At 40.5% G+C, this 217,063-nt stretch overlaps 3 protein-coding genes and 1 long non-coding RNA gene across 10 annotated transcripts; 3 read left to right on the plus strand and 1 right to left on the minus strand.

Moving 5' to 3' along the window:
* Positions 1-11,294: 11,294 nt before the first annotated feature.
* LOC115268508 (zinc finger protein 878) lies at positions 11,295-39,192 on the plus strand. The gene is made up of 5 exons (XM_029876592.2): positions 11,295-11,769; positions 11,837-12,188; positions 12,466-13,694; positions 38,745-38,886; positions 38,966-39,192. Exons 1-5 carry the CDS (start codon positions 11,486-11,488, stop codon positions 39,146-39,148), a joined length of 2,190 nt encoding a protein of 729 aa, XP_029732452.2. The 5' UTR covers positions 11,295-11,485; the 3' UTR covers positions 39,149-39,192.
* A 368-nt stretch (positions 39,193-39,560) lies between these two features.
* On the minus strand, positions 39,561-49,373 carry LOC109409933 (zinc finger protein 652-B-like). Its single transcript, XM_029876593.2, has 6 exons — positions 49,045-49,373; positions 48,097-48,983; positions 47,528-48,041; positions 47,301-47,470; positions 39,953-40,094; positions 39,561-39,875 (listed from the first exon to the last, which is right to left on the minus strand). Exons 1-6 carry the CDS (start codon positions 49,204-49,206, stop codon positions 39,591-39,593), a joined length of 2,160 nt encoding a protein of 719 aa, XP_029732453.1. The 5' UTR covers positions 49,207-49,373; the 3' UTR covers positions 39,561-39,590.
* Positions 49,374-54,722: 5,349 nt separating this feature from the next.
* On the plus strand, positions 54,723-55,916 carry LOC109425085 (uncharacterized). The gene is made up of 3 exons (XR_003897535.2): positions 54,723-55,018; positions 55,084-55,447; positions 55,503-55,916. It is a non-coding gene; the product is annotated as an uncharacterized LOC109425085 (long non-coding RNA).
* Positions 55,917-58,989: 3,073 nt separating this feature from the next.
* On the plus strand, positions 58,990-205,456 carry LOC109409609 (phosphatidylinositol 3-kinase regulatory subunit alpha). Of its 7 annotated transcripts, XM_062853383.1 has the most exons (12): positions 86,129-86,276; positions 87,348-88,421; positions 88,623-88,900; positions 157,445-157,717; positions 171,615-172,049; positions 177,816-177,905; positions 178,147-178,194; positions 184,573-184,685; positions 190,932-191,066; positions 191,132-191,876; positions 191,935-192,142; positions 197,000-205,456. In XM_062853383.1, exons 5-12 carry the CDS (start codon positions 171,683-171,685, stop codon positions 198,600-198,602), a joined length of 3,309 nt encoding a protein of 1,102 aa, XP_062709367.1. In that variant the 5' UTR covers positions 86,129-86,276; positions 87,348-88,421; positions 88,623-88,900; positions 157,445-157,717; positions 171,615-171,682; the 3' UTR covers positions 198,603-205,456. The 7 variants fall into 7 exon arrangements, with proteins under 7 accessions (XP_062709365.1, XP_062709366.1, XP_062709368.1 ...); XM_062853381.1 differs by lacking the exons at positions 86,129-86,276; positions 87,348-88,421; positions 88,623-88,900 and adding exons at positions 58,990-59,415; positions 69,523-70,130; XM_062853382.1 differs by lacking the exons at positions 86,129-86,276; positions 87,348-88,421; positions 88,623-88,900 and adding exons at positions 58,990-59,415; positions 69,558-70,130.
* The last annotated feature ends 11,607 nt before the right edge of the window (positions 205,457-217,063 follow it).

Below are 217,063 nucleotides of genomic sequence, written 5' to 3' on the forward strand. Positions count from 1 at the left end.
TACTTCGTCCAGATGTAGAAGAAAATGGTGATTCCATATATGTTCTCAAATCTATAGGTATTGGGCAAGTTGAGGTTTGAAATTTTGTGAAATTCTGTTGAAAAAAATGGTGTTTGTAATTTTTTGAATTTTTATTTTCATTTGTACCGTCAACATTGTATTATTCCGGCTTTGGCCACCTTCTGGATGCTGGGTTTTCCGTTGTTACCGTAGAAACTGTCCAGATGGTAACCTTGTCACCATAAGTGATAATATCCGATAATGTCTAAAATGAAACTCAATTAGGTACACCACGTGAAGGCTATATTGAACCATGGGCGTGAGAGTCAGTCACCTTGTCGCAGTCCTCGACAAGCTTCGAATGAAGTGATCCATGATTTTCCACAGCTCTGTTTGGTCTATACTGTCGTATGTATGCCGCCTTTAAAGCGATGAACAGATGATGCGTTGGGGACTTACTAGAGGATTTGCCGTACGGTGAAGATATGGTTCGTTGTCGATCGGTCGTCAATGAAGCCGGCGCGATAACTTCCCATAAACTCATTATTTAATTTTAGGTGACATACAACGGAAGATGATCTGGGATAGCACTTTGTAGGCGGCATCCAAAATGGTGATCGCTCTGAAGGTCACACATTCCAAATGGTTGCCTTTCTTGTAAATGGGGTAGATAACCCCTTCCTTCCTTTCACTTCTCCGGTAGCTGTTCGCTTTCCCAGATCCTAACTATCTACCGGTTCAGATACAAACTTTTCTGAGCCCATTGTGATTAGTTTAGTCACACTTTCACAAACCCCCTCCCCCTAGAACGATGACGTAATTAATGGATGGCCCCTTATTCGTTGTTTTGATGGTTTCGAGCTGGTGAATGGCATCCTTAAATTTCCTCAGTGTAGGAGCTGGATCATTTTTCTGTCTTCTGCTGCACTGGTGTTCCTCCGTTGCCGTGGTTTTCCGTGCCTACGTTTTCCACGCCATTGGGGTGTTCACCGAAGTGCTGCTTCCACCTTTCGATTACATCACGTCCGTCCATCAAGAATCCCCCGTTCTTATTCCAACATATTTATGCTCGCAGCTCTCAGCCTGATGTTCTATGAGAGCACTTCCACAGCTATTAACTGTAAAATTCTTCAGGCACGAAGATACTATATGACCAAGGCTGCCTAGACAATCTCTATTACGAAAAGTTCCTGGACCGACCGGGAATCAAATCCATCATTTTCAGCAGCCTTTATAGCTGTAGGAATAGGGACCCTTTACCCATATTGAGACATTGCAGGAACTTGACGTCACGGCTAATGGTCACTTTTCCAGTTGCGATATCCAGCAAACGATAAGCTTTGGATTCTTCACTGTAGCCAACAAACTTCAATTTGATTGCTTTTTCATCCAACTTAACCCGCTACTCACCAGGAACATGGCAGTATGCATCAGTACCAAAACGACGAATGTGCTTGAGACTTGGTTTCGATCCGAACCATCGTTCATAGGGAGTTCCTTCAATTGCTCTTGACGGTAAGCGATTTTGTAGATAATTCGCTGTCATTACTGCTTCTCCCCAAAAACATTTGTGCAAACCAGCATCGATCAACATACACCTTGCCATCTCGACCAAACTTTTATTCTTCCGTTCTGCTGTTCCGTTCAGATTTTGTTTCAGATGTCCGGTATACCCGCCGCCTCGATCCGAGCGTATGAATGTACATATGATCTTATGGGTTTTCGTACAAACTGAGTCTTCGTCATTTCTACGAACTCTTTCAGCTTCGATAGTACTTCTGACTTCCGGCGCAAAACATAAACTGTTGTATACTTGCTATGGTCGTCTATCAGTGTTAGAATAAACCTCCTTCCTCCTGGAGTTGCAATTCGCATGGGACCACAAACGTCACTGTACCAACACTGTACACTAATTCCAGAATTTCGCTTGACTTGCTCCTTCGGAAACGGGAGACGATGCATTTTTCCTTGTATGTAAACTTCACATTCACTGCTGAAGTCGCACCTCTTGTACTTCACGCCGATCGCTAAATCGCACAACTTCTTCACAGCTTCACAACCACGGTGGCCGAAACGCCGATGCCATTCATGGATACAATGTTCTCTAGACGTAACCAATGATACGGATTGCTTGGACGTTTCCAGGACAAACAAATTGTTTCGCTGTTTCGCATGGCTCCAACGACTCCGTTTCGTGAAGTTTCCGCACCGTTTCGATCAAAACTCACCGTGTAATCCTTTTGTACTAAACGCTTCACTAACATCAGGTTTGATTTCATTTCTGGTACAAACAACACCGCATCCATCGTAACCGTTCACTTCTTACCAGCATGGTCCAGCAATTCAATCTTTTCAGATCCACGGCCAGAGGACTTCACTTTGGTTCCGTTTGCTACCCAAATGTCTTCATGTACACCTTCGTCAATTGAATCGAAAAAACTCCGGTAGTTTGCGATGTGGCACGTAGCACCTGAGTCCAGGACCCAACGTTCATCTTGAGCACCTGAATCTTCAAAGCAAAATCCCCAATGCTCATCATCATCGGCTTGATGCACATTTTTGGTTTTCTCCTTAGGATTTTTTTTTGTTTTCTGGGTTTCTCTCCAGGACTTGAATTTCTGACAATTCGCCTTTTGATGACCGGGTTTCTTGCAGAAAAAACATTTCATGACCTTTGGACCAGTTTGAAGCGCCGTTTCTGAGTCTTCAATGCTTCCACGATTTCTCCGCTTGCTCCACCACTCATCAACTTGCTTACCTTTTACAAGATCCAGCGTCAAATCGTCTTCAGATCTAGCCTCCAATGCAATCACAAGCGTTTCGTATTCTTCAGAACATGATGGCCACCAGCCAACTTTCATCCAGGACCTTGTCGGGCTGAAGTCCGTAGAATTTGTCGAATAGTTCCACCAATCTTCCGAAATGGATCTCCATGTCACTGTTGTTCTCCAGTCACAACGCACAAATCCTACGCATGATCGAAGCCTTGGTACTCAGAGTCCGCTTCACATGGAAACTCTCCAAACTTTTCCAGGCTTCAGCTGCAGTGTTGGCTTTCCTAATATGGACGAGCTGACTGTCTTTCACGGCTAAACCAATTGTCGCTGGGGCTTGTTCGTCTTTTTCGGTCCAATTTGCAGGAACAGGGTTCGGCTTCGGTTCATTGACGACCTTCCAGCAACCTTCCTTGGTCAGAAGCAACTTCATTTTGAAACTCCAGTTGTCGAAATTCGAGCCGTTCAACTTTGGGATACAATTTGATGTGAAGACCTACTATCCTACTATCCTGAGTAGTTACAGGCTACAGACCGCTTTTCTCCATGGGCAACTTGACGAGGAGATTTTCATGGAATAACCTCCTGGGTTTGCAGTCAAGAATGCCTAAAACAAGGTTTGCCGCTTGAAGAAAAGCTTAAACAGGCGGCCCGTGCCAGGAATCAACGCCTTCACGAAGTATTGATGTCCATTGGTTACCCAGATAACCAATTTGCACGTATAATGAAGTTTATCTTCATTTTATACGTACTGTTATACCCGTAACGTGGGTAGATCACCTTGGAATGGTGCGTTACGGTGTAAGATCTACCATTTCAAGTTTTGATCTTGCTATTTTCCAGCCTGGTTTATTTAAATGCAGGAACATTTCAGGGTCAAGATTTGGTGTACTTTTTTACACTGTTTATTTATTTATTTATTCTATTCATTTTTCACTGCTAATATACCGTTTGTTTCAGAGGGATGGAGGTAAATTTAACCTATATATAAATAACAATTTACAAAATTATGACAGTGGAGAACGTATCACAATTTAATACTTTTTCTATTTCAGATTTACAAGCAGGCAATGAACGATCAAAACGGCGAGGTATATCTTTCTTTAGAAAGGTCAAGATTACCGTAGGATACAGTGACAAGTAGACCACGTTTTCCGTGTCGATTTATTCGTGCCGAGTTTCATAATTTCGATTTCTTTTTCGTACATTTACGATAATGTATTTTTGTTCATCACACCTTCAACTTATATTACGCGTTGCGAACATTCGCGGATAATAAATATGTACAACGGTTTGATTATCCGCAATCTTATTAACATGGGAACGCGAAAAAAAGTAATACAAAAACATAGATGAAACTCAAAAGCAACGATTCTAGTTGTTTAGTTGTCCAGTTTTCTCGTAAAGCTACGGCGCGGGTTTCGGTTTTTCAGCATTGGCAGTAACACTAAACGGAATTGCATACAGTTTATTTTCTGACTGAGAAACGATAAGCTTAAAACGTGCGCTATTACGAGTTGATCCGACATAAGCGTGGTTTAAAAATTATGCATACCCGGTATATAATTAAATTTAATACACAAACATGCAATAAAATTATTGTATTCTTCCGACAGCCGGCTGGCAGAAGACTAGGGTGCGGGCACCGGTTTTGGCCAGTCTAAGGGAAATCATTTTTATAAAAATAACCAATAATCCTATGAAAATAATCAATGCGTCAAAAGAAAGGTTTCAATCTATATTTTGAAGGAAAAATGCAGAAATCATGCCAATACTTGATTTTTGTATTAAAAGTGGCACTGGCCAAAATAGAAGCTCTGCCGCAGTTTTGGCCATATTCTTAAGTTTGGTTTCTATTTTGGCCAATCACGTGTATTTCTTATGGGAGTGGCCAAATTAGAAGCACCCAGGCCAAAATAGATATATGGGAGCAGATTTTTTAAGGAAATATATTTTTTTCTTCCAGTTTTTAATCAAAATGTGTGGTTTTCACAGCTGTAATCAACATATTGTATTAGGATCTACTAGTAAAAAATAAATTTACGCCGATTTAGATCGCAACAAGCTCAATACCGCACTATGGCCAAAACTCCGGACTGGCCAAAACTGAAGCTTCTACCCTAAATAATATCAAGGGTTGCATAGCTCACATCACTTACCAATGTGAATCCAGATCTATGTAACTTTCCATCCCTTTCCTTCCCACTAACAGACTCCCTTCCTGTGACAACCGTGGGGATGCGGAGGTACACACGGTCTCTAGTAGCAACGGATGTCACACCAACATTCCTTCCCTTCCCCGATGACCGTAAGGACGTGGCCAGCGCCGGTACTGACAATATAAAGTTTTGAACTTTCAAAATTGCACATTGAGGATGGAAAGCTACACCCAGGCCCCATGCATTTGGTTCCCTGTGCAATGTTGACTGTTCTGGTCAGTAACGGAGTAGCAACTACGAATTGTACGATCATCTCATGCTCATGCTCATGCTCATTTTATACGTACTGTTATACGGTAAAGTTACATCGCATAAGATGCAGTAAAAGTGCCTTATGCGCACAAAAGTGGAGGCGCTATACGTGCATTGACGGGAAAATAATGACGCTATATGACTTGGAGCGATATCTTATGCGATGTACGGTATGCACTATTGCGACGTTATATAGCACCTTATACGACTTAAAATATTCAAAATAAAAAAAAATTCTTGTCACCTAAGTATCGAACTAATAACCTTTGGATTATCGAGCCGCACTTCACACTTAGCACCAGTACTGAAAATTTCACTTCGTCAAATCTAAATTCAACATTTTAGAAGCTGAACCTGAGAATATGGTATATGAAAAACATGTGTGGCTAGACCAGTTCTGCAAGAAAGTCACGGAAAAACCGCTATTTTTCGAACATTTAAGGTAAATGTCACTAAATACCTTTGAAAAATGCCAAATGATATTCACCGTGAATATCATCGGCATTTTTCAAAGGTAGTCCGTGACATTTACCTTAAATATTAGAAAAATAGCGGTTTTTCCGTGACTTTCTTGCAGAACTGGTCTAGCCGCACAAGTTTTTCATACACCACATTCTCAGGTTCAGCTTCTAAAATGAGATGTAGGTGATTGAATTTAGATATGAAGAAATGAATTTTTCAGCACTGCTTAGCACCAAACACTACTTATGAAACACACTGATTAAATGTCATGACATTCTAACTCACCTCAGTGCTTGTTGGAATGCACTTGGTTTCCGTGCGCTGTATGTGTTCGGCAGGCTCTTTGGAAATCAAAATGATGTAGCATGATTTCCCGCACAGTTACCACTACTCCTCTCTTGCTAGCACCACCCATTGTTAATTACAAGGTCAACAAAACAAAAATGATGGATTTGTAACTTGTTTTGTAACCATAATGATGACTTTTCACTTTCTTTTAGCTTTTTGGCACTCCAACAGCACCTCTTTCATTGTTATCACATATCACATCGCAATATGCCAACGTTAACGATTCTAGCTTATGCGAGTTTGTATCTACATTTGAACGAGTTTATTTTCACTTTCATGCGATTCAGTTTGTACACCAATGCGAGTTAAACTGACATAATTAGAAAAGCACCAAGCGAAGTCGTATAATCATCGCAGTACGCAATTATGCGAATTCAATTGACACTTTGCGAGTTCACTCGAACGCTTTTGCGAGTAAGCAAAGTTCGTCGCAACAAAACATCGGAATATCGTCTACTACAAAGTAGTCATGCATTATGAAAGTTAATTTGCACTCTTATATGATTTTACCAGATACATCGCAGTAAGTTCAAAAAATAACATCATATGCGATGAAAATTGCCCCTCAGCCGTACATATATGCGATAGTGACTTAAAATAGTACTTTATACGATGTACAGCGTGCATTCTTATGCGATTACTGGTTGTCTGGGATACCAACAAGGCGAAGCTGACCCATGCTTGTATCGGAATGCGTGAAAGTGTAGTTACGTGCTTATTTATGTGAATGACCTCATAGCGGCCAGTGAAAAATGGACGATCGTGGACATCCTGGAAAGAACCTTGAAGAGCGAGTTCGAAATTAAAAGCCTTGGAGATTTTCGATGTTATTTGGGACTGGATGTGGAACGTAACGATACCGGTGATTACTTCATCAGTCAACGCTAGTTAATAGCTGATGTTGTTCAATGTGCCAGCCTCCAAGAAGCAAAGCCATCAAGTATTCCTGGTTACGAGAAACATGCTGATCAAGGAAATCTACTCCCGGACAATCAGTTGTATCAACAGATCATTGGAAAGCTTACTTTATTTGGCAGTGGACTCAAGACCGGATATTTCTGCATCAATATCAATACTGAGCCGGAAGACAGCAAATCCATCGCCAAGTCCATCGCTGCAGGACTGGAATGAATTGAAGAGAGTTGTACGCTATTTGAAAGGGACCTACGACATGAAGCTGCGCAAGTAATGTTGAAGGACCTTCCGTACTTGTAGGATATGCCGATGCTGACTGGGCGGAATGTCGTGAAGATAGGAAGTCCAACAGCCAGCGGGTACATTTTCCAGTACAACCGTGGAACGGTTGAACTATATCTTGGGCGTGCCGCAAGCAGACATGCGTATCTCTTTCTACTGCAGAGACGGAGTTTGTTGCATTTTCGGAGGCATCACAAGAAGCACTATGGCGAGAAAGCCCTTCAATTAATAAGGGTGTAATGTCAGGAATATTGTAAACGGGGACATTCTTTCACGCGCATGATAAAGGGACCGAGTATGTCCGTAGTCAAATCTAAACTGATCCTTTATTTCTATTATTACCGTCATCTTCACTCAACTCAGCTTGAGAACCCTTTCAGAGGGTTCGGCACTTTTACCGAGTGGACTAGCCACTACAGTCCTTTCCCTTTTAGTTAAAACTATTTACAATGAATTTGTTTGAAAGATCTTGTAAAACAAAACAGTAAATTAAGTTACACAAATTTTACGAATTTTCTCAGCAAACATTTCGAATGAACGGTTTGAATTCGAGATCTGGGAAACAGATTATTGACTTCTTTACAGCAACAAATTCATGCAATTATCTTTTCATTATACAATAATTATAACATATTACATATTCTTTCTTGATAAATCTGTACACTATTGGGATGAGGTTGCAATTTTCCACCGTAAACTTTTCACGATTGATTCACTCATCCTCAGAATCTGATTCTGCATCCATAAAAGATAGATCCAAGCACGACCATCCGTCACGAATTAAAACTGCTGCGAAATAATAATCCTCTTCCTAATCTCAGTAACAGCTCCTCCAGCATATAGACGAAAACTTCGAATGCGCTCGATTCGGTTACAGCAACAACACAACAGCTGCCCTCTTCTATGTATACATATGTATACATATCACCAAAACCAGTGGCAAATGCAATCGTTGCCTACGTGCTTTTGCAGACATAATGCAATGGTTTCGTATCTATCCGCATGCAAAACCGCCGTTCGAAGCAATCACAGAAGCAATAGTCAGCAATCACTATAAAATGCACCAGGTCCAAAACACCGTGCAGCATCCACGAAATGCACTTTCTCATGCTTTCCTTTTTCCTCGAGCAAAAAGTCAGATATGTACTAAAATCAGCACACAGGCGCAAATCATTTTACCACCCAGTTGATACATTGTGGCACAAGTGTATTGTCAACACTAGCACACTAGCAATATTTAATACAATGTTAATGTGGTTGCGATCCTCTCTCCGTCTCATAGATCAAATGAAAATGGTATTCAATAGAAAGTGTACCCAATAAAAAAAAGGCGGCGTAAAAACTGGGGACAATAAAAAGTCCGATAATGCTATTGAATATAAAAATCGTACTAATAAACAAAAGAACGTTTCTCTGTCTAAAAATACAAAATAATTAGCCACAAACATCACGCCAAAAGTATAATTAATACCGGGGTCGTGAAAAAAATGATAAAAATAACAGGTACTCTAACACAAGAAATACGCAAAAAAATCATTTGAAATACACGTAAAAATCAAATTTGTACCGAAAAAATCACTCCAAAGGCACTAATTACCGGCGGTTGTGAAAAACACAGTACAAATTTAAACATTTCTTCTTTCATAAAAAAAAAATAAAACAAAATGGTACACGCCAAAATCACGAATCAAAAGTGTCACATCAAACTACTACTACTGTTTGTCACTACTGCAATAGTAGATTTTTTTATGAATCATTCGTACAAAAAGGTGGACACAAATACTGCACAACACTCACTAAAAACGATGTTGATGTTGACCAAAAAATCACGCCAAAAGCAGAAAAAAACAATGGTCGTGAAAAGTACGAACAAAACAAAAACACAGTTGGCACGTCCACAATAAAAAGCATTCCAAAAAATACACATGCATAAGATTAGGAAATGCACAATATAAAAAAACACAATAGCACGCTTATCACCAAACAAAACATGTACTGAAAAAATCACGCCAAAAATGAGCTATCACCGGCGGCCGTGAAAGGCACAGTACAAATTGAAATGGTATCATCCCATCCTCGTCGCCAACTGTAATGTCAGGAATATTGTAAACGGGGACATTCTTTCACGCGCATGATAAAGGGACCGAGTATGTCCGTAGTCAAATCTAAACTGATCCTTTATTTCTATTATTACCGTCATCTTCACTCAACTCAGCTTGAGAACCCTTTCAGAGGGTTCGGCACTTTTACCGAGTGGACTAGCCACTACAAAGGGTTCATTCAAATATTACACACTTAGAAAAAATGACGGATTACGGTAAAATTTTACCGTAATCTCAACAGCTGAACTGAACGTACGGTAAAAAGTTCGGTGATTTTTCAAATCACCGAACGTACTGTGAATCTCAAGAAAATGCATCTGTCAAAATTACAGGAACGTTCGGTACTTTTTACAAATTTACAGTAAAAATCTCAGAACGTTCGGTATGTTTGTTTACGAATATCGCTGAACGTACGGTAAATTTTACAAATCCGTAATAATTAGCGAAAAAGCCGTAACCAACAAAATGTACACAATTTGAGTAATTGCAGGAGTGAAAAGCAGCTAAATTTGTCTTCTAAATGCTCACAAAGTTTCCTTGATATCACTTTTCTAACTATTGAAAATCACTGATTGAGTGAAAGGCGTAATCCCATTCTATTCCAAACGAACAAAAACAAGAATTACGCCTTCTACTCCTTTGTTTTGTTTGGTGTTTTGTTTACGAAAGTGAAAGGCGAAACTGAAATCAACACGTAAACACGGCGATAGTAGAAGGCGAAACTGAAATCAAAACGTAAACACGGCGAAAGCAAATGGCGAAATTCTGTCAAAATCATAAACAAGGCGAAAAGTAAAAGGCGATTCTGAAAATGATATCGATTCGAGGCGCATAGTATTGGGCGAAATTAGCATTCTCAGGTATCAATTCAGGCGTAATTGAATAAATGCAATTTTTAGTGCAAAAAATATCAAATTCGTGCAGTGTTCTTAGAAAAACAAGAAACTATGTCAGAACTGTACCAATTAACCTTATTTAAGTTGAATTATTGTGTATTACTTCTAAATAGGAATTAAAATTTGATCAGCAAAATTCAGTTGTTGTTTTCGCATTGTTATTGCTTTGTTAGTTACGCCCTATTCGCGAATTACTCCCGAAATGATCCGTAAATATTACCGACCGTACGGTAGTTTTTCACAAAATTACGGCGATTTTATGAGAGCACAAAAAAACCTCTATTTTCATAAAAATGTCGATCATGGGATTGAATACACGGCCTTCTGATCAGGAACCACACTTGCTGTCACTGTACAAGAGAGTCTTGCTTGGAGATGATGCGCAAATTCTAATAGAACTGAAGCTCAAAGCTGCCGGCGTGGCTGTCAAACGCATTTTACAGTAGTACGGTAAAATACTCCCATCACCGGTTTGTTCGGTAAAATATTCACAGATCTCCTGTAAATTTGTCTGATTTCACCGGTTCTTCGGTGATTTCTTAGAATTCATCGATTTTCTCCTGTAGTTTCATCGATTTCGCCGTAATACTGTAGTTTGTTTACAGACCAGTTTCGGTGATTTTTTTCACCGAATACTGTAATTTATTCTAAGTGTGTACGTAACGCAAAATATGACAATTTTAGACCCCCTCCCTCCCCCACGTAACAACTTTTGTATGGAAGATTTTGAAATTTTAAGCGTAACACAGTGCTAGACCCCCTCCCTCCCCTCATTGCGTTACGTAATATTTGAATGAACCCTAACTGTGGAAGTGCTCAAAGAACACTTAGTTGAAGTGAGGCAGGCCAAGTTTCAGTGGGGACGTAGAGCCATAAAGAAGAAGAAGAAGAATTTACTCAACTTTATTCATATGGCCTATTAGGGTTATTTTCAAAAATGTTAAAATATCAAAAAATGTTAAAAGTTTTTATATAACTTTCGCGGTCTTTCTGACGCAATTTGAGAACCTCTCGCATCGCTGCAACGCAACAAGCGTCGCTGGGCGTCGCCGCCCATCGCAGATCGGGGCGCCGTTGGCGTCGTCAGAGCGTTTCTGTTTTGTTTTGGTTTGAGCGAATGTTCGCGTCGGCCGCAGACTAACCGGAAGCGACTTTATTCTTCGACGCGCTTCGAGACTATCGCCTCTGTTTACGTTTACAATTGTATCCGGTTATCGGTTTACCAGCGGTCCATCATGAAGTGTTTTGTTATAAGTTGCAAAAATGATTTCCGTTCCAGCCGGAAGACGGCATATTCAAAGCATCGATTTCCGTGTGATTTGGAACGCCGGATGGAATGGCTCGAAGTGTTCGCTCGGGCCGAAAATAGGCAAATCGACGCCGCAACGATAAACTTTAGAACAGTTCGGGTGTGTTCGGATCACTTTCCGGAAAGTGATTTTCTTGAACGAAATGGGAAATATAGGCTGCACGATGAAGCAACTCCTTCATTGTTCGGTGAAGAAGCTCTGAGAAAAGGGTAAGGCAATTGTGTATTCTTTCGCGTGATGAATTGAAATCTGAGAGTTCGGTTATTTGCATTCCAGAAAGCAATGTGCTGCGCAGAGATTCAGAAGCAAATGTGAAGATTTGCCGCAAAGCATCCCCCAGCCAGTCAAGACAAAGAAATGTCCCGTAACAGCCCAACAGGAGACGATGAAGCTGATTAACGGTGTACTGGGTTGCATCGGGAATCAGGATCACGATAGATCCTCGCCCGAAGGTGCCACTGTATTCCGGTTGGAGAAATTTCCACAGGTTTGTCGTTTGTGTCTGAAGGCGCCGAAATCCGAAACAGAAGTGATGGTTTCGATCTACGCAACTGATTACCTGTTGGATGATATCAGCGTCGGTCAGTTTATATCAGAGATTCTACCGGCGGAGGCCACTCTGGATCAGGTTGGTTTATTGATTAAGTCCTAAAGGCTACTCACTGCATCGAGAGATTTAACGTTCGAGTTTGGTTTCCATACAAAGTCGTAATATAGGACATCAGAATCTCCGTTTCAAGGTATCAGATATCAGAAGACCGGCTCGAAGAATCGATATAAATCAAAACCCAAATATTGCCATTACTTTGTATGGAAACCACCTTCGTTCGTATTAGGTATCTCTCGTGCACTGTCCGTAGCTTGGTGCACAGCAACTTTAGGTATTATCACATCGTCGTCCACAGAGCTACCAACCATTTCTACCATTATCGGTGTGCGTGGAATGCATGGACATTTTGAAGTTCTTTGCCAAATTTCGGCGCAAAATTACGATCGTCCATTCGCTCATGAACTCGTTGGTCGAATTGAAGCAGCACGGCAATTCCGATCCGATCGTCGATCTCTTTAACAATCAATCCGAACCGGTACAATCGGTCATCAAGGATCTTGGCCTGTGCAGGAAGGATAACTACAGCGTGGAAGATTTGCTGCAGGAGTTCCCTCGATACGACTTGGCATTCTTCGAAGGATTCACAGTTAAGGAAGAGATTGAAACTGGCGAAGAGTTGCTGCAACTTCCGGTGGAATCCAATGTGATGTTCGGCGAGGAATGTACGATGGAAGAACTGAATGAACTTACTAACGGGGATCCGGATTTGATGGCACCAAAAACTGTCTTTAAAGCCCAATACGGCGGGAAAAAACAGGACGAACCGTTGCAGTGTTCCAAATGCAGTTATAAAACTTACTATAAACGAAGTTTTAACACCCATCAAGCAAATCACAAAAGGCTAGAGGAGCAAGGGTACCCCTGTAAGGTGTCCGGTTGTGCGAAAGTGTTCGAATCTCAGATTGAGCGCAAACGTCATACCAAACTGGGACACAAGCTGTTGATCTGCGATAACTGTGGACTGAAATGTGCGACGAGAACCTCTTTGAAAATTCATATGGCCCGTCATCAGCAGAAACTTGAACACGAGTGCCCCTACTGTAAGCAGCGATACAACACGAAGAACGATTGGCGAACCCACATCCGGCACATGCATGTGCGCAAAAAAGGTTACCGGTGTGAAACGTGCGACATGACCTTCCACAGGAAAAGCATTCTGGACGACCATATGATCTCGCACTTGACCTCCTATGACTTTCCCTGCACGATGTGCAACAAGAAGTTCAAAGCAACCAAACATCTAAAGAAGCACGTCATGATCGTCCACGAGGGAGTCCAACTTCCGTGCCGGTACTGCCCGGTAATGTTCGATACTACGTACAAGTTGAACAATCACATCGAAAGCGTCCATGGCGTTCAAACGCGGTTCGTGTGCGACGTGTGCGTTCGAACGTTCCCCAGCCAGGATAAGCTGGACTGTCATCGGGGGCGGCACGATAGTCCCCACGAGCTGGAGTGCGCAACGTGTTTGACTCTGTTCGCTTCCAAGGACCTGCTCGCCGATCATCCGTGTATTACGTACAGGTAGGTATCCCAATGCAACAGCACATTTGTTTTCTTTTTCTTCTTGGCGTTACTGGGATAAAGCCTACTGCCTATGATCGCATAATTGTCCCATATGAATAGGAAACCCAGCAAAGATGGGACTTATATGCGATGATGGGCAGCCTACTTCTCGGTTTAGTGTTCTGGCAGGGTGATTCTCTGGATGAACGAACACAGTTGACACGATGCAAGAACTTGTATTGCAGTTAGTTCCTTCTTGATCGCTGTGTGGCGAATACCTCTAAGTTGTAGGAAGCCGAGGTACTTGTTTGCTTCGCCTTCAACCATATCTTGAATCTCCTCCTGTTCGTTGACGGTGTCCACTAGGTACTTGACCCCAACGAAGATGGACCAACCGACCTTTTTTTCAATTCCAAACTCCATCCGGATGTTGTAGCTGAACACCGTCACAAGCTGAAACAGTTGATGCAGTATCTGTACTGATTCCGCAAACAGCTTCCAGGTCGCCCATAAAGAAGGTGTGGGTTATTCTTTTACTCATTCTTCCACTTCCAGTTGGTAGGGTAGGGCGGGCAAGATGAGCACCCTAAGGATTACGTTGAGTTTGTTGAAAGTTAACACAATTTTTCAAAGTACCGTCTTCTCAGTAGTTCTTTTCTATATCATGTTTTCTACCACCCGTAAACATGGCAGGGTTAAAAATTCACAATAAGGATGATTTATTTGAATAAACAAAAAAGATGTTTTATGGTAAGTTCGAACATACTGCGGAGCAAGAAGAGCACTTCATTAAAATTAAAATATTTCGACTATAATTTGATCATACAGAGTGATTGATATAGTAAATTCTGTTTATAGCTATGGTATCACGTTCTGAAATTATCAGTTTTTTTTTTACTATTAACCCTTTATAAGGCCGAGAAAACTAGAAGAGTTGTCAACGCATACTATTATGGAAGTAATTATATACATGATAACATGTACAAAATAATTTGTGTTTGAAAGAAACTCTCAAAAATCTAGGTGGCAATATAGTTGCCACTGGCCGTTAACCCTCTCTTTCGCATGGCAGCACAGGTGATCCACTACTTTGCACTGTTCGTACAAATACAGGATAAGTTGGATCATTTCCATTTTTCCGTCAGATGTTTGTATACGTTTAATGAACTATTATGCTAAGTTTGGTCAAAATTTCTCTGCTCGTTTTTGTTTTAGAGCTAAATAATTTACATAAAGTCGGTTTTTTTCTGCTTTAATTCAAACAATATTTGAATATTCAATATTCCGAAACATGAACATTATTTTCAACGGAAAAAAATACTAGCATGCCCTAAGTATGTATATTATCTCAATAAAATACCGTTTCATGAATAAGTTGACGATAAAACACTAATTTTATGAACAAACATGTGGATCATCAGTTGTCCATTGGAAACATAACGACAATTTTATCCTTCCTGACCTAACCTGTTCCTTGTTAGCATGTTTGTTTACATCCAAGACATTTGCCATTATTAATAGTGTTTCATGTAAAAATGTCATTGTTTCATATAATGTAATCTATTTAGCGCCGGCAATAAGATTAATCCAGGTGGGTTTATATGGTACGAGGAAAGAAGCCATAGATTCGAAGCGAACCATGTCCGAATACTTAACTACCTACTTATGATAACTGCAAGAAGTCCCACAAGTTTCATTAAGTTTTACAGAAGGGTCAGATAAGAATCTCGAGATAAATTAAAGGTGTAATAGACGATTTATAAATATATAGTTTTGGAAAAAAAAAACATACAAAAAAAAAAACAAAATTTATATATATGCCTTCAGTGCATCCATCTTCCCAATGGATCATAGGTGATCCACCCCAAAAATAAAAATTTTCATTTCTAACGATATTTTGGAGTCAAACTATACATCTTTTGTTCTGGTGATTTGTTTGGAAACCATTTCATCTATTTTTAAATGTCAGAAAACCTTGTGGGAAAGAAAGGGTTAAGCCCAAAAACGCTGGTGGCAATATAGTTGCCACTGCCCGTTTAGGCGACCAGCGCTGGTGGCACTTGCCACTGCCCGTTTGGGGTACTTTTCTTCTTTTGACTTCGACAAAAAGCCGGAAAAGAAATTTTAGAGTGGATTAGGGCTTAACCCATAATATAAACTGTGTAGTTTAGCTCATATCAACCCATAATTTGATTAGGGTATCGCGCCACTTGGGCGGTGGTTCTATATTCGTCTGTTTGCCACTATAACTCAGTCAATTTTAAACCAATTGACTTGAAATGTTGTACACGGGTAGATACCATACCTATCTCACCACATTCCAAAAGTCGTGTCAATTGGTTCAAATTTGACTGAGTTATAGTGGAAAACAGACGAATATAGAACCACCGCCCAAGTGGCGCGATTCCCTATATCCTCAAATATTTACCAAATCTATAGTTTTTCTATAGCTAACTTTCTTCAAGCAATCAAATTTAGCCATTTTTGAGACTACAAATGGCTCCCAAATTGTTGTTTAAGCTTTGTTTAGTACCAAAAAAATACCAGGCGTTGTTAGTAATCCGAATTTTGCGTAAACCAAAAAAGAAGTTCGAAATAAATTGTTATAAAGCAGAAAAAAATAACAACAGTAGGTGGCAATACCCGAGCAGGGAATGAAAACTAATTGAAAACAAATTGAGTTATTTAGATATCACGAATCTTGATAACATAGTGAGTTTTCATTTTGTATGACTTAAGTGTTAACATATCAAAAATGATAACAAAATAATGTACTGGAATATCTAATTGAAAACAGAATGAGTTCTCATTGATAACAAATTAATATCTCATTTTGTTATCCACAATTTACGATTTGATATCATACGTAGTTCTCAGGGAGTTATCAAATCTATAGGGTAATAACTAAAAACTAATAACAAATTTAGTATTCATTTTGATATTTTATTAGGCATTGATTTACATGAATAAGTAAAGAATCTCGTGATTGAAAACTTGTTTTGTTTGATACGATATTATCAGAATATGACCCCTATCAATGTCGTAGTATTATCGATTGTAACATTCACATTTCATCAACAGTCATTTCTAACTTGGAGCCTACACGAAGGAAAATTGTAAGGAAATCGGATATGATATCCTCATAGAGTTCCTGCATAAATAATTCAACTAAAAGATTATGGATTATGTACATTTAAGTGACAAAGAAAAGTAAATTTGAAGTCAAAGGACAACTGCACGTAATATTTTTGTATAATTATATTTCAGCTTTTCCTTCTGATTATATACACTGCAGTAAAACAAATGTGGAAGATGTTCACGACATCCCAGAGCCAAAGGCATCGGGACTCAAATTGAATAATATCGAGCAACGAATTGAGTCGCATTCGGCCTCTCAGCTCTTTTTCTCGTTACTCGAGAAAAAATAATGACATTAAATAAGGCATCCGATTGGAAAAATATTTATTACATTAAATAGAATTATGCCAAATGAACAATATGCCAATCGGGTATAATGCCAAATGACTATTATGCCAAATGACTTTATGCCAAACGACCTAAAGTGTGAGACAATTTTGAGTATAGACTATTTCAGAAATTATAAATACACTAACGATTGGATGCCATTTCAATTTGAGCACAATATCCAAAAAAGTTTCTTCTAGCTCTTATATGTAGTATACATTCTAATGAAGCAAATAATACCAATTTTGCTGATGTTTCTTGTAAAAGTTTAAAAATGGGGCTCTGTAAACTAGATGATTAAAATTTGAAGTTGCAGAAAGTGTTGTAGCATAATAGAGAAGAAAAAAATCTCACAAATAAAATATTCCCTTTCCAAACACAACGAAAGTTACAGTTTCGATAAGAAAATATATTTCTCGATTGGATAAAACAATTTTTGCTAGAATATTTGATCAAGAACCATCATTACGGGCCTTCTCGATGCAACAATTGTTGTTTCAAATTTCTCAACAACTCGTGTAGCAACACATGTTTTTATGGTATGACAAGCTATGCCATCTGAAGGATCAAATGTGCTGAAAAATAAATTAGTTGAAATTAGATGTGTGGTAGTTATGTTTCGGTGAAAACCTTAAAAAATAAGAAACATGATGTCAGAAAAAAAAAGTTGTGCAAATGACTTTATCGATTTCTCCCAGGTTAAAGGCATTTCTTTGACAACTTGTTGAGAAAACGAATATGATAAAAAGTTAGATAAAATCTTAAAAAATAACACCTTTGTGCAAATGTTAGAGAGTTAGAGAGTTAGAGAGTTAATTGTTAGAGAATTCGACTGTTCTTCTAAAAATCATGACAATTGAAAGGGAATACAAAAATGTGGATCACGATATGCTGTGTTCTGAAAGATGTTCGTTGAAATTATCAGAACAATTCATTTTATTTAATAAACAAAGTGTATTTATAATTTCTGAAACAGTCTACATCAACTCTCATTATTCTCTTACGAAAGTGCGAATAGAGCAGTTTAAAAAAAATATTAATAGAATTGGAGAAATAATCACCCTGTAGTTCAAATTTCAAAATATTTGGCAATATGTTTAGATTGAAATAACTAATATAGGGGAACTTTTGTATTCTGGGCAGTTTTATTCTCTTCATTATGGAAGGCTTTTTGAAACCTGTTAAATTCAACGTTGGCCTCAAATCTTTCCCAACCAATCTGAGCTTTACGACCACGTTTCAGGCAATTTGGCTGATGAAAACCCCCGCATAGCGAAGAGAACAACACTGCCGATAATAACCAGTTACCCTAAAAAGACTTATTGAACCAATTTAAATCAATAGCATGGCCATTACCCAGAATCAGCAATTACCAATTTTGTGTCAATATGAAGTACAATACTCAGGTAGATATAACAAATATTTTGTGAATATAATTAATGTTAATAAAGCATATTAAACCTATTTTTGATTTTTGAAGTCAAATCTTGTTAACATTGAGTTTTTGAAATGATAACAAAATGATATCTCAATTTGATATTAAACAAAAACAATTCGGAACGAAAACTTGTTTTGATTTCATTTTGTTATCAATAACAAAATGAGTTATCAATTTGTTATAGCTTTGTTCTCATTCCCTGCTCGGGTATAGTTTCCACTGCCTTATAAAGGGTTAAAGAAATGGCGGTTTTATAATACTTTGTACTAAATGACCAGAAAAACAGTGAACGATTATTAAGTGGCTTATTTACAGAAGTTAACGCAATTAAGTAGTTGCTGAGAGTACGGAAACCTATGTTCGGCACTATTGAGTGGATTACAATAATTTCAAAATATTTCCTATATTCCCATCAGGGGTGCTGAACCTGCCCCACTATAGGAAAATGACTAAAATTGAATACATTTTAATGTTTGTTTCAAGAAAATACTTTCTTATGCAAGTTGAAATGCTTAACAGTAAGCTAGTAATGTTAGCTGATAACCAGAATTATGATAAAAATTTGATTCTGACATAAAAACCTTATTTTATTCTGATGATTTCTTATAAGAAAATGCTAAAAATCCATGCTATTGACTAATTTGACGATATTTTTCAATTCGTTCGTTATGAGGCACCTTTTATCCGGTTTACAAACAGGATTAACTTTATTCTAACGGATCATGAAGTTGTTTGCACAAAATTCATCATAAAATTAGTAAAACAGAGGGGTGATCATCTTGCCCCGTCCTATCCTAGCCATAGTTCCATTGATTGAGTGCTCTGCTGTGGGGGTTCATCGCAAGGCAGAACCATAGCGGACTGAAGGTATCGACTTGATATATCCCCCTCCTGATGCTGAGAGTTCTGGAACGCAACACAGCTGTTCCGTCGGTAATTTGTAGGGACATGCTCCACATCCCAATACAGTGTTGCATCAGCCTGATGACGTTCTTGTCTACCTTATTTAACTGCAGTAACCTTAAGATGGTACGAGTGCGGTACTGATTCGTACCCTTTCTTGAAGTCGATGTACGCCATGCTCAGGTTCATGTGCCACCGAAACGGTGGCTTGACCCACAATGACTGCATCTACAATGACCTGATCTTTACAGCCTTGCGTGTTCTTGCGACACCATTTTTGTTCCTCGGTCATCATGTTGTTGGCATCGCAGTGGGCTAGAATCCTCTTTTATACCAGAAATTGAGCACGAAATTGGGTCCTGGTGCAGCCCAATTTCTGGTATACCGGGTAGCCTCACTATATCATGGTCAGTTATTACGACCGCGGTCATGTCTCCAACTCCATTAGGAGCACCTTAGACTGTCGTTCTCTTTCTGCCAACCACATTGCATCGTCGCTGTGCTGGACCGAGTTCTCCCAGAGATTGACCCAAAACTATGTGACGTCGCCAATCTCCGAAAGGCCTTGACCATAATCAGGCTTATCGTTTCGGATGCGCTTGTAGAACTCCCTTTCAATAATGTTGAACTTCCGGTTCTGTTCTTTCCGCTTAGAATATGCTCCATAACGCCACTATCGTTGCGCAAGAGCACTCAACCGCTGTACACATGGATGTCGGCCGAGGATCTCCGTAATGTTGACTTCTGTGAGATTTCGGAGTTCTGCGGGCTTCACAATTTCAGCAACATAACGAACTAGGCTCGTTGATCGTTTCCCCTACTTGTACTGTGTTAATCGACCAATTTTGGTCCGCAATGTAGCGAATCGGTTCTCCAAACGTCGCATCCACGCGGGTTTTTGTTAGCTGTTGTGACTTGTTCAAGTCAAGTTGGTTCGCAAAGCGAGGAACTCTCGTTTAAACTAAAAAATAACCCTTTCCCGCCCATGGTGTCTGTAGAGCACCATAACTTTCAACCCTTGTATCTCTGAAACTAATGAAGTTTTTTGAATGTTTTTAATTGTAAATCATGATTTCACATGTTGTTCTCTATCTAAAGGGATTACACTAAGTATGCGCATACAAATTCAATGTTTTTGTCAAAAAAAGTTCTCACGAAAAGCTATTTTTTCGACAAAAAAATAATGACAAACTTTGACGTCTCAATTAATGGCATAGTTATCCTCATGGGTTGAAATAAAAATAGTTCTCGAACAGATTTACTATTTATTTGTGTAGTCATACGTTGAAAAGAACTGAAATGTGTATTTAAACCCTTAATTTAATACAATATGAATGGTGCATATATGCACCAATGGGCACATGGCGTGCAAAAAATAAGCAATTTTCCAATGTAATCATTGTTTGCATCCCATTCTAGAATTCTGGTGGCATTAAAGTTCGAAGTTTTTGAGAACAACTTGTCTCGAATAGTAATGAATTTGTATAAAACTGGTTCGGAAAGTGATTTTCTTGGATTGTCAAATGAAGCATCCTGTGATTTGACCATTTTTAACGAGAAAAATCATGAAATAAAGTTCTCCAAATGCCTGGTGGTGCTCCAGAGCACCACCTCATATTTGAGTTGTAATAGCCTTAAACGATAATTTTGGCACAGAAAATATGATTTTGTTCTACCATTTTTAGCAAAAATAATAAAAACCATTTTTAAACACTAAAAGAAGTCATGGGCGGGATAGGGTTAAGTTTTTTGTTAGCTGATCCATCTTGCCGCCGTAAAAATGAGATGGGGCAAGATGGATAATGTTTTGAAACAACAGGTTTCAAAATTCGTGACTTTTCAATCATCTTATATCATAACTTTTTAGTCTATTAAGGGTCTGCTCCAATTGGAGAATTAAAATTAATTTTCACTTAAACTTGACAGTTCGATAATTATTTCCTTAGGAGAACTGTCAAGTTTAAGGCGAAACTGAAAGCATTTCCTCACTTTTTGGATTTTGATTTTTTATTAAATAACGAAGCAATATTTTCAAAATCGGTTTTCGTACACATGTAGAGTATGGATCAGGGAATCTTCTGATTTTTTTTTTGTTGTGGAAAAAGTTTTTCGTTTTTGCAGAAACCATTTTTAAACAAAATTTCACAAAAAAATGGTTTCCGCAAAAATGGAAAACATTTTCCACCACAAACAAATTCAGAAGATACCTTGATCCATACTCTACATGTGTACGAACACCGATTTTGAAAATATTGCTTCGTTATTTAATAAAAAATCAAAAACCAAAAAAAATGAAAAAATGCTTCCAGTTTCACCGAACCGTCGTCACATTTAAGTAAAAATTAATTTTAATTCGCCAATTGGAAAGAGGCCCTAAGTCGTGATAGAAAACAGATAGGGGTAGGCGGGGCAATATGGACACCCTAAGGTTTTTGCCAACTTTACCTGGCAAGATGTCAAAAAAGTTTAGTTTTTGCATACATGTATCCTTTTAAAGTCTATTTAGCATCTATTGCATAAGAATGCTCACGAAGAAAAATGATTTATCCACTTCAAAAAATGTTATAAAAAATGTTAGTTTTTCATGACCGTCTTCAAGCATACGGGGCAGAATGGACACCATGAGACTTTTACGAATTTCGTACATTATTTACACCTATAAAGTCATTTCATTACAAAACACCTATTATGGATGAATAATACGCCGAAGTAGGTCATTTTTGTTCAGTTAATTTAAATTCAGGCTGTTTTGGATAAAGCTTCGTTTTTGTCGGCATGTACAGCTGTGCCTAGAACAACTATTTTCCACTGCTGTCGTTTTTTGACCAATTTGTTTTACCCTATGTCTACTAGGGTAGGGCGGGGCAAGATGAGCACCCTAAGAATCACGTTGAGTTTATTGAAAGTTAACACAATTTTTCAAAGTACCTCTCAGTAGTTCTTTTCTATATCTTGTTTTCTATCACCCATAAGCATGGGAGGGTTCAAAATTCACAATAAGGATGATTTATTTGACTAAACAAAAAAGATGTTTTATGGTCAGTTCGAACATGCTACGGGGCAAGACGAGCACCCCTACGGGGCAAGAAGAACACTTCATTAAAATCACAATATTTTAACAATAAATTGGTCATACACTGATCGATATAGTGAACCTTGTGTATAGCTATGGTATCACGTTCTAAAATTATCATTTTTTTTCGATTATTGAAAAAAAAAATGCGGTTTTATAATACTTTATACAAAATTACCCGAAAAACAATAAACGATTATTAGGATGCTTATTTTTAGAAATTTACTCAACCAAATAGTTGCAGAGGTTACGGAAACCAATGTTCGGCACTATTGAGTGGATTACAATAATTTCAAAATATTTTCTATATTACCATCAGGGGTGCTCATCTTGCCCCACTATAGGTAAATAACTAAAATTGAATACATTTTAATGTTTGTTTTTAGAAAATATTTTCTAATGTAAATAAAATGCTTTGCAGTAAGCTATTAATGTTGGCTGATAACTAGAATTATGGTAAAAATTTGATTCTGACATAAAAACCTTATTTTATTCTGATGATTTCTTATAAGAAAATGCTTAAAATCCATGCTATCGACTTATTTGACGATTATCAGGTTTACAAACAGGATGAACATTATTCTAACGGATTATGAAGTTGTTTGGGCAAAATTCATCATAAAAGTAGTAAAACGGAGGGGTGCTCATCTTGCCCCGGGTGGCCATCTTGCCCCGTCCTACCCTATAGTGAACATTTAACCGAAAATATACTGAAATCAAAGGATTTGGTTGGTTTGTGATTTAGGTTATATTTTTCCCTTGCCGCTTCTTTCAAAAAGGTGAGTGTCCATTTTGCCCCGGCAGCAGATATTTCCAAACTTGATTTTTGATATAATAAAGAAGAAAATATAAACATGTTAAGCATGTAGATACAGTAAAACTACTTGCATGTGTTCTAGAAATATCAGGTTTTAATCGACCTGCAATAAATTAATCACTAAATCTTATTTTAGATGGTGTGAAAATTATAATTTCCATGCACAAAAAACGGAGGACGCAACTTTTTCGTGTAAAATCAAGTACCGTGACTGTACCTAATTCCGTTCACTTAAGGCGATGAACTAAGTCTAATAGCTGTAGAAAATACATGTTCTGCATTTAGTGGCTGTAATTGTACAACCCTGTTTCATTATGTCTCTATACTGCTAGAAAAATATAATCAAGGTTGCAAGCACTCAACTTATTTTGAAAATGGCTGCTATTTAAAACAAGTTGTTGTTCCTTATTCCAATCAGTATGATCCTAATTCCGTTCACTTGTGTTCCTAATTCCGGTCACTCCAAGTAATTATCAAGTTGACAAAATAATCATATTATCATAGGTTGTTATAGTTATATTTATATTTTACATGTCGAAATACATTTATTAACTTATCAAAACAAGTTAGTTCTATAATAATTTGAAGTAATAACATTGGATTGTTTTAATGTTGTTGCGTTTTTGAGAGCTTTCTGGGAAAACTGCAAAATTCCACCAGACTGAAAAAATGTCGAATGTCGCGTCAAAGTCGGGTCAAATTTTATCGAATGTTGGACCAATGTTGGGACCACATCGCATAACTGTTGGGTCTATGTTGGGTTTGGAGACCAAAATAAAAACAGGTCAATGATAGGTTTATGTCGGGTTTGACGTCATCTATAAATCTTTAAACCTACGAAACCACAATTTATGCTTACTAGCTGGGGTTACAAATAAATGATATGAACCAAACATCAGCCGTCAGGGAGCCTTGACTGATGCTGGAGTTGGTTGTTTCAATTGTACTGCAGATTTTTTCATAGTTTCCTTTGCATTTATATGGTGATTGGAATTAGGAGCAAGTACAACCTGTAGTATCCTAATTCCGGTCATGTGCTTTTTTCATTTCTAGCATCAGGAGTCTTCTTTGAAAAGTTGATTTGATGTTAAATTTATAAAAATATATCCTATATTGTTCTGCTTTGATGCTTTTTTGATTGATTTTGTTAGTATTTCAATGAAAACACATTGAATGTATAAATTTATGCAATTCACAGGTCCGCAAAAGAAAAAAAGTAATATGGCGGCCGATTGGATACATAATGGCATTTAATGTGTTTTTACAATAATACACAAGAAACCCTTTAACTTTTTGATTATATTCTGGCGTGGACATAATTATTGAAAATTACAAAAATCAATTTGCTAAAGATTTGCGACAATTTCGGCTAATACTCGGTGTTTTGATTCGTGAGAACGGAATTAGGAGCTGATTGGAATTAGGCGCGGTCACGGTATAATTTTAATTCCGAATGTTTCTTTCCTGAGACTACGTTTTAGACAAATGGACTATATTCTCCATTCATTAAAAGTTCAAAAAAGTTCGCATATTTCAAAATATTGAGGGTGTCCATTCTGCCCCGGGTGTCCATATTGCCCCGCCTACCCCTAAATTTGGTTTATGCAATCCAGTATCAGTGCGAAACTCGATTTTTTCAGCACTCGGAAAGCCTCGTTGGATAAATGTACGACTCGTGCTGAAAAAATCTACTTTTTGCAACTCGTTACATAAATAACTGTATGTATAATAACCATGTTGCCTCCCATTACCATAGGGTCTGGGACCATTTGGGCAGGAGCGCCTATTTTGGGCACTTGCTGCTATATCTCAGTCAATTTTGAACCGATTGACTTGTTTTTCTTTTAGACACAATCAGATACGCACAGTATCTAGTGCGGTTTGAAATTGACTGAGATATAGCAGCAAGTGCCCAAAATAGGTGCTCCTGCCCAAATGGTCCCAGACCCTACTTATTGCCAAAAACGGTGGCAAAAACATTAAAAAAATCTTTTTTACAGCTGAAAAATGATTACATACTCGGACCAAGTAAAAATCAAAACCTAGGCACCCTCCTCAGCAAGATCTTACTGAGTAACCGCTCGTTTGCCAATTCTACTGTACGGGATTTCAAGTAAAATTCCTACCAAAAGGTCGCATTCCAGTGATCAAAGGACTTTCATGCAAAGAAGCAAAAGTTATTGGACAATGAGTGTGGAAGTATGCATTTGACCCATTCTCACCCCCAACGATGGTATATATAATATGAGTGTTCCAAATTAATTATGAATCAAACCAAATACCAAGATAGTCATCAATTTGTTCTATTTCAAGTCCATTGAGGAATAAAATAATGCTTATGGTAGAATGTTTTTCTCGAAAATACAATAAACTTGTTATTTGTTTATTACTGAAAATGAGAATCCATTATCCAAAGCAAATTACGACGGGCTTGGTGGTATAGTGGCTACCGCTTCTGATTTATATGCAGAAGGTCCTGGGTTCGATCCCTGGCCTGTCCCTTTCCTCCTACTTTGTATCTTTCTATATACTTTCTCTCTGCTCTCTACATATACAACTCATGTATATTCACATGTTCATAGCCATCGCTAGAACAGAAACGGGTTGAAAAGCCGTTTCGCCTTCCTTCCTAACTTTCACAGCACAGTGTCTCAATCCTATTAGATAACGCCTACAAGTTATGCAATCAAGCGAACTGTGCCGCACATCTTCAAAATAATAAAAACGCACAATTCTACACCCTAAAACGAAACAACACAAGCTTGTGTACAATGTACACAGGCTTGTGTACAATGTACACAGATTTGTGTACTACTAGATCAGCCTCCACCCCTGTGTCAAATGTACACAGTCACTTTTCTGGCTCTAGCGCTGGTATGGGAGCAAAGTTCATAACTAATTTTCTATGAACGATGACATGCATTATCAGGAATCGATCAGTGCAAAAATAATTGTTAATTTTGTTTTCATGTCAGCGCTGGAGCCGGAAAAGTATCTGTGTACATTTGACACAGCGGCGAGGCTGATCTAGTAGTACACAAATCTGTGTAACTTCTGTAACCGTGTATCACCTTACCCTGGTATCCACACACCAATGTGTGAACCTTCTGCCAACCAAGTCCCATCAACACTCCGACATCCGCATGAATTTGTGCTGGCGCAGAGGTATATTCGGTCAGATGTGGATACAAACGATTGCAATCATCACTTCCTTACCCTTCCCCACATTGACCTGCAACCTGACGTGGCAGGCGCCATTGTCGCCTACAGATAGAAGATCACCAACGCTCACACACTGAAGATGCCTGCTAGTACTTACTTACTTACTTTCAGTCCTGGGCACCCACGGTGGTGCAGAGGGCCGAATGGAAAGATTTCCATCCTGGGCGATTGCCAGCCATCGCCTTGACCTGTGGCCAGGTCAAATTTCTGTCGACTTGCTTGATTTCGTTATTGAGGCTGCGCCGCCATGAGCCTCTGGGTCTGCCTCTGCTGCTATGTCCTGCTGGGTTCCAGTCTAACGCTTGTTTGCAGATTTCGTTTCCGCCGCTGCGTAGAGTGTGGCCGACCCACCTTCACTTTCGCTCCCGAATTTCTGTCGCTATCGGCTTTTGATGACATCGACGATGGAGCTCCACGTTGGAGATCCAAATGTGAGGCCACCATGCACGAATTATATACCGCAGGCATCTATTGATGAAGACCTGCAGCCGTTGAGTGTTCTCCACTGATACACACCAGGTTTCACTGGCGTATAGCAGCACAGATTTCACGTTCGAGTTAAAAATTCGGATTTTGGTGCGTCGACCAGATCGCTTTTCCATACATTTCTTAAACTCGCAAAAGCAACCCTCGCCTTTTTGACCCGTGCACCTATGTCGATCTTGGTGCCGCCATCGGCCGCCATTTGGCTACCAAGATATTGGAAGCTTTCAACATTCTCCACTGATTGCCCAGCTACCGTAAAGTTGGAAGGGTTGACCGTGTTTACATCCAACGATTTGGTCTTGTTGACGTTGATGGTAAGACCTGCCGCTGAGGAGCGATTGGCAAGATCATCGAGCTTGCTCTGCATATCAGAGTGCCGTTGAGCTAGGACAAGAGCTAGGAGAGCAACGTCATCAGTCAGTTCGAATTCATTTAGGTGCTCCATAGTAATGGGTTGCCACAGCAATCCACGATTTGGTTCACGGTCAATCGCACCTACCAGGATCTCGTCGATTACGATGAGGAACAGTAGCGGTGATAGTATACATCCTTGCCTCACTCCAGCAACGACCCGGATGGGATCGGACAAAACAAAACGTGCAGTACTCTGCACGAAAATGCCCTGTACTGTGCTTCAATGAGGCCGATGATTTTCTCAGGGACACCCTTGCGCCTGAGGGATTCCCACATGTTTCCGTGATTGAGGCGGTCTCTTGGAGACTCTTGGAATTCATTGATTTGCTCCAGAATGATACGGAGCGTGACAATATGGTCCACACAGGATCGTCCGGCACGGAATCCTGCTTGCTGCCGTCGGAGAGTTGCGTCAATCTTCTCCTGTATCCGGTTAAGGATCGCTTTGCAAAAGACCTTGAGAACGATACACAGTAACATGATGCCCCGCCAATTATCGCATACAGTAAGGTCACCCTTTTTGGGTACCTTTACTAAGACGCCTTGCATCCAGTCGGCCGGAAATGTCGCGGTTTCCCATATGTTGCAGAATAATTGATGCAGTAGTTGTGCGGATACTATGGGGTCAGCTTTGAGCATCTCTGCTGATATGCGATCTACCCCTGGGGCCTTGTTCGATTTCATGCTACGGATGGCTGTTTCTATCTCCTGCACTGATGGAGCTTCGGTGTTGACACGGGTAATGCGTCGAACCCTTGGCGGATCATGCTGAGGTGTTGATGGCGTGACCGACACTTGAAAAAGGTTTCCAAAGTGCTCGAACCAGCGTTTCAACTGGTCAGCCGGGTCGGTCAGTAACTATCCAGGGCATCGTAGCATTCATCTTGGTCCCACTAAGGCGGCGTGAGACATCGTAGAGGAGACGGATGTCGCCTGTGTTTGCGGCTTTCTCGCCTTCGTCGGCTAGGGAGTCCGCCCACGCTCTTTTGTCCCGTCTACATGAGCGTTTCACTTCCTTCTCGAGAGCCGAATAGCGCTGACGGGCTACGGCTTTGGCTCCTCGTGTTTTCGCTCGCTCTACCGCGGCTTTGGCGTTTCTTCGCTCCTCTATCTTCCTCCAGGTATCATCTGTGATCCACTGCTTTCTTCGGGTGCGTAGCTCACCCAAATTATTCTCACCGGTGGCGATGAAGGCGTTCTTGCTGGCGCTTCATTGATCTTCTACGCTTCCACCTTCTGGAATATTTGCAGCACGGTTCTGTAGCTCCTCGACGAAGGACCTTTTCACCGCAGCGTCTTCCAGTCGGCGTGTGTTGAACCGGCGCCCGATTTTTTCCCCCTGTCGCTGGATCCTGGCAATACGCAGTCGGATCTCGCCGATTAGGAGATGATGGTCGGACGCAATGTCGGCGCTAAGTTTGTTCCGCACATCAAGAAGGCTCCGTCTCCATTTTCGGCTGATGCAGATGTGTTCGATTTGGTTTTCCGTGACGCCATTACGGAAAACCCATGTCACTTTGTGCACTGGTCGATTAGGAAAGAGCGATCCCCCAATCACCATGTCATTGTTGTCACAAAACTCTGCAAACAGTTCTCCGTTTTCGCTCATTTCTCCGAGACCATGGCGTCCCATGACGTGCTCATAGTCCGAGTTGTCGGAACCAACCTTCGCGTTGAAGTCGCCCATGAGGATCCTGATATCACCTTTCGGAGTCTTGTCCACGACAGCATTCAGTTGACTGTAAAAGTTCTCTTTATCTTACAAGCTAGTCCCCGGCAGATACCTCATTGGTTCCTTGTGAGTGTAGCTGGTCTGGCGATACTGGAGTAGCATCTACAGGCGGTCAATCAAGCTCAAGCTCAAGCTTTAACTGAAAATGAGAATCCATTTTCATGAGCCCACATATCCAAATTATCTAACGCACATTGCATAAAATGTTCAATAACATCTCTTTTTTTCCACATATAGAAAATACATTATCATCTGCAAATTGAAGCAAATAGCAACCATCAGGTATGATGGACAGTGTTGCGAAATGAGCGAGTACTCACACATCTAGTCAAACTCACTCATGAGTATGAGCAGTACACCTTAAACTCACCGTGGGTATTACTCACATTTGAGTAAGCGCTGTACAACTCACACTCACTCGTGTGTATTGACGTGCACATACTCACTACGAGTATGCTTTACTCATATTCATACGGTAATCTAAAATTTATCTAATGGCTTGGAATCCTATCAAACATTAAAATGGTATGTTTTATTGGGGCGAATGTATTATCGTCGCACCACCAAATCGAAGTCGTCGCTAGAAGCACATGCGAAGTTGCAGCTGCGAAGTAAATTTGAATCTATTTTTTCTGTTGCGCATCATTAAGCTAATTAAGAGCAACAATATGCACTAATCCAAATTGAGTTGCGACATTTCTAAGTAGGTTAAAAATCAATTTTCGCACGTTAGGTCACTTCGTATTTCGACCAAAAGCATAATATTGAATCAGTAGACAAGGTTGCTTGTCAATAATTATATTGTTATTTTTTTTTATTCTAGTGAATTGTAACTTACTGCAAGTTCTAAGCGCTCCGTTAAGGGCGGTCCCAATCCCCTGAAATGGCTGTCATCCACATAAAACTGGCGTGAAGCCAAATATTTGGTGCAGGACGTGGTGCTGATTTGAATGGGCGGTTGCATTAAGCTGAAAACAGTGATTGTTTCTGTTAGTGCAGACGTGACATTCACATATAATTGAGTTTAGTGTTGTTTTAAATGGACGAAATGTATTTCTATGCTTGTGCGTCTTGTAAATTTAACAAAGAACACTAAACGCATTGAACAAATGTGTAAACGATCGTTTCTCAAATGAACGATAATTCGTACGACGAAGTTCGCTTCCGCATGTAGCAGATTGAAAGGCAGGCTGAAATTTCGTAAACGAGCCCGTGACACCCCACCAAAGGCGGCGGCTTCAAGAACTAACGCTTTCTTCAGGAGGTTGGCAGAGATAGCAATTAAGAAAAAGTAATTTTACGGAATCGTGTGGTGTGCTCGATTGGTAGCCGATTTGACAGTTCGATAGCAGCAGATTAGCATTTAATGACCTGCAGTAAAGGCGCATATAGTGCTGAATTAATGCCATTTTAGCTGCTTATTGGTTACCTGGGTGTGATTACTGGCCATGTTACTGGTAGTAATTTGTTCGGCAGTTTTTTTTTCTTTTCAGGTCCGAGGCTCATATAATTAGGGTGGTCCAACTTTATATGAAAAAAAAACCAAGACTTGAAAAAGCTCATAAGATTCCTTCAGAATTTGTTCCTTTTGTCACCCATAAGTTCCAATATAGTTTTGTTCCGATTCTAGCAAAAAATTGCTTAAAAATCAACAATTCGTTTTGCTGGGTGCGTTTAGTGTGTATGTTTCATGCTCGAAAGTAGAGCACTCAAGTAAATTTACTAATCTATATATATAAAAATGCAGTGGCATACGTGGGATCGCGCATAACTTGCGAACAGAAGGTCCGATTTTTATCGTCTTAGTTTTGTTCTGTTAGTTTTCACCCAAGCAAGGTTTATGAGGCAAAAAACATGGCAAAATTGAGAGTTTTTGAAAATCGATCTTCCATACATTTTGTGGCCGGGGACTTGGTCTTGGATAGAAACTTGAAACGTCAAAAAACGCAGTAGGCAAGACAAAGTTTGCCGGGTACAGCTAGTTTTTTGTAAATTTTAAATTACGAACTGATCAAGTATTTAGTATGAGGAAAAACGTTAGGTACTTTTCTTGATGGGTTTAATCACCGTTAACGAGTATATCTCTTTATTGTTGATATTTCTCGGTGAACGAATAATTCGTTCACCGAGAAATATCAACAATAAAGAGATATGTTAGGTACTTTTCCTTACAGAATAATAGAACGGACTATTTTTCCGCGCAGAAAAACTACAGCTCATCTAGATTTACAAGGGAGGCGTTACTAGTGTAAAACTTTTTTCCTTACTTGCCTGCTCAAGTAACTTTGAAGCGAAACCACTATTTGGCCATTACATGCCCTATCTTTTTGCACAGTAATAGAAACTAGCCATATACGAAAAAACGATCAAATGAATGCAGAAAAGAAAAGTTTTAAATGTTTGGACCTAGGAGATGCTGTAATTGACCCTACCATTTTTATTTGAAGGTAGGTAAATATATGCTAAACATCTTTATTGAATACCGTAAAGTGACCCGACGTATGCGAAAAAAGTTATACCCTTAACAAAGTGTGGCGAAATATAGAGATTTCCTAATTGATGATATTATTTTGCATGCGTAGGTAAACAATAAGAGTTTTTAGCCTATGGTGCCAAAGCTCTCGAGCAGATCCACCTTTCCTCGAAAACTGTGCCTAGTATATAAATAATCACCATTGCAGTACAGAACAAACAAAAACATCATTTCAAACTGTGGTAACCGCGTCTTGTAAGCGCGAGTGTGTATAAAAGACTGACTATTCTGCTGTTGTGCTGCGCAGAGTGGGAAGGCTACTGTGACTTCCACGCAGGTGCATGTATGCGATCGAATGCTTTGTATAAAGGTGAACGAGTAAGACACTCGTCACCACATCCCCCTTTCAATAATCTGAATTTGTAGATTCGCTTAGAGTTTTCTAAAGTTCGATCACTGCTTTAAACTGTCGATAATTAAAACCGTCTAAACGTCATATGGGATTCGAATTACTACATTGGAGTGATGATGCCGCACTCAATGAAGAAACTACACCTACTGGCATTCCATGAACTTCTTATGATTTCTTTGATCGGTACGTTACCATCCTTCATAAAACCGTGATCCTATTGCCAACGCATCCAAAGCAGAGCTGCTCCGTCTCTCCCTCTTTACAATAACATGTGCCCCCTTATCAAAGATACAATCGACCGGGCCCTATACTACTATATACCTATGGTAACGGCAGACAACCACGACCACACACAGTTCTTAGCTCAAACACTCTGGCAGTATTTTTTTTCTTTAGCAGTTGTTCCACTTACTCCTCATAGGTTCACTATTCATTAAAATATGCGTATTATCTTTAAGTTCCGAAAATACGACTACCGCATTGTCTTCTCATTTCAACAAATTATTACTTCTTATCAGTTATGGTTGAAATATGGTTTCGTTCTTTATTTGGTCTAGTGAAACGTTTTCAGTCGCACCCAACATTCACTTGTGTATTCGAAAACCATCAACACGTTTAATGTTCTCAGTATGGCTTTCTTTTGTTTTTGAATGAATGAAACCAGACAACAGACCGGAATGCAATGCACAGTCAAACACACCACCTGACGAATGCGTCGTGAATCGAATCCGCATCCCACTTCAGAACACAGCCAAATGATTCATGACATCAACCATATGACCCCGATGCCACGAATATCCTTTGCAACCACAAATTCCTTCATGTGAGAGGCGTGGCATGGAGACAACAGCATATTATGCTTTCTAATTAAAGACCCGTTCCAAAAGACGCTCTTCTGGTGTTCGTCCTATGTGACCGCTGCACTGCCTTCCAAAAAGTGCTGGTGGATCCTTTTCTAAGACCATCCGCGTTTCAGCACAAATCTGCAGTACCATCGATGCTCTCCGTAATCCGACTTTCCGGAACACACTTTGTCGCAGCAGAACCAATCCAATTACTGATCTATCGCTTTACTGGATTCGGTCATCGAAAGATTCTCAAGTTGAACGAATATTCAGCCCTGTGAATTCAATTACCACATTTACCATCCTCCTCCATGAATTCCTGTAATTAAATCCATTGCTACTTGCACATCCTCAGTGAATTTAATCACAGCAACACGTTTCTAGTGAATTTAATCACAAGTTCTCAACATATTGCACCGACCTAAACTTCAAGGGTAGATTTCTCCTCCTCCCGGTGCAATGCACCAACCAGGAAAATGCCTGCTTCTTTATCAATTGCTTGAGGATAGACTTGTTAGAATTCCAAAATGGCCACAACAATGGCCTACTTTTGCACCTACTACAATTTTTAGGCGCACAAATCTCATTAAAGAACAAACCCAGAACCCTTGATCTTCTTATTAAGTTTTTCACATGCAAGCAAGAACAAAATAAAAGTTACACTGTTGTTCGAAGTTTGCTTCTTGAAATTTGTGCATTTGAAGTTCTGGTGCGCTGTTGAACCAGGATTGCAAGGCGTTTGTCCTTAACTGAGATCTCCCTCTGCCAATGACAATTTTGCAACTGTATACAAAGACTCTCCATGCTTCTGGAATCCAAGGAAATCACCATTATGTCTTGTCGAACGCTCGCTCATCCACCGCTCCAACCACAGGACAAATACAACTAATCACACTCATAACAGAATCCTGTCTGCACACTGTTTGGTAGAACCACCCCAACCAATGCCGATTTAAACAAAAAACTCTTCTCAGCTCAACAAAATCACTATTTGCAATCAATCTAGCAACACTTGTTCAATATGTAGCAATACTGCATAACAAACCAAACAGACCCATTACTTGAATAAAGTTACAAACGCACAGCTCCCAGGATCAGAACTCACTTTGTGTGAACTCATATCTGATCAGACCGCTGCCAATTCATTTCTGAATCACACATCCATTTCTAATGCTGAAGACATTGACACAACAAACCCCAAATTTTACCCAAATAATGTTACCGTTTGAGTCTGATAGTCTGATTGGCGATCTGAACAAAAGAAAAATTAGAGTATTCATGATGGTCCAGACCCGCATCGCACTCAGTAGTCTTAGATTCCAGTCAATCCACTGTACTTCACCAAATCGTATTCTCTGTTTTATGCCTTTGTCAAGAAGAAGCCCTTACTCCAACAACAAAGACGTGAACCTGGATCATTATATAACAATATACATAGTGCCAGTCTAGACCAAAATATGCGGACTTGCAACACAAAAGTTCGACTGTGTTTGCTATGTTTAAAGCAATCAAATGTATATCCAGTTGGATCCATGAAACTGTTCATTCCTTTCCTCGCTAACTCGCTCCAACGACCTAGACCATGGTTTTCTATACTATGAGTCGCGAGGAGTACGTCTGCTGGCAACCTGAAAGTTTGGAACCCTATGACCTAGGCAATGCATAGTAGAAACAATTGAAACACGAAACTGGCATGACTATCCTGATAACACCTTCTAGCACAAAAACACAACCATAAATCCAATTCAAAACATAATATGAAAAACAATAACGAACGAATAAATATTAGGTCCTGAAGATGGTCCCAGCAAGGGCCGAAACGTTGGTGAAGATTTAAAAGACTCAACGCAAGGTTTCTTTGACTGTAATGCCGAAAAATGTCTGCAAACAACAACACCAGTTTTTGCCACCAACATTACACTTGAAAGACAATACTGTGTTTTCCCTGATGCCATCTAGTTCAAACACAATTCTCCATGTTGCTTCCTTCCTCTGACGTTGGACCACCCTTTGGTTCAATGATAGTCTCCATTTGCCGGCATCTATCGAAGGTTGGCCATCTGTACCGATTGATCCGCTTTTCCTTTTGCACTCGTGTATTAAGTAATATTGCATGACCCAGGAGAGCGAAAAAAACACAATTTGAAAAGATCTTCCACAGGACCAGGATTCGAACCAAGGCTCTCTCGACAGGATTTCGTTGAACAGCCCCTCGAAGCAATTCTCAGTGAACTCAAAACCTCTGCTTATCCAACACATTTCTTTCTCCTTCCGCATGCAAGCGAATTCAATCACAACTCCTTGCGACTCCTACTCAGGCAGTCAGTCAGTGGATTTAATCACAGTTGGTCCCACGAGTTCTCTCAGTGACCCAATTAGTAAATTTCACCACATTGTTAGTGAATTTAATCACATGCTTTTGCCTATCCGTGGTTTTCAAGCAAATCCAATCACAATATCCTCCAGCTCTTAGTGAATTCATTCACAGTTTCATCAAGGCATGTTATCATTGGCATACTCACGTCCTTCTCATTATCTTTTTTAGTGAATTTAATCACGTATCTTCACGTGGTTTCCAAGTGAATCAAATCACAAATACCTTCCATTTGTCTTCAGTGAATCCAATAACGCTATCCTTCATGCACTTCCTGTGAATCTATTCAGAAACTTACTTAATTTAAATATTTAAATTCATGACAAGGAGTAGATCCGAAACGTGAGGGAAATCTTTTAGAAATATCACTATTTCTTGGTGAGGTCTGTTCCGTTGATGCAATCAACCTTCCCATGAGGCTAGCAGCTTTGAACAAACGGCATGAACAACCACTGGGTGCTTGACCTAAATTATGGAGTTTCAGGGGTATCTGTTGAATGTAGTTTAAATTTAAAATACTGCCATGTAAAGATTGTCTTAAAGTCTTGACATTTTTTTTATGTATTGTCAACAGAATGTGTGGATTATAAGTTAGAATGCAGCATCCGAACCGTACAGAAAGCATCAAACCAAACGGCAGATATCGACCATTTAAATTACGTCCCATTAGTGAAAATTATGCATACTATTGATTGTAAAGGGAACTGCGATGCATAAGTAACTCATCCTACAGACACATTCCACGCACTTCTACACCTCGGTTTTTGAACTTCATTGAACGATATTTCCGCGCTCTTGCTGTCGATTTTGATTCTTTTTGCACCAAAATGAAGATAATTACTAATATTCTTCGAATAGTACCTGAAACTTTGAAAACTGCTCCTAGAAAGTAGCAAATTTCTTGCCGTTCGGTCAGAATTCGTCATTTTTTTTTTTTTTGCGATGGTGTCCCGTTACGCTGTATTTCTTGATTTCTTTCGAAGTACAAGGTCCAATTTCCAATTAGTAAGCAAAACATGAATCTTCTATTCAAATCTGATCGTTTAATATGCTGATTAGCATGTATTTAACAACATACCAATTTTTGGAAGCAAAAGTTTGATTATCGCGCAAAACGTAACGCGTGGAATATGTCTACATCATTTTGCATAAAAATGCAACTGACTACCTGCGAGTACATATACAGAAAATCGTTGCGTAGATTTCGGTGCCTCTGAAGCACTGGTGCTGGAAACTTGAAGAAGGCATGACATTTTTTTTTAATAAAGAGCAGCACTCCCAATGTCTCAACAATACCCGCAGTGAATTTAATCACAACATTTCAAAGTATATTTCCTCCATTATTAGTGAATTTAATCACGATGTCTTCAAAGTCACTGGTAAAATTATGTGCATTCACAAAATTAGACGTCGTCTGATTCCATCTTTCTATTACTTAAGATGCGAGACCACGCGCAAACATTTCATTCTCCATAATCTCAACAATTTCTAAATGCAGATTGATCAAAAAACATCGCACGGCACTCCCTATGCAATTAAAATACTCGTATTCTCCACCCATTGATTGCTGCAGATTCAATAATATAAAAGTACCTACATACCTCTCAGTACAAAACTGTACACATACTTCATCGCGCCAGTGCATCTGGAACAACATCGACGCTACAATCAATTCACTGTGCTCTTCCACTGAACATCACCGCGCCTTGCAGTAATTAAAAGTTCCATACCTTCATCCAGCAGCAACAGACACACAGTGGCACGATCTGTGCTAGCTTGCTCATCTGCGGTTGGTCACTAGCACACTCACTGTAAAAAACACTACTCTCGCATGCCGCGCGCATGGAACAATGGCTCGAGGTCATCATTTTTTTTCATGCACAAAGAACCCACGCTACAAGCGGCGTCACCTCGTTGCTTTCTTTTTTTTCCATCACTTATTTGAATACTCTGCTAGAAAATCAGAACTATTCACATTTTTACTCTTCTTTCTTCACTTTCCACGATTGAATTTTTATTATTATTTTTTTCTTCCAGGATCTATTTGCATTTTCCATCGTTTTCCATTAAAAATTAATATCATTTTTCTTCTCTAATGAACGATAATCACATGGTTTTTATTTTGTTCACTCCAATGAAATTAAAATTTCCCATTAACTTTGCGATAAAGCAACACATGATTTTAGCGTTATTCAATTCAATTAAACACGAACCAAAATCGATTCATACGCGGCAAAACGCGATTTTTTTTTCATCCTCGTCGCCACTTGTGGTAACCGCGTCTTGTAAGCGCGAGTGTGTATAAAAGACTGACTATTCTGCTGTTGTGCTGCGCAGAGTGGGAAGGCTACTGTGACTTCCACGCAGGTGCATGTATGCGATCGAATGCTTTGTATAAAGGTGAACGAGTAAGACACTCGTCACCACACAAACCAACAAAAATAACTTACTAACTAAGCTCACCGTGAGTAAAATGAGTAACTCACGCGTGAGTAATGACGTCATACTCTCGCGTGAGTATTACTCACTTGTGAATAATACTCACGCGAGAGTATGACGTCATTATTCACGCGTGAGTATACTCATACGCGAGTAACTCACAGCGTGAGCATTACTCACAAATGAGTAAGGTGAGTGAGTATTTTTTACTCGTGAGCATGAGTTTCGCAACACTGATAATGGATGCCATGTCACTAGTAAATAAATTGTATGAAAATAGACTCAAACACGATCCTTGTGGAAGGCCAAATTAACCCTAAAAGGGATACCTGGGGTCCATTGGACCCCAGGCGCCTTTTAGAGCTCGTCTTTGATGGAACACACTCAGCGAGGTGACGAAACTGAGGCCATGAAGGTATCCCTTTTAGGGTTAACTATATCGTATTCTTGTACTGACTTTTCGAACCCGTCAAGCAGAATACCCTCTTCGAATGAGTGTAATCAGTTATTGTACCATTTCATTCCGCCCTCTTTTGCTTATCCTTTGACAAATACACTGAGGAAGATTACAAGTGGTAGTCGAAATACGCCTATCTGTCAAAGGATAAGCAAAAGAGGGCAGAATTAATTGGTAAAATAACTGATTATATAATTGTTTTTAAAGAATTATTATGAAAAAAATGCATAATTTTAAATGAGAATGAATTATACAAAAGCATTTAAATTACGTTTGGAATTTTAAAATTATTCATTTTACTGTGAACAACAAATCAATTAAGATAGAATCATAAGCTCCATTTTATTTACACGGCGAGTCACATCGTTCGAGTCGAGATTTCTCACCTCGATATACGACTTCGATTTTTGTCACGTCACTCCGATCGCAGAATGAGCACGAAGGTGTTGTACTGACTGCTAGTCTTGGACGCTTCATACTTCAATATTAACAACATTTGTTTTTCCTTCACCAACCAGGGACGACTACATATGCTGCGATCGTGATCTACGGTACCATTACATCTACAACAAACACATGCTGATGAAACATGGTATCAAAACGAACGTACGGGTGAAGCCAACCCCGGGACTTCTGATGGGTCAGATGAGAGCACAAAGGGTACGTAATGGTCCAGAATCAAATGTTCCCGCAGAACTCCAAGTTAACGTTAACTGTCTTTTCAATGTATCTTCCACAGAAACGCATCGAAACGTGTCCCAAGTGCGATCAAATCTTCGCCACCCGGACGCTGAAGAAGCAACACATGGAAATCTGTACTTTTACCGGAGACGAAGGCCAACACGGTGGCAATGGCGGTACGGAAGCCGAGGAAGCCATGGCAGTCGAAGTTTTGGAGGAAATGGCCGATCGTTTTCAGTAAGACTTTTGATTGAAGATGAATGAATAAAAATGGTTGTTAAGTTACGCGTTGTTGTGATCCAAACGTTTTTGTTACGCCAAATGTCCTTTACGTATCAGATCTCCGAAAGATATTTGGTCGAATTGATTGGAAGGAATGGCGCATTGTGAAAAGAATGAGGAGTCTTTTTTGCCCTGTCGACCAACAAGACCCATAACTTACCCTCACTTACAATATTAAATAGGTATCAATAACCATGCGGCTTCTAACCCTTCTTCAAAACTTTCTACAGAATCCATTGAATCCATCCAATAAACCATCGAACCTTCCCAGCATTCTTCACATCAAATCTGCCTAGACAAGCTTTCATTACCACATACTTCCTAAAACAAGTCCTACATATGTAACTAACATTAATCCTAATCCTACGTATGACATCCTTTCCTTACACACATTCCCCACATTACACAATCTCCAACCTTTGCATGGTCTCGCCGTCCTCGTCCGGGTCGTAGTTGTCGATGTACTCGATCTCGTACGTGGTTTCGACTCCCGCCGTCGTTGTCGTTGGCGGTACCGGTGGCTGCACGGACACCACGGAACCAGCTCCTTCCGCCGTGTCGGAAGTTTCCCCAATGCTAGTTGTAGTGGCTGCCGTGTTCGGTCCCCGACACGATAGCATGTGCTGTTTCTTCAGGTTCCGGGTGGCGAATTCCTGTTCGCAGCGAGGACAACGTTCCGCTTGTTTCTGAGGAGGGATGATTGGAAACAATGGTTAGAAGTTTAATGACAAGTTTATTAGTTTGGATGGGAACGGATAATTACCCTAAGAGCGCGAACCTGTCCCAGCAGGAGACCTCCGGTGGGTTTCACACGAACGTTGGTTTTCATGCCGTGTGCCAAGAACATGTGCTTGTTGTAGTAGAAGTGGTACTTGAAGTCCCGGTTGCAGCAAACGTAGCTGTCTCTGTGGATGTAGTAAATGGTAGGGATTAGACTTGGGATTACACAGCACATTACTCAAAAATCAGATGAAAAGTTTAGTATTAACGATTGTTGGTCATCTCCTGGACTGCCCCCACTCGCATAACAGTCCCATCTTTGCTGGGATTCCTATTCATATGGGACAGTTATGCGAGTGGGGGCAGTAAACATGTAATATTTTTTATTGCGCGTAGGTAGGGGTAGGCGGGGCATAATGAGCAGCTTAAGCATTTTACCACCAAATCCAGTAAATTAAGTGCAATCAATGTGTAATGTTAACGTTCAATACTCATTTGAACCTTAACTGACAAAAGCTAATCGTTGAAATTCCGAATAAAGTTATAAATGTTGTAAAATTTTATGTTTTTTAAAACGTATAAAATCGCGAGTTGCTTTTTGGGGGTGGGGCATAATGAGCACCCTAGGTGGGGCAGGATGATCAATCTCAGTTTTGTACACAATCAAATGCTATTTGACTATTCTTGTCAATGATAAAGCATACCGGCAACAATCAATGAGAATTTGGAGGGATTACGGGGTTTAATTTGTAGGGAACTGTGGGGTTCCAAAGAGTCTACTATTGAGGAATTTTTAAACGGTGATAATATACAGATACTGACATTTTCAAGCTAATAAATTGAAAGTTAATGGCAAAACCTTACCATATGCATCAAAACAAAGAAAACCAAAATAAAAATTCGTTGGTTGAAGATGTTTACCATTTTCATCATTTTTTCACCAGTTGCTCATTTTGCCCCACCCTACTACCAACTCTTTGAAGCATATTTTTTCAACAAAATAATTTAACAATTAGTTGAAAATTGTTACGAATGCATTTCATTGGCCCAGGGAATATCAAGAAACTTGATTGATACCCACAAAATTGTTATTTCGATTCCCAAAACCTTATTTTAGGTCACCTGATTCTTATAATATTTTCCCGGTGCATCACCACTTTACGCATTTTGATTAATTTTTCAAGGTAAACGGCTTTTTTGACTAATGTTTCGTCATCAATTCATTGGATTTTAGTTAATAAAGCTACAATCAAGCAATTTGTTTTGTAAATTTGAAGATTTACAGTGAAAATACAAGGTGCTCATTATGCCCCACTTGCTCATTATGCCCCGCCTACCCCTAATTGTCCTAGAAAACAAATAATTATTCCTTATGTATTCTTTCAATTTTTTTCCTTAACTTTAGGTTGTTAATCAGGCTAAGTGAAAATTACAATGTTGAAATGTTCTGACATTCATGTACGCAACGGAAACAAGTGTTTGATAAGAAAATTGAGATTTTCAATCGCGAAAAAAAAATCCACGTGCTTCGCTAAACGGGCGCTTCCATTCCTCCATGCTACAGAGCCGCTTGACCATCTGTGTTGCTGAAAGCGTATAACTGAACTCGAACCCACTATCGCACATGATTTGCTTCTTTTCACAATCTAAATCTCTAGCTAATGGATGCTTAACTACCTGTTTGGCTTCAAAGTAACTTTAATCCAACGCCGAGCGTATGGTAGAGCATCTTCGTCGGTCCCGGGGCGATGTTCCTCTAGTTTGCACGAACGTGAAGGGATCGCATATCTTCTTCAACCGCGTGCAGCCGTTCGCGGAAATCTGCCGCATTTTACGTTTCACAATATTCGCATCTTTGCTTACTTGGTACAACTCGTGAGTCATGCATCTGCGTCACACTCCATTTTCTTGTTTCCCACCGAGAATTGTCCGCAACATTTTGCGCTCTAAAACTCCGAAAGCTTTTCGGTCTACCTCCTTTAACGTCCACGCTTCGTGGCCGTAGAGGGCAACCTGGAGAATCAGCATCTTACATAGAACGAATCCCGTTTGCGTTTGTAAGATCTAAGCTGGTTACACAATCCATAAAAGGCCCTATTCGCAGCTACTATACGCCTTTTCATTTCACGGTAAACGTCATTTTCAAATGTCACAAGTGTTCCAAGTTAAACGAATTCTTCAACTTCAAACACATCCCCATCAATCACTACCTCAGCACTAACACCGCTAGGCCTGCCTCTGTCTCTACCCGCTATCATGTACTTTGTCTTGGTAGAATCAATCGTCATGCCTATCCTCTCTGTGCTCTCTTCAGAGGAGCATAAGCTTCCTCCACTCCCCTACGATGGATGCCGATGTAATCAATATCGTCCGCAAAGCCGAGGAGCATGTGCGACCGTGTGATGATAGTGCCATTCCACTGTACGCCAGACCTTCTCATCGCTCCTTCGAGTGCAACGTTGAACAGTAAATTCGAAAGAGCATCACCCTGCTTCAATCCATCCAAGGTCACAAAAGAGGCAGACATTTCCTCTGCGATCCTAATACTCGATTTATATCTATCCAGCGTTGCGCGGATCAGCCTAATTAGTTTCGCCGGAAAACCATGTTCTGACATTATCTGCCAAAGCTCATTTCTTTTCACTGTATCGTACGCTGTTTTGAAATCAATGAACAGGTGGTAGGTCTGCAATTTATATTCCCGAAATTTATCTGGGATCATCCGCAGGATAAGCATTTGATCCGTCGTTGATCGGCCCCCGCGAAAACCAACCTGGCATAAACCGATGAAAGCGTAGCACTGTAGGAGGTGTGTTGGACAGGATCCATGGTGTGAACGTTCAGAGGTAATCATACCACCGACGAACCGACGTGACAGCTAGAACAAATAAATTCAAATTTATTGTCCGCGACGCCATGATGAAAAATAGCCGAACACTATCGCCACCTCTATAACGGCCCGCGATGATTGCATAGCTCGACACCAAACCCCCGTGTGTTCATATAGGAAACGGTTCGCGTCTGCGCTGATTTGACAGAAGCGATCGCTCGCTTCGTTGGTCGACCGTTAAATTTGGGGGGGGACAGTTTTGAATCGCCACTGTCACGTCGGTTCGCCGGTGATCATACCATCTACCAGAGCTGCGGCAACACCGTGAGCTGGGAAAAGCTTTTATCATGATGGGTGATATGCAGAGGCGCGTGATCGGTTGGTGGCCGATCGACGATAGAATGTGCAGGTTGAGAATCAAGAGCCGATTTTTCAACTTCAGCATAATAAACGTGCACAGCCCACACTCCGGAAGTACTGATGATGACAAGGACGCACTTTACGCGCAGCTCGAACGCGAGTACGATCGCTGCCCAATCCACGACGTCAAGATCATCATAGGAGATTTGAACGCTCAGGTAGGCCAGGAGGAGGAATTCAGACCGACGATTGGTAAGTTCAGCGCCCACCAGCAGACGAACAAAAACGGCCTACGACTCATTGACTTCGCCGCCTCCAAAAATATGGCCATACATAGCACCTTTTTCCAACACTACCTCCCTGGAGATCACCACAGCAGACGGAAGCTCAAATCGACCACGTTCTGGTTGACGGACGGCACTTCTCCGACATTATCGACGTCAGCACCTATCGTGGCGCCAACATCGACTCCGACCACTATCTGGTGATGGTCAAACTGCGCCCAAAACTCTCCGTCATCAACAATGTACGGTACCGGCGACCGCCACGGTACAACCTAGAGCGGCTGAAACAACCGGATGTCGCCTCAGCATACGCGCAGAATCTCGAAGCCGCGTTGCCAGACGAGGGCGAGCTCGATGAGGCCCCTCTAGAGGACTGCTGGAGTACAGTGAAAGCCATCAACGACGCAGTCGAGAGCATCATCGGGTACGTGGAACGGAATCGACGGAACGAATGGTTCGACGAAGAGTGCAAAACGGTTTTGGAGAAGAACGCAGCGAGGGCGGTAATGCTGCAGCAAGGGACTCGACAGAACGTGGAAAGTTACAAACAGAAGCGGAAACAGCATACCCGTCGATCAGCACCTGAACGGCGTGGATAACGTAGGCACGGGAGCCCACGGCAACGGGGGAAACGACGACGCCGGTGCAGCGGAGGACGGAAATGAATCAACTCCCACGTTGAGGGAAGTTAAGGATTCCATTCACCAGCTCAAAACCAACAAAGCAGCTGGTAAGGATGGTATCGCAGCTGAACTATCAAGATGGGCCCAGAAAAGTTGGCCACCTGCTGATAGTCAGGATCTGGGAAAGCGAAAAGCTACCGGAGGAGTGGAAGGAAGGGGTAATCTGCCCCATTCACAAGAGAGGCGACCATTTGGAATGTGAGAATTTCAGGGCGATCACTATTTTGAATGCTGCCTAAAAAGTGCTATCCCAGATCATCTTCCGTCGTCTGTCACCTAAAACTAATGAGTTCGTGGGAAGTTATCAAGCCGGCTTTATCGACGGTTGGTCGACAACGGACCAGATCTTTACCGTACGGCAAATCCTCCAGAAATGCCGTGAATACCAGGTCCCAACGCATCACCTGTTCATCGACTTCAAAGCGGCATACGACAGTATCGACCGCGCAGAGCTATGGAGAATCATGGACGAAAACGGCTTTCCTGGGAAGCTGACTAGACTGATTAAAGCAACGATGGACGGTGTGCAAAACTGCGTAAGGGTTTCGGGTGAACTATCCAGCTCATTCTAATCTCGCCGGGGACTGCGACAAGGTGACGGACTCTCATGTCTACTCTTCAACATCGCTCTGGAAGGTGTGATGCGACGAGCCGGGCTCAACAGCCGGGGAACGATTTTCACAAAATCCGGTCAATTTGTGTGCTTTGCGGACGACATGGACATTATAGCTACCTAGAACATTTGGAACGGTGGCAGAACTGTACACCCGCCTGAAACGTGAAGCAGCAAAGGTCGGACTGGTGGTGAATGCCTCAAAAACAAAGTACATGCTGGTAGGCGGAACCGAACACGACCGGATCCGTCTGGGTAGTAATGTTACGATAGACGGGGATACTTTCGAGGTGGTGGAGGAATTTGTCTACCTCGGATCCTTACTGACGGCTGACAACAACGTGAGCCGTGAAATTCGGAGGCGCATCATCAGCGGAAGTTGGGCCTACTACGGGCTCCAGAAGAAACTGCGGTCGAAAAAGATTCACCCACGCACCAAATGCACCATGTCCTCCTCCTCTTCTTGGCGTAACGTCCTCACTGGGACAAAGCCTGCTTCTCAGCTCAGCGAAGATACTCTATGCCCAAGGAAGTCAAGGAAATTTCCTTTACGAAAAGATCCTGGACCAGCCGGGAATCGAACCCGTCACCCTCAGCATGGTCATGCTGAATACCCGTGCGTTTACCGCCTCGGCTATATGGGCCCTCACCATGCACCATGCACCATGTACAAAACGCTAATAAGACCGGTGGTCTTCTACGGACACGAGACATGGACTATGCTCGAGGAGGACGTGCAAGCACTCGGAGTTTTCGAGCAATGCTTGCTAAAGACGATCTTCGGTGGTGTGGAGGAGAACGGTGAGTGGCGGAGAAGGATGAACCACGAGCTCGCTGCACTTTACGGCGAACCCAGCATCCAGAAGGTGGCCAAAGCCGGAAGGATACGGTGGGCAGGGCATGTTGCAAGAATGCCGGACAACAAGCCTGCAAAGCTGGTGTTTGCAACTGATCCGGTTGGCACAAGAAGACGTGGAGTGCAGAGAGCACGATGAGCGGACCAGGTAGAGCGTGACCAGGCGAGCAATGGGCGCGAGCGAGGATGGAGAGCAGCAGCCACAAACCGAGTATTGTGGAGTATACTATTGTTGATTATGTCTTGTCTTAATGATGTTGAACAAATAAATGTATGTATGTGTGTAAGCCGACGAAAGACTCTTCAAAATGGGCTCAGTCTGTTGAACGTACGAACAAAATTCGGCTGTAATAAAAAATAGCGGTTGTGGAGAGGTCAACTCCTTCGCAAGAAAATGGGTTAGAGACATGAGGAGGCAGCTGCACACGTATAGTGCCAGCGTAGGGAACCCAATTTCTTCACCGGCTAGCCTTTCGGGAGAGGTCATTGACGGAACATGGTCATGATGAGGGCCATGAATAAAAATAGAGATAGACTCTCTACGATGGAGGTGCCTGCGCAGCAGCTTGACTTCATCATTGACTTTGCGTCCGCGAAGTCTAACAATAGCAAGGACCTCAAGCAGGCCTTCGTTAGACTTCATAAGTTAATGATAGTGGCCAGGCAAGACCACGAGAAACTCGTGAGCCTGACCACTGCGGTAGCGGCAGAACCCGTGAAGCCAAAGGTTCCAAAGTCTACCCGTCTACCCAAAGCCTTCTCTTCGCGGGTAGTTCAAAGAGTGTGGCGCAGAAGCGTTTGAGGCAGCCGTCAGGTGAGGAGCTACCAGGCGGCGCCCTCAAGACTAGGTGGCTGTTAACCCCGAAGGTCGATAGTAAAGCTAGCAAGGCGGACCCCGGCGTCCCGAAAAAAACGAGAAGGGTGGGCCCGGTCCAGATCGAAAGGGACAGGGGGCTGTGACCACTGATTGGTCCTCAGCAACCACAAGTTAGGGCGGGAAGGACGCCCTCTGGACCAAAGCAGAGCGGAAGAAGCCGCAGGAGATGCAAGAGCGTAGGGACACCAGGCCATAGAAAGGTAAGAAGGCAGATGCCAAGCATGAGAAGGATGACGCGCTCGTTACCAAGACGAAAGAGTCCAACTACTCGGAAGTCTTGATGGCGAAGAGGACCGATGCCAAGCTCATGGATCTTGAAGCCGACGAACGCAGTATTAGACGTACTCGTACAAACGAGATGATCTTCAAGCTCAAGCAGGACAAGGAGCGCAAGTGCGCCGCCTACAAAAGTCTGGCGGAAGAGGTCTTTTGCGAAGGGGTCGAGGTGAGGGCTCTTACAGGGCGGAGCCGACTCTGAAGGTGGAGAACCAAGACGAGATCACCGAAGCAGACGAGATCGTCATGGCACTGCGGCAACAGTGCGAGGTGCAGGTGGTCACCGCAGCCGTTCAGCTACGGAAGGGCCCGACAGGGACACATGTAGCCTTGGTACAGATACCTGTGGCGGACGCTAGAAGTCCTGGTAGGCGTGGTCATCGTCGACTTTGCCGGCGATATTAAGCTGGAGGTCTACGAATCGATCGAAGAACTAAGTGGAATATACTACAGCCCACTCACTCGCAGTTGTGGAGGAATGGATGCGAAAAAAAAATACGCAAACTTACGCAACGGAAGCTATGTGTTCAAGGCTTCTAGGATGGACACAGAGGTTCAAAATTGTCCGCGGACGATTCTCAAGCATCTTGTTCATGTGTGGGGGCAACTTACTTGTAGGTGATGCACAGATGCTGCTCGAACTCTTCTTGTGTCACATGGGCGGCCAGACACACGCCGCACTGCAGCGGTTTGGGATTTTCGTGGTGAACCTTATGATCGTCCAGTTTATCTTTGGAGTTGTACGACTGCAGGCAAATATCACAGACAAAGTATGTTTGGATCTGGAATGGGAATTTAAGATAATTTAACACTTTGTTTTAGATGGTATAGCAACTTACATTGTGTGTTTTCTCCATGTGCATGCGGAGTTTGTCCTTTCGACCGTAGGATATCTCGCAGTGGTCGCACTTGAACCGCACGTCCTGGTGAACCGATTTAACGTGCCTGTTCAGATGGGTGTAGGACTTAAAGCCGTACCCGCAGACGCTGCACGTGTGCGTCCGCTGATTCGTGTGCGTCTTAACATGCTGATTCAGAGTGGATTTCGTTTTGAAGCTCAGCCCACAGTCGGGGCACTTGACTTCGAATGCATTCAGGTGCGCCTGTTTAACATGCAGGAGCATCTCCGGCCGCGTGTAGTACTCCATGGGACAGTACTCGCATTTGAACTGCCGCACGCTTTCGTGTCGCTTCCGGTGCGTTTCCAGAGCGAACTTTTGCTCAAACGACAGACCGCAAGTGTCGCACATGAAATCCCTGTGCTCCAAGCGTTTGTGCTTGTCCAGTTCCTTTTTCGATTCGAAGTGCAGGTCGCATCGTTTACACCGTTGCAGGTTTGGATACATCTCACGTCTAAAATACAAATCGCGTTATACGCATTAGGACAATATACTTTTCCATCACTTACCTGTAATGCTTATCCATGTGCAGGTCGTACGTGTGCGGATAATACGTTTTAAACTTGCACTTATCACAGTGCATCAGTTCGCTTCTCCTTTCCGACTTGGGCGGTGACCGTTTGCCGTGTTTGTTGCGCGGCTTGCTAGGTCTCACTAGCGATTCATCCAGCTGAAAATCTCCCTCCGAATCGTCATCATCCAGATCCTGAATGTGTTCGTCCGTGTTCTCCAGCATCTCGGACAAATCCTGGTCGGCGAAGTGCTCCGAAGCGTTTGATAACCGCTCCTCGATCATGTCATTCTCGTCCAACACGAGATGCTCTTCCTCTCCAGTGATTTCGCCGCCTTGGGATGCTTTCAACGCTTCCAACTTCAGCCGTTTCAACGGCTGATCATCCTCATCCGACTCATCGGTAGCCTTCTTCGGCCGCCCCGGTTTCCGTTTAGGTTTATCCTCTTTTTTAATCGCCTTGGGACGTCCCCGCCGACGCTTGACCGCACTTTCTAGGTATTCCACGATCATTCCGGTGTCGTCCACTTCCACCTTGATCAGCGCACTTTCCATAACTTCTCTGATAGAGCTATCCACTCCGTCGCGGCCCTCATTCTTCACGTCCGGCATGGAATCGATATCATACTGCGGAAATTCCTCCAGCAGCTCGTTGAGTCCCACTTCCACATCGCCCTCCAGAACGTTCAGCTCCTTCAACAGCGCCAAAACGTAATCCTTCTCTTTGAACAGTTCCTCCAGCGCCGAAGTGTCTGCCCTCTTAACCAGAGCCAATCCGAACATAAATTTCAGCAGATAATTTAACCGCTTCCGGTACGCTAGGAACTGATTTAACTGCTCCAAACACCGGTCACAAATGGCACTTGGGATGAGATGCTTCAAATCCTAGAATCAAACAAGCATTAGCAAATCATTGTAACATCACATTCCCCAAAGCAACACTCACCGCCGGAACAGGGAAGGTAAAATCGTCTAGCACGTCGTCCAGTTTGGTGTCGGGTTCGATTGAGCTATGCTCGTTCAGTTCGGTCATCGGTTTGGCGGCCGTCTTCGGCTGCAAACAGGTCCGACAGACGTGCGGAAAGCGCTCCAGCTTGAAGATCGTCATCGCGACAGTTTCGCACTTTGCTCTTCGGCCGGTGTCTGTGAATATCGTTGCTGCCGTTCAATTGTACCGTATGCTAGTATTTTACTGCCGGAAATTCACTGAAAAACGATTGATTTTGCGAATAATAAAGCCACCACTTTGCGAAAAGCGTTTTTTTTTCTTGTTGTTGGATTGTATATAAACAAGCTGATGATGCCGCCGTCAAAACAAGGCGCTGTCGTCAAGGATTCATCAGGGGTGTATCAAATTTTGCGGATGGTAGGATTGTCGGAGTTATATTTCCGGAGTAATTCGCGAATAGGGCGAACTAACAAAGCAATAACATTGCGAAAACAACCGAATTTTGCTGATATTATGTCTCTCAAGAAAAATCAGAATATGGCGATTATCTGCCGCTGACTTCTGATATCGGGAGTAATTCGCGAATAGGGCGTAACTAACAAAGCAATAACAATGCGAAAACAACAACTGAATTTTGCTGATCAAATTTTAATTCCTATTTAGAAGTAATACACAATAATTCAACTTAAATAAGGTTAATTGGTACAGTTCTGACATAGTTTCTTGTTTTTCTAAGAACACTGCACGAATTTGATATTTTTTGCACTAAAAATTGCATTTATTCAATTACGCCTGAATTGATACCTGAGAATGCTAATTTCGCCCAATACTATGCGCCTCGAATCAATACAGTCGGAACCCGCTCGTTGAGCCACAACCTCCACCCAACCAACGAATTCGATTCGCTAGTTGGGTGAAGTGACAGCAGCACAAGGGGCGTGTGCATTGTTTTTTTTTTAATCATGTTTAGGTTTCAAGCAAAAAGGAAAATTTTCAATTTGTTTCACATTTAGAGCAAAACTGATACGTTTTGCAAGATACATATATGGCCAATGCGAAAAATAATTATTTTCACCCATTTTTAGTCGGTAAAGTGAAAATATAGATGTTTGTGAAACCACCCGGACCAAAAACAAGCACAAAACGCTTTCGATGATCGACAAAATAAAGATTGCCGATGTTTTGCATTTGTTTCGAAGTAATTGTACATATTCTTATTTGTTTTAAGAAATATGAAATAGTAATTCTTTTCGATTATCAGTAAAGTTTAAGAAACCAAAAACGCATTAGCTCGCCCCTCGGAATTACAGATTGGTTGTCATTTTCAGTTTGACATTGAATTATGACATCCAGGTACTTTTTAGTTGGCTGACAGCTCAACTAACGGGGCCCCAACTAAAAAGCCACCCAACTATTAAGCCCCCAACCAGCGGGTCATGACTGTATCATTTTCAGAATCGCCTTTTACTTTTCGCCTTGTTTATGATTTTGACAGAATTTCGCCATTTGCTTTCGCCGTGTTTACGTTTTGATTTCAGTTTCGCCTTCTACTATCGCCGTGTTTACGTGTTGATTTCAGTTTCGCCTTTCACTTTCGTAAACAAAACACCAAACAAAACAAAGGAGTAGAAGGCGTAATTCTTGTTTTTGTTCGTTTGGAATAGAATGGGATTACGCCTTTCACTCAATCAGTGATTTTCAATAGTTAGAAAAGTGATATCAAGGAAACTTTGTGAGCATTTAGAAGACAAATTTAGCTGCTTTTCACTCCTGCAATTACTCAAATTGTGTACATTTTGTTGGTTACGGCTTTTTCGCTAATTATTACGGATATAAGCGCGACAGTCACTAATCATAACAGCTTCACCAGATTTAAAAGTATATAATTTCATTATATTATGCCTCTCAAGAAAAATCAGAATATGGCGATTATCTGCCTCTGGCTTCTGATATTAGCGCGACAGCCACTAATCATAACAGCGTCGCCAGATTTAAAAGTATATAATTCCATTATATGGGGTTTGACAGCAAGAACACTCATTCCACTGAGCCACTCTTGCCGTTCATCACAAATACATTCAAAAACATCTGTCAATTCGTGATACCCACGTGCTTTTGTTTTTGGCGGGAACACTTTTTCTTTTGTTTTGCCTTGCGACTGTCATGCGGCGGTATGCCTTGCGAGCGTACGACCGCCGCAGGACTCTAATAAAAGATAAGCGCGACAATATGGGGTTTGACAGCAAGATCACTCATTCCACTGAGCCACTTTTTCCGTTCGTCACAAATACATTCAAAAACATCTGTCACTTCGCGAAACCCACGTGCTTTTGTTTTTGGCGGGAACACTTTCTTTTGTTTTGCCTTGCGACTGTCATGCGGCGGTATGCCTTGCGAGCGTACGACCGATCTACCATAACAAATTTTGATTTCGTAATTGGGTTGTTTAGTGAACAAAATATTGCTATTTTCTATAGCCTAATCGAAAGAGCTCATTTTTCTGAGTATAACGTGATTTTATTGGATTCCAACACCTTTGTTTTGATGATTAAATCAACAAAGCAGTTTTAATTTTCGTAGATAAAATGACAGTTCAATCGATAAAGTGACAGTTCGACCCGAACAAAAAAATTTCCCCATACAAACTTTAAATGCATTTTAAAAATCGTTCCCGGACTCCAAAAAATATGAAATTTTTGTTTTCGACTAAATTTTGGGCAGAGAATCCAACTATGAAATAATCTGGATACCCCTAAAGAACCCAATTCTCCAGCTCGGTTAATTCAAATGCAGGAAAATTACAAGATCAAAATTTGGATTACTTTTTGTGTTTTGTTTTATTTTTGTATTTTCACTTAATAGGGAATCGCGCTACTTGGGCGGTGGCTTCTATATTCGTCTGTTTTCTACTATAACTCAGTCGAATTTGAACCAATTGACACAACTTTTGGAATGTGGTGAGATAGGTATAGTATCTACCCGTGTACAACATTTCAAGTCAATTGGTTCAAAATTGACTGAGTTATAGTGGAAAACAGACGAATATATATATTCTATAGAAGCCACCACCCAAGTGGCGCGATACCCTACTCCATTTGCTTCAGTGCTATTTGCTTGATTTTAACAATTATATTAATATAATAACTATTTGTTTCAGCGCTGTTCAGGTAAATAAAGTTGTAATATTGTAATGTATGTCAATTATATATAATAATAATAATATTCATTATTTCAGGCAAAATCAGGTAATTGATCAACTATATAATTAATTATATTTAAATTACATGATACTCGGGATTTTGGGAGGGGTAGCCTAAGGAAGCTAAATGAACTGGTTTCTGGGCAAATGTTCGTGGGGTGGCCAGACTTTGTCACGAGATAACAACCATCGTGTTGTCTTCCGAAGGTTTCCAGCGAATTTAGCTTACCCTGCTACAACAAACCATCAGGTAGATCATTCCCTTCCGGTATGACTCTGCAGCCATAGGTAATCCTTGCGCTGATGGTGGATACACAATCATCATCATCATCAATAGGACAAATCGGTGAAGTACTAGATTTGTAGTAATGAGCTGAATTTCAGTATGGTGAGAAGGTCAATTCTCCGTTTCTGCAATGAAATGATGCAAAAAGCGTGGGTATCAACCGAATGACAGGTTCTGAGAATCGTTTGGTGTTTAAAGCGGTGTTTGCAGATCAGAAGAAATTTATCAGCCTATCTTGATGCATGGGAAATTCCTTGCCTGATTCGCTCAAGAAACCATTTTTTCTTCGATCGCAGTACGCAGTTGCGAAGAAATGACAGTTCAAATGGCAGTCACAGTAGAAAGTTTCTGCCAGGAATTGGTCAAGAAGTTTCTTGAGCGATTCCTGTTGAACTCGAAACTGGACTTAATAAATGACAGAAAGGAAATACTACAGTACTAAAAATGTTATGCAAATCATGTGGGGAAAGAAATCAGGCATTTAAAAGTACAGTAGACGTTCGGTCGGTGCAAACGGTTTAACTCAATGTTTTTCAACTGCAAGTCCGGTAAATGCAACAAATTTGCGATTATTGCACCGCCAAACATCAAATATACTGAACGAAAACTCCAGCCGTACAGAGATTACACAGCTGAATGAATTTAATGCGTTATACTGAATGAAAATTATCCCGTTTTTAAATTCGAATCGACACAATTAATAAACGGTGTTTTGCTTGCTTTGCGTATTTGTTGTGATTGATCTTCATCACACAAACTATCGGAAAGCATTTCACTCTATGTCCCGTATCGTAAATCATTCAATATTGAACATCTGAGACGAGACTCGCGAAGAGGAAAAAAAGCAACGTCAAGTGTAGCTCAACTGAGCTGTCAGTTGTAGCCACGGGGGTGATCACTCTAATAATATTAAGGAAATTTAAATATTTTTATTTGAATTCCATAAATATGATGCTATAAAATTTATGACACTGAACTAAAATTTATTTTCACAATCACAGCAGTCACTGATTTCCAACGCATTTCTTTCATTGGTTGTGTCTGTCAACATAGGAGGTGTAAAATAATTTCAAAATTAAGTTTCATATTCTAATTCCGTCTGATCCCAATATTTTATCTTTCTAGGATTAAAATTTTGGACATTCTTGAAGGAAATATTACTTGAAGAACCAATTGTACATTAGTGTGAATACGAGTAGCATCATGGACGTTCTAGGAATTCTAACCTAGTATTCGCAAGAGCTCCATTACGGAGTGCCTGAAACTCTTCCAGAGAGTCAAAACCAGACCAGCTTGGAAACACCAAGGCTTACATTGTTGCTTACATTATGAAATCCCATAGAATTTTATTTTGGAATTCTAAAAATGTTGGTTAAAATAGAACAGGTTGTGTTGATAGTAAAAAAGAAAGGTGTTGTTTTTTTCGGCCCAATCTATGAGTGAGAATGAGAATACTTCGGTTCAAACAAATAGTTTTGTATATTTTATTGCTTTTTATATTTTATACATGACAAACTTCGGGAAATCCTGATTTGATTTTCTATTATACATTTCCGAAATTGCATAGCGATCCTGATCTGAGACCGTTCATAAACCAAGGAGAGTTTTTGGGGTGGCGATATGATAGGGCTGACCAAGGGGCTGACCTAAGCCCATGAAGGCGAGAGGGGTTCTAAGATGCCCAAACTTTGGCCCATGTAGTTTGAGAACAGCTTTTACTGCTCCTTTGAATTCCACTAAGAATTTGCATCCTTTGACAGATACGTATTTCGACCTCAACTGTAAGGTCGTCTTCAGTGTCTTGTACTTGACTCGAGTCAAGTACAAGACAGTGAAGACGACCTTACAGTTCAGGTCGAAATACGTATCTGTCAAAGGATGCAAATTCTTAGTGGAATTCAAAGGAACCGTACTTAACCCGATTTTCTTTTATTTACAGATATTCCCCTAACAAGCCCAGGTTAATCATCAGCTTTTACTGGTCTTTGAATGTTTATTTGCGCTTCACACAGCTAGTGCAGAGCGATGTTCGTAATAAGTAAATCATGTCTACGCGTGGCATAAAAAGAAGTCCTTTATCGCCCTGAAAAAATCGATCAAAATATCAGTTAAAAAATAACCTAAGCAGTGATTCCATACCACGTTTCATACCTATGCGGATCGCACTCGAAACACTCTTTAAACCGAGGGGGGCGACACATCCAGATAATCCTATTTTTACCAATTATCTTACACATCTTATGCACTGTGCATGATCCGTTTCAATCTTTCTATCTATTTCCATCTGCTTCCATCCATAATCCATCTTCAATCTTTTTTGTAAACCACTCACATCTCTCTACATCTAGTGCGGTCGACGAGGCGATCGACGTAAACAAAGTTAACAATTTTGTTGTCATCGTTGCGGGAATCATTTCAGACGTTCCGATGTTCCGATAAGTGAATTGCAGTTCCACGCCAAATGCAACCTTCCAAAGATGCTGCCGGTAAGTGCATACAATTTATTGTAAGTCTTTCAATCTGTTTAGAATTTGCCGCTTAATCCTTGCAGTTAATCGTACAATAAAAGTTGGTTGGTGGGTGGCGGCAAGCAGCATCCGGAGCACCATCTGTGAAAGAGGAGCAACCCAGTTGCCGTGCCGGTGCCCGTATGACTCGGCCAAGGGCGTGCCGCGCGAGGAAACATCCCGCAAAATCTGCAATCATCGACGACGAAGATAACGCATAACGGGGACAGACGAAGGGTGCTTCCAACACCGACGTCGACGGGATTGCCCAATAGCTCCTCCGGTTATCGGAACGCGAGTTTGGCAGCGACTGCCGTTGGTGCAGCTTATCCGACGGAAGCAACTATCAAGGTGCGAGCATATAACAAGCTGGAGGGGTAACCAAAATGCCCAGTCAAAAAACTCGATGTAAGAAGTCGCGTTCGTGTTGTGTAGGTTTAAATTTAATTAAATTTGTTTCCAGATTTTTCGCCAACGAAGATGTTGGTTTCGGGAACCTGGCGGACCGAGGAATTCTATCGAACCCGAACCGATTAAGCCTCTACCACCAAAGCGCTCTTGGTTTAAAACTTCGTTCGATCAATTGTTGCTCCAGCAGCTGCTCCTTCAGTGCCTTTATTTTTCCCAGAGGCAGGTGATGCGCATCCTAAGAAACCAGCACCAGGCCACCAGCTGCAATTAAACCTCATCAACCTGATTTCACAAAATAAACGCGTCAGCGAGCCACTCGAAGTCGATTATCCATTATGGGCACTATAAAGCTGGTAAAGGTGGAACTTCCTGTATCGATAAAGCCGCCCGGTAGCACAGCACATAGGAAAACGTCTAAAGCTTCGTAACGTTCAGGAGGTTCCGGATTCTAAGGCATTTCTGATGACCAAGCTGGAGCAGAACAGGATTGAATTAAAAACATGCAACCTACATGTTCAAGACGGTTTTCGTGCAAAGCTTTTTGGACACTTTGTCGGGAGGAGTCAATTCAAATAAATAAAACTAAATTGCTTCCCTCAACGTTTTTTTTTTGCATTTTATAGATAAATCTTCTGTGTAATTGAAAATGAAAGCAATGAAATAAAATTTATTGAGAAAAAAAAAACAACGGAATTATTTACGATTGATTCGTTTGCCTTTTCACTTTTACCACCACCACCTCGTGGTAATTACATGAAAAGAGCCTAACACTAGTTTTTCAAACCAATATGCATTTTCGCTTCATTAGAGGAGGTTTTGATATAGCCACACAACTAGCTGAAGCAGAAGTAAGGTAAAAGCTTAGATATATATTTAATACATCTATTATTGGCCTTGGTTTTCATGGATAAATTAAAAACATGTTAATAAAAATTAAACGTATTTGTTCGTGAAAAATCATGACTGTAGTTAGACCCTTTTCACATGCTGTACTGGTCTTGTTTTTGCACATCCACATTCTATCTATTCACATCTCCATCTATCTCAAGCAGCGCTCGGCAGGTTTTGAAAGTAGATGCAGCGAAAAGTAGATAGACAAATCTAACAGTTGCACACTAATCTAAAAAAATAGATGCATCCTCGTCGAAATCTTTTGTACGATTTAGATGTGTCGCCCCCCTCGCTTTAAACCATGCACATAAATTCTAAAAATAAATTAGAAAGTTGATATCCACATAAAATTACTCTACCGAATTTTACATTTTCGTCGTGATTTTCGTTGACAGCCAAATAAACAAAATGAAAAAAAAAACAAAGTTTGCTGAGACCAAAATTTCAGTTCAGATACATTTTTATGGCATCATCAGAAAGCTATAAAAAATAAATATATTTAAGTGTATGAATACGCATATTTAATATTATTATTGGAGTAATCACCCCCGTGGTTGTAGCCCGTTTGATTATGTTACCTAAAACGAGGAAAGTATTGCTATCCGAGATAAATTCTGAAGCCAAAATTCACTCCGAGCAGCATTTTCTTCTCCTGTACTGTCAAAAATAAATTGAAAACAAAATATTCCAATGATTACTTGCTTGGCGATTGTTGGCGATGCAAAATTTCACCTCAACATGATTTTGTGCGTGAATGGGATTCAGTCATACTGCATATGAGGTGATGCGGTCACGTACGTGTTTGAAAGCCCAAAACATAATGTCAACACAGATAGAAAGAAGAAAAAAATAACAAATTGGAGAAAAAGAAGACCGTCTTCGCGAGTCTCGTCCCAGTTGAAAATGTGATGGAAACTAAATTAAAACATTTTGCGCACAGACGCGTTGCATCGCGTTCACTGTGGCTATCAAGTCGCGTTGGAAATCGCGTCAAAATCGCGCCGCACCGCGTCGCCTGACGCGTCCGCTCTGGCCGTACCCAGAGAAAATAGGTAGAGAAGCGAAGAGTGAACAGCCGCCAGAACGGCAACACTTTTTCTGTTTTGATTTCATCGCTCGGATGCTGGCAACTGCAGCAAAGCAGATTAATCCACCCATCGAAGGTAGTGCCTATCTCGCATACCGCATTTGAAAACTATTTATACTGTTGTTTTATTAACTAGGCATTATCAAACTGATGCTCCAAAATGGAACAATTTTCATTAATTCAAGGAATCAATGTTATTTATACTGTTATCCATGATATTTAAAAACTTTGGTAAAAATATGTTTCAAATGATTGCAATACTTATCTTCACTTATGCGGTAATCGTCAAGGTTTGTTGATTTTGCTCGATAGGATACCAGTTTGACGGTTCGATAAGGTATTTTTGGCTTCACACTCTTCGCTTCTCTACCTATTTTCTCTGGCCGTACCCTTAAGGGGGAAAATCGTAAATACACACTATTTTTATTTCGCTGGAAACCAGCAAAATTTTGCTGGTTTTTGACATGCTGTAAAATCAGTAATCCATCCAGTAAAATACTTCTTGCTGGTTTTTCAGTAATGCATTTTGACAGCTTGTTATGCTGGTCGTTCAGCAATTTCGTCCGAGCTCGAATCCGGCCGCATTTTTTTGTTTTTTTTTTCTTTTCAGCCAAAATAAAAATGTTTAAAAATGTTCGTTTGAACTTGATTTTTGATAATAAGCGGTAATTAAATTCGATGAAGGCTCATTATTGAAGTTGTCCAATCCATTTTAGTGTAAATGACGGCGAAAATTAAAACTTTTTCAGGTGATTTTCTCGTCCTCCGGCTTGTGCAGTGCCTCGGTCTGGAGCTCGCAAAATGTGTCAAGGAAAATGTCTGGAGGGAAATGCTAAGTGTTTGACAACTCGTATGCTGATGTTCAGCAATTTCTAAGCTGGCTGACTTTTCAGCTATTATTACTGAATTTTCGGCAAACTTTAGTTTGCTGATCACATTCCAGCAATCAGTTTTGCTGGATGAAAAAATCTAAATTTGGTGTGTAAAAACGGATTTGAAGCGTCCCGCTGAAATGCCGCTTGAGACGCAATAGATTTTCCCGGAAATCTGGACACCCTGTCAAAAGCCGGCGTCGGCAACAGGCGAACTCCGACATCAACCGCGTGCTACAACCCTGATATCGAAAAAAGCTCACCCGCTGCAATGAGAGTATATTACAGGTGGGGAAGAAGAAGAGATGACTGTGTATTGGTAAGGAAAGAAAAATGTAAACACAAATAGTGACGTCACTATTTGCCACGCGTTCTTATGGGAGCTCGCTTTGCTTGTAGTAGTGATATGTTTTGCACCAGACACGGATCTCACACACACGAAGTATCTTCTTCCTCACCTCTATTAGACTCTCATTGCACCCGCTGTGCTCGCACGCACACCATGCAACATTCGAGACGAGCTTTCTCAACTGAGCTTGATTTTTTGCAAGTGGATTTGTCGCTGCATCACCTTCACTCAACCGGCGTTCAAGCGGCATCGGTTCTTCGTTGTGTTTGTGCAATACGCTTCTCTTTTGGCTGCTGCCGCAGCAGCTAGCTTCTCGCACCGAAGACGACGGCGACGGCGATTCGATATTCATTCCGTTCCGAGCCAAGATGGAAGAGATGTCACTTCGCGAGTAGTGCAGTGGACCAAAGTCAAAAAAACGATGGAAAACTAGTGCTTTTTGGGACCGCAGCCGGTTTCAGCAGTGCTTATCGAGTGTTTCGAAGGTTTCCCGAACCATTGCGGGTGCAGGAGAGTGTGTCCAGTGCGAAGCGAAAAGTGTGCATCAGGAAACGAAAATTTCCCCAGTGAAGGCGATCCCCCCTGTGCCCAGTGTTGGAAAATCGCGCAGAGTGTGCAGAATATTTCCGATTATTCCGTATTTCGCGAGTGTTGAGAGGCGAGGATTCCATTTTTTCCCTTTCCCGACTACTGGTACTACTACTGCCGTGTCTTTGACTGTGTGTAGTGCTGCTTGGTGCGAAGAACAACGGAGCAGGTTGTGAAGGTGTGTGATTGGGTTTCTTTTTGTGGTAGTGTGCGTGACATCGCCCCGAAGTGACGGTGTTGCGCGAGCACTAACTTTTCTAGCGTAACAGTTGAAAGGTGCCGAGGAGGGCATAGCGTCAAACCGGTTTTCGTTACAAAGTTGTCCTGAGGTACGAATCAAAAAATCGCCTTGGATCATCTAATTTTCGTTCTTGATTAATGAAAACATCAATGGCAAATGCTTTCGCTTTAGTAAATGCTCATGACAGTCAACAAACGAACGTTTTGGTGAGTTCGTTCTGAATTAACCCTCTAATACCCAATCCCGCCTTTAGACGGGGTATAATTTGAGCATTTTTGTTTCGTGGAAAATCATTTTTTTAATATTTTTGGCAGATATTTAGGACTGTTCTGTATATCTTAAAATGGTTTTTAGTGTATTTTAAAGCGTATTTACATTTTTTAAAAATCATTGAAAAATGGTTGTTTTAGTCACCTTTTAGAAGTCATTCTTTATTTTGTATTGTATCGCTACAATTTACATATTTTAAATTTTTCCCAAATCATTCTATCCTTGTTTAATAGTTAAAGGGAATCGAATACACTCTAAAATTATTTTCCTTAAAATTACACGGAAAAAAAATTATCTGTGAAAAAAATTTAAAATAATATTTCAACAATAATCATAAAATCTCAAGATGTTTTCATCTCAAAAAATCCGTTCCCCAAATTGGCTTCCAGGAAAAACATAAAAGTGTGGGAATGTTCAAAAATAAAAATTAGAAAAATCAAAAACTGAAAATCACGAAATCGAGAATTAAAAAGAATCATCTTCCAAAACATGTTTAAATCGATTGTAGATGACGAAAAATGATATTTAAATCAAAATAAAAAATTTGGGTATTAGAGGGTTAATATTATCAATATGCTTTCAAAACAGTAATTATTGAAGATAAGGCATACAATAGGATACATATTCCGAAATATGAGAGTTTAGAAATATGTATTATACATAAATGATAGGAAATTCATTTATTCGATTATTTAAATATATCACGGCGCATAGAACCTTACAAATGTCAAAATAAAAGACATCACAAATTGACACAGTACAACACATAAAATATACCCTGTTATCGAAGTAGATATCAACTACCAATCACGGGATGACGACGTTTTATAATTGTTCAGGTCCATCAGTCATTCTGGAATTGCAATTTGGTTGGCAGTTTGCTTTTTGTTGACAGTATTTTATTGTTGTGTTCATAGCTTGGTTTTGTCTAGAAAATACTAATCCTAATTGGGGCACTCCGATTTGAGTTTTCTTACTGAAGCTCTTTTAGCCGAAATCCGTGTCAGGGGACTGATAACATATCTTGTATGTAATTATCATTACTTGGAATTCTCTGAAAGCAGGCCATCACAATGAGACAGATGAGATCTCATGAGGCTCGATTACGTTAGAGCGCTACAAATGTCAATTGAAGTTAGGGAATCATTAAAATAGACTAAGTCAAATGACGCAGACATTAAACATGACACTTTGAATGACAATTATCTTATTTTTGCAACAATATTTTTTATGTGCATCGATATCACTTGAGAAATATTGCCCAGGCTCAGAGCGATATCTGCAGGGCTGTTACAAAATTTTCAAAATTTCTGCGAATTTCGCGACTTCTGAAATAAAATCCGCGACTCAGAAAACAAATTCGCGACATGAGCATAAATATTCTTCTAATTTCAAATTAAGCCAGAGAATGACATGTTTTTGAGAATAGTTTCGTTGACCCTCTGAAGTTTTCAAAGACAGCAATGTAAAGTGTCAATCAAGCCTTTTTTTTGTTGGAAGTTAGGTAGCGTTGAGCGCTCGGATAGCGTCGAACCTTCAGGTACGAGTTTGGAGTGTTGGAGCGAGGTAGATTTGTTGGCGTAGGTATGTTGTTATTGAAGAAGATTGAACAATTGTATATACCTGGAATGAATAAAGAGTGTAGCGGTTGCTGATTGAGGTATCAGTCGGCAGCCGTCTAGTTTGATGGAAGATGTCTAGCGTTCTATTTTCATTGTAATTTAGAAACAGGCATCGACGGAGCTAGCCTCGCTATGGCCTGCGTGGCCATGGTGGACTAGCTCCAACATTTTTGTCAATCTCTGTTTGTGATGTTACAGAAAGTGTATTGAGATTTCCATCAAAGATTAAGGATCAACCATCTCTCTCGTTTGTCGGGTGAAGATTACCGCGTCCAGTTTCTGTTGTGTCTTTTGCTGTCGCAGTAACATGTTTATTACTGAGATACGTGGGTTTAAATATACCATACATTGTATGGTACATGAATGGTTTCAAACAATAAAATGTACCGTAAATAAATTGTTTTTAATTGTAATTTCACTACTGGTTTCACATTTAATCAAATGTTTTTGGAATGGTTTTCTTTTGTTATGCTGTATTGTTTTACATTACATAAACCATATATTGTTATATTATCTTCTTAATGGCATCTTAGGCTTACTAGATTTATTAGAATGCGCTTTGGGAATTCTCCAGAGTATTTTGGATAATCCTTCATATATAGGATCGCCCACGTCTAAGTCTGAGTAGTCTCTGATTGCATTAACAGTTGAAGCTTAGGCTCTCTTTGCCCCACCAGCCAGATAACCGGGTTTTGCAAACTAAGCATTATTTGTGGCAACACTTTGAGCGGCATGATGGAACTATGCCGAGCGCGCTAAGTGTTATTAGACCACTAATGTAGTTGCATGAAGTGGGTGACGAGGTACATAAGTATCATTACAGCGTGCTTAACCGTTATTGCAATATTGAGAAAACTGTCGAGTTCGATTCAAATATAAGTTAGGTTAAAAATCGAACCCGCAGACGAACCTATATTAGAAGTCATTTCAGTGTTCAGTCCAGTCCATATGTTAAAGATAAAGTTTGTCAACCGCATTTGATTCGATTGTGGTCGAAGGCAAGTTCACATGAGAGAAGTGGAGAAAACTCCCCTAAATGCAAATACAGAAAGAATAGTGTTGAACGCATCCACTGATTTACGGTAATCTGACCTGCATCTTTCCGGGGTGGCCTACATTCGTATTTCTCTCATCGCACTCTACACACCTAGCCCGCCATATCTCTTGGATCCCTGCTTGGACCTGCAGTTCTCAGGACATCTGGTTTACCACTGATTTAAACATGTTATTGACTTTAAATTGATGTTTATACTTATTCACTTTTTTCTCTTTCCTTTCCTTTGCATCAAAAAAGTCATCAACATCAACAAAACAAAGCACGGAAAAAATCTTAAACTGAATAAATAATTAAAAATTCACGGAAAAATAATGTTTCGGATAAGTGAATTGCTCAACCGTAAGAAAAAGAGTACAATATATTGTTACATAAAAATCCAATGTAAATGTATAGTATAGCGAACCATTTCATTACAATACACTTTATTGTAGCTGGTACACTGTATGGTGCAGGAATGGTTTTCACCAAACACCCTATGGTTAGTTTTTATCCGGGCAGTTATTAGACCGGGCTGAGTTCCCTTTTGTTGAGACCTTATAGTTGGATTTTCTTGGGGTTTATCGTGACGACCCTTAAATATTGGCTCCTATGGAGAAGTGCATTCTAGTTAGATTTGATTTGACTAACTGTATATTTGTTCAGTTACATTTCTACAGAGTCGAAGCGGTAGAATTTCTTGTTGCTCAGCGAATGATGGACGTGTAAAACAAGGTTGAAGTGTAAACCGAAAGGTGGCCATTTTAATGGCCATCTTTGCAATTTAATGATCTTATTCTTAAGAAAGTTTGAATAAGGGCAATGTTTAACCTTGATTAAGTTAAAGATATGACAAAGCCACGCCTCAATTTTTCAAGAACACAAATCTGAAGAATTTGTATTGTCGATATACACTGAAGTTTTTTTTTACGCGGTTTTTTTTTACGCGGTTTTTTTTTACGCGGTTTTTTTTACGCGGTCCGTCCTAAAAAAAAACCGCGTTATTTCAAGACCCGTCGTAAAAAAAAACCGCGTTATTTCAAAAACCGTCGTAAAAAAAATCCGCGTTTTTTCAAAAACACGCGTAAAATAGTCAGCACCACATCTAACGTGACCTGACTTTTTTTACGACGTTTTTTGAAATAACGCGGTTTTTTTTTACGACGGGTCTTGAAATAACGCGGTTTTTTTTTACGACGGGTCTTGAAATAACGCGGTTTTTTTTTACGCGGTTTTTTTTTACGCGGGACCATTACCGTCGTAAAAAAAAACTTCAGTGTACATCGTGTGGCAGGCACGAAGATACGCTATAACCAAGTAAATCAAGGAAATTTCCATTATGAAAAGTTCCTGGGCTTACCGGGAATCGAACCGTCAGCATGATCATGCTAAATAACCACACCTTAACAGTTGTGGTTGTAGGGACCCTTACTACTACGTTCAACAAAGCGTAGTTTTTAAGCATAAACTTCTTAAGAAATAACAATGAAAAGTGAGTTTTGGAAATAATCTGTTGATTGGATTCTTTCAACATTAAAAAATTAGAAATTTTGGATAATATTCATTACTGAATCCCGAAACAAAATGGTTTTGGTTTTACACATATTTTGTAATCTCCATAGAATATAGAAACACACAAAGTAAACTATACGAATAGTTTGGATAATTAATTTATCGAAAGCTGCTATTGTTACTAAATTTACAAAATTGGACTGTATGATAAATATTTGATAAACTCGCATGAAGAATTTACAAGTAAAACTTCGAAGACGAATCAGCCTCAGGCTAAAAGTCTAAATAATAAAGATAGAAAATAATGCTGAAAAAACAAGGATGACTTAACTGGCTTTACGAAATCGATGAAGTTCAACGAAATCGCACGAGTTCAACTTTGCAAAATGATCAGTTCAGTATAGCTTATTTTGTTTAAAATTGAAATGTATTAGGGCCTATAGACACAGAACAAAAAATCTACAACTGAAACTCTGCAATATTTCAGCAGAAAATTCCATTCGTTTTTTCGAGTTTATTACGAAAATGATTTCTGGAAAGCACCATCTCGAGAAATCGAAAACTTTTCGAAGTCATAAGGTCGTTCCATTGAAATTTCGCCACCTTTTCTTCACAAAAAATCGTGATATCTACTGTTATTCATTTTTAAAAACTTTTGACTTTTGGAGAAGTTGTAACTTTTTTTTTAATCTGTATTAACGAGATTTTTAGCCCTAGGCTAGTTCATCTCGGGACCCACGCTTTACTTCCCTTTTTAATTGTTCAAAGCTATACAGATTGCCATTCACGAAATTCGCAACTAAATTCAAACAAATCCGCGAATATCGCGACCAAATTTGAAGGATCCGCGAAATCCGCGTCGTGGCACATAAATCTTTGTGTTGACAGTTTTCACGTCAACAGTTTGAAGCTGCCGTGTGCATAAACAAATCAAATTTGCGTTTTTCTTCAGAATGGCGACTAAAAGAGAAGAAAAGGATATTGCTACACTTACTCAAATCAATAGTATTGTGACGGGTAAAGTCATTGCGGGAAATAGCCGGAATCGGCAGAAAAACACATTCAACGGTACAGAAAATTGTGACCAAGTGGAAGTATGAAGGTACCAATGGAAAAACCGTAGCGATAGAGGTCGAAAACAGATCCTGACGGCTGGTGATGAGCCGACTAATCGTGCGAATAATATGAAATAATCTTAGAACAAGCATTCTGAAATTGGCTGCTGACGATATCGGCATGCCTGCTAGTACGGATCTGAGAGAACGACTTGCCCAGAAGAAGCAATTGCGACTCGAGTTTGCCAAAGAGTATGATTCCAAACCAAAACAAAATCTGGGACAAAGTTCTTTTCAGCGATCAGACGAAATTCAATCTGTTTTAGTCTGATGGAATACAGATGGTGTGGAGGGAACCAAACTCAGCGCCAGGCATTTGTGCCCTACGGTCGAATACGGAAAAAGGAAAGTGTTCTATCCAATAAAATCGAATAAAGCTAATTGGAAGAACACGCTGCGATATAGGCATACTCCTATGAACGGAATGTGAATTCCGAGAAAGCTACCGATCGATAGAACTTGTGATGAAAACAGAACAATACATAGGCAGTCGGTGGTATAGGTGGTATGAACTACCAACCAAGCCGATCTGTTTAAAAGCACAGGTCGCACGGCAGAAGTTTCACGCATTCGATGTATTCGTTCAATACATGGCCTACTTGCCTGATTACACGTTCTGTAAATTTTCACACTTGTTCGCAACCTAGCAAATACTATCATATCTATCATTAGGGCCCATATAGCCGAGGCGGTAAACGCACGGGTATTCAGCATGACCATGCTGAGGGTGACGGGTTCAATTCCCGGTCGGTCCAGGATCTTTTCGTAAAGGAAATTTCCTTGACTTCCTTGGGCATAGAGTATCTTCGTGCCTGCCACACGATATACGCATGCAAAATGGTCATTGGCAGAGGAAGCTCTCAGTTAATAACTGTGGAAGTGCTCATATAACACTAAGCTGAGAAGCAGGCTTTGTCCCAATGAGGACGTTACGCCAAGAAGAGAGAGAGAGATCTATCATTTCATTATCCACTTTGGTCTCTATTCCCTTACACTCTTGAGTAGAAAAAGACCGATATAGCCATAAAATGATAAAGTTATAAATAGAATACGGTCGATGAATCAGAATAAGAACACGGAGGAGGCAGCGTGATGATGCGGGATTCAATGGACCCTGCACAATGGAGTTCATCGACACCACTACGAACAAAATGGGATATTTGAGCATACTCAAAGGTAATCTGCAGCCCTACGTGCAAAAACCTAATCAACCACGTGATTATCTCTTCAAACAGGACTATGATCCTAAGCACACTTCGTATGTCGTATGAGAATGATTGCTTTATAACGTCCTAAAACAGCTGAAAACACCCCCTCGGGTGTCAGGCTAGATCCCTATTGAACATTTGTGGTGGGAAATGAAACACCGGTTGAATAACAATAATCAAAAAATAGCAAAGAACAAACAAGAGCTCAAAATGGTGATTCAGGAGATCTGGAGCAGAATTTCTTCAACGGTGACCAGCAGTTTGGTGAAATCGATGCTTGGTGGTTGATGCTAAAGGTGGTCATACCAGAGGCGTCGCGTGCCTCCTTTAGCCACATGTGCACTTGCAGATTTTTCTCAAATTACGTATAACCAGCAGCGTCTCGAACCAATTAGCACATCCCCATTTAAAAGTATATGATTCATGATCATCCGTGCCATTCATAAGTATTTTTTTAAAGAATGTTTATGTTGAGAATAATAAACATATTTGTTTGTACAGTTAACTTTTTGAGTTATTTTTGTGTGCATCGATAGAAGAAATTATATTTGATCACCAACCGTTCAACATTTAACTGTGCTTTTTTAAAGAAAAATGTCCATTAAATGGGATTTTCTAAAAGAAATTTTCTAAAAATACCTACACGAGAATTCCATGTTATTTTTTATTCAAATTGTCAATCTTAATCGATCACAGAGACTACCTACTTTTTTTTTAGAAAATACTTTATTATACAATGTTTAGTTTCGAAATTTCAAATAAGCGTATTTCTATCTATATCGTGAGTTTAGAGTAGAAGCAGTCATTCACGATTCTGCATTGACAAAATATGTAACTAGCCACGAAATTTAAATTCCTGGCTCCCTAGCTTACCACCACATACTGGGAGAGCGAAACATTTTAGCGCGAGAGAGCAGTACAAAACATTGGGGCTGTCCATAAACCACGTGGTCATTTTTTTGGGACTTTTCAACACCCCCCCCCCCCCCCCCCCGCGTGGTCATTCGTCCATACAAAAATTTTTATTTGTCCATACAAAATAGTCATCGGCCGAACCCCCCCCTCATGACCACGTGGTTTATGGACAGCCCCATTGAGCGAAACGCCATTCACTGTCTGTAATGCCATGCGAAAAAGCATCAAGTGCACCAAAGCGGGGACACGCGTTGGATGCGTTTGTATTTGAAATTTCTCTCAGGCGGCAACTAATACTTTGAAACCGCTACGCAAATACGATACGCACCAAAGCGTTTCCAGCCGAGGTTTCCGTGTTGCTGCTTGGCAGCCAAGCAAAAGCATACAGTGCGCAGCAGACGAGTGCGTCTTTGCCTACCTATAGGCAACACGCACAGTCACAGCCGTTGCTCAAGAACTGTGATCGCTTTTCCAATAAGATACTTCCTCTTTCAGGGCGTGCAAGACCGAGATTCCCGCGTTACTCTTGCGCGAGGCTTTTCGCTCGTAACGTATGGTGTGCGCGCGATGTTGTGGATGGTAAAGATCAGGGGAAGCTGAAACGAATCGCTCCAAACTATTCCGTTTGATTCATGTGGGTGCCAAATATATGTTTTACGAAATTTAAATTTCAGCTACATGTGTAATGCACATGTTGCACATGCGGACGCGACGCCTCTGGGTCATACAAAATAGTAAATCGATACGTTTTGGTATTTTGAACTTGGTTTGCTCAAGTTTTTAAAAGAAAATTAGAACTGTAGGGGAGACTGGGTAGACTTGTTTCCTTTTTTAACTTGCCTGCAACTTTAGGGAGTGCCGGAGTCCGTGGCGCAGCCCGAGTAGCACACATGTTGTACTTAACCCTTAAAGGCGCACGACAATAAAAACTGATTTAAAAAATAAATTAATAATTAATAATAAAAGTTAAGGTCAATTATTTTGGAGCGTTTTTAGGTATGTTGTTTTAAAACAACATTGCGCTTTTAAGGGTTAAGTTGATGTCACTCTTATATAACCAAATTTACTCATATAAGAATTACATAAACGAATGTAGAAGATGCGTGTTACTCGGGAGTAGTCACACATCCACTTCATAAGTGGATGGTCATTAGCCTGGTACACGGTTTATATGGGAAAATACAAAAAATGGAAAAACTCAAGTTCCTGTATACTTTTTGAGTTCCACTTTGGTCCCATATCAACTGTGCAAAATTTCAGATCGATCTTAAAAACTATATTTTAGCGCCCGCCATTCTTAGTTTTTCATACGATTTACTATGGGGAAATTTTACTCCCGCAAAGAAAAATCGCTAGGAGTCACCCTTAGATCCCTAAAAATAAGTCGACGAATGATTTCTGTAGAATACTTTACTAGGAATCAGACCTCTGAAGACAGCAAATCGATGCGACGTTCGTGGAAAAAGTTATAAGGCCTCACCCGATCGATAAAATAACGTGATTTTATTATTTATTGTTATTCCTTACATGTTAAACAGCGTTTGCATGCCATTCAGTTTTCAGTCAATAACTTTTTCCACATGCCTCAGATCGCTTTGCGGTCTTCGGAGGGTTGGTTCCTCGTAAAATTTCCAACAGAAATCATTCATCGATTTATTTTTAGGGGTTAAGGGGCAACCTGTGGCGATTTTTCTTTGAAAATGTGATTTTCCCCATACTAAATCGTATGAAAACTTAAAATGGCTGGCGCTAAAATATAGTCTCTCCGATCGATCTGAAATTTTGCACAGTTGATATGGGACCAAAAAGGAACTCAAAAAGTGTACAGGAGTGAAATGTCTTTTTGTGTCCCACGCTAATGGTCATGGGTTCGATTCCAGCCCCGACACTTGCAATTTTTCGCAAAATTTTATAACTTTGTGATGTTTTATTTATTTTATCATTTGTAACGTACTAGTATTGTTTCGTAACACAGCGCTGAAGTGGATTCAAAGTGTGTTTTTATACTATCTGGAGTAATGTTTGAGGATCAAATTGAAGCAACGGTTCGGTGTGCAAAACAATAGGAGAAGCTTCCCAATTAATATATTAGTATGAGATTACGAAAAAATTAGAAGAAAGTTGTTTCAATCAAAATGTAATCAAGCAATTGTTAGAAAAAATAATTTCGAATATTATTCATTTCGTTACGAATCTCCTCTGCCTATCAATTGTTACGCTAGAGTGTTGTGCTTCCATACACACGAACGTTGTTATACCACCATCAGAACAGAGAGTGTTGGAGCGACATTCGAAACGCTTCACGGCAAAAATCGCGAATCAAAAAGGAGTTTTTTTCCTCTCTCCATTCGTCGTCGTCGTCGTCGTAGGTTCAGAGGTATATCGGCATCGGCATCTCCCACAGTCAGTGGCGGTCGGTGGATTGTGCGGTCCGGAGGAAGTGTGAAAGAGGGTAGTTGAGTGGATAAAAGGGTGAAGTGCTCGGAGTGGTGGTGGCAGGAAGTAGTGAAGAAGAAATTTGGTGGGAGTAGTGAAGAGAAAGAGTGAGACAGTGGGAGGACGAAGAGGAGACCGCAGCAGCAGCAGCAGCAGTTTGGCCGTCGTATGAAGACGGGTTTTGGCCGCGCCGTGGTGGTGGTTGTCTTCAAGCAGCTTCACACCGAAACTGCTGGACTCTCCTGTTCATGTCGGCTCGGCCAGTAGACGGTGGCTTTCGTGCCGCGGACGGCTGATTTTTTTCGGGTTTTTTTTCGCTGTCTCTTGGTGGTGGTTGGTGCCTACTATACTGACTGACTGACTGCCAAAAACCAGTAGCTACAAGCAACGGCAACAGCAGCAGCAGCATCAGCAACAGTAGCCACCAGAGACTGTGTTGGATCGCGGATTTGACATCGAACGATCACTGGCTCAATTACAATGTATGGATATGATCGGCTGAAGGAGTAGCTGTGGCAGGAAAAGTGCAGTATGCAAACTGGTAAGTTATCTTTTTATGAATTTATGAAGTCATAATATGATATATTTATGTGCTTGAATTTAACGTGTTACCAAAACTTCAGTATTCCTGTATCATCGACTAATAGTTATGAATTTTTTAAGGACAACTTTTCCAAAGAATGATCCACAAATCTCAGGTACCTAGAATGGGTATTTGTCTAGTTTAGCGTATATTAGGAAGCCCGCAAAAATTTGAAAAATTGATTTAATGTAGGATAGAATATTACAGTAGGTTTTGAAAATAGTAATATGACAAGTCATAGGAGATATCAAACCATTAGTCCTGTTCAATGATGGAGGATGAGCTTGCTTGAAATTGCTCCATCCTGCTCTTACTAATTTGTTGACAAATGGGTAAGAGCAGGACTGATCAACTTCGAGCAAGTTCAAACTGCTTCATTATGAACAGGACTATTCTTTCAACGAACGTTAAGAAGTACCGAAGTGGAGAAGCAATAGGTTCAGCTTCCGAAATATATAGAATTCTTCATCCACGAACACAAATTTCGTTTTTATCAATCACGTACAGTGTCAGACAAAGCAAGACCACCTGTCCTATTTCATACAAAATGGCCAAGTTTGACGATATGGTACTCGGTTTCTAGTAAACCGATTTGGCTGAAATTTTGGCAGCCGACATGAATTTACGGGAATTTTGATTTGTATTAAATTGATTGAGTTCTGTTGACTACTTTTAAAGTTATAGATATACGGTGCAACGAAACAATAACACCATATTTTTATGATGGGTATTTGTGGTCAATTCAATAAAAATGTCCCCCATGTCATCCTTAATTTTAGTACAAGTATATCAATCATCAAGCACCACTCACCAGATACTCTCATATATCCTTTGATAATGGCATTCTGAAAGTGGTCCTATTATTTTGTAGTTTTGTATATCTGTAACTTTTGATGTTGTGAGCAGAACTCAATAAATTAAATACAAATCAAAATTCACGTAACTCCATGGCAACTATCAAAATTTCAGCCAAATCGGTTCACTAGAAACCGAGCATCACATCGTCAAACTTGGCAATTTGAATGAAAGACGGCTGGTGCTCTTATTTTTATTGTCCGGCACTTTATGAACTTTGGTGGCTTTTCCTATTTGCCATTAGGGTAATTGTTCCCTTCGTTGTGGTAGTACCTAATGTTGCGGTAGTGGCGTTTGAGCACTTTTTCGACTGAAATGTTACCAAAAGGCATTTTTAATAGATGTATTATGCTTAAATTATGAGATTGCACTTTTTGTGTGCTTAAGATTTGCCCAAAAATCTATTTAAAAAAACAAATTTCCTTAATATTTCTGCTGCAGTGTTCCTATTGTTGCGGTAGTGTTCCTAATGTTGCGGTATCCCATATGATTTCAATGGGATACCGCAACATTAGGAACCGAAATTAAATTTTACCTCCATAATAGGAACAGTGTGCCTATTGTTGTGGTATGCGATTTTTGATCGAAAACAGAGAGAAACGATAGTCTTCACATTTTTCCGGGCAAATTTGGATAGGAAACTACCTACTAACGTTTTGAAACCCTTCATTAGATAAAAAGAACATATTTTTTTAAATTAATTTACCTTATTACCACAACGATCGGCACACTTACCCTATTGTACTCAAAGTCAGACCAGACGCTCTAAAATCTACGGAAATAAAAAAAAATACAATTCTCAAACGCATACAATAATATGATACCCGAACACCATCAGCGTTGTCTTTCGTAATAAAACTCAATCCTGGAACGAAAGCATGACGTGTGTTGGTTGTTCGGTAGATGGCGGTTTAGAGAAGAATTGAATATTTGTAGATTCTTAGGCGTTTTGGTCGCACAACGCATGGACAAATGTGGTCTTTGGACCTATGCAATTGACAATTTGGAATGGAAAAAGCCACTAAAGTTCAAAATCTGTGAGTTGAGTTCACTGCCGATGGACGCATAAATGTCCCACGTGCAAAAACAGACAATCGAGAAAATCGCGTCCAAAGTTCGAAAAAAGTAAATTGTCTCAACTATGAAGTATAAGTGCTGAATAGTGTTCTAACATCAACCAATTTTTAATTTGAACACTTTTTTTTTTTTGTTTTAGAGCGATTTTATAGTTCCATAGGATTTCCAATGAAACGTGACGCTTGTGCGTCCACTTTTAAGAATGTTACAAATCGGCCATGCATTTTTTCAACAATTTTCGGAACAAACTACCTATTTTTATTTCCCCAAATGATAGTACCCCACGATACATGGTCATGGGCTGCAAAATCTCAATATTGCCAAAAATGCACATGGGACAATTATGCTTCCACCGGCAGTTCAGTACTTGATATAAAAAGGTTTAGGGGCACAAGGTCGAAAAAAAGAACGCCAGTAGGATTTGAAATTGATTGAACATTGAAAATGTTCCCGAGTTTGGCGTTTAGTTCCTCTCATTTTTACACTCTGACCTTTTTTCACAGATTTACTAAATCGATTCAAAATTTTGAATTTCGACACATAATAAGCTATTGAATGCGAGTCTCACCTATGATGCATTAGGAAATTTCTGTTTTAGAAGTTCTGAGTATTCGTAATATTACAAACCCCATTTTTCTACACGGATAAAAGTGCTAAAGTGCTCTGCTACAAAGTTCTCTTCTTCTTCTTTATGGCTCTACGTCCCCACTGGGACTTGGCTTGCCTTGCTTCAACTTGATGTTCTTTGAGCACTTCCACATTTATTAATTGAAGGGCTTTCTTTGCCTGCCATTGCATGAATTTGTATATTGATACACTATGCCCAGGAAGTCGAAAAAATTTTCCCGACTGGAACGGGAATCGAACCCGTCGTCTCCGGATTGGAAATCCATAGCTTTAACCACTAGGCTAACTAGAGACCCATATTTCTGTAGTCGTTCTTGGTAAATCCATAAATGCCGCCCGAAAATCAATGAGATTCCTTCAGAAATTAGATCCTTGAACAGAATTCTCAGAGTTTCTGCATGATCTACAAAACTATAACTGAACTGGGGTGAATTAAAAAAAAGTGTAGGTAGACGAATTTGTATTTGTGTTGATATTTGCGTTAGAAATACCCCTGGTTCGCCTTCAAACACCTTGGGATAAAATCCCTAAAAAAAATCCCTCAAAACCCCCTGGAACAATCATGAAACCCCTGGGACGTCACTTAAATCACCTGGAACGCCCCTGGAACCCCTTGAAAGCCTCTGGAATACATTTAAAAAAATCTGTAACGCCCTGTTCCATCATGAAATCTTTTGGGAACTCCTAAAGCCCTTTGAAACCTGCTGTAACACCCCTGCAATGAGATTTGATGTGCACGTGCTCTTGTCTCAGCACAGCCGCATTGCAAGTGAGCTCCCAGGAGCACTGTGCAGTTTGAGCCTGAAAGTTGTGCTCAGTTTTCTCATGTGTCGTCTCATGTGCTTCGTCTCATGCACTAGTTTGATTGGAAAATTTCATGACAAAAACTTTAAAAACGAACGAGAATTGAATCCCCAACCTTTCCATTGATAGTCTTTAGTTGTATCGTATAGAGCAACCAGACACCTGAGTTGTATACGGAAAAAAAGTTGTTGAGGTTATTCGTTACCAAGAAGTTGTTTTTCGCCTTGAATACCTACAGAGTTTCCAGCGCAACACACTGCCATTTTGATGAGCTAGGAGACTATTTGGTGGGAGATTCGCTGTCACATTTATGTACACATGATAAATGGGAAACTGCCTGAAACCCTTGGAACGGCCCAGAACCCTTGGAAAACCCTTGGAACGTCTCTGAAATCTCATGAAACACCTTATGGAAAACTCATACGCAACTGAAAACCCTTGAAACGCCCATGAAACTCCCTGGAAAACCCTTGGAACGCTATTTAAACGCCTTGAAAAGACCTTGGTACGTTTCTGAAATCGCTTGAAACATCTTATTAAACTCCCTGAAACCCCTTGAAAACTCCTAATGCGTTCCTGAATTCCCTTGAAACATCACATTAAACTCATTAAAACCCCTGGAGAATAAAACAAATCCTATCGGGTTTCTCGGGATCACAATATCGGGTTGCCTGTAACGCCCCTGAAACCCTTTGAAACACCCCTGGAACGTCCATGAAACTCTTTGAAACCCCTGGAACACCACTGAAACTGTTGGAACGGCCCTGAGCTGTTTGAAAACTTCTGGAACGTCTCTGAAATCCCGTGGAACACCCCTGAAACCCCTTGAAAAACGTACACTTGTGAAACCCCTTGAAACGCTCATGAAACTCCTTGAAACACTCCCGAAACCCCTTCAAAACTCCTGGTACACTCCTGAAACCCCTTGAAACATCCCCGTAAAACTCATTCATTAAACGTTCATTAAATTCACTAAAGCCCCTGGAACGCCACTGAAATCCCGTACAACACCTCGGAACGTTCCAGTTTGATGTAGTACTTAAGTAGTACAGATCTTGCGTTACTTAACATAGGCAACCGCCCAACCTTCATGGTATCTGCTAGAGAGGAAGTGTTAGACATAACGCTTTGCTCTAGCAGAATTAGTCACGAGCTGACCAATCGGCATGTGTCAGATAAAGAATCTTTATCTGACCATCGCTACATCTTTTTTGAACATTTAAATGTTACTTCGCAAACATTGCGTTTCAGGAATCCCCGGTCAACAAACTGGGATCTTTTTACTGATTTGGTTGCGGTCAAATTTCATGGATACTCACCATCCATTGACACTCCAAGTGATTTAGATGATGCCATTGATACTACAACGACCTTCGTCATGGAAGCTTTTGAAGAAGCATGCCCTCTACGGTCTGTGAAGATCACCCTTGGTGGAACTCTGATCTGGCGAAACTCAGGAAACAATGTAGAAAGAGTTTGAACAGACGACGTTCGGCTGGTTCGGAGGCTTTCAGGTTGGCTCGCAAGGCCTACGAGAAAGCTCTCCGGTCTGCTGAACGATCCGGCTGGAAAAACCAGAAAAACCTTTGTACAAATGTTTCCAGTTTGAGTAAAGTCAGTCGGTTAAACAAAATCCTTACGAAATCTAAGGATTTCCGAGTGAACGAACTTCGTTTGCCGAATGGCGATCTGGCTTCCTCTGATGAGGAAGTTCTGGAATGCTTATTCAGCGCACACTTCACTGGATGTGTGGATATTATATTTGTTTATTTGTTTATTTATTCAACCTTGTCTTCAGTGAAACACTGTACAAACTGTACTTAAAACTAAATAATATGCAACAAAGAACTACAAATACGCGCATACAATACTTTCAACGACGACGATATATCTTCGGATGAACCTGATGTCTTTTCTTGTAGTTATGATTCCCTGGCCTCGGCTCGGAGCATTGTAACTATAGAATCGATTGAGTGGATACTTAATAGCTTTGCACCTTTCAAATCTCCTGGAGCAGATGGGATTTATCGTATTTTGCTTCAGAAGGAATTTGATTATTTCAAACATGTTTTGAAAAAATACTTGTTTGCAGTTTTGCTACAGGGTATATTCCCAAATCCTGGCGGGATATTACCGTGAGGTCGCCATTCACCGCTCATGCCCCATTCGCCGCTCATTTTGGGTTAATCATACAAAAATGGTCAAATGTTAGTAAAGTATAGTAACAAAAGTGAATGTAACATGCTGCCACATTAAAAAACTTTCATTTCACCATGTTTTTATATGGGTATACCTGAAATCACGTTCTCAAAAAATATTTCTCACACTGCGCTGCAGGACAACATGGGAACTGTTCAGGGCAAACAGCGGAAGAAATATCCAACAGGAAAAACCCGTTTAAGATTCCATTTTGACAAAACAGGTTGAACTGAACGTCATGAATCATCAATACTTTGGTAAATAAAAGTTATTTGGCTTTTATAAATAAATAGTTTCTGCGATTCCATGAAAAAATAATCCAGTGAGCGGTGAATGGATCCATTATGAGCGGTGAATGGATACATGAGCGGTAATAGGAGCCAAGAGATAACACATTTGAATTTTTGTTTTTTCGGTTGTAAACATATTTTACAATCGTTTTATATTTTTTCTATAATCACAACATAATTGTTGAGCTGTTAACGTAAATTAAAGTGCAATATTCGCAAACGTCGATTTTTAATGTCATATACTTTACGAAAATGCCGTTAAATGAGCGGTGAATGGCGACCTCACGGTACCAACTATTAAGTCTATGATATTACTGTGAAGTTCATTCCGAAAGTGGGGCGTGCGTCGTATGAAGAAGCAAAGAGTTTCAGACCTATTAGTTTGATCTCTTTTCTTCTGAAATGCTTAGAACGCATTGTGGATCATGCGTTCACATCCGTGACGTTCATCTGGCCAACGTGCCTCTTCATGTGAACCAACATGCCTACCAATCTGGTAAGTCCACTGTGACTCTTTTACACAAGGTTGTTTACGTTATCGAGAAAGCATTCGCTCAAAAGCAATCTTGTTTGGGTGTTTTCTTAGATATCGAAGGTGCCTTTGACAACGTGCCTTTCAATGATATATAGGAAGCCGCACGGGATCATGGTATATGGCGTGTCATGATTAACAAAAGTGCAGATAAGTTTTGATAGGAAAAAGATACATATCTAAATTTTTGATGTGTTGTTTAAAAATGTCCCCGCTTTCGATTGACGCAAACATTTTGAAAATCGGCGGTTGCCAACATGGTGAAAAAACAGTTTTGGTATAAAAATCCAAGATGGCGGCCAAAATCAATATGGCCGACCCAACTTTTTATAACTGTAAATAGTAGCTCTATCTTTCCTCTTTTCAACAACATTTTGTTATGAGGTGGTTTTTAGAGAAACTTTTGTATTAGCCAACAATTGATCAAAATCGAGGGGTCCGCAAAAATGGTTGTGACTCTAACTGACGGGGGGTTCATCAAATTGATAAACCAAATGCATTTTTCTTACTTTTTTGGGGGTGACTTTCAGAGAATCGCTACCTTAACGTGAAGATATGACGAAGCCGCAGCTCGAATTTTCAAGAGCAAAAATCTGATGAACAGAATGTCAGTTTGCGCAGAAAAGTTGATCGATTGGTCACTACCAGCGGGTAACCAATCGATCAACTTTTCAGTACAAACCGACTTTCGGTTCTTCAGATTTGTGCTCATGAAAATTCGAGCTGTGGCTTCGTCATATCTTCACCTTAAACATGTTTGAAGACATGGTGTAAATAGTGGGACGGTCTCAGCGAGAGTTACCCTAATAAGGATAGTGAATCATGTACCGATTTTGTTTTAAAATAAACATCAAAGCGGTTCATTAAACAGCGTAAACCACTGCGTAAAATATTTTCCAGCGTAAACGTTGCGATCTCCAATGCAATTTTATGAAACATTCCCAAAAGCAGAAAATCATGGCTTACGCAGCTATTTACGTTGTTTAATGAATCCACTTATTGACAACATAGATACAATTTAGACGAAAAATCATCTAGCTTATAGATTCTATAAGCTAGGAAGTAATATGAAACGAGCTCACCAAACGATGCCGATCCATTGCAACATAAGGAGACCGTCCATACTAACAGAGTGCTCCTTCTGCCAGCCTACTCCAACTGCTGGTTTTAGTAGTTTCGGATGGATTTGCACTTTGGTTTTCAAGTTTAGGCATACCCCTAAAATGTCCAGCCTACTTTAGTGAATGAAACTACAATTCCTTAATACAGTTTTCAAAAATGATTTGTTTAATTCTACTCAAATCACTTAAACCTACCACAGGCTAAGCGTTCGCTCGGGAGCGCTAAGCGAATTTTGTAAGCGGCGGCGGTGCACCTCTTTTTTCGCTAAAACCTTTACCGGCTGAGCGGCTTCTCACATATGGAACAACAAGCAGTGGCGCGGGGGACTGGGGTCTGGGGCACCAGCGGAAATAAGGCGATTTTTCTCCTAAGCAACAAAAATTGTAAATGGTTTTGGACCGACCGACCGACCGACCGACGAGCAGAAACGACGACTTCGACGATGGACGGTCGGTCAGCGAGCTAGCTAGCTAGCTAGCTAGCTAGATGATGATGATGGAAGCGGCCGCAGCAATAGAGCCAGCAGGAGGAGAGCAATTCGATGAAGATTCGCACACACCGGCGCGGCGGCAGCCCAGCGTTACTAGGTGGCACAGCACGAGTGTGCTGTGTATAGTTGTATACCTCTCTAGTTTGGTATAGTTTTTCGATGCCGCTGCTCGAGCACTCGCGGTGCTCGGTGCCGGAGTCGGAGGCTATACAATTGCAGCAGCACACATGCACTGTGTGTACATATATTCGGCTGCTCTGACTCGGTACGAACGTTTGCTATAATAATATGTAATCCACCAGAAGTTGCTGCTGCTGCTGTTGGTCACTGTGGGTCAGAAATCGTCAAATCGCGACTGAGCTCACGACTATTTTCAAACAACTTAAATAAATGAGTAAAATTTTTATTTCCTTCGTAGCAACAAGGGCGGTCATGCTGCAGCACGGGACCCGGCAGAATGTGCAGCACAGCAGACCCTCCGGAAGAAGCGGAATGCGAACAAATTGAACTGCTGTACTGTTCACAAGGAACAAGGAACTTCTAGCAAAAGCTCGACACATCTCGCAAAGGATTCGTGCCGTGAGCCGAAATGTGTAGGGATAAGGACGATAGCATCTTGACGGACGAACGTGAGGTGATCGAAAGATGGAAGCAGTACTACGACGAACACCTAAATGGTGTGTGAGGTGCAGACATGAAGGATCAAAGCAGTGGTAGAAGTAAATACGTCAGTTACAACAGGGACCAAAAACGAGCCAACTCTCACTTGAAGAGGAGTTCAAGAAGCTACCCAGCTTCCAGCAGGAAGGGGCATTTGTCTACAACTACAAGAAAGGTTGCGAACTTCCGAGCGATCAAAATTCTGAATGCCGCCTAGGCGCTAAGTGCTACCCCAGATCATCATCTGTCGGCTTTCAACCAAAGTAAACGAGTTTGTGGGAAGTTATCAAGCCAGTTTCGTTGAAGGCCGCTCGACAATGGACCAGATCTTCATCGTGTGGCAAACCTCCAAAATGCCGCGAATTCCAGGTTCCAACGCACCACCTGTTCATCGACTTCAAGGCGGCGTACGGTAGTATCCACCGCAGAGAGCTATGGAAAATCGTGGATGAGACCGGCTTCTCCGGGAAGCTCACTAGATTGATCAAGCGACGATGGACAGTTTAGGAAACTGCGTAAAGGTTTCAGGAGATCTGTCTAGCTCGTGCTAATCTCTCCGGGGATTCATTTTTCGACTTCAACTTTTCAACTTCAACTTTTGTCACGTAATTTCGTCTCGCGATCCACAGTGTGCTCTACTGTGGCTGTTTCTGACGACTGTGACGAGGGGTGCACTGTGTGCGCTGCTCGCGAGATGCAAAGGGGGAATCTACCCATAGGCAGCTGGCACAAGTGCTGCGGCTGGCTGAAGGAAGGAGTTGCAAGAAGGGGACACTCGGTTGACGATGGCAAGAGGGAGCGAGCGGAGGACACCACACAGTGTATAATAGTTGGAGGATGATCGCTGCTGCTGCTGCTGCTGCCGTTCGGCGGTGACGATGTTTGGGATAAATGACGAACTTTAATGTGTATGGATGATGATTATGACGATGACGACGATATGAAGATGGTCACCAAAGCGGACGAAAGGGATTGACGACGTGGGGGTGGTGGCCAAAATCATGACTTTTTGGTTTGGAAGGTTTTCGAGGTGTATGAAAGGAGGTGAGTTCCGGGCAAAAGGGGAATGGAGAGGTGCGAGGCGAACGGCGAGACGAGGAAAATGTAAATTGGAAATCAAAGAAGAACACGAAAAACTGGTACACGGGTGTGAATGAGAAAGTTGCGCTCGGAGGATTCGGTGAGAGCGATAGAGAGAGATAGGAGGCCAGTAGAGAATCAGGTGGAGCAGAAACGAGAGAGACCTGTGAGTATCGATCTCTTTTCGACAGCTGGCTTTCGAAATGATGTGTGTGCGGTGGAGGAATAATCGACCGACCGACCGTCCAACCAAAACGATGATCGAAGCGAGTGCTGAGGGGAGTGATGATGGAACGATTTGTGTTTCGGGAAGATTTTTTTTTGTGGTCGGAAAATTCAATGATTAATGTTAATTAAAGCTCATTAAAATGAATTTATATCAGGAAGAGATGGATGTTGCGTTTGAACATAGAAGAGGAATAAAAAAATCAAATTCGGGAATCGTGAAACTTCTTAAGGCCTCATTACACATGGACAAATACTTGCCATTGCAGATCGATATCAGCCAAGAGTTGTCATGATTGAAAGTATCGAGACTTGGAATCAATCCCATGATCATCCGTTTATGAAGCGAATGTGCAGCTAACTACGCCACGGGCCCCAGGCTGATAACAATTGCGAGATACTGTTTCTGCAGAAATTCTACAGAGTTTCTGGGATAGACATTTACTTCGTCATGTGCGCTAATTCCCGTCATATCAGATAGAAAATAGCCAATTACACAGCGCAACATTTTTTTGTCTCAAGAGCAAACTTATGTGTCTCCGAAGGATTTTGGGCCGCTGAATCCGAATCCGGGCTCAGATTTGCTCTAACACGTCACAATTTTGAGCTATACCTTAATTTATAGCGCAAAATATGCGATTTTGGGCTTTTTTGACAGCAAGCCATTAAGCAAGGAAATATTTTTTTTAAGCAATCAAAAGGTTAAATGGTCAATTCCAGACCAACAATTGAAAAGGCCACATCAACATTGCGTAAACAAACACGTTTCTGTCGACTTGAGGCCTTCTGAGATCCACCCACGCATCTCACCACCACTATCAGAAAGCTTGTTGTTTGCGCTTTCTGTTAGTGGTGGTGAGGTGTGTGGGTGGAGTTCAAAAGGCCTCAAGTCGATAGAAACATGTTTGTTTACAAAATGTTGTTGAGGCCTTTTCAATTGTTGGTCTTGAATTAACATCTAAATTAACGACACATGCAAAATATTTCGTTTACCCTAATCAAATTTGATAGATTTTAGCATTTTAAGTTAGTATGAAAACTTGCATGCAACTTTTGGAGGGTGACTTGTATGGGAAATATCGTACCTAACATAATTGACCAATTAACCTTTTGATTGCTTAAAAAAATATTTCCTTGCATAAGGACTTGCTGTCAAAAAAGCCCAAAATCGCATATTTTGCCCTATAAATTGAGGTATAGCTCAAAATTGTGACGTGTTAGAGCAAATCTGAGCCCGGATTCGGATTCAGCGGCCCAAAATCCTTCGGAGACACAAAAGTTTGCTCTTGAGACAGACAAAAAGTATTTTTTTGTTACGCTGTGTTATTAACTATGTTCCAACTTAACTTTACCAATGACTTATTAGATGGAATTTAAAAGATGTAGACTATCTATAACCAGCCCCTATAGCACTGGAAATCGAATAATTACGCAAAATTTTACGTTTAAATTTCACTTTACTTACGACTTCACATTTTTTTTTTCGTTTTGCGTTTGTCAAACGCAATAGCACCAAGGCAGCAGCTAGCCGAATTGTTCTTCATCACCATACAATTTTTACTTCGCCAGATGCATTTGTTGAACTGTCCATCAATTCACAACCAACAAAAGCTCTGTGGCATTTCAAAGTTGAATTTCACTGCTCCAGAATGCAGCAAAAGTTGCCCAGTTATTGAACTAAATTGCTTTTTCCCGTCGGTATATTGTAAACAAATAGTTATCTTCTTCCTTGGAATGATGCGGGCAAATGTGTGCGTGGATTTTCTGCATACGAAACATTGTGTTAACCCTAAAAGGGTTTCATGGCCTCAGTCTCGTCACCTCACTGAGTGTGTTCCATCAAAGACGAGCTCTGGAAGGCGCCTGGGGTCCAATGGACCCCAGGTATCCCTTTTAGGGTTAAACAACCACCACAGAGAAAGATTTCTTCGTTGCACTGTGACGGCGTATCATGAACTGCTGGGCAAAAATTACCCGGATTATTTTGGTTGTTTTTCTAAAGCTACATCTCTCAATATCAACAGCTTTCTGCTTTATGTTGATCACAGCAACCGGAAAATGTAAATGTAGTGACAACTACTTTTCTATCCATTCTTACACACTCAATCCTGAATTGCCTGTTCAGCACTTTTTTGACGAAAATAGAACAGCAGAACTATTTCGGAAGCTTCGGTAATCGATTTTACTGAGGCTCAGTACACCAACTGTCAAAACATGGTGCAAAAGGTAAACAATGCAGTATAGCTGTATACGGCTGTTCTATTTTCGTCAAAAATTTACCGAACACGGTATTCCAAATTAAGTGTGTATGGTTTCTGCACGAATTTATGCTGGCCTGCTCACTCTCTCAGAATATTTGACGTTTAAGCGAAGTGGCACTGCTAAGACGTCAAAATTTTCTGTAAGAGTAAGCAGGCCAGCATAAATTCGTGCAGAAGTCCATTCCAACCGTTACTGAATAAAGACGTTATTAAAACCACAACCTTCTCATTCAAAGCAAGGAATAGCCTGCAAGGAACTTTCCAACGTCGAGTTCTCGCTAACCGTTTGTAGTACCGGAGAAGACTTGGTTTGCTGAAGTTCAGGAGTGATACAAGCATACAGAATCATTTGTTGGAGTTCCACAAACTTTTGCGAGGACTGAAGATGACTGGCGCCAAAATTAAAAAAAAAAATGATGCTATCACTCAACTTCTGATCGGAACAATACGACGGTCTATGCACGGCGTTGGAAACAATGACATTTGAGAAGGATTTTGCCAAGAATCGTTTGCTGGAAGAAGAAGCGAAGCGTTTTGTGAAAAATGATTGTCTCGGCGAAGAACCTGGCTCGGAATCTGCGTTTGCTGGAAAGAGGTTTTCGTTCAAGTGCTACAACTGTGGAAGAGTCGGGCACAAGCGCTCGGAATGCAAAGCGAAGATAACGAATGCTTGCGGAATGCCACTTGAGTATTCAAAGTTTAACGAAACACGATAAGAATGAGCAAATGTAAACTGTGTTACTGATCGAGCTAACGATATTGCCTTCATTGCGCCCTGCAAACCAGAGCTAGCTGTAGAAGTTACGGAGAAGACCAACGACTCTTTTCAGTGGTTTCTGGACTCAGGAGCATCTGACCATGTGGTGAAAGAAAGAAGCTTTTTCGAAGAACTACACCGTAGTTCTCCGAAGATAACAATCGCTGTTGCAAAAAGTGGCCAATAGTCATTCGCCAAGTATGCTGGAACTATTCGGACCTGTGTAGAAGTAGATGGAAGGAAGATTTCCTCAGCATGGCCATCGGTAGGAATCAAACAAAAACCGTGCGAAGTGTGTCTGATTGGAAAACAAGCTCGTCAACCATTTGGAAGTGGTGTGAAGGACAACGATCGTCAAGGATACTGGGTATAGATAGAAGAGTAAACATAGATCCGCGGACACCGCTGACTAAAATATTTCAAGCGTGTAAGTAGTAATTTTCAAGAGTGTGACGGTTGAATATGACGTCATGCGCTCCATTGATGTTGTCCAAATCGTGACGTCATGCTCGTTTGGATACAGATTTTGACAGTTCGTTTGGATACAGATTTTGACAGTTCGTTTGGATACAACGGATTCATCATCACGGATCTATGTTTACTCTACTATCTATACTGGGGAGCTGGTACGTAGCGACGTTAGTGGACCCTACACGCCAAGAGATTCTTCGTTACGTTTATCGATAAATTCAGTCATTTGACCGTGGTGTATTTACTGAAAAGCAAGGACGGAATGTTGGAATGTTTTCAAGAATACAATGCGAAGATTACAGCTCTTTTGGCGTGAAGATAGCGAGGATACGATGGGACAATGGTGGTGAATATACGATTTGCCGTGGACAAGGAATTTCCATAGAATTCAAAGCTCCGTATACCCCCAGCAAAATGGAATTGCGGAACGTATGAACAGGACCCTACTGGACAAAGCCCGCTCGATGAAGTTTGACGCTGGATTACCAAAAAGTTTATGGGGAGAAGCCGTCTTGACTGCAGCCTATTTGTCAAATCATAATCCATCAAACCCCGTATGAAGTATGGTACAACAGGTAGCCGGACAAAGATAACCTGAGAGTGAGAATATTTGGTGTAAACGTACCGATGCATTGCAGAGGAAAGTTGAATTCCAGATCCGAGAAGAACTGTATGGTAGGATATGCGTCCAATGGCTACAGAATATGGGATCCGCGGAGAAGGAAAGTTTTTGTGAACCGAGATGTTATCATCCATGAGAGCAGTAGGAAATTAATAACAGGCTCAACCTATGTTGACGATGGTTTGGAAGAATTTTTTGAACTAGAGAAGGACATGGAATAGCAGCCTGCAAACCAAACAACAACGAGCAAGCCGATAAAACTCAAACTCGAAATGAAAACCGAACCGAAGTTGATGAACCGGTTGGAAATTCTGGTGATGTCATTGAGGATGCTAGTGAAGGCCCGAGACATACAAAAACTCATGTAATGGATGTAACATTCAGCGACCACCCCGTAACGAAACGTATTGCAAACTCACCCGTCTGGCTGAATGATTATCACGTGTCATATAGCAGTGTGGAAACATCGACGGCCTATGCCTTAAATGCCCAAGCTTTTGTAGGAGATATTCCTAGTAGTATTGCCAAATTGAAGAAGAGGGACGATTGGAAGCGATGGAAACGCAGCAATCGAAAGTGAACTACACTGCCTATAATCGCATAATTGTCCCATATGAATAGGAAACCCAGCAAAGATGGGACTGATATGCGATCATGGGCAGTACAGAGCTTAAAAAAAAACAACGTGGAAACTAGAACCCAGGCCTGAAGGAAAGAACATCGTGGAAAGCAAATGGGTATTCCGTGCTAAACGTGACGATGATGGAAATATTCAGCGATATAAAGCACGTCTCTTTGCCAAAGGATACTCACAGAAGAAGAATTACGATTACACCGAAACCTATGCTCCAGTGGCTTGGAATGCGACGTTCCGAATCATGCTGAGTATTGCGAACCATTTCAAGTACATCATACACCAAATGGACGCGAAAATAGCGTTTTTGAATGGAAATTTGAAGGACGAAATTTATTTAAACCAGCCAGGTGGATTCGAAAAAGGAAATCGAACTTAGGTATGCCGCCTACAGACATCGCTTTATGGACTCAAGCAGGCGTTACGAAGCTGGAATGATGCTGAGTTTGAGATTCAAACGCACAAATTATGATTGCTGCACAAACAAACAGACGAAATTTGCGAAATTTCCCTCGACCACGCTTTTAACAATCATTTTAAATCTTCATAGTAGTGGCGCTCACAACCAGAGGCGTGCGCATCGTTTTTCTTTGCGTTTGACGTTTCACACTAGCGCTTTCTTTTCACGATATTGCACAACACAGTGTTTCGTGAAACATTTCCACCAGGTGATGGTAGTGTAAACTGGGCGATGAATTTTAACAAAAAATGTCCTAGGTGTTACGTCTGTTTATCTGTGATTGCTGTTGGTACTGGAAACGAAATGGAGATGTCATTGTAAATTTATTGCTGTAAGTGGATGACATTTTGCTGATGACAAACAATATCGAAGAAGTCTAACGAATCAAAACACAACTTTCGGAAAATTTTGAAATGACTGATATGGGTGAAATTAAGCAATTTCTTGGAAGAAGTTGAACGAGATATCAATCAGGGTCGATTGAAACCCAGATAACCGAAATACATTGATGGTACACCCTAAATATTTTTGTAAGGTAAACAGCAAATTTTACTGGTTTTTGCCATGCTGAATGCGTTCAGCAACACATAGCTGAATTGCAGCACATTTTTCTCCAGCAATTTATGCTGATAGGGCATCAAGTTGTGCTGGAACCCAGCAAACTATTGCTGAAAGTTCAGCAACTGCTGGTTTTTGCTTTCATCATCACTGACCGATTCGTAGTTATTCCGGATTTCTTGCAGAATTTTGTCTTTTTGGGAATCTAATATCTACAGCCGTTACAAAAGTTGTATTACTATCAATCCCAAGTTTGTATATAATCAACCATCGTCTGTGGTCCCTTGAAAATCTACGAACCGTTCCAAGTGAGACATTCGATATCACGCAAATTATCCTAGAGATAAGAACTTCAGCTTTCAGTTTTGCACTATTTTAAGGTGAAGCTCCCTAGAGATCATAACAAACATGTAATTCTTCTTTTGCGCCACCCTCCCAACCACCCACTCGAACCAAACAAACTAAGCAGCGCACAGTGTGGTATATCTTGTCCAAAAAAAGGTAACAAAATCTCTGCCAAACTAAACGTGATAAATTAGTAATTAGTAGTTTTACATGTTAGAACTTTTAAATACTCCGTTTTGGTTTCGTAGGCTCACTGGCGCAACTAGCTCCCAAAAATATTCTCAAACATTTATAAATACTTCTTGTTGTCCAGCATTGAACACACTTATCGCACTGTGCGCCGTTATATTTACGTTTTTGACAATTCTTTCCTTTGTTCTCGTGCGCTTCTATCTAGTCGTTCTACCGTGATACGGGGTGATATTAATAAATTCCAAAACCGATGCATAAACAGCAAACAAACTGCTCTGTAGCACTTTGACATCTTTGGCGTGAATGTTGAATCAGTTTTCTAAAACTACATGAAATAATAAATGATGAAGAAATTGATTTTTCTTCGAAAACTCTGACAGCGATCAAATAAATCACAGGCTGCGCTGAACAACACCACTCGGTTTTACGGTACGCTCTTGAGTTGTTTTTTTACCGCGAACGAAATTATTTCGGTTTTTGGACAAAAAAGTGGATAATACGCGAATTTCCGGCGACAAATAGTGCATTAAATGAAAAAGGAGACAGTTTCCTCCATATCATTAAATTTTGACGGTGCTGGTGAGTTTAAAAGTGAATTTATTCATCATTTGAAAAAAAAAATGTGCAACGCGCTCGCCAATGAAAAAAGTGTTCTGAGTGCTACATTTTGGCACGAATTTGAAGAATAGTGGCGACTATTGTGAAGTACTCCAACTCCATGGATAGGAAATTTAATAAGCTACCTCAAGTAGTTATTTAAGTACATTTCAGGCAGGTAAGTCAACTTTATTTGAAGGATTTATTCATCAACCTCCGCATCCGTCGTTAGTTTGGGCTAGGGGAAGGAGGAGGAAGGGAGCTAGTGAGTGCCATACTGCCGGCCATCTTTGATCTCTAGCAACCTCGTCCTTAAGTGATCAAGCATGTTCACTGATCCGTTTCGATGATCAATGGGCACTGTTAGTTTTTGACAAATCCATTCAAACTGACATGGAGCTTCTGAAGTACTTGAAATATCCTGATTATTTATACTGAATTGGTGAGTTCGTTCTATGTTATCTCATACTTATCATCAATATCGGAAGCAACCAATAAGAATCATTTACTCGTATACTTCTTCCTGATATGGTCCAAACATAAAAGACCATACCATCAATTAGAAATACGCAATAAACAGCCACAGCTTGCCAGCACATCGAGCGACCCCTCGTCGGACCTGCTCTGTGCGCCCCATCTCACGCACACAACTGCGCAGATAATCAATGAATTTCATTCGCACACCAGTCCATGGTTTCACGGTATTGGTGCCATCGCTATCCCAGCCCATGCAACGGAACGGGACGGCATACTCCCTTATTGATGTGCTCCCTCTCGCTCCAACCCATTCAGGTGATTCGACGACGACGACGACGACGGACCATGAATGATGATGATCGCGAAAGGGGCTGCCTGATGGTCTCTCGCTCGGTCCACTCCACACTTGGATCTCTTTTTCCTGTGTTGCTCGAACGCAGCAGAAGACGATGCGGGAACGACAGCGACGACGGTGGACCTTCCTTTTGTCTTCCTTTTCGTCGTCGAGCAGCAGCAGCAGTAGCAGTAGCAAGTCCTTCTTCGGAGTCCCGGTGCAGTCGTGTAGTAGTCGTCGTCGCCGTCGTAGGGAACACTTTGGAACAAGTCGCGCTCTGGGTCGTTGGGTTTCCATAGTTAGGAGAAAGTGAAGAAAGTGAGCCCCAAAGTAGCCCCCCGTTAGTGTGGTGTGACGTGAACGACGAGACCCATCGCAGCATTACTACCAGTGAGGTGAACCTAACCTAGAAATTCGCTATGAAGAAAACCATCATCAGCTGAAGCAAATATGGCGAGTCGAGTTTATTGGAAAAAGTGATGTGGAATTGCGAGAAGATTTTTTTTTTCGCTGCCCCACTCAACGACAGATTCGACGAGAAGCAGCACACGAAAAGTGGATTGACGGGTGAGGAGAAGAGGTGAGAAGTGTTGTGCGGGGCTCTAGAGGTTGGCTGGAGGTCCAAGAAGGGGGCCTAAAAGGCACAGCAAAAAAGTGTGTTCAGTTTCCTTTGTGGAACTTTTTTCAGTGTTGCTCGTGCAAGTGTTTGTGTGTGAACGCCTATTTGGAAGCGAGCTGGTGCGCTAGTGGCAGTGAGTTTAATCGTTTGTATGAATCGAAGACAGCAGACGGCTACACAACTTTGACAGTTCGGTTCACTGGAACCGCTGCTGCCGATGTGGAGGAGAGGCTGCTGGTGCTGAATATAATATACATTGTACAAGAGTGGAGTCAGTCGAGTTTGAGTGGAGAGGAATGAAAAAAGAGCTAGTGACACCTCTTGTGCTGCTGTGCTGTGTTCCGACAAACGGAAGCAACTCCTAGGCATACAAAATGGAAGCAGCAGGTCCGGCAGATTCTTCCGGAACCAATACCTGAAGGCGTCGTCAACGGGGAACGGTAGGAAAATCGGGAAAATTTCGCAGTCATTTTCGGGGATAGGGGTGGTGAACCTTGTTCGGGGATGCCTCCACAAAGAGCCCTGTCCCGCATAATGTACCCCATTCGCTCGCAGGCTGTTCGGCTTGAAGTGTGTGTCCTTGAGAAAGGAATGCTCGGTTGCTGCTGCTTTTTCTGAGCCGCTGTTGCTAACCGTTATGCATTTCTACTTTCTGTGTCTGAAGTTAATTTACACATCATGGAATTGGGTTGAAAGTTGGCTGGGCTGCACGGAGGATTGTTCGTTATGCTACCAAGTCGGTTAATTCGTATATTCTACGAATGTCAAACATTGATTTTGATGACTTGAAACACATGGAAATTTATATATGTAGTAAGAATTCGTGGATCACGACAAAAAATTTGCCTAATATATAGGCTGACCATCCTTCCCGTATTTAACGGGACAACAAAATTTTCAAACACTCGTCACTGGAGTATAGTTAACGTTTTTGACTCAATTATTCGTTCTTTCCAACTGAAATAGCATTATTAACAACATACAGTTCTGTCTTTGGACATTGATTTGCTTTTTGTTGACTTTCCGAAATGTGTCCCGTATTTAAACGGGACAAATCTGGTCAGCCTACTAATATAGTATTGGGAATGGTAGTCGACAAACGCGTCAAAATATCAGAATTACAGGCTGAAATTACTTCCAATTATTGTTCTAATATTATGATAAACCTAGGCGTGTTAGTGGACTCTCTGGAAGAACCTAAAAGAAAATCGAGTTAAATACTGTTCCATTCAATTTCAACTGTGTTTGCATCCTATGACAGATACGTATTTCAACCTCAACTGTAAGATCGTCGTCAGTTTAATAATAGCATAAAACGAGCTCACCAACTCATTTGCACATAATTACTAATGTTTTTCGTCGAAACGCGTGAACCCCTGGCAAGCTGTTTAAAAGTTCCTTTTAGAAATGCTGGTTGAATATTTCGTAATAGTGTGGTTTTAGTATCCTCCTCTAGGCAAATCTTCCATTGGCATTAATAGACAAAAATATATGAAAGAATTTCTACAGATATTGATTTCTGCGCAGAATTCCTAGCAGGAGTTTTTAAGGAAGCCCCTGAAAACATTTTTTAGATGAATCTTCGGATAATCCAACAAAATAATCTCTGATAGGATTTGTTAGGGGAATCGATCGAAAATACTTCTGGAGGAATTACCAAGGGTAAAAGCGTGAGGGAAATGATTTCTAGGATAAATGTCTTGTGTCTATGACCTTAAGAATACTGTTTTGTGTTCAGAAAGTGTCATTAATAGAACGGCATGAGGAATCCCATGCTAAATCTGTTCGAGGAATCATTAAAATAATTAAGATCGGACTTGATTATCGGAGAATGCGCAGAACAATTTCACTTTGGACATTCGAATCACCCGGAGCCGTTTGATTTTCCTTTTCCTTTTAGCGCTTTTTTGTTAGGCGATGTTGCTTCTGGGGATTCCTAAAACAACTGCAATTGGAGATTGCATCAGGAGTTCCCGCTTGGGATTCCTCCAAGACTTTCTTCTGATAATTCTTCCAGATTATTTCAGGATCTCCATCTGTAGGTTATTTCAGGAATGTCACATAGGATTCCTTTAGGAATTCCTGATGCTGGAGATTCTCCGGAAACTCTTCCTGGGAATCCATCCAGGAATTCATTTTAGGGATTCCTACAGGAATTTATTCATTGGATTCCTCCAAGAATTTCTAATGAGGGTTTTTCCCGAAATTCTGTCCGAGGAATGCTCCAAGAACTTTGGTTCTACATCTGGGGTTTCCTTCGTAATTTCTTGCTGTGATTTTATCCAGAAAATATTTCAGCAGGAATTCCTTCTGAGGATTGCTTCAACTCCTTTTAGGGATTACTACAGGAATTATATCTGAGGTGTTTCCCACAGAATTGCTGCTTGAGATTGCGACAGGAATTCCTTCACGAATGCCTTCTGTTGATTCCCCACTAGCATAGCATAGCATAGCATGAATACTTGCACAAATCTTGGATGGAGTTGCAAAGTTGAATATTTCCATTGACATTGCTGATGTCGCTACTATCTACAATGTCATAGATTCACTCAGCTCCACACACCTGGCCAAGTCCTTGCAAGCATTTATAAATCCCTTCATCAACTTAGAAAGAGCCCAGAACTGAAGCATCTTCCAATAGATGAAAGGATGTTGAAAATAGCGAATTTTCAACTTATATGCAGTTATAAAGTAAATATACTGAAATAGAAATATTTTTCAATAAATAATATTGGAAAGATCTCACCAATTGTTGTGGGGTTTTTTGTGGTTCAATGCCGATCATCTAATTGTCTTGATTAATGTTCTTCTCTGTAAAGAACAACACAATACTCAGCAAAGAACAACACAATACTGAACACTAAACACCCGCGCATCTATTGTTTTGTTTTTCACTCGAGACAATAGCGAACGCGATCGATTATGCTGCCATACTCACCCCTACAGGAGTGATGCATGCACAGCCAAGAACAACACAATCGCCTTCTGTTGATTCCCCACTATTCCTTTATTGACGATGAAACGCAAAGCTAAATTGCGCAGGTGGCGCTTTTCTAAAACAGTGAATTTCGAACCCTAGACTGAATTACTAATGATACAAATGGAAGAAAAGTGAAATTATTGCAGATTCTCCTCACTTTCATGCAATGTATTGACCACAAATATGTTATTTTTGATTCCAAAGTTGAAAATTTTGCGATACTTAATCTCACATTTGATCGCCAATGGATTCCTTCTGGGAATTTCCACAGGACTTCTTTCAGAAGTTTTTTTTATTGGATTTCTGCAATCGTTCTGTCAGGTACTCCATCCAGAATTCCTTCTGAGGAGTAACATAAGAATTCAATTTGGGGATTTATCCAGAAGGAATTCTTGTAAGACTCCAAATACAAAATCTGCAAGAAACATTCCTATAAGAAACTCTAGAAGGAACTCCTTGGAGAAACCCTCGTGGAGCCTCGTAGCCGTGTGGTTAGGGTCACCAAGCTTCTAATCGCACCATGCTATGGGGTGAGGCTTCGATTCCCGCTCCGGGCGATGAAACTTTTCGTGAGAATAGTTTCTTCTCCGCATCCACTGGTGCATGGTTCGTGTGTCCCTTGTCTAGTGTTAAGTTTCATTCAGTCTGTACAGCCTCTGGCTGAAGACGGTGTCCGCGTCTTTCAAACAACTCCTTGGAGAAATCGCACAAAGAACTCCTGTAGAATTCATAGAAAAAAACTTACCAGGAACTTCTGTAGGATTTCCAGAAAGTACTTCTCGAAGATTCCTAGCGAGAACTCCTGGAAGGATACCAGAAGAAAGAGTCCAGAAGAGCTCCCAGAAGAAATTTGGTGGATTTTTGGAAGGAACTTCTAGAGTTCCGAAAGAAACTCCTGGAGGATAGCCAGAAGAATGCCATGGAGGATTCCCAGAATGAACTACTGAATGATTCTCCGAAAAAACTTCTAGGATATCTTGCAGGAAATACTCAAGTTTCCTAACCTCAAGTCTACCTGTCCAACGAGTGTAACTTCTTTAATGTTAAAAATAATAGCTTGTAATCAGGAGAAAATGACGAGAATAGAGCTATTCCCACTGATTTCTATTTTGGGGTTGATCCTAAATGTTTTGCAATTGTAAATTTTAGGGTAGTTGAACAGATAAAAAAAGGAGATTAAGAGTCGGCCTTAGAAATACTGGAAAATTTCTTTAAAACTTCTGGAGAGAATCTAGCACAAGTTTGATTATGAATTCCAGAGGGAAGACCTATAATAAGCTCACAAAGAGCTTCCAGCTCGGGAGTCCCAGAAGAAACATCTGGAGAAATGGCCGGGCGAATATCAGAAGTAGGGTTTTTCGGTCTTAAGGTGAACGTCCCTTGCGTTCACTTACCAAATTCTGTATTTTGCCTCACCTCACGTTTTTGTGAGCACGAATCAAACAAAGCAGGCTGAAAATGTTACTCAATGTCAATCAGATTTGTGTTCTTAAAGTTATGACTGAATTTATAGACGGCCATTGTGGCGGCCATCTATGGTTTCACACAACCTTGTCCTTCAAGTATTTGGTGCGCAATTCTAGATGGATTTCCTGAAAAAATGCCAGAGGAAATCTTTAACTAATCTAAGAAGGAATCACACAATACGCGACGCGACACAAGACAACACTTATCGTTCTTACAATCGTCAAGAAAAGATTCAAAAAATTACCTTTTGTCGACCGGTTTCGGGCGAGATCTAGCCCATCTTCAGGACAATGTCCGACTGACATTGTCCTGAAGATGGGCTAGATCTCGCCCCAAACCGGTCGACAAAAGGTAATTTTTTAAATCTTTTCTTGACGATTGTAAGAACGATAAGTGTTGTCTTGTGTCGCGTCGCGTATTGTGTGTGTCGTGTAGTTCTTACGTTAGTGCAACTGTAAAGTCAATTGTAAGAAAGAATTCTTAATGAAATCCCACAAACAACTTTTGGAAGAATCCCAGGAAGAACTTCTGAGGGAACCTCAGAAAAAAGTGCTTGAGGTAGTAATCATTCTCGTAGGCACTTCGGTAGAAAACCCCCGACGAACTCCTTGAGAATTTCAGAAGGGATATCTGAAAGAACTCGTGGCATGAATTACAAGAGTATCTTTTAGAGGTAAAACCTAGAATGAATCTCCCAAAAAATTCCAATTCCTGGTGGAACTCCCAGTGACCCTCACATATTTTAAAACGTAGAGTAGCTAGCGAAATGGTGTACGAAATTTGCTAAAATTTGGTTGAGAAATGGGCTTTTACAGTCTTGTAAACATTCGACACTTTTCACTACCTTCGTTTCGTTGCCGCGGTCGGGTGTCAGCTTGCTTTGTTTCGTTCGAGCGCGACCGCTACCTCTTACACACAACACGAGCGGTAGAACGAAGATCAATAAACATAAGAAGGAGTCAAATCAATGCCGTATGACACGATGACATTTGTCTAATTCTAGCTTTTCGCATAGAATTTCAACCAATTTCGATTATGAATGTTAATATTAGTTTATTCTTGCATGTTGCATTGAATACGACACATACATGGCCAATACAGGTCTCATTATCGAAGAAGACAGGAATAACAAAAACCGAAACGTCTTCAGAAGACGCAATCGTGGTGAAGTGCATTCGTTTGACATTGTTGTTTCGTACGGTAGTTTGATTGCTTGTGTTGCGAATGTTGGAGTCAAAGGAGGCCGAATATCGACGAAAAGGTTCGAATGACTGTGATCTCTAACAAGCCTGGGCTTTTAGCGATTTTATGGAAATTATATTTTTTACCAGGGGTTAAACGGGTTAATGAGTGTCACTCCTCTATAATTGGTGTTCGTTCTATGCCTCTTGCAACCTCATCTACCATAGGTAGACTCGCGATTTTTCTTTGGTAATTTATGCCTAATCCGTTCGCTTCTCTCGTTTGTCGGGTGAAGATCACTGCGTCCAGATTTTAGAACTATTGTGATATACCCTTTTGCTGTGAGGTACGCAAGTTATCTCAGTAACATGTTTGTCACTGAGATACCTTGGTATCGACTGAATTCAAGACCATCTTTTATTGATGAATAGAGATCCTGAGTTACAGTATGTGACTCCCACATTCTGGCGAGACTAACTTTATGAAGCCAACCACGTCCTTGGGAGATAAGATGCATATGTCAGCAGGCCCTAAAAAGGGCTTGCTGAGAACTTTGAATCTACGTTGGGTGAGTGCATTGCAATTGCAGAGGATGTGTTCTGATGTTTCCCTCTCCTCGTCACAGAAGCGGCAATTTGAGGTTTGGATTGCTCCGATCTTTTGTAGATGGTATCTGCAGGGGCAGTGTCCAGTTATTAGACCGGTGTAGATGTTGAGATCCCTTTTGTTGAGACCTAATAGTTGTTGGGTTTTCTTGGGGTTTATCGTTACGAGCCTTTTGGATTGGCTCGTATGGGGAAGTGCATTCCAGTTTGATGTGATTTGACTGACCATATATTTGTTCAGTTCCATTTTTACAGAGCAGTCTGAGATCCCGCAGAAGGGCTCAGGGCCAATGAACCTTTCATTAGATCCATTCCTGGCTAGCTCATCAGCAATCTCGTTTCCCTCTAGATCCGTATGTCCTGGGATCCAATATAGGTAGACTCGATTGCGTATGGATAAGTTTTTCAAAGCCAGAATGCATTCCCACACTAGCTTTGAGTTACAAGTGTAGTTATTAAGCGACTTAAGTGCCGCTTGGCTGTCAGAGAAAATACATATTTTTGCAAACCGTTCGCTTAATTTGTACCAAGCAGTGCAAATGATGGGAGACGTCTTGACGGCACCGTTTTCCGCCGCACACCATTGGCAATTTCGTAAATCTCCACATAGCATTCTGTTCTCTGGTAACTTGCGCCTCGGTATGACATATTCATCGATACTCCTCTTCCTTTATGCGGTAGGGGAGACTGAGGAGACTTGATCCCTGGGGAGACTTGTTCCCCCCATATTTGCTCGGAATCAAAAACATTTTTCTTTTAGCATATTTTTTTCAAAACTACTCCTGGACAAACGACCATGTTTTGGCTACAAGTGATTTCGATTGTACATTGCATTATTTTTTAACGGCTGATGGTTTGTTTTCAGTCCTTCAGAAATCTTTTAGGCGATTCCGAAAAATCTCAATAACTTTGTGAAAATTGAACCAAATCGTGTCAAAATTTCACAGCACATAGTTTAAATAAAATACTTTCAAACTTATTTACCTAAATAAGGCTGTTGTTAGCATACTTTAAATAATTCAGCTTAGTATACACAACAATGACATGGGCAGACTTGATCCCTCGGGGATTACACACACATTATGCATGTGAAAAATAAAATTCTATTCGGAAGCATCTATTTACTTGGAATTCTAGTCTATTCAACGATAACATGTATCAGATAATTATAACTTTAGTACAAACCAAGAAAAGGGGGATCAAGTCTCCCCATTTTGAAAATACGACATATCCTTAAAAATTTAGGGGAATCTTACAATTTCAAACTCTCCATATTCATCTAAAATACAAAAAAAACTCGAAAAGAAAACGAATAGGAAGACTCTGGAATTATTTTCCCTTTAAATAAACCATGTGTTCAAAGGGGGATCAAGTATCACCCATTTTTGAAAAATACATAACAAGACATGCCTCTATAAAAACACAGTTTTGAAAACTTTAACAATAATTTAAAGGCCTTTTGTTATGTATTAACTTTCCATAGATGTTTACCTGCCATTTTGTATGGAAATCGGATCTAGTTTTGTGTTTTTTCTTAAAGTTTCAGGTCAACTAAGAAAAAGGGATCAAGTCTCCCCAGTCTCCCCTATATTTTGTCTTAGTTGCACTCGCTTTCCTGTAGCATTTTCTTATCTGCCGGATAATCCAGATAGATACCAACAACCAGCTTCTGGCAACGTATGTTTCATACCTCATTTTATGCTATTCCTCATCGAACCTACAAGTTGCCGTTGAACAATAGGTCACTGTGGGCGCTGGGCTCATCACTCCGGATCTTAAGGCGTAAGTGCACAGGGTCAAATATTTCCCAGGTAACAATTTGATGCTGTACAAACGTTTCTCCAACTATTTTAAATCAGCCTTCACTCGAGCAAAAGCTGAGCACAAGAGGTACAATCCTTTATTCAGCTCCTAAACATCTAATTTTGGTGGTTTTATTTAACCTTTAGCTGGTTTGAGGTTCATTGGAAGGCTAATTAATCTGTGGGAAAACTGGGAATTGAACTCGGACCTTCTGATCTATAGTCACTCATCTTAGCACCTACCAGTGAAGGGAACTGTCAGACAAAAGAGGCGTGAAACAAGCAACAAAGAAGGCACAACGATTACTCTTTATCCCTACTGGTAACAGATAATGACATGATCTCGAATTTTTTTCTTTGCAGACAAAACGGAAGCTGAATTTGTTGCGTATTTTTCAACTCGTGAATAATCAATTATTACTAACCCAAAGTCAAAACTGTTTGATGATAGATCTTCAACAGAGTTGCAGTGTTTACCGACTCGAAGTTACCGTTCGAAAATCGTATGCAAGGCTTAAAAATCTCTAAACTCGTGGTGGAAGATGTTTATACTATTGTGCTCAAGTTGGGACAATCTTGTGTCGCATTGGGTGGATTGTCGCAACAAATACAGGTTGCGACATTGTCATTATTGTTGCGCGATGGTTGAATTTTGATTCACTGGCACCTACATCACACAATTGTATACATATCCTCGAAAACAAGAGCAGTACTTGTTGTGTCTGAATAGTCAAGAACATAAGTTGAACTAAGTCTGTATTGAGACTGAAGAAGCGACGTGGACTTCACGAAAACATGCTTGGGTCAGCTGTCAAACATTATTTGATTAAAGGTTTAACAACAGATGATTAATTCTGCATGTTGGTGTATGTTTTAAAGCTGGTTACTCAGATTAATAACATTCTATTCAACTTGATATTCAGCCATCTATGTATTGCTGATTAAAGAGGTTGAAAAAAACATACTTCAGACCAATATTCAGCTGTTATTGTGTTCAGCCATTGACACCATTAACCAGCTATTGTTCAGCTAATACGCTCACTGTTCAGCATTCATTGTTACTTGGGTTGTTCAAAAAGAAATCAATGCTCAAACATCTTGTTTGACTCGATCGAATTTTCATTAGTGTCAAACTGATGTTGTTTCTAGTGTTTTTTTTTCTTGTCAAATATTTGACCCTGTGTACTTCAGGTCTTACCAAATAGTCGGGTCGATGTTCGGCCATCTGAAGGTTCTCACAACGGTTACATTCTGACATCCACCAGATGGTTTCTTGGATAGATCTTGTACTTACACGTAGTACAAAATCTTCGGAACCCGAAGTCTTAAACATCTCAGAACTCTTTCCTGTAACAATTGTAGAATCACAGACGTGGGTGGACGTGGCCTCCTTCTGTAATAATGCATGTCTTTCAAACATTCCTTCCGCCTCCCGATAATCAGTTCCATAACCGGTCGCACTATTTTTAGATTGTAACCTGTGTTAATCAATCCAAGACTTTCCATTAGTCTCCCAAACCGTGGTAGAATCGTTCGACTAATTCACAGTTTATGTCTAACTGAAATTAGCGCTTAATTCACTGCCAAGATCACAATAAAAGAGCACATGGTTGCTGTTTAACAGCCATAAATTGTACATTGCGTCTGCAAAATTGACACATTTCAGTTGAACAATCTCATAGGCCGCGCGCGAGATGTTCTAGCCGCGTACTTCGACCTTCCGCGACCGTCCCCCACCCGCTCCTCCGTCGTTTCATACCTTTTGAACCAGATTCCGCCATCAACTCGGGCCCGCACGCGAAATGGGTGCGACAATTTAAATTTACATTCATCTGCCTCATTTCCTCGAAATAACAATCACAACAAAACAAACACACCGTCCCATCGGAATCAAAATGTCTGCACAACACAGAACTAAACCCGAGAACGGCCCGCCGCGCTCATAGGTATGTATATTAAAATGAAAAAGTGTGAAATAGCGAGTAACAGAAAAAAAGCGAGATCCCATCTCTTTCGGGTGACCGTATTATTATTACACTCGGACGGGGTGCTACTTCTGCTTCTGCTGCTGCTGTTGCTGATAATGACCGAAACCGCACACAGCACTTAAGTAGAAAGGAATCGCAAGCACAAATCCGCGTGTTTTACAGCGCGGAGCCAACCCAAGGCCTGATGGTGGTAGCCAGAAGCAGAAGCAGCAGCAGCAGCAGCATCAGACTGAGCGCGGCGGTGACGTCAATCAGGTGATTGCACGCTCCCGCCTCGGCCGGCGATGATGGTTGGTAGAGAAGCAGAAGAGCTCGCGCGAGGCAGTAGTGACAGCTGCTGTTCGCGGCTGCTGCTGCTCCTGGCAAATTTTCGGGACCAGAAATGACCTTGAGCTAGTTTGCTGCGGGTAGGGGTTTGCACGAAAGTCATACGCACTGGCGACGGCGAGGACGGGGCGTTCCTTTGACGAGGGTCTTTTTTATTTAACGGGAATTTAGGGTTTAGAGAGGTGTGTAGAAAGGGAACTGGTCGACCCTGTTTGAGTATAGCGAAGATCGAATTGGAATTTAGTTAGAACGATTGAAATGTTTTTGTCATATAATTTAAGTTGTTGGTTTACTGAAATAACGTGACAATTTAACATTAGGGGGTTCAGATTTTAAGGACAGACTTGTTAGAATCCCAAAATGGCCGCCACAATGGCCGACTTTGACACCTACTCACGATTTTGGAAGCACAACACTCTTCGTAAACAAAACCACCGCACCTGAGCTTCTCATTTTAAGCTTATTACAAGTGAGCAAGAACAGAATAATAAAATGCACTGTTGTTTGAAGCTTGCTTCTTGAGATTTGTGCGTCTGAAGTTCTAATGCACTGTTGCAGCGGGATTTCAAGACGTTTGTCCTTAAGTAGCATTCAAATTGCTAATATAGGGCAGTTTAGCAGTCGAACTGCTATGATACGGCCACAGACAAACAGACGTAACACTCCGAAAATTTCCATCGTACACCGATTGAACGGTCTATTTAAGATTTTGATAGTTGGTCAACTACCCACCCGTGGCGCTCGCATCGTTTTTGTTCGAGTTTGACGTTTGCCCACTACCGCCACCTAGTTCATGATCGGCCAAACTCTGCCCTTTTAGCATTGGGCGAACATGTTTCCGTGACTATAATTGGAATCGAAACATGTTCGAAGTGTTACGTCTGTTTGTCTGTGATACGGCAGTAAGAAGGTCGAAGGCAGATATGAAACAGAAATACAGCTTATTCAAATGCTTATTGGTTACCTGGGACCTCTTGAAATTCCTCCCAGGATTTTACAAGATTCCTTCCTTTTTTCAGATTTTTTTCACTCCATTTGTCTTTGAATACTTTGAATTGCTTCCGGACTGCTGCCAGCATTTTTTCCAACATTCGAACATTTCTTTCCGGAATTTTTCCTTGAGAATCTTCCGGAATTCCGATTGTTTTTTTCTGGATTTTTATGGGGATCATACAGAATTTCTTCCAGGGGTTTTCCCGGTATTGCTCCCAGAGTTTCCGTGGGTTTCTACCAGGATTTATCCCGAGATCACCACAAGAGTTTCTCTCGGGATTTACCGCAGATGTTGTCGCGGAGTTTCTGCTAGAGTTTCTCTCGGGATTCCTCTTGATGATTTTCCGCGATTCCTTCCAGTGTTTCTCTTGTGAATCGAGATTTCTCCCAGCGTTGATCCCAGGAGTTATTTATGGGCTTTCTACTGTAGCTCCTCCAAAGGTTTTCACTAATTTTCTGCAGGAATTCCTTCCTAGATTTCTTCCGAAGTTTCTCCTGTGATTTTATCAAGAAATTTCCGATAGCTTTCTTCTACAGTTTCTCCTTGGATTTCTACAGAAGTTCCAGCTGGGATGTTTCGTAAAGGTTCTCGCCGGATTTCTTTTGAAGTTTCACCTGAGTTATTTATGGGAATTCTACTGTAGCTCCTCCAAAGGTTTTCACTAATTTTCTGCAGGAATTCCTTCCTAGATTTCTTCCGAAGTTTCTCCTGAGATTTCTTCAAGAAATTTCCGATAGCTTTCTTCTAGAGCTTCTCTTTGGATTTCTACAGAAGTTCCAGCTGGGATGTTTCCTAAAGGTTCTCGCGGGATTACTTTTGAAGTTTCACCTGAGTTATTTATGGGAATTCTACTGTAGCTCCTCCTAAGGTTTTCACTAATTTTCTGCAGGAATTCCTTCCTAGATTTCCTCCCAAGTTTCTCCTGTGATTTTATCAAGAAATTTCCGATAGCTTTCTTCTAGAGTTTCTCCTTGGATTTCTACAGAAGTTCCAACTGGGATGTTTCCTAAAGGTTCTCGCGGGATTACTTTTGAAGTTTCACCTGAGTTATTTATGGGAATTCTACTGTAGCTCCTCCAAAGGTTTTCACTAATTTTCTGCAGGAATTCCTTCTTAGATTTCTTCCGAAGTTTCTCCTGTGATTTTATCAAGAAATTTCCGATAGCTTTCTTCTAGAGTTTCTCCTTGGATTTCTACAGAAGTTCCAGCTGGGATGTTTCCTAAAGGTTCTCGAGGGATTTCTTTTGAAGTTTCACCTGAATTTTTTATGGGAATTCTACTGTAGCTCCTCCAAAGGTTTTCACTAATTTTCTGCAGGATTTCCTTCCTAGATTTCTTCCGAAGTTTCTCCTGTGATTTCTTCAAGAAATTTCCGATAGCTTTCTTCTAGAGTTTCTCTTTGGATTTCTACACAAGTTCCAGCTGGTATGTTTTCCAAAGATTCTCGCGGGATTTCTTTTGAAGTTTCACCTGAGTTATTTATGGGAATTCTACTGTAGCTCCTTCTAAGGTTTTCACTAATTTTCTGCAGGAATTCCTTCCTAGATTTCTTCCGAAGTTTCTCCTGTGATTTTATCAAGAAATTTCCGATAGCTTTCTTCTAGAGTTTCTCCTTGGATTTCTACAGAAGTTCCAGCTGGGATGTTTCCTAAAGGTTCTCGCGGGATTTCTTTTGAAGTTTCACCTGAGTTATTTATGGGATTTCTACTGTAGCTCCTCCAAAGGTTTTCACTAATTTTCTGCAGGAATTCCTTCCTAGATTTCTTCCGAAGTTTCTCCTGTGATTTTATCAAGAAATTTCCGATAGCTTTCTTCTAGAGTTTCTCCTTGGATTTCTACAGAAGTTCCAGCTGGGATGTTTCCTAAAGGTTCTCGCGGGATTACTTTTGAAGTTTCACCTGAGTTATTTATGGGATTTCTACTGTAGCTCCTCCAAAGGTTTTCACTAATTTTCTGCAGGATTTCCTTCCTAGATTTCTTCCGAAGTTTCTCCTGTGATTTCTTCAAGAAATTTCCGATAGCTTTCTTCTAGAGTTTCTCTTTGGATTTCTACACAAGTTCCAGCTGGTATGTTTTCCAAAGATTCTCGCGGGATTTCTTTTGAAGTTTCTCCCGGGACTTCTCTCAGAAGAGTCCTCCCTGTGTTGATCCTGGGACGTCTCCCAGAGTTTTTCAATATTTATTCTCTTCTTTGTTTTAAAATTGTTTGGAGAGTCTTCTGGTATTTCTGCAGGGCTACTGCTGGTATTTATCATGGAGTTCTTCCCGCGTTTTTTTTTCGGATATTTTTCAAGGCTTGTAGTTGATTGCATAATTTCTTGCAATGATCCACTTGAGATTATTTTTTACGGATTTCCTCGGGATTATTCGCAAAGCTTTTCCTAGAATCTACCCGAAATGGATGCTACTTTTTGGAATGTCTTCAATAATTGCCCCGGAGTTCTTGCAGGGATTTTTAAGAGTTTTTCTCGGAATGTCTCCAGGGATAACTTACAAGGTTTCTTGTCAGAAATTCCCGAAGGAATCCCAGTCAAAAAAAAAATCCCCAAAGACTTATTGAAGAAAACTCGAAATAAATCTCAAAAGAAATCCTGAGAGAAACTGGGACATCTAGGAACAAAGGTTCTGGGAGTAATCCCAGGAGATATATCAAGGATATTTAAGGATGAACTTTGAAAACCTCTAATCAAATCCCGGGGTAGTTATTCCCGGGATTTCACATAGAGATTTTCAGTGTTCTTCCTTAAAGTTCTTCCTCAAACACCCGCAAGGAAATCCACGAGAAATATCTGATAACTGTGTCTGGAAGATATCCCTGGAACAACTTCTGCAAAAAAAAACTTCGAGAGAAACTGTTGGAAACTATCCCGAAACCACTAAAAGAAACTCCTGGAAGAACTTTGGAAAAAAATTGAAAAGATCTGCGGGAGGAATCCAGCGAGAAACTCTGGAAAAAAGCCCGGGGGTACATACTCTAGCAGAGATCCCGTGAAAACCCTCAAAAAAAAAAACCTGAAATCGTGAAAAATCTCAAAAGGATCTATTTATGAAAGCATATACGTAAAAACTTCTGGATATACTTGGGAAACCTGAAGAAAGCCAGACAAGAAAAACCTTTGATAATTCGGAAAAAAAAATCTGCGGGAAACTGGGAATCAATTAAATTGCACAATTTTGGCTTTTCAGAACTTTTAGATTTTCCTTCAAAACAGCAACTGTTCTTCCTCATTTGGAAGAACTACTGTTTATCTTTTGTTTTCTAACTTTGACTTCCTGTATAGGGGAAATTATGTATTTTCGGCGGTTTTGTTCCTTTCGTCATGGATTTTTTTTTGATAGCTGTTTAAGTCAGAGTTGGCCTTAAATCCTTTCCAACCTAGCTGAATTATACGACCAAGTATCAGGAAATTTGGCCAACAAAAAACTCCATGACGAAGAGAACAAACCTGCCGATAATACCCATACACACTTATTTCAGAGTCACTTGTTCGGCTGTTCTATTTTCGGTAAAAGTTTGGATTACCGAAGTTCAGCACAGTTTTACCGAAGTTCAGTTATTTTTTACCGAACTTTCGGTAAACATTACCGATGATTCAGTACAGTTTACAGAACTTTCGGTAATTTTTCGCCGGACTTCGGTAATATTTTGCTGAACATTCGGTAATCTGAACTTTTACCGAAAATAGAACAGCTGAATACGGTACTTTATTTTAAGTGTGTAGTCACCCTAGTCACCTAAATCGGAAATAAAAAATAAGCGACAGATAAAACTTTTTCGTGTTTTTCGATTTTTGTCCACTTTTTGTTTAACTTGTTGTGGTAATTGTCACAGGCAACGTAAACAAAAATTTGTTTACACACATACAAGTATAAGTAATGACTCCAACAGTTTACATCACATAAAACAAAGACTAAACAGATGAAAAAAATATGCAAAACTCTTGTTGCCCAACAGCACAATTGGCTTCTTCAGCGGTGTTGAGATAATTCTATATTCTGAATGTGCATGCCAAACTGAGCCGAAATCCAAATTTTCAGGAATGGTGGTTCCCGGGCACCTATTCAAAAATCAGTTTGAAGTTAGTACGGGAGCGATTTGTCGAATCACCCCTCGTCGCATTTTACACTGGGCAATGTGGGCAGTGAATCAAAATTCAACCATCGCGCAACAATAATGACAATGTCGCAACCTGTATTTGTTGCGACAATCCACCCAATGCGACATAAGTTTGTACCAACTTGAAAATAAAAGGATAAACGTCGTACATCACGAGTTTAGAGATTTTTAAGCCTTGCATTGCGATTTTCGAACGGTATCTATCATCAAACAGTTTCGACTTTGGGTTAGTAATAATTGATAATTCACGAGTTGAAAAGTACGCAACAAATTCAGCTTCCGTTTTGTCTGCAACAACAATTTTCGAGATCATGTCATTATCTGTTACCAGTAGGGATAAAGAGTAATCGTCGCGCCTTCTTTGTTGTTCGTTGTGTGCCTCTTTTGTCTGACAATTCTCTTCACTGGTACTGGGAGAAGCTGTCAAGCAGTTTCCCGGCTGTCAAAAGGTGATTTCAAAAAATATCTTTGAAATTGATTTTAGGTACCAAAACAAAGTTCTAAAAATCTGAAAACAATCTTAGTGGTTCAGAAAAAAATGCTTTTTGTGTATTACATCAAAAAATCAATACATTTAAAACTCCAATTATGCTGCTTCGTCACGAAAGGGATATTCAAAATTATGTATGGAATTTAACGGGCGTATGATCTGTGGAATTACTGATTGGACTTCAGAATGTTTTTTTTCCTGATTTTCAGTTTATTTGGATGTCATTGTAGATGAAATGTCGAAGAAATTTCTTGCAATTGTCCCAAAAGAGCTTTGGTGAAATCTGGAAAGTTCTTGAAAGAATTTAGCGATTTGATGGAATCTCTTGGATAATAAATCTTGTGCATTTTTCCTTAAATTTTTTGCCTAAGTTTTGAGGATATTTCTGTATAGTTTTTAAGTAATATAGACATTTTATAAAAATTTAGCCAATTTTTGAATTATAAACATGAAATTTCTCCCTGGAAAACTTAGGGAATTTCATTTTGTTTTACGAGTAGACACCCTGACTCCTTCACGGATTGCTAACTTCAATTTGCCATTTCTTCAGGATTTAACTAGAAGCTACTCTTCAAATTTCTCCCATATCCCATCTTAAGTTCTTAAATTTCTACAATACTTCCACCATAAACATCGTTCAGGGACCCGGGAGAAGACACTTCAAGAGTTGTATCTTAATGTAACACCGTAAAAAATCCTCCAGAATAAATTGTATCCACAAATTTCGTAAGAAATACTCTAGAACATTCTCAAAACTTCTTCAGAAACTCATTTCAAAATTTAATTTTTTTTATAGAATTTCCGCTGGGAATTCCGTGTTTGAATCGTAATTATGTATTGCGATAAGGTTTATTAGGTTTATGGATGAAGTGGCCCATATACCCTGGTAAACAATAAGCCTGTTTTGTGGATGGGACCTGGTGGGATGGATAGAGCACATGACTATCACGCCAAGGATCTAGGTTTGACTCTCTTTCTTCGGATGCACAGTGAAGCTGTGGACTCCCCGTAGGCTCATGTTAAAAAACAACTCAACAATAAAGATTTGAAAAAGCATTTAAATTAACCGTATTTCAGTATTATAAATATTGTATTCGCAAAAAAAATGACAAACATACAATAATTTATAACTTCTGATTGTATTCACAAAAATAGCTGATGTTTTGACCTAAAAGAGCATATCGCTCCCTTAATGCTAGAACTAGGTAACTCGTTTTGGAAAGTGCGGGTAAAAATGGCTGGTAAAACACATATCCTGCTATAAAACATACACTCTGTTGGTCTTAACAGATGAATCATTATGTGTTTTTGTAGTTTCAATCGACAAACTTTTGTTTATTGTGGTGTACGTTCAGATATAAACAAATTGCTCGCAATTTCGCCAAACCAGTTACCTAGTTCTAGCATTAAGGGCACGACATTATGTGTGAGTTTATCCTACAAATTTCACCGAAATCGTTTTAGTATTGGCACAGATATTGTTGTGGCGGTGTCAAGCGTCTAGGCCAATGTTTCCCAAACTTTTAGGAGCTATCGCCCCCTTAGAGCTTAAACAAAATATTTTCGCCCCCCTATGTGAGATTTTACTTTTCTATAGTAGAAGGTTGAAACTGTGCTTAGCTAAAACATTTAAAAGTGCTACTGTGGCATAGTTAGTAGTGCCATTTACATAATGTATGCCAATCTGTACCTATTTTCATTTAATTGTTTGGTAAATGCGTTATTTTTCCGCATTTGAAAAAATATACTGAATTTTAACCGTGCTTACATAAATAATAATATCGTGCTCATGCCTACTTCTCAAACCGTTGTTGATTGAGCATTGATTTATCGAGATAGAACGGAATGTGAACACTCGATATTCCCAACCAGATGTTTCACCATTGTTCTTAAAGGAAGTTTTCCAACAACCGAGAGTCAATGTTTGGTCACAAGTATTCAAATAGACTGGTGTAGAATTTGAAAACAATTACAAAAAATATATGAAAAAAGTGCGGTGTATTTTCAAATGTAGTTGCTTTTCTCTAAATCCAAATCCAGATCCAAATCAACGATCTTTTTTTAAATTTGAATGCTTCCTGTGTTTTAAATAAATTGGTCAAATAAGTTAATATGCAGCATTCATGACTAGATTTGAATGGAATTTTACGCAGAATTTTTTGAATGTTTTCAAATTACTTTCAGTAAAGTTTGGAATTCCTCCGAGAAGCTTCTCTGAAATATTTTCAAACACTATGTGCAACTGAGCATGAGCATGAGCATGAGCATGATTGACCGCCCGCGGTTGCTCCTCTGTTATTGCAAGGACAACTGCATTTACACAAAGAACCTACAGATGATGCTTGGGATTAGCTTTCTCTTCATTGTGTAAATGCTGGAATCCCAATACTTTTCAATAAGCAATACCAGCGCCGGCCGCGTCCGAATGCAGGTCAATTGAGGATAGGGAAGGAAGTGATGACGTGATTCTCGCTTAGGCCAATAACCGAGGAATTCTCTGCGTTACTACGAGAAATCACTAGGAGTTTGGACAGGGGAAATGGAGATGTGTTGAGGATTTCGTCGTGATAAACGAATGTAATGTTTTGATTCGCGATTAATGATGCGCTCGCGAAGAAATACCCTTCTAAGCCTTGGATGACGAACGCGATCTATTGTGCCTCAAAACTCACTCTACATAAGTATTCATTCGCAACTAAGGAGAACACAAAGCTAAACACCGACGCATCTGTAGTTTTCGTTTCCGCGCGAGACAATGCTGAACGCGATCGATTCACAAGTATTAACAAAATAACACGTGATAAATAAATCAGACAGATCTTACCGCATTGTTCGCCGTCTATCTTTTACCGACCCTCTCTTTTTCCAGAAATTCATGCAACCTTTAACTCTTAGAACCTCTTTTACTGAACATAAAAACTTGATTAGGAGTAAATGCCGTTACTTGAAGTAACGGACTAATCAAAGTGTGCCTCAAATATAAAAATTAGACTAAACAGACAAAACTTAATCTAACAAAAATATCTACGGTAATTGCACAAATATTATCTTAATTTGATACAGTAAACAATAGTATGAAACGAGCTCACCCATTCATGTGCTTCCATTTATCTCTCCATCGCTGGTTGTCCTAGTTTCTTGTACTCGAACGAGGCTAAAAATCAAAACTCAAAAGAACCACTAAATGCATCCACGGTAACGCGTCGAGTTCGAGCCCGAAATATTTTGCTTCCACCGGAGAAGCAAGCGACTGGAATGGAACAAGACACACTCGCGCCGATCGAACAATTTTTCGGTTCTGAATCGAGCTCAGGCCCGAAAGATTTTGCTTCCACCGGAGAAGCACGCGGCTGGAACTGAACAAGAAACACTCGCGCCGATCGAACGATTTTTCGGTTCTGAATCGAGCTCAGGCCCGAAAGATTTTGCTTCCACCGGAGAAGCACGCGGCTGGAACTGACAGGGTGGCCACCGAGTCGGGAATTTCGGGAAACCGGGAAAAGCTCGGGAATTTGAAACCACCGGGAAAAAGTCGGGAAAACCTCGGGAATTGTTGCTAGCCACCGGGAATTTCCAACATGGACACTCGGGCAACTTCTAAAATGTATACTCTTTCCAGAAGAATAAGTACGAGAATCTGTGGGATATGCAGTCAAAAACTGTGAACTGGTTTTTTTCTTGAGAATTAAGGTTTTTTTCTTAAGAATTAATGTCTCCGAGTAATGACAATAAAAGTGAATAATAATGATGTTACCTAACACCACAATTTGAATAATTCAAGAGATATTCTAAAGAACATTCTGGTGGAAAGACTGGTTGAGACAAATAAAAATATTTATAGATTCATATGACCCTCCTGCATTTCAGGATATACATGCTCCGAAAGCATTAAACGTCCTATAAAAGTTCTATAAAACAAAAAATATAACTTCTTTCTGAAAAAAGTCCTGGTACAATCACTAGGAGAATATTTGTTATAGCCTATGTATGAGTGAAAAGTCTTTGAGAGATTCGGATAGGATGCTGATCAAATTTTTGATTGATTTCATGAAAGAATTGCTCCAAGAAATTCTTGATGTAATGCCAGAAGAAATTCAAATTAAAAATTTTAAAAATCTGGATGAGTGATGCTGGTTAAAACATTCTTACAATTTAAAAATAATTAGTGAAAAATATTTGGAAGAATATAAGAATCAAAGCACGCCTAGTGTAGTTCAATAAAGTATTTCTAATAATTTGTTTGAAAAATTTCTGTCGTTTTTCATTAAGTTCTTTGATGTATTCTTTTGTTGAACTGGTGAAAAAAAGTGTTCGGAGAAAACTGGAGTAAATTGTTTGAAAAATCCCTTTTTGTGAAGTTATATCATAAATTCCTGTTGAAACTCTTATTCTGGGGAATTTGGAGAATTCTTAAATAATTGATCTGTCTCTAAATTTTGAGGAAAATACTTTCAGGAATTTCTGGAGAAATTCCTAACATCTAAAAATGTGATCAGAAAATTAATCTCTTAGAATTTCATATTGCAATCGCTGATGAAATAACTGAATGCTAGACAATTTCAGACAATATTCAAGATTTCTTTGATCTATTAAATTTTTCCTAGAATTTACGATTTCAGCCCAAGAAACCTACCTGACTCTCTGCAGTAGGGATTTACGCTACCATAATTTCGCCACTGGTTTTCCATTGAAATAACTTAAGAACGATCATCACAAGTATTTCTCCAGAAGATTCCCCTATTTTAAATTGTTTCAAAAATTCTTTCACGAGTAATCTTTCCAGATAATCCACCAGAAGTTCATCTAGGATGTTTTTTTCTGGGTATTCTGTTATTGCCCATTAGTTCCCTATTAATTCGGTGCGTGGCTTCGTGGTCGTGCGGCTAAGGTTACCAAGCCTTTAGTCGCATCGTGCTGAGGAGCGCGGGTTCGATTCCCGCCGCAGCTGTCAGGAAAAGTTTTCGGCTGTGCCACTGGGCGTTGCGTGCTAGTCTGTTTTATAGTGTCGTGCTTCCTCCAAAGGGAAAATAGCTCACTATAAGCATTAAGCGTGTCCGTGTCTTAAACGAACTTACCAAGTATTTTTTGGAAGAGACTTTTGGTATAATACTAAGAAATCAACCTATTATTCGATTCGTACAACAAATCCTATATTCATAGTGTTTTCTCTAGGAATTTCGACCCCCCAAGATTATCCTCTTTATTTTTGTTTTCTTCAATAACTGCATAATTTATACTAGTAGTTGTACTACGAATTTAACAAATCTCTAATGAAGTTGTTGTAACTTCAATGCCCATCATTATATACGAAACAAACAGATCAAACAACACACGACTTAGCTAAATGTTTAGTAAATTCGTTATAAGCTTATTTTAAGGGTCATATGAATACTATATTAAATCAAAGGATTTGAAAATATTCAATATTAAATCTCTTAAATTTTTCTAAGCAGGTTACATGAAAGTATCATATTTCAAAATCGGGAAAATCTTCAAAAAGCTACCGGGAAAACCGGGAAAAACTCGGGAATTTTATTTTCCGCTCTGAGTGGCCACCCTGAACTGAACAAGAAACACTCGCGCCGATCGAACGATTTTTCGGTTCTGAATCGAGCTCAGGCCCGAAAGATTTTGCTTCCACCGGAGAAGCATGCGGCTGGAACTGAACAAGAAACACTCGCGCCGATCGAACGATTTTTCGGTTCTCTTTCAAACACTATGTGCAACTTCACATAAAAACTGTGTTAGGGATTTCATCAGAAAAGTGTTCTGAAATTCGTCTAAACCTCATGTTTTTGATTAAAAATTCATCCGCTTACGAGTTGAAACCCAATTTTGTTCATTAATTCGCGAAAAAAAACTCTGTTCTTTTCATTATTTTGACAAACCTAATCATGATCCGCGAATGTTCGTTATAGGAGTTGAAAAATATTTTTTATTTATTTCCAGAATCACAGAAACCCTTCAGAAACACGTGTAGCAGTCTTTTTTTCTAGCAATTTTACCACAGAGTCCACACAAATACCATTAATTCTGTCAAATTAGGTCGATGTTTAAGTTTAATAGTGAAAGTATTTTGTCGATAATCCTAGACAAAACTTGAACTTAACGCTTGAACGTCAGGAAGCTTTTATAATTCAGTTCACGGTCTCTACTTGTAGTTCAATACTATTAATGTTTTCCAATCATTGAACAAATCGCCCCCCTTTTTATTATTTTGCCCCCCCCCCCCCCATTTTGATTTTTTAAATTTTCGCCCCCCCTGGGCCTGATTTTCGCCCCCAGGGGGGCGATTTCGGCCACTTTGGGAATCACTGGTCTAGGCGTTTCGTAAGTCTCGGAGTGTGGGTTCGATTTCCGCTCCAGTCGGTGAAAACTTTTCGTCATACGGAAAATTTTCCACTGTGGACCACTGTGCGTTTCGTGTGTTGTCGGTTGTCTCATGTTAGTAATTATTCGTTCAGTCATTGCAATCTCTGGTTGAAGACGGTGTTGTGTACAAAATGTGATTTTGTATGGTTTGTGCACTCATTAAAAAATGTTGAGGCTGTAACTTAGTTGTTAACTCGTCAAAACATCCGTAAACAAAAAGTACATTTTTAGCTGCTCCATAAGAAATAGGCTCTGCCCCAGTGTGTACGTTACCCCAAGAAGAAAACTGATGCCGACAACCGCACGGCCACGAAGGATTACTCAAACGTGCTACTTTTCCCCAAATGTCGTTTCCCCGAACGACGGGGGCGTCACAGAGGATTTTAGGGGTTTCAGAGATTTCATGGTTGTTCCAATGGGACTTCAGAGGCGTTCCAGTTGATTTCAGTGGCGTTCCAGGGGTTTCGCGAATGTTTCATGGGGTTTCAAGGTTGTTTCAGGTGTTTTTGCATGTGCTCGAGAGTATTTCAGTAACAAATTTTGAAAACGACGTATAATCAATGGTGTAGCATTGATTATACGTCGTTTTCAAAATTTGTTACTGATTTCAGGAACTTCGAATATGTTTCAGGGGCGTTTCAAGGATGTGCTTGGGATTTCAGGAGCGTTCTAGGGGCTTTCAACGGGTTTCAGCGATGTTCCAGGGAGTTCTGAGCGAGCCAGGAGAGTTCCGATGGTTGGTTTTATAGGGCGTTCCAGAAGTGTTCAAGCGTTTTCAGAAGAGTCCTAGGGATGTTTCGGAAGGATTCAGGAGTATTCCAAGGATGCTCTAGGGGTCTCAGGAGGTCGCTGGGGCGTTCCAGTGGATTTCAGGAGCGCCCCCTCTATCCAATCCCTTTGAAATGCTTCTGAAATTCCATGAAAAATCTTGATATGCCTTTGAAACATACCTGAAATCCCTCTTACCGGCGTCCAGGAACCCCCGGGAACACTTCTGAAACTCCCATGAAAACCTGAAAATTTTTGTAATCGATAAATTAAATTTTCAAGTACATCTACTATGAAACTTTCAACAATAAGCAAGAATCGGCTAAAGAAGGCGTTTTAAATGGCGTCTCCAGTTAGCCAGGTGACGGCGGGTTTCCCGTTCCGGTCGGGAACTTTTCTCGACTTTCTTGGAAATAGTGTATCATTGTACTTGCCTCACATTATACAAATTCATGCAATGACAGCCAAAGAGAGCCCACCGATTAATGATTGTGGAAGTGCCTAATAATCACTCAGTTGAAGAGAGACAGGCTATGTTCCAGTGGGAACGTAGAACCATAAATAAGAAGATGAAGTTAGTGAACATTGAGCAATTTTGAACTTTAACTTCTGACAAAAGTCAGGCCAGTAAGGACTATTCGACTATTCCTTAGCCCTGTCGCTTTTTAGACGACCATGCCACTATGGCCGGTTTCCATACAAGCTGGCGGCCAAAAATATTTTCCTGTGTATTTTTATTTTTTTGTTGATTACATGTTTCCATAAGTCAAAATATATATCCTGAGTGATTTTGAGCAATTTCTACGCTTGATTTTGAAAAGGGCGTATACCCTTTGCAGTGTATAATGGTCTTGACAATGCTTCAAAATCTGAATTCACAAGGAAATATGCATGTAGTGCTTTCATTCAAATTTTAGGTAAATACGATCTTCTCCAAAGTTCAATGATAAAGCCCTGTTTTTAATATACATGACAATTAGGGTGGTCCACAAAAAAAACTTTTTTTTGTTTTTTTTATTCGTGAATTTTAACTTAAAAAAACCTTTTTTAAATGAAGAAATAACTCTATACATTATTCGTCATGCCGGGGCCCGTGGCGTAGTTGGTCACACGTTCGCTTCATATGCGGATGGTCATGGGTTTGATTCCCAGTCCCGGCACTTGCAATTTTTCGTCAGTTGCTCTTTACCGAGAGCGGCTGATACTGACCCTCTTCTGAGCCCCATGGCTCAAACGGACCCGGATACCTGGACATCGGCGAACTGCTACTCATAATGGACCCCCAATCGGACTGAAAAGGAACAACGGCCACCTATCATCCTTGTGCTCATCATTCTACCATGTAGAGTAGAAAAGTGAAAGCAGCAGAAAGGCAACCAGTTCGATAAAGTATAATAGAAAACATGTAGGCACTGTACAATACTGTAGGTACAGCTGTCAATTGAAATCGCTCACGTAGTGCCCTAGTGGACAATAGAGCTGTAAATTAGGTTAAGTGATTAAGAATAAAAAATTATTCGTCAAAGTTGAAAATCTTTGAATTCTAAACAAGTTTGCTAAAAAAGTTTTTATGTAGCTCTAAAATTCACCGATTTAGACTGTTTTTCTGAACTTGCATAGGGTGGTTCAATAAACCCGGTCTTTTTACTTATTTTTTCTCAAATTTGCTGTCCTTCACAGCTATCTGGAAAAGTGTGTTTTGGTTATCAATCCAATAGAAATTAGAGAATGAAACATCTTCAAAAAATGGTCTTTTATGTATACAATAAGTGCAGTTGATTTTAGATGAGAACAATATGCTAAAGTTTTATCTTTAAAGTGATTTAAATATGAATTATCCCTCATTGTGAAAGTGCAAATCATTTCAAATTACAGTCAGAGTTCATTTATTATCGTTAAATATAAACTTCAACACAATTCAAAAATATAATCATTTTGGTTTAGTATCATCACTTTGCATCAAACCATAATCAATGTCGAAATCTTCATTCACCTCATCGACATGATCTAACATCTCTTCCAACACATTAGTGTGTTCATCATCTTCCGTAGTATTCAAAGGTTGTTCTTTGAATACTAGAAATCCCTTAACCACTTCAGGGTAATCTAAACATACTCTTTTCTGTCGTCTGTTAGCTATCCAAATAGAACTAACGTATGGGTCAGATTCGTTCATCGCACGGATAAATACATCGTGTAAGTTTTCGACTCGTGATCGTTTCCTTGCATGGTGGGTGCGATATTTCTTCACTTGTTTATGCTGGCATTCAGCTGCTTCCTCTGCCAGGATACCGAGAGGAGCCGGAGAATGAATAATTATTATTTCTCCGGCGTGAGCAAGAACTTTATGTACCGTGGCCGGAATCTTATACCAATTATAAAGATGACGAATTTCGCGCCAACTCGACCAGTGGTTGGCAACACCCTCTCAGAATCGAATGAAACTTGGTGGGCATAAAGACTAGGTTTATATAAGCAACTTTGCATACTTAAATTTTCGAAAATTTTCAAGAGTAACATTTGAAGAGGGCCTAACTTTTTTTCGAAGAATTTTTTAAAATCGATGTAACTCAAAAATGACAAGACCTATAGAAAAGTGTTATATGGGGGACTTTTAGAGAATTGTCCAAGCTTTCATGAAAAAATATTTTAAAAATTCTTAATACATTTTTACACACTAAAAAATATATTTTTAAAATTAAAAGTCAATTTACAGAAAATGCCCACTTTTTTATGTTTTGAAATTTTTTTCCAAGAAAGTCAATATTGTTGCCTAACTTTCCTCCATACATCACAAGATGGGCACTTTTAAGGAAAAAAAGTTTTTCTAACAAAAACTTTTTCATGTTATTTTTTTTAGCGTGTTGCGCATTAACTCGTACAGGATGTATCAAGAATCCTTATACCCATTTAATAACACTCAATGGGCATTACAACTTTGTTTGATTGGGTGCCTTCTTTTTCTTGGCGTTACATCCCAACTGGAATAGAACCTGTTTCACAGCTTGTTTTGATATCTGAATGCTTAAAACAGCATTCTGTTTGCTGAAATTATATTATTGTGTGCCTAGAACCAGTGAACTAACATCATTATTAGAAGCGAATGATAAAGAATCGGTTTTATTTCAACAATGGCTAACCACTGATCGATGCAATTTGGAAACTATTACTAAGACTATAGACGAGTTTGTTCCGTATTGTGTAGAAAAAGTTGATAAGCTTATAACTCATGATTTCATTTATAAAGAACAATCCTCATTTTTGCGGGATAAAAAAGAATCTCTTAAACAGGGTGAAGTATTAACAATTTGTGACTTTTCAGAAAATTATTCATTTATCATTCAAAATTCAGCTCAAGGTTACCATTGGAATAATTCTCAAGCTACCATTCACCCCTTTGAAGTGTACTACAGAAAAGAAAATAAGTTGGAAAACTTGAGCTTCATAATAATATCTGAAGTACTTACATACGATACAACAGCAGTTCAGTTATTTATATCAAAACTGCTGGATTTCATTAAACAATTCATTGATTTCTCAAAAATTACTTTCATGTCAGATGGAGCAGCAGCTCATTATAAGAACAAAAAAAATTTGCCAGTTTGTGCAGTTTTCGGTCCAATTATGGATTGGAAGCAGAATGGCACTTCTTCGCAACTTCACATGGCAAAGGTCCATGTGACGCTGTTGGAGGTACTCTCAAGCGAATGGCAAAACGAGCAAGTCTTGCTCGAGATTATGGAAACACAATCACAACTCTTCGAGAACTGTATGACTGGGCAGTTAAACAGTCAGATATACATATAACAACATTGAATTTCTGCTTTATTTCAAATGAACAATATGCAAAAATGACGGATGAACTTGAAGAACCATACACATACAGTCACGTAAAAACAATACCTGGTACACAAAAATTTCATTCATTTGTGCCAATTTCTGAAAATCAAATTGAAGCGAAGAAGTTTTCGAATTCAAAAGAAAATCCAAAAAAAGTTTACTTTGTTTCAGATAGACTAAAGATCTAATATTCAAAAAAACGTTACAGTAGAATGTATAAAAGAAGGATGTATATATTGTTGAAAAGAAAATAATTGAATACACATATACATATGTACATATTTCATCAATACACAAGCGTTTTCATTGATATAAAACCCTAAAAGCAAATTTGTCTTGAGCCCTTTCCAATATCAAGCACGTTTTCAATGTCAAGCACGTTAAGATATTAAAAATGTAGTTGAGCCCATTAAGTTTTAATGGATTGTCATTAGGATTCTGGATACATTACTGTACGAGTTAATGCACAACACGCAAAAAAATAAAATGAAAAAGTTTTTTTTAGAAAATTTTTTTTTCCTTAAAAGTGCCCATCTTGTGATGTATGGAGGAAAGTTAGGCAACTATATTGTCTTTCTTGGGAAAAAAAATTCAAAACATAAAAACGTGGGCTTTTTCTGTAAATTGACTTTTAATTTTGAAAAGATATTTTTTAGCGTGTAAAACATTTTTTTATATTTTTTAAATATGTTTTCTTGAAAGCTTGGACAATTCCCTAAAAGTCCCCCATACATCACTTTTTTGTACAACTTATCATATTCGAGTTATATTTTTTGTGAAAAAAACGGCTAATGCGCAACACGCTAAAAAAACTAACATGAAAAAGTTTTTGTTAGAAAAACTTTTTTTCCTTAAAAGTGCCCATCTTGTGATGTATGGAGGAAAGTTAGGCAACAATATTGACTTTCTTGGGTAAAAAATTTTAAAACATAAAAAAGTGGGCATTTTCTGTAAATTGACTTTTAATTTTAAAAATATATTTTTTAGCGTGTAAAAATGTATTTAGAATTTTTTAAATATTTTTTCATGAAAGCTTTGACAATTCTCTAAATGTCACCCATACATCACTTTTTTGTACATCTTATCATATTCGAGTTATTTTTTGTGAAAAAAAAACGGTTAAAGAACTTTGACTCTTTTTAAATGTTAGTCTAGGTTAATTTTGAAAAAACAAAATACGCAAAGTTGCTTGAAAAGGTAAAGTCTTGAAACCTACAAAATTTCATAACATTCTGAGGGGGTGCTGCCAACCCCGAAGACGAGTTGGTGCGAAATTCGTCAGATTTAGATAAAGTCGGTACGTTTCTTTGCAGTAGTGATCGAACGCTTCTGGATTGACCGGGTCCTGACAGTTAATGGTTATGAGAATATTAGCAAATCTCTCATCTAATCCCTCGTCGATGCCCAAAATACTCGTCAAAAGTTTAGTGTTCGAGAAAGCACGGCGGCAAACGTTTCCTGTAGTGCTGGTTCCAGATCCACCTGCTCTAGGTAGATCTACACGAATCCCAAACTTTTCATAGAGTTGAGCTGTTATGTATTTCTTCCTTTGTGAATACATCTCCTTCAATGGTTTGGTAACCTGCCATTAAAATATAGCAAAAGCAAAAAGAGAGCTAAACAACCAAAACGTTTTTAATTTAATAAACTATTTTATATACTATACCTGCCATTGCTTGAAATCCATTCTGTATGCAATATGCAGAAGGCACCCGAAAAACCGCAGCCAAGCGTGAAGTGGCGAAATTCCATAATGGAGGGACGCTTCTTTTGAAGTGTAGCCTTCTTCAAATTTCCTTCGATCGCTCATTACGTTAGGTGTGGCTCCACAGATTGGACAGTTTTGCATTGAAGATGTTTCCGTGATGTAACTCAAAACCTTTCCATCAATCATGCTCAACACGAATTTAAATTGAACACGAATGTATTTGTCACCGACAACGATGATTTTTACAGGATTCAGTTCCAAAATTTCATTCTCGATCTCGCATTTTGTCTTCAGTATTATATGCTTACTTTCTTTCACAAAATCCAAGAAAATGGGTCTGCAAAATCTGATACTCTGAGGCATAGGGTTATACCAAAGAATATGTTTCTTGTCCTCAATTATGCAAAGCTGGATTGGAGTCATAGTGCAAGAAAAAATATCGGAATCGTCCTGACACCCTTCAGGCAAAGCTTGGTGATATTGGGAATACCCAGTCAATCCATCCATTCCCCAACTACACAAAAGAGTCAAATCTGTAGCTTCCAAGTCATTTGAATCCAGGTGTTCGGCTATATCTGTTTCGATCATTTTTACAATTCTTCTAGCAGTGTGGTTTACAAGCGCTTGCAGTTGAACCCTTATTTTTGATGAAGATTCTTCAATGAACTCGGCCGGAGGGGCACATAGCTTTTTGGTCTTCGCAATTACATCATAGCAAGGAAAACTTGAAGGGCATTCCCTATGTGTTCTGGTATACCCTGCTTTACTAAAACCTACATCAATAAAAAACTCCAAAGCCTCTTCAGGAGTCATCATTCCTTTTACATCCGATAACTGCAGGAACATTCTTGAGGCTTGGTCTTGATTTTTCAGCACGAGTCCAATAACTTTGACAAGATTCAAATCTCGCCGATTGTAAGCTGTTCTTCGAGCTATAAGTCATGCCTTTTCAGTGGAATCGACTTTTGGGTCGATTTTTTCTTCGTCTATCTTGCGTCGCTTGCTTCTCACAGAAGAGTCCATGAACGATTTCGTTGGTCTTCCACGTTTAACATTGAGCTCTGATGCACTCTGTTCATTTTTGATAAATTCAGTCAAGCAAAAATCTGCTTTTAGCCAGCTTTCGAACTTGGAATTGAATCTATCTTTCACACGATGTACTGTTTGCCATTTGGATCGAAATTTACTTTCGAACTTGGTTATTTTATGGGTGAGACGCAGATATTGTTCTTCTTCGATGGGATATTTATCACTAATAAATTTGAATATATTTTGGACATTTGTATTACATTCCAGACGACAATCTAGAAGATCTGCAATGTCTTTGTTTTTCATTACGCAAAGGACGAATACGGATTACCCTGTTCGGTATCATATAAAGAATTGTGTAATACATTATTTTTCACAATTTACAAGGTGGTGAAGTTAAACGAATTCCAAATTATGAGTTTTGTACTTACGTGACTAATTCACAAATGAAAAGTTTGATATTTAATGGCTGACCTGTTAAAATTACGAAATCTATTTATTATATGCAGCTATTATAACAATAATTGCTTACTTGTGAGATGAATCAACAGTTTCCTGAATGGTATCCATATTATTGAACCGAACAAGAAATGGCAATATGTATTTGACAGGAGAAAGTTTACAATAAAAAATCATAATAAATGTCGTTTCCATGGTAACGTAATATTACCGCTTACTGAGATTGGATAATATGAAAGTGGAATATTTTTTTCTTTATAGCATAAGATTACTATAATACACACCTTTCACATACTATAAGATGTTAGAATCTTGTGGTTATTTTTATGTGTAAATTTTGTAATGAGCACATGAATTACATTGTTTCATATGTAATATTACTATGTCCATATATGAACACCGTTGAATGAGTAATAACAATATACTGTTTAGTATGAAACAGTATCAACTCGAAATCGTACGAAAAAACAATAAAAATGTTAAAATATTCAAACTGCTCTAACTAAAAAAAGTGCAAGTATGTGCAGCTAAATTCTTCAGGATATGAAAGCACACATCTGAAACAATGCTTTAACGTGATCCACAGCCTGGGACAACTTGGGACAAAAAAGTACTTGATGTGTAAAAAAAACCTTTTTTCCTGGTAATACAAACATTTTCATACAATTGTCATACATGCATACTTTAAGTAAAAAATTGTCCATCAAAATGTACTCATTAGAAAGCTTTTTTTATATTCTTGAGAATGAGGGTAAACGATTTAAAATATCTTGGGTAGAAAAAAAGTTAAAGCAATTTGAAGATATTCTCGTTTTTCACCAAAAAATACATATTTTCTTCAATATTTTGACTTAGACACCTTATATCTTTGCGTTTAGAACTTGTTTTGCGCTAATATTTTTTTGGAAATCTCTTAGTGAATATGTTTGCTATTGATTGGTTACCTGGACAAGACAATGTAAGCGAAAAGGTTTTTCGATTTTTGGCCGCCTGATCTGCCATAGTGCATGCACAAGGTGCCGGGACTCGATTCTTATCAGGTTCTAGAAAGTTTTGGGTTACACTGGGCTTAATCCTGGACAAAAAAGTAAGTTGTAAGTGTCGAACTCTGCCAGTGCTTATAATATGCTCCACTTCAAAGCAGTCTCCATTCTAAGAGCGAATGATTGTTCAGAATGGAGCGGAACATCCCTATATCAGTTTCTAATGTTATATCTCCAAATTCATTGTCACAACCTGGCTGTAACCGAATAAATTTTCGTTTTGAAAATTGAAAAACTTCATCCCAAATTGTGACGTACTTCCGCTCGCTCGGTAACAGTCCATGGAAGGTATAGTTGCTCCGGCAAGTATCGGAAAAGGCGCTCCCGCGGTTCGACGAGCCCCGACGATTCGGACAAAGTAAACCGAAAGGAACGGAGAAAATCGATCGAATCAGATGTTTTCCATTTTCCACTCTCACTCTCACTAGCGTCCGCTCCGCATGCCACCTCCCTCGGCCAGTTCTGCGCTACCGTCACCACCAGTACCGAAGCAGTAAGTCCACAGCTTGAAGGAAAATCAACCAACCGGCAGGGGGCCGTTAGCACCAGCTTCGCATTGCCCGAATTTCACTTCGCTCTCTCTGACTCTCGCTCGCTTACACTCCCACTCCATGCGTGTTCCCGAACCGGCTCCTCAGTACCAGGTTGGACCGCTTTTCTCTACATGTGCTTTTTTTGGAGTGTAGTCATTCTGTGTGTTCAGAGGAATATTCGAAATTCTCACTCTCTCCGCCGATGATGGCTCGATCCGAAAGAGACGGAACACCCTTGAATTGGTTTTCCTTTATTTCTCTGTCTAGCAGCTGCGGCTGGGTGGAAAACCGCGTCGTCGTTGCGCCGGTTGTCCATGGGACGTTCGATGGTGTTGTTCGATGACAACGACGACAATGATGGGGACCAGATCGTTGTTTCGAGCGACGCAGGCGAAGGAAGGCTGTGAGTGAGTGCGAGGGGACTCAGTTTATCACATGCGACAAGCCCTCGCGACGTGTTTCACAGCTTTGGAGTCGGTCCTCCCATGCCTAGCCTCCTGTCTTCTAAAACCTAAACGATGGGAAACTTTTGTGAGATTTGATCCTACAATGTTGAGCCTACTGCTGCCATTTATTGCTATCGAGCCAGCAAGCAAGAAGAGAAGAGTGTTGACGTTCATCATCGCAGTTGCCCTGCTTGGTGAACCATGAAATGGTCGAACCCTCCAGATGTGGCCTGTGAACTATTACTTTTTTGCGTATTAGTTTTCGGGTTCAGCTCTCTACGAAATTTGGTAGTTAATCACTCTGGGATCACTGTAAAAAAAAATGGATTCCAAGGTCATCTGAGGGTTTTCTGTCTCTCTGTCGGTAAATTAATTGTTTTGCTTCGCTTGTGCGGGGTTGAGCTGTTGAGAGATGGCTAAAATTTGATTGTGAAAGGAGTCCATTGGTAGAGAGATTAAAGTTAAAATTTCTGATTACTACCATACAGTGGCCAGTAATTTCAGACCCGACTCAAGTCAAACCATCACTTGTCAGCAGTGCCACGGTGAATATCATTTGGCATTTTTGAAAGGTAGTCCGTGACATTTACCTTAAATATTCGAAAAATAGCGGTTTTTCCGTGACTTTCTTGCAGAACTAGTCTAGCCGCACAAGATTTTCATATACCATATTCTCAGGTTCAGCTTCTAAAATGAGCTGTAGATGGTTGAATCCAGATATGACAAAATGAAATTTTCAGCACTGCTTGTCAGTATTTGTTCACTTAACATAAGGTTTTTCGGTATTATAGGCTCAAATTGAAGGGTTTAATATTCAAGGACGACTTATTCACTAACCTCGCTACTCTAGAATAAGTTGAGAGTGTCGCTGAGTCTGAGGCCTCGCATTAAGAACATTAACATTTCTTTCCCCTAACCGAAGTTACGGTCAAGATGGGCGTGGCCGGGAATTGTGACATTCATGCTTTTGGTATTCTTGTTTGAGATTGGACCAAGGATAATTCTCCAGTCTTGATCCTATTAACAGTCTTGACAAGATATTACCGAAAGGAACATAAATGACGTCCGTATCAAATCTACGGTGTATACCGCAACAACGCTAACCTCGCTACTCCAGAACACGAATCGTGGACAGAGTTATAGTGACGGGCATCGTGTCAAGATATTGTGTCTATTTTAGCTATCATCCAGCTTTTGGTAATGTTGATCTAGTGTTACATAATATCTATGGAACTTTCCGAAGATTACGGCGGAAATTACTGTGATAACCTACAAAGATTTCCATGTGAATTTTCCACAATGTTGATAGGGTTTTCAAAGCCTACGATAGGAATCCCAAATGGTTCTGGTATCAATCATGGTGTACGCTAGGGTATCTTAAACTTATGAGAATTTTTCAAAAATACTGATAAGAGTTTTCATAGCTTTCGGGAGCAAAATTTAGTAGCCAACGATTCATGGTGAAATTGTCGTAGGTCCCGGTGGGAATCTCGAAGGATTCTAAAAGTAATCTAGTAAGCCTCAGAGCACATTATTTATCAGAATAATTAAAATTATGAACTCCGGAGAGGAATCCACCAGTGTTATTATTGGGAATATTCAAGGCTTTCTGTAGAAATATTCACATATTCTGAAGGACATTTAAAAAATGTGGATTCCATTAGATGTGATTGTGGGATGCTCTCAAAATTGCTGTAAAATCATCAAGAATACCAGTGGAATTTAAAAAAAAGAAAGAGAAAGGGTGCAAAACTCCAAGGATTTCAGTTGAATTTTCAAGAATGTCTATAAAACCTGCGAAGATGAATTAATTTCAGTAAAACATTCCAAAGATCTCGGAGAAAATCTTCAAAAAATCCGCTGATGCATTGTAACAGTCAAAATATTAACGACTCCGAAAGTCCTTTCTACCTCCAAACTTCTGGAGTGGTTCTTAAAAATGATGAGAAATTTCAAATTCAACTTTCGTTTCATATGATATTCAAAGCGAGTTTATAATAGACGGTTGGGGTAGTATATGGATCTTAATGAACTGTCTAAAGGTATCCAAGAACTTCCGCGAGTATAGGTCGCCGGAGCTACAAGCATAACTAGCGATCTCACGTTGCATAACGAATAAGTTTTGAAATCACAGACTCATACATAATTGTTAATATATTTCCCCCTGAAACCTCCTGAAACGCTTTGAAATCCTCGAAAACCACTACCAAACCTCCCTAAAACCGCTGCAACGCTTCGAAACTCATCTGAAACATCCCTGCAACTCCCTTAAAAGCCCCCTGAAACCATCGAAAACCACTCCCACTGAAACGCATTTAAAGCCCTCTGAAACCTCACTGACTTTACCATTATCAGCTGCCTGAAGTCGTTGCGAAACCTGCTGAATCGCTTTAAAACTCCTCTGAATGTAACTCCCTTGAAAGCACCCTGAAACCATCGAAAACCTCTTCCAAACCCCAATGAAACCTCTTGAAACGCCTTGAAACCTCGAACACCACTACCAAACCTCCCTAAAACCACCTGAAACGCCCTGCTACGCTTTGAAACTCATCTGAAACATCCCTGTAATTCCTTTAAAAGCCCCCTAAAACCATCGAAAACCATTCGCAACCCCCTGGAACGGCTTTAAATCACTCTGAAATCCATTGTCAGCCCCCTGAAATCCCTGCGAAACCTGCTGAATCACTTTAAAACTCCTCTGTAACTCCCTTTAAAGCACCTTGAGACCATGGAAAACCACTCCTACACCCTGAAATGCCCTTAAAGCCTTCTGATACCTCTCTGACTCTACCATTATCAGTCCCCTGGAGCCCCCTAAAGACCTTGCAAAACCTCCTAGAAGCTTTGAAACTCCTTGAAAGCACCATTGAACCATTGCAAGCAACTCCCAAATCACCCTTGAAAATCCCATGAAACCCTTTGATCCAAATATCCAAACCGCCCCAAACGCCCTACAACGCTTTGAAACTCATTTGAACATCCCTGCAACTCCCACAAAAGTCCCCTGGAACCATCGAAAACCATTCCCAAATCCCCTGAAACGCCTTTAACCCTTGAGTACGCGCACCGTTTTAAAACCAAACTACCAAAAATCCTCGTTCGTCGTATACAGCGCGAGCGCGATGCAGTTTTAGGATCAAACAGGCACGCGTCCTGAAAGGTTAAATCCCTCTGAAACTTCCCTGGCTCTACCATTGTCAGCCCTTGAAGTCCCTGCGGAATTTCCTGAATCGCTTTAAAAATCCTCTAAGTGTAACTCCCTTAAAAGCACCCTTAAACCATCGTAAACCACTCCCAAGCCCTCTCATTGAAATTCCCTGAAATGCATTTCAAGTCCTCTCTGAAACCTCCCGGTAACTTTATTGGTGGTCTCCTGAAACCCCTTGAAGCTCCTGCGAAGCCCTATGAAACCCATTGAAACACCTTGAAATTCCTTTGAAAGCCCCCTGAAATCATCGGAAACCTCTCTCAAACCCTACCTTGAAACACCCTGAAATGCCTTGGACGACCTCCGAAACCTCTCTGTATTTCATTTCCCAGTTCCCACAAAACTCCTTGAAACTTCTCTGAATCCCATGTGAAAATTGAACTGAAATTGGCGTCCTTAGCGGTGTTGACATAATTTCATATTCTAAATCTACATACCAAACCTAGCCGAAATCCAAATTTCCATTTCCAATTTGAATCATTAAAAACCAGTAATAAATAGGCAGTCCCATTCCATTTTTATTTGTACAGATAAAATTTCAAATGTTCAATAAGTATGCGGACTCAAAACTACATGACAATGAGAACGCAGTACGTTTATTTAGGTTCATTCAATCAGCTGGGTGCTCATCACACACCGTTCGAGTAGTGTTAGCTTTAAACAGATTCATGAAAGACTTCCAAGATAGCTGGCCACTGATATGTGTTTAAATGATACTTTATAGGGACCTCGCAAATGTCCACTTTGAACGAATGCGAATCGGAACCCTACAAATGCAAACTACGGTTGAACAGAACAAATTTATTAGTTTCATAAAACAGCTTGTTGATGTTCTTTTTTTGTCTAGATGTGGCGATTCGAAAGGACGATAGTTAGCAGACATGTTAATTTTGGAAATAAATCCCTGATAAGGAAAACAGAACCTTAGATTCTTGCTGGTATGGAAGAAAAAGATATTTCAAACAATTCTCTTTAACTGTTAACTCGTCGTACAAATGTACAGATAGATAAATTATTGGTTAAATTATGAAAACAAAATCTACAGCTCAGGTGAGATTTAAACTTACGACCCTTATACGCTAGACAAGTGCTTTACCAACTAAGCTACCGAGTCAATTAACGACACGGAATATTAGTTGGTATAAGGAAATCAGGGAAGATGGTGCATGATCGATGGTATTTGATCGTCCAGCCAAGGGCTACAAGTCTCTAATAAAGTTAAAAATACAACTAATTGTCTAGGGCATTGGTTCCTTTTATTAAGCATATGATTCCCATTATCAGGGTGTCCATCCATCCGGGAAATACGGGAAAACTGGGAAAACCCCGAGAATTCGACATCACCGGGAAAAATACGGAAAAAACACGGGAAATTGTAAAAGTCACCGGGAAAAATCTTTATGGTGTCTATCTAGTGTCTGTACTGCATTAGTGTCAAGCAAGCCTTGAATAGAATAATAGCAGCATTAACAAAGTTGCCGGCTCACTATTCTTATAGACAGGCAGCATCTCATGTATTTTAGTACTTTCTGTTGGATCTCGATAAATTCTTGTAAAGGAAATCTGAATATTTCTTAGGTGAAATTTTTCAGATATCTACAATCCTGACAGCAAAACTCTAGCAGAAATACCGAAGAAGCTCTTAAAGGACCTCTCGGAATTCCCGGAGAACTTGGTAAACCTGCAGACGTTACTTTCGGCATAGAGATTTTTACGTTTGAAAAAAAAAGTGTCAGTTCCTGGAGGAATTCTGGTGACATCCTTAGTGGAACTCTCTATATTTTTACCAGATCCCTTAAATTGGATCCCTTTGGTAGAAGTCAAGGAAAAAAATGAAAAATGCCTGGGAGAATGCACACCAAAATTGTACCTATCCCTTCTGTACAGAGTTTTGGAAGAGCTTTAGTATTGCTGTGTGCATTCGAAACGCAAATATCAAATGCGGGATTCATTCAAAGACATCCATTCTAAATTTCGTGTAGGAAAAGTAAATTAACACCGGTGATTGTAGCGTTAGTTATTTTTCTTATTCATAATTTTTGAAGTCATAAAATCTTCGAAATTCGTATCAAGTTAAAGACTAAGCTAAAACTATGTATAAAATATTGGAAGGTATGGAGTCCAGTCAGTTTGAGCGATTAACAACTAATGAACATTTATTGAGTGCAAAATCATGTCTAACTAAGTTATCTCATGATGCTTCAGTTCTTGATGTTGCTAAGCATCGGCATCGCTTCATAATAATGCACTAAGTAGTGTCCTACTTGAATAATAATTTGCGTTTGTTCATACTCAAGAAGTTTGTCTATACCCGGGCAAAATCCGGGAATCGGGAAACTGAAGTTGAATATGCCTACTCAAAACAAAGGATTGAAGAACGGAATCAATCGGTGCCATAATCGCATGTTTTCGAATAGGATGAATTTGGGAATTCGACGTATGATTACTAATGGCACTCAGACCCTATGTGAAAAATGAAACACGAAACTAAAAATAAAACATATTAATACTTATAACTCTAGACATAAGCAAGCAGGTAAATTGCAACTGTCACGGAGTCGCCGACCTCGTTCTGGTTCTCTATTAAATATTATCTTCGCCTGTCGTTTTCCGGCATCGCTGCGACGTGATCAGCCCAACGCGGCCTGCCGTGATTTATTAGCATGACAATATCCATCTCTCTGTACACTGGATATAACTCATACGTCGATAGATACGCTTTCTTCGTAACGTCCAAGGACACCAAATGCTATCCGGTAGACTTCCTTTAACGTACTCGTGTCTCATCTTTAATTCTTCAGACTACCAAGAGTCGCGAGTCGCATAAGGATGTACGCATTACATTACTAATACTATTTGCTTTCGATTAATGCGCACAGCAAAGTCTAGCCAAAGAAAATCAAGCAGTAATAATGCATTCTAACTTATTCCCAAACAAAAAGCAATTCATCGTAAAAAAGCATTAATTTACTTTAAATCAACATCAAGACATTGTTTATTTGACGTCATTTCGAGCTTTGCGCTTGAGTCCTTCCGTAAAGTTTTGCACAGTGCCTTCGATCGCTTGCCAAGAAGTTTGTACTACCTTTTTGTCAAAATCATTCTTATTTTGTGGTGAAAGATGCCTATCTTGACATTTTTTGAAGGTTCCAATTCACGGTTACTCAATATTTTTCAATTGGTGTGAGTTTTGAGGTGTATGAGATATTACGTTTTTTTTTTGGAAAAAATGTGGTACAATTTTCACATAGTTTTCTACATACAAACGCAAGGATTCTCCTCCATAAGCAGGACACAAAAATTAATCCAAATCAATGCACAATATCTAAGTTTTTGAATCAGGAGTGCCAGCCATTTTTGCCGACATTCATCGTAGTGAAAAAGATGATTTGTTGTACATGCATTTTTGAAAGCTTTGAGCTTATTGCGATGTACTTGATAAAGTCGGATAGGAATACAAATCAACTTGAAGGTATGACTACATCGCAATAAACGATATTCAAATGTTATATTGCGATGAACCTAAGTTATTCGCGGGCGAACTTCCAAAGTGTCAAATAAACTAGCATTATTACGTACTGCGATGGTTATATAACTGGACTTGGTACGTTATCTAATGGTGTCAGTTTATCTCGCATAGGTATATGAATAAAGTCGCACAAATCTAAAAATAATTTCGTTTAGGTATACAAACAAACTCGCAAAGGCAAGAATCGTTTATGGTGACATAATGCGATTTAACATGTTGCATGTAACAATGAAAGAGCTACTGTTTGACCGCGGATGCAGTGCCAAAAAGCTACAAGAAAGCGAACAGCTACCATTATAATTACAAAATCATCATTTTTTTGTTTTTGTGGCCCTGATACTCAACAATGGGTGGCGCCAAATATATCCAAATATAATCTGCCAAATTCTAAGCTAAGCTAAACACGGTCCGGTTCGTTCATCCAAAGGTCATTAGTTCGACACTAAGGTGACAAGAATATCTAGTTTTTTTTTTGAATATTATTAAGTCGCATAAGATGCTACCTTACATTGCAACAGTGCACACCGTAGGTCTCATAAGATATAGCCAAAAGTCATAAAGCGTTATTAGTTGAAATTCCTACCCAAGCAAATCTTCCTGACGTTCATCATTTACCAACATGTGGTTCAATGCCTCAAGCACCTTAGATAATAAAAATTTCAACCAAAGTTAATTTAACCAAAGGTGGTACTCATCATTCTCTTTTAACCCTAGTAGGATGTTAGGGTCAATATGACCCAGACATGACGCTGAACGAACACTGCGCTATAGTCTATAGTGGTGCGCCTAGCCTAACATCATGGGAGGGGTCATCAGTTATTTGAGTATTTTTGTTATGCATCACTTCCAGGATTAATTCCTTCAATAAAACCACATCTCAATCAACAAACAATATCTAGAACTTCATACAAACGGATCGGAATTCGACGCCTTAGCCTGTCGCCGTAGTATATTAAAGCTGCGCAAATAATCAGAAGCACGGACGGACAGACAGAAACAGAGAGAGACAGGAAAATCAGCCTGCATTCCGTCAGTCTCGTTGGCTTCTTTGGCTGCCGGCGCAAACTTTTTATCGGAACCGTTCAAGCTCCAGCAATAAAATTCGCCACCCGACTAACTTTGGCGCTGGGTGACTCAAATCTTAGGCTTAGAGGCCTTGTGGAAACCCGGTGCAATTCCTAGGCCGGGAACAGACGGAATACCTACCCGCTCGTAGCCCGATATGAATGTTGCCATTATAACTTCTTTCAAAAACATAAAACATGGATCCGACAAATCAGGTTAAATCCATTCTCCCTTGGAGCATGAGGATAAGGCGGGGCCCGAACCGCGGGGGAGACCCGAGAATGGAGACAGTTTTGTTATTATGCGAACGCGTGCACAAAGCACACCATCCACCCCCGCGCGCGAACACGACCTGGTCCTCGGTGCTTGTTCAACTCAACTCGGATCCTCCTATAGTTAGTTGTCGCTGTCGTCCTCGTCCTCGTCGCACAAAGAAGGAAGAATTCGACAAACATTTTCATAAATTTCCCCGGCTCATTTCTTTTAACAAGCTCATCGCCTCCAAGCGAACTCTGTGTCTGTGAGCCGGGCCGGGGGCGGTGGCGGAAAAAGGCTGCAGATGTATGTGGAAGTCGTTGCGTTGGTTGGTTGGAGCAGAGGGAAGCGAGGCCAAGAGTAAGAAAGAATCGCCAACGAAAAAGTAGATATTATTCGCTGACAAAGCTTTCGCCGTTTTCGGAAGAGATTTGGGGATGGTCTTTGTTGAACAAAGTGCGGGCCAAACTTTACCCGACCGAACGAAATCGACCCACGGTTTTGGCACTGCACCGGCACGGGTTCCATGCTCTGATGTAGAAAAAGAGCCAAAAACTTGGCATTTGTTGGTGATAGTGGCGTGGACATATTCAGTTTGCAAACTATTTGGTTAGATAAAAGTAAGGTTATGCCTTGTTGGGAGTAAGGGTACATGTACAATAATTGAAGGATTTAGCTTGTGTTTAGTGAAATTTTGGATTTCCTATTAGAATTGACTAATGTGACAGAATTGTTTATTGCTTCCATTAAAAAATGGTAAACATACCATTGTATATTTTTTCCACGCATGGTATTCAATGCTGGACTTTTACTTAGAGAAGGCCCTTCATTGATTACGTTCCGTTATTTATAGTAAATGGACACGGGTAAAATCCCGGAACCTGAGACTGTTAAAATGCGTCATAATCTAGCGATAAATGTGTGTTTTTATAATACGGAAATGCACCTTGAAAAAGCGGCATGATATCATGACTCGTTTTGCCGTAACATAACCTCTACGGTGTGTTTTCCATATTTAGAGCTAAAAATAATACATTGTGGCATGAAATCATGACACATTTACTCTAAATCTTGACGTTTATTAAATCATAAGCGTTATTCATGAAATTCGTACTTGTGATTAATGAAAAATTAGATAATAAGTCATGATATCATGCCGTATATACACTAGAACCATGACCCCTATTTATGAAACCATAAGCCTTATTCATAAAACTAGTATTCGCTGTTTATTATGATTATGGTTTTATCGGCGAAAAAAAGGAAAATTGAGTCATAATATCATGTCGAATCATGATGAAATTTTATGAAATAGTAAGCCCTATTTATGAAATTTGTACTTATCATTTATGATTTCGTATTTTTTTTTTTTAATTTATGATTGTAACCGCTCGTCATTCCAATTACTTGTCGATGATTCCAATTGACTTTCCGGAACTATTTTCCTTAAGAATAGTGCAAATTCAGCGAGTATGTTCCATTCCGTTCAGAAATTCACCAATTTATTCTAGAAAATCGGATAAATCGGGGTAAAGTGGACCATATCCTAATCCAAAAAGTCGTATGGTGCACCAAATCGTATCCAGTAGCTTTTGCGAACATTTTTACTCAGAGTTTTTTTTTTTATCGCTATTGGCAGTTTTCTACTCTACGCAGCAATATATTTGAAATGTTAAAAGAAATATAAGAAATTTTGGTAAAATGGGCAACGTTCCAGTTTAGATAGTCCTGCAGTTCACCAAACCATTTCCAATCGACCCTCCTGGCAAATTCACTAAAAGTTGGCCATATTTATCAATCATGTTCCATTGCCAGGAGCAGTAATATAGGGTATTGGTTCCCTTATTAAGCATGTGGCTCCCATTTTCTTCCTACGAAAAACAAAGGATTGAAGCGTTGTTTGTTTTGTTTCTTATTTTTGTATTTTTTTTGTTAGGAGTGAGCACCCATGAAAACAAAAAGAACGGAATCAATCGGTACCGTAATCGCTTGTTTTCGAATAGGATAAATATGGGAGCGTGAGATTACTGATGGCACACATACCCTATGCGATAGATATAAAAAAAAATTAGGAGAAGTCGGCTACTCCCACTGATATGTTCCGGATCACTAAAATAGCCATAGCTCCGGAACGTCTGAACCGACTTGAACTGTTTTTAAATAGGAACAGTGTGACAAAATTCTCCAGCACGGAATGTGCTTGGAAGTTAGGTGTGTTTTATTCACACAAACATATATAAAAAAGATATTAATCAGAGAATCCTATGCAGGGATGCGAAATGTAATAAAAATGTATTTTTTTTATTTGCTTATTTCTCTGTCACTAATAAGAAATATTTATCGACGATATCATTAAATTTCCATAACTAACCACCATTATGTGTGGATTGGTGATGTAAACGGACAGAGATTCGCACCAGAAGTGGTGAAATTTAAAAATATCAGGACATTTTTTTTTTCATGAAATTCCGTAGCATTTCCCATCTTTCATTCTATGTTTACAATGCAGTGGTGAGTGGACACCCTATAACAGCAAAATTTGAAATTTGATGCCCTCATTCATCACAGCTTCAGACGGTACAAAGGCCATTGATTTCCGTTGTACTATTCTAAGCCGATTCTATGCATATCTGGCCGTTTTCCAAAGAAAAGGTATTATCCTTCCGTCAATTTCCATTGATTTTTCACCGATTCCAAACCAGGGGAATCGACTGAGATATCATCTGACGGTTCGGCTTCCGTACCGGAAAGCCAGAACGGGACAGAATAAGAACATCGATAACTCAGGAAGAGAGAGTGAGAGTATAGGTTCCCACCGAACGAGAATCAACTCGTTTCAATTTGATGATAATGATGATGACGGTTCTTTGAAGTTCCGTCAGCTGGGCTGAGCCAAGCGCTCCTCGTGGCCGTGCGTGCACCTTTGTTTAGGTATGTTGTGCTAACTCAGCCCGTCCGGTGCTAACGGTCCTAACTTTCACTGAACTTACTTTTCGCTCATGCGCCCTCCGTGAACAACATCAAACAAAACACCGGACTCCTCGGGAGAAGAGCGATGCCGGCTCTTTTTGTTTGATTATCGTCACCATCAGCATCATCATCGTCTTTGGGAGACTCTCCGGTATGAACCTGGTGGTTTTGTGACGGAGATTGGTGGTGCTGCTCTCGTTGCATTCCGTCCGTTTCCGCGAACGATTTTCTTGATGGGTTCGAACCTGTACCTTTGAATGCTGACCGATTGGATTTACTTTTCTAGGAATACGAATGCTTCTAGGGGGATTTGGGTTGGAAAGAGTATTCGAAACCATTTAATGATCGTGTTGTAAACATACGAGTCGGTGAGATTAATTATTTTACAAATTCTAGCGTAACATTTGAAAAGGCCCTATCTGCAAAACGTAAACATTGAGAAAATCGCATGAGAAGATTACCTCCCAAATTAGGTAATCCTATTTAAAAACGAAAGACTTTTTTATGTGTTTTATTCCATCTATGGACACGTATGGGAATCTACTTTATGATTCTGTGCATTATTTGCATCATACTATATCAAAAATTCCATAAATAATGTATTTTGAACATGAACGGCAGATAGGCCCTTTTACAATCTCAAAATCAGTTGGGCCCTTTCAGTTAGGCCCTTTTATCGTCGGCAATTTCAGTTAGGCCCTTTTATTTTTTCCTTATTTTTAGTTAATTTTAATTATTTTGGATTATTATTATCAATTTAAGGAAAGTTAAAGAGCTACTCAAAATTATTGGAAAACATGAAAAATAACCCAAATTTACAAAAGAGCCTATCTGATTTGAAGGGAAAGTTTCAGTTAGGCCCTTTTATTTTTTCTTAATTTTAGCTAATTTGAAATATTTTGGATTTATTTTCATCTATAATTCAAGGAAAGTTAAAGAACAACTAAAAATTATTGGAAAATATGAAAAAAAAATCAAAATTTACAAAAGGGCCTATCTGATTTGAAAGGTAATTTTCAGTTAGGCCCTTTTGAATGCAGTTAGGCCCTAGAAGATTATTCAATTTCAGATAGGCCCTTTTAAAATTTATTCAAAATACGGTTAAAATAGCTCTTTTCACATTGATTAAGGTGTTATGGGATAGGAATAGTGAAAAATCGGGTTTGTTTACATTTTGCAGATAGGCCCTTTTCAAATGTTACGCTAGAATTTCATCAGGAAGTACCTCAACGGTGACGGCCATTTGAATTGTTCACACGGAGATTACTCTGTTGATTTGAATCAAAACTAGTGATGTTGAAAATGCTTCAATCAAAACCTTTCTAGAAAGAATAACACAACATAAATTTATTTTGAATTTTTTTCAGAAATTTCTCCGAGTTACGCCTATCGATCCAAGTTCCAAGTGCCACCACTGTGGCAAAAAGGGTTAAACTATTCTTCCCAGAAATTGTTCTGGGAGATCTGCAGAATATACCTACAGTAATATTGATACATAGATGAAAATCCCAACATTGATTCAAAAGAACTGTAGAACATTCTTTATTCAAGTTCTCCGTCAATTTTACGAGGATTTTTTTACGTAGATTCCACAGGAATCCTGGATTTCGTCAAAATTTACCAAAACTGACAACTTGAATTTCGTCAGATATTTGTACAAACTTTTATTCGGAACGTTCTCATAAATGTAAGAAAATGGGTAATAAGAATGTATTTGATATAGATAAGGTATTCGAAGCAACCTCATAAATTGTCCAATTTTTAAAAAAATATAAATTCTAATTGTAACAAACATATGGTATTTCAAAAATAGACACCGAAATAGGTGTTTTCCGATGAAATCTAAAATCATGACATAAGCAATATTCGGTTTCCAGAGCACGTGATATTATTGACATTTAACAGCACTGGTATGGAAGTCCAATCTGAAAATGCAAAATGGTGGCTGTTTCATTGAGTTTCAATTGAACAATTAACCCGGGAGCGGTCGCGTCGTGGTTTGAGTTCATGCTCCATAAAAACAAACACGCTTTTCTTACACAGCTTAACCCTCTAATACCCAATCCCGCCTTTAGACGGGGTATAGTTTGACCATTTTTGTAATTTTTGTTTCGTGGAAAATCAATGTTTTTATATTTTTGGCTGATATTTAGGACTGTTCTGTATATCTCAAAATGGTTTTTGGTGTATTTTAAAGCGTATTTACATTTTTAAAAAATCATTGAAAAATTGATGTTTTAGTCACCTTTTAGAAGTCATTGTTTATTTTGTATTGAATCGCTACAATTAACATATTTTAAATTTTTCCCAAATCATTCTATCCTTGTTTAATAGTTTAAGGGAATCGAATACACTCTAAAATTATTTTCCTTAAAATTACACGGAAAATAAAATTTTCTGTGAAAGAAATTTAAAATAATAATATTTCAACAATAATAATAAAATCTCAAAATGTTTTCATCTCAAAAAATCCGTTCCCCAAATTGGCTTCCAGAAAAAATATAAAAGTGTGGGGATGTTCAAAAATAAAAATTAGAAAAATCAAAAACTGAAATTCACGAAATCGAGAATTAAAAAGAATCATCTTCTAAAACATGTTTAAATCGATTTTAGATGACGAAAAATGATATTTAGATCAAAATCAAAAATTTGGGTATTAGAGGGTTAAGCGTAAGTGTTCAAAGACGCGACTGCTCCCGGGTTAAAGGACAAAAGGTCGAATGGATAAAGGACCGAATGTGTGGCTTCGTGGTCGTGTGGCTAGTGTCACCAAGCACTTAGTCGCATCGTGCTAAGAAGCGCGGGTTCGATTCCCGCCGCAGCTGTCAGGATAAGTTTTCGGCTGTGCCACTGGGCGTTGCATGCTAGTTCGTTGTCTAGTGTCGTGCTTCCTTCAAAGAGCGAATAGGTCACTGGAAGCAATAAACGTGTTCGCGTCTTTTTAAAAGAACGAATGGACAAAAGAACGAAAAGATAAAGTCACTTAGACAGCAGGTCGAATGGGCAAACTCGAATAGAAAAAAAAAAGTTAAATGAACGTAAGTATTGGGAAGTTGTCCGCAGTCCAGAACTAAACATGAAGGTCAAATCGATAAAATGTTGTAAGAGCAAAAGCTCAAATGGATAACGGTGGGATGTACAAAAACGTCAAAGACACAAAAAATATAATGGACAAATGTTGTATCCACAAATGGTCGAAAGGACAAATCATTTGAAATGGTTAAATGTAATATAGGTTTAATGAAAAAAAAAAGATTTAATGACCAAAATTTCATTAGAATGGAAGATTTTATTGCCAAAATGTCTATTGAAGAGGAGATTGTATAAAAATAGGATACACTCCCGAATGGATGAAATGTCGAATGAACAAAAGGTTAAAAAATCATAGGTCGTATAGAAAACAGGATGAATGGCCAAAAGGTCGAAAAACAATTGGTTTTATGTACAAATAGTCGTAAGGACAAAAGGTTCACTGGACATAAGCTTGAATGGACACAACTCTCGACAGGACAATAGCTCGGATTGATAAAATGTCAAATGGACAAGTGGTCGAACAGAAAATATATTGAATGGACATTACATTCTCATGGACAAAATATGGAATGAAGAAAAGGTCGAATGGATGAACGTTGAATTGACAAAATATGTCGAATGGAACGGAGGGTTGAACGGACAAGATTAAACAAAAGATTGAATAAACAAAATTCCGAATGAACAAAATGTCGTACAGAAAAAAAGTCGAATGAAAAAATGGTTGAATGGACAAAAGGTCAAATAAACAATTGGTAAAATGGTAAAAGGTCCACTGGATATAAGCTTGAACTGCCAAATGATCGATAGGACAGTAGCTCGAATGGTGAAATGGACAAGTGGACGAACATGAAATATACTGAATGGACAAAACCTCAAATAGAAAAAAAAAATAGAATGAACTGAGAATTGAACGGACAATAATGAATGAGAAAAAGATCGATTGGGCAAAAGATCGAATAAACTACAGCTCGAATGGACAAAATATTGAATATAAATAAGGTCGAGTGGACAACAGGTTGACAAAAAAATAAAAGGTCGAATGGAAAAAGACGGTTGAATGGACAAATGGTCAAGTAAACGATTGGTGGTCGAATGTAAAAATGATCGTAGGTCCACTGGGCATAAGCTTGGTCGATAGTACAGTAGCTGAAATGGATAAAATGTTGAATCGATAAAAGTTGAAATAGACAAGTGGGCGAACAGGGAATATGACGAATGACAAAACCTCAAATAGACAACATTTAGAGTGTAATAAGGTCCAATGAACTGAGGATTGAACGGGAAAGATTGAATGAACGAAAGGTCGAATTGACAAAAGTTAGAAGTGGAAATGGACAAAAGGTTGAATGGACAAAATGTCGAGTACAAATAAAGTCGAGTGGACAAAAGGTAGATAAAATCATAGGTCGAGTGGAAAAATGGTTGAATGGACAATATACAATTGGTCGAATGAACAAATGGTCGTATGGACAAAAGATCAACTAGACATTAAATTTAATGACAACACTGGCGATAGGACAATAGCTCGAAACGATAAAAGGTCGAATGGACAAATGGTTGAATAGGAAATACATTCAATGTGTACAACTTCAAAAAGACAAAACATTGAATGAACAAAAGGTCGATTAAACTAAAGTTTTAATGGACGAAATGTCAAGCAAGCTACCAGCTGATTCCGTTCTAGGGAGATAGTTCCTATTCTTCAGCATGGTGCTTCTATTTTCATCTACATAACTTAAAACAGAGGCTTGAAGCGTTGTTTGTGTTGTGTATTCTTCTATGTATTATGCTTACACAGCGCAACATTTTTTTGTCTCAAGAGCAAACTTATGTTTCCCTGACAGTTTTTGGGCCGCTGAATCCGAATCTGGGCTCAGATTTGCTCCAGCACGTCACAATTTTGAGCTATACCTTAATTAATAGGGCAAAATATGCGATTTTGGACTTTTTTGCCTGCAAGCCATTAAGCATGGAAATATATTTTATAAGCAATCAAAGGATAAATTGGTGAATTAACATCTAAATTAGCGACTAATGCAAAATATTTTGTTTTACCAAACCAAATTTAATAGATTTTATGTCAGTATGTAAACTTGCATGCAACTTTTGGAAGGTGACTTGTATGGGAAATATCGTACCTAACCTAAATCGCTTAAAACTATCAAATTCGATTTGGTAAAACGAAATATTTAGCATGAGTCGTTAATTTAGATGGTAATTGACTAATTTATCCTTTGATTGGTTAAACAAAATATTTCCATGCTTAATGCCTTTTAGTCAAAAAAGCCCAAAATCGCATATTTTGACCTTTAAATTGAGGTATAGCTCAAAATTGTGACGTTCTGCAGCAAATCTGAGCCCGGATTCGGATTCAGCGGCCCAAAATCTGGCAGAGACACATAAGTTTACTCTTGAGATAGACCAAAAGTTAATTTTTGTTACGCTGTGTTATCTATTATGCTTATAAGAGACTCCTCCAGTCAAAAATTTAAAATTGTTTAGGTGGCAATTTCGTCAGAGAAGTTCCTTTAACAATTCCGCTGGCAGTTTCAACAATGATCGAAACTTTCTCCTGGAATTAGTTGCCTACATTATGAAGAAGTTTCCTTTTGATTGCTATAATTTTAGGATATGCAGTGAATTGTTTCAGACTGAGTGCTAATTATGTTTTTTTTTCTCTATTTTTATTTTCAGGTAAGATACTCATGGCATGTACTAAGGACACAGTTGTAAGAGGTATTTCATGAAATAATGGGTGCGTCATGACTAATATGACGATTCAATATACGACAACTTTCATTTTGTAACGGAGTATTGAGCAAGACCATGCTGATGGTGTCCAGGTTCAATCCCCGATCGGTCCAAGAACTTTTCGTATTGGAAACTTCCCTGTTTCCTTGTTTCTTGTACAGAGTCTCCTCGTCACTGTCTCTTAGCTAATAACTATGGAAGTGCTCATACAACACTAAACTGAGAAGTAGACTCTGTCCCCGCAGGTACGATACGCCAAGAATGAAAAAAGGATTAAGTTTGATCAAGTTCTCATTGTTTGCAGAAAAATTCGTTTAAGTATTTCTGGGAAACTGTTCCAATTTTAAAGGCCTTTCCTTGTAGATGCTCAATCAGGTCTAATCTAATCTTAATTCGCAAAGTCATAAAATCGAAATCTCTTCTAGATTGCCTCTGATATGATAGGACACAACGCTCGCTCAACGACCTACAGTCTACGGTGCTTCTCCTTCAGATAACCAACTGATCGGCGGTAATCGTACATTATTCTCAACGGGAATTGTTTCCCCGACTATATTTAATCGTCCCACCACAAACCTGAGTGAATGAGCGCGCCGCCACCGTGCGACAATCAATTTATAATTTATTAATACCAATATAACCTGTATTCTATCTGGATGAAAGCATCGTCGCTTCGAGGCGGCGCGTCGCGGCGAACCAATGGCAAGAAGGCCTTGGAGTAACTTTCCATCGCGGTCGGCCGGCGAGCAGCATTAAGAAGGAGACTTAGACCATCCACTAGTATAGTAGGAAATCACCTCTCCTATACACGTTCCCTTTCTATACTTTAGGGCCGGCCGCTGATAGTGATGCGATAATGTTGGGTGATAGTAGTCGCTCGCATCAAGTATGTACTACCAAGTGTCCGCGAAAATCTGATATCTCACTCATTTTTGCGCCGCGTCTGAGTCGGTTGTCGGCCTATCTCTCTGTGCCCTCGGATCAAATCGGTCGAGTCCAGTCGAGTGAGTGTCTGATAACCCATTTCTTTCCGGTCCTGCCTCACCACCTGGCACGTTGTCGTGCCTCGGGCGGTCCGTTTTTTAGTCTATCTATTAGGCAGAGGTACTCGATCGACGTCTTCGTCAAAGCGCACGATAAGATAGCAACAGCAGCAGTCGGCCCTCTTGTAATAAGGGGCTCTTGCTTGGCTGGCTGACTGGGTTCTTCTCTATGTATGACTCCGTGCGATATCACTTTTTTTTCGGTTCGACGATATGGTCAATAGATAGTGTAAGCTTTGAGTTCGGGCTTCAATTACGACGACGTCGGCGGCGTCACGTACGCGACTTTTTGCACATATGGTAGGTACAGTGACGGACGAAACAAGCTAGACACATGATTTACACCGTAAATGATACAACTTCGCTGATTTGAATGACGCACTCTGTGTGTTTCTTTTGGGATTCCTTCTGGCAATTCATCCATGGCTTCTGGCATTGGTTTCACCTAGACCTCCGGAATTCTTTTCGCAATTTCTCCAAGATATCCCACTGAGATTTCTTTAAGAGTTTCTTCTGGGAATCACCAGAGAGCTTATCCAGGAATTCCTTCTGAGAAAACTCCAGAATTTTCTTCTGTAAATCTGCGGGCGTTTCTTCTGGGAACCCTTCAGGAGTTACTTCTGGAAGTTCTCCAGGAGTTCATTCTGAGAATCCTCCGGGAGATTCTATAGGAGTTCCTCCCAGGAATCCTCCAAGAGTAACTTCTGGGCTTTCTCCAGAATTTCCTAATGAGAATCCTCCATGAGTTTTTTTCTGAAAATCCCCCAAAAGTTCCCTCTGGGAGCCCTACTGAAAGTTCCTTCTGGAAATCCTCCAGGAGTTTTATCTGGAATTCTTCCAGAAAATCCTTCTGAAAATCCACTAGAAGTTTCTTATGGGAATCCTTCAAAAGTTCTTTTTGGAAATTTTCCGTGGTGTTATTTTGCAGGATTTTTTTCAATCCTCCATGAGATTTTTTTTTTCTGGTAGTCCTAAAGGGGTTCCATCTTGAAACTTTTAGGAGTTTCTTCTTGGAGGAATTCCCAGGCGGAGTTTCTTCAGGAATCTCCAGGAAGCATTTCTGAAAAAAACCTCTAGATGGAGTTTCTGGAAAATTACACTGATGAAATTTCGCCAGGAATTCCCAGAAGAAGCTCCTAAAGAAATCTTCAGAAGGAATTTCTGGAGTAATTCCCAGATGAAATTATTGCAGTAGGAATTTCTGTAGTTATTTCCAAATAGCGTTCCTGAATCCATCCGCAGTTGAGTTCTTGGAGACATCCCCAGAAGAAATTCCTTTAGGAATCCCAAGATGGATTTCTGAAGGAATCCCCAGGACGAATGTCGTAAGGAATTTCCGTCAGGAATTCCATTAGAAATCTCCTGTATAATTTTCAGAAGTATTCTGAAGAATTCGTTCGTTCGTCGTTTGATGACCACGTTTTATTGAGCGGTAGATACGGTAGACACTACGCTCCCGACGGTACGAACTGACTTCATCTGACGCCGTCTGTAGACTTCAAAAGAATACAACATCCAACTCCAATTTGCCTTCCTCCAGATACCTTACCTGGATACCGTGTTGGCTACAAAGTAATTTTACTCCAACGCCGAGCTTACAGTAGAACACCATCTTCGTCGGTCTTGGGCGGTGTTCCTCCAGTTTTCCCGAACGTGTAGGGATTGCAGATCTTCTTCAACCGCGTGCAGCCAGCGTATTCGCGGCCGCCCATGAAGTGGCCGATCTCTACCTGGTTCCCCGCTGAATATTGTTTTCGCTATTCTTTCTTCCGACATTCGCACTACGTGTCCAGCCCGCTATCATGTACTTCGTGTTGGACTTGATAGAGTTAATCGTCAAGCCTACCCTTGCTGTCTCTCTCTCTCTCTTCAAAGGAACATAAGCTTCCTTCTGTGCCTTCCTCCAGACACAGTTCCAAATAAACCTGGATGATGCAATTCGGATTCGGAGCTCGTTGAGGTTGAGGTCAAAGTTTAATTTTTTCCTAAAACAGAGTCTTTTCTGAAGCAAAAATCCGGTACCGATACAAACTTGGTGGAAATTCCAAAGCTGCGGCCAACGATATAGATTCCAGTTCTGCTCCAAGCAACCGAAAATGCAGCTGTGTCGCGATTTTAACCCTTCAGGACGCGTGCCGTTGTAAAAAGTACAACATCACCAAAAAACCTCGCTCGCCATATACAGCGCGAGCGCGGTGTAGATTTAGACTCAAAATGGCGCGCGTCCTGAAAGGCGAAAAAGGGATTTAAGATTCTTTTCAGGTTTTCTGGCAAATTGCTAAAATCAAAGGAGGTTGAATATTATAAGCTTCAGTAAAATGTTTACTCCGATCCTAGGTGATACTGTAGCGATACGAGTTCGATTCCTGTGGACTGTTGGAGTACAGTGGAAGCAGCCTTCTATACATTGTAGGCGAGCGTACAAGCGGTATCTTCGTACCGCGAGCCAAAATATGCAGAGATGAAAACGGGAGGCTCTTGAAGAACGGAGTGAGCTCATCGAAAGATAGAAGTCGACAATGATTTTTCATAAGGGCCTAACTGACTTGATCGATTTCTCTTCGTCGACTCTCTCTTTCGCTAATAACTTGATCAAAACGAACAAAATCATTATTCTTTTTGTTTCTATAGCAAGATGTAGTCATCTCCTTCGCATTTCAATCAAAAAATTTTGAGAAAACTCAATACACATTCTGTAATAACACAAAGAGAGGATCGATGAAGAGAAATCGAAAATATCAGTTAGGCCCTAATGAAGAATCAGTGTCGAAGTAACACTTCGCTGAGCACCTGAATGGTGTGAAGAACGCAGACATAGATGACCAAGGCAGCGGGAAAAATGACTACGCCAGTACAGCCGGAAGTATCAACGAGCCAACTCCCACGTTGAGGGAGCCCGAGAACAATAAGTCAGTTGGAAAGGATGATATCGGAGTTTAACTTTGAAATTTGCAACTCATCAAAATGGTTCCGAAAAAGTTGGTTACCTGCCTGTATCGACCAATAGTTCGAATTTGGAAGACCGTACAGCTTCCGAAGGAGTTGAAGAAAGGGGTCATCTGCCCCATCTGCAAATAAGGACAAGTGTGAGAACTTCCTAGCTATCACAATTCCGAATGTCGCCTACAAAGTACTATCCCATATCATCTTTCGTCGTCTTTACCCTAAAATTTCGACGAGAAGATTCGTCTGCTTCGTCGACGGTCGCACGGCAACAGACGAGATCTTTACAGTGCGGCAAATCCTCCAAAAATGTCAGGTCCCCTGTTCATCAACTTAAAGGCGGCGTACGACCGTATCGACCGGACAGAGCAATACAAAATCAGGAACGAAAACGGCTTCACCAGGAAGCTCACTACAGGGTCCGGCAAATGAACTGTTACATTACTTCAACAGTCATTATGGCGTTGCCCACAAAACTGAATTGGACAACCCCTCGTCATTTTGTTTACATTGTGTCATGGCTATCAGTGGATATACGTGTCACTTTTGTGTCTGGGAAAATTGACCTTGAAGAGAAACGAATTACTGTGATTGCCTTGTTCCAAACAGTGTGTGCAGAAGTATTGTGTACCGCACAGTCTAACGATACCTCGAGACCGGAAGTACCAAAAAACTGTATGGTGGGGGACGTCGAGCTACTGTGGTGACACCTGCCATGGTGAAGCGCCTTCAGAAAATCCTCGATGTAATGCAACAAAATTGGCGGAGGATCTCAACATATCGGATCGAAGCATCCGTCGGATCCTGAAAGATAAACTTCACACCAAGCCCTACAAGATCCAGAAGATTCAAAATCTTTCAGTGATGCAGAAACAGGTATAGGTAAAAAAGCAAAAGCGCTGTTGAGAGGGCCGCAATAGGAAAATAAGAGAATATCGTGTTTACTGACGAAAAACTCTTCACCGTACAGCAGTTTGTGAATAATCAGAACAATTGAGTATGGTTGCCTGAAAGATCACGAACCCGTACCGACATGCTGACGGCAAGCAGGCGACAGAAACCGACATCGGTGAAGATTTGGGCCGGAATCACCCGAGATGACCTGATTCCGTTGGATTTTGTCCCTGAAGGAGTTAAGATCAACCAAAATACATATCGGGAACTATAGTTGTACAGAACGTCGTCGAACCGTGGGCACGTCGCCATTTTGGTTCCAGGGATTGGATTTTCCAGCAGGACTCGGCAACGGCTCAAAAAGCGAAGGAAACATAGCTCTGGATTATGGAACATTTTCCAGGGTTCATCTCGAGCTCGGAGTGGCCGGTGAATTCGCCGAACTTAAATCCTATGGGCTTCGCTTTCTAGGGTATGTTGAACGCCCAAGTCTGTTCTTAAAACATGAAGCTGTGGAAGCCCGTAAGCGACATCTGGCGGCAGCGTGAGATAAAATACCTCAAGAGCATCTGCGGGCCTCGTACCCTGCGTTCCTTGGTCGTCTGCGGCGAGTGGTTAAGCTCAAGAGCGAACAAGTTGGAATTCGACCAGTGAATTATCAAAAAAAGGGATTTGTTTTCAAGTGAAACCCCTGTAGACTGATTAAAGCGACGATGGACAGCGTAAGGGTTATGGAGATCTGTTTAGTTCGTTCGAATATCGCCGGAGACTGCGACAAAGTGAAGGACTCTCATGCCTGATGTTCAACAGCAAGAAGAAGATGTTATGCGCCTAGGCGGGCTCAACAGTCGAAGCACGATTTTAACGAAATTCGGCCAATTTGTCTGTTTTGCGGGTGACATGGATATTATTGCTGGAACAGTACAACTGTACACCCGCCTGAAACATGAAGTAGCAAAGGTTGGTCTTAGGTTGATCATGTCTGAAACGAAGCACGTGCTAGCAGGTGGAACCGTGAATGACAGAATTAGCATAGCATAGCATAGCCTCTTAACGGACGGACGTGAGGTGATCGAAAGGTGGAAGCAGCACTTCGACGAGCATCTGAATGGCGTGGAGGACGTAGGCAAGGGAGACCGCGACAACGGAGGGAACGCCTACGCCAATGCAGCAGAGGACAGAAATGAGCCAACTCCCACGCTAAGGGAAGATAAGAATGCCATTCACCAGCACAAAACCAACAAAGCAGCTGGCAAGTATGGTATCGCAGCTAAACTCATCAAGATGGGCCCAGAAAATTTGGCCACCCGTCTGCACCAGTTGATAGTCAAGATCTGGAAAACCGAACAGCTACCGGAGGAGTGGAAGGAAGGGATTATCTGCACCATTCACAAGAAAGGCGACCATTTGGAATGCGAGAACTTCAAAGCGACCAGGACTATGCTCGAAGAGGACATGCAAGCACTCGAAGTGTTCGGGCGTCGGGACCTTTGGTGGTATACAAGAAAACGATGTGTGGCGACGAAGGATGTACCACGAGCTCGCTGCACTCTACGGCGAACCTAGCATCAGGAAGGTTTTTTTTTTGTTTCTTTTTATTCGTGAGTTTTAACTTATTCTAATTCTTCACACAGTATCAGGAAGGTGGCAAAAGCTGGAAGGATATGTTATGAAAATGCAGGACAACAACCCTACTAAGCTGGTGTTCGCAAAAGTTCCGGACGGTACAAAAAGACCTGTAGCGCATCGTGCAAGGTGGCCGGATGAGGTGAATAGATCTGAATAAACGAATGAATTCTGACTTTCTTGTTCTGACCATCACTGTATTTACAAAGCGCTCTGTAACATACAGGACCCGGCTCAGCGCTTCAATTTGTACGGAAATTAGTGTACATAGCAAACCGCTGATAACGGCCAAGATACACAAGGCACGGGACATAGGGAAGACCAGCTCGCACACTGCTGCCGTTCTGCAAACAAGGCAACGCCAAACCGAGCCCATGCAGACTAGTTGACGGCTGCGGCGGCCTCCAGGAAGAAGGGGAGCGACACTTATCGGGTCTGCCTTCTTTTCGCGCACGCAGATAAGATAGCCTCCCAAAGTCTCCCAAAGAAAATTTCACATCGCACCTCTTATTGCTTGGTGAAGGTCGACCCCAAAAAGAAGCAAAAAAAAAACGAACGCCGCAAATTCGTCGGCAAACAATTGTCTCAATGGAATAGGTACGCCTTCGCACGCCCGGACAGCGCAGGCATGCGAGGCACGTCTCTAAGCTCGATTCGCGGGCGAGATACGCACACATCACACGCGAGCGACTCTTCTTTTCTTCCAAATGCATGCATGATGTGCTGATATCTGGCGTGTGTCCGAATAAGGGAGGTCAGTTCAAACGACAAAGTCGGTAGTGAGCGAGCCAGCAATCAGCTAGCGTTCCAAATCATCAACAATTGTCACGGTTGGCTGACTTGGATCGCACCGCGCGCACACGGCGACAGCGCGGCGCTCATCGTCGTCCATCCGAAAGTCGTCGATGCTAATCTAGCTACAAAAAAAAAGTAGCTGAATCGAGTCGAGCCACGATGAACACGTTTTCGCGTTGACCAGACCCCGAACCGCGCCGCGGTGGAGTTATGGAAAACGGCGCAGTGCGCTGGAGATTGTGCGCTGCTGGTGCCTGGTGCCTGGTGGAGTGTCTTTTACCGGTTTGTTTCTGCCATCATCACCCCCGAGTCTCTTGGTCGTTCGTTGGCGGCGGCCGGCGCGCGCTGCGGCGTTGTGAAGCAGAGCGCTATAGCATAGTCAAGGATGACGTAATTCCTCCGTCGCTGCTGCGCTGCTGATCTGCTGCTCGGTCTTCACCACCACTAGTCTGTTCGGTTGTGTCGAGTCGGGTTTAGAGCTCTGTGGTGAGCTCGTTCGTACTACACAACACACATGGCTTTGGCGATGTAGTCGTTGGAGTTGGAGATGTAGCTATTAAACGCACGGGCGATTCAATTCGGTTCGGTCCGCGATCAACTAAGATAGACTACACCACCAGTATGCCATGTTGGTACACTGGTTAGATGACTGCTGCTGATTTATAGTTTTAATAGTTGAATTCAATATATTTGCATTAACTGGAAGCAGCTACCTAGCAGGGTTTAGTTGTCTAGCCTCAAACTTTGCTGGACATATTGGGTAAAAATATCAAAAATGCTAGAGGAGAATTATTATCAGAATCTGTAATACGTATACGAGAAAGCAGAAAAATCATGGGAATTCAAGTACCTATTCAAGTCCTATCAGCTAGACACGTACGTATGCTGGATTGATTTGACTAGACCATTTAGAAGTTTAACTTGTAGTCAGACATCGTAATCTCATCTGATCAAAGAGATCTTTCACCCGGATTCCTCCCGCAATTTCTTCCGCGGATTCTATCCAAAGCCCCTTCCGAGATTGTGTCCGGATTTCATCACGTGATCCCTTCTGGAATTCCTCCCAGGAATGTTCTTGGACAATTTAATGTCCTCGTGGCATTTATCTGGTGATTTCCTCAAGAACATAACGTCCTCGGAATCATCCCGATTTTTTTCGGAATTCCTATTGGGATTACCTTTTAGATTCCTTCCTGGAATTCTGCCGCAATTACATTCAGGATTTCTCCAAGGATTTAGGATTTTTTAGCAAAATTATTCTCTGTAGTTAATTCTTTCGGGATTTGTCTTTGAATTCCTTCCAGAGGAACAAGCCTATTGCTCCTATATCTAGACGATATTTCCGCCAAGCCGTCGATTACGATAAGATACAGCAAGTTCCATGTGACAACGGATGAATCTGGAAGTTGAAATCCATCTAGAAATTCCGTCAGAGGTTCATGGACCTTCATTAGAAATACCACTTGAAATGCCTTCCAGGATTTCCCACAAGTTTTCTTCCGTCGTTTTTCTCGATATTACCTTCTCGATTTCTTCCGGAGATTCTTTCGGATTCATACCGGCAATTTGAAAAGCTTCGAACATGTTTTTCCGGGATTTTTTCTTGAAAATCTTTAAGAATTCCTAAATTCCTACCGATTTCCTCAAGATTTTTTCACGAGGATCCTACGGAATTTCTTTCCAGCGTTTCTTCCATACGAGATCTCCACAAGACTTTCTCTCAGAAAAATGCATCAGATGTTGTTGCGGAATTCCTCCTAGAGTTTCTCTCGAGATTCCTCTTGAGAATTTTCCGCGATTTCTTCCGGCGGTGTTCCTCTTGGGCCTTCACTTGACACTTCACCGTCTTCAACCACAGGTTTCACAGACTGAACGATCACTAACATGCGACAACGGACAATACACAAAACACCCAGTGGTCCAGGGGAGAATTTTCCGTTTGACGAAAAGTTTTCACCGACTGGAGCAGGAACTGAACCCGCACCCCGAGGCTTACGAAACGGCCAGACGACTGACGCCCCTAACCGCACGGCCACGAAGTCAACTTCTCTAAAAGATCTTGCCGCGATTTTTTCCCAGAGTTTCTACAGTTATTCCAAGAGTTTTTCACGAGTTTTCTGTAGGAGTCCCTCCCAGAATTTCTCCCGAAGTTTCTCCAGTAATTTCTAAAAGACATTTTTGCAATTACAGTGAGCTTTCTTCTAGAATTTTTCCCGGAATTTCTACGGGAATTTCAGCCGGCATATTTCCTAAAGGCTCTGGGCGGGATTTCTTTTGAAGTTTCACCTGAGATTTCTGTCGCTTTTCTCCTGATTCTCTCATTCCGGCGTTGGCTCTGGGATGTCTCTCAGAATTTCTCTGGTTTTACTCCTAAGATTTTGTCCGGATTGCCTCTTTGGATTTTTGCAGCAGGTATTTCTGATATTTATCATGGAGTTCTTTCCGTGATTTCTTTCAGAGCTTATTCCAAGCTTTTCCTCGTAGTTGTTTACAGGATTTCTAGTAGTAATCCTCCTTAGATTATTTTTTTTTTTACAAATTTTCTAGAGATTATTCGCAGAACTCTTCCAACCATCCCCTCGAAATTGTTCCGAGATTCTGAGTGCTTCTTTTGGGATTTTTTCAATAATTGCTCCCAGAGTTCTTCGCATTGATTTTTCCAGGAGTTCTCTCGAAATGTCTTCCGGGATAGCTTACGAAATTCCTTTTAAGAAATATCGGAAGAAATCCGGCTGAAATCTGGCGAGAAACTCCGCAAGACCTCGAGAGGAACTTTGGAAGATATTCTGGGAAATACTGGGACATCTATTCTAAGAAAAAAAAATTCTAAGAGTAATCCCGGGAGGAAATATTAGGAAAATTGAAGGAGGAACTCTGAAAACCACTAAGCGACATTCAGGCGAGGAACTACAAGCGAAATCCCGTGAGGAAATCCAAGAAAATATCGGAAAGCTTTTACAAGAAAACCATGGAAGAACTTCTTTAACCCTTAAAGGCGCACGACAATAAAAAACTGATTTAAAAAATAAATTAATAATTAATAATAAAAGTGAAGGTCAATTATTTTGGAGCGTTTTTAGGTATGTTGTTTTAAAACAACATTGCGCATTTAAGGGTTAAAATACAAAATTAATTTTGGAAGGGAGAATAATTCAGCGAGAATCTCTATAAGCATATTGCCAAAACATCTGAAGGAAATCTCGGGTGGTACGCTTACAGAGACCTCGTGAAAAACTCCTGCCGAAATCCGGAGAGAAACTCTGGTAGAAATCCCAGGAACAACTCTTAGAAATCCTGTAAGAATACCGGTAAACCTGCAGGAAAAAAAACCTTTGATAAATTGAAGGAAGAACTGCGAAAGGATTACAAGTAGGAATTGCGGTAGAAATCCAAGCAGGAGTCCCGGAAGGAATTCAAGGAAGAATCAAGGATGAAATTTCAAGAGAAATCCTCAAGAGTTTCGGAACGAATTCTGGATAGATTTCCAATCAAATTTCTAAGCAAATCTCTGAAGGAATTCCTTATTCTTGAAGGAGTTCTTGAGAAGACAATTGGTACCACCGGTTTGTATTCCAAATTGTTGCTATGCTATCGTAATTTCCAGGTTTCCGTAGGAATTTCATCGAAATATCAACACTACCTATACCATTTGCACTGAGTAGACCTGTGCGCCGACTATATTTTGCTCGGCGGCGGTGGCGTCATAGGCGTCACGCCGGTGGCAGCTTTCGGCGGCGGCGTGAATCGGCGTGGCCAAAATTTGACCATAATGTCAACATTGGCAAAGCAAAGAATACGCTCCAGAATATGTATTCTGGGCTTTTTCATGACTTTCGATGACATAAACTATTACGTTTGAATGAATACCTCTTTATTATTTCTGTTTGGGTCCGTCACTGCGACGATTAGACCTATTGTAACATTACCCGTATCCTTAGTGTAGTGCATGTTGCATTACTCCATTGCAAATTATGAGCAACTAGCTGTCCCGGCAAACTTTGTCTTGCCGTCTTGTGGTGGTTTGACAACTGTAGAGCTCAAAATAGCACCGCACTCTAGATTGGTTTTATTTCGGTCGTATTGATTTTCTTCCCAGTTCATGGAAAATCAGTTCTTTATCAATTTTGTTACTTTTCTAGCTGATTTTCGTAACTTTTTGTACATATAAACACAGCCACCACGAATACGTACCGAACCGTGCAAGAGTCATCCTGATCTGTTCAGCCGTTCTTGAGTTTTGTTGCCTCAAAGGAAGATCAAACTCATTTTTATATATATAGATAAAATACCGATTTTACTACAGTTTTTGTTTTCTTAGAACCTTCAGAAGCTATAAAATTTGATAATAAGGTCGTACTATTTACACTAAGGAATCCCCGTATGATTTCAGGGAGGAATCTTAGGAGCCTCCAAGAAACTCCTGGAGGAAACAATGAAAAAAATTCTGGACTAATATGTGCAAAAAATGCTGTATGAAACCCTGAAGGAACTTCTGCACGAATCTCTAGTGGTACAAGAATCTCCCTTAGGGAGATCCCTGCAGAAACTTCTGAAGTATTTCTTGATTGGAATTTTCGAGGAATTTCAGAAGGAAATCCATGGAGACTTCTCAAAAGAATTCCAGGACGATTCCCCAAATGTATTCAAGCAGGAATCCAAAGGGAATTACAGCAGGAATCCCCGACGGGATTCGAGAAGGAACCCTCTCTAAGGATTTTTAGGAGGAATCAACGAAAAACACCCAGGAGGAATCTCTAAAGGAATTACATGAGAAATTCCTGAGAGAATTCTAGGAGGAATTTCCGTAAGAATTCTACGAGGAATCCTCGAAGGAATTCCACCAGGAATCCCTGAAGGAATTCTAAGAGGAATCCCCGAAGGAATTCCGTGAGGGATTCCCGAAGAAATTCCAGGAGGAACTCCGAAAAAACTCGAAGAGGAATCGCCAAAAAATTCCAAGAGCGAATTACAGAAAGAATCCCCGACGAAATATCAGGAGAAATCCCAGAAGGAATTCCAGGAGGAATCTCGAAAGAAATTAAAAGGAATCACCAAAGGTATTTCAAGAGAAAATCCCGATGGAATTCCAGGAGGGATGCCCGACGAAATGTTAGGAGGAATCCTCGAATAATCACCGAAAGAATTCGAGGAAGAATTCTCCGAAGGAATTCCAGGAAGAATCCTCGAAGAAATTCCAGGAGGAATCTTCGAAGGAAGTCTAGGAGGCATCTCCGAAGAAATTACAGGAAAAATCCCTTCAGGAATCCCAGGGAGAACCACCCAAGGAATTCTGGGAGGAATATTCGAAGGAATTCCAAGCGGAATTCCCAAAGGTTTTTCAAGAGGAAACCCCGAAGGAATTCCAAGTCTAATCCCCATAGGAAATCCAGGAGGAATCTCCAAAGAAATTCAAGAAGGAATCCCCAAAAGAACTCTAGGAATAATTCCTAAATTCCAGAAGGAATTTTCGAAGAAATTCTAAGAGAAATTACCGAAGAAATTTGATATGGAAATCTCGAACGCATTCCAGGATTTCTAGGAGGAACCATCGAAAAATATTCAGGAGGAATCCGCGAAGGAATTCCAGAAGAAATCCTCGAAGGAATTCTATGAGGAACCCCTAAATGAATTTTAAAAGGAATCCCCGAAGGAATTTTAGTTGGAATCCCCGAAAGAGTTCCAGGGAGAATCCTCGTAGGAATTCGATAAGGAACCTCTGAAATAATGCTAGGAGGAATCCTCGCAGGAATTCCAAAAGAAAATCCCGAAAGAACTCCAGCACGAATCCCAAAGGAATTCCAGCTATAATCGACTAAGCAATTCCAGCAGGAATCCCCATAAAAAATCTAGTGGGAATTTCCAAGGGCATTCGAGAAAAAATCCCCAAAGGATTTCTAGGAGGAATTATTGAAAAATATCGAGAAGGAATCACTGAAGGAGAAACTCCTGAGTGAATTCTAGGAGGAATCACCGAAGGAATTCCAAGAGGAATCCCCGAAAGGCTTCCAGAAGAAATTCTCGAAGGAATTCTAAGAGGAATCACTGAAGGAATTCCATGAGAAATTCCTGGAGGAATTCCATGAGTAATACCAGGAGGAATCTCCGAAGATATTCGAAGATGAATCACCAAAAAAATTCGAAGAAGAAACTCCGAAGAAAATCCAGGAGGAATCTCTGAAGATATTCGAAGATGAATCACCAAAAAAATTCGAAGAAGAAACTCCGAAGAAAATCCAGGAGGAATCTCCGGAGAAATTCCAGTGGGAATTCCCGTATAAATTTTAGGAGAAATCCCCGACGGAATAACAGGAGAAATTCCCGAAGAAATTCCAGGAGAAATACCCGAAAAAACTCTAGGAGGAATCGCCGAAGAAATTCCACAAGGAGTCTTCCAAAGAATTCAAGGAGTAATATTCGAACTGATTCCCGGAGGAATCCCCGAAGAAATTCTTGGAGGAACCTTCGAATTAATTCCAGAAGGAATCCCCTAAGGAAGTCCAGAAGGAATACCTGACGGAACACCAGAAGGATTTCCCGAAAGAGTTTCAGGATAAATCTCCAAAGAAATTACAGGAGACATCCCTGCAGGAATCCCAGAGGGAACCCCTGAAGGAATTCTGGGAGGAATCTCCGAATTATTTCCAAGCGGAATAATCGCAGGATTTTCAAGAGGAATCCCCATAGTAAGTCCAGCAGAAATTTCCGAAGGAATTCCAGGAGGAATCCCCAAAGGAACTCCAGGAGGAATCCCCGAAGGAAATCCAAGTGAAATCCCCGATCGAGTTTCAGGAGGAATCACCGACTCCTGGAGGAATTCCATGAGAAATCTTTTAAGGAAATCCAAGAGGATTCTTCCGATAGAATTCTATGAGAAATCATCAAAGAAATACCAGGAGGAATCTCCGACGGAATATCACGAGGAATCCTTGAAAGAATTTCAGGAGGAATCCTCAAAGGCACTCCGAAAGAAAATCTAGGAAGAATCCCCAAGATTAATCTCCGAAAGAATTCCAGGAGAAATTCCCGAAGGAATTACAGGAAGAATCTCTGAAGATAATCCAATCCAGGAGGAATGACCGAAGATATTCCAGGAGGAATCCTCGAAGGGTTTCCAGGGGAACCCCTGAAGGAAGTCCAGGAGGAATCCCCGAAGAAATTACAGGAGAAATTCCTGCAGGAATTTTAGGAAATCTGGAAGAAATCTCTGGAAGATTTCCAGGCGGAATTCTCGAAGGATTTTTAGCGGAATCTTTCTATGGGAATGCGTCGATCCGGGTACTGGAACTGTAATATGCGTCACTTTTACGTGCAACGAAAGTAGACATCTTGTACCGACTTTTCGAACCCTGTAAGCAGAATACCCTCTTCGAATGAGTGTAATCAGTTTTGTACCTTTTAATTCCGCCCTGTTTTGGTTATTCTGAGTAGATAAGCTGACACTCTGGAAGATTACAAGTGCTAGTCGAAATACGCGTAATTATCGAAGGATAAGCAAAACAGGGCTGGTTAAAAAACTCACACAACTGATTACACTCATTCGAAAATAGACAGATAGGCTGTTGGCTCTCTTATTAAGCATGTAGCTCCCATTTTCATCCTACTCAAAACAAAGGCTTAAAGCGCTGTTATTTTTTGTTTATTTTAGTATTTTTTGAAGGGAGAAGTGAGTACGCATGAAAACTAAGAGAACGGAATCAGTCGGTGCCATAATCGCTTGTTTTAGAATAGGATGAATTTTATAGCAAACTGCATAATTTTACTGTTTTATAGTAAAACTTTCAGTTTATTTCAAAATGTTTCAAAATATTTTGTCAAAGAAAATTATTCCTGTTTTTATCAGCTGAAAATCGCGGACCGTGTTGACAGAAACGGAACATACCCGTAATTCCTTCGAGTATTTGTCATTGGATTCCTTCCAGAATTTATTCAGGTGCTTTTGTAGAGATTTCTTCAGGTATTCCTTACTAAATTTCTCATCAGAATATCTTTTGGAATTTGTTCGAAAATCTGGATTCCTTCCGAAAATGTTCTTGAAATTTCTCCCAATTTTCCTAACCTAATTCCTCCCTGCAATCCCAATAAAAATCCCAAGAAGAATTCTGGTCGCAACATTATTTTTCTACAAGAAAAGCCAGAAGTTATTGTAACAAAAACTCCAGTAAAAATCCCGGGAAAGCTCCGGGAGAAATTCCGAGATCGATTGTGGAAGCAATCCTACAAAGAATTCAGAGAGAAATCCCGAGATACTCTCGGGAAGGTACCCCAAAAGAAACCTTGGAAATTCCGGGAGACGCTTGTATAAGTGCCAGGAGGAATTGTACAAGAAACTCTGAAATGTAATATTGGATGGATCGCGTGACGATTTTTGAGAATAACAATTCTAGGAGAAGTGTCTTGATAAGTTTCCTGGGGATCACCTGGAAATATATTCGAGGATCTCCCGGATGAAATCCCGAGATAAGGAAACCACTGACTGAATCCCATAGGAAACCAGAAAGATTTTCAAGAAATAATTTCAAAAAGAACCGCTGAAGATATTAAAGGAAAAAAAACTTCGGAAACTCCTGGCAGAATCCTAAAGAATTCAAAGATTACTTACCTACTTTCAGTCCTGGGCACCCATGGTGGTGCCTAGGAATTGCTCCGGAAATTCCTCTAGGAATTCCTCCGGAAATTCCTCTAGGAGTTCCTCTGGAAATTCCTCTAAGAATTCCTCCGGAAATTTCTCTAGGAATTGCTCCGGAAATTCCTCTAGGAATTCCTCCGGAAATTTCTCTAGGAATTGCTCCGGAAATTCCTCTATGAATTCCTCCGGAAATTCCTCTAAGAATTCCTCCGGAAATTCTTCCAGGAATTCCTCCGGAAATTCCTCTAGGAATTCCTCCGGAAATTCCTCTAGGAATTCCTCCGGAAATTCCTCTAGGAATTCCTCCGGAAATTCCTCTAGGAATTCCTCCGGAAATTCCTCTAGGAATTCCTCCGGAAATTCCTCTAGGAATTCCTCCGGAAATTCCTCTAGGAATTCCTCCGGAAATTCCTCTAGGAATTCCTCCGGAAATTCCTCTAGGAATTCCTCCGGAAATTCCTCTAGGAATTCCTCCGGAAATTCCTCTAGGAATTCCTCCGGAAATTCCTCTAGGAATTCCTCCGGAAATTCCTCTAGGAATTCCTCCGGAAATTCCTCTAGGAATTCCTCCGGAAATTCCTCTAGGAATTCCTCCGGAAATTCCTCTAGGAATTCCTCCGGAAATTCCTCTAGGAATTCCTCCGGAAATTCCTCTAGGAATTCCTCCGGAAATTCCTCTAGGAATTCCTCCGGAAATTCCTCTAGGAATTCCTCCGGAAATTCCTCTAGGAATTCCTCCGGAAATTCCTCTAGGAATTCCTCCGGAAATTCCTCTAGGAATTCCTCCGGAAATTCCTCTAGAAATTCCTCCGGAAATTCCTCTAGGAATTCCTCCGGAAATTCCTCTAGGAATTCCTCCGGAAATTCCTCTAGGAATTCCTCCGGAAATTCCTCTAGGAATTCCTCCGGAAATTCCTCTAGGAATTCCTCCGGAAATTCCTCTAGGAATTCCTCCGGAAATTCCTCTAGGAATTCCTCCGGAAATTCCTCTAGGAATTCCTCCGGAAATTCCTCTAGGAATTCCTCCGGAAATTCCTCTAGGAATTCCTCCGGAAATTCCTCTAGGAATTCCTCCGGAAATTCCTCTAGGAATTCCTCCGGAAATTCCTCTAGGAATTCCTCCGGAAATTCCTCTAGGAATTCCTCCGGAAATTCCTCTAGGAATTCCTCCGGAAATTCCTCTAGGAATTCCTCCGGAAATTCCTCTAGGAATTCCTCCGGAAATTCCTCTAGGAATTCCTCCGGAAATTCCTCTAGGAATTCCTCCGGAAATTCCTCTAGGAATTCCTCCGGAAATTCCTCTAGGAATTCCTCCGGAAATTCCTCTAGGAATTCCTCCGGAAATTCCTCTAGGAATTCCTCCGGAAATTCCTCTAGGAATTCCTCCGGAAATTCCTCTAGGAATTCCTCCGGAAATTCCTCTAGGAATTCCTCCGGAAATTCCTCTAGGAATTCCTCCGGAAATTCCTCTAAGAATTCCTCCGGAAATTCCTCTAGGAATTCCTCCGGAAATTCCTCTAGGAATTCCTCCGGAAATTCCTCTAGGAATTCCTCCGGAAATTCCTCTAGGAATTCCTCCGGAAATTCCTCTAGGAATTCCTCCGGAAATTCCTCTAGGAATTCCTCCGGAAATTCCTCTAGGAATTCCTCCGGAAATTCCTCTAGGAATTCCTCCGGAAATTCCTCTAGGAATTCCTCCGGAAATTCCTCTAGGAATTCCTCCGGAAATTCCTCTAGGAATTCCTCCGAAAATTCCTCTAGGAATTCCTCCGAAAATTCCTCTAGGAATTCCTCCGGAAATTCCTCTAGGAATTCCTCCGGAAATTCCTCTAGGAATTCCTCCGGAAATTCCTCTAGGAATTCCTGCGGAAATTCCTCCGGAAATTCTTCCAGGAATTCCTCCGGAAATTCTTCCAGGAATTCCTCCGGAAATTCTTCCAGGAATTCCTCCGGAAATTCCTCCAGGAATTCCTCCGGAAATTCCTCCAGGAATTCCTCCGGAAATTCCTCCAGGAATTCCTCCGGAAATTCCTCCAGGAATTCCTCCGGAAATTCCTCCAGGAATTCCTCCGGAAATTCCTCCAGGAATTCCTCCGGAAATTCCTCCAGGAATTCCTCCGGAAATTCCTCCAGGAATTCCTCCGGAAATTCCTCCAGGAATTCCTCCGGAAATTCCTCCAGGAATTCCTTCGGAAATTCCTCCAGGAATTCCTCCGGAAATTCCTCCAGGAATTCCTCCGGAAATTCCTCCAGGAATTCCTCCGGAAATTCCTCCAGGAATTCCTCCGGAAATTCCTCCAGGAATTCCTCCGGAAATTCCTCCAGGAATTCCTCCGGAAATTCCTCCAGGAATTCCTCCGGAAATTCCTCCAGGAATTCCTCCGGAAATTCCTCCAGGAATTCCTCCGGAAATTCCTCCAGGAATTCCTCCGGAAATTCCTCCAGGAATTCCTCCGGAAATTCCTCCAGGAATTCCTCCGGAAATTCCTCCAGGAATTCCTCCGGAAATTCCTCCAGGAATTCCTCCGGAAATTCCTCCAGGAATTCCTCCGGAAATTCCTCCAGGAATTCCTCCGGAAATTCCTCCAGGAATTCCTCCGGAAATTCCTCCAGGAATTCCTCCGGAAATTCCTCCAGGAATTCCTCCGGAAATTCCTCCAGGAATTCCTCCGGAAATTCCTCCAGGAATTCCTCCGGAAATTCCTCCAGGAATTCCTCCGGAAATTCCTCCAGGAATTCCTCCAGAAATTCCGAATTGAAAGATCTCCATCCTGAGCGATTGCCAGCCATCGCCTTGACCTATGGCCAGGCCAAATGTCTTCTTCTTTTTTTCTGGTTCGACATCCCTACTGGGACTTGGCCTGCCTCGCTTCAACTTAGTGTTGCACTTCCTCAGTTATAAATTGAAGGGCTTTCTTTGCCTGCCATTGCATGAATTTGTATATTGTGAGGCAAGTACAATGATACACTATGCCCAGAGAGTCGAGATCCTGACCAAAACGGGAATCGAACCCGCCGTCTCCGGATTGGCGATCCATAGCCTAAACAACTAGGCTAACTGGAGACCCATGACCAAATGTCTGTCGACTTGTTTGAATCAAAGATTCCCAAGAAAAATTGTTCAAAAAATTTTCATAAAATCTGCTAGGCCTTACAACCCCTGGAAGGACCAAACGTGCCTGGTAACATAAACATTCGGTTCTAAGCCTCATCAGAGTAGACGTTCCGAATTCTCGGAATCTTAGAATTCTGGAGAAAACATCTCAGCAGAACAAAGCCCTGCTCGATTGGACGTTCTGCTGAATGGATCCGCCTTGATCCAGCTTCAGTCCTTTATGGTGGAAAGCCCTCGGCATTCCATAAAAATGTGACTTTGGAACGTGTTCACTGTTCTGCCCATTTCAACCTATTCAATCCACGCATATGTAGCTTAATAGCTCTGCTAGGTACGTACCTGTCTGCTTGGCTGCGCATTGGTCCAGTCGTCCACCACTACTCCAGTGAACGCATCCATAAAAAAAGTTAATCGTGATTGTATTTTAACCCATCCCTCTGCGAGTTGAATTCGAGCTCATGAATAGTCGCTGTATACAGCTCAGCTGTATGAAGATTTGCTGTGAAGCGCATTTGTGTTTGTTATCTGCTTTAACTTCAGGCTTTCGGTACAGGGTAACTAGGGCTGATTGACGGTGCCTCTTCTGCCAGTACTTGTTTGATGAATTTGATAACATTACTGGGCAATTATAACAATGGTCACCCTGTATATTTTAGTCGTGTTCATTCCTAATGGTATTTTATGCAACCAGCCGACGGTCACTGTGTACCGGCTCCTTTCCGTATGTAGGTATTGGACCAGCACTCCAACAGCCATGAGAGTAAGACCTTGAACAAAATTCATCATATTTCAGCTCTTATCAGGACCTGACTTATTCTACATTCTGATGGTCCCTGTTTTGCCAACGTTTTGTACAGATGTGTTTTCTAGATTTACCGATAGGTAAATCCTTGATTATTTCTCGGGCTAAAATATGATATATGTATCTTTGCAATACCGAAGTTATCTAACGCGTTCCTCAATCTCTATCTTCTGTTTCAGAAACGCATATTTGAAAAAAAAAAAATGGACGGCAAGGAACGACAAAGGTGTTACATTTCCTCTCATAGATGTGCCTTAGGACTTTCAAGTGAAGACCTGTCAGACCGCGTTGAATGAAGAAGAAACACCCAGCGCAGCTGCTGACTTTCATCGACTTGTTCAAAAGAGCATCCGAGATAAACCGGGCAGCAGCAGCAGCAGTAGGAGGAGGAAGAGTGGAGCGAGCGCGGAGGCAAGATTGAGGAACCCGGAGTGTGTGACATATAGGAACGCGTAAGAAGCTTATATACCTACATTTTTTTTTTAACAAAACGTACACACCCCCTCGCGTTTGCGTGAAGATGGAAGCGAAAAGGGGTTCCATTTCACATTTTGTAAGAAAAAAAGCAAGAAGCAGCGCGTTAGCTGTTTGCAGTAGAAGATTACCGCATGTAATTGTGTCGCTGATAATCAGACGCATCCCTATCTGTCCCTCCCCCAATGAAGGGACAAATCGAGGCACAGCAGCACATCTACAAATACTTAGCCCTCGTTTGTAGTTACTGACCCTCTCTGCATATGATTACAATAGCGGCGTACGCTCGCAGATAGTTGATTAGGAACCGTAGAAATTAGCAATTTAAACATTTGATACCGACCGCATCCCCAGTGCAGGTCTGGTAGCGAGTCACATTTTCGTGATTAAGTTACTACTTTTTGACTAAGTCACTAAAAAGTCCCTATTTGAATCAAACAGTCACTGAAGTCATTTTTCTTAGAAAAAAATGTCTAGTCACAAGTTTTGGAAAACTGGCATTGAGAATAATATATACATATAGGTATAAAAATATAACATGGTAGAATTAGTTTTCCGTTCTACCCAAAAATGTCCAACCCTGTTCATGCAATCTTTGAACATCATGGATTTCAGGTTGTGTTCAAAAGCAGTAACACGTCAAAAGACCTGGTATGAAAGAAAAGGTCCCAGTGGGTGCAAAATCTGGGATCTACCAAATATCGTGTCAAAACTGCTCTGCGGTGTACATTGGACAAATTCGCCGAAAGTTCAAAATTCGCCTTCGTGAACATAAACAAGCGGTCGAATCCAGCGTGGCAGTACACACTCCTCATTTCTTGGACCAGGCTGCGGATTGGGAGAATGCTGAGTCGGTGAAGAATGTTAGAAACACTGCACAGTTAAACGCCTGCGAGCCTATGTATGTACATCGCCACAGCGGGACGATCCGCTCATGAACAAAGACGATGCCCCGATACAATCCCCCCTCTTCAACCTGACAAAGCTGGGAATTCAGTAAAACAAAAAAAAAAAAATATCGACGAGTACTGTGCGCAGTACGATTGTATTAGTGCCCAACGTAATCAGTCGACTTAAAAGGTAACCGAAAGTGGTCGACTTAAAAGATGAACTAAATCCTTTTAATTTTTTGTAAGAACTATAAGCGTTGTGTCCTGTCTCGCGTCACGTTCTTTGTGTATAACATGGTGGCCAGATATTGCTTTTAGATTTACATCTGCAATCAGCTAGATAAAGCTAACTATTTCCCTGGGCCTGGGGGGATTTGTAAACAGTATCTACAGGACAGAGTCCAGTTATTACTGGACCTATTAGCTTTTGAGATTGTTTGGGGTTTACTCTCGGGTGTACTTTTACGAACCTTTTCAATTGATTCGAAGATAAAAAAACCCGATTTAATCCACCTATGGTGAACAGAACCCTTCTTACACTTATTAAAATTATTGTTGTGTTATTTGTATTTAACATATTTATTTTGTGTAATTGACCAAAAGTTCTAGAAAATATTGTGGATTTAACATCTAGTGGATTGGTTTCCAATGTTTAAAAATAGCATATTCTGGAATATTGTATCTTCTGTTAACTGCCAAAAAATTTTGAATCGATTAACAAACGGGTAAGAAAATCAGCGAGATACACTTTGTCTAATATCTCTTAATCAGTCGATTATATTAGCTCCGAAGTACTTATTGTTATTCATGGTTATGGTGCAGAAAGGACAAAAATGATATACAGGGGATAGACAAAATGATCGGGACAGGCAAAATTTTCACTTTCCAAAAAATGTTCAACTAGCTGTAACTTTTCAAAAAGTGCATCAAATATTCTCAAATTTTTACTGTAAGTTCTTCAACTAGTTGTGTATCAGTGAACAAAATTTGGAAAAGATCGAACTATTCTTCACGAAGTTATAAAGATTTTTGAAAAAGATAAAATTTTCCGATAGCCAACTTTGAGCTGTTATATCTCCGGATTCAATGAACCGATTGCATTGGAATTTTGACCATTCATGACTTATATAATGAACTCTAGAAAACCTTTGACTTAACTTGAAATTTTTGACTAGCGAAAAAGTTATAGCGATTTTATTTTTTTCACGACTTTTTAGTAAATTGGTCTATTTTTAATATGCATCCCATTACTTTTTCAATTTATTGGCGGCTATGTTGTTACTTTTCTTCAAAACGCATTTATATATAAGTCAATTAGAGGGAAACTAAATGAACTATAATTTGCATCTTGAATTTTGAAACGATGTTGATGTTTTGGATAATTTGGTGTTTTATTAGAAAAATAATCTAATCGTTATAATTTTCTTCCGTGTTAAGAATATTAAGTTAAGTCAATGGTTTTTCATAGCTCATTATATAAGTCATAAATAGTCAAAATTTCATTGCATTCGGTTCATTGAATCCGGAGATATAACAGCTCAAATTTGGCTATCACATAATTTTACCATTTCCAAAAATCTTTATAACTTCGTGAAGAATTGTCCGATCTTTTCCAAATGTTGTCCACTGATACACAACTAGTCGAGGAACTTACAGTAAAAATTTGAGAATATTTGATGCACTTTTCGAAAAGTTACAGCTAATTGAACATTTTTTGAAAAGTGAAAATTTTGCCTGTCCCGATCATTTTGTCTATCCCCTGTATCTACTAAGTAAATCAGTTTTTGCATTAGCTACCCGCATAAACGATAACCATAAGATGTGCTTAACCACCCATTCGGGATACAATTCGAACAGTTTGCGGTATTGTTGAACCGTCTGCATCACGGTTCGTGTATGGTGTAGGTTTATTAGGGTAGTTATTTTGGCAGTCCGGTTTTTGCATTTTTCCCACAATATATAAATTCAAAGCTTTCATTTAACATTGTTAGTTTTCATAAAATTCCTGTGTATTTGTAATTTGTTATTTATAATTTTGTAGAAAACAATAACCTGCTAGTATACACTTTGTATGAGGTCAGCATTATTTGTTGAAAAATAATTTCCCAAAGACTGATCAAAAACTAATGCAAGATAATAAGTGAATATAATAATAAAAAAAAATATTGAAATACTCTTCGTAAGATATCTCAGTAATCAAATGTCGAATCGAAATAAAATTTTAGGGCCTTATACAAGGATATTGTAGCTTTCATTTTGTGTTTAGAGAACCCAAATCGGTTGACAGACGGCTGAGATTTTTATTATGGTACCCTTGGTCAAAAATCTCTCAAAAAGTTAACCTGTATTACTCCCAAGTACTCTTTGAATGATATCTCGGTAACCAAATGTCCAATCATAGTGAAATTGTATAGGGTTCTACTAGAATGTTGTAGCTTTCATTTGGTGCCAGGAGAACCGAAATCGGTTGACAGACGGCTAAGATATTTATTATGATACACTTGGTCAAAAATCTCAAAAGGTTTAGTTGTATAAATCCTAAGTACTCTTCGAAAGATATCTCTGTAACCAAATGTCCAATCGAAATAAAATTTCTGGGCGATCTACTAGGATGCTGTAGCTTTCATTTGGTGCCAAGAGAACCCAAATCGAATGACAAACGGCCGAAATATTTATTATGATACACTTGGTCAAAAATCTTAAAAAGTTTAGATGTATGACTAATAAGTACTCTTCGAGAGATATCTCGGTAACCAAACGTCCAATCGAAAAAAAATCAATAGCGTTCTACTAGGATGTAGTAGCTTTCATTTGCTTCCAAGAGAACTCAAATCGGTTCACAAACGGCTGAGAAACGTGCGTGACTTTTTTGTAACGCACATACACACACACACACATACACACATACACACACACACACACACACACACACACACACACACACACACACACACACATACAGACATTTGCTCAGTTCGTCGAGCTGATTTCATTGGTATATGAGACTCGGCCCTCCGGGCCTCGGATCGAAAGTCGGGTTTTCGAGCGATATTTATACCCTTCTTATGGGTGTAAGAAGGGTAAAAAACAAAAAAGTAAAAACCATTCAATTCAATGGCATCTGACATGAAGTCATTGGTCTAAATCTAGCTTTTTTCGTAGATTTCCACCAATTCCGATTATGAATATTAGTTTATTCATGCTTGATAAATCGTGCTAGGGCCCATATAGCCGAGGCGGTAAACGCACGGGTATTCAGCATGACCATGCTGAGGGTGACGGGTTCGATTCCCGGTCGGTCCAGGATCTTTTCGTAAAGGAAATTTCCTTGACTTCCTTGGGCATAGAGTATCTTTGTGCCTGCCACACGATATACACATGCAAAATGGTTATTGGCAGAGGAAGCTCTCAGTTAATAACTGTGGAAGTGCTCATAGAACACTAAGCTGAGAAGCAGGCTTTGTCCCAGTGAGGACGTTACGCCAAGAAGAGAGAGAAATCGAATGTGAAACACATACTTTCCTTTCGAGGATTCTCCAGGATTTTTTTCTGAGATTCTTCTAAAAGCTTCTTCAGCATTCGTCTTGGAGTTTCTTTTCATTTCTGTTTGGAATGTCATCCGAAGTTCTTTGTGGGATTACCAAAAGCAACTCTTGGAGGAGTTTCATACAAAACTGCTGGAGAAATGGCTTAATAAATTGCTGGAGGAATTCCTTATCAAACTCCTGGTGTAATTCCATAAAAAAAACACTTGGGGGAATTCCCTAATAAACTCATGGGAAATTTCCATGAGGAACATCTTCGAGAGCTTCAGAAGAATCTGCTGATATTCCGGAAGGAACTAACGGAAGAATGCCGAAAGACGTTCCTGGAGGAATGCTGATGGAATCCCGGAAGAAGTTCCTTCGAGAATTCCGGAGAAAGTTCGTGGCGGACTCTTGGGAGGATTTTCTGGATGAATTCCATTAATAATTCCTGGAGAAATCCCAGACATAACTCCTGATGGAATCCCGGATACAATTCCGGAAGGAAATTCAGAAGTAACTTCTGGATGGACTTCTGGAGAGATCACTAAAGGAACTCCTGGACGAATCTCGGATAGAATTCCTGAAGGAATCCCAGAAATACGCCCGGAGGACTCGTAGAAGAAACTTCTGTAGGAACACCAAAGCGAATAACACTAGTTTACAAAATAAAACAAAAGTCGTGAACTTCTGTCAACGACCAAAATTTTTGAAGTACAATTTAGCGCTGATTTCGGAACCACGCTTCAAAAAATTTTAAGTAGAGCAGTTTTTGAGTTTTATCTCAATATTGAGTTTTACAACTTTTTAAAATATGGAATTTACTAAAATTCAAATATCTTGCGTTTTGTTCAATCAATTTTAAATCTTTTTTTTCATAAATCAAAAGCTGAATACAATACCATTCGATCGACTGAATGCAGGTTTTGCGTCAGATTGAGAAATTCAAGATATTGGCGAGTTCTAGGGACGACCTCCTTACATTTTAGCAAAATTTTCAAAAATATATGAAGAAATGTATTTTTTTCAATTAGAAAAAGACAATCTAAAAAATCTTTCTAGACGTTTATTTGACATATCATTTGTAGGCGAGTTACAGTAAAATATTTAGCTCAATCGGAGCATTGGGTACGGTGAATGAGATGTGTGGAGTGAGCGACTTTGCTTGAAAATAGAACAAAAATCGATTTCAAATCATCAACTTTGTATGGAAAGTCGAAAAAATTTCCGCTCCACTGTAATTTTTTTCCTTCGCGTTTTCGAACTCAGGGCATGATTCTACACCAAAAATGATCATCAGCTTACCGAGTTCAAAAATGCTGTAAACTAGTGTAATTTATGAAGGAATTCTCAGAAAGAGCTCCCTGAGAAGTCCAAGAAGGAACTCCTGAGGAATCCTGGAATAAATTCCTGGAGCAACCACCGAAGGAATACCAGAAGAAGGGAATTCTAAAAGGAAGAAGAATTCCCAAGAATGGAAAATCCTTATAAATAAAGTAGTTCTGTTTGATTCAAGAAGAGTGGTTGCTGTTTTATCTATATCCTTTTTGTGGAAGGAATGATGGATGTTTTGGAAGGGTTTATTCCAAGGTTTTCTGTGACACCAAGAAAAAGTGTAGTTGAGAGCGGATTGCATCCTTTCTCAAACAACGCCATCAATCAGGTCACGTACAATGATGACAACGTCATCTGCATATCCAGTTACCTCAAAACCCCATCCACAGGTCCATCCACAACTAAAGACCATAAACAAAGGAGAGAGCACTCCACCTTGTGGGCAACCTCTTGTGGCCTTCTAAGTGATATGTGAACGACTCAGCTCTTATGAGATTTTTCGATTTGCTAGTATAGAGTGTATCCAAGTTATAGATTGTACAAACGTTTTTTCGATCTTTATGACTTAGTCAGACTAACGCATGTGGTGCTGAAATCGTAGACTTGCCACTTTGATAAGCAAAATGGGATTTAGAAAGAGGCATAGTTTACATAAACTTTTGTATTTATACACTCACATGATACCTTTTCCATGATTCAACATTACTGGTGATAGACTTATCACTTTTAAAAGTTGTTAGGTCTGTTCTGTCTTTTTCCGCTTTGGGAATAAAGACAACACGGACATGACGATAAATGTGTTTCAGAATAGACTGGTCCTAACAACCTATATAGGCTGAGTGTACCAATTATCGCCGTAGAGGTTCCCTATTTGGCCATAGTGGTTACAGTGGCGTCTCGTAACCTCACTTTTTACCTGTTCAACGACCCTAAAAGTTACATTTGCGGAGAATTGAGGATCAGAATCAAAATGAAAATGAGCGGAAACGCCTATTATCGTCGTTTTTTACAAATAACAAGTTAATTTATTGTGAGAAATCAAGAATTCAACGAATCCAAATTCTTGCCAGCAGGTAGATTTGAGGTTAGGGAATCGCCACTGAGTGGTTATTTGAGATACTTCAAAGTTTAGCATTATTTCAAGAGTTTTAATGACAAGATACATTTAAATTATTGCTACTAAAACTTTCATAATAGGTCAAAGCTTGAACACTTTCTAAATTTCCACTATGACCAAATAGGGAACCACTACGGCAATAACTGGTACACTTACCCTAGAGGGTGGAAACAGCGTTCGCTCCTCTTTCTGGATCAGCGCGTGATCAGTCGTCAACTCCAGCACCTTCGTCGCCTGTATCTGCTTCAGGAGTACAAAATAGTGTATAAGTTCTCAATATTTCAGTGGGTTCCACAGTGAGTTAATTCCTACGGAAACTTACATACCTCCCAGATCTCTTGCCAGGATTCCTCCAGGAAGAACTCTCGGGATTCTACCACAGATTCTATCCTGGATTTCCTAGCGAATACCTTTTGAGATTACTTTCAGGAGTTCCTCGATTTCTTCAAAATTCCTTCCGAAACTTCTTAAGAAATTAATTCCAAGGAATTCCTTCTAGGATAACTCCAGCAATTTTTCCTGAGAATCTTCCAGGAATTTCTTCCGTGGCTTCTCCATTAATTTATTCTAGGGTTTCTCTAGGATTTCCATATGTGATACTTCAGGTAGCTCCATCTGAAGATTTTTTTTTGAAATTCCTTCATAAGTGCCCTCTGGGATCCATTCTATAATTCCTAGAAGGTTCCTCCAGGAACTCCTTCATGGATTGCTTCAGAGATTTCTTCTGAGACTTCAAGGGATTTCTTCCGGGAGTTCCGGAAATCCTTCAGGAAATTCATGATAGATTCTCCCAATAGTTTCTTTTAAAATGTCTTTAGAAAATTTTTTTAGACTTCCAGCAGGTATTCCTGGGAGTTCCTGCTATTTCATCCGGGATTTCCTCCGAGATGCTTCCTGGAGTTCTCTCGGGGAATGTCTCGGGAATTCCTCCCGAGACTCCTTCAGAAGCTCCTTCCAAAACTCTATCAGGGATTTCTTCCACGTGAGACTTTTCCCAGAGTTCCTTCTAGGATTTCTTCAGGAATTCTTTCTGAGATCCTTCCAGGAATCTTACAAGAACTTCTTTCAGTATTCTATCCAAAACTTCTCTATGATTCTTCCAGGATTTTTTTCGGAAACTACTTCTGGGACTGCTTCTTTTGGGCTTCTGTCAGGAATTTCTCCAGGAACACCTTCGTGGATTCCTTTGGGAACTCTTTCCAGGATTCCTCTTGGAATTTTTTTCGGAATGCTTTCAGAAACTGCTTCCCGGATTTCTTCAGGATCTCTTTCCAGGATTCATCTAGGAACCCTTTTCCGGTTTCCTCCAAGAGTTCCGTTTGGAATTCTTCTGGAAGTTCATTTTGGCAATCTTTCAGTTGTTTCTAATGAAAATCCTCCAGGAGTTTATTAGGGAATATTTTGAGGAATTCTTCCTGCAGTTTTTGTTTATGAAGTTTCAGAAAGTTCCTACAGGATTTCTTTCAGGAAATACTCCAACAAGTTCCTTCCTGGATTCCATTTTCTTAGGAATATCTTCTGAAAGTCGAAAAAAAAACTTCTGAAGGCATTTCAAAAGAAGCTATTGCGAGAATCTCAGGTGGACTTCCTGGAGGATTCCCGGAACTTAATGAAAAATCCCGGAAGAAATTCCTTGATGTTTCAGAAGGAATCCTGGAAAGAGTTCCTGTTATTCTGAAATGTAAAAATATTCGATGCTATTGGCTTCTGTACAAGCGCCACGGAAAGTTGATCTTTCGTAAATCTTCGACCACGCACACTAGTGCGCCTTGAGCGTAATGGAGATTCATTTCAAGTATTTTAGGTATCAATCAATGTTTGGGATCCGATTTTTCCGGACGGCTATCGTCTTTTTTTGGAAGTTACGGACCATCACGGTTTGTTTTCGGATGAGGTTTTGGATTTTGATTTTTATCGGTTTTCTCACCTAGGCTCAAGCTCCTGCCGTTACTGATTCCAAAGTTCTCTATAGTAGGTATATTTGGTTTCACACTACTATAGCTAGGAGTAAGATTCGAGTAATTTCATAGCACGTTAGAGGTAAGTGAGCTTACCTGTACAGTGGAATTGCCTTGTTGGCTACCGATGACTATGGTTATCTTACCTAGGCCTGTTGATATTGCTGCCGTAATTCTGCAAAGTGACGTAAGCGCCATTCAAAATGTCGACTTTTTTTGGTACATTATATATAATATCTGGAGCAGTGAATCAAAATTCAACCATCGCGCAACAATAATGACAATGTCGCAACCTGTATTTGTTGCGACAATCCACCCAATGCGACATAAGATTGTCCCAACTTGAAAATAATAGGATAAACATCGTACACTATGAGTTTAGAGATTTGTTAGCCTTGCATTGTATGGTTCTACCATGATCCTTTTCCATTTGAAACAAGTGAGCTATAGTCTGTATAGCAGATTTGCCTTTTTGATTTACCTAAGGCTTCCTCAGATTTCTCTTGGATCAGTGTTGAGTTTCCTCAGTTGTACTTCCCCGAAGCGATTGTTGTGGTTAAACTGTGATCTGTGAAGTATCTTCATTGACGCACTATCTACCGTGAAGATCCATTCCACATCAAGAGTAGACGGTTGGAAAACACACAAATTAGTTATTGACAGATTATTCTGGCTGTCGATGAGTGCTTTTACTCAATCATCGCTGTATTTGGAACTGAGAGGAAAGAATGCCCGAATTTGCACTGGATGTTAAGGACAAACATCTTGAAATCCTGCTTCAACAGTGCATCAAAACTTCAGACGCACAAATCTCAAGAAGCAAGCTTAAACAACAATGCATTTTATTATTCTGTTTTTGCTCACTCGTAATAAGCTTAAAATAAGAAGCTCAGGTGCGCTGGTTTTGTTCCCGAAGAGATTCGTGCCCTCGAAATCGTGAGTAGGTGCCAAAGTCGGCCATTTTGGGATTCTAACAAGTCTGTCCTTAAATTGTATCTTCTTCTATTACGACTAGCTCGGCATTTCACCAGGGGATTCAAGTTTTATTTACGGTCTTAAAGCATTCCGCAGTCTCCTGATTCTTGCAAGTCAGCACCATATAGCCAAAGTTGCAGGTAAGATTACTGAACTTCGGCTTCAACATGTCAGTTCTTTGTTGTTCCACTCGAAGCAAAAATCCTTCCCAAAGAACATCCAGCTTCGTTGTGAGCCGGGTTGTGTGAAAGTCTTTTGATAAGATTCCGACCTTTCTACAACTGACAATTTCTTTGTAGTTTTGGCCAGTTGGGTGTCTCTTAGGCATCTTGTGGTCACTACCCGAGGGTTCAGCCACTAAGCCTTCCTTGCTTGTCTACCCTGCACGTTCTCTCTAGGATCCACGTGATGTTTGATCCGTTTTTGGCTGGAATCTTTTTTAGCTGATGTTGGTTTGTCCAGATCCTTTCTACTGCATTTTGATGAAGCAGGCACCTTTTCTGGGGATCCTATTGGACTGTATAATGGTATAGAAGAAATCACATAGGCTGGAACGCATTAAACTCTTATAAAACCTCCTGGATATTTTGAGTGTAGAATTAGCATATGTTAAATTACACATAAATAAAAAAATCCTTCCCTGAAAGCCTCCTGAGACCCGCTCAAACCCTCTGCAACCTTGTAATCCTCTGACATGTCTCCGTCTAGTGCCTCGTCTTGAAATTCTTTCCCCTCTAACACCTCTTTGGAAGTCTACTAAAATCCCCTGAAATTCTGCGAAATGTCTTGAAACGTCTTGATATACTTCTAAAACCCCTAAAACTCCCTAAGAAGCCCACAAAAACCCCAAAACAACTCCCTATAAGCCCCTGTGACATCCACTTGAAACGCATCAAAACCCCTTTTAAACATCCGTGACTCCCTTGAAAGCTTCCTAAAACACCCGGAAATCATTCCTAACCCCACCTGAAACCATCTTAAGCGCCATGAAACCTCTCTTTTTTAATTTCTTTTTATTCGTGTTTAACTAAAGCTAATTCTTCACATCTAAAACCTCTCTGAAACCCACCCGAAATTGGCTCGAAAGCCCCTTAAAATTCCTGGAATCCCCTCCGTAATCCCCCAGGAATTCCCAGAAACCCCTTCAAAAATCCATACAAACACCTGCGAAACCACCTTAAATCTCCTAAAACACCTTGAAGCTCCACTGAATCTCGCTTGACAACCCGCTGAAGGCCCCTTTAACTCCTGCAAACCACTCAAAACCCCCTTTGAAACCCATCTGAAACTCCCTTGAAAGCCCCCTAAAATTCCCTGGAACCCCCGGAAACCACTCCTAACCCCTACTAAAACCATCTGGAACGCCTTGCAACCCCACTGAAATCCGCCCGAAACTCTTCAAAGGTCCTATTGAGTCCCCGGACACCCCTCCGTAAACCCCCTGAAACTTCCAGAAACCCGCCTTAATCGATACTAACATCTGCGAAACCCCCTTATATCTCTTTAATTGCCTTGATGCCCCTCTGAACCTCACTTAACAGCCCACCGAAGTTCCCTTCACTGCCGTGAATCGCATATCACTCCCATCTTTGCAGGATTTCCTATGCAAATGGGACAGATATGCGATTCACGGCAGTTTAACTCCTGCAAACCACTCCAAAACCTCATTTGAAACCCATCTGAAATTCCCTTGAAAGCCCCCTTAAATCCCTTGAAACCGCTGCCCTGGGAACCTTTCTGAAAGCCTCGAAAATGTCTTCTTGTTCCCATCTTTAAAAATCCTTTAAAGTCTCCTGAACCCGTCGGAAATCGCACTCCAAACCATGAAACCCCCTGAAAAACTTTGAAAGCCCTCTGAAACCTCCCTGAAATTTCATTGAAAGCCCCAATCCTGAACCCCTCTGAAAGCTCCACAAACCCCAGCTAAACCTCCCAAGAATCATCCATAAGCCTTCCTTCGGGAATCCCTTGACTCTGAAAATCTGACAAATTTGCAACAGATAATGAAAATTCTGGCTACGCGAGTGAAGCGTTCAACATAGGGTAGCGAGTATCGGTCAATATTAGGATGAGCTAGCATAAAGCTGTTAGTACACAGGGTCAAATATTTGTCCAAAAATAAACCAATGCTCAAACATCTTGTTTGTCTCGATCGAACTTTCATTAGTGTCAAACTGATGTTGTTTCTTGAGCTCTTTCCTAGCCGGATATTTGACCCTGGGTACTTCAGGCTTAAGAATGCGTTCAATAGTTTATAAATGTTTTATCTTTGCTCAGAAAATTAAATTTAGGGGAAATTAGTTAAAGCTACTATCATTTTGCCACCTGATCGCTACCAGCCCTGCCAATAGCGCGGCTGCGCTACTCGTTCGTCGTCTTGGAGACGGAGCTCAGCAGGCTGACTGATAAGTCTGACTAAGCTGTCGTCATCGGCTATTGCGGCGACTAGATATAAAGCGAGAAAGGGTGTTCGTGTAGCACCAGAGCGCAGTGCCTACTACGACCAAGGTGTTCTGCGCTGGTCGTCGTTGCTTGTGGATCGGCTGTGGTGGTAGTGGTCGGATCAGCTAGCTAGTATGTAATGCTGCGGTTCCATATAACGATGGACAGCGGCGGTGTCGAGGACAGTATTGTGATCTATCGCGCGACCGTCAGCTACACTTCCGCCACCGATTGCGATGAGCTTAGGAGGAGCTACCAAAAGGAAGACATCCTTGAAGTGTGTTGTACATCCCGAAAACGTTCACCGCCAGTAGTGGATATGTCGGTTGCGGCCAGCACTTTTGGAGGATGGTGCAGAACGTTCAACACACGCACCAGGCGGGATGGCTACGTGCTACGTAAGTAGGCCTAGCTAAGCTCAGAACTCGCCGACTTGTAGGTAGTGGCGTAATTAGCTATGAAAGTGTGTAGAATTGATTGGCGATGGACGGCATGGCCGCCTGAGAGCGATGTTATGCGATGATATTCGGATCGCTACTGATCGCGCGAATGTGATCGAAATCTTTCCATTCTGCTTTGCATTTTTTTTGCTGTAATCGACAGAATATCCAAATGGATTGATAATTCCATACTTAATGCGTCAGGTTTGAAAGTTCAATTCGATTTTGGTGCTTCGGAAGATGGCCTTGACTACGTCCTTTTGAAAGGAATCGGGAATAGTTGGCTCGTGTGCGACATCCGTTGTTCATATTCATTGGTTCTTCCACGAACCGCTGCATCTTGAGGTACTCTTACAGTTTTAGTTTTGCTTTCGTTGGGAAGGCTAAGGGTTGTAACATGAACAGATTTAACTACGTAAAGCCCGTTTCGGCGATGGAAATTGGTTAGAAGTGTGAGCAAGATAAATCAATGCTAGTTATTTGACCGGTGGTGTTAAACCAATTTGTCATTTGAGAATGAGAGGCCTACAAACTGCGCATGGAAACCTTTCGATGATACCGGCATTAGGACAGATAGTTTTTCGTCAGTTGTAATTAGTTCAACCCAGTCTGAAAAATTTGAAATATGGTATAAAAAGTCGCCCGGAATGGTTAAAGCGGCTATGAAGCATTATGAAAGTATTGAAAGTTTGAAAGCAGTTTTTTCGTTCAAAACTGAAACGCTTGCAATGGAACTGTATTCACTGTATTACACTGCCTATGATCGCATAACTGTCCCATATGAATAGGAAAAGGAAAGGCAGCAAATATGGGACTGATATGCGATCATAGGCAGTACATTCTCGAGCTAAAATACAATGAATACATTTTCCTTGAAAGAATGGCAGTTCTGAATGGGAAAACTGCCTTACAATTTTCAATGATGACAACGCTTTCAATGACGAGAAAGAGAATCGTTCAACCTTAAAAGTTTTTCCTGATATGCTGTTTATCAGGACTGTAAAATTAAAACGATATCTCTAGAGTTGTGTATATAACTAAGTTTGTAGGTAAATAAAGGTTACGTTGGGTTTCCTGATGGCAAAAGCTTTGGATTGTTAAGGTGGTGACACACTTGGTGTTTGAAAAAAAAAACTGGATGTTTTTGGTAACAGTTGAAATCTAAGTTCTCTCTCCTGTTCTTCCTCTTTCCAGTACCAAACCTTCAATGCTGCGACGACGACATTAGCAGCGGTGGTAACTACAGCAGTAGCAGCAGCAGCATGACAACCCCATCCTCCACCCACTACATACCAGTGGCCGGTCTAACAGGAGACAACAATAGCGTAGCCATCGGTAGTGGTAGCAACAACAACAACAGCAGCAGTACTAGTGGTAATAGTAGTATAGCCACCCAAAACAGCAGCAACACCAACAGTAGTGAGTTGTGCGGCAGTGGCATCATCAACAATGGCAATTCACCAGCGACGACGGCGGTACCGACGGTCGTTACGACCGTGGAGTCCACGATGGCCAAACTTACGATTACCAATTCCTCGAAGGATGTCGGCAGTGGAACCGGCAGCAGCGGGACGACATCCGAGGATATCTACGTGTCGTGTGTGAATCCAACCACCGGAGCCGGTTTGGGTAATATTGCATTTTCCTTACTACTTAGTTTGCTATTACACCGAAGAGTGTTCCCCTCGCATATCTATTGACCGACAAAACTGCTTGCTCTGGGTCGGGTTGACCTGATGCAGACCAGATACGTGAGAGGTGTTTTGGTCAAGTGTGCTGGCTTGTTCATCTGTTGATCGTTGTTTTTTGGAAGCAAGTGCTTAACACAAAGTTTGGTTCTCATATAACATTCTGCGAATTTTAACCCTTATGTGGCCGACAGAGTACCCGGGTACCCAGCGCCCATTTAAAAAGCACGGTGTAGAAAAAAGCAAAAAGTTTGTCGGACACATAACGGTTAAGAAACTTACAGCAACTTAGATCAACAAATGAGGAACAGCATCCTCGACTTTGGGTTGATTGATGTAATTGGGAAGAAGATGCATTCTGGGGTTCCGAGGCTGCCCGTAATTTCGCTTTTTACCTGTTCAGCGACTCTAAAATAAAAGTATTTCTGGCAAACCTTCAGACTACAGCAAGAGCCACATAGTTTAAAACAATCGTGTCGTGTCTACATAACCATCGCAGCCTGGAATCTCAAAAGTTAGTGAGCGTTGAACAGATAGATTTGGGATTAGCGAAGCCTCAGCCTATGCTATGTTCTTTTGCCACTATTGATACAACGTAAATATGGCAACTGCTTTCAATTATCAGGATGGTGTGAATGTTTTACTCAGAGAAATTGTAAAATGTTGTTCTTACCAATGAAATTTCACGTTGGAAGTAAATGTTACCGTAAGACTACGAGTTTTAACACATTCAAAGCTTGTGCTTACAGTAAGGTAATTTTGAAAGAATCTCTAGAAGGGTGGTATTACATTTCTTGGAACTCCATTTCCCGGAATGCTAAGCTTAAGTTGGGGAAAGTTTACGACATTTTTAAGAATGTTTCTTATGTACCGAACTGTTTTCCCGCAAACAACTTGAAAATTATACAATGCGTCTTCCTATTAAGAACTAATCTTAAGTTTTTACCACTGAAATCAGTTCTAGACAGGATAGTTTACGCATTGACCAATTTTCATCCGAAACGCTCATATTGGCAGTGATATGAAGTTTCAATATCAACCGACATTTCAAGAAAAAAATTAGCTCACTTTCTGACAGGGATCAGTCCATTTGACGTTTGGCTTGTGGCGGTAGACAGCTGATCGATAAAATCGATCATCAATCTTATCGATCATAATTAATATGCATATATTATGTCCAAAGACACTGGCCAAACATCAAATCGGTTGATCCCTGTTCAACACCCGGTTCAACACGTGGGTTCTGAGTACAAGTGCGAGGAAAGGAGAGCTCTTTCTAGGATTCTTCCACAGGCTTACTCAGGATTCCGTCAGAAGTTCCCTTTGGAATTTTTCCAGCAGCTTATTCTGAGATTCCTAAAGAGATTCCATCAGGGTTTTCTCTACCACTTTTTTTCGTAGTTCCTCCAGGGTTCCTTCAAAGATTTCCTTCGGGATTTGTCCCTCTCGGGATACCTCCAGCAGTTCCGCAAATCCTTTAGTAGTTCTTTCTGGATTGGAATTTCTCCAGGAATTCCTCTCAAGAATCATTCATAATTCGTGTTTTCTCCAAGAGTTTCTTATTGATGTTTTTTCTGAGATTCCTTCAGTACCTTTTGAAATGTTTTTTATTGGATTCCCAGAAGTAATTCAAGAAGGAATGTAATCCCAGATATAACTATTGAAGGAAGGAAACCCAGATAGAACTCCTGCAGGAGTTACTTACAATACTGTTGGAGGAATTACTTAAGCAATTTTTGGAGGAATTCCTCATGGAACTCCTGTGGGAGTTTTGTAAAGAACACATGGAAGAATTTCATACGGAGCTCCTGGAGTTAACAAAAATACCCTTGGAGGAATTCTGTAATAATCTTCTGGGGGATTTCCATTAGGAACATTTAAGAAAACTCCAAAAGGATCTGCAGAAATTCTAAAAGGAACTCATGGAAAAATCTCGGAAGAAGTTCCTATAGGAATGTCGCAAAGAATTCCTGGAAGAACGCTGAAGGAATTCCGGAAGGAGTTCCTGGAAGAAGATCGGAAGGAGTTCCTGGAGGAATCCCGGAAGGAGCTCCTGGAGGATTCACAGAAAATGTTTCTGGGGGATCCGGAAGAACTTCTTGGAGGAGTCCCGGAAGAAGGTCCTGGCGGACTCCCGGAAGAAATTTCCGGATGGATGTTCTGGATGAGGAACTCCTGGTGGCATTTCGGAAACAATCCCGGAAGGAATTCCTGATGCAATCTTGAAAAGCACTTCTGGAGGAATCCCGGAAGGAATTCCTGAAGCAATCTTGAAAAGCACTTCTGGAGGAATCCCGGAAGGAATTATGGGAGAACCTGTGCTGGAACCCTTGGAGGAATCCTAGTGGGAGTTCCTGGAGAAATCCCGGAAGAAGTTCTTGGATGAATTCCAGAAGAAAACCCTGCAGAAATCCCAGATGAAACTCCTCCATGAGGAGTTCTAGAAAAAGCTCCAAGAGCAATCACAGAAGGAACTCTCAGAGAAATATGGGAGTGAATTTCAAAAATATCTCCTAGAGGAACCCTAGAAGGTACTCCTGGAGGAATCTCCAAAGGAACTTCTGGACGAATGTTAGATAGAAGGAATCTTGGCAAGTATTTTAGAAGGAATCGTAGAATAAATTTCTGTAGAAAAACCAGAGCGATTTTATGAAAGAATCCCAGAGAAAGAACTCCTACAGAAATCCTTAATAAACCTGTGGAAGAATCTCAGAAAGAGCTCCCTGAAAAGCCACAGAAGGAACTCCTGGAGAAATCCTGGAATAAATTTCTAGAGAAACCTCGGAAGGAATTCCTGGAGAGATCCCAAAAGGAGGAATTATCCAAAGGAGGCATCCCAGAAGAAGCTCTTTGAGGAACCCTAGAGAGAACTCTCGCAGAAATCCCAGGCGGAACTCCCAAAAGGAATAATAAAAAAAAGAAATCCCAAAAGGAACTTCTAAGATGAAAATTCCAGAATCCCAAAAGGAAGTCCTGGGGACATCCCAGAAGGAACTTTTGGAAGACGTGTCCAGTGTCTCGTACTTGACACGACTACGAGTCCGTCACAGTTTCTTTCTAGAGCTTCTTTAGTGATAGCTCTTGAAATGCCTTCCTGGATGCTTTCATATTATTCTTAGTATTCCCAGCATTTTCCCATGATCCAAGCAATTCTTTTCGGAACTGCTCTTTGAGAATCTTCCACGATCCATGCGCCTAGAGTCTCTCGCGGGATTTCCCGGAGTTGCTTCTGCGTTTTCTCCAGAAAACTTGTGTGGAATTTCCCCCGGGAGGCTTACACGAGTTTCTCTCAGGAAATTTCTCAGATGTTATCGCAGAATGCCTTTTGGAGTTTCTCTCGGGATTCTTCTTGAATGGTTTTCTGCGACCTTCCTCTCAGGACTTCCTTTAGAGTTCTTCGCGGGGGTTCTCACAGAAAAATATTCGGTGATCCCCTGAGTTTTTTTTTTTAATTTTCATTAATGTGCATTTTAACTTAAAGCTAATTGTACACTTAGGATTCCCAGAGTTTCTACAGAGTTATTCTTGGGATTTCTAATAGTGTTTTTCACGGGTTTTCTACAGGTGTTGCTCCGGAGATTTTTTCCCAGAACTTTTGCTGTATAGCTCCCAGAGTCTCTTCCGGATTTCTTCCGAAGTTTCCAATCGCGTATAGCTACAGAGCATTTGGCCCCTTAGCTTCAAGACCGTGCGCGCTTGTTATGCACTACAGCCAGCCTACACGAATTCGCAGCTGGGGGGCAAAATCGCTGTAGTTACGTGGATGGGAGGTAAACATTCATCAAAAGTTGCTCCCGGATTTTCTACAGGAGCTTCTCTCTTGGGTTATAAGGTTGTCGCGGGATTTCACCTTACACTTCTCTTGAAGTTTCACCCGGGACTTCTCGTAGAAAATTCCTTGTGGTGTAGCTCCTGGTATGTCTCGTGGAGTTTTTCTCCTGGAATTGTCGTGGAAGTCGCAGAAGTTACTTAAAAATACCGGGAGAAACTGTTCAAAATCCGTCCCGGAAAACCACTAAGAGAAATCCCTGAAGAAGCTTTAGAAAAGTTTTGGAAGTATCATCGCAAGAAACCCTGCGAGAAACTCTGGAAACATGTTGGAAAAACCTCTGAAAGAAGTTCCGGGAGGTACTTCTGTAGACACCCCGTGAAAAGCTCCAGGAACGTCGGAAAGAATACTGGGAGTAAATCCAGGAAAACTTCTGGATAGAATCTTGGGTCAAACTCCTGGAGAAATCCAAGAAAAAAGCCCCGGCGAACCTGAAGCAAGATCTCCGGAAGAAATCCTCCGAGGAAATCTGAATAGATTCATAAGCAAACCCCTGAACAAATCTCTGAGTGAAGTCCTAGTTCCTGAAAGAGTTCTTAAGATCACAGGATATCTCCAGAGTTCACAAGTATCTCTTAGAATAGCCAGAATTATATCGGTACCGCCCATTTTTTTCACAATCGTAGTGTTTATTTTTTAAATTTTCTTAAAAACAACATGTTGGCTATTACAAATTTGTAATAAAGTTAGTTAGATCTCAATACCTAAAATAGATTCTTGGTCGTATTTTGCAGTAGGTTCAACATTTCTGAGTAGCACATTTCACATCATTGTTTGAAACTGTACGCTTTGAAGCAGTAATCTCCGGTGACGTTTTTGGTTTTATCATGGTTACAGAAATCTAATTTTGGTTTTATACTTATCTTACAATTGTTCCTGAATAGTGTGGTCAATGTCATAGTAATGAACAGCCTATACACAGATCGAAAAAAGACTGTAAAATTCTGTGACATATGATGCACATGATTGGAGCGTGGGATATCATAGAAGTTTGCATGACATATCATGTAAAGTTCATAAAATATCATGTAAACTTCCATTATATGTCATGTAATTCAGTATGACTCTGAGAGTTTACATGACATATAACACAAATTTACATTAAATATCATGTAAACCTTCATAACACTAAGTTTACATGACTAAAATGAAGTTTACATGACGTGTAAATCTCATTATTTTTATCTGTGTATGATAACCAGAATGAATGGAAAATCTCTCATTAGGCCACATGGCTTTCGGTCAAACGGCACACTTAATACCATTATGAAACCAAAAAGGCTACTCGAGGTGATGCATTCTAATCGCTGTTCATAAATATTATTTCTAACAACATAAGACCCGAACCGGAGTAGAGACTTTCGGTTCGGTTGGCATGTATTTTTAATTTAAGAACAGATGTCACCGTGAATTTTCAAGTGCTTTTGTGGTGAAAGTTTTTTTTTAATCTACGTTCTTACGCGAACTATGTATTCCTTGAAATTTATCGGTGTTCATCAATACTTACGTGTGTAAATATGATTAGTGGTTAGATATCTTAGCAAAATGGAAACACATTTGTTCCAAATTTGGTTGTTAGGCGTCATTTAGGAAATGTTTTACAAGCTTACAAACAACCAACTTTCATGAAACAGATGTGTTTTCATTGTGCCAAATCGGTATCTGGTCTGCAGGAACCCGCTTGATTGCTCTTTTCCTGTGTTTCGTATTTTTAAGTTTACCGATCAATTGAACTAACAAAAATACCCATAATTGCCATCGTCCAGGGAGAAAGCAATCAAGGAGCAAGCCCATTCCCCCTCCTATGCACCAAATAAAAAAAATACACCATATTACAAATCCGATTTTTCTCCAAAATATTGCCTCTTATCATTATAGTTAAAGTGGATGAATTAAGTAGTAAAAGCATTAACAAATACCACACGACAGTACCTGTTTATTTTGTAACTCCTATTATCTGTTTACTTTGTAAGTATTCCACACGAAGAACAATCATAAGGGGCAATATGAGCAGAGTCGATAATCACTGACTCGCTGCATTCTCTTCTTTTTTTTCTGCTTCTCCCATCCACGATCCTGTGTCCATACATTCTGTGTCCGGCGACTCGGCGACCACTGTGACATCCGAACACACCGCGCACACGTACACACATGGACGGATTCGTACACATACAAACATACACGTGCGTGTCGATTCGCTGTTCTACAGGTCGGGACTACATCTGGGGGCTCGGACTGCAAGGACGACAGTGTAGACGTAAGGATGCCATATTTCTTTGTATATTGTTTGTTTTCTAAAACCTGTCTGCGGTATCTCTGATCCTAACAAAATCTGTGTGGTGTACATTGAATGAAATGCGGTGAAATATGATTTTTGTGAACGATTGTATCTGATTGTATCTGCTAGTTGAAACTGTTCAGTGCTGGACAAAGTCATGTTTTAATCTTTTGAAAAGTGATGAATTGAAAATTCGTCAAGTTACTTGTGCAGCACCAGTCATTGGTAGCATTCGAATGCGCATTCCATTTGGAGGAAAATGTGCTCCTTGACCCCATCGATACCACAAATATCATCTGTCAGTTCTATTATAATATGACTACTATCAATTAACCATGATTTTACTGAGACAAAATTTTTGCTGGTCACATCACACTCACAGTCAAATTAATTTTAAATTAGTTGATGACATAGTTTCAGTCAAGATATTGAACGTTTCTTGCTTGAAAAAAAAAAAATTGTTCCCACCAATTAAAACATCATGATCAGTTCAACCACTGGTGTAATGATAGAGAGTACCAAGCGGGGTACTTTCAGTTTTATGAATAAATAAATCTTTATAGCCTTACTTGCCAGTAACTCCTCGTTCAGCAAACGCTCGGCTCATAATCTACTATCATCTCTACTCTCCCGATTCATTACCATCACCTTCCATTCTACTCGTTCTCACTTTACTGTTGATTCGTAATGGATTTATTACGTTCTAGATAAAATGTTTCACGTGATTTGCACAAAAGTATTCAATCATCATTTGATTATTCTGTCATGATAGTTAGTTGGTATTATCATCGTCGTATGACGGCCATGATATCTAACAGCTCTGAGAGCATCCTTTAATTCGTGTAAACTCCACTCATCGAATTGTTATGTAAGTTGTAAACGTGAAAATCTCATTCCACAAGTTTCTTATTCAGCTACTTTTTACTCTCTCATCAGACCTTCAAGTCGCTTAGACCCATTCTGGATTTAATCTCAACTTCGTTTCGTTTGACTGAATGAATTCTCTACGCTGAAGAGACAGGCAACTTAAAAAATGTACGGCTCGCGACTTAATCCTTGTCTACTCACTCCACCCAGTTGGCTCACACTCGACTCTTAACTTTCATCCAGCCGACTTACACAATTCACTTTCGATTACCTCTACTGACTTTTGATTCATTCTTAAACAACCAAACTTAAACAAGAATTCTCCCACGGTTTGTCCATCCATCACTCGTCTGCGGACACAAACAAAATTCTTTACATTGAAAGCAAACAAGGAAAGTCTAACGTATGATTATTTTTGTCCCATTTTCGCCACACTCAGCTACCTGTCGAATGTCGACTCAGCGTCGAGTCACGTCTCATTCTCAATCCATTATTATCGCAGTCTGCACTCGTCTCACTTTGGACTCATTTTTAACTCACTCTTTCCAAACATACTAGAAGAGATTCTTAGAACTATCATAAAACCAAATTTAAAGGTATTAGGTTTTATTAAGGTTCTCAAAACCTCCATCACCAAGACTAATTGGTCATCAAAATGTAACTTGGGTTAGCTATCTAGATCTCACAACCGATTCACTTTTTCGATTCTCTCTACTGTATCATTATTCATTTTCGAATTACCGTTGATTCATTCTCTGGTTTCTCGTTCTTCTATGTGCCTGGTAAGAATCGTGCGACCGTTGAACTAAACTGTAAAACTGCCAAAAATGTCCAAAGCCGAATTAGATAACCCTTGAATTGGAAGAAACTGACGGCAGGGATGAGAACACTCACTTGCAAAGAGCTATACTCACTTGCTGTTTTCTCAGCTAAGAAGCGTGCTATCAAGGAACGGTGTATAGAGAACTGAGAACACTTTTGAGCTGAAAGAACAGCAAGTGAGTGTAACCTCTTGCAAGTGAGTGTTCCCATCCTTGCACGTTGTCTCAACCCTACCACATTCGGCTCATTTTGACTCATCATCGAGTTACTTGCGTCCAGCTCTCAAACTCAAACCAATCTCAGTGTCGGTTTTCGTGATTCACGCTCTCGATTTATTGCCGCCAAATCAAGCTTAAATCGCTCTCAACTCACTGTTGATTCAAGCACCACTTATTTTCATCTCACTTGCGACTCACTCTTAGTTCCATCGATCTCACAATTGATTCACTCTTGGATTCCACTGATTCATTTTCGATTACAGTATTGTTCCGGTTTTATCACGCCCCTTTTCAAAAACGCTTTTAAATATTCCTCAAAACCTATTCGCAGTTCCAATAGTTTTAAAGTTGCAAAACGCACCTTCAGCATTCATTTTGAAGAAAAGGGGAAACACTTGCTTTCAAATGTAACAGTAAATTAATGAAAAATAAAGGACTGACGCGCGGAGGGCGTGATAAAATCGGAACATAACTGTATTTCTAATCTCGTATTTTAATTCTCAAATCACCACTGATTCCAAACTGAAAAAAAAAAATACATATTCAAAAATTCTCAAATAATACAACTGCTGTTTCTGTCCACGTGTCTTGTATACAAGGATGGGAACACTCACTTGCTGTTTTCTCAGCTCAGAAGCGTGTAATCAAGGACGACTTTTGCCTTGTGGTTTTGTCTAAAAGTTTGCCGAATAGAGTAGGGGTCGCTTACGCATACCAAAGTCGTGAGTGAGCTGCGAAGGCAACTCTCCACGAGGTGAATGTAAATTACACTCATCTCGTGGAGAATCGCTCTGTCACGACTTTGGTATGCGTGTGCGATCCCTACTCTACACGACAAACTGTTAGGCAAAATCGCAAAGCAAAAGTCGTCTATACATCGTTTCTTGATTGCACGCTTCTGAGCTGAGAAAATAGCAAGTGAGTGTAACTCTTTGCAAGTGAGTGTTCCCATCCCTGCTTGTATATGAGTAATATGATATAATTCTGATCTCACCCCTGTCACAATCGACCCACTTTCGACTCATAATCTCACTTACGATATAGCTTTCCACCAAGTCTTGCATTGCTGTCAAATTCTTAAATTATCCCGTGATTCATACGCTAGTATTCGCAACCACCTCTCGACTCATTCTTATTCTGCTCAAAAATCATGTTTGACTCATTTTTAACTCACTCTTGAGTGATTTGACTCATCTTCGATTTCGTTTAGGTTTAATCTTAGATTATACCACGCAGTGGCAATTCCCTAACCTCAACTCTACCTGTTCAACAAATGTAAATTCTTGATTTTTTGGACAAATCAACTTGAAATCAGTAGAACATTACGAGAATAGTTGTTTTCGCCCATTTCCAAATCAATTTTGATAGTAAATTCTTTGCAATTGCAAGTTTTTGGGTCGTTGGACAGGTAAAAAGTGAGGTTACGAGACGCCACTGATACCACAGCTTATATACTGATTCACTCACATTGTCCCAACTCCACTCTCAAATCACGTTCGACCCAATCACTGGACTATGGACTCGTCACCTACTGATTGTTTTTACTCTCAAGTTCAATATTGATTTACTCGACTCACTAACAATCGCGCTAAGGTTCACCCTTGGCTTCTTCTGATTCTCAAACGGTACTAGATCAATCTTGGAATCAACTTTGATTCGCTCTCGCTCGTTTCTCGCTTATCCCCCACCTATTCCCCGCCTATATCGTGGTCAGTTGTTTTGGTTGGTTGCAATCAGGTGAGTATTGAATGATATACATTTAATATGCACTGAAGGAAGGAGTTTCCTTCATCGGCGTAAGATATATGCACGTTTATTTGATCATGCCTGAACAATTTTCTATTGCGTACAAACATACTCAACAAGGATGCCAAATCCCCTTTCGCAACAAGGATTGTATAGCGCACTGTTATTCATAGGACTTTACGCGCCACAACTACGACCTTTTATCGCCTCACAGCTCACTCTCTGTCCACTCTCAGTCATCTCATCGACTCATTCTCGAATCGCTCTCGACTTAATCTTATTTCACCGTTCAAAGTTTATCATTCTCCGCTCTCTCTGAAGTCTGGACTCATAATCAACTTATTTGCGACTCCCTTTTATTCTGCTATTACCTCCCTCAATTCACTCTCGGCTCACATGAGCGATACATTCTTTACTGACACTCGACTCACTTTCGATCAGCTATCGACCCGCTCTCCACTCATCCTCGGTTTATTCCCATCTCACTCTCGATTGGATTCAATCTCATTTTTGATTCACTAGACTCACAATCTGTGTTGGTAATTCACTCTCAAAGCACACTCATGAGCCGTTTCAACGTGAACGAACTCGCCCACAATTCTAAATCATTTTCTCATGCGCGAGTTTTTGATACAAAATCTTGCTCTCACGAGTCTCAAGCATCGAAATTTGGTTCGCTTGTAAAACGACGAATCCAAATCGTTTTGAATGGCATCCATTGTTGTTGTACGCAAAATTTGGCATTGTTCTGTCATGCAATCCTAAAAACTTTCATTTAAATAATAAGAACATCAAGAAAAAAAAATCAACGAGTAAGGTGAGTTTGAAGAATCGCGCGTGAAACAACTCAAACATGAGATTTCAGAATTTGAGTTTTTATCAATACTGCTCATAATTTGTCAAGCCTGTTCGCTTTAACTGTTGTGTAGTCCGTAAGAATTCTCACGGTCACTCACTATCGTCTCGTTATTGACTGCCTCGATCCATTCTCGACTAGCGCGCTCGATTCATCATCAACTCACATTCGACTCGCTGTCTCATTTTCAATTAATTTTTAGTTCACTTGATTCACAATCGATCCGAGAGTTATTCATGGCTCTATTGCGTCACTTTCGACTTTCTCAAATCTGTCTTGATTACGATCATAAAATCACTCCTAGTTTACACAGTCCCGTGAAAATTAGTGCATGAAAAGCTACATACATCAGCTCCGATTTGATTCATTCTTGCATTTCCCAACATTGCATTTCTGGAACGGTTTCGTAACTTAATGAAAGCGCATTTCAGTTGGATGATGGTATGTATATTGTGTCTTTGTGATCAGGGCTGTAACTTGATCGAATAGTTTTCATAAAATTGTTTGAGTCACGGACAGCTCACAAACTCCCTGCATTGTTCAATTTATCACCACATAAATGACGTTTGGTTGGTTTTCGATTTTTTTTTCTTATTCAAACGCTCAAGCACTAAGAGGCATTACGGAGCCGATGTTATCAACACGTGGTTTACGATTTCAAAGTATCAGATAATTACATTAATTTCTCATGAGATATAGATACCGTGACATCACCTAAATTCAATCGCTTAATATCGCTTCCTAATTCTATTCACCCCATTTGTTTTGCATGGTGTGAACGGAATTCGAAACCAAAAATAAGTGATTGGAATTAAGTGATGTCACGGTACAAACAGTGCAAGCTGATTAACGTTGAATCCGTGTATTGCTCTGATAAAACATGTTTCATAAATCGGTACTTTATATTTCTATCTGGTGATGACGTTAACTAGGAACGTCGGAAGACATGAAAGAAAGCTTATCAAGTTTATCAGTTCAGGTGCCTAATCAGTTTGCATATACTAATGAAGAAAATTACGTAATTAATTTTCACTAATTCTTTGAAACGAATATAGACTGTTCCACTCAATCCCACAATTTTTGCAATAATTCTGAAATCTTAATAGGTAGTTATTTATGTGACGAGATGCAAAAATTTGATTTTTTCAGCACGAGTCGTACATTTAACAAACGAGGCTTGCCGAATTACATGAATACGAAAAGTGCTGAAAAAATCGAGTTTTGCAACGAGTAACATACAAAATTTTATGCAATGATTTTTTTCATTATACAACCTATTTGAATTGCATACCGTTCATAATGCAACTCAAATGAGTTATACATATAATTAAAATTATGTAAACGAAATGAGTTTCATAGTGAACCAGTTCGGAGAAAATGATCATTATGATACCGAAATGAGTTATGTAAAATAAAAATTATGATACTGAATTACATAAAGGTCTTTATAAATCTGAATGTTAATGGGAAGACCTCGGGGTAGACTTTTTACTCCATTTCTTTCAAATTATACATCTATGTTTTTGGATCAGTCTAGTTATCACGATCATGTTGTGACATGAATCATATCGTCGTTCGAACAATCGTCTCACAGCGCAGAACGCCAGTGCGAAGGCTTAATATTTCGCACAATTTCATCATTGTCTCCAATCGGGCAAATCGTTCGATGCTCGATGCACACACAGTCGGTAGTGCGCGCATTATTTGTACGGATCAGCAGACTACCGCGCACGCAGCAAATCATACATTTGTGTATTATGGTTCTTCTAATTGAACACACGTATACTAAAACCGATGCAAACCCTTGGGCATCCTGTTCTGTTCTGTTCTTTTCCATCCATTCTACAGAGTGTTGGTCGTGTTTCCACATCAAGTGCTTACCGCTAACCGTTCACGATATGTGCCAAAGAAGTTTGCCCGACGTTTATCCGATGATGCCGGCCATCCACAGTACCGACAAGGTAAGTGCGAAATCCAACCACACCACGCACCGTGGTGACTTCTTATAGTAGTATTTAACTGTGTTTTTGGGTAATCAATTGTGTGACATTTTCCGTGGGACGCCTCAGAGGCGGAATCGAACGTTGCAAGTTCGATCCTGTTTAGTTTTATCAAGTTTGTTCCTGAATAATAAAATCACTCGAAGTGTAGGATGCAAGTCAGTGAAAATATGTTTGCTGACAAATCGCCGTTACGAAGCTGTTATCAAGAGTATCGATAAAATTGCTGATCATTTTTCTCTTTCAGCTGTTCTTCCATGATCCCTTAATCTTATTCATTCGTCTCATCGTATTCCCAGTCTAAACTAGGGTGTCTACTATCAGGAAAACAGGGATCTAGCAGATGGAAAGCCGACGATTTCGATAAGATGCTGCAGATTCCATGCGAACTCGTATGAATCCGGAAGTTAAAATCCATCTAGAAATTCCGCATCTAGGATTCTTTAAGAAATTCCTTAAGGGTTTCTTTCTGGAAATTATTTGGAAACACCTGTTGGAATGCCTCTCATGATTTCTCACAAGATTACTTTCCTATTTTTTCCTATTTTTTTAGTATTCCTTTTTGAGATTCTTCCGAATTTCTACCAGCATTTTCCAAGATTCAAACAAATCTTTCTAAGATTCTTCCTTGATAATCTTCCAGGATTTTTGGACTCCGGTCAATTTCTTCTGGAGTTTTTCAGGGGGATCCTGCAGAACTTCTTTCCATAGGTTTTCCCGGTATTGATCCCAGAGTTTTACCGAAGTTTCACCTGTGTTTTGCCCATAGACATTTTCGTGGGATTTTTACCAGGGTTTACCCCAAGATGTCCACAAGAGTTTTTTTCTCAGAATGCATCGCAGATGTTGTCACGGAATTTCTTATAATTTTTCTCTCGGGACCCGTTTTGAACTTCCCGAAAAGTTTTTCCGTGTAGATGAACCTTCCTTAACCCGAGGAAATCTCTCTGAATAAGCTGATAAAGTTGATAATAATAATCTTCCCGGAATTTCTCCCAGAGTTGCTACAGGAGTTATTCCTGAGATTCATGCTAGAGGTCCTCCAAGGAGTTTTTCACGAATTTTCTGTAGGAGCTCCTCCCAGGACTTCTTCCGAAGTTTCTCCTGTAATTTATCCAAGAAATTTCCGTGAGCTTTCTCCTGGAGAAGTCTCCAGTGGATTACTAAAGGAGTTTAGGCTGAGATATTTTCTAATGGCTCTCGAGGGATTTCTTTTGAATTTTAACCGGAGATTTCTCTCAGATTTTCTCCTGAGACTTCTCTTAAAATATTCCTACCGGTGTTAGTCCTGGGATGCCTCTCAGAGTGTAAGAACGCTAAGTGTTGTGTCTTGTCTCGCGTCGCGTCTTGAGAATTCTGAATGCTGTTTGTGGGATTTCGTTAATAGTTGCTTCCGAAGTTCTTGCAGAGATCTTCCAGGAAAGAGAGAAAGAGAGAATAGAGAAAACTCCCTGGACGAATTTCTGCAACAATCTCGCAAAAATCACGAGATAAATTATGGGAAAGTTATTTCGGGAAACTACTAAGAGAAATTTCTGAAGGAACTTTGGATAAATTTTAGTTGGAACTCCGGAAGGAATTCGCGAGAAACTGTGTAAGCATATCAGAATGACCCCTGCAGAAATCCTGCGAAGAACTCTGATAGAAATCTCAGGAACATCTCTCAGAAATCCCGAAACACAGGAAAAATCTTGGAAGGAATCATTTATGGGAGCAAATACATTAAAAAAAACTTTTGGTTGGAAACTAGAGAAAGTTAGAAAAAAAAACTGACAAACCTCCAGAAAAAACAGCAGTACAGAGAACTGATAACCAAGTTCAGTTTCAAAACTTGTAAGGAATTCAACGGTCATATGGTCTGTGGAATTACTAATTGAACTCCTGAATGGTTTCTCCTGATTGTTAGAGTGTTTGGATGTCATTTATTTTTAAAATAAATTTTCGGTGGAAATGTCAAAGCAATTTCTTGCAATTCAGTAACAAATTTTGAAAACGACGTATAATCAATGGTGTAGCATTGATTATACGTCGTTTTCAAAATTTGTTACTGAATTGACCCAAAACAACTATCGAAAACATTATATTCATCAACCTATTTGTTTTTGTTTTATTTCCGAAGAAGCTTTTTGGTGGAATTGGAAAATAAATCTTGTGCATTTTTCCATTAAGTTTTTATTTAATTTTTTGAGGGTATTTTTGAAAAGTAAGCCAATTTTATAAAATTTGGGCTAATTTTTGAATCATAAACTTTCAAAACTCCCAATGAAAAAACCTGGAAAACTCAGGGAATTTTATTTGGCTTATTAGCAGGCACCCTGTAAACACATTGTTCAATTGGGTAGAATATTTTCGACGAGTGTTCCAGTCAGATGCTTGTTTCACTTGAACAGTCTAAACCAGGCATTAGAGCCAACATTCATTGAATAGCATGTTTCTACAAGTAAAAAGAAAATTGTGTTAAGTACTGTTCCTTTGAATTCCACTAAGAATTTGCATCCTTTGACAGATACGTATTTCGACCTCAACTGTAAGGTTGTCTTCAGTGACTTGTACTTGAGTCGAGTCACGTACAAGACACTGAAGACGACTATACAGTTGAAGTCGAAATACGTGTCTGTCAAAGGATGCAACTTCTTAGTGGAATTCAAAGGAACAGTACATAACACGATTTTCTTCCCAGGTAACCACTAAGCATTTGAATAAGCCGTACAGCAGACTGTATTAAGCATTTGAACTGCTTGCTGCCCTACATAAGCAGTTCGAATGCATAGCTGCCTTGAATCAGCATAAGCTGTGCTATTCAAGAGCTTTCGGCTGTTAATTAGCATTTCAAGTGCTTGAGGTGTTTTCGCTTGGAAGCAATCCGAATGCTTTTCAACGGCTCTACAAATGCTAAGAGCAAAGAGTATGGGAGATATGTTATGCATTTGATAGCACATGCTGCCTCTCTCTTACAGAATTCATTCCTCTGTTGACAAATCTAGACATCTGAGTTGCTCATTCGTTTTTCCCTTATTCATCCAAAAGCTCCGAAGCAAACATTGCTGCAGCTGGTTTGGATTGAAAACATCGCCATCGAGAAATCACCCCACCTAATATTATCGGAAAATGTGTACCAAATAGATGGATCTTCGGCGGATCATAAAATTATTCGATAGAGGGAATCATAATTGATGGAAGAGGGAATGAAAACGCTTTACACACTATGAAATTTTTCTTTGAAATCATATTTTGGGTGCTTGAACTGAAGTTGATTCCCAACCATTCTTTATATTGGGCATAAAATTAGTGCACGTCATCGGACCAACTGCAGCGTATCCTGGAGCGTGGAACAGCAGCTTGATCAGAAAACATGATTGAATAATCACCGGACCGTAAGTTCAAAACTCGATAACACCAAAACAAGCAAAAAAGTGCCACCTAAATCAGCTGAAGTATGGAGGAAGCGGGATGTCGAAAGATCGAGAAGCAGACGTAAATCTATTTTTGTTTTGTTTTGCTCGACGAGGCGTTACGCTTCTTTGACATTTTGATACGACGTTCCTGAAGGTGTTGCACTCAGACAGCCCGTTATTTTGCCAAAACCAGCTGTTGGGTAGCACTATAGGTGTATATACGGCCATTTAGCACTAAGTGCCTTGTCATAAGAGCAACTATAATGCTGTAGGAAAGCTTTTTTAAATGCTTACTGGTTACTTGGGTTTTTACTTACAGATATTCCCCTAACAAGCCCAGGTTCATCATCATCATGTTTCTACAATTATTCTGGAACTACGGTGTAATCTATCAAAAGGGTATTTTGAGCAAGCCCGTTACACATAGGCGAGGATAACTACAGTCACTATGTTTAGAGTCTGGCGAATTAAAAATCCTTAAAACTGGCAACTGGAACATCTAACCAAAACTACTGGCAACACTAGAAAAAGTCCATTGGATTTCTGGATATTTGTTGAGCTAACTAGTCATTTTTGTTGTATATCGCGCAACTACAAACTGAGGAAATTGGACCAAGAAGCAGCTGATTCAAGAAAAGAACGCAATGGATCGTGAGGTTACCGAGAACTACTAACGCTGTCAGATCATTGTGGTCGTTCTGCGAATGGAGTGATGTGACAAAAGTCGAAGTCGATTATCAAGGTGAGAAATCTCGACTCGATTAAAGTGACTCGCCTCATTCGAATCGAGATTTCTCGTTGATTCCTCTAGAAAATCTTGCTAGGATTCCTCCAGATAGGCCTAATTGGACTTTTGCAGGGCTTTCTGCAAAGATTCTTCATAGAATTCCCCCAAAGATGTTTTTCCAAGAATTCCTGCTGTGATTTCTCTAGAAATTCGGATTGGGATTCTTTCAGTTATTTGTGCTGGGACTCCTTCAGGAATTTACTCTCGGATTCCCATAGGTATCGCTGCTTTACCCAGAACGTTTTGATAATATTTCTCCATAAATTCGTCCTCAAATTCCTTCAGAAACTGGTATGATTTTCATACGGATTTCTCCTAGTATTCCTGAAGGATTTTCTCCATAGATTTTTTTTCTCCAATGGTTTCTGTTAGGATTCCTCCAAAAAATCCAATTAGTTCTTTTTTTTTGAAAATTTTGCTCAGATTCCTCCGGCAAATCTTCCTGCAATTCCTTCAGAATTACCTCTTGCAACTTTTCCAGGGATTTCTCGAGATCTTCCTGAGATTTTTTCCCTGGATTTTTCTTGTAGTCTTTTCCGCCTGGTATTTCTGCAGGTATTCCTGACATAATTCCGCCTGGAATTCATGCTTGGACCTCCTCTAGGATTCCTGCAGCAGTTCCTCATGTTACTCTTCCAGGAATTCCTCCGCAAAGGGATTGCTTCCGGAATTTGTTCGGCGATTGTTGCGGAAACTTTTCCAAGGATTACTAGCGAGATTCCTCCAGGAACTCCTGCGTCGATTCGATTGGGATCGGACAAGACGGCGTTGTACAGTACTGTGCCTCGTACTGTGCGTCAATGAGGCCTGTGTTTTTCTCAGACACTAGCATCTGAGAAGGGCTCCAAGTTCCAATTTTTGTCCGTTGTTTCCCGCTAAAAGTCGTTACTGTCAACCGCGATGCTAGCTTTTTTCTTTTTTCTTGCACACTCTCCTTATCAAATTTGAAAAAGATAAGGATGGAGAGATGGGACACTCGCCCCTGGTTTCATCCCACTCCTTCTCATGTTTGTTTAGGAGAGTGAGCAAGAAAAAAGAAAAAGCTGGCTACGCCATTGGTTACCGTTAAATCAGTTCGTATTCTTGAACGGTTTTTGATGTTTCGGGATGTTGTTGGCCTAAGGTCTCCCATCCAACATGACGGGACTGGCTCCTTAAGTATAGGCTGACCATCCGTCCCGTATTTAACGGGACAACTAAATTTTCAAATACTTAGCACTGGAACACTGTTTATATTTTTGACAAAATTATTCGTTCCTTCTAGCTGAAATAGCATTATTAACAAGATGGAATTCTGTTTTTGGACATAGATTTATTTTTTGTTTAGTTGTCAGAATTTGTACCGTATTTAAACGGGACAAATCTGGTCAGCCTACTTAACCCTCTACTTCCCATGGTTGCTCTAGAGCACCATCGATTTTCGGCGAACTGGAGACAAACGGAATTAGATGAACATGATGCAATAGTTTTAAGAATATGATTGTAATCACATTAGATAAACCCAACTGCCAAATACTTGTTTCAATAGTGGAACTATTGATAAACAATCAACTAACTATTGATTTACAACTAAAAACTTTTTCGTTGATTTCGAAAAATTTAGCCAATTTGCAACAACTTTTGTCCAAGCACTTTTTTCGGAGAAGCTTTCTTGGTATAGTAATAGTCGTTCAAAGTTGTGGGAAGGAAAGGGTTAAGTATATGTAGCTTTCGGAAGAGGAGCGTTTCATGTTAAGCCGCTGGATGCCAGAATAGACGCTTTTTGAGTCGCACCTAATTGTTTAACAGACGGCTGATAAGCTCCATTACCACCTACGCACATAATCACTTAGTATGACTGTATCCCTTGTTTTAGTAACCGTGTTAGTGGTGTTATGAGTTGGTGAGCTCGTTTCAATCTATTATTTGAGCAACATCCGAAATTCTCTTGGTAAGATGTCACACATTAATTAGATTCGTCATGGAAAGTGTCACACAATCGATTTTCTTAAACTTCGGATGCATAAAAACGATTCATTTTCACAGTCAATTAACGAGTGGACGTCAGCGAACGTTTTGGAGTGGATGGCAGCGAACAACCTGTACACCTACGCTGACGTATTCAAAGCGAAAGATATAAAAGGCTGTGATTTATCGAACTTGGATCGTGATAAACTAGGAGTAGGTTTCCCCTTAGGAAATAGATTTTTTCTCTTATTGACCTTCTCTCTGTTCCCCCTTTGCAGCAAATGGGTATTAAAAATGAATTCCATCAGCAAACAATCCTAGCGTCCATAAAGGATTTGCTGACGAGTGCGGAGAAGCCGATCCAAAGCGGTGGCTCGTTGCGGACCATCAGCGGAGGCAGCGGGATCGTGCTGAAGAGCGCCGGCGAGGACAGCAGTAGCCTCGATCCGGCGTCCGGCGGGAAGCACTCGCACGACCTGGTGAACCATTCGTTCTTGAAGCTGGTTAAATGTGATAAGTGTCAGCAGTACTTGCGCGGGCTGATACATCAGGGATTGCTATGCAAGCAGTGTAATCTCATCGTCCACCGGCAGTGTTCGGCCACGGGACTTATGCCGTGTGCAGCGTTGGGGACGGCGATGGACACCGGCGGCGGCGGAGGCGGAAGTCGAACGACGGTGCTGCCCACGAGCCGGATCCAGCCGGTGTTCGGGGTCGGTCTGTGCCATCAGTTCAACGTGGACCAGCTGCCGGCACCGCAGATCGTCATAATACTCTGCAACGAGCTCGAGCAGAAGGCCCTGTGCGACGACAACCTAGATCTGTACAAACTCTACCGGACGACGCAGTCCAGCTACGACGAGGTGAACAAACTGCGCGACTCGCTCAACGAGAATCTGATCAACACCGATCTCAGCAACTACTCGCCCGAGTGCGTGGCCACGGTGCTGAAGAAGTTCCTCCGCGAGCTGCCCGATCCGATCATTCCGGTTCTGTTCTACGATAAGTTCATCGAGGCCTCAAGTACGTTTTTTTAGCGTTTGCCGTTAAAAGTGTAATTCAATGATCATTTCCTTTGCAGAAATCACCAGCGACGCGGTGGCAGCCGAGACGCTGCGGTTACTCATCCACGAGCTGCCCATCCACCATGGCAACACGCTCAAGCACATCATGGTCCATCTGATACGAATCTGTCGAATGCAGTGCCAGCGGGGGATTGATAGTCAACCGACGATACTGATACAAGTCTGGTGCCATATTCTGTTGCGTCCTCCCTGGGAGAAAATTGTGTAAGTACCTATTCCTTAACATTCCTACACTGTCATGCCTCTCAAACATTGGGAATGGTAGTTTCATTGCGTTATAACTTGGCCGTTTTTAGCCGATTTTCATAGTTTTGGGATCTGTGATGTGAATCCCAGCAAGAGTTTCTGGAGGTATACCAGGAAAAAATCCTATAAAAATCAATGGAGTAATCCTTAAAGGAATTATAGGAGCTATTTTTAGAGTAATTTTTGGAGAAATTCCAGGACGAATGCTAGCAGGAATCCCATCAGCCATTATTGGAGGAATTCCAAGAAGATTTCTCCACAGATTCTTCCAGGATTTCCTTTTGGGATTTTTTAAGAATTCCCTACTATGTACAATTTCTCTAGGAATTGCTGACATTTCCCAAACAATTTCCGGAATATCTTCAACAATTGCTTTTGAGAGTTCTCCAGGAGTTTCTGGAGGTTTCCCTGCAAGGGTTGTATGGGAACATACTGGAAAAACTTGTAATTAGAAGGCACGAAATGTTGTTAATTGACAAATTGACAGAGACGAAATTTATGAAATAAAAATCGCGTTCTGGTGGGATTCGAACCCACGACTCCGTATTCGCTAGACCGGCGATTTAACCAACTAAGTCACAGAACAGCTGCGGAATAGAAAGCCAAACTGACTCCGACACCGTGAACACTCCTTTTTCACAAACCCATCTTTCTTTCGGCTTAGATACCAATCCACAACACACTCGCGTTTGTGCCCACTAACTACAAGTGATGGAGAATTGTTTTTATGAAGCCGATACTTATTCTCGCACTCCGCATACCTAGCCACCAAGCAGTTTGTTTTGCTGGTGTCTAATTAGTATGCGTCGAGAGCTTGGCACGGTTGGACGTTTTAACGCTTGTATGGGAAACCCAGAAAAAATTCTGGAGGACTCCTACCACAAATGAATGGAGAAATACCAGTTGCCATCTTGGAGCAGTCCCAGCATAAGAATCCCCAGAAAAAAATCTGTGGAAATCACTGGAATAAATCTTTGAATAAATTTCTGGAGAATTGCAGCAGGAATTGTTGGAGGAATGCCGTCATGTCCACTTTGTTATTCACAGCAAAACTTTCCAAAGATAATCACAGAGGAACTCCTGCCTAAATCCTTGGAAAAATTTCTTGAGGATCCCCAAAAGGAGTCCTTGGAAAAATCTCTGGAGGAATTTCTAAAGCAATCCTTTCAAAAATCCCTGTAGAAATGACAGAAGAAACTTCTACAAACATTCCAGCGGGCAATTCCTATAAGAATTCCAGAAGGTACGCCTGGAGAAATCCGCGGAGGAATGCCAAGAGCAATTCTTGCAGGAATCCATGGACAAATCCCTTTAAGAGTTACAAGAAGATTTTCTGGAGAAATTTGAGCAGGCATTTCTGCACGAACCCCTATACAAATTTCTGCAGGATTTCCCGGAGTAATTATAGCGGGCATATTTTTAAAAATCCCTGGATGAGTTCATGAAAAAAATCCATGAAGAAATTGCTGGAGGAGTCTCATCAAGAACACTCGGAGAAATCCCAGCAAGAATTTCTGGATGTTATCCCAGAGGATTTGCTGGAGGAATCCAAAAACGCATTTTTGAAGGAATATTTGGCAAAAGGAATCATGTGAGGAATACCTGGAGGAGTCCCAGCAGGCATTCCTAGAGGAATTCCTGGAGGACTTCCTTGGGGAAATCCGGGGAGGTGTGCCAAGAGGAACTCTTGGGGGAATGCATGGAAAAATCCCTTGAGTTCTCATAAGAAAAATTTCTGGAGAAATCTCAGTGGAGTAATTCTGAAAGAAATTTCTAGAGGATTCCTTGGACTTATAGCGGGAATTTTTGAATTCATGTAAAAATTCATGTAGAAATTAGGACAGAAGGAATTGCTGGAGAAGTCCCATCAGGAATACTAGCAAAAATTGCTGAAGGTTATCCCAGAGGATTTTCTGGATGAATCCCTGAAGGAATTCTTGAAGGGCCTGTCCATAAACTACGTAGACTCTTAGGGGGGACGGGGGGGGTCTGGCCAAAGTCTACGCTCCATACAAATTTCGAAAATTTTGTATGAACAAAAGTCTACGAGGGGGGAGAGGGGGTCTGAGATGGCCGAAAAAAGTCTACGTAGTTAATGGACAGTGCCGAAGGAATCTTTGGGAAAATCTCTGGAGGAACCATGTGAAGAATACCTGGAGGAGTCCTCGCAGGCATTCTTAGAGGAATTCCTGGAGGACTTCCCTTGGAGAAATCCGGGAAGTTGTGCCAAGAGGAACTTCTGAAGGAATACATAGAAAAAACCCTTGAGGTGTCACAAAAAGAATTTCTGGAGTAATCCCAATTTGGAATTTGTAGTAAATCATATCAGGCATTCCTAGGGGAATTTCAAGAGGATTCCTGGAGAAATCCTCTTGGGATTCCTCCAGGAATGCTTGATAGGATTCCTCTATAATTTCTTGCTGGGATTACTCCAGTGGTTTCTCCAAAGATTCTTTTATAAATCCTTTCTGTGATTTCTCTAAGGATTTCTGTTGAGATTTATTCAAGGATTCCTATAGAGTTTTCACTTGTGATTCCTCCAGAGATTTCTTCAAGGATTCCAACGGGGATTTTTCCAGTAATTGCTCCAAGAATTTCCCCAGTCCCAGCAGGAATCCTAGCAAGATTACCTGGTGGATTACATCAAATATCCCTGAATAAATCCCAGCAGCTTTCATGGCGCAATCCCAGCATGTATTTCTAAAGAAATCTGAAGTGGATTTCAAGCTGGAATTACTAGAAAAATTCTACGAATAATTTCTAGAGGAATCCTTGTACAAATCAGTAGTTGCCTGAGGAATACCAGCAATAATTTCTGGAAGAGTCCTAGGCTAGGATCCCTCCAGAAAACTTCTCCAAAATTACTACTGGGATTTCTCCAGGGGTTTCTTCAAGGACTCTGGTTCAGTTGGAGCGTTATTCTTAGAAGGGAAGGAAAAAGTCCAAGGAGGTGTATTTCACCACAAAGAACAACTTTGTAGAGGACACGAAAAATGCCGGTATTCATTAGAAAAAGTAATAACGAAAAAGCTGGAACGACTCTTTATCTCAAAAAATAACACAATTATTCGGCAAACTTCCTAACAATACGTACATTTTTCTGAATCTTTGCAGCAGACACCAATACTCTATAATTATTTCCAGAATTACTTCGGTTAATTCTGAGTGAATTTTTTAGTGTCGATACTACTCATTTTGACCATTCCTTTGTGGATTCCTTCGTTGGCAATTTCTTCGGGAATTGCTTTGGTAATTCCTTTGAAATTCTTTTAAGAATTTCTTAGGATTTATTTTTGAAAATTTCTTCGAAAGTTCCTTTGGCAAGTTCTTTGTAAAATTCTTCGGTTACTTTGGAATTTGATTAGGATTTTTTTAGGAAATTTCTTTGCAAATTTCTACGGCGATTCTTCGTTCTTATCTTTGGGATTTTTTTTTCGGAAATGACTTATAAACTCTTCCGTCAATTCCTTTGGAAATTCCTTCGACAATTTATTTGTGGAATTCTTCGGTTTTTCTTGTGCAAACTGCTTCGGTAATCCCTGTGTAATTTAATTTGCAACTCCTTTGTGCAGTTCATTTGGGGATTCCTGACATTTCTTCTGATATTTGTAAGACATTTTTTTAGAAACTGATTTGGGATCCTCTTTCATATTTTTTTTGGTATCTTCTAAGCAAAATCTTTAGCAATTCCTTTGAATATTATTTGGTATTGTCTAAGTAATTGTCAACAACATCCCCGAGGAAATTTCTAAAGAAATTCCCAAAGGCATTGCCGAAGGAATTCACAATAGAGTTACCGAAGAAATTTCCGAAGGAATTTCCATAGGAATTACCAAAATAGCTCCCAAGGGACCATTTATAAGTGAGTGACGAGGCATTTTAAAAGAGAGGGCCGAATGTCTGATTTTGCTAGCATTTGTAAACGAATTGTCCAAATCAATTCCCAAAAGTGTTACCGAAGAAGTTTCCGAACGACGCGCTAAAGAAATTGTCGAATGAATTTCGGAAGCAATTACCTACTAAACCAATTCCCAAAGCGAAATGCCGAGGAAAATTCCAAAGGAGCTGCCGAAGGACACTTGTCCAAAGAAATTCCAAAGAAAGAGGTTCCAAAGGAATTGCCGAAGGCATTCACAAAGAAATTTTTGTAACGATTTGCGAATGGAATTCCCCAAAGAGCTGCATTAGAAATTTCCATAGGAATTTCCGAACGAAGTTATGAATAAAAAAAACTTTGCCAGGGTATTTCTGAAAAAAAAAATCAGAAGATATTCCCATAGAAATCGTCGAGGTATTTTGTGAAGCAATTCCTAGATCAATTGCCGATGGAAATTATCGAAGAAATTGCCGAAGAAACTCTATAGGAATTTTCTGAAGAAATTCTCAAGAAGTCCGTATATAAATTGCTGAAATAATTCTCAAATAAGTTGTTGCCAACAACTTGTTGGAGAAATATTCCAAGGATTTATAGAAGGAGTTTGCAAAGAAATTTTCAAAAGAAGCCTGAAAGATATTCCCGCTGGAGTTGTCGAAGGAATTTTCGGAGGAATTTCCAAAAGAATTGCCGAAGAAATTTCCAAAGAAATTGTCGAAGGAATTCTGGAATTGCTCATGAGTATTTTAATGGAATATCTGAACAATAATCATATAGAAATTGCTGGAAGAATCTCCTGATGAATTGACAAAAGAATTGCCGAAGCAATTGAAAAAAATGTCTCAGAAATTACCAGAATAATTAACGAAGGAATTGCCGAAAATTTTTCCAAATTTCTCTAAACCTAATCAACTCTTTCCCTTCTTCTCCCATGTTTTCAGTCAAATCGTGTCAAACACGGAAAACCACCTGCGGATAATGGAGTTGCTGTTGTACAAGATCGATTGGCACGAGAAGTTGCCGGAGTTTGCGTCGGCCCCGGCAGTGCCTCCGCGGAAGATTTCTCGCAGCACGGCTGCGCTCCAGCAGCAATCGGTGTCGCAACCCTTTCTGCAGCAAACCCTTGGTACTTCGACCTCTACTGCCTTCCAGGCGGCGGCATCTGGCAGCAGTCTGAGGAAACAGCCAACAACAGCAACCATCACGTCTCCGGCAGCGCCTGTGATACCGTCGACCCCGCTGGTGGGGCCGATCTACAATAATACCGGTAGCAGTGGTGGTGGTGGTTCCACCGCTTCCGGCGACACTCGGGGGACGGCCATGTTCCGAATGGTGGGCGACGCGGACACTCCGGCCGATCTGCGGGCAGCCGAGTGGTACTGGGGCAACATCAGCCGGGACGAGGTCAAAGAGAAGATGACCGACGTGCCGGACGGATCGTTCCTGGTGCGGGATGCCTCCAGCGGAAACGGCGAGTATACGCTCACGCTGAAAAAGGATGGCACGGATCGAGTGATCAAGATCTTCCACACCCAGGACAAATACGGTTTCACGAGGGACGGCAGCCACAACAGCGTGGTGGATCTGATCAACTTCTACCGGAATGTGTCCCTAAAGGAGTATAACACAATTCTGGACATCAAGTTGCTGTACCCGATCTCGCGGTTCGAAGACGATAGCTATATCAGTAGCACTGAAGACGACACCCCTCGGCTTGCGCAGAAGTTCATCGAGATATCGCAATCGCTGAACGAGAAGCTGCACGAGCGAGAAAAGCTTCAGGAGGATCTGACCATGTCCAAGAACCAGGTCGATTTAAAGAAACAAGCCCAGGAGGCGTTCATCGAAGCGGAAAAGCTATTCCAAGACCAGTTGGCGATTCAGACCAGGTTTGTGAGCGAAGCACAGCCCCACGAGAAGCAGGGTATCAGCACCAACAACAAGCTGATCCGGGACCGGATGCAGGAACTGAACCAGTGCCGGGATCAGCTACAGGAAGACATGAAAAACGAGAAAACCCGAATCTGGCAGCTGGAGCGAGAAATCAACAAGCTCAATCCGATCATCATGTCCCAGAGCAAGGAGAAGACCAGCTACATCGAAGAGCTGAAGCGTCAGGGAATCAACGAGAGCCAGATCAAGCAGATGGAGACCGATGGGTACTTCTCGCACAGTCACGGCAGCCAGGAGATGCCGCACAACGACGAAACGACCTGGCTGGCACCAACGTTCAACCGAACCGATGCCGAAAAGGAGCTGGCCTCGAAACCGAACGGAACGTTCGTGATCCGAACGGGGAGCGGCGGCCACTTTGCTCTCTCCATCAAGTGCAACGATACGGTCAATCACTGTATCATCCAGCAGACGGAGCGGGGCTTTGGCTTTGCCGAGCCGTACAACATCTACGAGTCGCTCAAGTCGCTGGTCCTGCACTATGCCTCCAACTCGTTGGAGGAGCACAACGATACGCTGCAGACGACCCTCAAGTATCCGCTGTTGGCTACCGGCGGCGGCAGTAGCAGTAGCAAGCAGCAGTCTACCTAAGCAGCCCGATTTTTTTTTTATTTCTTCACTCGCACTTGGCCTACTCTGGTGCGGCGCGGTGCGCGGTGATTGCACTTCTTCTTCTTTTTCTTTTTAACTAGATGTATATGCCTCCACGTTGGGTATCGCTTCTGTTACCAAGCACTCTTTTACACCGCTCTGTAGCTAGGAAGTTATGAAATACAAGCATAGTTATGTTGCTTTTTTGAGTAAAAACAAAAGAAAATGGCGGACAAATCTACGGCGAACTGCGATTGCGGATAGTCTTTGGAAGGTGATTTGCGTGCGTTTGGTATCTGGGAGCGGCTCTCGATCGTGTAAGTTGATTCTTAATTGTGCAGCTCATGGAAATCCTTACGGTTTGGCTATTCCTCTCTCGGAAAATGTAATCTTTCAGAAGGAATTTACAATTTACCCTCTCGGGGTAATTTTTGACTAGCTCGTGTTACCCCTGGAGGTTGTTGGTTGTAGACTGTCCAGTTTGCATGCTAAAGCTTTGGGAAAGCTCTTTAAATCAGAATCGGGAAACCTTTACTTCAGAGCTAGGCACTAATACTTTTGATTTAGACATTTGACAGCACAGTGCAATCTTTGGCGCGATTTTCAAAGCAGGAATTACTAAAATACCCTCTCGGGGTGAATTTTTCCACCATGTGTTACCCCTGGGGGGAATTATTGCCATATGACATCACAGTGCAATCTACGGCGCGATGGTCAAGCTAAATTAAAAAAGTAATGTTCCCTCAAGCAGGAATTACTAAAATACCCGCTCGGGGTAATTTTGCCAATAATTTGTTACCCCTGGGGGGAATTATTGGTTGTAGATTATCAAATTGACACGCTCATGGTTCTCAGGTAAAATAAAGGACCTTCGAATGAAATCATAGGATCAACGTGAGCGGTAAGGATTTATTAGAACGATCGAGCAATGTGGATTTATTCTAAGGAGAAATTGCTACCACAAAACTGTACCCTCTGGGGGTTATCGCGGATTTTTTTTCTTTGGAGAAGACTCGTATTAGAAAAGCTTTTGGGATGCGATCCTAAAAAGGTTCTTCAATAAATTTGGCATTTGGGATACTTCTCCGAAGCATTTGGGATGCCTTTTCTAAGTATTTGAAACGCTTTCTGTAAGCTTTCGGGATACTTTCGCAAAGCTTCCCTGAAGCATTTGGAATGCTCTTCTCAAGCAATCGGTATGTTCTTCCGAAGCATTTAAAACGCTTTTGCGAAAGGTTAGGAATGCTCCGAAGATTTTGGAACTCTCCCCGAAGCAATTGAAAGCATTTGCGATACTGCCCGAAACAATCGGGATACTTTCCGGAAGCATTTGGGATGCTTTCTCGAATCTTTTGTAATGCTTCCCTGATGTATTCAGAATACTTTTTCGCAGCTTTTAGGCACTTTGACGAGGGATTTATGATGCTTACTCGAGCAATTTTGGATTCGTCCATGAGGTATTTAGCCGTATTTATTCCGTAGCATTTCGATGCTTTTCCAAAACGTTACTTTTCCAGTACAATGTCTACATCACGCACGGAGAGAAAAAGCAAAATTCTAGTCGCAAGATGTCCACAGTCGCAGAAATCGCGCAATACTTCCAGTAGCGAATAGATTAACTCGAGCAATCGGAGAGAAAAGAAACACGCAAAAAAAACGAAGAAAAGAAGAATGTGTGGAACGGCAAATGAGAAGAAAAAAAAAACAGCGAAGAAGACAAGTAAGGTGGGCGACACTATGTGTAACTCGGTGACGAGGAATGCAAAACGAATGAGACAAGTAGACGTACTCTCGCAAACACTAACACACACACACACAGGCGCTTTCAGCGATGTGAGACAAAAATGAGAATAAACAGGTCCCAGTTTGGTTCGGAGAGGCGATGCGTCTCTCCGCGTGAGAATAAGAAACAGATCTTCTCGACTCATACATATATATATATTATTTTAAAGTAGCTTTTTGTGGACAGTTCTCGATTGTAATGTTTGCAATTTGTATAAATTTATTTGATTATTGTCTATTGTTTAAGGAATGAGTGTCTGAAGACGGATGCGCGAGGTGATGAGAGAGTGAGAGAAGGAATGAGTGCGGTTAATCGCAGCAAAAGAGAGTCTTTAAGCTCTGTTCAATAGTTTTTTATATATATTTTAAAACTTACGTACCAATATAAGACAAGAGATATACCTTTTTCTTTGTGTGTAGAAGACGGTGATCGGTCGGTAATTAATGACCGCGTAACGCTATAATACATGTTACAGCAAACACACTTATACACATACAAACGTAGGCTATAAAAAAAGAAACAAGCATTACTACAACTACACATACATACTAGGAGTTATATCAATTGATTTAATCATTTTAAACTGTGTTAATAATTGTAATTTGAAAGAAACAATTCGTAGGTAGCAGAAACTGAAATTCTGCGCAATCTACGGAAACTTCGGAAAATCAAAATGGCAAAGGTGAAAAGCACGAAAACCGAACAGAGACAGAGAGAAAACAAAAAAATCTAAGAAAAGAGCAACCAATTTAATATATTTCCGTAATAGGACTAAAAAAGCGATTGTGAAACAAAAGGAAACAAAGTAAAACAAATAGTAATCAAAACAACAGAAGAGTTTTTAACTTTAAAAATTACTTATAAACGATACAGATATGAAGTTATATAGAAACCGTGAGCAGACGAAAAATCCGCAAAACGAAACGAGAGAAAACGGAAAAAAGAACACAAAAAACGCTAAAAGTTTGTAAACAGTAGTAAGTTAATAGGAATACAATAACAAATTGGAAACGTGTTAAAACAATAGGAACAAGGAAGCGAAAAGAGAACAAGAGAAAGGATGTGGTACGACAACACGAACGATTGTTTTCTCAAACACACACATATTGATCGCTTGACGACAAAGGAAGTTCCCCGTTCGCTTGATGATGATGATGGCCGCCGTCTTTAGGAGGGTTTCACTTGATTTGGTCCAACTTGTAGCCTCAGGCAGAAAACAGCTAAAGCAGCGTCAAAAGTAGAGAGTGTAGTGATGTGTGGTAGGAAAACGGAACAAACGCAATAGTAATTCGGCAAACCGTGTCAGAGTTTCAGAGGTCCAATTTTAGCGTGGCGGGATTTTTTTTAGGAAAGGAATAACGGAAGCAGTCGGGCTTGGAGATAGAGACAGGAAGGTGACAGAATTGGGATCGCAATGGCTACGGGCGCGTAGAATGGAACAAGAAATTAGGTTGAAATTTGGGCAGCAGGAAAAATGAAGGTACTATAAGCAATTGTACGTGTGTTATCGGAACTCCCACCTAAAGAAGAAGAAGCAGAAGATGAACGGCGAAAAGACGAAAATCACACCAACTTCACCACCAATCATCTTAGTAGGCCACTAATCGAAGATCATCTTTCCTAACACTCGCTCCTTCTGACCAACAATGGTACCCTTTTGTTTCACTGCTATCGATTGGAATGGCTCTTGTTTTACCAGAAAGAGTCATTCGAGTGGAAATGGATGGCACAGCGATTTATCTACCAGAATGTTGCAACACAAAATGCATTGCAAATGCTTCCCAGAAGCATTTGGGATACTTCCCAGAAGCATTTGTGAGGAGGCTTCCCAGAAGCATTTGGGATGCTTTCCAAAAGCATTTGGGATGTTTTCCAGAGGCATGTGGGGTGCTTCCCAGAACCATTTGTGATGCTTCACAGAAGCATTTCGAATGCTTCCCAGATTCATTTGTGAATGTTTTCCAAAAGCATTTGGGATGCATCCCAGAAGCATTTTGTGATGCTTCACAAAAGCATTTGGGATGCTTTCCAGAAGCAATTGGCATGCTTCCCAGAAGCATTTAGGATGCTTTCCAAAAGCATTTGGGATGCTTCCCAGAAGCATTAGAGATGCATTCAAGAAGCATTTGGGATGCTTTCCAAAAGCATTTGGGATGCTTTCTAGAGGCATTTGGGATGCTTCCCAGAATCATTTGTGATGCTTCCCAGAAGCATTTCGGATGCTTCCCAAAAACATTTGTGGGTGTTTTCCAAAAGCATTTGGGATGCATCCCAGAAGCATTTAGGATGCTTCCAAGAAGCATTTGGGATGCTTTCCAAAAGCATTTGTGATGCTTCCCAGAAGCATTTGGGATGCTTCCCAGAAGCATTTGGGATGCTTCCCAGAACCATTTGGGATGCTTCCCAGAAGCATTTGGGATGCTGCCCAAGAGCATTTGGGATGCTGCCCAAGAGCCTTTGGGATGCTGCCCAAGAGCATTTGGGATGTTTCTCAAGAGCATTTGAAATGCTTTCCTGAACCATTTGGGATGCTTGCCAAAAGTATTTGTGATGCTTCCAAGAAGCATTTGTAATGCTTCCAAGAAGCATTTGTAATGCTTCCTAGAAGCATTTGTAATGCTTCCCCAAAGCATTTGTAATGCTTCTGGTAAGCATTCGTAAAGCTTCACAGAAAGCATATGGGATGCTTTCTCAAAGCATTTGGGATGCTTTCTCAAAGCATTTGGGATGCTTTCTAGAAGCATTTGGAATGCTTCCCACCCAGAAGCATTTAGAATCCTTCCCAGAAGTATTTTCTTAGGGCTTTAGGATGTTTTGCACCATTTGGAATGCTCTAAAACATTTTCGAAGCTTCGTTAAAGTAATCTCGATGCTACTTTGAAGCATTCGTAATGCCATTTTCTCCAAGGTAATCCCTGCAGACGAATCGCTACCTTCCATCTACTACTGCTACAACAACCAAGCAGCCTATTATGTGTCCTTTTCGGTCCACCCGCACCACCACCACCACCACTATCATCAACTGTCTCCCCCTTTTTGTATGTGATGCATAGGAAGGCAAAGGCGCGTAAGGTTATAAACGAAAGAAAACTGAAACCAACACATGTGAAACATGTACAAATTAATATTAGCAACCTACTCTTAAATAAGAACGCGGAAGAGAGAAAAAAGAAGAATAAAAACAAATCGAACAATACAAACAGTAAACCTTTCTAACCTATATTTTTCTTTGTCCCTGTATAAGGTAGTCGTGTGTAATAGATGTGTAATACGTAAAATATGACGAGAAGAAGAAAAAAAGTCTAAAAATCTCTATGAGAGAGGACAAAAAGTAATCTTTATATATATATTTCGATACCTAAAATAAAAAGAATGAGAAAAAACATGTGTAAACCATTACTGTGTAGATCTTTTAAGTTTTCTAAGTCGTCCCCTACAGGATAAGTCATATATGTTTTCTCTCATTTGGTTCGACATTTTCGCCTACGAAACACCTTTTGAAGAACCCCCCGTTTCATTCACCCACTAACAAAGCATTAAACACTCATTTAGCAATCAAAATATAACCGTCACAAAACAAAAACACACACACAGACATACTAACACACACTGAAACAAAAAAACAACCAACAAAACAAAAGCATATATGATAAAAGTAAAAGTTAGTAGTTACATATAAAACATAAAATACAAACAAATCGAAAAAGATAGAGCTGTGGTCGTCGTTTTTACTAGCATTTTTTAATTTTCAAATTGACAAAACAAACAAACTAATTATATATATTGTGAAATAAAATAAAAAACGAAATGAGAATGTGATGATTTTCGAACAGTGATATTGGAAAGATTATGGCAGAATGCCAGAGGCAGGCGATAGGCGAAGAGTACGCGGAGACGAAGGGAATGGCAATGAAGCAAACGATCGTACATGCAGAAAATACACATATTTGTTGCGCGGGAAAGTTGAGGAAAACGGAAATCGGAATGAAAAGAGCGGAACGGAATGGTTAGGTTCAATATTACAATTACAAAACAAACCAGAAACATGCAGTGTTAGAATAGATAGGTGTTAGAGTACCAACAAACAACAAAATACACAAGTCATCTCTTCTTGTATAATCGAGGATCGTCTTTTTACCGAGGAAATAGTGTAGAAAGCTACGTACTAGAAAGACACCCATCTTCATTTTCTACGGAAACTTACCAACACTTTCACACACAATACAAGCACTCACACACACGTTACATAACTGACAGACACACGGAAAAATAAATGGACACAAGATAACAATATTACCTCTATTATTGCATACACATACAAGAACAATGAGAGAGAAAGAGAATGGCAAAACGCAAACGAAGTATGGACTTATTTGTATACAGACACAACCGGAAACACCTACTCACCAACACACGCATATTTAACCAACAGATAGAAAACACAAACGAAAGAGAGAAAGCAAAAACGTCGAACGCAGCAATTACAAATAACAACAAACAACAACTGTCGACAACCACCAACCAATCTGAATTTGTCATCACTCAAAACACAATCGTGTGTATCAAGAGTCGAAGCAGTCATAAACCAGCACTGATGAAGCGAAAGCGAACACACACAGTCAAGGAAGGCCGAACACTTTTTCGGTTATTGGTTCGAAATTTCATCAGAGAACAATCGAAAAACGAAAATACAATGGAACACTAGAAATACTCGTACCACACAAATATGGATGAAAAAAAAAACAAATGGAATGTCGAAGAGAGGAATGGGAATTTTCCGCTCCATACAAAACGGAACAGCAAAAATACCACTTGAGAGTGAAAGGAAACAGAAACAAAAAGCAGAACAGATTTGGGTAAAACGTAAAGCTTGGAGAACAAATTGCAAACAAAAAACGTTAAAATGTAGAAATCAGAGATAAAAAAAAAAACAAAACAAAAGAGAACCGAAGGAGGAAACAAGTTGTATGACAAAACAAAACAAAAAAAAAACCTACAAAACAGAAAAATAGTTCTATGTGATTGAATGTAAATACATTTGTATTATATAAAAAATGAATATGAAAAGTGATTGCCACCGTTGTTGTTGCGTTACTGCCCATTGCGTTTGGGCATTGATGACATTGGTCCTTATCGTGTCATTTTCTCGTGCCGAATATTGTTCGTAAGTATAACCACCATTGCATTGACTTTGCGTCCGCCAAGTCGAACATCAGCAGAGACCTCGTAAGCGGGGCTTCGTAAGTCCATGATGGCGGCTAAGCAGGCGATCATGATAAATTCATGGCAACTGCGGCTGCAGCAGAGCCCGTGAATGTTTCTGATGATTACATTTTCACACACGTCGTTCCCTATGTGGTTTTGAACTGGATCCTCCTGATAGCTTGCTAACAGCGCTGCTTTAGACACTTGACAAAGTCAAGCTAACTTCACTACTGTACAAATGTGCAAAACTAGCTGGCCACGGAAAATCGATTCAAGTCAGACTTCGTTTACCCGCAGTTCACTCGATCGTAACTGTAGTAATGTGGTACAGCGTTGGGCTCTCACGCAGCCAATCTTGGTTCGAATCCGGTGAGGGGCATTTCTTTTTGTTTATAATCAATGCACCGCAGAAAGCATCAGATTCATATTACAGCACACTACTTCGGACATTATGTTTAACGTGTAGAAATAGTTGCCAAATTCTGTGGTTCAGTTTTGGGATTTCTTCTGTTTTTGAACACTCATATTAGCCAGACAAATATGTCCCCTTGGAAACCCAGCCTTATTATACATTACGGGTTCATCACCTTAAAGGCTTTGTATTTTATATACATACATGTAGAACTTACATTGGGATATGATCATCGTCCCCAAAAGGTTCAACATCATAATAAAATCATTAAAAATAAATAGTTTGTATTGTTGGTTAGACTCAAAACATGTACTGTATATTGCTAATTCCTATGCTAGCTCTTCCTAACTACACGACTGCAAAAATACTAGAGGAATTTTAATTTCCATAGTAAAGATTAAAATATTGTAACGGAAACGGAGTGTTAACGCTAAATAAATATGTTTATTTTGTTATTGAAGTGTACTAACCAATTCTCACCTTGGGAAAAAACGCAGTAGGCGTTGCCGCGTGCAGACGTGTTTTGAATTGCTCGTCACACTTATTTCGCGTTCGCCAGTTTTTTTTCACGGTTCCGCTGACGATTTGAGCCGGTGCTACGCCATCCGGATGGTTCTTCCGCGTGTGAATAAGTGTTTCTAGATTGAGTTTAAATAAGGGCGAAAGTAACATGAGAGAGTTCTCTTCACCGACTCTCTCTTCTGCAAATTAAAGTGACAAGATGCAAATTCAATCGAACTTTTTTACCCTTAGACGCTAGATTGTATCGCAACCTAGCGATTTATGACCAAAAAGTTCAACAATACTTGCATCTTGTCACTTTAATTTGAAGAAGAGAGAGTCGATGAAGAGAACTCTCTCATGTTACTTTCGCCCTTATTTAAACTCAATCTAGGTTTGTTCTGTATTTATTTTGAGGAGAAGTAACTTTGTGATTACTAGAGGAATTGAGAATTTGTGAAGGATTGTGTTCCGCGTTTCTGGAAGAGCCACGCCATCTGGAGGTGTTTCATTATTTATATTTCATTATCAATATTTCATGCTTGATTGCATGCCGCTCTTGATGCCGCTGCTCGGGGCTCGCAAAAAGAGCTGACGTTCGCACCGAAGTTTCCGAAATTTGTTCTCAGATTCGCCCGCACCCGCATACTCGCCGATCTACTGAAGGACCGCGGGTTCGGAATCGTAGCGCTGCAGGAGGTGTGTTGGACAGGATCTATGGTGCGAACGTTTACAGATAATCATACCATCTACCAGAGTTGCGGCAACACACATGAGCTGAGAACAGCTTTTATAGTGATGGGTGACATGCAGAGGCGCGTGATCGATTGGTGATCGACGAAAGAATCTGCAGGTTGAGGATCAAGGGCCGATTCTTCAACATCAGCATAATAAACGTGCACAGCCCTCACTCCGGAAGCACTGATGATGACAAAAACGCATTTTACGCGCAGCTCGAACGCGAGTACGACCTCTGCCCAAACCACGACGTCAAGATCATCATAGGAGACCTAAACGCTCAGGTAGGCCAGGAGGAGGAATTCAGACCGACGATCGGAAAGTTCAGCGCCCACCAGCTGACGAACGAAAATGGCCTACGCCTCATCGACTTCGCCGCCTCCAAGAATATGGCCATTCGTAGCACCTTCTTCCAGCACAGCTTCCCGTATCGTTACACCTGGAGATCACCACAACAAACGGAATCGCAAATCGACTACGTTCTGATTGATGGACGGCACTTCTCCGACATCATCATCAGGACCTATCATGGCGCTGATATCGACTCTGATCACTACCTGGTACTCTGGTACCTGGTTAAACTGAGCCCAAAACTCTCCGTTTGTAACAACGTACAGTACCGGCGGCCGCCCCGGTACGATCTTGAGCGACTGAAGCAACCGGATGTCGCCACCGCATACGCGCAGAATCTCGAGGCTGCGTTGCCGGACGAGGGTGTGCTCCATGTGGCTCCTCTAGAGGACTGCTGGAGTACAGTCAAAGCAGCCATCAACAACGCAGCCGAGAGAACCAACGGGTACGTGGAACGGAGTCGACGAAACGATTGGTTCGACGAGAAGTGCAGAACGGTTCTGGAGAAGAAGGACGCAGCGCGGGCGGCAATGCTGCAGCATGGAACCCGACAGAATATGGAGAGATACAAACAGAAGCGGAAGCAGCAGACCCGTCTCTTCCGGGAGAAAAGCGCAACCTGGAAGCGGAGTGCGAAGAAATGGAAATGCTGTGCCGTTCACAAGAAACACATAAGTTCTACCAGAAGCTCCACACATCCCGCAAAGGCTACGTGCCGTGCCGCAAGCCGAAATCTGCAGGGATAAGGACGGGAGTCTCCTGACGGACAAACGTGAGGTGATCGAAAGGTGGAAGCAGCACTTCGACGAGCACCTGAATGGCGAAGAGAATGTAGGCACGGATGACCAAGGCAGCGGAGGAAATGACTGTTGGTGCAGCAGAGGACGGGAACGAACCAACTCCCACGCTGAGGGAAGTTAAGGATGCCATCCACCAGCTCAAAAACAACAAAGCGGCTGGTAAGGACGGTATCGCAGCAGAACTCATCAAGATGGACCCGGAATAGTTGGCCACCTGTCTGCACCAGTTAGTAGTCAAGATCTGAGAACTTTCGAGCGATCACCATTTTGAATGCCGTCTACAAAGTGCTATCCCAGATCATCTTCCGTCGTCTTTCACCTAAAGTAAATGAGTTCGTGGGAAGTTACCAAGCCGGTTTCATCGACGGCCGGTCGACAACGGACCAGATCTTCACCGTACGGCAAACCTTCCAGAAATGCCGTGAATACCAGGTCCCAACGCATCACCTGTTCATCGACTTCAAAGCGGCATACGACAGTATCGACCGCACAGAGCTATGGAAAACTATGGACGAGAACAGCTTTCCCGGGAAGCTGACTAGACTGATAAGAGCAACGATGGACGGTGTGCCAAACAGCGTAAGAATTTCGGGTGAACTATCCAGTTCATTCGAATCTCGACGGGGACTACGACAAGGTGATGGACTTTCCTGCCTACTATTCAACATCGCCTTGGAAGGTGTTATGCGACGAGCCGAGCTCAACAGCCGGGGTACGATCTTCACGAAATCCAGCCAATTTGTCTGTTTTGTGGATGACATGGATATTATTGCCAGAACATTTGGAACTGTGGCAGAACAGTACACCCACCTGAAACGTGAAGCAGCAAAGGTCGGGCTGGTGGTGAATGCGGCTAAGACAAAGTACATGCTAGTAGGTGGGACTGAGCGAGACAGGACAAACCTTGGCAATGATGTTACGATAGACGGGGATATTTTCGAGGTGGTAAAAGAATTCGTCTACCTCGGCTCCTTGCTAACGGCTGACAATAACGTGAGCCGTGAAATACGAAGGTGCATCATCAGTGGAAGTCGTGCCTACTACGGGCTCCAGAAGAAACTGCGGTCAAAAAAGATTCACCCCCGTACCAAATGTACCATGTACCATGTAATAAGACCGGTGGTTCTCTACGGACACGAGACATGGACGATGTTCGAGGAGGACCTTCAAGTACTTGGAGTTTTTGAGCGACGGGTGCTAAGGACGATCTTTGGCAGCGTGCAGGAGAACGGTGTGTGGCGGAGAAGGATGAACCACGAGCTCGCTGCGCTGCACTCTACGGTGAACCCAATATCCTGAAAGTGGCTAAAGCTGGACGGATACGGTGGGCAGAGCATGTTACAAGAATGCCGGACAAAAACCCTGCAAAGTTGGTGTTTGCTAACAATCCGATTGGTACTAGAAGGCGTGGGGCGCAGAGAGCACGATGGGCGGGCCAGATGGAGCGTTGGTGCAGCTGCAAGTCGAGTATTATGGCGACAAATAGGGTGACAATGGGTATTATCGGCAGGTTTGTTCTCTTCGTCATGGGGGGTTTTTGTCAGCCAAATTGCCTGAAACTTGGTCATATAATTGAGCTTAGTTGGGAAGGATTTGAAACCAACTCTGAGTTCAATAGGTTTCAAAAAACCCCTAAAGACGAAGAGAACAAAACGGCCGAGAATAGGTAATTTCCCCTAGTTGATTCAGTGTTATCTTGGATTTGATGTTGAACTAAATAAATGAAAAATTTCTATGTAGGGTAAAAATCAATTCTCGCACCGCCGGTCACTTCGGATTTCAATTAAAAGCATAATATATTAGAAGTGGAATTCAGTCCCCAGATCTCGTCTTGAAAGATATGCACTTCACACTAGATCGGCCAAACATCGTGATGAAATCGCATTATCAATTTTTGAGAATGATTAAATGTTACACTAGTTTACATCATTTTTGAACTCGGTAAGCTGATGATCTGTTTTGGTGTAGAATCATGCCCTGAATTCGAAAACGCGAAGGAAAAAAAAAATACAGTAAGATCGGAATTTTTTCGCCTTTCATACAAGGTTGGTGATTTGAAATCGATTTTTGTTCTATTTTTAAGCAAAGTCGCTCACTTGACACATCTCATTCTCTGTTAGCAATGCTCCGATTAAACTGAATTTTTACTGTAACTCGCCTACATATGATTTTGTCAAATAGACGATGAAAAAGAATTTTTTTTTATTTCTTATTGAAACATTTCTTCATATATTTTTAGAACTTTTGCTAAAATTTAAGGCTCGCCAATATCTTAAATTTTATCAATCTGACGCAAAACCTAAATTCAGATGATCCAATGGTATTATATTCTGCTCTTAATTTAGTGAAAAAATTTAAAATTGGTTGAACAAAACGCAAGATATTTAAATTTTAGTTAATTCCATATTTTACAAAGTTGTAAGACTCAATATTGAGTTAAAACTCAAAAAATATTCTACTTAAAAATTTTTGAAGCACGGTTTCAAAATCAACGCTAAATTGTGCTTCAAAAATGTTGGTCGTTGACAGAAGTTCACGACTTTCGTTTTATTTCTTAAACTAGTGTAAACTATGTAAAAGTGGGCTTCGTGGCCGTGCGGTTAGCGGCGTCAGTCGTCTAGGCGTTTCGTAAGCCTCGGAGTGCGGGTTCGATTCCCGCTCCGGTCGGGGAAAACTTTTCGTCAAACGGAAAATTCGCCATAGGGCCACTGGGTGTTATGTGTGTTGTCCGTTGTCTCGTGTATGTAATGTTCAGTCTGTGCAGCCTCTGGCTGAAGACGGTGTAGCGTCTTGTTTTTTTTTTTTTTTAATTCTTGACATTTAGAAATACTAGAGAGATGCATGGGGTCTCCAGTTAGCCTAGTGGTTAAGGCTATGGATCGCCAATCCAGATACGGCGGGTTCGATTCCCGTTTCTGTCGGGAAAATTTTCTCGACTCCCTGGGCATAGTGTATCATTGTACTTGCCTCACAATATACAAATTTATGCAATGGCAGGCAAAGAAAGCCCTTCAATTAATAATTGTGGAAGTGCTCAAAGAACACTAAGTTGAAGCGAAGCAGGCCTAGTCCCAGTGGGGACGTCGAGCCATAAAGAAGAAGAAGAAGAGAGATGCATTCACGAAGGAACTCTTGTAGGAATTCCCGGAGAAAATCCTATCGTAATTCCCGGGAGAACCCCTCAAATAGGATTTTTTTACGTGTTCCTCCGAATGCTCTGGGAATTCCTCTTGGAGTTCCTCCTTAAAATTCTGTAGGAGATCAACTATAGTCTTTTCGTCAACTAGACAGTCGTTTTCGGACATTAGCGGCTGAATAATATATTAATTGATATCCGATTTGGACGAGCTGGTGTCGAGTGGACTTCCCGCAATGAGAGCTTAGTGACATCCGGAATAGTTTGGGAATCAGCTGTACAAGGGATCCGACGGATTGCGTCACCATGGTGCAAGTTCATTATCAACTTGTGTGTTTCTGTGGTCTTTGGAAACCTGCAAAAAGGTGTCAGCCAACATGACCCATATCTGAATCTAATCTACATTAGGGGCCTTTCTGACTGTTGCCGACAAAACTATGAATCATGGCAGTTTCGCAGCAATCCATGTTTAATTTATCTACTGTGTTTGGGAATCAAAATCCAATATGTGTGTAATATGATTTGAAGATGCTCAATGCTCTTCGAAAAATTCACAACGACAAACAACAAAGCAGTGTTGCTTTTATGATTGATATGCATGATGTTCTATTAATGTTAAATCTTTGTGAAATGTACACATTTAATACTAGCCGCAGTCCGTACTAATTTTTTTAACTGTTTGTCGTCGGCTAACATTATTAAAGCCTATTTTTTACACTTCATGTTCTCCGATTCATTTATATCACTGTTGTAATACATCTTTAGAAATTTTGATTTTAAAAGATGTTTTCTGTGTTACTTGGGTAAGTGTTGGTCTAGAAGAAGTTCCTACAAGAATTCCTCTGAGTGTTCATCCGGGAATTCCTCTACCTGTTCCTTCGTGAATTACTCCAGGAGATCCTCCAAGAATTCTTCTAGGAGCTCCTCTGGGATTTCTTCTGATTTTTTTTCGGGAATTGTTCTAGGAGTTCTTCCTAGAATTCTTGTATAAGTTCCTCTGGAGGTAATTCTTCATAGAGCTCATTCGTGAAAATTTCTAGGAGTTCTTCCATGAATTCCACTACGAGTTCTACGAGGAAAATGGGTCTATTGAGCTGCAAGGTGAATTAGAAGTTAATACATAGAAGCATAATCAAGCGCAAAGAAATAGTGCTAGAATGCAAAACATAGATTCTCTAAATTTGCTTGAGCATGAACTGGGGGTCTCGTGGTGATCACAACTTTGAACTTTCTGTTCTCCATGTTGACATGAACAGAACACGTTCAAATGCGCATGCATCACATATTCTAAGAGAAAACAACAACCATGTGTATCTATACTAGATCCAATCATGGAACGATGACATTACCTTAAATAAAGCCACTTAATTTCGAATAGCTAATTAAGTAGTCCGTTAAGATAAAACAAATGGGTGAACGTAAGCTCGTACGTACCCTCGACGGACAAGGGTCAAGCGGATCGATTGTAATCCCTTGACCTGGCACATGTACCTACGCTGTTGGTTTTACTCCAGCATCTTCGAGAAATGTGCGAATCAACTGACGACGACAGTGGATTAGATCACCACTGCGACCCGCACCCGCCGCACTTGAATCCGCGGTGAAGTGTGTAGGTTGGGCAGGTAAGGCATGACCGGGAGATAGGGCCGACCGAGCTGCGCACTTGGATAGACGCGGTTGGTTGTCAAAGAATGTGTGATTAACATCGGGGAAAAGAGTGCAAACAATAGTTGTTGTTGTTGTGCAAGCATGCGTTATTCTCCGACTCGCGCGAATCTCGAATTTGCACTCACCTGTAGTGTGGAAGGGAACGGGATTCAAAATGCCACATGCGACCGATGAAGATCAATGGTGGAAGTGTAAATCATGCATTTATTTGTTCAACATGACATTCTTCGACACCCCACTTGAAAACCTTAAGGGCATATTTAGTGCAGTCTTTCAAAAGATTCCAAAAGATTCCAATTTCTCCAGGAGTTTCTTAAAGAATTTCTTCAGGAGTTTTCTTGAGAATTTCTAAAGAGTTCCTTTGAGAATTCCTCCTAGTGTTCCCTAGGTGATATCTTCAGGAGTTCTTTCAATTCACCTAATAGTTCTATCGGATTTTGAAACGATTTTCTCAAGGTATTCCAAAAGAAATTCTTGAAGCAATCTTGAGAAGGAATTCCTGGAAGAATCTCCAGCAAGAATTTCTGAATGAAGTCGCAAAAGCAATGCCTATAGGATATTTCATAAGGAATTCCTGTAAGAAACTAAAGAAAAGAAAATCCTGTTGAATTCACTAAAAGGAATTTCTAAAGAAATCCCTAGAAAGTTTTCTAGGTATTTCCAGGAATTACGTAATTCCTGGAATTACCGTAGAAGGAACGTCCAGTATGAATTAATTAATTAAAAAAAAATTAACAGTCCAGAGGAACTTCTCTGGAGTAATTCCTGAAGAAATTCATAGAGAAATCCCCACAAAGAAAACTCAGCAAAAACTTCGGCAGGAATCCTCAATAGAACCGCCTTGTAAAATCAAGAAAGATTTAATTATTCAGGGAAAAAATCTTCTGATAAGTTAAAAAAAATCCTAAAGGAATCTCCAGATAGAATAGCATGGAGACGTCCTAAGAAAACAGCTTCTGGAGAAACTCTCAGAAGAAATACTAGAACAAATCCTCAGAAGAAAGCCAGGTAGGTAGTTCTTCACACCCTGGAGAAATCCTCGAATGAAATATTTGGAAAAAATTGCTGAATGGAATCTTCAAGGAAAGAAACTTCAGAAGGAATCCTAGGAAAGATATCCTGGAGATATCCCGTTAGAAGTTCATGATGCCTGGAGGTATCTCCTAGAGGAATTCCTGGATGAATACCCAGCAGGATTTTATGAATAAAGCTGCAGGAAGAGTTGTTGGAGGCATCCCCAGAAAAAAATATGAAGAAATTCACTGAAAGAATTGATGGAGCAATCTTCATAAGATACTCCTGAAGGAGTTCTAAACAGCATTTCCTGGAGAAATCTTCAAATCGAAATCCATATGAACAACCCAGAATAATCGTTGGAAGAAACTCCTGGAAATCCCTGAAGAAAAACAAATCTGGTGGAACACTTAGAGGAATTCTTCGAGGAATTTTCGGAAAGAACTCCAGGAGAAATCTCCAGAAGAAAATCCGTGTGAAATTCCTAGTAGAACTAGTAAACTGCAGCTTGAAGGATGTCCTGAAGAATCCCTAGCCTAGAAGGAACTCCTGAAGAAGTCCATTGCAACAATTCCTGTAGGAGTCTCCTGGAGGAATCATTGGAAGAATATCTGCCAATGTGAAATCTTCGAAACAAATCTTTAAAGACATCCACGCAAGGAACTCCTGGAGGAATCCCCAAATAGGGCAGGGCATACTATCGTCAAAATTTTGATTAGAAATACACCAAGAAATAAAACAATGAGTGAACACAAAAGTATACTCATGCATGTTGTTAAGATCGGTAAGCTTGACAAGTTAAAAATAACAATCATAAATTTTGAGAACTCCTCAATTCTTGAGAATTTTTACCACCACTATCTTACAGGGCCCTGTAGCCACAGCTATAAAGGCGTAGGTATTCAGCATGACTACGCTGAGGGTGACGGGTTCGATTCCCGGTCCGCTCAGAAACTTTGCGTAATAGAAATTTCCTTGATTTCCTTGGGCATAAAGTATCTTCGTTTCTGCTACAAGAAATGGTCATTGTCAGAAGAGGCCATTGGCGTAGCTAGAGGGGGGGCCTGGGGAGCCAGTTTCGCATGTTTCTTCTGGAGCTGGTAATATTTTTTTGGTCAGATCTACAAAACTATATAAATCATATAGCTGAACTCTTTTGGAAATTATGAACTCTTTTCAGAACCAACCCAGAATTTTCTTCATGATTTATTTCAAAATTTTCTCCAGTAGAAACCCGTCCGAAGATTTAATGAAAATGTCCTCATAATATCTGGAGTTTTTTCAGTAATTAATTATTCAATTTGTCATGCGTTTTAGCTATCTGGGAATATCCTGGACCTCTATTTCTCTAAGAATAAATCTTCAGTTGTATTATTCCGACTACATCCTTGGCGAAATTTCAATAAAGACAGTTTTATATACTTCTGTACTACATATACTAATCTCAGAACATAATCTTATAGAAAAGTCAATTGACGTATTCCGGGAAGGATCCTTGGAAGAATTTTTAAAGGTATTCTCGTTAAAGCCTTGAAACTATCACTGGAGGAAACCCTCGAGGTGTCCCTGTGAGAGTTTCTGGAGAATCACCGGAGAAATTCTTGGATAATTTCTTGAAGGTATTTCCGGATAACTCTCAAACAATGGAATTGTTTGAATTTTAAAAGAAATTCCTAGAGGAATCCGTTGTCAACTTTCTATTGAAAATCCGGGAGGAAACCCTAGGAGAATTTCGAAAGAGTCTTCTCTGGGTTAATTCCTGAAGGATTTCCTGCAGAAATGTCTGAAAGCGCTTCTAACATACAAGGACGTATATGTTTGAAGTAAGTCACAGTGACTGTGAAAGAATCACAGGATATATTCCTGAAAGAATCGCAGAAAGGATTTCTGAAGAAACTACTTTGCAGGAGCTGCAGGTATCCTTGCAGGATTCCAGAATAAATCTGTGGATGAACTTCTTAAAGATTTCTCGGAGATATTTGTAAAATAATTCTTCAATGACATCTTGGATAATTTCCTGGCTCTTATATCCCTCTTTTTTTGTCTGTATTAATGAGATTTTTGGCCCTAGGCTAGTTCATCTCGGGACTAACGCTTTAATTCCCTTCCGAAGAAGAATTCACAGTTTGTGAGTATGTCGGGAGCGGGATCGATCCCAGGTCTTCGGCGTGATAGTCACGTGCTTCAACCATCACACCAGGTCCTCTATCTTGAAGAATTCCAATACAAATCGCTTCAAGTAATTAAAAAAAATCAGGTTATCCTGGAAAAAGTCCTGGGTGAATCCATGGAAAAGATGATTGACGGATTTCTGAAATTTCTGACGGAATCCCTGAATGTTTTTTTGAAAAGATCCCGAGAAAGATTTCTGAAGGAATCACTACAGGAATTTCTGGAGCAATCTCTGAAAGAAATCACGGAGCAATCCCTGAAGGAGTTCCTGGAGAAATCCCTGGAGGAATTTCTGAAATGGGGAATTCTAGAGCAATTATGGGGGTAGTTCCTGGAGAAATTTCTGAAGAAATCGCTTGAGAATCATTCATCATCAAACCCCTGGAAGAATTCCTGGAGAAATCCCTGAAGCAACTCCTTGAGGAATCACTGGAGGAACTTCTGGAGGAATTCCTGAAGGACTCCCTTGAGAAATTCCTGGAGAAATTTCTGAAAATATACCTAGAGGAGTTCCTGGAGAAATCGCTAGAGGAATTCTTGGGAGAATCCCTGGAGGAACTTATGAAATAAGATTTTGAGGATTTCCTGGAGGCATCCTTGGAGAAATTCCTAAGCGAATGCCTAGAGCAATTCCTGGATAGATTCCTGGATGAATTCCTAGTGGCATCTCTAGAGGAATTC

This window comes from Aedes albopictus, chromosome 2, assembly GCF_035046485.1.
Source record: "Aedes albopictus strain Foshan chromosome 2, AalbF5, whole genome shotgun sequence".
Lineage (NCBI taxonomy): Eukaryota > Metazoa > Arthropoda > Insecta > Diptera > Culicidae > Aedes > Aedes albopictus.

Coding starts and splice junctions, on each gene's coding strand:
- LOC115268508 (XM_029876592.2), top strand. CDS start 11,486: ATGAAGTGTTTTGTTATAAGTTGCAAAAATGATTTCCGTTCCAGCCGG. Junction 11,770..11,836: donor GAAGAAGCTCTGAGAAAAGG/GTAAGGCAATTG, acceptor TTTGCATTCCAG/AAAGCAATGTGCTGCGCAGA. Junction 38,887..38,965: donor GTCAGATGAGAGCACAAAGG/GTACGTAATGGT, acceptor TATCTTCCACAG/AAACGCATCGAAACGTGTCC.
- LOC109409933 (XM_029876593.2), bottom strand. CDS start 49,206: ATGACGATCTTCAAGCTGGAGCGCTTTCCGCACGTCTGTCGGACCTGT. Junction 47,471..47,527: donor ACATGGAGAAAACACACAAT/GTAAGTTGCTAT, acceptor TTCCCATTCCAG/ATCCAAACATACTTTGTCTG. Junction 40,095..47,300: donor CATCTGTGCATCACCTACAA/GTAAGTTGCCCC, acceptor CTACATCCACAG/AGACAGCTACGTTTGCTGCA.
- LOC109409609 (XM_062853379.1), top strand. CDS start 170,120: ATGCTGCGGTTCCATATAACGATGGACAGCGGCGGTGTCGAGGACAGT. Junction 178,195..184,572: donor GCAAGGACGACAGTGTAGAC/GTAAGGATGCCA, acceptor TCCATTCTACAG/AGTGTTGGTCGTGTTTCCAC. Junction 191,877..191,934: donor TAAGTTCATCGAGGCCTCAA/GTACGTTTTTTT, acceptor TTTCCTTTGCAG/AAATCACCAGCGACGCGGTG.